Below are 228,060 nucleotides of genomic sequence, written 5' to 3' on the forward strand. Positions count from 1 at the left end.
CTATGTAACAAACCTGCACAGGTACCTCCAAATTTAAAATAAAAGTTAATAATAACAAGTTTTACTGCTATATTTGGATGCTTGATTCAAATTTTTAAGCTTTTCTTTCTTTCCAATGTAAGCATTTAAGACTGAAAATTTTCCTTACAGTACTGTTTAACCTGCTTCCTGCAGGTTTTGTCATGAGGTATTGTCATCATTAAGTTGTATTTCCATCATAATTTCTTTTTTACTCATGATTATTTAGACATGCTTTAGTTAATTTCCAAACATATGGCATTTTCAAGACAATTCTTACTGAAGTGCCACATAAATACTGAGAAATACAGAAATCAAAAGTACACACCTCAATGAATTTCCACAAAATGAATTTACCCCATGTACTCACTCTCAGAGCAAAATAAGGAATGTTATTAGTGCCAAATGCCCCCAGCATATCCACTCCAAATCATCACTTTCCCCAAAGGTAACCAATTATTCTTACTCCTATTGCCATCAGTAAGTTTTGTTTGTTTGGATTTTATGTAAACAGAACCATACAGTATGCTCCATTTTGTATCTGATGTCTTTTAGCTTTCGCCAAATTTGTGAGATTCATCCATTTTGTTGCATAGATATACAACTCTTGATGGACATTTGGGCTGTTTTCAATGCTAGACTATTATGAATAGTGCTGTTATTAACATTTTGTAGGCATTTTTGCTGGGTATATACCTAGGAATGGAATTGTGTGTTTTAGCTATGCTTAGGTTCAGTTTTAGTAGATAGCACCAATTTTCCAGTATGGATGTACCAACTTACAATCATTTTACTGCCAGCAGAGAGTAAGAGGTTTTGGTGCTCTACATCATTGCAAACACTTAGCATGGTCAGTTTTTCCAGTGCTAGGATTTGGGGAGTATATAGTGACTTCTTAATGTGTCTTAGATTTGCATTTCCCTGATGAACTAATGAACCGAGCACCTTTTCTATGTTTTTTGGCAACTCAGAGATTATCTTTTATGAAGTATCTGTTCAAGTCTTTTATACTTTTTTTTTGAGACAGGGTTTCACTCTGTCACCCAGGGTGGAGTGCAGTGGCATGATCACAGCTCACTGCAGCCTCAGCCTTCCAGACTCAAGCAATCCTCCCACCTCAGCCTCCTAAGTAGCTGGGACCTTAGGTTATGCTCCCATGCCCAGCTAATTTTTTTTTTCTTGTAGAGACAAAGTCTCCCTGTGTTGCCCAAGTTGGTTTTAAACTCCTGGGCTCAAGTGATCCTTCCACGGTGACCTCCCAAAGTGCTGAAATTACAGGAATGAGCCACCATGCCCAGTCATTGCCCATTGTTAAAAATTGAGATGTCGGTATTTTTCTTGTTGACTTGGGGTTTTTAAGAAACTCTGAATATCAGTCCTTTGTTCAATATATGTATTGAAAATATTTTCTCGTATTATGTGCCTTGCCTTTTTACTGTCTTAATGAAAACCAGCCCAACTGTCCCATAGAACCAATGTTGAAAGTTTTTTAAGTAAATTTAGAAATTGACCCTCCCTAGTTACAAAACTTGAAACTTACATTTATTGTACCCGCATTCCTTTCTCAGGAAACCGATCCTCAGGCAAGGAACTAAAACTCACCAGATAACTGCATCCAGACCATGAGATGCCAAACCCTCATCCACCATGATTGCTTCCTTACCCCTCCCTGATTCCTGTTTCCCTGCCTTCTCCACTATATAAAACCCCAATTTTAGTTGGTCAAGGAGACACATTTGAAACTAATCTCCCATTCTCCTTGGCTGCAGCACCTGATTAAAGCCTTCTTCCCTGACAATACGATAGTCTCAGTGACTGGCTTTCCATGTGGTAAGCAACAAGACCTAGAATGAACCCCTTGCATGTTGGTAACATTAAGGCTGTGTTTTCATGATCAAGGGTTTTTAGTTTTCATGCAGCCCAATCCATCAGTTTGGCAGTGGGAGTGAAAACTGCAACAAGTTTAGAATATAATATAGCACTATCTCTGAAAAGTTGAAGATGAGCTCTGTCATCAGGCTTTTTTTTTCTCCCAGAAAAACTATCTATCCTAGAAAAACTAATGCACATATATGCTAGGAAATTATATAGCAGTACTATGAAAAGGTAGAAACAACAAATGTCCATTGACAGTAAAATAGAAAAATTAATTGTAGCATATACATATAATGGAACAGGATACAGCAACAAAAATTATAATAACATATTATCAACTTGGATGAATCTCAAAATTATACTGTTAAGTATAAAAATTGATTCTCAGAAATCTACATGCAGCTCAAAATGACATAAATGTCAAAATCATATAAAACTTGACAATACTTTATTTGAGAATAGATATTTATGCAGAAAAATTATAATAAGCCGGGAGCGGTGGCTCACACCTGTAATCCCAGCACTTTGGGAAGCCGAGGTGGGTGGATCACCTGAGGTCAGGAGTTCGAGACCAGCCTGGCCAACCTGGTGAAACCTCGTCCCTACTAAAAATACAAAAGTTAGCTGGGCATAGTGGCGGGCACCTGTAGTCCCAGCTACTCGGGAGGCTGAGGCAGGAGAATGGTGTGAACCCAGGAGGTAGAGCTTGCAGTAAGCTGAGATTGCACCATTGCACTCCAGCCTGGGCGACAGAGCGAGACTCTGCCTCTAAAAAAAAAAAAAAAATTGGCCAGACGTGGTCATGGGCACCTGTAATCTCAGCTACTTCAGAGCCTGAGGCAAGAGAATTGCTTGAACCCAGGAGGCAGAGGTTGCAGTGAGCCAAGATCGCGCCATTGCACTCCAGCCTGGGCAACAAGAGCAAAACTGTGTCTCAAAATAAATAAATAAATAAATAATTAGCTGGGCGTGGTGGCGGGTGCTTGTAATGCCAGCAACTCGGGAGGCTGAGGCAGGGGAATCACTTGAACCCAGGAGGCGGAGGTTGCAGTGAGCCGAGATCACACCATTGTACTCCAGCCTGGGTGATAGAGCGAGACTCCGTCTCAAAAAATAATAATAATAATAATAATAATAATAATGAAATTATCTCAAAAGAGTGATTTAAAATTTCAAAATAACAGTTACCCTTGGGGGGAAAAAAATGCAATTGGGAAGGTGCTCACAGCAACCCTGAGAAGTTTTGGTAGTATTCTAACAGGATGAAGGGGTACACAGGTGTTTCTTTCATTACTATTTTTGTATTATATAACTGTTACATCTATTCTATGTAAGACTATTTAATAATGAAAGGTTCTTTAATGTCATGCAGCCATAAAAGTGATATTGGAAGAGTGAAATATCACGAATACTACGAAGATCTCCATATATGCTTATGTATGCATAGCATATCTGGAAGAATATAAGAAAGTAATAACAATAGTTGTTATAAAACCTAATTATCTGGTAAGGTTCCATTTGCACCCTCTAGATCCGCTTTTTATCCTTCTCCATCCTAGTGCGTGTCCCGGATTTTTCAAAAGCTACATCAACTGGCTCCCTTGCCCTATAATCGCCAGGTGAGTTCAGCCAATTACAGGCACTAGGGAGAAGAATGAGATTTAAGCATTTATTCCCCTAGTTCCCTCCTCTACCTGGTGACCAGGATTGTCTAGATGTCCCCTTAAGAAAGGCCACAGCACCTGCTACCTTGACCTGTATATCAGTAACGGTTCTCCAGAAAACAGAACCAATAGGATATATAGACAGAGAGATTTCTTGTAAGGAATTGGCTGACATGATTATGGAAGCTGAGAAGTCCCAAGATCTGCAGGCAGCAAGCTGGAGATCCAGGAAAGCCAGTGTGTAGTCCCAGTCTGCATCTGAAAGCCAGAGAACAAAGAGAGCCAATGGTGTAAATTCCAACTTGAAAGGCCACAGTCTTGAGATCCAAGAAGAGCCTATGTTTCAATCCAAGTGCAAAGGCCAGAAAAGACTAGTGTCCCAACTCATGCAGTCAAGCAGGAGGATTTCCCTCTTAGTGCTTTTGTTCTCTTCGGATCTTCGATTAATTAGATGAGGCCCACCCACATTAGGGAGGGATTCTGCTTCACTCAGTCTACCAGTTCAAATGTTCATCTCATCCAGATGACACATTCTCACAAACGCACCGAGAATAATGTTTGGCCAAATGTCTGGGCACTCTGTGATCCAATCACCTTTTCCTGTAGCTATAACTACTCTCTCCGGGTCCTGGTAACCACTCTTTCACCTTGCCCATACAAGTCTAGAATGTTACTTCACTTTACCTTGTTTTCCTGAGCCCATACCATTGTAAATAGTCCCTTAGGTAATCATTGTTCTATTATCCTATTTGAGTATGACACCTGTTTCCTGCTGACCCCGATTTATACTCTTATTTTTAAATATTACTAGCTATACTTAAAATGTCTAAAGTATAATAAGTTCTATGAGCTTATGGGTGAAAAGCTTTTTCAAATACAATGCAATCACAGGGCATTCACATGACCAGAAGATCTTCAATGCACAGTCTCTCTCTCTCTCTCTCTCTCTCTCTCTCTCTCTCTCTCTCTTCCCCTCCCTCCCTCCCTCTCTCTCCCTGGCTCTCCAGTCAGAGCTTCCAAGTGAAACCACAACAGGGGACCAGAGGACACCTCAAATGCTAATAACCTCAAAAGCACTTAATGTCCATGGTATCTGGCCCAAGATGTTTGAACTGTGGTCTGGCCTCATAATCTCCTCTAGGACACAGCTGGCCACAGGCAGTCCAACACAATGTTTAAAATTCAAAATGTGAAACTCAGAATAATGAAGCCATCTGGTCCATATTATGTTGTCCAACAATTATAAGTAATGTGAGCTATAAATACAACCAGCGAAAGGAAGCAAACAAGAGACCATTAATCAATACAGACAATTTGCGCAAGATATGATGACTCAAGTGTATTTACACAAACACAGAAATTCCTTTTTCAGGAGAATCTTTACAAACAGTGAACCAAAACAGGCTGAAACTGAAAAATGGGACCTGCCAATGCTCTTTGGTCAAAGAACTTCTCTGAAGTAATAAAAGCCTACGTGCAATTTCACACAGAGAAAGAACCTTGATGTGGCATTTAATAACACAGAGTTACAGATGAAAGGAAACAGGAACAGTCTTGGTTCAGAACCCAGAGTAACTTCACGAGGGTAACAACATAAGGACACTCTAGTGAGAGGACCCTAAGAAACCAGTAACATTTGTCATTAGCCCCACTCATGAAACTTGTAGGAACTTGGATAGGAAAATTAACAACCAAAATGGCTTCACTCTAGATCTGTACAGCCAACAGTCTCCTCACCTCTCTGATTATCCCAGACTCACCTCATACTCAATAGATCTCACACTGGACAAATGCTCCTCTCTTCCCAATCCAGAACTTTTCTTGTATCTTAGGCTACTAACATGAGCAATTGAATGGATAACGATGCAGTCTGTTGAGAAAGGAAACACATTTAAACCACATGGTTGATTTCTCAGAAGAAGGGGGAGTATAGTCGAATGGATTATATTTTTCTCAAGTCCTCCTTCCCTTCCTTTTCCAGGGTTTGCTGTGGGACAAGAATAAATCCCAACCCTCATTTATTTGGGGCTTGGTCCTGTGGTTTGCTTTAGCTGCAAATTAAAGCTTTAGCTTTAATTGTGCTTGCGAGGTTTGGCTTGGTCTCTTTTCTGCCTTTCTGCCATTAGCCACAAGAACTTGCTGTGGGTAGCCACTGATGATATATGGAGCAGACCAGAAACCAACCTGCAGCCAGAAGCCACATGCTGCAAAGCCGAAACCACCTGCAGACTCATAAGTAAGAAATAAATGTTTGCTTTTGTAAGCCATTGAGATTTGGGAGGTTAGTTGTTATGTACCATTAGCACAGCAGAAACCTGACTAATACAGGTTTCTTCCCTGCTCTGGGAAAACAAAACAATAAATATATCCCACAGTCTATCCGTGGTAGTTCAGCACACACACACACACACACACACACACACACACCCCTTTATTCCCATGCACACATTTGAAAAATGTTACCACCTAATACAATACAGCTATCTCACATACAGCCAAAAATGAACTGACCCCCTCTCCATTAGGAGACAACCCAAATTCACAGCCAGTCTCCCATTCAGCTCGCAAGTAAAGGATCTTTTGGTGATGTCCGTGTCTCAGGCAAGATGAGATGTGTCTTCTCATGATCTTGCAATTTGTGGGCTGAATGTTACCCCAATGTACAGTGTGAGGAGTGGGGGCCAAAAATGTTCAGTAAAAGGAAAAGCAATGAACATGATCCTTCTGGACCATTTTCTGTAAATGTCCACTTGTTGACTTACTTCCTAGCCATGGAGAAAGGTTCTTGGTCAACTCACGTTGTGCCCATTGGATTTTTATTGCCCAGGGTCCTCCAAGGCCCCACCTGAGAGAGGCAGTGGGGAAGATTTCCTGCTGGGCACTATATCACCTTAGCAGCCCACTTTCTAAGAGAGCATGACTGACAGGCCCTTGACATGTACATCATTGGCCAGGGTGTATATTTTCTTAATAAAACCATAGCTAGGCATGGTGGTTCGCACCTGTGGCCCCAGCTACCTGGGAGGCTGAGGCTGGAGGATTGCTTGAGCTCAGGAGTTTGAGACCACCTGGACAACATAGTGAGACCCCATCTCTAGAAGAAAAAAGTCTTAATGAAACCATACATCAGTCTCATTCTCTGCTGTCACATGGACCATCTTGAGCCAAAGCTTAGCTCTCCCTCTTGAAGCACCTTGAGAAAGGCAGAAAGACAGAGCATAGTCTGGGAAACATCCTTACATTTCTATAGGCAGGCACACAGTCCCAGGAGGAAACAAGCCATAGACTGATGAACAGTTTTGCTGCCCTTTATTATTATAGCAAAATGGGGGCTCTGCCATTCACCACAACTCATTTTACATTCTAGGGTCTGTTGCTTGCAAAATCCCTCTTCTAGTTACAAATTTCTGACTTAATAAACATTCTTTTGGTTGTTAGAAAACAAAAACGAATGCTAGCAATAAGCACAAAAGAAAGGCAGGGGCTGCAGGGAGATTCACCGGAAGGACACTGAGGAAGCTCACACAATCCAAGGGAAGTGAACATAAAGCTGTGGAGGACAGAAACCATGGCCTGAGCAACCAGAGTCCATGGACCTTTTGCCCAGGGCTGTATGATCAACAAGGTCACAGAGAGTGTTCAATCTAAAATGCCTCCTTGAGCTGTGAATTCACAATGTAGTTGGATAAGATGATCTGGCAGAGTCTGACCTGAACGATGTGTGCACTCATCCTCTGAAATAGAGGCAAGGACCACACCATGTTCATCCCTTATTTTTCAGACAGATTTTAATCTTTTTTTTTTTTTTTTTTGAGACAGAGTCTTGCTCTGTCGCCCAGGCTGGAGTGCAGTGGCTCGATCTCGGCTCACTGCAACCTCCGCCTCCTGAATTCAAGCAATTCTCTGCCTCAGCCTTCTGAGTAGCTGGGATTACAAGCATCCACCACCACACCTGGCTAATTTTTTTTGTATTTTTAGTAGAGACGGGGTTTCACCATCTTGGCCAGGCTTGTCTTGAACTCCTGACCTCATGATCCACCCACCTCGGCCTCCCAAAGTGCTGGGATTACAGGCGTGAGCCACCATGCCCGGCCAATCTTTTAAGCCAATTAAAAGAAATTTAAGAGACAGATCAACCAAATGTAAGACAAAACCTAGAATAGATCCTGGTTCAAAAAGCCAACTGTAAAAAAAATATATATATATATGTATATATATATATATATATGTGTATATATATATATATGTGTATATATATATATATATATATATATATATATATGAGACAGGGAAGCATGAACACTGATTGGCTCTTTGATTATTTTAAGGAATCACTAGGCATTTTAAAATGTATATATATATTTTTTTTTTCTTTTTTTTTTTTTTTTGAGATGGTGTTTTGCTCTGTTGCCCAGGCTGGAGTGCAGTGGTGCAATCTCGGCTCACTGCAAGCTCTGCCTCCCGGGTTCACGCCATTCTCCCACCTCAGCCTCCCGAGTAGCTGGGACTACAGGCGCCCACCACCACGCCCAGCTAATTTTTTGTATTTTTAGTAGAGACGGGGGTTTCACTGTGTTAGCCAGGATGGTCTCGATCTCCTGACCTCATGATCCGCCCACCTCGGCCTCCCAAAGTGCTGGGATTACAGGCGTGAGCCACCACGCCTGGCCTAGGCGTTTTAAAATATATAATAACAGTATGGTGGTTATATTTATTCCCTAGAGATACATATTGAAATATTTACAGATGAAATGATGTCTAGGATTTCCTACACATAATCCAGGTAGCAGTAGAAGTAGGTGAGGGTATAGAACAGTCAGTGGTTCTCAAAGTGTATTCCCCAGAGAGCAGTATAGGCATCTCCTGGGGACTTGTGAGAAATGCAAATTCTTAGGCCCCAACCCAGATCCATAAAATCAGAAAATCTGAGGGTGGGACCTTGCAATCTGTATTTTAACAGAACCTCCAGATCATTCTGATGCACACTCAACTTTGAATTACACTTGCATATATAAAACAAGAGTGCTGTGAGTTGAGGGTTTATTGTACATTCATTTTATTTTTGCGTAATGTTGTAAAGTTTCCATAGTAAAAAGATTTGTTACTTAAAAAAAAAATTGGTACTGTAGCTGAGAAAGATTTACTACTTTTAAAGACGGGTCTTAAGTTTACATTTCTATCATTTTATTATCACTTTAGATTTTTTGTTTGTTGAAAAAATACAGGTTCACTATAGAAATTGTGAAAAAAAATAAATTATCCTTAATCTTACCATGCAACTATAAACACTAATAACATTTTCTTTTACATCAGTCCTGTCTTTGTTTTATGCAAGTATACATGGGCTAATATTATACACTACTGTGAGTTAACCTTTTTGTTTGGCTTAATATTATAGATATTTTCTACAACTTATGTGTTTTGTTTCTTTTCTCTTTTTTGTCATTTTTACCAATTAGATGGTCTAAAAAACAAATATCTGTTATACATATTTCTTTTTTTTTTTTTGAGATGGAGTCTTGCTCTGTCACCCAGGCTGGAGTGCAGTGGCGCGATCTAGGCTCACTGCAAGCTCCGCCTCCCGGGTTCACACCATTCTCCTGCCTCAGCCTCCCAAGTAGCTGGGACTACAGGCGCCCACTACTACGCCCGGCTAATTTTTTGTATTTTTAGTAGAGACGGGGTTTCACTGTGTTAGCCAGGATGGTCTCGATCTCCTGACCTCGTGATCCGCCCGCCTCGGCCTCCCAAAGTGCTGGGATTACAGGCGTGAGCCACCGCACCCAGCCTGTTATACATATTTCTATTTGTAGTCTCAGGATCTAGCAATTGTAAATACTTTATAAATGTTAAAATTCCTAGTTCAGTTCTTCTCTCTCAAAACAACTTTATGCTAAGAAGCCAGTTACAAAGACCACATATTGTGTATTTTCATTTATTGAAATGTCCAGAACAGAAAAATCTATTATAGAGGCAGAAAACAGTTGCCTAGAACTAGGAGGATTGGGGGAAATGGGAAGTGACTGCTAATGGGTATAGCATTTCTTTGGGGGCTGATGAAAATGTTTTTGTTTGTGTTTGTGTTTTCATAGATAGGATCTATGTTGCCCAGGTTGGTCTTGAACTCCTGGGATCAAGCAATCCTCCCACCTTGGCCTCCCAAAGTGTTGAGATTACAGGTGTGAGCCACCACGCCTGGCCAAAAATGTTCTTAAATTGATTGTGGTGATTGTTGCACAACATTCTGAACATACTAAAAACAATTAATGCTTTTTAAGTGGGTGAATTGTATGGTATGTGAATTATATCTCAATAAAGCTATTAAATACATACATACATATATATATATACATACACACACACACACATACACACACACACACACATTTTAAAGTCTGGAAGTCAAAGAGGAAAAAACAAAGGTTAAGAAGAAGCAGTGCACAAAGGTAGAAATCAGAATGGCTAACATCACCAGCAATCAGAAATGTCAATTAAAACAACAATTTGACACCACTTTGCACCCATTAGACGGGCAAAAACTAGAAAGGTGGATACTGCTTGGCAAATACATGGGGACCTGGGACCCTGCTGACATAGACAGGCTGGTGCAGCCACTTTCCAGAAAAGCAACTGACTGGTCTTGGCTAAGTTAAGTGTGCCTATTTCCATGGCCCAGCCATTCCACTGCTGGATATGTGTATTCCAAAGAAACTCACACATAGCTCCATTAGGGCATGTGTTCAAGGATAGTCTTTGTTTGTGGTAGCAGGAAGGTGGAGGCAACTCGCAGAATACATAAGTAAAAGGTGACGGGTCTAGACTAAGGAATGTAGCACCCCAAAGCAATGAGCTAAATGTACATACAGCAATGGGGTAGACTTAAAACGTGGTGTTGAGTGATAACAGTAAAGCATATAATAAGAATCATAGCACAGTGCCATTTTGGTAAATAGAACACAAATATGTGCACAAAACAACACTATTAATATTTCAGGGACATTATCTTTTCAAGAACATGGTGGGCGCTGGGCACAGTGGCTCACACCTGTAATCCAACACTTTGGAAAGCCAAGACAGGAGGATTGCTTGAAGCCAGGAGTCCGGGACCAGCCTGGGCAACAGAGTGAGAACTTGTCTCTATAAAAAATTTAAAAATTGGCCAGTCATGATGGTACACATCTGGAGTCCCAACTACCTGGAAGGCTGAGGCGGGAAGATCACTTGTGCCTAGGAGTTCAAGGCTGCAGTGAGCTGTTATACCATTGCACTCAAGCCTTGGTGACAAAAGTGAGACTCTGTCTCAAAAGAAAAGAGCATGGAGTGGGCGTGGTGGCTCACACCTGTAATCCCAGCACTTTGGGAGGCCGAGGCAGGTGGATCACCTGAGGTCAGGAGTTAGAGACCAGCCTGGCCAGTATGGTGAAACCCTATCTCTACTAAAAATACAAAAAATTAGCCAGGCATGGTGGTGTGCCCCTGTATTCCCAGCTACTCAGGAGGCTGAGGCAGAAGAATCGTTTGAACCTAGGAGGCAGAGGCTGCAGTGAGCCGAGATCGCACCACTGCACTCCAGTCTGGGTGACAGAGCGAGACTCTGTCTCAGGAAAAAAAAAAAAAAAAAAAGAACATGGTGGGGTGGGGAGAATACAGAAACAAAAACAGGAGGCTTAGACTGACCACAAAGGATAGTAAACCATAAATGCAGATCAGAGATTTTTTTTTTTTTTTTTTTTTTTTTGAGACGGAGTCTCACTCTGTCGCCCAGGCTGGAGTGCAGTGGCGTGATCTCGGCTCACTGCAAGCTCCGCCTCCTGGGTTCACACCATTTTCCTGCCTCAGCCTCCTGAGTAGCTGGGACTACAGGCACCCGCCACCATGCCCAGCTAATTTGTTGTATTTTTAGTAGAGACAGGGTTTCACCATGTTAGCCAGGATGGTCTTGAACTCCTGACCTCATGAACCGCCCACCTCGGCCTCCCAACGTGCTGGGATTACAGGTGTGAGCCACCACGTGGGGCCGGATTTTTTTTTTAATTAAATAAATAACACAGTTAAATATTTTACTGATTCACTCTGGGTGATTCTTAAAAAAAAAAAAAAAAAAAGAAATGTAGAAAAAGAAAAAAAAGTTCACCGATGTTCCCCACCACTCAAAGATAACCATTGTTAATATTTTCTAACATTTTCTCAATGGAATGCTTTTTTTTTATTTTTTTTATTTTTTTATTTCTTTTTTATTCTTTTTTTTTTCCTTTATTATTATTATTATTATTATACTTTAGACTCTATGGTACATGTGCGCAATGTGCAAGTAAGTTACATATGTATACATGTGCCATGCTGGTGCACTGCACCCACCAACTCGTCATCTAGCATTAGGTATATCTCCCAATGCTATCCCTTCCCCCTCCCCCCACCCCACAACAGTCCCCAGAGTGTGATGTTCCCCTTCCTGTGTCCATGTGTTCTCATTGTTCAATTCCCACCTATGAGTGAGAATATGCGGTGTTTGGTTTTTTGTTCTTGTGATAGTTTACTGAGAATGATGATTTCCAATTTCATCCATGTCCCTACAAAGGACATAAACTCATCATTTTTTATGGCTGCATAGTATTCCATGGTGTATATGTGCCACATTTTCTTAATCCAGTCTATCATTGTTGGACATTTGGGTTGGTTCCAAGTCTTTGCTATTGTGAATAATGCCGCAATAAACATACGTGTGCATGTGTCTCTATAGCAGCATGATTTATAGTCCTTTGGGTATATACCCAGTAATGGGATGGCTGGGTCGAATGGAATTTCTAGTTCTAGATCCCTGAGGAATCGCCACACTGACTTCCACAAGGGTTCAACTAGTTTACAGTCCCACCAACAGTGTAAAAGTGTTCCTATTTCTCCACATCCTCTCCAGCACCTGTTGTTTCCTGACTTTTTAATGATTGCCATTCTAACTGGTGTGAGATGGTATCTCATTGTGGTTTTGATTTGCATTTCTCTGATGGCCAGTGATGGTGAGCATTTTTTCATGTGTTTTTTGGCTGCATAAATGTCTTCTTTTGAGAAGTGTCTGTTCATGTCCTTCGCCCACTTTTTGATGGGGTTGTTTGTTTTTTTCTTGTAAATTTGTTGGAGTTCATTGTAGATTCTGGATATCAGCCCTTTGTCAGATGCGTAGGTTGCGAAAATTTTCTCCCATTTTGTAGGTTGCCTGTTCACTCTGATGGTAGTTTCCTTTGCTGTGCAGAAGCTCTTTAGTTTAATTAGATCCCATTTGTCAATTTTGGCTTTTGTTGCCATTGCTTTTGGTGTTTTAGACATGAAGTCCTTGCCCATGCCTATGTCCTGAATGGTATTGCCTAGGTTTTCTTCTAGGGTTTTTATGGTTTTAGGTCTAACGTTTAAGTCTTTAATCCATCTTGAATTGATTTTTGTATAAGGTGTAAGGAAGGGATCCAGTTTCAGCTTTCTACATATGGCTAGCCAGTTTTCCCAGCACCATTTATTAAATAGGGAATCCTTTCCCCATTTCTTGTTTTTGTCAGGTTTGTCAAAGATCAGATACTTGTAGATATGTGGCATTATTTCTGACGGCTCTGTTCTGTTCCATTGATCTATATCTCTGTTTTGGTACCAGTACCATGCTGTTTTGGTTACTGTAGCCTTGTAGTATAGTTTGAAGTCAGGTAGCGTGATGCCTCCAGCTTTGTTCTTTTGGCTTAGGATTGACTTGGCGATGCGGGCTCTTTTTTGGTTCCATATGAACTTTAAAGTAGTTTTTTCCAATTCTGTGAAGAAAGTCATTGGTAGCTTGATGGGGATGGCATTGAATCTGTAAATTACCTTGGGAAGGATGACCATTTTCACGATATTGATTCTTCCTACCCATGAGCATGGAATGTTCTTCCATTTGTTTGTATCCTCTTTTATTTCCTTGAGCAGTGGTTTGTAGTTCTCCTTGAAGAGGCCCTTCACATCCCTTGTAAGTTGGATTCCTAGGTATTTTATTCTCTTTGAAGCAATTGTGAATGGGAGTTCACTCATGATTTGGCTCTCTGTTTGTCTGTTATTGATGTATAAGAATGCTTGTGATTTTTGTACATTGATTTTGTATCCTGAGACTTTGCTGAAGTTGCTTATCAGCTTAAGGAGATTTTGGGCTGAGACAATGGGGTTTTCTAGATATACAATCATGTCATCTGCAAACAGGGACAATTTGACTTCCTCTTTTCCTAATTGAATACCCTTGATTTCCTTCTCCTGCCTGATTGCCCTGGCCAGAACTTCCAACACTATGTTGAATAGAAGTGGTGAGAGAGGGCATCCCTGTCTTGTGCCAGTTTTCAAAGGGAATGCTTCCAGTTTTTGCCCATTCAGTATGATATTGGCTGTGGGTTTGTCATAGATAGCTCTTATTATTTTGAGATACGTCCCATCAATACCTAATTTATTGAGAGTTTTTAGCATGAAGGTTGTTGAATTTTGTCAAAGGCCTTTTCTGCATCTATTGAGATAATCATGTGGTTTTTGTCTTTGGTTCTGTTTATATGCTGGATTACATTTATTGATTCTTAAAAAAAAAAAAAAAAAGAAATGTAGAAAAAGAAAAAAAAGTTCACCCATGTTCCCCACCACTCAAAGATAACCATTGTTAATATTTTCTAACATTTTCTCAATGGAATGCTTTTTAAAGTTATTTTACGTAGCTATTTTACATACAGGTGAATTATACTTCTACTACTTTTTATATAGCTATGTTACATACAAATTATTTATAGTTTTCTCACTTTGTTTTTGTTTACTGTCATAAAATAGGATTTCTTAAGGTTAAATAAGCTATGGCAAAGGGGCTTAAAAAGTGTTCAGCAGCCGGATTTGCTGACTTGCATAATAAGGTCACTTGCAGGTGTGTTTTAGGGGGAAATAAAGATGCCTTATGAAAAAAAAAGACATTTCAGTTATTTAACGAGTGTACACCATGATGTTTACCTTCTTCACTATTTTCTTTTCACATCAAAAGATTTATTGCTAAAAATACCCTCAGGTGTGGACAATAAATAAATTATCTTGATTGGCTTGTCAATTTATAAGCATTCAGCATTTTCCCACAGCTGTGGAATCCCACCAACAGCAGTTTTGCCTTCACAATAAACCTATTCCTAGGGCTTAAACTCTAAGTAGTTTAACCCCTAAAGTGCTGTCATGGCTGCCTTCCTGAGGGGCATAAGAGTAAAGCTGCAATTGAGGAAGCCAAGAAAACAGGGTAAAACAAACCAAAACATCTTAAGTGTTTACCTGGCTTGTGCTGTATTTCTAAGTGGTATTCTAGGTTACATATTGTTTTTCCTATGATGCACTTTCTGAATTCTTATTTCTGCCTGGAGCCAGAATTCAGTTTAAGCTAGGCTATTTCTATAACACCAGAAAGATACCAAGAGCAAATAATTGCCATTTCAAAACCAGCCAATTCATATTGTATGGCTTCAGATTAAATGAAGAGAAAATAGAAACATACTACCACACTCAGATCAAGAAGATGCTGTGATATTGGAGGCTGACTTTTATCCAAATCACTTCAGTAGTTTTCCAGGGCAGCCACCTTGGCCAGGCAATTTGCTCTTCTCTGGGCCAGTGGTATCATGTTTGAGGACTAAGCCCATCTCTCTTAAATAAAAAGTTATCACTTCTCCATGAAGTGGGCTTTGGCTACCAGATGCTTGGTGAATCCTGGGTTTGCAAGATGTAACCCAGAAGTTAGGTTATTCTTGCCCTCATATTCCCCTAATCAATAAAGAGAAATAACATTATATATATGTACTTCATAGTGTTACTAATGATGTATTCTGTATACTGTGTTAGTTTGGGCTGCTGTAACAAAAATATCATAGGCTGGATGGCTTAAACAACAGAAATTTATTTCTCTCATTCCTGGAGGCTGGGAAGTTCAAGATCAAGGTGCCAGCAGATCTGGTGTCTGGTGAAGCCTCTCTTTCTGGTTTGCAGAGAGCCTCCTTGCCCCTGTGTCCTCACATGGCAGAAAATGATCATCTCTCTTGTGTCTCTTCTTATAGAGGCATTAATGCCATCATCAGGGCTCCATCCTCATGAGCTAATTACCTCTCAAAGGCCCCACCTCCAAATGCCGTCACATTGGGGATTAGGATTCAACACCTGAATTTGGGAGGGGACACACACATTCAGTCCATAGCAGACACCAGGCTTCCTACTTCTGTGGGACCAGCCACATGGTCTGGCATACTAGAGAGAATGTCCTCTTTCTTGAGGTCAACAGACCCAGACTATATACCAAACGTAAAACAAACTTCCAATAAATGTCAAATATCACTTCTAAATTAAGAAAGACAATTTACATAGACACTTGAATGATTTTCTACTCTACAATTATGGTTTGCCTTGTTAACTTGAGATATTAAAACAACTTTGATTGGATTATTAACATTAGGAACTCCCCACTTGCTGCAGGCTTCCTAGGTTACTATTATTCTCTTTTAGCTTAGAAAAAAATTACACTAATATGCAATTATTTATTATCAAGCCAGAAGTAGCCAGGAATCAATAGAGCCATGGAAAGGGGTTCTTGTGCAATTTACAAATTTAATAAATGCTGAAAGAGCCAAAATTATTATAGAATCCTTTCATAAACAATGTCACAATTCCACAAATCTACCAATCTATATCCTAGGTTGGAGTAAATCATTCTTGTGCATGTCCACGTGTATGTGAAAAGCTACACAGCTTTTCTCAGTAATATTGAAAGCCTGACACCCACATGATCACTGAACTTCCCCAGTAAGATTCCAAGCCATTATTCTATCCCTCTATTGAAGTACTTTTTTTTTTAAGACATGGTCTTGCTCTGTTACCCAGGCTGGAGTGCAGTGGTGCAATCACAGCTCACTGCAGCCTTGCCCTCCCAGGTACAAGCCATCCTCCCACTTCAGCCTCTCAAGTAGCTGGGACTACAGGCATGCACCACCATGGCCAACTAATTTTTTATTTTATTTTTTTGTAGAGATAGAGTCTCCATATGTTGCCCAGGCTGGTCTCAAACTCCTGGGCTGAAGAGATCTTCCTGCCTCATCCTCCCAAAGTGCTGGGATTATAGGCATGAGCCACCACACCCGACCATATTGAAGCACTCTTGAAAGATTCAGATGTTCCTCATATGTGAATCTCTCCCTATCTGCCCTGAAAATAAGACAGAATTCTCTGAACACAGGGGTCTAAGTTACCTTTGTATCTCACTGTCTAGCACTCTACTGGCAAAGTTGACTCAAAAAAAAGGTTTGTTGATGAACTGAATGATCCACGTGTCTCAATATTTCTTTGTTAAAAACCTCCATTTTCTTTAGTCCTAACGATGAGAAGGGCCAAATTTGCTTATCAATGGTAGCTTCCATCTGAAGCTTGCCAAAAAGACTGGCTTTTTCTAAACTATGCCCAAATCAAGGATGAAATACAGAAGTAAAACTTTGGCAATCAGTAGATTTTGCTGTCAAATGCTTATTCTCCTTTGAATGCAGAAAGTACTCATTACTTGCAAACCTTCTTAAGGGGACTCTGAAAGAATCTGCCAAGTAAATTTCCCCTACAATGGTCTTGGGTAGAGAGTGGCAGATGCTAGAACAGCAAACTCAGTTAACCCATGTCTTTTTTCTCTTCAAGAATGCTATTCACCTCTCCCTCTCCCTCTCCTCCTCCCCCTCCCCCTCCCCCTCCCTCTCCCTCTCCCTCTCCTTCTTTCTTCGGTCTCCCTCTGTTGCCGAGGCTGGACTGTGCTGCCATGGTCTCGGCTCGCTGAGGGCTCCCTGCCTCTGGCTCCTGTGGTTCTCCTGCCTCGGCCTGCCGAGTGCTTGGGATTGCAGGCGCGCGCCGCGGCGCCTGACTGGTTTTTGTGTTTTTGGTGGAGACCGGGTTTCCCCGTGTTGACCGGGCTGGTCTCCAGCTCCTGGCCCCCAGTGATCTGCCCGCCTCGGCTTCCGGAGGTGCTGGGATTGCAGACGGAGTCTCGCTCACTCAATGCTCAGTGTTGCTCAGGCTGGAGTGCAGTGGCGTGATCTCGGCTCGCTACAACATCCACCTCCCAGCCGCCTGCCTTGGCCTCCCAAAGTGCTAAGATTACAGCCTCTGCCCCGCCGCCACCCCGTCTAGGAAGTGAGGAGCGTCTCTGCCTGGCCACCCATCCTCTGGGATGTGAGGAGCCCCTCTGCCCGGCCGCCCCCTCTGGGAAGTGAGGAGCGCCTCTGCCTGGCCGCCATCCCCTTTAGGAAGTGAGGAGCGTCTCTGCCCGGCCGCCCATCGTCTGGGATGTGAGGAGCACCTCTGCCCGGCCGCCACCCCGTCTGGGGAGGAAGTGAGGAGCGACTCTGCCCGGCCGCCCCATCTGGGAAGTGAGGAGTGCCTCTACCCGGTCGCCCCATCTGGGAGATGAGGAGCGCCTCTGCCCGGCCGCCACCCCGTCTGGGGAGGAAGTGAGGAGTGACTCTGCCCGGCCGCCCCGTCTGGGAAGTGAGGAGCGCCTCTATCTGGCCGCCATCCCCTTTAGGAAGTGAGGAGCGTCTCTGCCCGGCCGCCCATCGTCTGGGATGTGAGGAGCGCCTCTGTCCGGCCGCCACCCCGTCTGGGGAGGAAGTGAGGAGCGACTCTGCCCGGCCGCCCCATCTGGGAAGTGAGGAGTGCCTCTACCCGGTCGCCCCATCTGGGAGATGAGGAGCGCCTCTGCCCGGCCGCCACCCCGTCTGGGGAGGAAGTGAGGAGTGACTCTGCCTGGCCGCCCCGTCTGGGAAGTGAGGAGCGCCTCTATCTGGCCGCCCCGTCTGGGAAGTGAGGAGCGCCTCTGCCCGGCCGCCCCGTCTGGGAGGTGAGGAGCGCCTCTGCCCGGCCGCCATCCCGTCTGGGAGGAAGTGAGGAGCGCCTCTGCCCGGCTGCCCCGTCTGGGAGGAAGTGAGGAGCGACTCTGCCCGGCCGCCCCGTCTGGGAAGTGAGGAGTGCCTCTGCCAGGCCGCCCCGTCTGGGAGGTGAGGAGCACCTCTGCCCAGCCGCCACCCCGTCTGGGAGGAAGTGAGGAGCGCCTCTGCCCAGCCGCCACCCCGTCTGGGAGGAAGTGAGGAGCGCCTCTACCCGGCCGCCCCGTCTGGGAAGTGAGGAGTGCCTCTGCCCGGCAGCCCCGTCTGGGAGGTGGGGGGCGCCTCTGCCCGGCCGCCCATCGTCTGGGAAGTGAGGAGCACCTCTGCCCGGCCGCCCCGTCTGGGAAGTGAGGAGCGCCTCTGCCCGGCCTCCCTGTCTGGGAAGTGAGGAGCGCCTCTGCCCAGCCGCCCCGTCTGGGAGGTGAGGAGCGCCTCTGCCTGGCCGCCCTGTCTGGGAGGTGTACCCAACAGCTCCGAAGAGACAGCGACCATCGAGAACGGGCCATGAGGACGATGGCGATTTTGTTGAAAAGAAAAGGGGGAAATGTGGGGAAAAGAAAGAGAGATCAGATTGTTACTGTGTCTGAGTAGAAAGAAGTAGGCATAGGAGACTCCATTTTGTTCTGTACTAGGAGAAATTCTTCTGCCTTGGGATGCTGTTGATCTATGGCCTTTCCTCCAGCCCCGTGCTCTCTGAAACATGTGCTGTGTCAACTCAGGGTTAAATGGATTAAGGGCGGTGCAAGATGTGCTTTGTTAAACAGATGCTTGAAGGCAGCATGCTCTTTAAGAGTCATCACCACTCCCTAATCTCAAGTACCCAGGGACACAAACACTGCAGAAGGCCGCAGGGACCTCTGCCTAGGAAAACCAGAGACCTTTGTTCATGTGTTTATCTGCTGACCTTCTCTCCACTATTATCCTATGACCGTGCCATATCCCCCTCTCCGAGAAACACCCAAGAATGATCAATAAATACTTAATAAAAAAAAAAAAAAAAACAAGGAAATCAGGGCTGAGGTTTCTAAGACTCCCTCATGGCCCCAAGATTGCTGATGCAGCTCCTGCCATTATATCCAAGTTCCAAGCAGAAAAGAAAGCAAAAGGGAAAAAGGACAAAAAAGTGTGACCATGCTCTATAGTAAACAAATAACCTCTGAGAGTAAACTCAGGTAATACAGAGAACTAAGGTCAAGGGAGTTATTCCCAGAAAACAGTAGCAAGAGCAGCCAGGTGGGCTAACCAAATAACTTACTCTACTGCCAGGGTGGAGGTCTTCACAGGTCATGCCCAGCAGGATTTGATAACTGTCACGGGCCTGTGACTGCTGTGCGGACTGTAGCACAGCCTGCTAATTTCCCCCTAGATTACATTCTTCCCTTCTTCCTTTTAATAAGAGAATCCTCTAAATTTTAGAGGCATATGGCCACCCAACTGGAAACTGCAGTTCCCAGGCCGGGCGCGGTGGTTCATGCCTGTAATCCCAGCACTTTGGGAGGCCGAGGTGGTCGCATCACGAGATCAGGAGTTCAGGACCAGCCTGGCCAACATGGTGATGCCCCGTCTCTCCTAAAAATACAAATTAGCCGGGCGTGGTGGCGTGCACCTGTAATCCCAGCTACTCGGGGGGCTGAGGAGGAGAATCGCTTGAACCTGGGAGGTGGCGTGAGCTGAGATCACGCCATTGTACTCCAGCCTGGGTGACAGAGCAAGACTCCATCTTAAAATAAATAAATAAATTAATTAATTAAAAAAATTAATGAACCTGCATTTCCCAGATTCCTTGCAGTCATAAGTGGTCCTCTAAGTTTTGGCCGAAAGAGACCTGAGAAGTGATTGCAACTTCAGAATCACTTTTTTTTTTTGAAATTTATACAAACTTTTTTTTATTGGAGTATACATACAGGAAAGTACACAAATGGTAAGCTTAGTGAATTTTCACATGTGGACACACTCATGCATGGGAACATATGCCATCCAGATCAACAAATAAAACAATTGCACCATTGCATACTGTACTCCAGCCTAAGCAACAGAGTAAGACCCTGTGTCTAAAAGAAAAAGAAATAGAACATTTCCAGATCTCAGAAGTCTTCTCTTGTCACTATCCCTTACAAAGGCAACCTGACTTTTAATACCATAGATTAATTTTGTCTGTTTTTATACTTTATATAAATGTAATCAATCAATATGCAATGTTTTGTGTCAGCTTCTTTTGCTCTACATTATACTTGTGAGATTCAAAAAAAAAAAAAAGAAAAAAAAAGAATGCTATTCAGACTAGCATGGGCAATACAGTGAGACCCCGTCTCTACAAAACCTTAAAAAATTAGCTGAGCATGGTGGCATGCACCTGTAGTCCCAGCTACTCGGGAGACTGAGATCACTTGACCCCAAGAGGTGGACGTTGTAGTGAGCCTAGATCACACCACTGCACTCCAGCCTGGGGGACAGAGCAAGACCCTGTCTCCAAAAAAAAAAAAATGCTATTCAGCATCTAGAGAGTTCTAAGAGAAGCAAGCACTTTCTCAAAACCCAGAGGCAGTGTGGTAGGGCTAGGGGGCCTGGGGAGCTGCTGGAAGAAACAAGCAAGATGACAGATTACTGAGCCCAATACCAGGCCTCATACAAGTCCATTTTATACTGGTTTTATCCCAAACACGAAAATATACATAACCAAAGGTTAGGTGCTTTAAGATTTTAATATATATTCTTGTGCTCTGTGAATTATACCCAGGGATTCTGCCATGAGCAAGTGGTAGATCTGCTGACAAAGACTCTCTCCTTGACTTAACTACAGTCAAGCTCCTCTGAGCCCTCTGCTCGACTAGGCCTGACCTTGGGCTTCCCTCTCTGTCCTTGTGGAATTCAGATTGCACAAGAATCCTCCTAAGTCAGTTTAGTGAAAACCCTCCACCCTTGGTATCTTGCCACCCTTGATATCTTACAACCCTGGCCTGCCTTCAGCAAGAATTCTGTTGGGTCTAGAAGAATCCACTTTACCCCAGTGTTTCCTCTGAGAAATATTCCATCTACTGACCCTACCCTGACCCTTGGTTACAAATCACCCCTTGTCCTTGTTGGAACTGAGCCCAGTCTCTCTCCCCCATAGCAAGATCCCACAGCAGTGAGCCCTACACCAATCATGATAGTCCCCCTCCCCTTGAATAAAGTCTGCCTTGTTTTTGTTGTTGTCGTTGTTGTTGTTGTTTTGAAACAGGGTGTCACTCTATCGCCCAGGCTGGAGTGCAGTGGGGCAGTCATGGCTTACTGTGCCTCAACCTCCCTGGGCTCAGGTGGCTCTCCTACCTCAGTCTCCCGAGTAGCTGGGACTACAGGCATCCACCACCATGCCTGACTAATTTTTGTACATTTTGTAGAGACAGAGTTTTGCCATGTTGCCCAGGCTGGTCTCGAACTCTTGGGCTCAGGCAATCCTCCTGCCTTGGCCTCCCAAAGTGCTAGGATTACAGGCATGAGCCATGGTGCCAGGCCCTGCCTTATTGTTTAACAAGTGACATTGAAAAATGTTTCTTTAACACTGCACATCCCTTTTATACAGAGTCTAAAGCTGTGCTTTTCAATCTGTTGTCACTTACTGATATGGTAGGAGGACAGGGAAGTGCTGGGAGGAGAAGGGTGGGGTCCCTGGTGAGGGCTCCGCCCCCAGGCCTATGCCCACGGACCTAGATGAGGACAGGAATTTCTGTTTTCATGCCCAAATGTTGCATTTCCCAAGACCACCCCGGGCCACCATGCCCCCATCCTGTGCCTATAAAAACCCTGAGATCCTAGTGGGCAGAGACACAAGCAGCTAGGAACACACCAGCAGAAGAGCACACAAGCGGCTGGACATCTAGAGAAGCAGAGGGGCAGAAAAACACACCAGCAGAAGAACGCACTGACAGACTCTGGCAAGTCATGGACTACAGAATGGTGGTATGACACGGAGTTCAGTGGAGGACAGTTGGAGCATCCTGACTCCAGGGGAAAACCACCTTCCCACTCCATCCCCCTTCTGGCTCCCCATCCATCTGCTGAGAGCTACTTCCGCCATTCAATAACGCCCAAGTGTGATCCGATTTTTCCAGTACACTAAGGCAAGAACCGCAATACAGAAAGCCCTCTGTCCTTGCAATAAGACAGAGGGTCTAATTGAGCTGATTAACACAAGCCGCCTGTGGACGGCAAAACTGAAAAAGCGCATTGTAACACACGCCCACTGGGGCTTCGGGAGTTGTAAACACTCAACCCTAGATGCTGCTGTGGGGTCAGAGCCCACGCTCTCCACAACCTGCCATCTGCATGCTTCCCCTAGGGGTACAACAAGCGGGGCACCGAAGAAGCAAGCCACAACCCCATGGCACACACTGCAAGGGGGACAAGGGAACTTTTCCTGTTTCATTACCACATGTGGCTATTGAGCATTGAAATGTGGCTAGTCTGAATTTAGATATGCTAGAAGTGTCATATTTACACCAAGGTTTCAAGACTTGATATGGGAAAAGGAATGTAACATATTCCATTAGTAAATTTTATATTGATTACATGTTGGAATCTATGTTTTAGATATATTGGGTTAAAATTACTAAAAGTAATTTCACCTGTTTCTTTCTTTTTTTTTTTTTTTTTTTTTGAGACAGAGTCTCACTCTGTCTCCCAGACTGGAGTGCAGTGGCGCGATCTCAGCTCACTGCAACCTCCACCGGTTGAAGTGATTTTCTTGCCTCAGCCTTCCGAGTAGCTGGGACTACAGGTGCGTGCCACCACACCCGGCTAGTTTTTGTATTTTAGTAGAGACGAGGTTTCAACCTGTTGGCCAGGCTGATCTTGAACTCCTGACCTCAAGTGATCTGCCCGCCTCATCCTCCCAAAGTGCTGGGATTACAGTCACGAGCCACTGTGCCCAACCCACCTGTTTCTTTTTACTTCTTAACATGGCTGCTAGAAAATTTCGAGTAATGCATGCGGGTGACTCACATTATATTTTTTGGACAGCATAGGTCTACAGAGCAGCTAGCGTAAAGAAGGAAAGAGAAAGGGGATCTTGGAGCTCTTCTAAAACCTGGGATGTCTCTGCCTGTTAATAAGAAGAGTGACAGCTTTCACAGTGACTCACAACTTTCAGGATGCTCTGATTCTGGGCAACATTTTTTGAGAAGCTGGACACACTGGGCCTCATGAGCATCTTTGGTAAGTGTCTGGGATGCTAGCCAATAATTGGTCTTGCCTGCATTTATAATACAATGATGCATCTACTCAATTCCTACTCATCTCTCAGGACTTGGTTCAAGCATTGTATTAAGGCCTTCTCCAGCTGGATCATATCTTACAGGTCTTCTGTATTCTCTGCTGCATCATTCAGAGTCAAGCCCATCAGTGTGTGTACAATACCTGTGACAGTCTGAACTAATTATTAGCCTTTTCCCTGTATATTTTTCCTTAGTATCTCTCATAGTTATCTTTTTCACTAAATAGAGAAGTAGAATCTCATCTGAAATAAGAATGCCACTTAAACAATATAGAAAAAAAAAATCATCTTTGTGTGATATGTCTTTAGAAGAACCCAGAACAATCTGGTAGCATGACGTCCAGGGAAGGGAACAAAGTAGTTGAGGACAGAGGTTAAAGAGAGACTTTTCTGTGACTTTTTATTTTGGAACCTCATGTCATACATTCTTTTAAAACCTTTTTAAGAGACTATCTTCACTGTGTAGAAAAAAGGGTTTTAAAACTTGGATTCTACAGAAGCCTTGAAAAAGATTTTCTTGCATCACACCCTTTAGATCAGCAGTTGACCAACTTTCCCTGTAAAGGGTCAGATAGTAAAAGTTTTAGGCTTTGTGAATCTCTGTGTCAATTACTCTCCTTCTGTAGCATGAAAGCAGCCATAGACATAAAGGAATGGGTGTGGCTGTGTTCCAATAAAACTTTATTTACAAAAATAGGCAGGCTTGAGCCTGTTTGGGGTAGGAGATGGGGGAAGTCACATCTTTAAATAACGCCTCCTTTGTACGATACAGAATTTGTAATTATGCTCTTTACTTTTTCATTCTTAAACAGGTTAAAATAAATCTTTTAATTCAAGTAAAGAATTATGCTTAGGGCTGGGCACAGTGCCTCATGCCGGTAATCCCAGCACTTTGGGAGGCTGAGGTGGGTGGATAACTTGAGGCCAGGAGTTCAAGACCATCCTGGCCAACACAGTGAAACCCCATCACTACTAAAAATAGAAAAAATTAACTAGGCATGAAGGTGCATGCCTGTAATCCCAGCTACTTGGAAAGCTGAGGCAGGAGAAATTCTTGAACCCGGGAGGCGGAGGTTGCAGTGAGCCAAGATCACACCACTGCACTCCAGCCTAGGTGACAGAGCAAGACTCCATCTCAAAAAAAAAAAAGAAAAAAAAAGAATTATAAAAGAATTATGCTTAGGAAGTTTGGAAAAAAGGAAAGATAATGGGGGAACAGGAGAAAAACATCTAGTTTATGAGATAAAACCATAGGGTCTGTGATAGTCCCTCAGAAAAGCAAAGATGTTTCAAAAGCCACGAAAGAAAAATCTCGTCCTATCAGAAATCTTGGTATGAATCAATGATGGCAACAAAGAAGTCACATTCTGGGTTGAAAATTACTTTTGCATCTTCTTACCTCTGAAGACATTGAAACAATTGTGCAAATCAACTCAAAAATTGCTATTCCAGAAATGTAGATCATATAAATTATCCAAATATCAATCTCTTACCATTAAATTCTCTACAGAAGTGATTATCATAACAAGTAGTCTCATCATCCTGGTCTGTGGCATGTGACGAGGTTTCTCTAGTTCAGAGAATCCCCTTGAGAGGATGATTCAGCCTGGAAAACTTTAGTTTCCTGGGATGCTGGCTCCAACTTCCAGGTTCCAGGCTTTTATCTTACTCTACAGAATTCTCCCAGCATATTGACTAAAAGCATAGTCTCCCTCAGAGAAAACAATCGAAGCAATACATCTATCTTCAAAACAATTCCGTGTCAAAGAAAAAGATGAAAGTTTAAGACAACACTCAAGCTTAAAAATGAGCTCTATGATCAAATGGTATCAACTGGATTCCCCAGCTTTTCACTGTTATTTGTCTCAGAGGAAGCAGGTAATACTGACAAAGCCACAGGGATGGAAAGTGGGCCTCACTCAGGAGCAATGAAACTGAATGACGTCCATGGAATTTGCCATCATCTTTTAGTGATATTCAGGGACATCAGTCTCAAAGAACAGAAGCTACTTGTATTGAGTACACATGAAAATAGATGGGAACAATAGATACTGGGGACCATTAGACTGGGGAGAGAGTGTGGGAGAAAGCACAGAAAAACTACCAATTGGGTACTATGCTCACTGCCTGGGTGATGGGATCATTTGTACCCCAAATCTCAGCATCATGGAATATACCCAAGTAACAAACCCGCACATATACCCCCAAATCTAAACTAAAAGTTGAAATTATTTTTTTAAAAAAGAAGCTGCTTGTGATGGGGCTCAGGACACACTACCCCAAAATATGTCACTTTAGCGTATCAAGTATTTGAAGCTGAAGAAATTTGAGGAAACCACAATAGCAGGAAGGTCTCTCTGAGCTTTCCCTGCCCTTCTCCTCTGACGGAGGTCATAAGACCCTAGGTGAGAGGTGTCGTCCCTAGAGCTGGAGCAAAGGAGCATTCTTATCTCTGAAGACACAGGGACACAGAGAAGAATGTGAATGAACAAGCCTTGCTAAGTTCCCCCAGTTCATTACCCCAGATCATACTCTTTGCCCTATCATATTTCTCCATTAATCTTGTGACAGGAAAATAAATCTTGGTGCCTCAAAATCACTAAGCTAACGGGAAAAGTCAAGCTGGGAACTGCTTAGAGCCAACCTGACTTCTGTTATATTCAAAGTCATCCCTCTGCTCATTGAGATAAATGCATATCTGATTGCCTCCTTTGGAAAGGCTAATCAGAAACTTAAAAGAATGCAACCATTTGTTTCTCACCTACCTGTGACCTGGAAGCCTCCTCTCCATTTCCAGTTGTCCTGCCTTTCCAGATTGAACCAATGCTCATTTTACATATGTTTGAGAGGTGACAGCGTGCTGGTAGTCCTCACAGTCCTCGCTCGCTCTCGGCGCCTCCTCTGCCTGGGCTCCCACTTTGGCGGCACTTGAGGAGCCCTTCAGCCCACCACTGCACTGTGGGAGCCCCTTTCTGGGCTGGCCAAGGCCGGAGCCGGCTCCCTCAGCTTGCAGGGAGGTGTGGAGGGAGAGGCGCGAGCGGGAACCGGGGCTGCGCGTGGCGCTTGCGGGCCCGCTGGAGTTCCGGGTGGGCGTGAGCTTTGCGGGCCGGCACTCGGAGCAGCCGGCCGGCCCTGCCGCCCAGGGCAATGAGGGGCTTAGCACCCGGGCCGGCGGCTGCGGAGGGTGTACTGGGTCCCCCAGCAGTGCCGGCCCACTGGCGCTGCGCTCGATTTCTCGCCAGGCCTTAGCTGCCTTCCCGCGGGGCAGGGCTCGGGACCTGCAGTTCACCATGCCTGAGCCTCCCCCGCCTCCGTGGGCTCCTGTGCGGCCCGAGCCTCCCCGACGAGTGCCGCCCCCTGCTCCACGGCGCCCAGTCCCATCGACCACCCAAGGGCTGAGGAGTGCGGGTGCACGGCGCGGGACTGGCAGGCAGCTCCACCTGCAGCCCCACTGGAGGATCCACTGGGTGAAGCCAGTTGGGCTCCTGGGACTGCTGGGGAGGTGCAGAACCTTTATGTCTAGCTAAGGGATTGTAAATGCACCAATCAGCACCCTGTGTCTAGCTCAGGGTTTGTGAATGCACCAATGGACACTCTGTATCTAGCTACTCTGGTGGGGCCTTGGAGAACCTTCATGTCTAGCTCAGGGATTGTAAATACATCAATCGCACTCTGTATCTAGCTCAAGGTTTGTAAACACACCAATCAGCACCCTGTGTCTAGCTCAGGGTTTGTGAATGCACCAATCGACACTCTGTATCTAGCTACTCTGGTGGGGCCTTGGAGAACCTTTGTGTCCACACTCTGTATCTAGCTAATCTGGTTTGTGTCCACACTCTGTATCTAGCTAATCTGGTGGGGCCTGGAGAACCTTTGTGTCTAGCTCAGGGATTGTAAATGCACCAATCAGCGCCCTGTCAAAACAGACCACTCTGCTCTACCAATCAGCAGGATGTGGGTGGGGCCAGATAAGCGAATAAAAAGCAGGCTGCCCAAGCCAGCAGTGGCAACCCCTTCAGGTCCCCTTCCGCGTTGTGGAAGTTTTGTTCTTTTGCTCTTTGCAATAAATCCTGCTGCTGCTCACTCTTTGGGCCCACACTGCCTTTATGAGCTGTAGCACTCACCACGAAGGTCTGCAGCTTCACTCCTGAGCCAGCAAAACCACGACCCCACCAGAAGGAAGAAACTCCGAACACATCCGAACGTCAGAAGGAACAAACTCCAGACGCGCCACCTTAAGAGCTGTAACACTCACCGCGAGGGTCCGTGGCTTCATTCTTAAAGTCAGTGAGACCAAGAACCCACCAATTCTGGACACATGTTGACTGATGTCTCATGTCTCCCTAAAATGTATAAAACCAAGCTGTGCCCCTACCACCTTAGGCACATGTTGTCAGGACCTCCTGAGGCTGTGTCATGGGCACATGTCCTCAACTTTGGCAAGATAAACTTTCTAAATTAACTGAGACCTGTCTCAGACTTTGGGGGTTCATATTTTGGCAACCACGAAGGGATTATATGTGGAGATGCCCCTGACCTTAGGCAAATCTCCTGTCAGTGCTTGGTACCAGCCTGAGCTAACTTTATGGCTCAAACCAATAGGACAATTTGCTGAGGTCTGGAAGCACCCCCTCCACAGAATCCCCAAAATTTGCTTGAGATCAAAAGTTTACTTTGCTATACAACTCCTTTTTTTTTTTTTTTTTTGGAGTTTTCCTTGCTTCCAACAAGGAAGGTAGGATTTCCTGTTTCCATGACAGTGGAAGGCAGGTAACTACTTTATAGAGTTTGAGCTCACTCCCAGCAAGGAAGATGAGTTTGAGGGTTTTTTTCCTGCTTCTAGGATGGTAGAAAGCAGTCTTCAGCCTGAGACCCATCCCTAGGTAAGTAGCTGAATTGGAGTTTTGTCTTGGTTAAAGTTTAACTACCAGCTGGTCTTAATTTCTCTTTACCGTTAGAGCGCTCAGTGATCATGTTGGGGGTTTTTTGTTATTGTTGTTTATTCCGGTCTTTCTCCCATCAGATTTGACCAACTCTACCTGACTTGGTCAAATCCGAGTGAGAATTCCAAATTGTGGGTAACAAAGCCTCTCTAATTTGGCCCAAATTCCTTGCAGCTGCAAAAGAGGAAAAAAAAGAAAACAACAACAAAAACAAAAAACGATGCCCTTGGTTTCTGTGTTTGCTTCCTGTCTTAAAAAAAAAAGTTCTTTCATTTACTTTTCTTCCACCCTACACCTCCTTCCCTTCTAGAGGAGGCTTCTAATGACTTGAACTCCTTTAAAGAATTCAGAACAAAGGTGCCACTTACCTCTTTGTAGGGGGTGTTCTGTTTTCTTTGTGGAGTTTCAAGAGTCATGGACAGATTCTTCTTAGGATGAAAGCTCTGTTTTCCTGTATTGCCTGACCTGACCTCTTTGGCTTTGGAGGTACCAGGGATTACCATGTACCGTGAGAAGATTTGACCTTGGTGTGTGTAACGGCGGACAAGAGCTACAAAGTAGGGGTGGCTGAGCACGTTGTTTTTTTTTTCTCTCCTGGGAACTTGTTAAGGATCTTAATTCTAGTTCAGGCATGCATTCTAAGGGGTCTTCTCTATTGCTTTTTCTCCCAAAATTAATCTCAATTCAGCTTGTCTGTGCTCATTTGCGTGAGGAACTGAGCTATTGTTTTCATAGGTAAGTGAAAGACTGAGTTTTCTCAGCTCCAAAAAGAAAGGACATTTGTTTCTCCCAGCCAAAACGTGCCCCGGGTGACCAGGGGCTTCATGGGAGTGTCTGGGGGGTTAACCCCAGTGGCAGTAGCCCCACAGGGAAATCCCCAACAAAAATTAATTTTTAAAAAAGGCTCATCCAGGAAACACACATAAGAGTTGATCACCAGGCATTTTGAGCCCTCTCCAAGGTCACAGACCTCTGGAGAGAGAAACTGAGACATGTAAGAGGGTGGAAGCAACTCAGTGGTGACACACTGTGGAGTCCTGCCCACAAGCAGCACGCATTGATCCACCACACAAAACCCCTAGGCCACAGCTCAGTTCTTCCTTTTAAGAAAAAAAAATGTGGGAGACAATCTAAAATTGAGGAGAAAACAAAGAGAATGACCCCCTTTCGAGCACTCCTTAGGTTTTATGGCACCTCTACTTGGCAGAGTTTATGTAAAATAGAAGTAATATAGTTTTTGTGCTCATTTACATTAAGGAAAAAGAGCCCTAAGGTTGACCTGCAAACTATAGAGTTCCTAAGTTCTCTTTTTCTCTATTTTTCTTTTCTGCCTACTTTAAATCTGCTGTTATTTTTCTATTAAGATGAAAACCACTGTTTGGATCAAACAGGTTTTTTTTGCAAGCCCGTGAATTTGTATTTATCTCATGGCTAAAGTTCTCATGGTTAAAGTTCTGAAGTAAAAGCTACAGGATCTTTGTGTGTGTGTGTGTGTGTGTGTGTGTATTTGAAAGGCCTTTATAATTTCTATAATTTTATGTTTAATTAGCAATTAAATCCATTTTAATTTCCCTCTAGCACACCAGACTTTCTCTCTCCATACCTTAGGATGTAAATTTTGCTTTTTGATTTTCACCTGAGTTGTTTTCTTTAATATGCAAATTTAAAGCTATTTAGCTGACAACTGCCTAGGGTAATAAAACAGGTTATCAAGAATTTGAAAGTCTAAGATGGGGAAAAAAAGGTTTTTATGAATCTGTAACATCTATTTCTATCAGCATACCTAATACGTCCATGTATTCGTGTTGCATACACAGTGTTTACTGAAGATAATTAAAGAGCTCTAATTAATTGGCTTAAAAAAATAAAGCGCTTGAATCAAATGCTTTATAAGGAAAAAAGAAAACACTAGTCAAATGCTTTTTCAAGTTTATGTAACTTAAGTAAAATCTTTAATAAATAAGCTAGCTTTAAAATTATTGGTAAAGTAATAGTAGAAATGTCTTAAGAATTGCCAGCATACATTTTCGTTTGCATTTATTAATCAAGCAATTTCATACTTATCCCTGCCAAATACTATAAGTTACCAAAATTTGGCATAAGGGTTACAAAACTATAAACCCAGCCTAAAACAGAATAATTTTTGCTTGTGTAAACTTTAATAAATAAGACATTGATATTGGTTTAAATAAAAATAGCTACATCTTAGATTTAGTAAGATTACCATGACTTCTAATTGTGTGGCTTTAGGCAATCTAGTCCACAGGCAAGTAAGGTTTGTCTTGGGAAGGGATTGTTATTGTCTTTGTTTCAAAGCTAAACTATAAACTAAGTTCCTCCCTAAGTTAGTTCGGCCTATGCCCAGGAATAAACAAGGACAGCTTGGAGGTTAGAAGCAATAAAGTTCAACTTTATTGCATCTCACCATTTTCTGTTTTCTCTCCCCTTTTAAGGTGCAAAACAGTAAAGCTCTCCTTCAACTCATTTTCAGCTCATAAAAGTTTTTTCCTTAAGTTCTGTTTGTTGTGGACTACTGCTAACAATTTTTCTTAAAGGTCTAAAGGAAATGTTTTCTTCCAACATAATATTCTGTGCAGTGCAGACCTTTTCTTTTGCCTTTTGGTAACTGGCCTAACAGACTTTACATTTTATTGAAACAATTCCTATGCCATTATTATTGTCATACACGTCCGTGTGAAGAGACCACCAAACAGGCTTTGTGTGAACAATAAAGCTTTTTAATCACCTGGGTGCAGATGGGCTGAGTCCGAAAAGAGTCAGCCAAGGGAGATAGGGGTGGGGCCGTTTTATAGGATTTGGGTAGGTAGTGGAAAATTACAGTCAAAGGGGGTTGCTCTCTGGCGGGCAGGGGCAGGGGTCACAAGGTGCTCAGTGGGGGAGCTTCTGAGCCAGGAGAAGGAATTTCACAAGATAATGTCATCAGTTAAGGCAGGAATTGGCCATTTTCACTTCTTTTGTGATTCTTCAGTTACTTCAGGCCATCTGAATGTATACGTGCAGGCTTGGGCTCAGAGACCTGACAATTAAGTTTTGGTTTGCTTAGGGAAAAAACTGAGATTAAACTTTTTTTAAATTAAGGCTATTACATCTGTATATCTAGAAAGATGTATGTGCTTCTTAAAGTATTTGTGACATTGAGTTACAGGGCTTTGACTCCTGGGTCTAAAAAGGATACCAAGTCCTGCTAAATCTTAAACACTGACAGCAATTATATCTTCATCCTCAGGCGTGGTAGAAGATGTCAATCAAAATAACCTGCATTCCTGAGACACAGGGCCAGAAATTAAAGCTATTCAACTCCTCAAGGCCCAGGGACTATCGCAGAAGACATGGACATGTGAGATTGTAAGGGCCGATTTTGAGAGATAAAATAAGTTCAGTTCCTCTATAAATTAATCATTAATGTCAAAGACACACTGATGCAAGACCAGCATATGTGCCCCTATGTCAAATTAACAAGGTTTTCTTGAAGCATTAACCGACTGCTTAATAAAGGTTATAAAGGTTATAAAAGTCTTATGGAAGTCATATCTTATGGTCAAGATTAAAAATTTTATACATTGTTTATAAAATTTTGAAAAACAAATTGGCTTTATGATGTTTCTATTAGGGCTTATTGTTTGGAAAATTAAGTCTCCTCTCAAAGAATGAAGGTTTTCTCCTTTTTTTGAAGTCCTTGAGTTATCACTTTGGTCAAAGGAATGACTTATTTTACAATGACCTGTGACATCAAGTGTTTTAAACCTTTGATATTTGACAAACTTTCCAAAATCAAATTATAAATTATGTCTTTTTCTGACCTAATTAATCCTTTAAGATATTAGGTTCCCTAAAGTCCAAAAATAACATAATTTGGCTTATTTGGTGTAAAAATTATACAGAAAACATTGTCAAATATGAACTGGTGTTTGGGTGTTTTTGGGCTGTATTTGTATAAATATGGATATATGGGACTATAATTCTAATATGCTTAGTGTACATTATCAGTAATAATTATAACTGTTATGTTAAGTTATTGTGTGCCGGCAGAGGTAACGAATTTCCTTGTCAATTGTGTCCTTGACTATGGCTGCCCTTAAACTTTTTGTCATCCATAGACAATTGTTGTCTTGTTTTGGTCCTCTTTAGAAGGTGGTTTTATAATCATCTTATAAAACTCTAACAGGTGCTCTTGAGTACAAGTTTCTGATAACTTTGGAGATTGTGACATCAGAATAGAAAAAACTTTTAGGACTCATGGAGAAGTTAAATGTTCATGAACATCAGGCAGAACAGGAATTAACTGCATGAACAGAACTAATACAAGACTGAGGTAATCTTTTTGACTTTTTGCTTAAAATGTTGCTGATCCTTTGTTTTGTTTTTTCAGAGTCAGGAAACTTTTCTTTTGCGCTATTGACAGCTTTTAACAATTTAGTATACTCCTATGAACAAAATTTAAAATATATTTGTTTCTCTCTACCTGATTTCTCCAGAATTTGGAAACTATTTGTGAATATTCTTAATTTATGGCAACACAGTTATTTGCATAAGTGCAATAAGAATCTGTTTTCAGACACAATTGGAGAAACTGGTTATTTTGCCAAGGCTTTGACTGGAATGGTGTGCTTTCCTTTAAAAAACCAAACTTGACTTATGGAGCCAATAAAAGCCCCTTGGAAATACTGGCCTCATACCTAGTCTACACAGTCCCTGTATAGGATTCCTGACCTGTGGTAAGTGAAGCATGTCACTTTCTGACAGGCCCAGGAACCCCAAGTTTATATTGGAACCTCAAGAGGAGAGGAATTCACCCAACTCATACGTATTTGATGGTACAAATCCATGGCTGAGCTTGGCTTTTAAAAAGTCTTATCCGAGATTCCTTCTATGGAATAAATTTCCATCAAAGCCAATTTAAAAGCCTATGTAAAAAAATATTCTTGCTGCACTTTATAGAAATAATCATGCCAAGTATAACAAAGCAAATCGGTCCTACCATGATTTCTCTTTAGTGGAAATGGGAAACTGCAGAGAGAAAAATTATGTTTCAGAAACTATAGTACACCTGTTGTTAGACTCTAGCCTTGCCTAATGTTTTTCAATTGTTATTATTTTTTACAGTTTGGACTGAATTCTAATTTTTCTTGGCTACAAGTCTTCAAAATAATGTTTTCAAGTTTTTTCCTTCTTTTTTCCTCCATTTTTCCTAATTTGGAGTTACTGAAAACTAAGCTGTGCTTTTGTAAACCCTGCGAACTGAAGCCAGACAACTTAAACTTTAGAAGAAAATAACAGCAACCTGCTTACATAAGGCACTTTCATCCCTGCCTACTGATATATAAACTTCAGAGTGATGTGGCCTATATCGATTTTCCAGGATTGTTCTTCTGTTTGTTGTTTTTATCCCTTCCTCCCCCATTTTCTCTTCATAGGACATGAGACTTCACAACCTGCTAAAAATGAACTTTCCTAATAACTGGGGACCTACCCGTCTAGGAATAAACCATCCTAGCCATGAGAGATCAAGTGAAACCTGAGACCAGAGACTCATTTTCTCCTAAAATGCTTTCTCCAAAAGATTTTTAAAAAGGGGGAAAATATGAATGGAAAATAAATCTTGGGGCCCCAACATCACTAAGCTAAAGGGAAAAGTCAAGCTGGGAACTGCTTAGGGCCAACCTGCCTCCCATTCTATTCAAAGTCACCTCTCTGCTCACTGAGATAAATGCATATCTGACTGCCTCATTTGGAGAAGCTAACCAGAAACTCAAAAGAATGCAACCATTTGTCTCTTATCTACCTATGACCTGGAAGCCCCCTCCCCACTTTGAGTTGTCCCGCCTGTGAAAGGAAAATAAATCTTGGGGCCCCCAAATCACTAAGCTAAAGGGAAGAGTCAAACTGGGAACTGCTTAGGGCCAACCATCCTCTCATTCTATTCACAGTCACCCCTCTGCTCACTGAGATAGATGCTATCTGATTGCCTCCTTTGGAAAGGCTAAGCAGAAACTCAAAAGAATGCAATGTTTCATCTCTCACCTATCTGTGACCTGGAAGCCCAGTCCCTGCTTTGAGTCTTCCTGCCTTTGCTTCAAGCTGTCCCACCTTTCCAGACCAAACCAATGTACTTCTTACATATATTGATTGATGTCTCATGTCTCCCTAAAATGTATAAAACTAAACTGTGCCCCTACCACCTTGGGCACATGTCATGAGCACATCCTCTACCCTGGCAAAATAAACTTTCTAAATTAACTGGGACCTATCTCAAATTATCTGGGTTCACACGCCTTTGCCTCGAGTTGTCCCACCTTTCCGGACTGAACCAATGTACATCTTAACATATATTGATTGATGTCTCATGTCTTCCTAAAATGTATAAAACCAAGCTGTGCTCTGACCACCTTAGGCACATGTCATCAGGATCTCCTGAGGCCATATTATGGGTGCACGTCCTCAATCTTGGCAAAATAAGCTTTCTAAATTAACTGAGACGTGTCTCAGATTTTCGGGATTCACAATCTCCACTCTTCACCAAACCTACTATAAAAAACACTCAGCTTTAACTGTTTCTTCAGGTCTTCATTTTCTTATGAAGGTTCATGTGTCACATAAAACTTTAAAAAATTTGTACACTTTTCTCTCATTAATCTGTCTTCTGTTATAGGGCCCCAGCCATGAACTTAGAATGGGTAGATAAAAAAATATTTTTCCTCCCCTACACTTTTTTTTTTTTTTTTTTGAGACAGAGTCTCAGTCTGTTGACCAGGCTCGAGTGCAATGGCATGGTCTTGGCTCACTGCAACCTCCGCCTCCCAGTTTAAGCAATTATCCTGCCTCAGCCTCCCGACTAGCTGGGACTACAGGCACGTGCCACCACACCCGGCTAATTTTTTTGTATTTTTAGTAGAGACAGGGTTTCACCATGTTGGCCAGGCTGGTCTTGAACTCCTGACCTTGTGATCCGCCCGCCTTGGCCTCCCAAAGTGCTGAGACTACAGGCGTGAGCCACCACACCCGGCCCTCCCCTACCCATTTCTAAGTATCTTACCTGATTTTCTATGGCACCTTTGGGTTGCAGAACCTTAGCTGTAGGAGAAATGGTGGTGAGGGCCAATGCCTGGCACTGACTTTAACAGAGTACAGATGTGTATGTAAATAGTACTTATTTTAACAAAATAGAAAGTTCAAGAAAGAAATACAGCAACAAAAGTGACAATTAGATTGGAAGAAACCCATTCTTGTTTTGTTTGTTTTCTCCATAAGCTATCTAGCTTTTTTTTTTTTTTTTTTTTTTGAGACAGCCTCACTCTGTCTCCCAGGCTGGGGTGCAGTGGCGCCATCACAGCTCACCTCAGCCTTGACCTCCCAGGCTCAAGTGATCCTCCCACCTTAGCCTCTCGAGTAGCTGGAAGTATAGGCATGCACCACCATGCCCAGCTAATTTTTTTTTATTTTTCATGGAGACAGGGTCTCACTATATTGCCCAAGCCAGTCTTCAATTCCTGGGCTGAAGCGATCCTCCCGCCTGAGCCTCCCAAAATGTTGGGATTATAGTCATGAGCTACCATGCCCAGCCCTAACTCCATTCTTAATTGTCACTTAGCCTACACTTTCACTTCATTGACATTTATAGGCTGATATCAAGCAGATGAAGATACCATTGAAACAGTGCCACCACTCACCCAACTGTCCTGTCAGTCAGGAAAAGCACATCCCCACTGGGTCTCGGAGCTCTTGGCTCATTGTCTTTGCACTGTGTGACCACACACAAAACCAGGTAAAATATTTACCTGCTTTGTTGAGGAGGCTGTCCTTGGCTCTCTAGTTTCTGATAGGACCCCATTTTATACTCTCAAGCCCCCTTGTCCTTGTTCTTTGATAGTGTCATAGCCTCTAAACATATCACAATTATTAATATAATTAAATACTTATTTCCCTATAGATTTGTTTAAAGCCTGCCTTCCCCCAAGAGATGGTCAGGTCTGAAGGCAGGTTTGTTACAGATGACAGGCTCTTGGGCCCATAATGTAATAAAAATTAACATGAGGACAAGCAGATTTCCAGAAAAGGCTTTTATCTTGGGGCTTGTGCTCGAGTGCAGGGGAGACACCAGAGGTACAAGGACCCTCAAGCTGACTCCCTGAAAAGGTGGTAGGGATTTTTTTTATTAGGCAAACACAGGAATTGGTATCATGGGTAGGGTATGCAGGCTGGCCTAGGCAAAGCACGTGACGGGTAGGGGATGCTGGTTAGCATGTCTAGTTGTGATGGTTATCTTGAGTAATGGGCCACCTGGGGGTCTGGCCAGCAGTAACAAGGCTGAAAATCAATTGTTCAGGGTTCCTTCCCTTCCCATGATGGGACATTCTGAAACCTCGGTTTGATGTTTAGATTTCCTAAGGCCAGTTCCTGGAATTCTTTTAAGTAAAAGGCATGATTAAACATTATGAGCGCACAGAAGAATGGCTATTTTCTTTGTAAGCCTGAAGCCTTATCTAAAACCAATTGTCAGCAAGGCAGTGGTGTGGGTCTTGTGATCAGTGAGACAAGAAAAGAAGAAAAAAAAATGTGAAAAAGGAACTGAGTTCCTTTTCTATTCTATCTGAGGTTACTCCCCACTGCACCCCCGGCACCTGACATTGTGAGAGGCATTTGAACCAGAGTGACTCCATCTTGAATAGGGGCTGGGTAAAATGAAGCTGAGACCTACTGGGCTGCATTCCCAGGAGGTTAGGCATTCTTAGTCACAGGATGAGATAGGAGGTTGGCAGGACTGGTATCACAAGATACAGGTCATAAAAACTCTGACCATAAAACAAGATGTGGTATAGAAGCCAGCCAAAACCAAGATGGTGAGAAAAGTGACCTCTAGTCATCCTCACTGCTCATTATACTCAAATTATAATGCATTAGCATGCTTAAAGAAATTTCCACTAACACCATGACAGCTTACAAATGCCATGGCAGTGTTCAGAAGTTACCCTATATAGTCTAAAAAGGGGAGGAACCCTCAGTTCCAGGAATTCCCCACCCCTTTTCCAGAAAACTCATGAATGATCTACCCTTTATTTAGCATATGATCAAGAAATAACCATAAGTATACCCAGTCAGCAGCTCGTGCCGCTGCTGTGTCTATGGAGTAGCCATTCTTTTGTCTCTTTTACTTCTCTAATAAACTTTATTCTATGGATTTGCCCCAAATTCTTTCTTGCGCAAGATCCAAGAACCCTCTTTTGGGGTCTGGACTGGGACCCCTATCACCATGCCTGGCTCAAGAAACATTTGTTGAGTAATGATTTATAGTAACTTTCTATGTGCTCATGTCTCACTCTTGTTCCAGTACCTGTATGCTAAGCAGCCATGCTACTGTCCTTCTGTGCTGCCCTACATTCCAAGTTCAAGAGGACAGGATGGTTTATTGTTTCTTAAGTGCTTGTCTTTCTGGTCCTGTTTACATGCATCATTAGCCCACAGGAAAGCACTCTGTTACAAGTGACTTTAGAAATCACAATCATTAAAATTGAAAACTTCTATTTAAGCCAGACTACCCCTTTGTGATGTTAAAAGTGTTGCCTCTGAGCTTCCAACCCCCTCTCTATGAGGCCTATTCCAGCTTTTAACCTACCGTGCGTGCGGGCTTTTCATTTGGAGCCTCTTGTCATCTTCAAGCTGTAATTTTCGCAAGCAGGGCCCTAAAGCTCTTTAATTTTTTTGTTTACCAGAATTACTCATTTCATTTTTGTATGTGCTTGGTAGATGAATTTTCTGTGGCATCTTACAAAATAAGGCCATAATACCTTATGGCATTAAAAAAAAGCTGGGGGGGAGCAAAACCACCACAAAAAAATTAACTGAACAATTAAAATATTTAAATTAGTATTAGAAAGCTTAAATGTAGGTAACAACTAAGTCATCTCAAGCACATTCAACAGAAAAAAGTAGAAAACATACTAGATAAGAATGTCAGAGAATGGGGCAAGGACTCGGGGAGGTGAAGGAGGTGCAGAGCTGGATCCTGTCTTTATTTGAAAACTTGATATTGTGTTCAAATGTGAATTATTTCATTTTGATTTTTTTTTTTTTTTTTTGAGATGGAGTCTTGCTCTTGTCACTCAGGCTGGAGTGCAATGGTGTGATCTCGGCTCACTGCAACCTCCACCTCCCAGGCTCAGGCAATTCTCCTGTCTCAGCCTCCCGAGTAGCTGGGATTACAGGCACAGGCCACCATGCCCGGCTAATTTTTGTATTTTAGGTAGAGACAGGGTTTCACCATGTTGGCCAGGCTGGTCTCGAATTCCCGACTTCATGATCTGCCCGTCTTGGCCTCCTAAAGTGCTGGGATTACAGGTGTGAGCCACCGCACCTGGCCTAATTTTGATTTTTTAAAATAATATTACATTAAAATATGACTGATCCTTCTTCAGAAGTTAAAGAGAATTACATATGACACAGCAATTCCACTCCTAGGCATACACCCCAAAAGAATTAAAAACAGGCACTCCAGCAAACATTTGTATGTGATTGTTCATAGTATTATTCACAATAACCAAAAGGTGGAAACAAATTGTGGTATATTCATACAATGGAATTTTATTCAGCCATAGAAAGGAATGAAGTTCTGACACATGCTACAACATGGGTAAACCTTGCAAACATCATGCTAAATGGAAGCCTGACTGACCAGGGGCTCTTGGGCTCTCAATGCAATAGAAATTGACATGGGGCCAAAAGACTTTTCCCAGACAAAGCACGCGAAGGGTAGAGGATACAGGTTAGCATCATCTGGTTGTGATGATCATCTCGAGTAATGGGCCACCTGGTGGTCTGGCCAGCAGCAACAAGGCTGTAAATCAATTAATTATTCAGCATTCCCTCCCAAGATGGGACACTCTGCAATCTTGGTTCCCTATTTGGATCTCCTAAGGCCAGTTCCTGGAATTGTTTAAGTAAAAGACATGGTTAAGCATTATGAGAGCACAGAAGAACAATATAGAAAGGCCATTTTCTTTGTATGACTAAAGCCTTGAGGTTAGCAGGTATGGTGTCAATGAGGTAGTAGTATGGGTTTTGTGATCAGTGGGAATGCATGAAAAAATGCTCTAGTGGGGGTGAGCCAAAGCCAAGCCCCCTTCCTACTGTCTCAGAAGAAGCCAGACACAAAAGACCACATATATTGTATAATTCCACTTATATGAAATATCCAGAATAGAAAAAGCCACAGAAATAAAAAGGAGATCAGTGGTTGCCAGCGGACAGGTGGAGGGGAAGATAGGCAGTGACTGCTAGTGTGTACAGGCATTTATTTTGGAGTGATGAAAATGTTTTGGAAATAGTTAAAGGTGGTGGTTACTCAACATCAGTGAATGCAACCAAATTGTTCACTTCAAAATGGTTAATTCTATGTTACGTGAATTTCACGTCGATTAAAAAATATATATACAGGTTGAGCATCCCTAATCTGAAAATCCAAAATGCTCCAAAATTTCAAAATTTCTGAATGCCAACATGACGCTAGAAGTGGAAAATTCCATAACTGATCTCATGTCAGAAATCACAGTCAAAATGCAGTCGAAACTTTGTTTCATGCACAAAATTATTTAAAATATTGTATCAAATTACCTTTAGGCTATGTATATAAGGTGTATATGAAGCATAAATGAATTTCATGTTTAGTCTTGAGTCTCATCCCCAAGATATCTCATGTATATGCAAATATTCCAAAATCTGAAATTCAAAACACTTCCAGCCCCAAGCATTTCACATAAGGGATACTCAAACTGTATTACTGATCTTGATTCCTGAGTTTTTTGGAGCCCCCTTAAATTTTGTGCCTGAGGCAAAGCTTACTTGCCACCCCCAAGTCTTGGACCTATTCAATTTTACTTTTACCAGGAAATAAACAGGGTGAGAAACTGAAATGATCTTGGACCACACACAAATCTGTGGCTGAGTTCCAGGTAACACAGTGACTCATTTTCTTACTCAAAATTACTTACAGCATGTTCCCTGCCATCCTTTCCATACAACACAGCAAAGGCACAGTGACCTGGACTCTTGCTCGTCATCCTAACATCCTGATCCGCTGGACAAAACATGAACACACTTTCTCCCCAGTGAGGTTGTTGGGAAAAATTTAATCAGCTACAGATATTTTAAGTACCAAAGGCTGCCTCTGGAGGGAAAAGAAAACTATCCCTCTGGTTCTAGTTGACAAAAGTATGTATTATCAGATTCCCTGCGAGGCTTTACATCCCATGTTTGCTGGAGAACAGAGGGATTCTCTAACAGTGTAGTGATTTCTTCAGATAGTTGCTTCATCTTGCCTTCAATTATTTCAGAGGCTTAAAGGAAAAGAATATAAATATTAGCAACACCAGGAACTGAATAATACAAGTCTTTCAATATTTCCAGCTAACATTTGCACCATTTTGGCTTGCTCCAAAAGGTCTCCATGTTTGAGGCAAAACTAAATAGACACAGCTTTGCATCTTCCCTGATGAACATGAAGAGATCTCACAGGAAAGCAATGAACTCTTTACAAGTCTTCCAAAAGCTGCTGTCTCTGCTAAAGAACAGCTTATACAAGTCAAGGCCTGCCATAATGCCTAGGGCAATCCAGGCACTATCTGCCACTGAGCATAAATTTACTGAAGCTATCCAGGCTGGTATTCTCTCTAATAGTGCATAATAGAGCAATGGAAAAATAAGCTGCCCTTGGACACTAAGCCTGTCTCTTGCATCTCCCTACAAAGAAATCAAATACTATTTTATTTTATTTTATTTTATTTATTTTATATTTTATTATTTTATATTTTATTTTATTTTATTTTATTTTATTTTATTTTATTTTATACAAATCCAAGGAAATCTGCTCTTCTATGAGTGGCCTAGACTGTTTTTGTAAATAAAATTTTATTGGAACACAGCCATGCCTGTTCACTTACATATTGTCTATGGTTGCTTTCCTGCTACAACAGCAGAATTGAGTAGTTGCCGCAGGAACTGCATGGCTCATAAGCCTAAGATATTTACTCTCTGACCTTACAGAAAAAGTCTGTCAACCCCTGGCCTAGACTATTATGACTCTAACCACAACAGCCCCCACATATACATTTATAGGTGTACTTATATATATTTTTTCCTGGCCCAAGGTGCATTCTATTTTCCCCAAACACTAACTCTGTCATGGGCTGTCATGCCTGTCCTGCTAACTGTGCCAGTCAAATGGGAGTATCTCAAAGGGGCAAGATCCTGTGAGGCAAGTCCTATAATACCCCCCTCTATACCAAGATGACAGCTTGTCCATGAGAGAAATGAACAATCCTCGAAGATTCCATCTTACCCTCACAGGCAGTCCCCATTATTCCCAGTCATGTATTCGTTTCAGCTTATTTCCAACTCAGCTATCCTTGGCTCTGAAAAGCTGTCATCACTGGCATCACTGTATCTATCACTAGATTAAAAGAGGAACTAATTTAGCAAGGTATAAAAAAAAAACCTGGACAATTATTCAATTTGCAATTTCAAACACATTCCATATTAACCCGTTAGTATGAGAGAAATACTAAAGAATATTCTTTTAGCACTTTCTAGTCACCACAGGAAGAGGTCAGTCCAATCACATGCAATGGCCTCTTTCTTTGGTCAGAGAAACTGATCACTTATTTTCATCGTAAACTGGAAGTTACTTATTCAGAAAATTTTAAAACGCATTTCAGTTTAGACTGAAATTTATAATCTTCTGAAGACCACTGATCATTTCTAAATTTTAATAAAAGCCTTGAAAGTAGATTGCCTTCCTGCCACCTTAACTATTGCTTGCTTTCTACTGAGGTGTTATATTAACAAACTGATTTAAAATGAAAGCCTGAGTTGATGGACCCATTTATTTTCTGTGAATCTACTCTTGTCATACTAGGGCCTAAACCTCAGTCCATCTGAGGTTGAGCATCACTTAGTCCTACTCCTACTGATGTCAATTTGTTCTTCAATGTAATAACATAGCATACGATATTACCTGGATCTTCAGTTTGTTTTTTTCATTCTTCATTCTTCTGATGACAACTGTTTCCTTTGGCAATGAGGGAGTTCAGGACATGCTACCCCAAAATATGGCATCTTGGCATATTGCATATGGCTCATAAGCCTAACATATTTACTCTCTAACCTTACAGAAAAAGTCTGTCAACCCCTGACCTAGACTATTATGACTCTAACCATAACAGCCCCCACATACACATTGCATGAAGCGGAAGGAATTTGAGACAGCATGTGCAAGAAGTTCTCTCTGACCTTCCTCTGACCTTCCCCCACTGAAGCAGGTCATAACACCCAGGAAGGATTTTCTGACCTTCTCCAAGCAGGTCAAAAGGCCCTCAGGTGAGAGGTACCCCCAACCCCCATACCCAGAGGAAATGAGTATCCTTATCTCTGAAGACACAGGATCCCAGTGAAGAATCTGAATAAAGAGGCCTTGCTAAGTTCCCCTACTATATTACCATGAGATCACACTCTTTTTGCTCTATTATAACTCTCCATGACTCTCTAGTCTTCATCAGGTCTGTTTTAGAAAGACCAGAGTTTACCTGTTTCTTTGAGTCTTCATTTCCTTATGAAGGTTCTCATAATACTTACATTAAATAAATTTGTATGCTTTTCTCTTTTTTTTTTTTTAGAAATGGTGCCGGAGTGTGTGTGTGTGTGACTGTGGGGAGGTGGTGCCTCACTGTTGCCCAGGTTAGTCTCCAACTCCTGGCCTCAAGGGATCCTCCTACCTCAGCCTTCCAAGTAACTGGGATTATAGGCACCTGCTGCTGTGCCCAACTGTATGCTTTTTGCTTGTTAATCTGGTTTTTTTTGTTATCAGGGCCTTGGCCATGAACCTATGATGGGTAGAGGAAAAACTATCTTTTCTCCCCTCTAGCAACATGAAAGAGACTAGAGAACAGTGAACACAGCTGCATATCCCTGATTACATTAGCCAAATGCTATAATTCTTTTCAGCTGCAGTTTGGCTTTTGGCTCTGTGTTTTAAGGACCACAGCACCTCCCTAGATCCAGATCTGTGCTGGCCTCCATGCTTGAGAATCACAGCGCCTCCTCATTACAGAGGAACTAGTCATCTACGATCAGCAAATTGCACAGGAGCTTGAACTTGGTGGTCATGAGGACTAAGACATGCATATTGGCTCAAGACCCAGAAAACACCCTGCAGTGACATAAAAAATGTTAATGCACTCTCTACACTTGCCTTGAAATGTTATCTCCTTCAGATCATGTTTTCATTATGATTTTAGGTCAGCAGCATGAAAGTTTTCCCTTCCAACATTCTCACAGGTCCAAGAGTTGGAGAAATAATTTTCACAATTATGCAAATTTCAAAATTAGAAATATATGGAATGCCCTGATTACCTTGAGTCACAGATAGTATTCAAAATAGGACCAATTATTGACAAATATCACCAGGTTGGGTTGCCTTAGAAATACCCCTTCCCGATGAGATAGCTCTGCAACTCAACTTTCACTCTGAGCTGTGGGCTCTGTTTGTGGTTCCTCTTACTCAGTTCCAAATAAATCAGCACACTGATCCACTCCGCTAGAGTTGTACTGATCTATGGAGATGATATTACAAGCAAATGTTTCATGCCCGACCCATCCCCAGCCTTGGCCAAACTTTTGCTGATTTATAGCAATAAAAGTCTGAATTCTCGGCCGGGTGCAGTGGCTCACGCCTGTAATCCCAGCACTTTGGGAGGCCAAGGTGGGCAGCTCACGAGGTCAGGAGATCGAGACCATCCTGGCTAACACGGTGAAACCCCAACTCTACTAAAAATACAAAAAATTAGCCGGGTGTGGTGGTGGGCGCCTGTAGTCCCAGCTACTCGGGAGGCTGAGGCAGGAGAATGGCGTGAACCCGGGAGGCGGAGCTTGCAATGAGCCGAGATCGCACCACTGCACTCCAGCCTGGGCGACACAGCAAGACTCTGTCTCAAAAAAAAAAAAAAAAAAAAAAGTCTGAATTCCCTAACAGGTGAAATTCTACTTTTTTTTTTTTTTTTTTGAGGAAAGGAAACAATTGGAGAAACCCTATGCTGATAGACTAGAAAAGAAAGATTTTACTCTAAACATACTAAGTGAATATTAATAAATAAACAAAATCACAGACAAATCTGTATAGGCAAAAAGACAATCTGTTTCCTGATTTGCATGCTCACTTCCTTCTCTGACTTTTGAACAAAAACAGCGTAGGTGGTGGCGGGGGCGGGGGGAGCACTAGAATAAGGAGAGGAGATAGAAGATTCAGAATTGGCAGAAAAGACAACATATGTTAGATAAACATATAAAACAACACATCCTTAAAACCAATCAAGTAGAAAGATATCTCCTACTTAGACTTTAGTTCAGAGAAATCCCTTCTACTGGTACATAGGAATAACTGAAGAATATTTGGGGAAAAAAAAAACAGCCAAAAAAGCTGATACATCCTATCCATGCACTCTCCCTGCTCAAATGGAGAATCCTTCCTGGTTCTATGCAACATTTTGTGTCATAGAATTAGCCAAGAAAGGGGATTTGGAAGTTGCACTCAACTCCCTATCTGAGATGACATGAAGGTCAAGGACGTTCAAGTGACTTACTTGGCACATAGATCCTTCAACGTGAAGCCAGAATCCCCATTATACTAGCTCAGGGCACAGGGTGGGGTTTAAGCTGTGCCGTAGGTAGGGCAGCAGGACCCACTAGGGCATGTCCCCTAACGCAAGTGACAAGGGCCAAAGGACTGAGGGAACTTCATTTCCTTGGGTGCCAGATTTTACACCCACTTCCTTCCCCATCTCTAAGCCTAGGGAAGAATACAGTGGGCTCATATCTTCCCCCCACACTCCCGGTTATACTATTTATGAGCCACATACCTTTGGACAAGTCATTGACTTCTGAGTCTAGAAAAAGCGGCAATAATACCTCCAAACTCACCAAAATGTTTTGAGAGTCAAAAGAAACTGTATAAACTTGCTCTGAAAACTATATAAAAATATAAGATGTTGCTATTGATAGGGGTTATATATTCATAACTTGGTATCTCCTCAAAAAGTCATGGAAACATAAAGAACCAATAAAAACTGCTAAGTGTATGATTTTCAGAATTGTTTCCTATGCCAAGTATAATTTCCTACCAACATTAGCAAGTGGACTTGGGCAGGCCTGTTTCTAATCTAACAGCTCTCATTTCCTATCTGATGGCTGTCTGCCCTAAGCTCTGCCAACACATCCAAATGGCACAGGCTGAGTTTAACAAAATGAAGTTCAGCTTGAATTTATTCATCTCCAAGGTTAATGACTGGGTTCACTAATTGTCTTTCATATATGTTCAGAGACTGGGGGTAGGACAATAAAATAAACCATGACACTCAAGAACAGAATTATCAAAATATACGTTACTGCTGAACTTGCTGATTTTAGGACATTCATCTGCCAATAAAAAACAACTGCTAGAAATAAAATGTGGGTCATCTGAATGCAGACCAACAGTGGCTCTTGCACATGCAATAAAATGTGAGTGCACTCTGTGCTGCATATGTGCGGTGAGCGCTACTCTATGCCGGGTTCATTTCTGTTTCACACAGAACAAACTTAAGTCATAAGCTAGATGTATCTGGGTATATTTTCATTTAATTCAAGATATCCAGCTCTATCTTAGGACTAACCTATCTTTTTAAGCAATCTTTTATACACACAAACACACACACACACACGTTTCTCACAGGGAAGAATTATCATATATTAGAGTCTTGCATGTTAAATTTTATGAAGTGGCATAAAATACAGACATGTCCCAATGTGTCTTGTTACATTTGAAGAGAGGAAATTTTTAATTAATTAATTTATTTAAGATAGTGTCTCACTCTGTCACCCAGGCTGGAGTGCAGTGGCATGATTTGGGCTCACTGCAACCTCCGCCTCCCAGGTTCAAGCAATTCTCCTGTCTCAGCCTCCTGAGTAACTAGGATTACAGACACCCATCACCACGCCCAGCTAATTTTTTATATTTTTAGTAGAGACGGGGTCTCCATGTTGGCCAGGCTGGTCTCAAACTCCTGACCTCAAGTGATCTGCCCGCTTCGGCCTCCCAAGAAGAGGGGAAAATTTTTAAACTGCACTGTCCAATATGGTAGCCACAAGCCACAGTGGCTATCTAAATTTAAATCAGTTAAAACGAAATAAAATTTAAAATTCCATTCCTCACTTGCACCTGTCACACTGCAAGTGCTCAGTAGCCATGTGTGCCTAGTGCCTACCATATATGATAGTGCAGATTATAGAACATTTCTATCAGTGTAGAAAGTTATATTGGATAGTACTGATTTAAAAACAAATGAATAATGATTTTTAAAAAGCAAACTACAGTCACCATGCAATGGTCCTTGTCATTTCCTTAAAAAAAATTTTTTTTGAGACAGGGTCTTGCTCTGTCACCCAGGCTGGAGTGCAGTGGCACGATCACAGCTTACTGCAGCCTCCACTTCTGGGCTCAAGCGATCCTCCCACCTCAGCCTCCCAAGTAGCTGGGACTACAGGCACATGCCACCATGCCCAGCTAACCTTTTATTTTTATTTTTTGTAGGAATGGGGTCTCACTATGTTGCCCAGGCTGGCCTAAAACTCCTGGACTGAAGCAATACTCCCACCTCAGCCTCTCAAAGTACTGGGATTACAGGTGTGAGCCACCACGCCTCGCCAAAAGTTTTTTTTAAAGGTCTATCTACCATTAATGAAAATCACAGCAAATATCACTTATGCATGCATGTGCCTCCCAAATCATGAAAACTCTCTTTTTAAAAAGTATTTTATGGTACCATTTTTTGCAAGACAAAACCAAAATCACTAGCAGCAACACAGAGGAATCACTATACTGACAAGACTTTACCACAATGGTCAACATGTAGTTCTTTTCTTTTTCTTTTTTTTTTTTTTGAGACAGAGTTTTGCTCTTGTTGCCCAGGCTGGAGTGCAATGGCGCAATCTCAGCTCACCACAATCTTCACCTCCTGGGTTCAAGCGATTCTCCTGCCTCAGCCTCCCGAGTAGCTGGGATTACAGGCATGCGCCACCACGCCCAGCTAATTTTGTATTTTTAGTAGAGACAGGGTTTCTCCATGTTGGTCAGGCTGGTCTCAAACTCCCAAACTCAGGTGATCCGCCCACCTCGGCCTCCCAAAGCGCTGGAATTACAGGCGTGAGCCACCGCACCCAGCCCCCCCGCCCCCCGCTTTTTTTTTTCTTTTAAGACAGAGTCTCACTCTGACACGGAGGCTAGAGCACAGTGGTGTGACCTTGGCTCACTGCAACCTCTGCCTCCCAGGTTCAAGTGATTCTCGTGCCTCAGCCACCCAAGTAGCTGGGATTACAGGAATGCACCACCATGCCCAGCTAATTTTTGTATTTTTAGTAGAGACAGGGTTTCGCCATGTTGGCCAGGCTGGTCTTGAACTCCTGACCTCAAGTGATCCGCCCGCCTCAGCTTCCCAAAGTGCTGGGATTACAGACCCACTGTGCCCAGCCAACATGTGGCTCTTGACAAACGAAAGGTTTGTCATAGTGAAGTTTGCTTGTCAAGGACTTCTGGTTCCCAATAAATTCCCAACATAAGAAAACAGATATTCCAAGGTGCTAGGGAAAAGGGTATAGCAATGCCTCATATAGCCCACCTTTACGCTACCCCAAGGCAGCTGTTAAACCATTTCTTCTCCATTAACAGAAAGAGGTGGTTGGGATTTAAAGATTTTAATGGCATAGTTAGGATTCCCAGCATGCATGAGTTCCTTACAATACTTTATATTAAAATCCGTTTCTTGTGAAACAGCATGTTTTAAAAACAGGTTGTCATGCACACAGTTTTCCCCAAAGCAGTATTACTACTATACTTATTTCCTTCACAAAGGGCCCCTGGAAGCCATAACATATAAGAGCAATGGAACAAAAACTTAGTCTGCTTTGAATAAGTTTTATATTTCATAGTAAACTTCAGTAGAATACCACCCAGGCAGGGTGGTAAAAGCACACGGTAGTCTGTGGTACTATTAATTCCATTCGTGTCTGGCACCACACCATCCACACTGCAGTGCACCATGATCTGGTTAAAAGGAGCACCTTTTAACCAACATTTATCCCGCCCCAAGGGAAGGTGTACTCAAATGTGGTTCATTAACAATAATTTACCCTAAAAATTATCTCAAGGTATGGAGTTGAAGTCAAACAATCACAGGGGTGAACAGTTTTTTAAAATGTTTAAAACAACTGTTCAAAAGAAAGCAAAATAGAATCTTTTGTTAATTTCAGCTCACTTTTGTTTGAAGTGTAACAAAGCGGGGAAAGTGGCATTTTGATAGCAGTTGAGTTTATAAAGCACCACCTCAACTGTCCCTCACAGCGGCCCTAAGGAGGAGAATCAGGAGGTTTAGGAGTAGTGACTTGGACAAAATTACTCAATAAGCAGCAGACGCAGAAGCAAAATCCATAGCATCTACCCTACTTGTCAATACTGTCCCCACAGAAATAAAATATTTTTGCACCACATGGTGCAAGAATGGCCCCTGGCAACATCAACCATGCAACTCAAAGTCAAAAAGCAAAGTGATTCCAAGTTTCAAACAGTGCTGGAAACAGAATGTCAGATTTGTGCAAGGGAAAAGAGTACCTTACTCTCCAAGTCCAAGAGACAGCAGAGCCACCCAACGTAAGAGAAGCATGCCTGGGAGAGTGAAATGCACCCTCTGTGAACAATGGAGGAGCCACTCTCACCTGCAATTCACCTAATAATTCACCTCCGATTCGCCACCTTGTCACCTCCGATTCACCTTGCTCACCTAACGATTCCGTGAACAACCATTCTAATAGGATATAGATCCCTATTCCCCTCTCACTAAGCAGGTCAGGAATGTGTATCAAGACGCAACAGGCAAAACCCTCTGGGGAGTTCAGGGAACTGCAAGCTATTCCATATGGATTTGTGTGCATTTTATCCTATAAACCAAGGGAAGCCATCGGGGAGTTTTAAGTTCCAAAATAATGTGGGGAGATCATTCCAACAGCAGAAGATGGATTGGGAGGAAGCAAGCTGGAGGCAGAGAGACCAAGTAGGAGGCTTTGCAGTAGGCAAGAGATAGATACTGGAACTAAAGGAAAAGTAATAATAATAGCATCATCATAATAATTCCCATTTAAGTTCCTACCATAGACCAGGCACTACGCTCAGTGCTTTACATTTAGTGTGAAACTTAATCTTCATTTCTGCCATGTCAAGTGGGGACTATTACCATCCCCTTTTTATAAAGAAAGTGATGCACAGAAGAGCAAGGTCACAGCCAGCTGGGAAGTAAAAGAGCCAGTTTGAACTCAGTTGACTCAGCTAGAGTCCTGACTCCGGGCCACACTCCCTTGCAGCATGGCAGAAAATAGACAAAAGATGGAGTGAATTCCAACAACAGGAATTGCCAGCACCTGCTGACTATGAGCAATGGCGATGAGGGAGGAGGAATCTGAGCTTCCCCAGGGGAGTCCAGCCAGGTCACACTGTGTGGGTGATGGTACCACTTGTAGGAAGATATTAATCTTAATGTTAGTTAATCCTGGCAACCTAGGAGCATTCCCTGGGTACAACCACAAAAGAGAGAACAAGCTCTAATGCCAGCATTTCCCACACTGCTGGGACTGTGCGCTTGCAGGTCTGTGCCCTTTCCTGGATGGGAAGGTCTGTAGCTGAAGACCCCTAGAAGAAAGTCTATGGATGCAGGGCACGGGGGTAGCATTGCGGGTATGAATGTAAGGAAACTACAAAGTGGTACGTTTGGGCAGTTTTCCAGGAAGTAGGCCCACAGCTTTGATCACAATCTCGGAAGTCTGTCACCTCCCAAAATTTAGAGAACAGTTATACTACCTGATGAGTCCCCAGGTCAGGGAACATGTTCTTATTTAAGCACTTATTCAAGCACCCTGCACAGCGGCTGGGATAGAATAAGCTTTAACATAGGGAGTGTGTTGAGTGAATGGTGAAGTGTGCAGCCATTAAAAATGAACTTCATGCAACTTGGAAAAATGCATATGAAGTGTTACGTTCAAAATACAAACTTCTGTAATTAATAAAGAATTTATGGTGCTATTCTGAAAACATATGAATATTCTGTTTCTTACAAATTTCACCCAGTGGCTTTAGCATCCACTGATGATCTTTATTTGAATCTATTATTACATCAGAGATGATGTCTACATTTTTAATTGGCTTTTCTTTTTTCTTTGCTTTTATATTTTCTTAGTATTATTATGGACTCATGGAATTTCAGAAAATGAAATGTGTTATAATCTAATACTGTCATTGTTCTTTTTGATGTTCAAATTGTCCAAAATAAGGCCAGTGGGAGCCCTTTCAAGCTGGCTTCTTTGACCTTGGAAAACTCATACCCCATTCATTTTCAGCTGTTCCTTGCTTTAAATACAGCAATATGTTCCAGGTTCATCTTGTACTTTTCCTGCCCCAGTCCTGGAATCAACCATTACTTCCAGGAGCCCTAGTTCATTTCAAATTTTTAGTATTTAAAAACCAAAATGGCTCGGCGCGGTGGCTCACGCCTGTAATCCCAGCACTCTGGGAGGCTGAGGCGGGTGGATCACGAGGTCAGGAGTTCAAGACCAGCCTGGCCAAGATGGTAAAACCCCATCTCTACTAAAAATACAGAAAAATTAGCCGGGCATGGTGGCGGGCACCTGTAATCCCAGCCACTCGGGAGGCTGAGGCAGAGAACTGCTTGAACCCAGGAGGCAGAGACTGCAGTGAGCTGAGATCACAACACTGCACTCCAGCCTGGGCGACAGAGGGAGACTTGTCTCAAAAATAAATAAATAAATAAATAAATAAATAAATAAATAAATAAATAAATAAAACCAAAATGGAGAAAAATGTTCCTTTGCAAAGGAGATCTCCAGACCGTCACTGTATCACTCTTTCATCTTTTCTGTAGGTTTGCAAGTTTTCAAAATAAAAGAGTTTGGGTGTATGTGTATATATATCTATATAGATAGATAGATACACTCACTATTATTATTACAGCCACAGAAAGAATCATATACAGGTATAGGCCCATAGGAAATATTTGAAAATGAGCACAGTAATTATGTTAGGCTGGTGGGTTTGTGGGTGCTTTTTTTTTTTTTTCTCTCTTTTCTAAATTTTCTGTAATGCTACATGTAGAAGTCAACAGAAAACAAAACCATCCCAGGCTAGAAGTCAGCATGTTACTTAGCAGGAAAACCCCTATATATTGTCACAGAAGAGAGACCAGAGACAATGGTGAATGAAATGGGTTCCTTCTCACCCTGACTGTTGCCAGGACTCAACAAATATAGAGGGAAGGGCTAAGCACAGAGGAGAGAATGGACTTAGATCCTAGGGGCACACAAAGGAAAGAGGAAACGGAAGGAACCGACTTCAGGTGTGTACTTCCTTTAAAGACTCTCTTATTACAAAGTAGTTTCGGCTTTTGGGTTTGGTCTGAAACAGTCAAGCAAATACAGTGAATCACTGAGTACCTTTCCCTCCTGTTGTTTTTGTACCACCCTGCTTCCTGTTTTGCCACAAAAAGATGATTTATCTGCACAAGAGACAGTAATTGCTGGATGGAGACATGGAATCCAAAGTTCCAAAACTAGAATAAAATGCCACTCAAATGACTCAAGATTCTGGTTTTATACTTAAAAATATGTTTCCCAAAAAGCTGCATTTCTGTGAACTGCAAACTGAACCCCATCTAAGTTTTTGCTTTCTGATATACATCAAGCACTGTCCAAGGAAGTTTTACTCTGATCTGACAAATAAAAACTGGAAGTTGTGCCTAAACTTGGTGTGTAGTGATTGCTCCCAAGAGCCTTGCAGGCAGCCACAGAGACACACATGCCAGAAAACAATCTATGAACTTTAGACTCTGATCCTTCTCTCATTACTTAAAAATGGAATTCTAGGCCTCAGGCCAGGCACATTGGCTCATGCCTGTAACCTCAGCACTTTGGGAGGCCAAGGTGGGTGGATTGCTTGCGCCCAGGAGCTTGAGACCAGCCTGAGAAACAAAAAAAAAGGAATTCCAGAAAGAGATTAGATGCTCTGTTTCTAGATTTAAACAAACAAACAAACAAAACTTGCAATTACAAGCACCTTCATATATTCTCCTGAAATGTATTTCTTATAATTACATGAAGCAGTCTCATTCTTTTACATTATGTGTCAGCAAGACCATGCAAATTTGTGGTTGCCTTTTATACGTGAGACAAATTGTTTAGACACCAGAGGAGAGAAATCAGCAAAGAATTGCAATGATTTACTTAATGGACCATTATTTCCCATTTGATTTATTTATTTTCAAAATGGTTTGTTAGTTAGACTCGTGTAAAAAAAGAGTTAACAGCAGGCCTGAGGCTGCTATCTTTCAAAGGGCCTGCTTGCAGGGTTAGTTCTTGGCTGGTGTCTGGGAACATGGCTTTCGGAATGTGTGCTCCATTACTAACTGATAAGGTCATTTTGCTGGGCTTAGGCTGTTTATACAAACAATGTGATCTATGGTGAACACCTGCTTTCCCTCTGGCAGTCTGGAATTTTGGTGCTTGCTAGGTAGAAAATGCCTATGTGACCAGCCCTCGAAATATCCCTAAACTCTGAGCCTCAAACTGGCTCATCTGGGCAGAAACATCACATAGGCATAGTTGCATTTTCACTGCTGGAAGGAAGGCGAACTCGATGTGACTTATCACAGGAGAGAGAGCACAGGAAACGTGCAAATGAATTTCTCCAGACTCCACTTATCTTTCCCATTACTGATCTTGCGGTGTATGTTTACTTTGCCACCATAATAAATATTAGCTATAAGGCTGGGTGCAGTGGCTCACACCTGTAATCCCAGCACTTTGGGAGGCCGAGGCATGCGGATCACCGGACGTCAGGAGTTCAAGCCCAGCTTGGCCAACATGGTGAAACCCCATCTCTACTAAAAATACAAAAATTAGCTGGGCATGGTGGTGGGCTCCTGTAATCCCAGCTACTCGGGAGGCTGAGGCACGAGAATTGCTTGAACCCGGGAGGTGGAGCTTGCAGTGAGCCAAGACCACACGATTGTACTCCAGCCTGGGCAACCAGAGTGAAACTCCATCTCTAAATAAATAAATAAATAAATATTAGCTATGAGTACAGCTATATTCTGATTACTTTCAGCAAATCACCAAAGTGTGGGCAGTCTTGGGGGGACCCCCTAAACAAGACTCTTATTTTGATTTTGCATGTATTTTTAAATAGCTCATAAAAACCTAAAAAATACTGTCCTGAAGCTATTGTGCCCTTGAACTGACCACTACAAGCCTAAAACCAGGAGAAATTGGTCTTCCTAACTGCTGCCATTCTGTAGATAATGAAGTAGCTGAGAATTTAGCTCACTAGCTGTAAATCCCAAAATAATAGTCTTACTGCAACTTCCCAGGCCCTAAAAGATAAATGTTCTCCGCTAGGCAGAATGCAGAGGTTACAGCTCAGGTACACTTAACTCAAAGGCAAGGATTTTTACACTCCATGCTTTAAAGACATTGGCCGTACACGTGCCATACAGCTGAATATCATCAGCGCCAACTTCTGGGAAAGGAAGTCATTATTCTAGTGTTCATATTCCTTGTCACATTTGTTTAGGGTTGATTACAAGCAGTAATCTTGTTTGACAGAAATACAGCCCCAACTCAGCTCACTTTAGAGCCTGGCATCAGAGCAGTCATTTGCTTTTCAAAGCTCACTAATCCCATGGAGCTGGGCAGAGAAGAGTTGAAGTGCAAGGTTCCTCTGGAATCCTGGTGTCTGTCACTGGATTAATTCATAGTCACCATCCTTAGTCGGAAAACTCTCTGAAATGTGTCAAGATTAGACTCCCCTGCTACCTGCATTCATTACTTTAATGGGTAATAAACAACCCCTGCATGTAAGGGAGCCAGGGAGATAAAGATAAATAAGATACTGGCTGGCCTTAAGGAATGTACCAGTTTGTGGTTGATACACATAGGAATTCCCTCAGTGTCATGGAAGCCTACTAGTCAGCTATAATTCCAATGCCAGCATCAGTTTGTTTAAGAGGTCTTTCCTTCTCTCTGGGACATACTATATCTCACTCAGGAGTCACTAGCAATCAGTCAGTTTTTTCAGAAACTACTAGGAAGTTTTTTTTTTGTTTTGTTTTTTTTTTTTGAGACAGGGTCTCCCTCTGTTGCCCAAGCTGGAGTGCAGTGGTGCAATCTCAGCTCACTGTAACCTCTGCCTCCCGGGTTCAAGCAATCCTCCTGCCTCAGCCTCCCTAGTAGCTGGGACTACAGGTGTGTGCCACCATGTCTGGCTAATTTTTGTACATTTTGAAGATACAGGGTTTCACCATGTTGGCCAGGCTGGTCTCGAACTCCTGACCTCAGGTGATCTGCCCACCTTGGCCTCCCAAAATGCTGGGATTACAGGCATGAGCCACCACACCCCGCTGGAAGCTCTACCCAGAGACCACCACCTGCCATGCGGGAATTGGCAGGCCATACAACACACAGGTGGGCAGTCCACACGAGCCAGACGGGATTTGTATATTAGTTGGTATTGGCAAACAGCCAGATAGTTACAAGTGAATTATTTCTCCCAGCCATCTAACTTGTCCCACTATCACCTTCCTTTCCATGTGAGAATCTAAAATAACAGGAATTGTAAAACGGCTGCAAAGGGTCACAGCCCACGTCTGACATGGTACCACATTAGGATGTCCAATCAGTGGCATAAGCCGTGCAGTCTCAGAACACAGGAAGCTCTTCTTCAGATGAAATTTCTCTTGCAGAACCATGGCACATGAGCCAGATAAAGTGGAGCTGCTCAGCTGAAGCAGGAAAGAGCCCGGAGCCCCCATGGCCTGCTCCCGCAGCAGCCCAGACTCCAGCTCCGAGGGCACAGTTTGAAAGTCAGTGCACTGAAAGGGGTGAACACTAATACAGTAAGATGCCCAAAGTGCAAATTATGTGAAGCTGTTCCCATATGAACACATGGTGAAAGGAAATGCTAGAGAGCTGTGAGCTTCTCCTAGCAGGTAATGACACAAATAAGTAGGGTTGTGTAACAAGCACACACATGCACACCACACACAGATCCTGCCAGCCCTCAACAGCAACACTGCAAGGGTTGTTTGCCAGAATGAGGGTTGGCAGTGGTAATCTTCTGAACAACATATATCTGGTTATTGTGGTAATAACCCTTACCAAAGTCTAAGATATTCTGGATGGTTACTTCTGCTTTTCAAGTTATTAGGTACAATATTCTTGGATGAGAAGAAAGAAAAATAAACTCTCCCCAAACTAGTATTTAAATGTAATGAAATTTTGGCGGGACATGGAGGCTCATGCCTACAATCCCAGCACTTTGGGAGGCCAAAGCAAGCAAATCACTTTAAGGTCAGGAGTTCGAGACCAGCCTGGCCAACATGGTGAAATCCTGTCTCTACTAAAAATACAAAAATTAGCCAGGCATGGTGGCGCACAACTGTAGTCCCGGCTACTTGGGAGGCTGAGGCAGGAGAATCTCTTGAACCTGGGAGGTGGAGGTTGCAGTGAGCTGAGATTGCTCCACTGCACTCCAGCCTGAGCAACAGAGCAAGACCCTGTCCCTAAATAAATAAATTAATTAATTTAATTAAATTTAAAAATCCCTAAGGAATTTTTTATTCAAACTTGATTTTTAAAAAGCATTGTACAGGCTGGGCACGGTAGCTCATACCTACAATGCCAGCACTTTGGGAGGCCAAGGCAGGAGGATTGCTTGAGGTCAAGAATTCAAGACCAGCCTGGACAATATAGTGAGACCTTGTCTCTACCAAAATAATAAATTTAAAAAATTAGCCAGGCATGGTGGTGTGTGCCTGTAGTCCTAGCTAATTGGGAGACTGAGGCAGGAGGATTTCTTGAGCCTAGGAGTTCAAGGCTGCAGTGAGCTATGATTGTGCCACTGCACTCCAGCCTGGGTGACAGAGCCAGACCTTGTCTCTAAGAAAATAATAAATAAATAACAGTTTGCCTGGAGGAATAGCAAAATACATTAAAAATGTTAATAATGGTGGGAGTAGGATCGATAAGGTCCTGATTTACAATAATGCTATGAAAATGAAAAGAATGGTAAAGGTTCAGCTGTAAGAGATAAAATCATCAATGGAACAAAATAGAAATCCCTGAAACAAAGTCAAATTACTCAACTCATTGACAATTTGGCGGGGAAGTAGGGAGCCAAATCCCAACCTCACAGGTTTCACTGAAAATAATATCCATATAGATTATAGATTTAAACTATGAAATTGAAACCATAAAAATGCTAGAGGAAACCACAGGGGTTATTATTTATATAATCTTTCCATAAGGAAAGATGTTAGGCATGAGACTAAAGGCAGAGCCACAAAAGTAAAATATTTGACTACATACATTTTTAAAAAACATAAAAAAGGACTAAACTCTTTAGGGAGAACAAAACTACCATCAACAATTTAGAAGGAAAGCAAAATCACTTTGAAAAATATTTGCAGACTAACAAAGGATTAATGACCTTTATACATAAAGAGCTTACCAATCAGTAAGGAAAATAATACAATACCAAAATGAAGAAAAGATATGAACAAGCTATTTATAAAACAAACAGCCAATAAACATATAAAAATTCACATATATTAATCGAAGAATCAACAAAAGAAAATCTTTTCACTTATCAAAATGAAAAAAATTTCTAAAATAATACCAGTGTCATCAAGATTTGGAAAGCTGACACATTACTACCGTAGGTGTGATTAAATCATTTTCACAAAGAGAAAAAAATTATGTTTAAGAGAAAAAAACTGATTCTTCACATTTAAAAATTCTATAACGGTATTAATTTTTGTAAGAAACCCTAAGACATTAATAACTATGCATCTTGGTTTATTGCTAAGAGCAGTAAGCTGGTTACCTGGAAGATAGTTTGCAACCCTGTTGCAAGTAGGCATTCAGGTTCCCAGTTGCCGCAAGTAACAGCCCCAGATACGGAGGGGAAGGCTTCATCGGCCTAGAAGAAAACTCAGGATGGAACTGGACACCAACGAAATAAGGATGATCTGAAATTAGAACAATCACAATGCGATTAAAGCAGACAAACAGGAGAACTGCTTTAAAGATCTTCTTATCTTTGAATGTGAAAACCCATTAAATGGTAAGATGATTCTTTAACCTGTTATCATTACAGTCAGTTACTTTCACTATCCATCCATTCCTGCGTGGAATTTCAAATTGTAAAACACATCTTGGAAATTTTACGTGCGGAAGGTGTCAGAGTGAGCAAAGTCAAACAAAAATTTTTGAATGGCAAGAAGAATTCCACTTTCCCCAAATCTGCCTGCTTTTTGAAGGCACTTTGTAGATTTATGTTGGTTCAATTTCCCTTGGACTTTAGGCTAACCCTGGGTCTTTCTTTCTTGTAGGTGGCTTCAGGCCATTTCCTGCAAGGTCTTCTCCTTTCCCAGGGTAAGGGTCCCCTGGGATAAACCAGCACAATGTCAACCCATTGGGCTACCCTTGGGAACCCAACGAGGACAATTGCTTTTCTAGTCACAGCTTTAAGTTGGGTATTACTCATAGCACCATAAAACTGAGCATTTTTTGAACAAACTGATTCAGAGCAATGATCCATTCATTCAAATATCCTGTCCCTGGCTATGACTCAAACTAAAGAAAATAAAATATAATAAGTTTAAGAGGGGGAAGTAAATATAACTTTAAAGCTTTCAATGAGGTGCTTTATCAAATGATCTAAAATCTAGTATGGAATTCAAAATCACAAATTCCCATCACTTACCAGCAAAGATCCAAAGCTACTACTACAGTAATAAGGAAATGATGATTGAATGCAAATGTCTACTTTCTTAAGGTAATCATTTAAAGCCCTGCTAGAATAGCTATTATTAAAAAGTCGAAAAACAGCAGATGCTGGCAAGGCTGTGGAGAAAAGAAAACATACTGTTGGTGGGAATGTAAGTTATTTCAGCCACTGTGGAAAGCAGTTTGGAGATTTCTCAAAGAACTTAAACCAGAATTATCATTCAACTCAGTAATCCCATTACTGGCTATATACCCAAAGGAAAATAAATCATTCTACAAAAGAGACACATGCACTTACATGTTCATGGCAGCAGTATTCACAATAGCAAAGACATGGAATCAACTAGATGACTATCAACGGTGGAATGGATAAAGAAAATGTGGTACATATATACCATGGAATAGTATGCAGCCATAAAAACGAAACCATGTCCTTTGCAGCAACGTGGATGCAGCTGGGGGCCATTATTCTGAATGAATTAACACGGAAACGGAAAACCAAATACTGCATGTTCTCACTTGTAAATGGGAGCTAAACATTGGGTACTCATGGACATAAAGATGGGAACAATAGACACTGGGAACTACCAGAGGGAGGAAGGAGAGGGGAGTGCAAGAGTTGAAAAACTATCTGTTGGGTACTCTAGTCAGTACTTGGGTGATGGGATCCATACCCCAAACCTTAGCATCACACAATATACCCATGTAACAAATCTGCACATGGGCCAAGCACAGTAACTCATGCCTGTAATCCCAGCACTCTGGGAGGCCAAGGTGGGCAGATTTCTTGAGCCTAGGAGCTCGAGACCAGCCGGGGCAACATGGTGAAACCCTGTCTGTACAAAAAATACAAAAATTAGCTGGGCGTGGTGGCGTGCACCTGTGGTTCTAGCTACTTGGGAGGCTGGGGTGGGAGGATTGCTTCAGCCCAGGAGGTGGAGGTTGCCATGAGCCATGATGATACCACTGCACTCCAGCCTGGGTGACAGGGTGAGACCCTATCTCAATAAAAAAAAAAACTGTGCATGTACTCCCTGCATCCAAAATAAAAGTTGAAATTATTTAAAAAAAAAAGCTCTGCTATAGAAAATGGTAGCCACTAGCCACATGCAGCTACTTAAATTCATTAAAATTAATTGAGCATTTGAAACATGCTCAAAGTTACATGTGGCTAGTGGCTACCATATTGGATAGGGTGGACTAGTTCTATCATTGCAGTGAGTTCTATAGGACAGCTCTGATCCCAGAAAAATCCAGTGTAGAAATCCTCTACATCTAAGAAGAAACCTCCTTGAATTAGAGGAATATGCAGGTAAGAAAGCCTGATAAGGGGAATGCCACCTTCTCCCAGGAATGTATTCCCTCAAGAAACGCAGAGAAATCATCCACACTTAGAGAAGAAATTAAGCAATGTAGCTTTAAATTTAAGAGACAATAAATCTTACGGCATAACATCTAGGGACATCTTTGGAAAAAAAAGCAGACAGTAACTGTGCTTTTGTATCACTACAGACAGATGCTAAGCAATGTAATCATGTAATAGCCAGGGACAGAATATGTGAATGAATGGCTCATTGCTCTGAATCACTTTATCCAAAAAATCCTCTATGCCAATATGAGGAGAAAGTAAAAAGTTTTTATTTTGATGATGTTCTATCAGTTAGATAAAATTATCTTTAAAATAATGCTGTTGATTGCTTTAAACCAAATTCTGACATTATATAATATTAATCTCAAGCTTTGTTGTTCCTCTCAGAACCCTTCAGGAACAGTGGAGATTCGTGGATATGTTTCCAAGGGGTATCTAAGATCAAAATCTTCTGGGGAATTTTCCTTAATAACTGCTTGCAGTCCGCTTTTAAAAACTGCAAGGTTTTACAGCAGCTCTCATTTCCTTTTCAATCCACATGAAATGTGAAAGCCCCAATGGGAATCTACATCCTTATGATGAAAGAGCCTTCTAAGTATTTGATGACAATAATGAGAACCAGAAGAATTAAAAGTGAATAAGTACTTAAACAAAGTAAACAAATAGTAATTTGCTTAAGAAATTTTCTGCCTTCTCACATGCTAGGAAGATTTAAGAGGCTTCAATACCAACAGCGATCCACACTTTAATTCTAAATGACGGGCATTTCCATCAGAAAGACTCCTGGAAATGCGTACTTACTATTCTAATTCAAAACTCTAGGCATGAATTGATCATCTTAGGTAGAATGTGAAAACAAGAGAAACAATGAAATCCCATAGCAGTGGTGGCAGAAGGAGGTAACCAACTGGGTTTGCTCTTGCCGCAAAGGACTAGCTGGATGGCCCTGGGCATGACATTTAACCTCTTTGCACTCCGGTCTCCTCTGTAAAGTGGGAATAGCATCATCTGCTTTGTTAGTTACGTAAGGTATGCAAAGTCTCTAGCAAGAGGTCTAGTGACAAGCATCCAGTAAGTGCACACTAAATGTCCATTGCTTTCCTTCTTTCAGGTCTAGGTAAAATGCTACAATGTTCAAAGGAGCCTTCTTAGACTTCAATTCTCCCCTCTGCTCGGGACTCTGGAAGTACTTGAACAGATTAGAGACAAAAAGGAAAAGAGACAGAGAAAAGGCATTTGAAATGGAGAATAGTGACATGAGCTAAGATGGAGAAAGAAGAGGGAGGTTAGAAGACGCATAGGCAATCCAATTTATCTGGAGCCTAAAGCATATAGGCTGGAAATGCAGGTTCTGGAACATCACGGTACCATTTTTACAGTATCCTGCACACCCTTAGTACTCAATATATGTGAGTAGTTTATCCAACAAATTAGTGTCACACACTGCAGGGTTCTGTTCTTGTTAGGAGGTATTGGAAAAGGGATGGCTTGGAAGCAGGAAGGAGATTGAGGACAAGTGTGAGCTGGAGTTGGCATGCACTGGGACTACTGTTCTAGGGACGGCAATGCAATTCTAAACACAAGCTTTCTTTCCAGAGGCAGAATCTGCAGGACTTGACAACTCACTGCTAGTTGGGATCTGAAGGGGAAGAGGAGCTAATATGTGAAATTCCTACCCTGATAGTCTAGGAGAATGGTTCTCCACCAAATATGCCCCCCAGGGACTTACTTTTTTTTTTTTTTTTTAAGATAGGGTCTTGCTCTGTCACCCAGGCTGGAGTGCAGTGGCATGATCATGGCTCACTGCAGCCTCAACTTCCCAGGCTCAACCTCCTACCTCAGCCTCCCGAGTAGCTGGGACCACAGGCACGAACCACTATGCCCAGCTAATTATTTAGTTTTTTGTTGAGACAGGATCTCGCTATGTTGCCCACGCTGGTCTCGAACTTCTGGCTTCAAGTGATCTTCCGACCTTCGCCTCCCAAAGCGTTGGGATTACAGGCGTGAGCCACTGCACCTGGCTCTCCAGGGGCATTTGATGATGTCTGGAGATATTTTGGGTTGTCACAACATGGGAGGTAGGGATGATACTGGCAGTGAGTAGAGGCTAGGAATGCTGCCAAACACTCTACAACAGGGGTGTCCAATCTTTTGGCTTCCGTGGGCCACACTGGAAGAAGATGAATTGTCTTGGGCCATACATAAAATACACTAACACTAATGATAGCTAATGAGCTTAAAAAAAAATTGCAAAAAAATCTCCTAATGTTTTAAGAAAGTTTACGAATTTGTGTCGGGCCACATTCAAAGCCATCCTGGGCCGCATGCAGCCCACGGACCGTGGGTTGGACAAGCTTGCTATACAGTGCACAGGACAGCCTCCACGACAAAGAATTATTCCACTCCAAATGTCAATCAATAGTGGCAAGGCTGAGAAACCCTGGACAAGGATATTGATGATATCTTAACAGAAACAGGAGAATGAACTAATTGGGAGAGCATGTAAATTTAGTTTTAAATAAGTTGAGATGGAAGTGTCAACACAACATCCAAATACACAAACAGGTCAAGGAGGCACGTGAAAATGTTAAATTCAACTTAGTTAAATGAAGTGTATATGTGTGAGTCTAGCCCAGGAGTTAGCAAATGTTTCTGTAAAGGGCCAATATTCTGTAAAAGGTAAATATTTCAGGCTTTGTGAGCCATAAGGTCTCTTTCTTAACTACTCATCTCTGCCATGGTAGCATAAAAAACAGCCAGGGGCCAGGTACAGTTGCTCATGCCTGTAATCTCAGCACTTTGGGAGGCTGAGGAGGGAAGAGGCCTTGAGCCCAGGTGAGACCAGCCTGAGCAACATGGCAAAACCCTGCCGCTACAAAAAAAATTTAAAAATTGGCTGCGCGCGGTGGCTCATGCCTGTAATCCCAGCACTTTGAGAGGCCGAGGCAGGCAGATCACGAGGTCAGGAGTTCAAGACCAGCCTGGCCAACATAGTGAAACCCCGTCTCTACCAAAAAATACAAAAATTAGCCGGGCATGGTGGAACATGCCTGTAGTCCCAGCTACTCGGGAGGGTGAGGCAGGAGAATTGCTTGAACCTGAGAGGTGGTGGTTACAGTGAGCCAAGATCGTGCCACTGCACTCCAGCTTGGGCAACAGAGTAAGACTCCGTCTCAAAAACAAAAAAAAGTAGCCAGGCAGGGTGACACACACCTGCAGTCCCAGCTCCTTGGGAGGCTGAGGTGGGAGGACTGCTTGTGCCCAAGAGGTCAAGGCTGCACTAAGCCATGATCATGGTACTGCACTCCAGCCTGGGTGACAGAGCTAGACCCTGTCTCAAAAAAAATAAAAATTAAAAGCAGCCATAGACAAAACATAAATGAATGAGTGTTGCTGTTGTCGGAGCTCAGAAAACACTACCGTAAAGTAGTTTGAACTGAAGGTGACTGGGAAGACCTCCAAAGCAAGAAGGTCACTCTGATGTTTCCCCCGCCTTTCCATGTGAAAGCTGGCTATAAAGAAATTATCTGACCTACCTTTCCTGAAAGTAGGTCATAAGACCCTCATTCCAGATGAGTCCTGCTCTAGACCTGGGGGAATGGGATGCTACACAAAAAGGCCAAGAAGAATCTGAGCAGACAGGCCTTTCTGGGTTTCCCTGTCAGTCTATTACCATTAGAGTATGCCCTTTTGCCCAATCACATTGCTACTGGCTGTCCACTGTTCATCGAACCTAAGCATAAAAATGAAGTTTTCCCCAAGTATTTGGGTCTTCATTCCTGAAGACTAAAGTGTCACATAAAACTTTGATTAAATAAATTTGTTATGCTTTTCTCTTGTCAACCTGTCTTGTTATAGAGTTGTTGGTCAAGACCCTTATGATGGGTGAGAAGGTCACAGATAACACCTTTCTACCCCTAAACTGTGTTCCAATAAAACTTTATTTATGGATGCAAATTCGAATGGCATATACTTTTCACATGTCACAGACAGTATTCTTTTTTTAATTTTTTTAACCATTAAAAAATGTAAGAATCATTCTCAGCTCCTAAGCTGGCTGTAAACAGCAGGCTGGACGTGGTGCATAGGCAGTAGTTTGCCAACCCCTGGGCTAGAACATCAAGACAAAGAGCTTAGACCAGCTGTGACCATGAGCTTACCATGTCCTTGCAAAGCTGACTGAGAAGAACACTGCCTTCTGTCTCATCAATAGTAAATGTGTAGTTTGTGCCTATGTGCTCACGGGTGTTCCAGCCTGGTTACTAACAACAACTTCGGTGTTCTTCCTCAATTCTGATGCCTTTATTTCTGTTCTGTTTGCTCTTAAAAACAACTCTGGGGGCAGTGATTAGTGTTCAGAAGTCAAATGACTGACCCGTGCTTGACCACCCAGCACAGTGGAGAAAGACAGGAGAGGAGCCAGGTCCCTCATGCAACAGACATCAACATCAGTCACCAAAAATGAGATGGCACTTGGCTATTGTTTCTCAAAAGAGGAGAGCAGGCAGGGTGCCACTCAACAGTGCCACTCTGCCTTTCCCAGAGCACCTAACCTAGAGGCTGGCACAAAGAAGTAGCCTCAGAAAGAGAGGAGTTGGTAAGGAAGCATATTACTTGTAGAACTGGTAGACTTGGAATAATACATCATTTTATGGTGGAGTCAGACTAATAGGCTCCAAAATGATCAGGATTATAAGCAGTCTGTTTTTCTGAGACAAAGTCTCACTCTGTCACCCAGGCTGGAGTGCAGTGATGCAATCTCGGCTCACTGCAACCTCCACATCCTGGGTTCAAGCGACTCTCCTGCCTCAGTCTCCTGAGTAGCTGGGACTACAGGTGCACGCCACCACGCCTGGCTAATTTTTGTATTTTTAGTAGAGATGGGGTATCACCATGTGGGCCAACCTAGTCTCAAACTCTTGACCTCAGGTGATTCACCAAACTCAGCCTCCCAAAGTGCTGGGATTACAGGCGTGAGCCACCATGCCCAGCCAGCAGTCTGTTTTTTTCATGTACTTTGTATTTACATATTTGTTTCAAAGGAGAGAAGAAAAGAAAGAATGCAAAAAAACTGGGTCTCAAATTAGTCTGTAGTCCACAAAAAGGCAAGTTATCAGGAAGCTTTTCAAAAATGAAGAGGCCACTTACTTGCCAGTTCAATGATTTCCATCCTGTCTCCATCAACATCCTGACCTACAAAACTTAAGTCATTCTGCTCAAATTGTTTGATCAGGTTAGGGTTTACCTGCAAAACAAGAAATTAAGTGTTTATGGGCCACAGTGCAATACCAGCTGCCATACCAGGTCCTTCATCAGTTGGGTGGGTTTTCCATTTCAGTGATCCTCTAACTAGTAGTTAATGTCTATATTCAATGCTCAAAGCCAATTTTAAACTCATGATGAACCTGAGATATAAAATGTAACCACAGCACCTAAATCTAGGAAGTGTCTTCTATTACCCAAAGGTGAGATTCAAAAAGTAGGCCCTGTGACCCAGACATTCTGACTTGGAACCTTGAGACTAGTTATTTATAGCCATTTCCATGTTTGCTTCTTCCCTTACGTGTACTTACCTATCTCTCCCCAAATCACAATTTTGCTTGAGGATTAAAACTATCCTATTTCCCTTGTGACTAACCCCAATGCTTTCTTTACATGCAGTTACATAAAAGCTCTAAAGAGAAGCTTGGAGCAAGTTTTCTACTAAAATATCATAATAGATGGCAACTTGATGACCTCGCTTGTGGCCCTTTCTGGCCCCCATCTCACCTTAGCCCTTTCCCAAACCTAAGGACTCCTTTTCAGCCTCTCCTTCAGTGAAAGTGCTTCCCTGTCTAAAATTAAGGTGGAGTCTCACCTATTCTTTGCAATCTTAACCTCAGAGCTTTTATTCTACATTTTAAAATTATACCAGTTCTCGTATTTTGTCATTATTTTTCCTTCCTTAACAGCTTTAAGACATAATTCACATACCATACAATTCACCCATTTGAAATACACAAATTATTTTTCGTATATTCAGAGGTGTACAACCATTACCACAACCAACTGAAAAACAAACCCTGTACCCTTTAACCTCATCCCCCAACCCCCCATCACCCTGACCCGATCCCCTGGCAATCACTAATCTATATCCCACATCTATAGATTTGCCTATTCTGGTCATTTTATATTAATAGAATCATGCAATATGTGGGCTTTTGTATCTGGCTTCTTTCACTCAGCATGATGTTTTCAAGGTTTATCTATGTTGTAGCATAAATCAGTACTTCATTTCCTTCTATGACTGAATAATACTCCATTGAATGAATACACCACATTTTGCTTATCTATTCACCAGCTGGTAGACATTTGAGTTGTTTCTGCCTTTTTGGCTGTTATGAATATTGCTGCTATGATCATTCAGATAAAAGTTTTTGTGTGGACATACATTTTCATTTCTCTTGGGTATATATCTAGGAGTGGAACTGCTGGGTCATATGGTAATTCTTATGTTTAGCCTTTTGAGAAACTTCCAGATGGTTTTCCAAAGGGGCTGCAATATATTCCATTCCAACCAGCAATGCATGAAGGTTCCAGTTACCCCACATCCTCTCCACTATTTGTTATTATTGTCTGTGTTTGATTATAGCCAGCTTAGTGGGTGTGATGTGGTATCTTTTTGTGGTTTCAATACGCATTTCCCTGATCACTAATGATTGTTGGGCATCTTTTCATGTGCTTATTAGTCATTTGTACACCTTCTTTGAAGAAATATCTATTCATATCATTTGCAATTATTCATTATTGAGTTGTAAGAGCTCTTCATATATTTTAGATACAAGTCCCTTATCCAATACAGGATTTAATCTGTAATTATCATGTTATCTTATTTTTTGTCCTCTCCATTAGAATATAAGCTCCCTAACAAGAGGGAGACCATGTCTGTCTTTCCCCTTTCCATCTCCAATGCATACCAGATGCAAAATAGGTGTGAATGAATGAATAGCTACGCTATTGCGTACGTAGCAGTTCTTGCACCTTCTCATTGCCACTTAGGCAAAGCAGCTCAATAATATTTATCCCACCAGTTGGGCCCGTTCCCAATGGAAATAAGACCAAAAATGTCCTACATGTACCAAATTATGTTCCTTGGTCATAGTGACACTGTTCATTGCCTACTCAGCATTGATTCCCACAAGTCCTCCTTCAAAACAGAGCCCTAGGCTTGTCCTGGTAACCACTCCACCCCTATATGAACCAGGAAACTCCATCTGTCCCATTCCAGAAACTGGTTCTAACTGGTCTAAGCCAAACATAATAAACCCAGCCCTCTTGGAAGATGAATATTGCAAGAACCCAGGTTTAAGCCCACTGATGTTCAGCATTGCCCTGAAAATGGCTACTAGTTCACAGGTGGGCAGGTAATCTAAGTTGATTTCCCTGTCTGGAGAGATGCCTCTTGTCCCAGATGCTGCTGGCAGCCACCTGGGAACTATGAGGGAGACCAGCTAAAGGAAGAAGCAGACACAGACAAGGGTAGGGCTGAGATAACCACAGAGACAACAGGAGCCCTGGTTGTGCCATGCCTGGAGCCTGTCCAGCCTCTGGACAACCTGGTGCCTGAGATAACAAATTTCCTTAATGTTTAGGCTGGTTTGAGTGATAACGAGCAGGGATTTCTGTTCTTCACAGTCAAATGCATCGTAATTGACACACTCATTAATCCTGGCATAGATGATCTACATTTCGAGAAATCTATGTTTCTCATGTGGCAACCTCAACAATTAACTCCTTTTAGTCATGTGACGCTAAGCCTCAAGCTTAATGTAAATTTCCAAAGAGGTTCTCAAACCAATCACCCCCTGATACCCAGGGATGCACCCCCATCCCAAAAGGCACTTGGTTCCTTCTCAGAAGATTCAAGTCCTCTTTTCCACAAACCTGGCAAAATAAAGGGTGGGAGCTAAGGATAAGAAATGATGGCCTTATCATGATCTAGAAGATGGCAGTTAGAGTAACAAAGGGGATTGATAGGCCCCGTGTGCAGGTACGTAAAGATTTTGCCTTTGGAAAGCCAAAAAGATGACAGCCTCCACCCCCCACTCCCCACCCCTGTCCCCTTGCCGCCCATCTCCTCTGGAAATGGGAGACTGTGGGAAATATGGTCCTCTCTGAGCCCTGTGAATACCACCAGGCTGGACACCTTTTCCAGAGGCTCAGCTTGTAATCACTGGGTTCCTCACACTAAGCACCCATATTCCCCAATAATTCAGCATGAAAGCCGTACCTCGAACCGATGTCTGTGTCTTTCTTCTATAAAAGGAACATCACCATAAAGTTTCCCTGTAAAGATACAAGAGTGAGATTAATATTAGAGTAAGCAGCTTTACAAGCACATCCATGACGCTTTGTGGAGGAAGGTGCTTGGATCGCTATCAGAGGACTAAAAATGAACAATAGCCTCCGCATAGTCATCTAGATTTTCTTCTTTTCTAACAGAAGATGACGATAGCTTCTTTGAAACCCTGAAGCAATTCTCAAGTAAGCCATCACCATTGCATAAAAGGAAGCCAGATGCTACACAAGTCCACCACGGAATCCAGCAGATCTGCCCTCCTTATATACGCCTGCCTGCAGGACCAAGAGACGGCTATGCTGCACTATCGCTTCAGTGCAGATTTGTAATGAGGCTCATTTACAAAGGAAGAAAACAAAACCAGGGGCAGGGAAGGGACTTGCCCAAAGCCCTGCCTTGCTGGGCAGAGGAGCCTGTTCTTGAGCCCAGGCTTCCTCACACCTGGCCCAATGCTATCTCCACTCCACCAGCTGCCTCCAGATTTTCACACCGTACTGGCCACATTCAAAATGTACCCCACCTTAAAAATGTACCTATCCTATGATCCTACAGTTGGACTTCTCAGAATTTATTCCAGAAAATAGAAATGAGGACAAAGACTTAACCACAAAGATGTGCACTGCTGAATTATTTAATAGCAAACAATTGGAAGCAAGCTGAGCATCAAGAATAGACGAACTGGTGGATTAAATGATAGCACATCTATGCCAACAGCTCTTAACCAGGGGTGTGTGGCTGAGAATCATCTGGGGAGCTGCCTAAACATGCCTACGTAGCTGAGGCACTGCAGCTAAGCACAGCACCCTGGGCATGACCAGTGTGGCGATGGGCACGGCGATCAACGAGCTGCCTAGTGACTTCATTGTCAGGTGAATAGGAGTCGGATCCATCACCAAACACCTCTCAAGAATGCCCCCATTGGGAACATCACACACCGGGGCTTGTCGGTGGGTAGGGGGTTGGGGGAGGGATAGCATTAGGAGAAATACCTAATGTAAATGATGAGTTGATGGGTGCAGCAAACCAACATGGCACATGTATACCTATGTAACAAACCTGCACGTTGTGCACATGTACCCTAGAACTTAAAGTATAATAATAATAATAATAATAAAAAGAATGCCCCTATTGGAGCATGTGGAGAAGCAGGATGGTCCAGGGACCAAGTGGGTTCCAGCACTGGAGCAGTCTGAGCGGGCCAGAGACTCTTCCTACAGCACCAGCCCTCAAAACGTAGATCCCAGGTACACAGCCAAGGGTTAAGAAGATAACAGTGCTGGAAGTCATGCTCAAACTCCAACAGAATCGGGAGCCATGCTCAGTTCAACAGGCAGGGAATTATCAGACTCTCAAAGACATCATGAGGCTGGAACAGGATGTTTCAACCAAGAAAAACCAAATAAATGCTTTCTTTGTGTCTTGTTTGAGCTTTTGACTTGGATCAAGCAAACACAAATGGGTTGTATTCTCATATAACTTTGTACGATCAATGATCACAGCTGAACTTCTATTTGCAATTCTGTCCATATAGACTGAGCTCCCTGGTGACGATATGAATGATAGTGAATATTTAAGGTATGTATTTTAGAAAAAGGGGAATAGTGGGGGCAGGGAGTTCCTTTGAGAGAATGCCAACATACCACTGGCAGGGGTCATTCAGGACAGCCTAAACTAAAACAATTGCTTCATAAAAATTAAAAGAAAAATGGGAAATAAAGCACAATAACATACAGTTAGAAAACACAGAAGCATCAGGAAGGCCAGGCACCATGGCTCACACCTATAATCCCAGCACTTTGGGAGGCTGAGAGGGGGAGGATCACTTAAGGTCAGGAGTTCAAGACCAGCCTGGCCAACATGGTGAAACCCCATCTCTACTAAACAAAAATTAGCCCAGGGTGGTGGTGCGCACCTGTAATCCCAGCTACTCAGGAGGCTGGGGCATGAGAATCACTTGAACCTGGAAGGCTGAGGTTGCAGTAAGCCAAGATGTCACCACTGCACTCCAACCTGCCAACCTGGGTGACAGAGCGAGGTGCTGTCTCAAAAAAAAAAAAAAAAGAAAGAAAACGTAGAAGCATCAGGAAGTTGCTTCAGAGGATACTAAGTGTCCTATGACCTCTGACTTTGACATTGATCTTTTCCTCCTTTAGTCCAAAATTTCTTTTCTGTTCCCTTCATTACAATAGGTGATTTGTAAATCCAATACTAGAGTCTGCCAACATTTCTCGAGATGATGGGGAAAATGGCACAAATCTCCAAATTAGGATATAAGGAATCGTATCTTCGAGTCAAGGGGACTAGCAGGATATCATGAGAACGTTTGAAACTGCATGGTTTCTGACTGCTGCCTGGCTTAAGGCAGACTCTGTATTTGCTAAGATATCTCAGAGGTGACAGAAAGGGGTAGGGGAGTGTAGTGACTCTGAAGTCAGACTTCCTGGCTTTAAATTCCACTCTACTATTTAATGGATGTGTGGCTTGGGCATATTATTTAACCTCTCTACCTCAGTTTCCTCATCTATAAAATAGGGATTATGATAGTTCCTACTTCATAGAGTTGTAAGGATTAAATAAATCAAAGTATGGGAAGCACTGAGAACAGAAAGCGAACCATTTCAGTGATTGATATTGTTATCTCCAGACAATAAAATCCAAATGAATGGAACTAGAACATAAGCTATACAAGGTAACAGACAAAATAGGGACCTGACCCTTCAATTATTTTTTTAAATCTTTTACTTTAAATTTTTGTGGGTACACAGTAGGTATATATATTTAGGGGGTACATGAGATGTTTTGATACAGGCATGCAATGCGTAATAATCACATGATGGTGAATGGGGTATCCATCCCCTCAAGCATTTATCCTTTCAGTTACAAACAATCCAATTACTCTCTCTTAAAGTTATTTTTAAATGTACAATTAAATTATTACTGACTGTAGTCACCCTGTTGTGCTATCAAATAGTAGGTCTTATTCATTCTTTCTACTTTTTGAACTCATTAACAATCCCCAGCTCCCTACCAGCCCCCCACTACCCTTCTCAGCCCCTGGCAACCATCCTTCTGCTATCTCCATGGGTTCAATTGTTTTGATTTTTAGATCCCACAAGTAAGTGAGAACATGCGATGTTTGTCTTTCTGTGCCTGGCTTGTTTCACTTAACATAATGATCTCCAGTTCCATCTGTGCTGTTGCAAATGACAGGATCTCATTCTTTTCTATGGCTGAATAGTACTCCATTGTGTAAAAGTACATTTTCTTTATCCATTCATCTGTTGATGGACACTTAGGTCACTTCTAAATCTTGGCTACTGTGACTGGTGCTGCAACAAACATGGGTCTGCGATATCTCTTTGATATACTGACTTCCTTCCTTTTGGGTATATACCCAGCAGTCATCCCCTCAATTCTTTTTTTTTTTTTTTTTTTTTTCCCGAGACGAAGTCTCACTCCGTCGCCAGGCTGGAGTGCAATGGTACAATCTCAGCTCACTGCAACCTTCACCTCCCAGGTTGAGGCAATTCTCCTGCCTCAGCCTCCCAAGTAGCTGGGACTACAGGTGTATGCCACCATGCCCGGCTAATTTTTTGTATTTTTAGTAGAGACGGGGTTTCACCGTGTTAGCCAGGATGGTCTCTATCTCCTGACCTCGTGATCCACCCACCTTAGGATTACAGGCGTGAGCCACTGCGCCTGGCCCATCCCCTCAATTCTTAAGACCAGCACCTAGCACATAAGCAGGTACTCTATAACGAATTGTTGAATGAAATCAACATACAACAGACACGATATACAATGAAACATGTTTTCAGAACTTTGGAAATTTTATTTTGTGCATTCAAAATCTTTCTTCATTGCTTACAAATCTATCAGAAATGAATTTACAAAATTAATCCATTGCTATACCTGTGAAAAAGGAAAAATTAAAATTTCCTTAAAAACTCTATGTTGAGAATCAGTTCAGAATGCTACCAATGAAATTCTATTTGAGAACATCCTGAAAACAAAATAAAACTAAGAATACTCATCTGGAGCCCGGGTACCCCAGTACCGTCGATTCTGATTTGATTACTCTCAGGAGAGTGTCTGGCCACGTGGGTTTTAAAAACGCACCACAAGTCACCCTGACGTGCATTTCTGGTTAGAATCAACTAATCTACACCATCATTGAAAGTGCAGTATAAGAACATTCCATGACAAGGCAAAATGCTAGATACTGCTGAATGTAAAATGTATCTAGGAGAAGAGTCAGAAACTGAGAGGTATACACACCACGTTCTTAAGAGCAGTCCTCTGTCACAGGTGCCATGCAATGATCCTAGGAATGGGGGAAAATCTCAACAACAAAGTGACTCAATCTTTCTTTCTGTCCTAGTCTTTTTAGAGACAAAATAAAATGTTCACTTAAGAAGTAAATGTCAGCAAAGCTTTAGAGAAAGAAAACCAACAAAAGTCTTAGGACCTATAAAGCACTCCCAATGCAGGCAGAAAGACACCAAAAATGTGGATAAAAGGGTTATCAGAAACAAAAACCACCTTTCCAAATTATACCATCTCTTTCTCTAATTTGCTACTGGGTAGATACTGCCTCATACATAATATATTTTTACCCCTTTAATGGTCCTGCCCATGCCTACCCTCATGTGAGTAATCCTAGCAACTGAACCTAATTTTTTCCTTTGTCCTTTTGAGAGCCAAAATATCCCCCCAAAAAAGATACACAAGTTAAAAGGTGGAAGCAACCCAAATGTTCACTGAGGGATGAATGGATAAACAAAATGTGCATATCTATCCACACAATGGAATATTATTCTGCATTCAAAAGGAAGGAAATCCTGTCCCATGCTACAATATGGATGAACCTTGAAGACAATATGTTAAGTGAAATAAGACACTCATAAAAGGACAAATACTGTACGATTCCACTTAAAGGAGGTATCGATAAAACGAGAGAGTTCCCTGACCCCCCTCACAGGATGTGCAACAGAGGTGTGGCTCATCTGTTCAGCCACTGTGTGCACTCAAATCCCTTATGGGAGGGGGAGCACACAGACGGGCAGGTGCAGGATCCAGGGCAAACACTTTTGGGCTCCGGCCGCAGAGTAGTGTCTAGGAGTGGGTGCCTGTGACTCCGGAAACTCCAGTGGGCTTGCTACAGTGCTCTTTTAGCTCTGCCGTCCATAGATGGCTTAAGTGTTAACCAGCTCAGTGCCTTCTTGGTGCCTGGGTTCTTGTCCGGAATTCAGAAAGAATCAGGTCACACATGGGCTTGAAGGATGGTGAATGCGGGGATTTTATTGAGTGGTGGAGGTGGCTCTCAGTGGGATGGATGGGGAGGAGGAAAGGAGATGGAGTGGGAAGATGATCTTCCCCTGGAGTTTGGTGGTCCAGCGGCCGATCTCCTCTCCAATGGTCCCCAGCCGAACTCCTCTCCTTCTCTTCTCTCCTTCTCTGTCACACCACTCTTCTGCTCATGGAGCCTGGGGTTTGGGGTTTATATAGTACAGGATAGGGGGCATGGCGGGCCAAAAGGCAACATTTGGGTGTGAAAACAGGAATGCTTGTTCTTATTTAGGGCCACAGGTTTCCAGGCTTGAGGGTCGGGCCTTTGCTAGAGAATCGCCCTCTTCTGTCCAGTATTTCCCGGTCTCCTGTCCATATCATCTAGAGTAGTCAAACCCAAAGTGGCAGAAAATAGAGGCCAGGCATAGTGGCTCATGCCTGTAATCCCAGCACTTTGGGAGGCCAAGGGGGGCAGATCACTTGAGGTCAGGAGTTCGAGACCAGGCTGGCCAACATGGTGAAACTCCATCTCTACTAAATATACAAAAATTAGCTGGGCGTGGTGGCGGACGCCTGTAATCCCAGCTACGTGGGAGGCTGAGGCAGGAGAATCACTTGAACCTGGAGGCAGAGGTTGCGCTGAGTGAAGATCATGCCACTGCACTCCAGCCTGGACAACAAAGTGAGACTCTGTCTCAAAAAAAAAAAAAAAGAAAAAAGAAAAAAGAAAGAAAATAGAATGGTGGTTGCCAGGGGCCAGGGGAAGGGGGAGTTGCTGTTTAATGGGTATAGTTTCCAGTTTTGCAAGATGAGAAGAGTTCTGGAGACTGTACAACAATGTAATGTACTTAACACAATTGAACTGTACACTAGGAAATGGTTAAGATGGTACATTTTATGTTATGTATATTTTACCACAATTAAAAATTTTTTAAATAAAAAACAAAAATCATCCAGCCCCACTCTTGTCTATGATGCCCTCTTGCTCTGACTCACCCTTTATTCAAACCTCCCACTCCCACCCTTTGCAACCTGGCTTATGTTCCTGTGACTTTACAGAACTGCTCTCTAAAATCCAGCAGGTCTCTCTTCAGCTGCCACCCTTCCCCTTCTGTGACCTCTGCTCCTCTAGGCACTTTTTGCCCCATCTACCTGTTCGTCATCCTCAACTGGGGACCCCTGCTCAAGACTGTACCCTCTTTTCTTCTCCCATATTCACTCCCCTGGAAGCTATCACCCACACAGCTGTCCACTCCCATTCTATACCTTCTGATCCTTATCTTTCCCCTGGTGCCATATCTCCTATTTCCAGGGGGCTAAAGGCAATCACCCACAGCATCTAATACGTTAGTACAAAAGTAACTGCAGTTTTTGCCATTATTTTCGACGGCAAAAACCGCAATTACTTTTGCACCAACCTAATAAAAAAGTAAAACCACTACCTGCTGGGCTTCATTACCTCTTTTCTTGGTAGAACTGCCTTGCTTTTACACAAATGTCTTTTTTGCACCAGTGTCTTAATTTACTTCACTTTTAAGACTACCCGCAACCATGCCTTCTGCTAATTAGGCATTTTAAGGATCAGAGCCCTCTCGTATGTGCAAGAATTTGCTGATGCTTATCTAATTCAGTGCTTATCTAATTCAAAGATCCTAAGAGGCTGCCCAGGGTGCAGATATTTGTTGTATTTCACTTGCAGAGTGCTGGCAAACACACAATATCGTAAAAATGTAAATAAGTTGCCAACATTTACACGTCAGGAGATTTTACATAAAACTCCAGATTTCCAGATTCTCTTGAAAATTTAGAAGACTGGCAGCAGTGAATCCACAGTTCTTGATACAACTATCAGCTGTGGAAGTCGCTTCTTTGATGGGGCACATGCTTGCTGATTTGCCACAGTCCCTACCACCCCTTACTGCCTCTCTAACTCTAAGGCTCAGTGTAGCTGCTGCTGATTGTTGAGCTTAAGCTGTGGCATTTCTCAGACCCGCCTGTCTGCATGCCCTACTGGCCCAGATGCTCAGTGCAAAACTGACTCAGTGCAAAACTGACTCAGTGCTTGTGTCTATCCTTAAGCTAAACCCGCGGTTTCAGACTGGCTTTCAGAAGAGGCCTGGGGTAGGGTCTTCGCTTTCTGCACCCCCTGCTCTCCACCCACAAGACACCCCTGAAACCTGCAAAACCTTTTCTCAGGATTCTCAGTGAGGGCAGCATTCAGCTCTGGGAGCTGTTTGGGTTTTTCTGCCTCCTCTTTGATTAAGGTCCAGCCGTTTGGTACAGTGAGGTGGTCAAAGAGTCAGCTCAATGACTTTCTAACAAGTGACCTGGATGAGTGACTTAACTTTGCTAAGATTCCTTTCTTTTGTGCAAAATGGTGGCTGGGTCCTAGGGGTGATGAGAGCAATGTCTTAATTACTGGTGCTCAGAAAGCATCGAGTTGCAGCCAGCCACAGCTGGCTCCTTTATTTCTCCTTTACTTTCTCCTATATTTCTCCTTTATTTCTTACTTTTGGATTTTAGAATGTCATTTCTCCAATTTTTATAAAATATTTCATTTCTTTTAGTATCTAAACTCCTCCCCCTTCCCTAATTTTATCTTCCTGATCTGCTTTTATCTCAATTTTCTAGTATAAAACATCTGAGTTGAAAAATGTGTCTTTGCTTTTAACTCTATATGATAGCATTACGTTCTTTTTCATCACTTTTTTTGTTGTTGTTTTTGTTTTGTTTTTTAAGACGGAGTCTCACTCTGTCGCCCAGGCTGGAGTACAGTGGTGCGATCTCGGCTCACTGCAACCTCCACTTCCTGGGTTCAAGTGATTCTCCTGCCTCAGCCTCTCAAGTAGCTGGGATTACAGGCATGCACCACCACGCCTGGCCAATTTTTGTAGTTTTAGTAGAGACAGGGTTTCTCCATGTTGGCCAGGCTGGTCTCAAACTCCTGACCTCAAGTGATTCACCCACCTCGGCCTCCCAAAATGCTGGGATTACAGACGTAAGCCACCACACCCCACCTTTCATCACTTTCACTTGTTTTCTATTTAGTATTCTTATCTCATTCTTGGCGTCTCTTTTCTTAGATCTTATGCATTGGCAAGTGGGGAGCTAGCAGCCAAGAAAGACAGAATAGAAATAACCTTGCAAGAGCAAGGGAAAGCCTATTCTTCCCTCCCACTCCCCTAGTGGGACCTCATTCTTAATGCCAGGTCACTAACCGACATTTGCCCCAAGTTTTGAGAAGATCACAGGTCAATGCTCTCAAACATCAGCCACACTTAAACAGTGCCTTTTTTGTGCCAGGCACTGTTCTAAGGGCTCCCGCATATCATTTATTTAACCCTCACAAGAACCCCATGAGGCGGCGCTCTTATCTCTGTCTTTCAGATGCAGAAACTGAGGCGTGGTGCAGGTAAGTAGCTCCACACAGCCAGAGACTGAGAGCTGAGGCCCAACGGGCCTCTGGTGAGCAGTGGCTCCAAGGGCTGGGTTCTTAACCACTCCACTAGTTCCCTTCGGTGAAGTGACGAGGACAAGTGCTTATCTAGAGAGGGGGCAGCAATGCCATCTGTTGTTAGGATTAAAGGTGCTATGTCCCAGACCTATGAACCTCCATATTAACAAACACACTTTAGCGAATGGTTTCCCCAGTAAAAGGCAAGAAGCAGTAAGAAGACAGCCACCCTGCAGTGTGGACCTGGGCTCTGGGGGCAGGCGGGGAGGCTCGCCAAGTGGTATGCAGCTCTCACAAAGCCCTGCCACGCTCTTCTGGAATTTGTGTCTCAACACAATGACAAATTACCAAGGCATGGACTCAGGGTCCCTAAATCTCTGGCGACCTCTTTTAAACTGTTATGTAAATTACCTCATTAACTCAGTCGAGGATTTTTTTTTTTACATGGTTTTTCTTTTTTTTCCCCTGCTCTAATGTTTCACGAACGTTCAGTGTTGGCTTTGGTTTTAATTTTTAAACTTCCTAATCTAACCACACCAGGAGCCAGAAGCTGTTTTTCCATATCAATGCTTTGATAAGAGACAAGAAAGCAAAAGCCATTTTTCTAGTCCCTGAAAACTTCTACCCATTTCTTTCAGCTCTTTCAAATTTTAGATTTAACCACTCTGCATTTGCAATGCCATAAACTGTACCGGGACTCCCAGCACTGGGTCTCATTCAATATCTTTTTAATGGGCCTCGTGCCTCTGTTCTTTCCAAACAAAACCCTTTTTCCCTTACATTAAAGCAGAACTGGTCGTTTTAGTCAAGTTCTTCTTCTTTAATATGAGGAAATGCAGAGAAGGTCCCTGAAAGGAATGAAGCCTTTTCTTAAAGCATTCCATTTCCACCTGCCGGGTCCAGAAGGCTTCACTGGTGTCTTGCATGCCAGAGTCGTGTCATGCTCCCGCCGGCATCAACCTGAGGAGCTCTCCCTGGTCTCCTCTGCCAGCTGTTATCTGCCTGCATCAAACCTCACTGTCCCCATGTCATCTGCTCTGAGGATGAGGGCCAGCTTCACAGAACTCTGGAAATCACCAGGTCCTAGTCTCCAGTTATATAAACTGCACTGCCCTGGGCTCCTAATTCCTTCAAGTTTGTTGTGTTGCATTCTTTTTTTTTTTTTTTTTTGAGATGGAGTTTTGCTCTTGTTAGCCAGGCTGGAGTGCAATAGCGCGATCTCGGCTCACTGCAACCTCTGCCTCCCAGGTTCCAGCAATTCTCTTGCCTCAGCCTCCCGAGTTGCTGGGGTTACAGGCATGCGCCACCACGCCCGGCTAATTTTGTATTTTTAGTAGAGACGGGGTTTCTCGAGGTAAGTCAGGATGGTCTCAAACTCCCAACCTCAGGTGATCCGCCCACCTCGGCCTCCCAAAGTGCTGGGATTACAGGCGTGAGCCACTGCGCCCGGCCCTATGTTGTGTTGCATTATTAACCGGACCAGATACACCTCCCTATAGGGAGCCCACAGTACAACCCCGTGCTCAAGGCCCACCTCTTCCCGCCTCTCTCTCCTCGAGCCTGCGGGTCTTCTCTGCACCCTTCCACCTTGTGGCATTCCCCTGCTTCTAAGGGTAAGTGCTCCCTAACTGTTTGGGTGCTGGTTTGGAGGGCATAGAGAATTTGGGAGCTTTAAATTAGGTTGATGGCTGGACAAAATGAAGAATAACATCTCATGCCACGTGAAAATGATATGAAATCAACTTTCAGCACCCATAAATAAAACTCTGTTGGGACACAGCCATGCTCATTCACTCACATATTTGTCTGTAGCTGCTTTCACACCACAATGGCTGCAAAGCCAAAAATATTTACTATCTGGTCCCTTATTGAAAAAGTGTACAAAAGGCCATTGAGGATCTCTTGAGGCCAAGAGTTTGAGACCAGCTTGGGCAACAAAGAGACCCCATCTCTACAAAAATTTTAGGCCAGGCACAGTGGCTCATGCCTGTAATCTCAACACTTCAGGAGGCCGAGGTGGGCGGATGACCTGAGGTCAGAAGTTTGAGACCAGCCTGACCAATATGGTGAAACCCGTCTCTACTAAAAATACAAAAATTAGCCAGGCGTGGTGGCGGGGGCCTGTAGTCCCAGCTACTCGGGTGGCTGAGATAGGAGAATTGCTTGAACCCGGGAGGTGGAGGTTGCAGTGAGCCAAGATCATGCCACTGCACTCCAGCCTGGGCAACAGAGCAAGACTCTGCCTCAAAACAAAAAAAAAAAATTAGAAATTAGTCAGGCGTGGTGGCATGTGGCTGTAGTCCCAACTACTCGGGAGGCTGAGGCAGGAGGACTGCTTGGGCCCAGGAGGTTGAGGCTGCAGCGAGCTACAATCACACCACTGCACTTCAGCCTGGACAACACAGCGAAATCCTGTCTCTAAAATAAAGAAATAAATAAATAAGTTTGGGGCTAGCATTCCTACTAAATGCACACACACCAGATTGTGCAGTATTCAAACACGTGAACTGAAATGGTCTGAAAAACATGTTCTTTCTAGTAGGTGGCAGTTTGGTTTGGAAACCACATTCAACAAAGACAAAGTCTTGCCTCCCTCGCTGGATGTCTTGGCAACACATCTGGGACTTGACCAAGCAAATTAAGGCCAGGGTCTTGTAATATTTTAGAGACACTATCAAGTTGTTGGCCATCCCTGAATGAGCTCTGAACCTTATCTGAATTTCTTTGTGCTTTATTATGTTCCCATCTCTTGTGCTCTCAGTTGAGAGCCACAAGCAAAACAATAAAGTTTATTTTTGGAGTCTTAAAACCGTCTATTAACTTAGTTCCTCAGTGTTCCCCTGGCTCCCCTCTCACCTGAGCCTGATCCCTCCATCTTTAGCCACTCCTCATTCTACATTTCTTACTTTTCAAAGTACCCCACTTAAGACTTACCCACACTGTGCCACTTCTCCCTGTTTTTCAAAAATCGTCTAATGAGTTAATTAATCAACTAATAGCATCACTATAAGGAGACAAGCCCTACTATCTAACTTTCCAGATAGTATAAGCTTTTTTAAGGCCAGACACAGTGACTCATGCCTGTAATCCCAGCACTTTGGGAGGCTGAGGCAGGAGGATTGCTTGAGGCCAGGAGTTAAAGGCCAGCCTGGGCAACAAAGAGAAACCCTGTCTCTATTTTTTAAAATTAAAAACTTTTTAAAAAGGAGAAAAATGAGTTTTTAAAAAATCGAGGTATAATTTACATGCAACTAAATATACAGACCTGAAGGTAGAGCATCAAGGAGTCTAACAATTGGGTGTTTCAAGAGTTACCTTTTTTTTCTTTCTTTTTTTTTTTTTTGAGACAGAGTCTCGCTCTGTCACCTAGGCTGGAGTACAGTGGCATGATCTCGGCTCACTGCAACCTCCGCCTCCCGGGTTCAAGCTATTCTCCTGCCTCAGCCTCTTGAGTAACTGGGACTACAGGCACACACCACACCATGCCCGGCTAATTTTTGTATTTTTAGTAGAGACAAGGTTTCACCATGATAGCCAGGCTGGTCTCAAACTCCTGACCTCAAGTGATCTGGCCGCCTTGGCCTCCCAAAGTGCTGGGATTACAGGCATGAGCCACCATGTCTGGCCAAGAGTTACATTTTGGAGAGTGATTATAACACTAGATGGGGGAGCCAGGACAGCATGTTTTATTAGAAGACTAGAAAATAACGTGGGAAGAGGGTCCAAGCCCTGGTTCTGACTCTCCCAACTGTGTGCCACTTCATCTCTCAGCCCTCTGAAAAATAAGGAGGTTAGATCAAACGGCTTCTGAAAGCCCCCTTAGTCCTATTCTCTGTCATAAAATAGGATATGTATGCAAGCCAGAAGAGAAGTGGGGAGATGATGTCCTTCAACTGCCTAGGATAGGAGTAGCTCACTGCCTCATCCGTGGAGTTCTTTTTCTTTTTCTTTTTTTTTTTTTTTTTTTTTTTTGAGACAGGGTCTCACTCTGTTGCTCAGACTGGAGTGCAGTGGTACAATCATGGCTCAGTGCAGCCTCAACTCCCTGGGCTCAAGCAATCCTCCTGCTTCAGCCTCCTGAGTAGCTGGGACTACAGGTGTGTGCCACCACACCTGGCTGATTTTTTAAAATTTTTTTGTAGAGACAGGGTCTCACTATGTTGCCCAGGCTGAAAGATTCTTGTTTGGACCAGGATTCAACAGACTATGGCCCAGTCCACAGTCATGGGATCCCCCTGACTGTTTCTGTTTGGCCCTTGAACTAAGAATGGTTTTTACATTTTAAATTGGTTGAAAAAATTAAATCAAACATTATTATTTCATGCCACATGAAAATGATATGGAATCAACTTTCAGCGCCCATAGATAAAGTTTTGCTGGGACACAGCCGAGCTCGTTCACTCACATATTTGCCTGTAGCTGTTTTCACACCACAATGGCTACAAAGCCAAAAATATTTACTAACTGGCCCTTTATTGAAAAAGTTTACCAACCCATAATTAAGTCCTAATAAAGACTTCAGACCTGGGCACTATATACACAAGTAAATCAACATTCGAAGTAGAAAACGTTTTCACTTTTTAGCAATGAACAGAAATAGGGCTCTTTTTGTTTCCGTTAATAGAGCAAGAAGAAAAATAATCCTACCAAAAAGACTAGGGAAAGCAGGAACACAAGTACAGTGAATGTCATTATGACCTTGCTCAGCCCTTCTTTCCAACAGTCTAGCAGAATTATCAGTCATAAAAGTGTTCATACCCTTTGACCTAATAATCCAACTCCTGGAAATCTATCCTAAGGAAATATTCAAAAGAACGAAAACACTGTGTCAAGATGTTCAATTCAGCATTTTTCTAACAAAATGCCAGAAACCATGTGACGTGTTTTATCAGTAGGAAATGAATCAGCAGAATATGGCTCCTTAACGCAATTAAATACTATATGCACAGATCATAGACAGGAAGACCAGATACAGGAAAAAGTGACGCTACCAGAAAAGACTACATAAAAACTAATCTTGATGAAGTCTGGAAAAGACCATGGATATGCAATTAATACTCAGGTACAGGATTATAGATAATATAGTTTAGAAAAAATCTTCTTTTTTTAATTGACAATAATTGTACATATTTATGGGGCACATAGTGATGTTTCAATACATATAATGTATAGTGATCAAATCAGGGTAATTATTTTGAATCCTTTAACAAATCTCTCCATCTTCCTCAAAATGTCTCATTTCTAAGGACCCTTGAATCAGCTTTGATAATTCTACACACACTGTCATTAGCCCTTTTATAGGAAAAGGCCTTTGCAGATGAAGACAACACATAGAACACAGGAAGGGAACTTCTAGGAACACACTGCTTATAAGCAGGGCAAATAGTCATTACCAGTACTTTTGTCCAAATCAATTCAAACCTATAATCTCCACTTCAGAAAAAGTAAATTCATAGTTTTCATAACCCTTAAGGAATTAACAGGTTATTAAGAAAAAAAGAGGAATTGTTCTTGAATATAAATGTTAGGCTCGGCTGGGTGCAGTAGCTCACGCCCATAATCCCAGCACCTTGGGAGGCCGAGGCAGGAGGATCACCCTAAGTCAGGAATTCCAGACTAGCCTGGCCAACGTGGTGAAACCTCACCTCAAATAAAATACAAAAAATTAGCCAGGCATAGTAGCGCATGCCTCTACTCTCGGCTACTCAAGAGGCTGAGGCAGGAGAATCGCTTGAACCTGGGAGGTGGAGGTTGCAGTGAGCCGAGATGGTGTCACTGCACTCCAGCCTGGGCGACAAGAGCAAAACTCTGTCTCAAAAAGAAAAAAAAAAAAAAAAAGGCTCACTCTAGTCATCCATCCACTGCGGCTATCAATATCTTTAGGCTGTGACCCTATTTCAAGGCATTATTTTTTACTAGAGGACTCTTTACTTTCCTGTTTTTCTATTTAATCCAAGCATTGTAACTACTGGCCTGTAAGTCAAATTTAAATGAAAAAAATGAATAGCATTTCAATGCTTTCTATCAAAATTGTTAACTGTTTTCACAGGCAATGTAGGCAAATGTATTTTGTTCATAGCATTCTTGCAAAAATGTGCTGACTTGGAAAAAAGTCTACGAAAGAAATATGCCAATACGGAATGGGGGAATCCTACAAAAGAAATGTACCAGCTTATAAAAACATAAATAAATACATAAAATTCTACAAAAGAAATATGTTGACTAGGAGAAAACAAAAGGTCCATAAAACACTATCGGCCGGGCACGGCAGCTCATGCCTGTAATCTCAGCACTTTGGGAGGCCGAGGTGGGTAGATCACTTGAGGTTGGGGGTTCGAGACCAGCCTGACAAACATGGAGAAACCCCGTCTCTACTAAAAATACATAAAATTAGCCGGGCGTGGTGGCGCATGCCTGTAATCTCAGCTACTTGGGAGGCTGAGGCAGGAGAATCACTTGAACCTGGGAGACGGAGGTTGCAGTGAGGCGAGATCGCGCAACTGCACTCAAGTCTGGGCAACAAGAGTGAAACTCCGTCACAAAAAAAAACGAAAACAAAAAAAACACTATTATGCTATATGTTTTGATATTTGTATGCCACTCAGCAGAGCCTCGCACAGTGGTCACATTCTTATCTCTGGCACAGCCTTTTTTGGAGACCTGTGGAAGACAGTGCTGCACAAGTGGGAGGGCACAAGTTCACATATCACATGCTTCTTGGAAACTATGAAGCACAACTTAAATTTAAGGCAACATACTTTTCTTTCCCTTTAGAATTCCCTTAAAAAATTAAGGAGAAAAAATTAAAGAAATTGTTGCCTGGAAACAACCCAAATGTCCACCAGCTGATGAATGGATAAACAAAATGTGGTCTATCCATACAATGGAATATTATTTGGCCATTAAAAGGAATGAAGTACTGATACATGCTACAATGTGGATGTAGCAAAAAAACATTATGCTAGAAGAAAGGAGACAGACCAGGCGTGGTGGCTCACGCCTGTAATCCCAACACTTCGGGAGGCCAAGGTGGGCAGATCACCTGAGGTCAGGAGTTCAAGACCAGCGTGACCAACGAAACCCCGTCTCTACTAAAAATACAAAAATTAGCCAGGCGTGGTAGTAGGTGCCTGTAATCCCAGCTACTCAGGAGGCTGAGGCAGGAGAATCGCTTAAACCTGGGAGGTGAAGGGTGCAGTGAGCCGAGATCGTGCCACTGCACTCCAGCCTGGGTGACAGAGTGAGACTATCTCAAAAAAAGAAAAAAGAAAGAAAGAAGCCAGACACAAAAGACCGCAAATCATCTGGTTCCATTTACATGAAATGTCCATAATGGGCAAACCTATAGACAGAAAGTAGATTAGTGGTTGCCAGGGGCTGGCGGGAAGTAGGGATGGTGACAGCTAATGGGTACAGGGTTTCTACAGGAGGTGATGAAAATGTCCTAAAATTGTGGTGATGGTTGCACAACTCTGTGAATGCACTAAAAAATCAGTGAATTGGGCCGGGCACGGTGGCTCATGCCTGTAATTCCAGCACTTTGGAAGGCCGAGGCGGGCAGATCACGAGCTCAGGAGATCAAGACTATCCCGGCTAACATGGTAAAACCCCATCTCTACTAAAAATACAAAAAAAAATAGCCGGCAGGCGCCTGTAGTCCCAGCTACTCGGGAGGCTGAGGGAGAAGAATGGCGTGAACCTGGGAGGCAGAGCTTGCAGTGAGCCGAGATTGCGCCACTGCACCCCAGCCTGGGCGACAGAGTGAGACTCCATCTCAAAAAAAAAAAAAAAAAAATCAGTGAATTGTACACTACTAATAAATGAATTATATGATGAATTATATCTCAATAAAGTTGTTTTCAAAATTTTTCAAAACAAGCTTTGCTGCTGTGTTTAAGATTCATGAAAATCATCAAATCATCAATATTTTTATGTCTACTGTCAAGAAAAACAAATTTTACTTTTTAAATTGAGACGGAATCTCACTATGTTGCCCAGGCTGGTCTCCGACTCCTGGGCTCAAGCACTAAGAAAAACAAATCTTTTTTACCCAGGCTGGAGTGCAGTGGCACCATCACAGCTCACTGCAGCCTCAACCTCTTGGGCTCAGGTGATCATCCCGCTTCAGCCTCCCAAGTGGCTGGGACCACAGGCATGAGCCACCATGCCAGGCTAATTTTTGTATTTTTTGTAGAAGCAGGGTCTCCCCATGTTGCCAAGGCTGGTCTTGAATTCCTGGGCTCAAGCAATCTGCTGGCCACAGCCTCCCAAAGTGCTGGTGTGAGCCAGTGTGACTGGCCAAGAAAAATCCTAAATCAGACTTACATCTATCAAATTTTTAACTATATTGAGTACAATGCTCTTCTTAAAAACTTAGTACAATTATCACTGAATCTTTCTCAATAGATATAATTTTAGGACATTAATTTTTCACCAACCATTTTTTGTCACGTAGGCAATTATTTGAACAAAGTTTCATAGTTATCTGAAGACACCTGAAAGCTACAGAATTGCTAACATTCATGAAGAAAAAAAGTTCTTATATAGTATTTGTAAGGAAAAATGTTAGTGACTTAGAGAACAATGACTTTTTATGCAGAGAAAGAAGGAAACTGTATTCACTTTGAAGCCTTTCCTTTTTAAATTTCATTCTGGCTAGGAAGCTTTCTATTCCTTAGAAGGTTTATATTCATCTTTAAAGGAGAAGCTCATATTTCTGGTCTTACTCTTTCTTGAGTTAAGAAGGCATTTTTCTAAAGAATTCTTGCTGGGTGCGGTGACTCACGCCTGTAATCCCAGCACTTTGGGAGGCCGAGGCGGGCAGATCACGAGGTCAGGAGATAGAGACCATCCTGGCTAACACGGTGAAACCCCATCTCTACTAAAAATACAAAAAATTAGCTGGGCGTGGTGGCGGGCGCCTGTAGTCCCAGCTACTCAGGAGGCTGAGGCAGGAGAATGGCATGAACCCGGGAGACGGAGCTTGCAGTGAGCCGAGATCGTGCCACTGCACTCCAGCCTGGGCAACAGAGCGAGACTCTGCCTCAAAAAAAAAAAAAAGAATTCTTATAACTTCAGAGGATTCTAAGGGATTCTTATAATTTCACGAAAATGACACTGAACACTCACAATTCCTGAGCTCCCTCTCTGCATCCGGTCCCCTTAGCAATCTGCATTCCCCTTTTGTCACATTTCTTCTGCTTGTTTTGAGGCCCTAGGAGGGCAGGGCTGGTATCTGTCCTGGTCACTATTATATCTGCGCATGGCACAGAGTGGGCACTCAAGATACATTTATTAAATTGAATTAAAGGCTTTAGTTTGTTTTAAACAATAAGTTATTCTTATATAATATGCTAATTTATGAAAAAAGTTCCACAGAAATTAGAATTAACCTTATGGGGAGTGGAAAGATCAGCAAATATCAAATGGTGAGCCATCTCCCCACACTGGGGCTGCCAGGGAACAGAGAAATACGCGTCTGAGGTGCACAACTGCCGTCCTACTCGGAAGTTCATTTGTGAGTCACTAAGACCAGGCAAACAGATATTAAACAGGGAACCAGTTCAAATGTAATGGAGAGAACCGTGGATTCAAAAGAACTGAGTGTGAATCAGGGCTCTCTCTCCCAGTCCAAGTTCATCTCCAGGAGCATCAGTAACTCACAAAACAGCCCAATGAACAGGGAGTCACGCAGATCAAATGCGGAGGGGCATTCAGTGTGTTCTACTGAGGCCAGCCCAAGGGACAAGCTTACTAGGGAGAGGAATGCCCAGAGCAGAGGGTCAGTGAGGGCAGGGGAGATGGGAAGAGGAAGAATCAGGGCCCTCCGAGGATGCTGGAAGGGGCAGGGGTGAGTCTCCACCACCCAGAGTGCTGGGCACCTGCAGTCACATGAGCGACATCCGACATCTTGTAAAATAAACAATATGGGAAACTTACTTAATATTGAATTTTCAGTTTTGAAAACAGTTCTTCTTATTCCCAGTCTCATTGTTCCTCCCAAATTGCCAGGGTTGTGCTCAGGCATATCAATCACCTTAGAAAACAAAACAAGTCCAGTTTTGCCATCTTGTAAAAATGTCATTTCCCAAATTTCAAGCTTTACGTTTAAAGGAATGATCATTGGGTAAGCATGGTCCCTAAACTATAACATTTGATCAGTCTTTCCAACAATCATGTTCAAATACAGGCATGACACAGACACACCGCACATTGTACTTCCTTTCCATCTGCTTCTCATCTTTCATTTATATCACTTATAAAACAATGTATCAGGAGCATCTTGATGATGTCCCTCCTGCCATTACTCAAACCGTCAGTTCCAAGTAGTCCTCACACTTCAAGATCTGGATTGCTGAGGCCTCCCACTTCGGTGTTCACATCTTTCATGATAACCCTCTTCCCACTGCCCAGTGCATTCCCTAAAGATTTTCCATAAGCAAATCTATCACTACTTGTACTGTGGAAAGGTATACCAAAAGAACCTATTTATAGAAAACCATTAGAGGGATAGGAAGGAAGGAAGGAAGGAAGGAAGGAAGGAAGGAAGGAAGGAAGGAAGGAAGGAAGGAAGGAAGGAAGAAAGAAAGGGAAAGAAAGAGAAAGAAAGAAAAAAGAAAAGAAAAGAAGTATCATCCAGTCTAGCACACTCTGTAGGTCAGAAACTTAAGTGGCACCCTTGATCGCTCCCTCTCCCTCATAGCCACTCTGTCAAGTCCTGTGGATTTATCCCCTCCAGAATTCCCACATCCATCCACTTCTCTCCAGCCCTCTCCCAGGCTAGAGCAATGGCTCACTCACTGGCCACTCAACATTCCCATGGCCCCAGCACACCCCACCTACTGCAGGCAGAGTGGTCTATTCACACAGCAAATCTTAGTGCGGCATTTTTCCTGCTTGAAACCCTTGACCTCATGGTATCAGGCCAGCCTAACCGTCCAGCCTTATCTTATATTCCCTGGCCCTCTCACCCTGAGTGCTGGTTCTTTGAGTTTTTCAACTGCATCTCCTTTCCTCCCGCCATGGCGACTTGGCCCACGCTGCGCCCTCTGCCTGGACAATCTCCTCCCATTCCTCTGCCCTCTTTTCCTAAATGAAACCATCCTTAACCCTGAAATCTTAGCTCCACTATCCAACATCAGCCACTCCAGGAGTTGGTATTTCTGGGAGCCATAGCCGAGTCAGGGTCCTCCTCTCTCTGTGCCCTCACAGAACGAGGTTCTTCCCCATCCCTGCCTTTCTCTCAGTTTGTGTCTGGTGAGTGCTTTGTGGAAGAGACAGTCAATCTTTGAGAGCCGGAGTGGCTTTATGTTTATGATCACAATCACACTGCAGAAATTGAGAAACAGGTGATTTTTATGAAAAGCCTATCCTGGTGAGTCTCGTAATTCATCTGTTTTCTCAGTTCTGTTCACTACGATCTCATGGTTTCATTTCATCTTCTTTTTTAAAGTTGTTAGAACAGACTACAGTTGGGTGAGTCAACCTGTTCTAATGGAATTGCTTGAGCTTCCCTCTCATAAAACCTTTCATTTGTTGTTGTTGTTTTTCCCCATACTGTAATTGCCACATATTGCTCTACAGGAATCTTTGACAACTGGAATTTTCTGAGGTAAAAAATTCCCAAGAAAATGTCTGATCTTATCAGTGCCCCAGAACTTTCCAAGCCATCTGAACCCAGTGTCCCAAGCTCACTCCAAGAGTTACTTCAGGGAAAGGGTGAAGAAACTCGATGACCTCCCTTGTTAGATGGACTGCTCAATTCTCTTGCTCAATTCTCAAGTGCTCTTGGCCTTGGCATCTTGTTCCTATCTTTGGTTGGCTAATTATGGCTAGGTTAAGTATTACTGGAGTGAGTTGAGAGAGGGCATTCGCTTTTGGTTGATGAAGCTGAGTTGCACATAGATGCCTGGCCTCTCTATGTATTCTCTATATCAGGTAAGACTGCACCATCTGCCACAGATTCAGAAGTCCTATGTGTATTCAGAGCCTCAACTTCCATTTAAGTTTCAGACAACCTGAACCATCTAGGCAGACTACAGGGATAACCTCCCCTAATTTCTTGATAGAAGTGCACTACGACTCTTCAGTCTTCCTCACTGTGTTGGGTCCCAATACCCAATACCCAAGAAGAGTCTTTACATGTAGTTTGTTCAGTTACTGGCAAGGTTGGTATTCAAGAAATATTCTGGTATGAAGCATTGAGATTAGAGTAAAATTAGCCAACTAAGAACAGGAGGCCAGGTGCAGTGGCTCACGACTGCAATCCTAACACTTTGGGAGACCAAGGCAGACAGATCACTTGAGCCAGAAGTTGGAGACCAGCCCAGACAATATGGTCTCTACAAAAAATACAAAAATTAGCTGGGTGTGGTGGCACAGGCTGCAGTCCCAGCTATTCAGGAGGCTGAGGTGGAAAGATTGCTTGAGCCTAGGAGGCGGAGGTTGCAGTGAGCTATGATCACACCACTGCACTCCAGCCTGGACGACAGAGCAAGACCTTGTCTCAAAAATGTAAAGAAAAGGAAAGAAAAAGAACAAGAAATCTGCCTTACTGCTTACTTGGGATGAACTTGACAAACACTTGAAGACCAGAAAATATTTCCAAAAGTCAAGTGTAGGGGTGGAAGGTGGGGAGAGAAGGAAAATGCAGTGGGCATAGGGGCTGCCTAAGAGCATTAAAAACTCCTTCAACAAAGTGGGAGAAGTCTAAAAAGTCCTCAAAGAATACTATGAGATTATTTAGCAACATGGAGACAAACACCAGGAGAAAGAGCTAGAAGAAGCTAAAGAGTGGGACAGAGGGAGTGAGGATTAATGACTTTGTCATTATAGGCTTTTCAGAACTGTTGGCTTTTTAAACTTTGCACATAGTATTTTACTAATGAAAATACAAGTTTAAGTCATCGTGAGTAAAATGTAATATTTAGGCCTTACACTAGGGTATTAGTTCACATTATCCCTGCTGTTTTCAGAAGTAATAAACACTTCCTTCTCCTGAAATGATAGCACAGAAAGAAAATCCAAGGTATAAACGCCACTGTGATCCTCTGATTAAAACATGCTAGCGTAGGAACCAGTGGAGAAGGCAAAAAATGCTAGAGAAGAGGTGGGAAGCAGGTGAAAATAGGTCTCCAGTACCAAATGTTGCCCTGAACATCAGTGAAAGGAGAAAAGCAGGAAGAGAATTGACAGGCAAGTCGCTGATGGAGGGAGGGAACAGGAGGGTTCTGTGTGGGCCTAGCTTAGGAGGTCTCATCTGGGAATCACCATCGCATACTCAGGCAAAGAACGCTGCCAGGCACCAGCTGGTGGAGCCCCAACACTCAGGAAGCGGAAGGTCAGGGCAAGGCAGAGACTATGGTGCCCAAGCCTGACACACCAGCTGCCTTGCAGAGTTATCAGATGATCCTACAAGATGTTGATGGGTGGCTGCCTCTTGGGTTATAAGCAACCTGATTCAGCAGCAAAAATTAACAAAAATGTCTTTGTTCCTTGCATTCCTTCCACTAAAAGCCTGACAGACAGGAGAACATCACAGTTTCAAAACATATCTATTTTATCATTACTGGGGTGGTTAAAGAAAATATCTCAAATATGCTTTAGATTTAACACCAACATTTCCAAAATACTCTAGATTTTTGCATCTGAAAGGAAAACGCATCTTCCATTGCAAAAGGATTGCCTTTGCTTCCTCTAATTCAGCCTAAATACTGGCTGTCATCTGATCCCCAGATCTGTCCTCTCTTGGAACTAAGCCATATAGCATGAGAAAAATAAAAAAGGATCAATAAGTGATAAAGCTTTAGGAGATGTAAAATCAGCATGTAAGGATAAATATGGCACTAATTAACCTTTACTGATGTTTTCTGCAGCCCATAATAAAAGTGTAATGAGTTCAAGACTTTACAGCATCCCAAGTGCCTTAAACAACAAAGTCTACAGGAGTTAGGTTCTCTTAGCAACAGTGAAATTCCTGACTGGACCTACCTGACCTACCCTGGTAAGCCCAGCTTTCCTTTTGTTCCTCATCTTTGAATATTTCACCTGGAGACAAAGGGAAAGCCTACTCACCAGCAGCTATTTCTATTTCCAGAGTCTTAGGCAACACACAGCAATTTCCTCTACCATTTTTTTTTCCACTTTGTAGCATCGGGGTTTCATCATGTTGCCCAGGCTGTTCTTGAATTCCTGGGCTGAAGCAATCCGCCCACCTCAGCCTCCCAAAGTGCTGGGATTATAGGCATGAGCCACCACGCCCAGCCTCCTCTAGTATTCTTTACAAGTATTCTCCAATTCATTCCTTTCCTACTGCTCATTAGGTTTTCAAGCCTGATTCTGATTTTGATTCTAAGTCATATTCAAATTGTACATAAAGTATCAAGCAGTTTTACATCAGCATTACTTTCCCTAATGTTGGGTTACACTGCTAGCTCCAGCAGCCTCCATCACTACAGACTAAACCTAAACTCTTCTAGGTGGCTCTCAGGTCCTACCTCATACAGGAACCCAGACTAGCCATGCCCTCCTCATGTAATCAAACCTGTAGCTTCTACCTCAGCTAGCTGGGGCCATTGTCAATGGCACCTGCACTCTCCTACCCATCACCATACTATACACAGACCGCCTCCTTCTCTACTTTTCCCAAGATACCTTCTCCCTCCCATTCCTCATGCTTTAGGGGCCCCCTCCAGTTCCCCTTACTGCCTTATAATTAATGCCATTGTTATGCTCAGCCTACCAAATAAATAACCTATACATTATCAATTCATTTTCACTAACTCACTGTAGGAGACTGAATAACGCCTACCCCACCCTAAAGATATCCACATCCTAGTCCCTGAAACCTATGAATCTGTGGCAAAAGGGACTTTGCAGATGTGATTAAGTTGAGGATCTTTTTTTTTTTTTTTTTTTGAGACAGGATCTCACTCTGTCTCCAAGGCTGGGGTGCAGTGGCATGATCACAGCTCATTACAGCCTCTGACTCCTGGCTTCAAGTGATCCTCCCACCTCAGCCTTCCAAGTAGCTGGGGCCACAGGTGCATGCCACCATGCCCAGCTAATTTTTTGGTATTTTTTTGTAGAGATGGGGTTTCGCCATGTTGCCCAGGCTGGTCTGGAACTCCTGGCTTCAAATGATCCTCCAGCCTTGCCCTCCCAAAGTGCTGGGATTACAGGAATTAGCCACCATGCCCAGCCCGTAAATTGAGGCTCTTGAGAAGGGGAGATTCTGGATTATCAGGGTGGGCCCAGTGTAACCACAAAGGCTCTTAAAAGAGGAAGGCAGAAGGGTCAGGGTCAGAAAAGGGGATATGACCACAAAGCAGAGATCAGAGAGACTGGAAGATGCTATGCTGCTGGCTTTGAAGATGGAGGATGGCCATGGGCAAGTGGCCTCTAGAAGCTGGAAAAAGCAAGGAAATGGATTCTCTCCTACACCCTCCAGAAGGAACACTGCCCTGCCAACCCACTTTATATCTCTGACTTCCAGAAGAAATGTATATGTGTTTCAAGCCACTGTGTTTGTGGTAATTTGTTACAACAGCCATAGGAATCTAATACCGTTATTTACTAAAAACAGCTTTAACTTCCTGTATTATTTCATAAATGCATCTCCTCTCATAAATTAAGTGTAGGCTCATCAAGCACAAGGATTAGATCTTTTTATTTTCCGTCTCCACTGAGGAATTCGACACAGTGTCAAGTTCAGATCAAGTACTCAATAATCGAATCTCTCAGTGTTTTTTTTTTTTCTTTTTTTTTTTTTGAGACAGAGTCTCGCTCTGTCGCACAGGCTGGAGTGCAGTGGCACGATCTCGGCTCACTGCAAGCTCCGCCTCCCGGGTTCACACCATTCTCCTGCCTCAGCCTCCTGAGTAGCTGGGACTACAGGCACCCGCCACCACACCCAGCTAATTTTTTTTTTTTTTTTTTTTTGTATTTTTAGTAGAGACGGGGTTTCACCATGTTAGCCAGGATGGTCTCTATCTCCTGACCTCGTGATCCACCCGCCTCAGCCTCCCAAAGTGCTAGGATTACAGGCGGGAGCCACTGTACCCGGCCTGGAATCTCCCAGTGTTTTAAGTGTATTAAAAACTAACAGAGGAGACTAAGAGACGGGTCAGTGGGCCACAGAGTAGCAGAGGGGTGTCTGAGATACTCAGGGATGTCCCAAGTTGCAGGTGAGTCTCTTCAGCAGACGGGAAGGGAGGGGTAGTGCCCTACTCAGAGGCTGAGTACACACTATGCCGAGTCCTGCCTGACAGAGTCCTGCCTCTAACCTGAAGCAGTTTATTTCCCATTTCTGGCTTCCAACCTGCGCTGCTGTGTCACCAAGTAGTGTGAGAATGGAATCTACAATGAGGAAATCAATGAGCAGTCCCATAAGTACATATGTATTTTTCCAGTCTTTTAAACTTGTTTTTTTCCCCACCAGTAAAAGAAAGCTGCTATGGTTTGAATGCATTCCCCAAAGTTGATGTGTTGCAAGCTTAATCCTCAGTGCAACAGTGTTGAGAGGTGGAACCTTTAAGAAGCAATTAAGTTATAAGGGCTCTGCCCCCATGAATGGATTAATGCCATTATCATTGGAATGGGTTAGTTATCATGGGAATGGGTTCCTGGTAAAAGGATGAGTTCAGTCCCCTTCCCTCTCTCTCACCCATTTGATGCCTTCCACCACGTGATGACACAGCAAGAAGGCCCTCACCAGATGCCAGCACCTTGATCTGGGACTTCCCAGCCACCCTCCAGAACTGTGAGGAAATAAATTTATCTTCTTTATAAATTAGCCAGTCTCAGGTACTCTGTTATAACAGTGCAAAACAGACAAAGGCCTATATCATTTTCATCAGGAAAAGAACTTTCTTACACCTCAGAAAAAGAACCTTCTTATACCTCCAGATGTAAACATAACACTTAAGTGTGATACTACCTGTGGTCCTAATGTTAATATACAATGGTTGTCCTCAGAGAAGCCCTTCTCCTGGGAGGGGCATGTGGCACGGTGGTTGAGGGTGCAGGCTGGGCCTGAACTTGAATCCCAGCTCTACTACTGACCAGCAATGTGACCTTGAGCAGGTCCTTGGATGTCTCTACAGACTGGGGGGACCAACAGCATCCACTTCATAAAGTTGCAGCAAGGATTTAAGGAGGCTGTGGGAGTTGGGTGCCTAGGTCAGCACACTGCCCATGGTAAAAATACGCCCTCAAGAAGCACAGGCTATGGTCAGGAGACCTCTGGGAACTCAACTGCTGAAGGTGAGCACAGGCTGACCCAAAAGACAGTGAGCCTCACAGCCCAGGCAAAGGTTGGAAGTGAACTTTGTCTGAAGGTCCAGGGAAGGTAGATACCAGGTCAGGTGACAAGCAAGCTATACTTTCTGGGAAAGTAGCATTTGAGTATTCAAGGTCTCTTTTAAACTTCAGGATCAAAGATAATAAGAACCCATGGATAGCATTTCACACCCATTTTGTTTTGCAGGGACCAGGTACTAACACTGTACCCTCTTCCTGAAGGTGCTTTTTAAGACATTCCATGCTGTCACCTTCAAGCAGAATAACCCATAGAAGCCTGTGGTGCCCAGAGCTCTTAAAATATGTTACTCTTGGCTTTCCTAGGAAAAATTAAGTCTGTCCAAAGATCAAACAATTGAACAGTGAGGTGATAAATAACCTTTGCCTCTCCATTTTTCCATTACCACCCTTGTGCCTGTCATTTCCCCCTTCTCTAGTTTCAAAACGCACTCTTGTGAACACACCCTGTATTTATCACTTGTCTCCATATATTTTTAGTTAATGTTTCACAAGAGTATCTATTAGTGGATTTTTCATGTTTCCAAGTGCAAGTTTACCCTCATGTTTTTAAGTCTATGGGTAAAGAGAAAAATAAGAGACAAGAGATATGACTGGTAGAAGTGAGCAAGTAAAAACTTAAGAAGCCCCACAGGCTGTTTTTCAAGTTCAAGTTTTGCTAGCATTCACTACAAGTATAAATTCTGACAATAGGCAGCATTGGGCCCATTCTTTCTTTTTTTTGAGACAAAATTTCACTCTTGTTGCCCAGGCTGGAGTGTAATGGCAGGATCTCAGCTCAACGCAACTTCCACCTCCCGGGTTCAAGCAATTCTCCTGCCTCAGCTTCCCGAGTAGCTGGGATTACAAATATGCACCACCACGCCTGGCTAATTTTTGTATTTTTAGTAGAGATGGGGTTTCTCCATGTTGGTCAGGCTGGTCTCGAACTCCTGACCTCAGGTGATCCGCCCACCGCGGCCTCCCAAAGTGCTGGGATTACAGGCATGAACCACCGCGCCCGGCCGCATTGGGCTGATTCTAATCAGAACTTGTCCCTTGAAAGAAGAGATTTGTAGCCTAAAAGACTATTAACCAAATACTGCTCCAAAAGTTTTTATTAGAGATAATTTTTATATATACATACACACGTCATATGTAATATATGGGTGTATATATAGAACATGTTATCTTTCATCCTATATCGTTACTAAGATGACATATAGTTATTAAAATCATTTCTTCAATACAGATGCAAAAAATAGGCCAGGTGCAGTGGCTCACGCCTGTAATCCCAGCACTTTGGGAGACTGAAGCGGGCAGATCATTTGAGCCCAGGAGTTGGAGACCATCCTGGGCAACATGGCAAAACCCATGTTGTATTTTTCTACAAGAAATACAAAATATATATATATATATCCGGGCATGGTGTCACATGCCTGTAGTCCCAGCTACTCGGGAGGCTGAGGTAGGAGGATCACCTGAGCCCACGGAGGTTGAGGCTGCAGTGAGCTGTGTTCACGCCACTGAAATCCAACCTGCCTCAAAAAAACAAACAAAAAAACCAGATGCAAAATATAATAAACACCCCATTTGATTTTAGCTCACAAGTGGTAATTTGAGAGAAAAGATGATTTAAGATGCTATTCAACAATTGGAGAGATTTGACCTGGGCTATGATAATGGCATTGTGGTTACGTAGGAGAATGTCTTTGTCCTTAGGAGACAGATGCTGAGGTGTTCGGGGGGAAGCATCTGGATGTTTGTAATTGATTCTCAAATGACTCAGGGGTGGAGGAAAGTATCTGTCCAGAGAAAGAGAAAGCAAATGTGGAGATGTTCGCAATTAGTGAATCTAGTCGAAAAGCAGACTGGTGTTCATTGCACTATTCTTGCCACTTTTCTGTAGATCTGAAATATTTTTTAAAGGATGTTTTAAAAAGATAGTTCTTGTTATGATTAAGCACAAAAGCCTACTTCCTCCCAGGAAAACAGAACATATGTGTAAAAACACTGGCAATTTTCTAAAATCTTGATTAAAATGCATTGCCAAAATCAGAATATTTTTGTAAAATCTTATAACTAAAAATAAAATGCCTGTCTTTACTCCAACCAGTGAGTTAATACATATTCTATATTGGTGCATAGCAAAGTCAAAGAATCCATAATAAAAACAAGAAGAATATATACAAGACAGCAAAGACACATGGAATGATAAATGCTCAAGACTGGCGGGAAGCTTTTAAGGAATTCTATTAGATTTCCCATTTGTTCTCCAATGTAAATAAGGCCCTAGAATTTTAGAGCTGAGAAACATCAGGGAGAAATACAGTCCCAATAGTTCAGTCCTTAGTTTGTAGGTGATATAAGGCAGAGTCAGAGAAAATTCTGTAAGTGTGGAAGTGTACAAGTGTTTCAAAGCTGTAAAGTGGTCTTAAAATCCACCTGGAACCCCTTCCTGTGAGTTACAATCAGCATTAGATCAATGTCCCTTGGAAATGTCCTACTTATTTCATGGAATTCTTTCCAGTAGAAATCAATTTCCTTGGCAATTTTAACTCATGGCAGTTCCAAAAAGTTTGAAGTATTTCCAACTGAACAAGAAGAGTAAGTCGAGTGTTTTCACAAGTTTTGTGAATGATAACAAAATATATTTGGTAAGGAAAAGGATAATGAGAAATAAAAAGCAGACACAGGACCAACAAATAATGAAAGAGCTGAAAAAATGACCATGTTACTCAATATTGATTTGCCAAATAAAACCACAAATTACTGAGTATCTTCTTTCCACTTCTTAAACCTACTTCTGAAGCAATATTTCCATTCATTCATTCATGTATTCAAATATTTAAGCTGCTAATATGTAAAGACATCAGAAGGACTTCAATGGCCATACTGTAATTTTTTAAACTATGTAATATTGTCCTTCTATGACAGCATTTTTTCTTTTTTACAGACAGGATCTCACTCTGTCACCCAGGCTGGAGTGCAGTGGCACAATCATGGCTCACTGTTGCCTCAACCTCCCAGGCTCAAGGAATCCTCCCACCTCAGCCTCTACAGTAGCTGGGACTACAGGCATGTACCACCACACCTGGCTGATTTTTTAAATTTTTCAGTAGAAATGTCTTGCTGTGTTGACCAGGCTGGTATCAAACTCCTCACCTCAAGCAATCCTCCTGCCTCGGCCTCCCAAAGTGCTGGGATTACAGGCATGAGCTACCGCACAGGGCAGCATTTTTTTTTCTGGATATGAAGAAAGTTATTTTTTAAAGCCTAAATATGCAACTAAATTGAAAATAATCCTCTATATCTAAGCTTTATGAAATGTGAACTGTGAGCAAATATAATTCTACATTGGAGGGAAAATATAATCTCAGGGGAAAAAAATCCAAGCTTAGGACTCTGAACCATGAAGCAACTGTCGAGATGGACCTTTACTGGATCTTGCCCTTAATTATAGGGTTCATGCAGTCTTAAACCTGGGTTTCAAAAACCATTAATAATTACCCTTAAGTGGCCAACAAAAGGAAATTTTCATAATCAGGGTGGTGTGCCCGTAAAGACTATAAAAGTGTCATGATTCTGCTCAGCTTTTCAAACTCTTCTTTGATTCTTCTAGCTGTTTCACTATTGGGTGACCAGGTTAGTGTGATTTTGGTACTACCTAGAGCTCCTTCTGTTTGCATTAATACTCTGCTTCTTTTTAGAATGGTGTGAAAGATAATGGTCTGGAGAGAATGTGAGTTTATGCCATCTGGAGATATTCCCTGTAACTTAGAAGCTAGAAGCTGTGGTCAAGTATTCTTCAAGACCACAGCCTGCAGAGTGCAGATCAGGTACATAAAAAGTGTAGAATGTTTTTAATTACTAATAAAAATGTTTGGCTCCAGGGACCATCTCCTAACAGATGTACTCTAAGAACAGACATTTAACATACTATCTAAGATGTCTTTTTTTTTTTTTTTTTTTTTTTTGCAACATTGGCTCACTCTGTCGCCCAGGCTGGAGTGCAGTGGCATCGCACTCACTGCAACCTCTGCCTCCCGGGTTCAAGCGATTCTCCTGCCTCAGTCTTCCAAGTAGCTGGGACTATAGGCATGCACCACCATGCCCGGCTAATTTTTGTATAGAGACAGGGTCTCACCATGTTGGCCAGGCTTCCACGGTCTCGAACTCCTGACCTCAAGTGATCCACCCTCCTCAGCCTCCCAAAGTGCTGGGATTACAGGCATGAGCTACCGTGCCCGGCCTAAGATGCTTATTTTTAAAACATGTTGGTAGTTACTGGTGCCGTTCCAACCCCGACATTCTCTTTTCCTTATTCTCCCCCATTTATGCCAAGGAAATGGCCCAATGGCACCAAAATCCTGCAGACAACCCTCAGCACAAAACTCTACTTCAGCTTTTTGGTAAGTTTATTTTCTTCACAATTTATAGGACACCAGAATGAGTACTAAAAAGTCTCCTGAGGAACTAAAGAGGATTTTTGAAAAATATGCAGCCAAAGAAGGTGATCCAGACCAGTTGTCAAAGGATGAACTGAAGCTATTGATTCAGGCTGAATTCCCCAGTTTACTCAAAGTAAGTGGCCATCCGCAGAGCCCGCTTAATGGGACTGATGGTGGGAGGGGAGGGAGGGGAGAGGACTCTGGTAGAGCCTTATAGGGACCGTCGCTTGAGGGAGGACACATGCAGGTGGGGTTTCTTCCCCTTAAGTCAGGCCACATTTCAGAAGGCAAGCTCTCAGAAAACAAGGGCCAAGCCTTCTATCCCTCCTGCAACCTCAGCACAGGACTCTGCAGGACTAGCCATGATAAATGGAAGCAATGCCAAGCTATGCCTGGAAGACCCACAAGTCACCAAGCAAACCCACTAAGGCCTTCAGCATGGATTCAGTACTTCTGTGCCAGGCTTTAGGAAAACAAAGAAGACTGCAAAATAGTGTTAGCTGGCCTTGGACAGGCTTCATTTCTATATGTAAAATCCCTCAACAAGACCAACACTTAGCAGTCTGTTAGGAAAACCCACTGACAAATTGCCTTGTCAGCACTCATTTATATTTCAAAAGCATTTAAATTTGTTTTCATCACTTAAATTTGTGTTAATGAGGCAACCATGCATTTCTAAACAACTTTCAAGAAAGGAGTAAATTTCCTGGGCCATAAAGTTTCACATCAAAATCACCCCAGAGTTGTCAAAATCAAAATGCATTCAAGGCAACAGAGTGCAGAGAAGAGCTGATCCTCCTCGCTCCAATATACAGTACTTCCTTTCCTTTTGCTAAAGGAAAAACTGACTCAGGACACTTGCTAAAGATGGTAAGGCAACTTACTCCAGGAGGGCCATGGCGATCCATATAGGGACCACTGAAACGGGTTCTTGCCATGGGGAGAGAGAGTGGGCTCAACTCCAAAAAGGACAAGTGGGGGTTTATGACCATGGAGCAGGATGGGGGGCCAGTGGATGGAAAATTACCAAGGAAATATCCAGGATAAGGAGATTCTGGCTAAATTGCCTTAACAGGATTCTAGCTGAAGGCAGGCCAGGTGATCAAATATTAAGGGTAGTCAGATACAAGGACAGAGAGGGAAGCCCAAGGTCGGGCCTAGTCAAGCAGAGGACTCAAAGGAGAGAGTCATTGTCATTTTGCAATTAAAAACCATCTTCACAACAGAAGTGACTATGCAATTATTTCGTATGACTCAGTCACTATTTAGCTCTAACTTCAGGAGAGAACATTTCTTCAAATATTTTAACCAGCTCTCCAGATTTTAACCAGAAATGTCCCTTCTGCCAATATGACAATTGGAAAGACTTCTGTTTTTAATACTAAAAAAGAAAAAAAGCTGAATTCAATGACCACATAATCTGATATTTTCTCATTTTCTTATAGTTGAAATATAGAAGAACTTGTAAAAACAGTTAAAGTCACTAGCAGAAAAAGGGACTTTTTAATTAAAAAGCAAAACAAGTTAGTGAAAAAATTTAAAATTTTAAAAAGCCCTTTATTTTTTCTAAAAGGAAGAAAAATAATCATCTAACAGGAAAACCTAGGCCATGTACTCAAACAAGTTGTTTCAAAAGGTAACATGGGTAACTTTTTCTATACTTTATGTCTTTCCTACAAAAAGTATGTAAGACATAATCTGGAAGAAGGTAGGAAGACTAATGGTAAGTTCTGAAAGTCTGCTTACATGTACCTGATTATATTTCCATAAGGTTTCCATTACTAAGGTTTTCTGCCATACTCTGTTTACATATATCATCACCATGTATGGTTTAGAATCTAGTAAGGCTTCAGGAAAACAGTGTTTCATATTCATAAATCAAAGGCTGAATAAGTAACTTACAGTTTGGTCTTGTAATTAAAGCAAAGTGCTAAGTGTTTTTATAGGAATCTTAGGGGTTAAAATATATCTTCCATAGAGATGTGTTGCACAAAATTGTGAATCTACTTAGCACTACTGAACTGTATGCTTAAAAATGATTAAGAGCGTAAATTCAATGTTATGTGTTTTTTACCACAATTTATATATACATATATATATATAATATAGTCTAATTTGAAACTGACAAACTGAACTGTTATTTCAATCGGTTTTCTAAGTAGTATTTTGCACAGATAGACTCCTACCTGAAAGTCCAAGTACCTGAAAGTCCAAGTAGTAATGGCTTTAAGATTAGAGTTTTATGGTAGAGACAAAAATTAAGTCCGCTTAAGACACTGCAGGAAGTTCAGTAGTCAAAAAGCCTGCACACGATCTCACATGACATCTCAAGCAGTGGTTCTCCAAGTGTGGTCCCAGAGCAGCAGCACTGGCACCACCTGGGAAGCTGTTGAAAATATAGATTCTCCAGCTTGAACAACACAGCAAGACCTTGTCTCTATTAAAAATTTTAAAAAATTAGCCGGGTGTGGTGGCACACGCCTTTAGTCCCAGCTACTCGGGAGGCTGAGGCAGGAGGATCATTTGAGCCCAGGAGGTGGAAGCAGCAGTGAGCTGTGATCATGCCACTGCACTCCAGCCTGGGTGACAGAGCAAGACCTTGTGTACAGATTCTCAGGCCCCACGCCAGGCCTAGTGAATCAGAAACTCTGGAGGTGGGGCTGGCAGTCTGTACTTACTAAGGTCAGCAAGTCCATCGTGTGATTCTGATGCATGCTAAAGCATGGGAACCATTGAGCCAAAGTCATTTTGCATAGCTCAACGTTTGGGAAAAACTGGGCGGTGGTTAGTTAAGGGGTTGAGCTCTGGAGTCAATGTGTGGACCCCAACCCCTCTGTTAACCAGCTGTGGACCCTCAAGTAAGTGACTGATTGTCTCTGAGCCTGTTTCCCCACCTGTAAAGTAGATCTCCCTCATAGGGTGATTGGAAGGATTACAGAAGGAGCCCTCCCAGCCTTCTGCCTCATGTAATATGTCAGCCCTAGTCCTGGAGCAGGAGACAAACCCAGCTCCCAGGAAAACCTTGGGGCAGGGGTCCTCAACAGTTTGTGTGCCGTGGGCAATCCAGTGAAGCCCACAGATCCCTTCTCAGAAGAATGTTTTTAGAGGCATAAAGAAAAAGACCCAAGATCACATAAGAAAACAACTGTATTAAAATACACATTGTATTAAAGTAACTAATGTGTGATATGGAGGACAAAAAGGTAGCCAGTTCTATGACACAGAGCAATACAACAGCTAAAGCTGATTTCTCTCTGTTAGCTATTAGATGCATGTCACTGGAAACCTGGGCTGCCTTCTTGGCACACAGACCCAAGGCCTCTAATTTCTGAGAACGTGTAGCAGTAACTGATTCATTTTTTCTCCCCTCCCTTCTCCCATCCTTTTTTATCTAAAACAGGGTCCAAATACCCTAGATGATCTCTTTCAAGAACTGGACAAGAATGGAGACGGAGAAGTTAGTTTTGAAGAATTCCAAGTATTAGTAAAAAAGATATCCCAGTGAAGGAGAAAACAAAATAGAACCCTGAGCACTGGAGGAAGAGCGCCTGTGCTGTGGTCTTATCCTATGTGGAATCCCCCAAAGACTCTGGTTTAATTCTTTGCAATTATAATGATCTGGCTGTGAGGTTCAGTTATTATTAATAAAGAAATTGTTAGACATACCTTACTTTGTTAAGTACTGACCCTCATAACATAATAGACTTGAAAGTAACCTTAGTCTGATTCAACTAATTCTATAGATTTAAAAAAGAGAGAGAGAGAGGGAGGCTGAGGCAGGAAGGCACTCCAGCCTGGACTACAGAGGGAGACCCCATCTAAAAAAAAAAAAGTGACGGCCAAGATAGCTCTGTGATCCTGCCCAAAACTACAAAGATGGTGTGGGAGACCTGAAAAGAATCCAGAAATGCCAAACCAACTCCCTTGCTCCACTTTTCCACCAGAATCACCCTGTTGCTTGCTCTCCTTCCTTAACTCCTCAGTGCTCGGGTCATCTCCAATTTTCCACTCTGATCTCACACTATCCACTAGCGAGCAAGAAAAACACTTTACAAACAGACACTTGACGTCATGCTATCTCCCAGCACTCACTGTGCTTTCTTAATGAATGGCCCTCGACGGGGAACAGAAGGAACACAGGACCTAGAAGCGGCCCCACTCATCACTGACCGGGTGGCCTCGGGTCTACCAACCTAACGCCATGATACTGGCATGTGACGTGTAATATAAAAGATCACAGGAAGACCTTGGGCCCTCTCAACTCTTGGCATCCTGTATTCTGAGAAAACAGCCAGCCCTCAAGTTCAAGTTCCACTTTTTGCGTCCAGCTGGGGGATGCAGGGGGTAAAGTGACGACAGTGGGGAATATGGAGGCAAGAAGTGCAGAGGAGGGAAGGGAACTTTCTGCTACCCCTTACCAGATAAGAGTTCAAATGTTAACGTTCAAGTTTGTCCAAGTTACCAATGGCTCAAGCTGACCCTAATAGCCTGGTCACAGCAGTGCCCCGGAAGCTAGATTTTTATTTCTTCTTTATCTTCACAACTCTCCTCTGCAAAACACCCATGAAGTATCAAAGTATCAGTACTGGGTCCCATTGCCTTTGAACAGTCTCTCTCAACCTTTCTTTTTTTCTTTTTTTTTTTCTTTGAGACAGAGTCTTGCTCTGTCACCCAGGCTAGAGTGCAGTTGCACGAACTTGGCTCACTGCAACCTCCGCTTCCTGGGCTCAAGCAATTCTCCTGCCTCAGCCTCCCAAGTAGCTGGGATTACAGGCGTGCACCCCCACATCCAGCTAATTTTTGTATTTTTAGTAGAGACGGGGTTTCACCATGTTGGCCAGGCTGGTCTCAAACTCCCAATCTCAGGTGACCCACCCGCCTCAGCCTCCCAAAGTGCTAGGATTACAGGTCACACCTGGCCTCTCTCAACCTTTCTTAAGCCATTATCACCCTCCTAAGGAGCCTTGTTAAACACTTGTCTCTAATCGCCACCCCCCAGGAAATTTTAACTCCAGAGATGTCTTGTGCATCTGTTTATGTGCTGTGTGCATATCTGTGCTTTAGACATGAAGATTTTTTTTTAGCCCCACTGCTGCCCTCCCCACCAAAAACCCAATTGTACGTGATATGCCTTTGAACAATGTTCTTCAAGCCGTTTATTATTTTTACCTCGTGCTCTAGCGCCCAGACTGCCACACTATACTTTCTGTAGTTAACATCAGAAAGATATGGGATCATTTCCACTTTCTTTTTTTTTTCTTTTTTTTTTTTTGAGATGGAGTCTCGCTCTGTCGCCTAGGCTGGAGTGCAGTGGTGCCATCTCAGCTCAGTGCAACCTCTGCCTCCCGGGTTCACACCATTCTCCTGCCTCAGCCTCCCGAGTAGCTGGGACTACAGGCGCCTGCCACCACGCCCAGCTAATTTTTTTTTTGTATTTTTAGTAGAGACAGGGTTTCACCGTGTTAGCCAGGATGGTCTCGATCTCCTGACCTTGTGATCTGCCCACCTCGGCCTCCCAAAGTGCTGGGATTACAGGCATGAGCCACCACGCCCGGCCCATTTCCACTTTCAAAGTGTAGAAAATGACGATACTGAAGGTGTTTCAAACTACATAAGCCCTCTCCAAGATTCTGCTATACGGCTCTACCCTCAAGCTGAAAATCACTGCCAGCAAAGTACTGCCTTTGACTTATTTTTAGTTTTAGGGGTTTTTTGTGTTTTTTTTGGTTGTTGTTGTTTTGTTTTTGAGATAGGGTCTTGCTCGGTAGCCCAGGCTGGAGTGCATTGGCACTTTCAGGGCTCACTGCAGTCTTGACCTCCTGGGCTCAAGCGATCCTCCTACCTCAGTCTCCCAAGTAGCTGGGACTACAGGCATGTGCCACCATGCCTGGCTAATTTTTTTTTTTTTACTTTTTGTAGAGACAGGGGTCTCCCTGTGTTGCCCAGGCTGGTCTCAAACTCATGGGCTCAAGCAATCCACCCACCTTCGTCTCCCAAAGTGCTGGGATTACAGGCATAAGCCACCATGCCCAGCCTTTTTTTTTTTTTTCAATCCAATGAACTTGAATGTGTACGCTGGGTTCTTCTGTCAAGTTGGCTGTTGTCATTTTTCCAGAAGCTGGATGACTCTCCGAGGTGGGCAGAGGAACACACACCCATGATCCCACCTCATCTACCCATAAAACGCTGGGCAGAGCCAGGCTTCTCTCTGGGATGTTTGAGCTCAGAGAGAGAGAAGCACCGGCTGATGTAAGCACAGGGATGGTGGGGACAGGGTGACCAAAGTGAACTGGGCACGAGATGAGTAGCTGGAAGGCAAGGTGCTTGAAATTTCCTGGAAAATCTCTGAAAGTGCACAGTAGAAATTATTATCATTGGTTACGTGCTTCAAGAGGACTGGGCAGATGCGGGGGCAGGAATAAGAGAGCCACTATTCACTTGACAAATTCTTGGACATTTTGATTTCTGAGCCATGTGGACGTGTGTCCTATCAAAAATAATAAATGAAAATGTTCAATAGTAAGAGAACACTTTGTAAATCTCCGGCTGCTGCTCTTTGTGATTAGCCTCTCAGCACTCTTATTTGGAATAATCAGAAAAATACAACTATCTAAATTTTGGGAGGAGAGTATACTTGCGGAGATTTGGGAAGAAAGAAAATAAGTATGGAAGTTTCCCCCAATAATAAAATGAAATTCATTGGAAGCCATTTCAAACATTTAGAAAGTTAACCAGAAAAATAGAAAGGTGGCTGGGCGCAGTGGCTCACGCCTGTAATCCCACCACTTTGGGAGACTGAGGCAGGTGGATCGCTTGAGTCTAATAGTTCAAGACTAGCCTGGGCAGCATGGCGAAACCCTGTCTCTACAAAAAATACAAAAATTAGCCAGGCATAGTGGTGCACACCTACAATCCCAGTTACTCGGGAGGCTGAGGCAGGAGGATTATCTGAGCCCGGGAGGCAGAGGTTGCAGTGAGCCAAGATTGTGCCATTGCACTCCAGTCCAGCCTAGGTGACAGAGCAAGACTCTATCTCAAAAAAAAAAAAAGGTGATTTCTAACCCACCAAGAAACAGAGGAGATTTTTACAAACAGTTGAGGGACCATTTAAATACAATTTGTATCATTCTAATTCAACACAAGAGCATTCTCATGGTATTAAAACTCTTAAACATTTCTAACGACTCATTACATTCCACTGTACAGATACCCCATAATAGTCTTAACTATTTCCCCATTGTGGGGCATTTAGATTGTTGTCATTTCCGATTCTTCCAAATGTTACGATGAGTAGATTGTTGTCATTTCTAATTCTTCTAAATGTAATGAGTACATATTCATATTTCTGTCAACATTTCCGATTTCCTTAGGAGAATTTCTGAGAAGTAAATGTCTGAGTCAGAGGGTATGGATATTTGTATGGTTTGTCAAACAGACCATCTAACTGATTTCCCAAAAGGTTGTATGGATTCATAACTCTACAGGCAGGAAGGAGAACGCCAGCTCCACTCCCCAGAGAGCATTTGCTGGTCTCATTTTAACAACTGTTTTGTTCACGATGGTGCACATTTTTTATTTGTTGCTGGTTGTAATAAGAATCCCTTACTATTTCACCATGAACTTTACTGTTGGCTACTGCTTTGTGGAAGATATTCTTCTTCTTGTTTAAGAAGTACTGGTGTCTTCCCAGTTCATTATGAGACTGTGAGCACCAGGTTTCGATGTTGAGCATATATGGTGCTACACGGTTTCTCTCTTTCGTTCAATCAATATAATGTGTTAATTTAATTCCCAGGATAAACACACTACCCAGTCATGATCATTCTTTAATGCTGTTAAATTGGATGTTCGAATATTTTATCTGAGATTTTTCACATCTTCATTCCTAACCAATGTTAGTCTATGGTTTGAGTCTTTATTATTTGTGGTGTGTGTTTTGTTCAGTTCTGATATCTAGCTCATGCTAGCTTCTCATTTTAGCCTATGTTCGTTCTAGGTATCAATTAGCCCCTCGCAGAGTTAATATACATTATCTATTTCAACTCCAACATATATAAAGTACTTATTATGGGCAAGGCACTATACAAGATGCCATGAGAGATACAAATTTCCAGACCTCTGAGATTCTAAGTCAGTAAGTTTGGGACCAGGTCAGGGGAAGGATTCATCAAAAAAGTAGCATCTCAACTGGGCTCTGTAGAAAGAACCTTGAGGGGAGCATGCAGGAAAGGGGCAGCAGTGGGCATTCAGAAAGAGAGAAAATAGCCCAAGCAAACACATCATGCCCAAATGCAAGGCCATTTAAAGAATGTGCACACCATGTTTGGGGTGGAATGTCAAGTATGAGAAATGAAGAGGGCACACCCGCTTCAGATCATGAAAGTCTTTGGTCACAAAGGGAGTAAGAAGGTGTAGGAGTCACAGAATGACAAAAAAAAAAAATTGTATATATTCAAGGTGTACAACAAGATGTTTTCATCTATGTATATACACTGTGGAATGATTACCACAAGCAAGCTAACATATTCATCACTTCACGTAGTTACTGTTGTGTGTGTCTGGTGACAGCAATGAAGATCCACTCTCTTAGCAAATTTCAGCCTCCCAAAGTGCTGGGATTACAGTATTATTAACTATGGTCCCCATGCTGTACATTAGATCTCCAGAACTTACTCATCTTATAACTGCAAGTTTGTGCCCTTTGACCAACATCTCCCCATTTCTCCCACACACCCCACATTTTCCATTTTCTTTATCTATTCATCTATCAGTGAACACTTAGGTTGATTCTGTATCTTGGCTATTATGAATAATGCTGCAACAAACATGAGTGCAGATACCTCTTGAACACAATAATTTCATATCTTTTGGATATATACCCAGTAGTGGGGTAGGTGGATCATATGGTAGTTCTATTTTTAATTTTTTGAGGCATCTCCACACTATTTTCCATAATAGTAATGCCAATTTACATTCCCACCAAGAGTGTGCAAGGGTTCACTTTCAGGAGAATTTTTCTTTCTTTTTTTTTTTTTAGACAAGGTCTTACTCTGTCACCCAGGCTGGAGTACAGTGGCATGATCATGGCTCACTGCAGCCTCGACCTCCTCAGGCTCAGCTGATCCTCCCATCTCAGCATCCTGAGTAGCTGGGACTACAGGTACACACCAGCACACCCGGCTAACTTTTTAATTTATTTTTTATTATTTATTTATTATTTTTTGAGACAGTCTTGCTCTGTCACCAGGCTGGAGTGCAGTGACGCAATCTCAGCTCACTGCAACCTCCACCTCCCGGGTTCAAGCGATTCCCCTGCCTCAGCCTCCTGAGTAGCTGGAACTACAGGCATGTGCCACCATGCCCGGCTAACTTTTTTGTTTTTAGTAGAGACAGGGTTTCACCATGTTGGCCAGGATGGTCTCAATCTCCTGACCTCGTGATCCACCTGCCTCAGCTTCCCAAAGTGCCAGGATTACTTTTTTATTTTTTTGTAGACACGAGGTATCACCATGTTGACCAGGCTGGTCTTGAACTCCTGGGCTTAAGCAATCCTCTCACCTTGGCTGCCCAAAGTACTTAGATTACAGGTGTGAGCCACCGTGCCCAGGCAAGAACTTTTCTTTCTCTGAGTAGAAAAAAGTTACCTCAGCCAACAGTCTGATGTCAACTCTAAACCTACTATCCACACAGAGACAGTATCAAAGGAGTATTAGGCTCCCAGAGTGGTCTGTAAAAAGCTATTTAACCCATATTATAGCTGCATTTTTTTTTTTTTTTTGAGACAGAGTTTCACTCTTGTTGCCCAGGCTGGAGTGCAATGGCGCGATCTTGGCTCACTGCAACCTCCACCTCCCGGGTTCAAGTGATTCTCCTGCCTCAGCCTCCCAGTAGCTGGGATTACAGGCACCCGCTACCACGCTCAGCTAATTTTTTGTATTTTTAGTAGAGACGGGGTTTCACTATGTTGGCCAGGCTGGTCTCAAACTCCTGACCTCAGGCGATCCACCAGCCTCAGCCTCCCAAAGTGCTGGGATTACAGGTGTGAGCCACCACACCCAGGCTATAGCTGTATTCCTAATGACTACTTTTATGGGAAAAAGGATTTTTAGCCCTAACTAACCTCCAAGTGATTTCTATATGATCTTTGTAATAGTCAGGAGATGCTTACTTCAATACTCTAAATGCAAGCAAATCCTCAAAGTAATCAAAATTGCCTAAAAGATAACTGTAAGTGGGCCATGTGGGTTTTTTTCAACACCTCTTAATTTGCATTCTATATGAAGTTGTTGAAAAATAATACAGATGAGGAAAATATTTTAAACAGGGCTTCAACTAAAGGCAGGAAAATGTTATGCATTAATCAATTATACTTAATGTATAACAAAAATCAACTTTCACCCAAATCAGCTTTTAATTATGTGACTGTTCCACAAATCTACTACGGTAGATGTAAAATTCACTTAACCCTGAAAATTCCTGGATCAAAAAGGGATAAATGACATCATACCTACGATAAATAATGAAAACTGAAATAATATCAAATACCAAAATCTCAAATATCCATTTGCATCTTGTTAAAATGCTTTGAATTTCTCCCTGTTCCTTTCCAATACCACCATCCAAGTGTGCATGTGTGTGCTGATGTCTTTTGAAGGTGGAACATGAATTCTGTCTTCAGGGTGTAATATCTTATGTAAATTCAGAATTTTTAGTTACCTTTTTCAACAAACAGAAAAGAAATGCTTAGAGTTAAGCACATTCACATGCCTACACATTAGATTGAGATTGTTCATTTATATATATATATATGCCTCAAAAGCTGAAAATATTCAAAATATAAAGTCCAAAGTGCTGTGAACTACCCTACAGATGAACTGGAGAGATCTGAAGCCAAATTCAAGGTCAAGGATATCAGCAGCAGCCATGTGATTGATATAGGGTTAAAATATAAGTCAGCAACAGCTATGCTCCTGGTTATGTACCATCTAGAAGGCAGCTGAGACTACTTTGAAGCAGGGCAAAAAACCAGAGTTGCTATAGAACCCTAAGTATTCTGCAAAGTCCCAGAGCCTTCAATTTCACCTTGTAGATTAAGCAGAGAAATGACACAATAAAATAAATTTTACTCATTCTCTCCTGGGCACTCTGAGATGCAGAAAGAGTCTACCTTAACCCTTAGGGAAAAATCTGTTTCTCTTTTTATGTGTATAAGAGACACCTTCTCTTGAACGGTTCTGGATGCCAGTGTCTCTATTGATTTCATCATCAGCCATAGCACTAATCATGCATGCCAAAGGAGGGTCATGATGACCTATGAACAGATTTTAGGAGTAAATATTCCCTATAGAAGGCTCCAGGTTTCCAAATTGTTTACTTTCCTAGCTAGAAGAGCCAGAATGACCAATCCCCACAAAGTAACTGTTATTTGCTCAAGCTTAAGTAACTCTGCAGGCTTCATGGTGCTTGCTGCCTTATGATTCTATCTCCTTAGTCTTTTATTTTTTTTAATAAGACTTCTCACATCGATACAAATGCTAGCTCTTAAGGCTATTTTTCTCCAACAAACTGATTGCAGGCCATAAAGATGTTCAATAGCAATTAGCTTTTATTGTTCTCATCTCACTTATGTGTATAGGAGCCATCAAAATGTAAAATGCACACATCCTCTGACTTAGCAACTCCCCTTCTAGGAATTTATCCCTGCAGATATGTTCGCGCGTGGGTGCAAGGATATATGTACATGGATACTAATTTGCAGCATAATTTAAAGCAGCAAAATAATGGAGACAAACTAAATATGAGACTGGTTAAATAAACAAGGATGCAGCCATATAGCATACAGCAGAGCAAGCACACCGAAGACATCCCTGCACATTGATGTGGAGTGACCAGTATATAAAGCAAGGTGGGAACAGTGTCTGGAGCATGCTACGAAGTTGTTTTGTTTGGTTTTGTTTTGAGACAGGGTCTCGCTCTGTCACCCAGGCTGGATTGCAGCGGTGCGATCACAGCTCACTGCAGCTCAACCCCCCCGGGCTCAAGCAATCCTCCCCCTCAGTCTCCCGAGTAGCTAGGACTATAGGTGCATGCCACCATGCCCAGGTAATTTTATTTATTTATTGTAGAGGCAAGGTGTAACTATGTTGCCCAGGCTGCTCTCAAACTCCAAGACTCAAGCAGTCTTCCCGCCTCAGCCTCCCAAAGAGCAGGGATTACAGGTATGAGACACTGCATCCAGCCAAGATTTTTTTAAGGGCAATACATATTCATACGTGTGTGGCTAAGTGGGTACACACACACACAAACACACACACAAATCTCTGAAATAACTAAAGAAATGCATCAGCTGAGCTCCAGTAGTTTCAGCTACTTGGGAAGTTGAGGTGGGAAAATAACTTGAGCTCAGGAGTTCGAGGCTGTAGTGCGCTATGATCATATCTGTGAATATCCAGCCTGGGCAACATAGTGAGACGGCCCATCTCTTTAAAAAGAAAAAAAGAAAGAAAGAAATGGATCATCACATATCTACAACTATCTGATCTTTCACAAACCTGAGAAAAACAAGCAATGGGGAAAGGTTTCCCTATTTAATAAATGGTGCTGGGAAAACTGGCTAGCCATATGTGGAAAGCTGAAACTGGATCCCTTCCTTACACCTTATACAAAAATTAATTCAAGATGGATTAAAGACTTAAACGTTAGACCTAAAACCATAAAAACCCTAGAAGAAAACCTAGGCATTACCATTCAGGACATAGGCATGGGCAAGGACTTCATGTCTAAAACACCAAAAGCAATGGCAACAAAAGCCAAAATTGATAAATGGGATCTAATTAAACTAAAGAGCTTCTGCACAGCAAAAGAAACTACCATCAGAGTGAACAGGCAACCTACAAAATGGAAGAAAATTTTCACAACCTACTCATCTGACAAAGGGCTAATATCCAGAATCTACAATGAACTCCAACAAATTTACAAGAAAAAAAAAACCACCCCATCAAAAAGTGGGCGAAGGATATGAACAGACACTTCTCAAAAGAAGACATTTACGCAGCCAAAAGACACATGAAAAAATGCTCATCATCACTGGCCATCAGAGAAATGCAAATCAAAACCACAATGAGATACCATCTCACACCAGTTAGAATGGCAATCATTCAAAAGTCAGGAAACAACAGGTGCTGGAGAGGATGTGGAGAAACAGGAACACTTTTACACTGTTGGTGGGACTGTAAACTAGTTCAACCATTGTGGAAGTCAGTGTGGCGATTCCTCAGGGATCTAGAACTAGAAATACCATTTGACCCAGCCATCCCATTACTGGGTATATACCCAAAGGACTATAAATCATGCTGCTATAAAGACACATGCACACGTATGTTTATTGAGGCACTATTCACAATAGCAAAGACTTGGAACCAACCCAAATGTCCAACAATGATAGACTGGATTAAGAAAATGTGGCACATATACACCATGGAATACTATGCAGCCATAAAAAATGATGAGTTCATGTCCTTTGTAGGGACATGGATGAAACTGGAAATCATCATTCTCAGTAAACTATCACAAGGACAAAAAAACCAAATACTGCATGTTCTCACTCATAGGTGGGAATTGAACAATGAGAACACATGGACACAGGAAGGGGAACATCACACTCTGGGGACTGTTGTGGGGTGGGGGAAGGGGGGAGGGATAGCATTGGGAGATATACCTAATGCTAGATGATGAGTTAGTGGGTGCAGCACACCAGCATGGCACATGTATACATATGTAACTAACCTGCACATTGTGCACATGTACCCTAAAACTTAAAGTATAATAATAATTAAAAAAAAAAAAAAGAAAGAAATGGATCATAGTAGTTGCCACTGGGGAAGGGAACTGAAGTGAGGTGGGGGCAAAGGAGAGACAGTTCTGTACCTTTTCTGCAGGGCTTAACTTTTTTACCCTGTGTATAAAAAAAAAATTTTTTTTTTTTTTTTTTTGAGGCAAAGTCTTGCTCTGTTGCCCAGGCTGGAGTGCAGTGGCGCAATCTCAGCTCACTGGAAGCTCCGCCTCCTGGGTTCATGCCATTCTCCTGCCTCAGCCTCCCGAGTAGCTGGGACTACAGGCGCGTGCTACCACGCCCGGCTAATTTCTTTGTATTTTTAGTAGAGACAGGGTTTCACCGTGTTAGCCGGGATGGTCTTGATCTCCTGACCTTGTGATATACCCACCTTGGCCTCCCAAAGTGTTGGGATTACAGGCGTGAGCCACCGCACCCGGCCGTGTGTAAAAATTTTTTAATGCACATACACACACCCCCAGTAAAGAATAATCATCAAAGAATTAACCTTGCCAACACTATCTAACAGTGGCACCTACTGGTGAAATCACTTCCTATCCCAAAGTATATCTTAGAAAAGAAAATCCATAGTTTTCCTGGCACAGCCATTTCAGCTGTTAGTCAGGAAATATGTTTATATTAAAGGCTCATAAGGAACCCTTCATTGATATTAGGCCTTCTGAGCATAAGACTAAAAAGTACCATCTGGCTGGTAAGTTATGGTTCATTATGGTTTGAGTTACAAGCTATAAAAAAAGAGTGAAGAATGCTTCTATGTGCTTCTGTGGGGTGATCTCCAGCAGACAGTGTTAAGCGAAAAATGCAAGCCAGGAAAAACTGTGCAGAGTATGCTACCATTTCCCTAAGAAGGGAAGTGGATTACAAAGACATACAGCTTTACTTATATCTAAAAAATGGGAAGATAAACCAAGAAAAAAAAGAATGAATGCTTGTCATAAGGGAAGGGAGTGAACAGGCTACAGGGGACAGAAATAGAACTAGATTTCTCTAAATCAGTGGTTCTCAACCAGGGTGATTCTGCCCCTGCCCCCAAGAGATATTTGACAATATCTGGAGGTACTTTTAGTGTCACAATTGGGCAGGGGTTAGGGAGTGATACTGGCACCTAGTGGGCAGACACTCCCACACACAACAAAGAATGATGTGTCCCCAAATGTCGATAGCACAGATTATATATAACGAACTTATATCTAGAATATAAAAAGAACTGTTACAACTCAATAATAAAAATACAAATACCCCAATTTTAAAATAGACAAAGGATGTGAATGAACATTTCTCCAGGGAAGACATACAAGTGGCCAATAAACACATGAAAAGATGCTCAACATCCTTAGCCATCAGGCAACTGCAAATCAAAGCCACAATGAGACACCACTTCACATCCACTAGGATGGCTATCATCAAAAAGACAGAAATAACAAATGTTCACATGGATATGGACAAATTAGGACCCTCATACGTTGCTGGCAGGAAATTAAAATGTTGCAGCCACTTTGGAAAACAGTCCTACAGTTCCTCAAAGGGTTAAACACAGAATTACCATATGACTCAGAAATTCCACTCCTGGTGAAATGAAAACATATGTCCACACAAAAACTTGCACATGAATGTTCACAGCAGCATTAGTCACAATGCCAAAAAGTAGAAACAATGCAGATATTCATCAATGGATAAATAAAATGTTGCATGTCCATATAATGAAATATTAATCAGCAATAAAAAGAAACAAAGTACTGATATGTGTTACAACATAGGCAGACTTTGAAAACATTATCCTAAGTAAAAGCAACCAGTCACAAAAGGCTACATATTGGATGATTCCATTTATATTAAATGATTCAAATAGGCAAATCTATGAAGACAGAAGGTAGACTAATGGTTGCCTGAGGCTGTTGGGGATAGGAGGCTTGGGGGTGTCAGCTAAGGCGTGTGGGGTTTCTTTTCGGAGTAATGAAAATGGCCCAAAATTGCTTGTAATGAGAGTGGCACAGATCTGTGAATATGCTAAAAACCATTGGATTATACAGTTTTTTTGTTTGTTTGTTTGTTTTTTGAGACAAAGTCTCACTCTGTTGCCCAGGCTGGAGTGCAATGGCACGATCTCAGCTCACTGCAACCAACGCCTCCTGGGTTCAAGCAATTTTCCTGTCTCAGCCTCCCTAGCAGCTGGGATTACAGGCATGCACCACCACGACCGGCTAATTTTTTGTATTTTTAGTAGAGATGGGGTTTCAACTTGTTGGCCAGTCTAGTCTCGAACTCCTGACCTCAAGTGATTGACCTGCCTAGGCCTCCCAAAGTGTTGGGATTACAGGCGTGAGCCACCGCATCTGGCCAGATTATACAGTTTAAATGGCTAAATTTTGTGGTATATGAATTATATCTCAATAGAGCTATTTAAAAAACCAATCGCGATTGTGAGGCGCGAGTTCCATTAGAAGTAGGTGCCCAGCAGCAGGGACACGACTGGGTGTGCATGGGTGGCTGGCAAACAGGCTGACTGGAGGCCAACCATCATCTTGCAGAGCTCACTCTGTTAGTGGTGAGCACAGTAGCATGGGGCAGAAGGCAGAGGCAGGTAAAGAAAAGGGGTCAGGAAAGGTTTCCTCAGATGAATAGGAAGTTGTTGGTAACTGAGTTGTTGTTAAATTCTTCAACGGTTTTATTGAGATTCCAGAGGGAGAGGGATTTTAGGCAGGTGGACATCTCAGGTATAGGGAACCTCAGGCTGCATCTGAAAAACTAGTTCAGACTGTCCAAACGTAAAACTCAAAGCATGTAGCCTGGGCAGCATAGTGAGACCTTGTCTCTACAAATAAATCAAAAAATGAGGTGGGAAGATTGTTTGACCCCAGGAGGTCTAGGCTTCAGTGAGCTGTGATCATGCCACTGCATTCCAGCCTGTGTGACAGAGTGAGACCTTGCCTCAAAAAAACACAAAAAAGAAAAAAACTCAAAGCCTGGGAGGAATCAGGATGCCATGGGATGAATCAGCAAACCAGCAGGTGACAGAGCACAATGGCTTTGGGACCCAGCCCAGAATCCTGGACTGAATATTTTAAGGGAAAAGAAACTGATGGAAGATGAGGACTGGCAGCAGAATCACTGTCACTTTTGTTTTAGAAAGACAGATGACCACCAGTGTGGAAAATAGGCAGACTGGCGATGAGTCTGGAGACAGGACAGCTCATTTATTTATAGTAGATGTTATAAATTGTTGTCACAGCCGATTTAATCCTTTCCTAAACATTAAGCTTGAAAGCTGCGACAAAGAGAAATTAGTCCAGGATTGTGACTGTCTTTAAGGTATAGCTGAGAAGATGGACTATCAAGAACAAAGGAATTTAATATAAGAATAATATAATTTAAAATGTTCTGGTGCTGTAAAGAAAAAATAATAATAGACCCCCCCCCACCTTTTTTTTTTTTTTGAGAGGGAGTCTCACTCTGTCACCCAGGCTGGAGTGCGGTGGCACGATCTTAGCTCACTGCAACCTCCACCTCCCGGGTTCCAGCAATTCTCCTGCCTCAGCCTCCCGAGTAGCTGAGATTACAGGCATCTGCCACCACATCCAGCTAATTTTTGTATTTTTAGTAGAGACAGGGGTTTCACCATGTTGACCAGGCTACTCTTGAACTCCTAACCTCAAGTGATCCACCCGCCTTGACCTCCCAAAGTGCTGGGATTACAGGGGTGAGCCACGGCACCCAGCCAATAGCCCCTTATGAATTTAGGCAAGAGCCAGGACCCAAGTGACAATGACTGGACCCAGAAAGATAAACAAGTCACTTACCAGAGGAACTGGGGCATTTGGCCTAAATTCTGTGGAATCAGCATCTGAAGATTAAGAAAAGAGTTCAGTAATTCACCAATGGTGCTGAAAAATATTTGAAGAGAGAAAATTTTTTAAATAAATGGTCATTAGCAAACCTCGAACTTACCTTTCAAGTTAAGGCAGTTTCTTGCAAACTCTATCACTGCTAGTTGCATCCCAAGACAAACTCCTATTTTAAAAAGCACATATGCAAAGCAAATGAACTCACTTTGTATTTGTTCACATTTTCTGTTCATTTGTTGGCTGCCTGTCTCCCCTATCTAGAATGCAGACTCCCAGAGAGCAAGACTCTGCCTGTTTTGCTCCCTGCTGTCTTCTCAGAACAATCCCTGACAGAGAGCAGGGCAGGGGCTTAGACTATCAAGAAGCCGCCTAAGTCCCAAAGTTGACAAAGAAGGAACATGAGGTCAGAAAAGTTCAGGGTCAACCGGGCGCAATGGCTCAGGCCTGCAATCTTACCACTTTGGAAAGCCAAAGTGAGCAGATTACTTGAGGTCAGGAGTTCGAGACCAGCCTGGCCAAAATGGTGAAACCATGCCTCTACTAAAAATACAAAAATTAGCCAGGTGTGGTGGCGTGCACCTGTAATGCCAGCTACTTGGGAGGCTGAGGCAGGAGAATCACTTGAGCCCGGGAGGCAGAGGTTGCAGTGAGCCTAGATCACACCACTGTACTCCAGCCTGGGTGAGAAAGAAGGAAGGGAAGAAATAGAAGAAAGAGAGAAAGAGAGGAAGGAGGGGCTGGGTACGGTGGCTCACGCCTATAATCCCAGCACTTTGGGAGGCCAAGGTGGGCGGATCACGAGGTCAGGAGATCGAGACCATCCTGGCTAACATGGTGAAACCCCGTCTCTACTAAAAACAAAAAATACAAAAAAAATTAGCTGGGCATGGTGGTGGGCGCCTGTAGTCCCAGCTACTCGGGAGGCTGAGGCAGGGGAGTGGCGTGAACCTGGGAGGCAGAGCTTACAGTGAGCAGAGATCGCACCACTGCACTCCAGCCTGGGCGACAGAGCGAGACTCTGTCTCAAAAAAAAAGAAAATAAAAAGAGAGAGAGGAAGGAGGGAAGGAAGGAAGAAGGGAGGAAGGAAGGAAGGAAGGAAGAAGGAAGAAAGAAGGAAGGAAGGAGAAGGAAAAGGAAGGGGAGGGAAGGGAGAAAGAAAGGAAGGAAGGAAGGAAAGAAAGAAAGAAAGAAAGAAAGAGGCAGGGTCCATGAGACAAATCTGCCACCTTCTAGATTTGTCCCTGAGTTGAGGCATCTCAGTGGGCTGCAGTGCGTGATTCCTTCAGAGAACATCTAACACCCCAACTCAGAGGGAGTTTCCTGGGCTAAGATTTCCCACTCCTTCTCATGGTGACTTCAGAGCCATAAACACAGGATTGGCCAGAGGGTGAGCGCCTACAGGACGTCAGGCTGCTAACCCACAGGACAGCCCCATAACCTTCACTGTAAGGAAAAGCAGCAGTGGGAGGGGGGGGTTGGAGACTCCACAGTGGGCTTGAGCATGGTGGGCAGCAGGGAAGGAGACACGATGGGCCTGAACAGAGTGCTCGGTGATGAAGGAAGGCAGACCTGTGTCGCCCAAGCCTGTTGCCACAGGGATGCTCCCAGACCCAGCTCCACCTTCACTGCAGTCCACCAATTCTCTCCACTAAACAAATGCCAAAGAGCATCCCAGATGCTCCTCCGATAGATACTTAAGAGGTACACAGGGGAAACAAAGAAGGGAGCAATCAATACATCAGGGACACCAGAACAGAAGTCAATAAGCAGGAAACAGCTGAGTGCTGGGGGGTGGGGGTGGCGGTGAGGGAGATTTCAGAAAGTTCCATATGGCTGGGACATAAAGAGATGCTATGCTAGAGGGAAAGCTAAAGACCTGCAAACCATTCCATACCATTAAAATAATCTGAGGAACATTACCCACATTTAGATAGAAACTTCAAAAAAAAAAAAACAATGGCCCCCAATGAGCTTAGACCAGTAAAAGAAAACAAGGTATCCAGGTAACTACTCCAGGCTTCTATTTTGAAAATGGATCCTAAGAGGAGAGAGTCTAAGAAGCTAATCAAAGAGCAGGTAATGGGGGGACATAAATGGTCTGCTGGCACTAAAAGCCTGTCCAATGGGCTCATAAACCCACCCAGCCGTCCACTGCACAGTGGGAAACACAGCCTCTCTGCACTCCCCCTCCTGCCTGAGTCCCCAGCTACAGGGCTGCCTCGCCCGCATCAAGGTCTCAATTCCTCTGGTTTCCTTGGTACAGAAGCCGTACTTCGCAATTTGAAAAAAAAGCATTAAAAAGGCTCAACTCAGCCGGGCATGGTGGCTCAAGCCTGTAATCCCTGCACTTTGGGAGTCTGAAGTGGGCAGACTGCTTGAGCCCAGGAGTTTGAGGCCAGCCTGGGCAACATAGCAAGACCCCATCTCTTAAAAAAAAAAACACACACACACACACACAAAAATTAGCCAGGCACAGTGGTGTGTACCTGTAGTCCCAGCTACTCTGGAGACTGAGGTGGGAATTGGAGAAGGTAAGCACAGTTGCAGATGGAGCCTTCTCCCAGCCTCTGCTACCCAGCCAGAATAGCAGCAAGTTCTCCTAGGATGAGAAACGTTTTCTGTAAAGGGTCACACAGTAAAGATTCTAGCCTCTTTCAGATAGTAAAGCTTCTAGGCCGTAGGGTCTGAAACTCTGACGTTGGACCACAAAAGCAGCCATAGACAATATGTAAACAAATTGGTGTGGCTGTTTTCCAATAAAGCTTTATTCATAAAAACAGGCTGTGGGCCAAATTTAGAATATAGTTTGTTGACCCTATAGCAGACTATTTTGGCACCTGAACTTTCAAATCTGAGTTCACACCTTTACCATAACAAACCTTTAGTGTTACCCTTCCTAGGTGTCAAAAATCTAATAAACTCATAGTTAGGGTCAATAAACATGAGTTTTACCCAGAAAAGGAATCTTCTTTGTCCTTGCCCAGGAAATCGCCTGGAGTTTTCCCAATGTTCCTCTGATTCCAAAGCCTCCAGGCACAAGAATACCACTGAAATCAACACAAAATGAAGGTAAACTTGACTATCCTTTTTTTTTTTTAAACTAGTGTTTTCAGCCATTCATGCAATGCTTGGTCTGATCACTAGTGACTATGCTCAAGCTCTATTTTCAGAACCAATTATATGACTTCACACCCTGAACTTTTTTTCTCAAATCTTCCCAATGTTATGAAGAAATTGTGACAATTTCTCACAACTGACCTCAATATATATTTTATGATAAGTCTTTGTGGCATCAGAGCATACTAACTGAGAAACCCAATTCAATTAAGAATGCCACTGGGAAAAGAAACTGAATGAAAATAGGTTAAGGTTCTTTCAAAGAACTATCATAAAAATGTTAAGATCTCTTACATCATCAGAAAGAGTTAAATTGGAAAAATCAGCCTAAGATTTCAAATGCTAATTAAGTAGTGGCAAATGAAAATTTCTTGGCTAGAAGACTTTACAGACCTAGGCAAACACAGCAGCAACACAGTTCAACAGAAAACCCAGGAGGATCATGCTAACCTCATGACGCAATGCTGCCCCCAAGAGTTCTGTCAATTACTTACAAAATAAAACCTAAAATCTAAGATATGTGGAAAATATAATCAAGAGAGAAAGGGCTGCTCTGTCAATGGAGTAGCTATTCTTTATTTCTTTACTTTCCTAATAAACTTGCTTTCACTTTACTCTATGGACTCACCCTGAATTCTTTCTTGAGATCCAAGAACCCTCTCTTGGGGTCTGGATTGGGACCCGTTTCTGGTAACATCTTTCTAGCGACCACAGAAGGGACAATACTGAGTACGTGGTGGGGTCCAGTAACATTTTTCTTTCTTTCTTTCTTTTCTTTTTTTGAGACAGAGTCTTGCTCTTGTCACCCAGACTGGAGTGCAGTGGCGTGATGTCGGCCCTCTCCAACTTCCGCCTCCCGGGTTCCAGCAATTCTCCTGCCTCAGCCTCCCGAGTAGCTGGGATTACAGGCACACACCACCACGCCCGGCTAATCTTTTGTATTTTAGTAGAGATGAGGTTTCACCATGTTACCCAGGCTGGCCTCGAACTCCTGAGCTCAGGCAATAAGCCCGCCTCAGCCTCCCAAAGTGCTGGGATTACAGGCGTGAGCCACCATGCCCAGCCTCCAGTAACATCTTTCTAGCGAAACACGGAAGGAATAATACTGAAGAGACCCCGGACCCAAAGGAAAATCATTTGTGTGCACCAATTGGCTGACTTTGGGTAAATGGGGTGCATATATCCAGGTAAAGGATGGGATTGGGTTAGAGGCCCAACTTAGGGGAGTCTCTCCTAAGACAGAGAGGGTCAAAGGCTCCTCTCAATAAAAGGCAAGGAAGCTTGACTGACCTTGGGTTCGAGGCACAACTTAGGAAGGTTAGAGTCCTTCCTAAGGTTTAGGGGGTTAGAGGCCTCTCTCAGTAAAGTCCCTCTCTGCTAAGAATAGGTTTGGCACTATGGGATGTTAATTGCTATTCTCTTTGGATTATTCTGCGTTGCACTCTTTGCTGATAGCTATGGGTGACAGAACTAGGCATGTACAGGACCATGGGACATGGGGAGCTTTTTCCTCCCCAAAAGGGGAAACTTGAGAGTTGATGAGACTCCTGGAAAAGATCCCTTCACGACCGACAAGCGGCCACCTGAACTTTTCAGTGTCACTGCAATGGGTGTGTCTTTCTCTGGCCTCCCTGAGCTCTTTGCCTTCCCCAGAATGCTGCGGGCAATGCTTTTCTCCCTTTCTCTCCTTTCCTTTTCTTATCTTTCCTGTTACTCAAGGCGACCATCTTGCCCAGAGACAAGTTGAAACTCCTGGTCAGAGGTTGGATTAATGATGATGGGGCCCAACCAGGGGCAAGTTTGAGCCTTGCCAGTAAGATATTGGGTGCTAGGCAGAGTGGCTAATGTCTATGTTTTGTCACACATATTTTGCTCTGGCCAGAACAGGAAAAGATAATCTTCCTTTGTGTTACAGCTTGGCCCTCAGGGCTGTGGTGCAGCCAGCCGGGTCACTAGGGCTGCTCAAGGAAAGGGAACCCAGAAGCCTAGCATACCGACAAAAGGGTAAGAATTTCTTACCAGTCAGACTTCTGGCCTCTCTCTCTCTCTCTGTGCAAATTGGTTGAATGAATGGTAAAAATCACTGTTTGTCTCCTGTGTAAAGTTTTGATTAATGGTAAAAACGATTTGTGAGGCTACTCTTAAGCTACAGTGAATCTGGTATGCTTTGTGTGTCTTCCTGTATTGTTCTGTCATAATGAGGGATACCTTAGGATAGAAAGTGGGCCTAGGACCCCTGTCAGCCTGCTGTTCAAGCCATCCCAGCAAACTGGTCAATAACAAACTTTGCCGTAGGTCCCTGAAGAAAAACTGGATAAGGGTTCCCTCTCATCTTGTTTCATGTCCTTGGGAGCTTGACCTTGTAACCATGTGGCAGTACTTTCTCTTGGTCTCCATCATCACAATGGTGACCTGGGTTCAGGGTTCAATTCCTAGTTTAGGGGATAAGCCTTTCTGATTGATATTTGGGTGCTTACAACTACTGGATCTTCTTTCTGTCTGTGCATTTATATGTGTTGTGGGTGTGATGTTAAAAAAAAAAAGCTTTAATTGGTTTAAAAATAGTAAGGCTTAAATCAAGTATTTTGTAAGAAAAGTAAAAATTGTAATGACTTTTAGTTCACATAACTTTAGTAATCTTTGGGTAATAAAAACAGCTTTAAAGATTATTGGGAAAATAAAGACATTTGGTCTAAATTAGTCAAGTCAGATATTAGGTTTTCTCAATGCTTTAAGGTCATAAACTGCTTTGACTTTTGAAAACTGTTTACCTACTTTGGAGCATTAGATTCTAGATAAGGCCTGGGGACATATTGAAAGCCATGCCCCCTAGCTATGCTGGAAAAGGTCAGACCTTATCTAGTGTCCTAGGCTCCATACCTAGTATATAATTAAAATTGCTTACTAACCAGGTTTTTCACCAAAAGTAAAAGTTCCTAAGAGTTAACAGTGTAATCTGTAATTGAGACTACTGAAGAAACAGTTTTACATGCAAGTTGCATAAGTAAAGTGAAATGTGTTTTTAGTAAAAGATTATAAGAAGGCATGAAAATGTGGATTTTTTTTTTTTTTTTTTTTTTTTTTTGCCTAGATTAAAAGGTTAAAGGATTGTTTTTTGCTTTTTTGTTTTTGTTTTTAGACAAAGTTTCACTCTTGTTGCCCAGGCTGGAGTGCAATGGTGCAATCTTGGCTCACTGCAACCTCCACCTCCTGGGTTCAAACGATTCTCCTGCCTCAGCCTCCCAGGTAGCTGGATTACAGGTATGCACCACCACACCTGGCTAATTTTGTATTTTTAGTAGAGACGGGGTTTCACCATGTTAGTCAGGCTGGTCTAGAACTCCTGACCTCAGGTGATCCACCCACCTTGGCCTCCCAAAGTGCTGGGATTACAGGCGTGAGCCACCGCGTCAAGCTAATGAGTTCTTTTATGTTAGATAAGATAAAGCTGAAAGTTTGAGCAAGTTGTAGATTTGCAAAGGATTAATCTTATAAAAGAAATTATGCAGGCCGGGCGCGGTGGCTCACACCTGTAATCCCAGCACTTTGGGAGGCCAAGGCAGGCGGATCACGAGGTCAGGAGATTGAGACCATCCTGGCTAACACGGTGAAACCCCATCTCTACTAAAAATACAAAAAATTAGCCGGGCGTGGTGGCGGGCACCTGTAGTCCCAGCTACTCGGGAGGCTGAGGCAGGAGAATGACATGAACCCGGGAGGCAGAGCTTGCAGTGAGCTGGGATTGAGCCACTGCACTCCAGCCTGGGCAACAAGGTGAGACTCCATCTCAAAAAAAAAAAAAGAAATTATGCATGTGGACATTGGCTAAAGTTAAAGGCGTATTCAGGTTTTCCATAAATTGAACACTGAAATAAAAACACAACAGGTTTCTCTTAGAGTGCTGATCTGTTCTTTAACAAAAACTTCTAAAGGAGCCAGGCATGGTGGCTCATGCCTGTAATCCCAGCACTTTGGGAGGCTGAGGTGGGCGAATCACTTGAGGTCAGGGGTTCAAGACCAGCCTGGCCAACATGGTGAAACCCCATCTCTACAAAAATGCAAAAAAAATTAGTCAGGCATGATGGCGGGTGCCTGTAATCCCAGCTACTCGGGAGGATGAAGCAGGATAATTGCTTGGACCCATGAGGCAGAGGTCGCAGTGAGCCAAGATCACGCCACTGCACTCCAGCCTGGGTGACAGAGCAAGAGACTGTGTCTCAAAAAAAAAAAAAAAACTTATACAGGATTATAGAAGGTTTGTAAAAATCTTACCTTATGGTCAAACTAAAATTGGATAGATTTATCTATAAGGTTTTATTAAAAATTGGGTTTGACATCAATTTAATGCACTAATGCAATGGTGAAGTTTGGCATATTTGGTATAAAAATTATACAAAAAGCACTGTCAAATATGAAATGGTGTTTGGCTTTCTTTGGGCTGTATTTGTATAAATATGTTATTGGTATATGTTCCAAAATTATGAGAAACTTCTATAATTCTAATATGACTTCGTGTATGTTATTAATAATTATCATTGTTATGCAAAATTGTTGTAAGCCACAGATGTAACAAATTCCTAGTCAATTGTGGCTTTAATAGTGGCTGCCCTAAAACATTTTGTCACCCACAGACAATTGTATTGTTTTGGTCCTCTTTAGAAGGTAGTTAATAATCAACTATAGAACTCTAACAGGTGTTCTTAAATGCAAGTTTCTGATAACTTTGGAGATTGTGACAGCAGAATAGAGGAAACTCTTTCATGACTCTCATGGAGAGCTGAAATGTTCATGACTATCAAGTAGAACAGGAGTTAGCTCCATGGAATGAACTAATAAAAAATTAATACTTTTTACTTTGCTTAAAATGTTGCTGATCCTTTTTGTTTTATTTTTCAGAGTCAAGAAAACTGTTCTTTTGAGCTATATACAGCTTGTAACAATTGAGTAAAGTATACTCCTGTGAACAAAATTTGGAGCATGTTTGTTTCTCTCTACCTGATTTGTCCAGAATTTGGAAACCATTTCTGAGTATTCTTAACTTACAGCAATATAGTTATTTGCATACGTGCAATAAGAATCTTTTTTATTTTGCAACAGGACACAATTGGAGGGAGAAACTGGTTATATTACCAAGGCTTTGACTGGAATGGTGTGCTTTCCTGTAAAGAATCAAACTTGAATTGTAAAGCCAATACAAGCCCCTTGGGAAAACTGGCCTCATACCTTGTCTACACAGTCCCTATACAGGGTTTCTGACCTGTGGTAACTAAAGAATGTCACTTTCTGACAGGTCCAGGAGCCTCAAGTTATCTTGGGACCTCAAAAGGAGAGGAATTTACCCAATTCATAGGTATTTGAGGGTACAAACCCATGGCTGGGCTCAGCTTTAAAAAAGGTCTTATCTGAGATTCCTTATGGAATAAGATTTCATCAAAGCCAATTTTAAAAGCCTATTGAAAAATAATTATTCTTGCTGCACTTTATACAAATAATCAGGCCAAGTATAATAAAGCAAATTGTTCTTACCATGATTTGTCTTTAGTGAAAATGGGAAACTGGAGAGAGAAAAAATTATGTTTCAAGAACTATGGTCTAACTGTTATTATTATAAATTCCAGTCTTATAGGTTGTTTTTGAAGTTTTTTTCTGCAATTTAGACTGACCCTGCTTATTCCTGTGAAACAATCAGTGATCTGTGACTGCAGCTCAGAAAAAAACAAGAGCAGGGCTGGGCGTGGTGGCTCACGCCTGTAATCCCAGCACTTTGGGAGGCCAAGGCAGGTGGATAACGAGGTCAAGAGTTCAAGACCAGCCTGGCCAACATGGTGAAACCCGTCTTTACTAAGAATACAAAAATTAGCCAGGCATGGTAGTGCGTGCCTGTAATCCCAGCTACTTGGGAGGCTGAGGCAGAAGAATTGCTTGAACCTGGGAGGCAGAGGTTGCAGTGAGCCGAGATCACGCCACTGCACTCCAGCCTGGGCAACAGAGCAAGACTCTGTCTCGGAAAAAAAAAAAAAAAAAAACAAGAGGGATGGGTAATGTAAAAATTGGGATCAGTATTCTAATTCTGGGCATGTATTGAAATCAGCTAGCAACTGCATATCAGCTTGGTTCCAACAGTTGCCCAGTTCATGGAAAGCCTTCTAATTTAGTTTACTTGGGATAATTTTTTGCTTTACTGTTGTGGAATATATTGCTATTGTACTCTTCGTGTAGGAATGCAGAATAAGCTTACTCAATGTTTTCTTAAATTAAACATTTATTAATCTTCCAGATATCACCTTTTGTTGGAACTCAGAGTTATGAATGGCCCTCACCATCTGACGCTTTCTGACTGACCTCTTCCCTACCCCAAATACAAGAGACTCTAATAGTTAGGGAGGAATGTCATTGCCCCTATTCAACACGAAGAAGTTACAGAAGATGGAGCTTTGTCCCTCTGCAACCCTTAGTATTAAGAGTTCTCTTATAAAAGGGAGAGGGGAAATGTTGAACCAGAGCAACTCCATCTTGAATAGGGGCTGGGTAGAATAAGGCTGAGACCTACTGGGCTGCATTCCCAGATAGTTAGGCATTCTAAGTCACAGGATGAGACAGGAGGTCAGCAAAAGATACAGGTCATAAAGACTTTGCTGATAAAACAGGTTACAATAAAGAAGCCAGCTAAAAGCCACCAAAACCAGGATGACAATGAGAGTGACCTCTGGTCATCCTCACTGCTACACTCCCACCAGTGCCATGACAGTTTATAAATGCCATGGCAACATCAGGAAGTTACCCTATACGGTCTAAAAGGGGGAGGCATGTATAATTCATCCCTTCTTTAGAATATAACCAAGAAATAACCATAAAAGGGCAACCAGCAGCCCTCAGGGCTGCTCTGCTTGTGGAGTAGCCATTCTTTAATTCCTTTACTTTCCTAATAACTTGCTTTCACTTTTTAAAAAGAGAGAGAGAAAAAAAAAAGCTGTCATTCTTGTACTTTAACTTTGTATATGTAAGATTCATCTCTGCATCTTCCAGGAGAATCAACACACTTTCCCTCTGCATCTTTCAGGAGAATCAACACACTTTCCCACAGTATCCCCATCCTCCCCAAATAAAACCATTTCTATGCACATGCCACCAGCATTAACATGGCACATTTCAAATCAATGCAGTATGATCGTGGTACAACCACCTGCAAAGACCACAAGTACTCCAAACTACCTTTCAAAATGCATGAAAATTAGCAATTAGGGTAAACTGAATCATTACAGAAAAAATACAGTGGTCCTATCCTAACTGCTGTGCATGGGCCCTAGTACTCACTCAGCTTTGCATAGCTTCTGCCAAGCTTCATGAAATTTCACAGGGTCCTCGGTTTCAGTGATCTTCTCCAGATCAATGGAGTCTATGTACTAAAAAACATCCAACAGATAAAAAGAGTATTTAAGAAAAATAAACACTCAAAAACACTACAGCCATCTAATACTATGACACATTATTCAATAATTACTTATTATGCAAACACTGTACTAGGCACTAGGGATAGAAAAACAGTCTCTGTTTTGCAGCTCTTATAATCTTTCAGAAAGATTACAAAACCAGATAAACAGGCATCCACACTATACTGTGATAATGGCTATGAAAGACAAAGAAGAGAACGATGCAGAAGTAACTTGGGGTCAACTGCGTGGGGTGGCACGTGCCTGTAGCCCCAGCTACTCAGGAAGCTGAGGTGGGAGGATCCTTTGAGCCTGGGAGGTCCAGGCTGCAATGATCCCTGATCGTGACACTGCATTCCAGCCTGAGTGACAAAGTGAGACCCTGTCTCAAAAAAAAAAATAAAAAAAAAAAACAACTAGGAGGTCACTAGAACTGAACACTGGAGGAAAGACAGGAAGGATCGACGTCAAGGAAGAGCTCTGGGGAGGTGATGTTCAAGAAGCCAGCCGAGAGGAGAGCAGAAGCAAGATAAGCACGTGTGTGATGGGAGGCAGCAGGAGACAAAGAGAGGAGGGGAGAAGGGTATGAAATCTCCAGCAGGCCGGGCGCATTGGCTCACGCCTGTAATCCCAGCACTTTGGGAGGCCAAGGTGGGCAGATCATCTGAGGTTAGGAATTCAAGACCGGCCTGGCCAACGTGGCAAAACCCCGTCTCTACTAAAAATATAAAATTTAGCCAGGCATGGTGGCGGGTGCCTGTAATCTCAGCTACTCGGGAGGCTGAGGCAGAAGAATCACGTGAACCCAGGAGGCAGAGGTTGCAGTGAGCTTAGATTGTGCCACTGCACTCAAGCCTGGGCAACAGAGTGAGACTCCGTCTCAAAAAATAAAAAAGAAAAAAAAAAAAAGAAATCTCCAGCAAAGGAACCACTTATATGAAACCTCAGAGGAAAAAGAGAGAAAGTGGTAGCCACTCTGGGACCCTCAAAAAAAGCCCCACCCAGCGAGAGGACAGACCTGATTGGTTGGAGGAAGGCAAGGGACGAGGCTGAGAAGCCATGACACAGAGTTGACACTTGAAGCCACTTGCAATGGTTTGAATGTCTGTGTTCCCCCAAAATTCCTATGTTGAAATCCCAACTCCCAAAGGAATGGTATCAGGAGGTGGGTGGGGTCTTTGAGAGATGATTAGGTCAAGAAGGCAGAGCATACAGGAATAGGATTAGTGCCCCTATAAAAGAGGCCCCATAGACCTCCCTCACCCCTTCCACACATGGGGATATAACCAGAGGTTGGTCCTCTGCACCCAGAAGAGGGCCCTCACCAGAACCCGGCCACATGCTGGCACCCTAATCTTGGACTTCCAGCCTCCAGAACTGTGAGAGAGAAATGGCAGTTGTTTGTAAACCACCTGGTCTATGGTACTTTGTTACAGCAGCCTGAACAGACTGAGACACCACTGAAAGATCTTAAGTAAAGGGATGACAGGAACAGAGAGAACCGAGAAAGATTTTACAAAGATCACTCTGGTAGAGTGTGGCAAAGGCAGGGAAGACTGGAAGCTGAAAACCAGCCCGGAAGCCGCTGCAGCTGCAGCAAACCAGGAGAGATAGACAGATGCAGCCCAACCTTAGAAGGAAGATGACAAGGCCACGATTCAAATAGTACTTAGGAGAAGCTAATGTCAATGAATCCTATCAGATGAAGCATCATGTGCACCAATTCTTATGTATATAACAGTCTCTCTCTATCTATATTAGTTTAGTATTTCTTCTGTAAAAACGACTCTCCTGGCCAAGCGCAGTGGCTCACGTCTATAATCCCAGCACTTTGGGAGGCTGAGGCAGGTGGATCACTTAAGGCCAGGAGTTTAAGACCAGCCTGGCCAACATGGCAAAACCCTGTCTCTGCTAAAAATACAAAAATTAGGTGTGGTGGCAGGCACCTGTAATCCCAGCTACTCGGGAGGCTAAGGCACAAGAATTGCTTGAACCCAGGAGGCGCAGGTTGCAGTGAGCCAAGATCATACCACTGCACTCCACCCTGGGAGACAGAGTGAGATCCTGTCTCAAAAAAAAAAAAAAAGAAAAAAAAAAAAAGACTATCCAAATAAACTTTAATATACAAATTTTTAAAGGCTTTATAAAATGTATATGTCATGGCAATTTTTCCACTGCCATTCTCTTTTTTTATATAACGGGGCAGGCGACTTGGAGGGGTGGGAGGAATGGGAAGTAAACTATTCCTTAGAAAGCCAAAAATAAAAAGTGATTAGGGGCTGGGCGTGGTGGCTCACGCCTGTAATCCTAGCACTTTAGGAGGCCAAGGCAGGAGGAATTGCTTGAGGAGTTGGAGACCAGCCTGGGCAACATAGCGAGACCCCGTCTCTATAAAAATTAAAAAATAGGCCAGGCACAATGGCTCACGCCTGTAATCCCAACACTTTGGGAGGCCAAGGCAGGTGGATCACCTGAGGTCAGGAGTTCGAGACCAGCCTGGCCAACATGAAGAAACTCCGTCTCTACTAAAAATACAAAAATTAGCTGGGTGTGGTGGTGCACGCCTGTAATCCCAGCTATTTGGGTGGCTGAGGCAGGAGAATCACTTGAACCCAGAAGGCAGAGGTTGCGGTGAGCAGAGATGGCACCACTGTACTCCAGCCTGGGCAACAAGAGCAAAACTCCGTCTAAAAAATAATTAATTAAAAAATAATAAAATAAAATTTTTAAAAAGTGATTAGGAAAGAAGGAGGCTAAAAAGAGGAGAGAGAAACAGTAGCTAGTTCTCCTAAGCTGGTGTCAAAGTGGAAGCCATTAAATTTCTTTAACATATAAATGGATCTTTTTACTCGTTATACAAAGTTTTTGCCATTTAAGTCAAGATGATAAGACTTGCTTAAACAATAATATACTCATATTGAATATCATTAAATATAAATGTGAGACAGATATATAAATATACGTATCCAACTGGTAACGTGGGATTTCAGGGAGGAGGAATCTGCTTTTTGCATTTTAGATTTATGCTTTATTTTGTTTTGTTTTGTTTTTTGGAGACAGGGTCTCAATCTGTCACCCAGGCTGGAGTGCAGTGGTGCAATTATAGCTCACCGCAGTATCAAACTCCTGGGCTCAAGTGATCTTCCTGCCTCAGCCTCCCAATTAGCTGAGGCTACAGGTGCATGCCACCACACTCGGCTAACTTTTTAAGTTTTTTATAGAGATGAGGTCTCCCATTGTTGCCCAGGCTGGTCTTCAACTCCTGAGCTCAAGCAATCCACCTGGCTCAGCCTCCCAAAGGGCTGGGATTACAGGCATGAACTACTTCGCCTGGCTTATGCTTTGTTTAAATGTTTTACTCTAAATATGTACTACTTCCGTTCTTATATGGAAGAATATACTCAAGCTATATAAGATAACTACACCTCTGTTATTGCACAATACTGAGTTTCCAAAACAAATAATCACTGTTTGCTAGCTATCATTCCACCAAGTTAGAGAGGGGAATATAGTATTTTAAAAATCTAGATTCCATTCCAATGCTAAAGGGAAAAAATGTCCTATTATTTTCTTGTTAGGCAATTACGACGTACTTAAATGAGCATGACAAGCATGCTCATTCATCTGAATGTGCAAAGCCTAATTTCAGAAATGTGCCTTAAACCTACATGTAGAAAACAGCTTACACAGGCCAGGCGCAGTGGCTCATGCCAGTAATCCCAGCACTTTGAGAGGCCAAGACGGGCAGATCACCTGAGATCAGGAGTTCAAGACCAGCCTGGCCAACGTGGTGAAACCCCGTCTCTATTAAAAATACAAAAATTAGCTGGGCCCGGTGGCGGGAGCCTGTAATCCCAGATAGGAGGCTGAGGCACAAGAATTGCTGGAACGGTGAAGACAGAGGTTGCAGTGGGCCGAGATCATGCCACTGCACTCCAGCCTGGGCGGCAGAGGGAGACTCTGTCTCAAAAAAGGAAAAAAGAAAACCATTTACACAGCAAGCCTGGCTGCTGCCCTTGAAAAGGCCTGCTACAAGATTGAGCCTTGACTGGCTTCTGGAAACTCTGATTTTGGGAGGGTTCCCATCATTCCAAGAACTGATAGGAGGAGAAGCTCACTGTACTGAAAGTGTCTGTACAGACAACATGATTTCTGCTGCATGCTTTCCTTCTGGGAGGCTGGCATTTTGGAAGTGCTAAGCAGAGGGTGCCTATGTGACCAGCCCCAGTAAAAACCTTGGGCTTCAAGTCTTCAATGAGCTTCCTTAGTAGATGGCAGTTTGCATGTATTACCACAACTCGCTGGACTCTACCAGGGGAGGGCACTTAGAAGCTTGCACCTGGTTACCCCCAGACTTCACCCTGCACGACTTTTCCCTGGCTGATTTTGCTTTGCATTGTCTGGCTATAATAAATCTTAGCTATGAGTATAACTATATGATGAGTCCTGTGAGTTCTTCTGGTGAATCATAAGTCCTGGAGGTGATCTCAGGGACCCTTTAACAAAATTTGCCCCTCTGGAACATGTGCTATTGGCATGAATTACTGAGATAGCCAAAAGACCAGGCCAGGACTCACCATCAGATTCAACTTGTGGTTGATGGCCAGGGCTGAGTGTTCCAGGGCTTTGAACACAGAGGTGTAGCAGTCTCTGAGCTTGGTGTATTTGCCAACCAGGGCTATGGAGCATATTTTCTGTAACCTTTCATACCTGGGAAAGAAAACAAACTCAAAGGTTATATGCACATAACAGAACATCACAAACAGAACAATGGCAGCTGCTGTTCTTACTCCAAGGCACTTTTTAAAACCTTAGGAGCAGCTGTAGTCCTAGCTACTCAGGAGGCTGAGGCGAGAGAATCACTTAAGCCCAGGAGTTTGAGACCAGGCTGGGCAACATAGTTAGATCCCGTCTCTACAAAAAAATACAAAAATTAGCCAGGCGTGGTGGGGCATGCCTATAGTCCCAGCTACTCAGGAGGCTGAGGTTGGAGGATCACTTGAGCCCAGGAGATCAAGGCTGCAGTGAGCTATGATCACACCACTGCACTCCAGCCTGGGCGACACAGTGAGACATTATCTCATAAAACAAAAACAGAAATCCCAACGTTGTTTTACATAAGCAGGTACAGATAAAAATTCAAGTATATCAGAGAAAAAGTTAAAAGCATTAAAAGTAAAAATTGAAAAGCTATCCCAATCTCATAAACATGAGCTATTCTTACATTGGTTAATAAGGTGACATTGTATCAGAAAATGCATTCTGCGTGTCAATAGGAAACATTCCAATATTAACTTTGTAAGGCGACATTGTGTAAGAAAATGCATTCAAAGTGTCTACATTTAAAATGGTTACATTCCCAGCTGACCCACAAAAGTCTGGTTATTCATGGCATGCCTGAAGAATGGTGCTGAGAGAACGATTTAAAATATTACTAGCCATTTAGATCATTTTTATGAGAAAAATTCCATTCTACAGAAGACACTCAATCACATTTTACCATCAGAGACACAATTTTTAGTGTTGCTTTTGTCAGGAAATGTGTTCAAAGAACATGAAAAATATCTGGTTTGGTATTAGGTATGTGGAAATGTCATCTTGGGGCTGAAGATGTTTTAGGGCTTTGAAGCAAACCCTTCCCCAAATACCTTAGAAAAATGTTACCATGATGATGAATATCCCTCCTCAATATCAACATCTGCAAAGAGTGGCTGGGCACGGTGGCCCACACCTGTAATCCCAGCACTCTGAGAGGCCGAGGCAGGTGGATCACCTGAGGTCAGGAGTTCGAGACCAGCCTGGCCAACATGGTGAAACCTCGTCTCTACTAAAAATACAAAAATTAGCTGGGCGTGGTGGTACGCACCTGTAATCCCAGCTACTTAGGAGGCTGAGGCAGGAGAATTACTTGAACCCAGGAGGCGGAGGTTGCAGTGAGCTGAGATCGCACGACTGCCCTCCAGCCTAGCCCACAGAGCGAGACTCTGTCTCCAAAAAAAAAAACAAAAACAAAAAGAACACATATCTGTAAAGAGTACAAGAGAAACTTGATCACAAACAGGCTATGTGTAGGAATAATGCACAAGAAGCTAAGAAATCAAAACTGACATGGAAGGTAACTTTCTAGAAAGGTGACTAAAATAGCTGAGACAAGACTGCTAACCCTTGAACTCACTACTTTATTTTATGTTGCTCTGGAGGTTCCATAGTCTCACACCACTTCTCCGTAAAGTATGCAGGTAACAGGCCGGGCGTGGTGGCTCACGCCTGTAATCCCAACACTTTGGAAGGCCAAGGCAGGCGGATCACTTGAGATCAGGAGTTCCAGACCAGCCTGGCCAACATGGTGAAACCTTGTCTCTACTAAAAATACAAAAATTAGGCTGGCATGGTGGTGCATGCCTGTAGTTCCAGCTACTCAGGAGACTGAGGAAGGAGAATCACTTGAATCCAGGAGGCGGGGGTTGCAGTGAGCCGAGATCACGCCACTGCACTCCAGCCTGGGCGAGAGAGCCAGACTTCGTCTCCAAAAAAAAAAAAAAGGATGCAGGTAACAGAAAGCAGGATGACAGCACACCAAGTAGCAGAGATGAAGTCAGAGGCAGGCAGGCACAGCCGCATTTGGGCACAGCAGATTTGGCTTCATCCCCTTCTCCCTCCTCCATAGACGGAAGAGACAACATCAGCTCTGCCCCCGGAAGGAAGCAGCACTGGGGTCAGTATCACAGGTTCCTCCTTCGGCTCACTCACAGCTGGTCTTCCCAGGGGAGGAGTCACTGGGCAGCAAGTGGTACAGGTGAGTCCACTGGGTCACACCTACCAGGGAGCTCTCATTCCCCCTTGGACCTGTACTTCCGAGAGCAACCAAGGTCTCCCTCATGTGCCCCAGTCAGCCATCAGCCATCACCGAATGTGAGGCAAGCATCTGATACTACTTCAAGCTGCTGTGGGAGGGGGAGGGGAGTCCTCTTTGCAGGGCCACCCCCAAGAGTCGGGTCTCAAGAGAGATGAAGAGGGCCGGGTGTGGTGGCTCATGCCTGTAATCCCAGCAATTTGGGAGGCCAAGGTGGGCGGATCATGAGGTCAGGAGATCAAGATTGTCCTGGCTAACACGGTGAAACCCCATCTCTACTAAAAAAATACAAAAAAAAAAATTAGCAGGGCATGGTGGCGGGCACCTGTAGTCCCAGCTACTCGGGAGGCTGAGGCAGGAGAATGGCATGAACCCAGGAGGCAGAGCTTGCAGTGAGCCGAGATCGCGCCACTGCACTCCAGCCTGGGCGACACAACGAGACTCTGTCTCAAAAAAAAAAAAAAAAAAAAGACAATGAAGTGGAGGAGGTGGAGAATTGTGCCCACCTTGACTTCGGGTCCCAGGCAAGCTGTCCCTGTTTAATCAGGGACCCCTGGCCTCTGAGCAGCACTGGGCCTCCATGATAGAGGCTGTTCCTTTGGCCTCCATTTGGCTCCTTGCACCTCTCTACAGGCTATACTGAGAGGACCAAAGCTAAAGAATGGACACTCTGCATCAATTAACAATGTCACCACCAATGTGATGCAGAGGGAGGCCCAGTGCTACAGAGGCACCCATGCACAATATCTCCTTGCTTGAAAATTGTCAACAATTTATTGTGCATTCTTAAATAAATAAAAGAGTATACTTGGATTGTTTATATCACAAAGAAAGGATAAAGGCTTGAGGTGATGGATACTCCATTTACCATGATGTGATTATAACGCATTATATGCCTGTACCAAATATCTCATGTACCCCACAAATATATACACCTACTATGTACCCATAAAAATTAAAAATAAAAAAGGCTGTAGTGAGTTGAATGGTGGCCCCCCAAAGAAATTTGTCCCCAAAACCTGTGAATGTGACCTTGTTTGGAAAAAGGGTCTTTGCAGACATAAGTAAGGCTCTCCAGATGAGATCATCCTGGGCAACAGGATGTAAGGGCCTGCCTTACATCCAATGACAAGCATCCTTACAAAAGAAGAGAAGGGAAGAAGACACAAGTGAGAAGGTAATGTGAAGATGGAGGCCCGGAGGCCAAAGGCTGGGCATGGTGGCTCATGCCTTTAATCCCAACACATTAGGAGGCTAAAGCAGGTGGATTGCTTGAGCTCAGGAGTTTGAGACCAGGCTGGGCAACATGGTGAAACCCTGTCTCTATAAAAAACACAAAAATTAGCCAAGCATGGTGGCATGCACCTATAGTCCCAGCTACCTGGGAGGCTGAGGCAGGAGGATCACTTGAGCCCAGAAGTTCAAGGTTGCATTAAGCCCTGGTTGCACCACTGCACTCCAGCCTGGGTGACAGAGTGAAACTCCGTCTCAAAAAAAAAAAAAAGGAAATAAAAGATGGAGGACACGATTGGAGTGATGCGGCCACAAGCCAAGGAACACCACTGATTGCTGGCAGCCACCAGAAGCCAAGAGAAGGGGTGTGGCAGAGAATCTCCTGCAGAGCTTCTAGAAGGAACCAACCCTGTGGATGCATTGATTTTGCACTTCTGACCTCCAGGACTGTGAGAGAATAAATTCCTGTTGTGTTTTTTTAAGCTGCCCAGTTAGTGGTCATTGTTATGGCAGCCTCCAGGAAGCTAATACAAAGACCAAACATGTGGCTTTAAAAAGCACAGAAGCGCCAGGCACATGGCTCATTCCTGTAATCCCAACACTCTGGGAGGCCGAGGCAGGAAGATCACTTGAGCAAGATGGCAAAACCCCGTCTCTACTAAAAATACAAAAATTAGTTGGGCGTGGTGGAGCGCACCTGTGGTCCCAGCTACTGGGGATGCTGAGGCGGGAGGATCGCTTGAGCCCAGGAGATCGAGGCTGCAGTGAGCTGAGATTGCACCACTGCACTCCAGCCTGGGCAACAGAGCAACACCCTGTGTCAAAAAAAAAAAAAGAAAAGAAAAGAAAAAGAAAAAAAAAAAGCACAAATGCATAGAGTATAATTTAGAGCTATTTCCAATAAAAAGAGTTAAAATATTAAAACTTCTAGTGCTTAAAGTGTATCAGCCCCAGGCTACTTAGAAAATTCCTATGAAATGACTGGCACTTTAAGCACTCTAGAGAGCAAGGGTTTCAGAGAATCTAAGCTCAGAAACTGCTCTTCCTTCCTGATTCCACTTGCCCCAGAAAATCTAAAGCATTTTTTAAAATTGTAAATGAAAGAGCAAGAGAGCCTCAATCTGATTAGTCATCTACCAAGGGTCAGTAATTTTGTCACCATCATTTTAATTATGGTTACCAACATCAGCAACCGATACTTATTATAGTACGTGACTCAATGTTAAGTCTTTAAGGTTTCCTCTCACAATTGCCACTAGGTAGGCACTGGTATCCCCTTATTACATACAGAAGGGAAAACAAGCCTAGAGAGGTTAAGTAATCACCCAAACTCACACACCTGGTAAGAGAAGAAGCCAGGATCTGAGTCCAGAACCTACATATGTAACAGCTGCACCTACTGGCGCTCACCTAAGCTGCCCAAGAAGTCCCATCTCAACTACATTTAGTAAAAGAAAACAGGGCCGGGCACGGTGGCTCACACCTGTAATCCCAGCACTTTGGGAGGCCTAGGCAGGTGAATCGCCTGAGGTCAGAAGTTCGAGACCAGCCTGGCAAACATGGTGAAACCCCGTCTCTACTAAAAATACAAAAAATTAGCTGGGCATGGTGGCGGGCGCCTGTAATCCCAGCTACTCAGGAGGCTGAGGCAAGAGAATGGCGTGAACCCGGGAGGGAGAGGTTGTAGTGAGCTGAGATCGCACCACTGCACTCCAGCCTGGGCAACACAGTGATACTCCATCTCAAAAAAAAAAAAGAAAACAAGTGATAGGGACTTAATTTCCCTTTTTTTTTTTTAAGATACAGGGTCTCGCTATGTTGCTCAGGCTGGCCTCCAACTCCTGGGCTCAAGTGATCCTCTCACCTCAGCCTCCCAAGTAGCTGAGACTACAGGTAAGTGCCACTGCATACAGCTTAATTTTCATATAACTTCAAATTAGAGAAACTTTGCTTAAAATAATATGGTTGTCTGAAAGTTAGAATCCATCAGGAGTTTTAATAATTATGCTGAACAGTTAATGAATGCAGGATGAAACAAAAATTAGCATAGCCAAAAGTTCCCATCCAAAATGATTTTCTTTAGGAAAAGTTAGCCAAATCTTAAAAACAAGCAAAACAAAACAAAAAACCTGCGACGTTTAAAACTGTTTAAGGCCAGGCATGGTGGCTCATGCCTATAATCCCAGCACTTTGGGAGGCCAAGGTGGGCAGATCGCTTGAGCCCAGGAGTTCAAGACCAGCGTGGGTAACATAGAAAAATCCCGTCTCTACAAAAAATATATATATATATTAGCCGGGTGTGGTGGTATGTGCCTCTAGTCTCAGCTACTCAGGAGGCTGAAGTGGGAGGATGACTTGAGCCCAGGAGGTGGAGGTTGCAGTGAGCCAAGATCGTGCCACTGCACTCCAGCCTGGGTGACAGAGCGAGACTCTCAAAAAAGAAAAAAAAAAAAAACATTTAAAATATTCAGAAACTAAAAAATGAACTAGTAAATAAGTCAAATAAATCAAAATCCTTCCAGAGTTAAAAAAACATTCCTTCCAGAATTCGAATTCCTTTAATTCACTTTGGTTTACGTATAACAAAATCAAAGGCTCCAGAAATCTTCAAATAATACAGCAAAGCACCGTAACAGTATGCTCCATCTTTAGACGTATCCAGACCAAAATGTGCACATGCAAAATGTCAAATACACATGCTTACCCTTTCAAGTAGGTCTTAATTCTACCCCCAAACTCAAAAATTATTAAAGATTATACAAGTAATTCCTTTCGCTTACCTGTCAGCCATATTTCTCCACTTAAAAAGCAAATTACTTGCAGAATCACCAACGGGCAGATGCAATCTCTCCTTAAAATATTTCACAATGCCTTGTTCCTCCAAAAGCACAGGAACTCGGTATGTGGAAGAAACATCATGGATACATATGACCTAAGTGATGATGAGAAATCACCATACTTAGATGGATCTACTCAAATATGCCACCATAAGAATGAGACAAAATTCAGCAGAGACTGGCAGTTTATTTACACTGATATAACACACACACACACACACACGCACGCACACACAAAAACTCAGCAACCAAAGCTAGCATCAGAATTTGCACAAGGTTAGCTTCATTTAATTAGAAAACTAATCCCAGCACTATGGGAGGCCGAGGCGGGCAGATCACCTGAAGTCAGGAGTTCGAGACTAGCCTGACCAACATGTGAAACCCTACCTGTATTAAAAATACAAAAATTAGCTGGGCGTGGCGACATGCACCTATAATCCCAGCAATTCAAGGGGCTGACGCAGGAGAATCATTGGAACCCAGGAGGCAGAGGTTGCAGTGAGTCGAGATCGCACCATTGCATACCAGCCTGGGCGACAGAGCAAGACTCTATCTCAAAAAAAAAAAGAAGTGTACACAGAACGATTGGACAGGTCAGGTGTGGTGGCTCAAGCCTGTAATTCCAGCACTTTTGGAGGCTGAGGCAGGCGGATCATCTGAGGTCAGGAGTTCAAGACCAGCCTGGCCAACATGGTGAAACCCCATCTCTACTAAAAATACAAAAATTAGCCAGGCATGGTGACACACACCTATAATCCCAGCTACTCAGGAGGCTGAGGCAGGAGAATCGCTTGAACCCAGGAGGCACAGGTTGCACTGAGCCGAGAGTGCACCACTGCATTCCAGCCTGGGTGACAATAGTGAAACTCTGTCTCAAAAAAAAAAAAAAAAAAAAAGATTGGACGCAAACAAAATGGCATGACAACATACCAACATACAGATGCAGAAGTGTCCCTTCAATCTGCCAACACATTTTTCAAAGTAGTTCAGACTTCGGCAATGACTCTGAGGCATCAGGCAGGGGGCTCTCCATCAGACTATTTTCCAAGATGCCAAAATTCAATTTGATCGTTTTTAGACTTCAGAGAACCCAGAGTTATAATCTGAAGAAAAGATTTCTGCCAAACCTCACCCTTTTCCTGAGCGCCATTTATATCACTCTCTTTAAACTATAGGCAACTCCAATCCCTTATACCCAAGCCTTATTGGAATCAAGAGACAGAGATAAGAGAAGGAAAGAAAAAAGAAAAGCGAATTATCAGAATACCAAGGTGGAAAGCCCTACAGAGCAGAGAACCTAAGCCCAAATCACAGTACAGTTTCTGTACCAATGAAGTCAACTGAGCCCACTGATGGAGTCAGAAGAGCTAGTGCGAATGTCAACGTGCTCGTGTGTTTGGGGTGACTTAAGCTGCCACAGGTAGAGAGGAGAAATGAGTGAAAGCAGTAAGTGTTACAGAAGGAAACACAAGATAAAGAGATGATAAGAAGGCTTCATGTGGTTCTCTCTCTAGAGGTTTGACTGTGGGTTAAACGCCCACCCTGGTACTGGGCACGGTGGCTCACGCCTGTAATCCCAGCACTATGGGAGGCCAAGGCGGGTGGATCATCTGAGGTCAGGAGTTCGAGACCAGCCTGGCCAACATGGCGAAACCCCATCTCTACTAAAAATACAAAAAAATTTGCCAGGCGTGGTGGCAGGCACCTGTAATCTCAGCTGCTTAGGAGGCTAAAATAAGAGAATTGCTTGAACCTGGGAGGCAGAGGTTGCAGTGAGCTGAGATTGTGCCACTGCACTCCAGCCTGGGTGACAGAGTGACACTCTGTCTCAAGAAAAGAAATAAAGCCCACCCTGGTTTTGTGACATAAGTTGAGTGATCATGCAAAGAAACATGCATCCTATCTCACTTAAGGGTTAGGGAATCATGGTTGGATCAGGGTTCCCCAGTGCTTGCATAAATGCCGTGAAAAGTAATATGATCATTGAAGAGGCACAGAACACTGGCATCAGCAGAAGTGCCTGCCAGACAATAAAATCTAAAGAGCAGCACCAACCTGTTCAGGGTTCACGTGACAAAACATAGAAATCTTCTCCTTCACGGCCATCTCAATGGGCGTTGAACTTCGGCAGACAATCTGTCAAAGCCAGTTATGCTTCAGCAAACAGGATTCACTTTCAGCAGGATGCCACATTCATTTCTTTTTACAAGAAACTTGGCCAAGTATGTACTTGTTCACTTTGGACATTCTACTGGACTATTAGAAATTGGTCTGAGCACTAATATAAGTATAATCAAATTCAGCATAAGTGTATCAGTAAGAACTCGAAACATCGAGACGTCTCTAGTGAACAGAGTCCAGGCTCACAAGTGTTGCTTCATTAACTACAAGAAAAGAGCTAGATCGGGGTTAATAAACTTTTTCTCAAAAGGGCCAAATGGGAAATATTTTAGGTTTGCAGGTCACACAGTCACTGTCCTGATCCTCAATCGAGGTGCAGTGTGAAAGCAGCTACAGACAATATGTAAATGAATGGGTGTGACTGCAATGCCAACAAAACTTTATTTACAAAAACAGGCACGCAAGTTGTGGGCTGTTATTTGTCAACCTCTGACAGAGACTACTGGTGATGACTGGATCACCTGCTATAAGGACACATCACTGTTTAGACTAAAAATAAGAGCAGTGGGCTGGGCGTGATGCAATCGCAGCACTTTAGGAGGCCAAGGCAGGAGGATTGGTTGAACCCAGGAGTGCGAGACCAGCCTGGGTAACATAGCAAAACCCTGTCTCTACAAACACACACACACACACACCACACACAAAAATTAGTGTGCTGTGGTAGCATGCACCTCTAGTATCAGCTACTCAAGAGGCTGAGGTGGGAGAATCACTTCAGCCCAGGAGGCAGAGGTTGCAGTGAGCCAATATCACACCACTGCACTCCAGCCTGGGCGACAGAGCCAGACCCCGTCTCAAAAAGAAAAAAAGAGCAGTGATAACCCATCATAGGGTTATCATTGATAGCAGGGTCACAGGAAAATCCCAAGGTTTCACCTTCATTCTAAAGAATCCAGGAATCATATAAATGACAGGACATCACACTTGCCCAACTATCAATGTGGCCCATCAAATGAGAGCCTAGGGAAGAACAAATTGAAGCAACACTTGAGGCTAAGGGAATAAGCCTTTTCCGGCTCCCAGATAGAAAATCCTCATTGTCATAGGAGCCGTTTGAGAATGAGAAAGGACTTAGATGATGATAAAGATAAAGAAGTGAAGGGCAGCCAGGCATAGTGGCTCTTGGCTGTAATCCCAAGCACTCTGGGAGGCCGAGGCGGGCGGATCACCTGAGGTCAGGAATTCAAGACCAGCCTAGCCAACATGACAAAACTCTGTCTCTACTAAAAATACCAAAATTATCCAGGTGTGGTGGCATATGCCTGTAGTCCAGATACTCTGGAGGCTGAGACAGGAGAATCGCTTGAACCCGGGAGGCAGAGGTTGCAGTGAGCCAAGACTGCACCACTGCACTCCAGCCTGGGTGACAGAGCACGACTCAGTCTCAAATTAAAAAAAAAAAAAAAGAAGTGAAGGGCCTGCTCCCAGAGACCTTCAGGATAGACTTACCCACTGTCCTCAACTCACCAGATCTGGAGACAGGCCTAACCCCCTCAGCGCGCGGACGCTGTTTTGGGTGGGTTTGGTTTTTTGTTCTCCGGTAGCACTGAGCTGAAAAAAAATGGGGTCCCGTCAGCACACTGGACACTAGCTCCTATGGATGATTAATGGTGCCCCACTTTCAAATGCAGGACACATAGAATATTATAGGAAAACTTATCAAAGTTGCTGTCCACATACTTATCTGGAAAGCCCACCTGTGGGACAAGGCTAACGTGGATATTACAGAAATTCTCTCTTTTCGCCTTAAACTGGAATTGTCTAAATGCTTCCACAAACGGCATTCCTTCGATGTCTCCAATGGTGCCTCCCAGCTGGGAATGGAAAACAAACAAAAAAAAGACACAAATGACCACACATCTCCCACAGTACGCAAGCTAATAAAAAGAGTTCTTAATAAACCGAGCATGAGAACTAAAGTTTGATGGTTACACAGAGGTTTATAAATACATTCAAAATCACTAAATTGTGGCTGGGTGTGGCGGCTCACACTTATGATCCCAGCGCTTTGGGAGGCCAAGGCAGGAGGATCACTTGAGCCCAGGAGGTCAAGGCTGCAGTGAGTCGTGATCATGCCACTGCATTCTAGCCTAGATGACAGAGCGAGACCGTTTCTCTGAAAAAATATAAAAATAAAAAATAAAACTTCATAAAAGATTTCTCCACGTGTATACTCTTCAGTAGCCCACTGCTTCATTAAAACTAACAATGAGGCCGGGCGCAGTGGCTCACGCTTGTAATCCCAGCACTTTGGGAGGCCGAGGCGGGTGGATCACAGGTCAGGGGATCGAGACCATCCTGGCCAACGTGGTGAAACCCTGTCTCTACTAAAAATACAAAAATTAGCTGGACGTGGTGGTGCACACCTGTAGTCCCAGCTACTTGGGAGGCTGAGGCAGGAGAATCGCTTGAACCCGCAGAGGTTGCGGTGAGTCGAGATCATGCCATTGCACTCCAGCCTGGGCGACAGAGCGAGACTCCGTCTCAAAAAAACAAAAACAAAAACAAAAACAAAAAACAAAAAACTAGCATCAAATCTCCTTAATGCAGCCAACAAAAGGCTCTCAGGACCTGGCCCTTGCACTGAGTCTCCAATGCCATCTGGTCCCCTCCCCGCTGGCCTCTTGGGTACTCCATGCTCTTCCTTCCTGCTCCTTAAGCCCTCCTACCCTCCTTCTTCATCTACAGCAACCTCTCTTTATCCTCCAGTCCAAGAGAGATGCATCCTCCTTGGAGGGCGGACTCTGACCCCCCACCTAAAGCAGCCTACATCCCACTAGCCCTTGTCACAGCACTGTACCCATCCTAGGAACTCAGCACAAGTTGCCTCTATTTCATTTCCGTCTTTGTTTCCTGGCTCTCTATCCCACTAGACTGTAAGCCCCATGAGGGCATGAGCCCAGTACCCTGCATGCAGCACTGGAGGTTTAGTTTAGTAGTCAGGCCAGGACAGAAAGGTCCTGAAATTCAATATAAGCCCTAAGGAACAGTGTTCTAGTACCTGTTACCAAAATTACAGCAGAACCAAAGCCAGGGCTGGGTGCAGTGGCTCATGCCTGTAATCCCAACACTTTGGGAGGCAGGTGTATCACTTGAGCGCAGGAGTTTGAGACCAGCACGGGCAACAAAGTGAGACCTTGCCTCCACAAAAGCATAAAAAGTAGCTGGGCATGGTGGCACGGCGCCTATGGTCCCAGCCACTCAGGAGGCTGAGGTGGGAGGATCACTTGAGCCTGGAGAAGTCCAGGCTGCAGTGACTCATGATCACACCACTGCACTCCAGCCTAGGGAACAGAGTAAGACACTGTCTCTCTAAAAAACAACAACAACAACAACGAAATGAAAACATCACATGCAATTAGGAACTTGGCAGGGGTGAAGTGAGTGTAAGTATCCACTAAATACAAGGCACCAAAATCTAATTTTTGAAAATCATTTATTTTTTCTAAGGAAAAACAGAGGTCTGCACTTAAACTAAACCGTATGCTTCCATCCTGTGTTTTGATGGGGATTCTCTGGGGGGTCAATAATAGTGAATGCGAAAAGGAGGCCAACTTTAAACATTATCCGCTTCTGCCCTCACGTGGTCAGCAGTGGTACTACATTCTCTCTGCTAATTCAGAAGTTCCCATTACCATACCTCTAGGTCACCATCATTATCGTGTTCAGAAACCTTCAATATTACTATTGGAATAATTTGAAGTTAACTGTTGCCCCAAATAAAAGGGAAAATATCACCCATAACAATACTTTATGCTGAAATGGAAGCAGCAGCAAATTTATGAGATGTGCAAAGTTGTTTTTGCCTTTGTCTTTAATGAGTCTTTTTTTTTCTTTTTTTATTTTTATTTATTTATTTATTTGTTTTTATTTATTTATTTTTTTTTTTAGATGGAGTCTCGCTCTGTCATCCAGGCTGGAATGCAGTGGTGCAATCTCGGCTCACTGCAAGCTCCGCCTCCCGGGTTCACGCCATTCTCCTGCCTCAGCCTCCCCAGTAGCTGGGACTATAGGCGCCCGCCACCACGCCCGGCTAATTTTTTGTATTTTTAGTAGAGACGGGGTTTCACCATGTTAGCCAGGATGGTCTCGATCACCTGACCTCGTGATCCACCTGCCTCAGCCTCCCAAAGTGCTGGGATTACAGGCGTGAGCCACCACGCCCGGCCCTTTTTTAATTTTTTTTAGAGACAGGGTCTCGCTCTGCCACCCAGGCTGGAGTGCAGTGGTGAGATCATGGCTCACTGCGGCCTCCAACTCCTGGGTATAAGTGATCCTCCCGCCTCAGCCTCCCAAGTAGCTGGGACTACAGACCTGCACCACCACACTTGGCTGAGTCTTCTTTTTTGGAAAATAAACAAGAAGAAAGAAAGAAACCTGTTATTCCTTTAAGACAAGCATAAATTATTTCAGGTTCATGCCAAGATAACTTGTACTGATATAAATAAAACCTGTCAGCTCCACTGGTCTGAGAAGTTGAGGTCTCACTCATAAAAATGGCTTTGAAGACATTTCAACAGCTCCTCTATGATTAAAACTAAAAATCAGCTTTGGCAGTCCTTCTTCAAAAGCTTAAATGGTGCACAGACACAACTGTTGAACACAACTTACAATCAACCAAAGAGGATGGTTGACCACTAGTATCCAATAAGCAAATATAAACATCAGGGTTATAACGGAGGAGGGGTTCTGTTTGTCAGTTTCCCTGTTTCCATGAAATTTAAAATCCAGCCAATGAGCTCCTGGAGAGCAGGAGTCAGATCACACTCAACCTCACATCCCTAGCAGCTATCATCAGGGCTAGTACATATTAAGTGCTAAATTAATCATTGTGAAGGCAAACAAGTCAATTCAAGTGTAGAATAAGAAATAAAATTAAAAATTTGCCAGGCATAGTGGTGGTACACCTGTAGTCCCAGCTACTTGGGAGGCTGAGGCAAGATGATTGGTTGAGCCCAGAAGTTTGAGGCTACAGTGGGCTTTGATCGCACCTGTGGATAGCTACTGCACTCCAGCCCGAGGCAACATAGCGAGACCCTATCTATAAAAAATAAATAACCAGTAACTTTATCAGTTCTACTATTAACAAAATGGATCTTCTACATATCATATCTGCTAACACATTGATGACAATAATAATAGCTAACTTATGTTTACTGAGCACTTCCTAAATGCCAGACATTGCAAAGTGCTCTGATACATTGCATTTAATCCCCAAACAATCCTGTTATTATCTTATTATTACAATATTATATTATTACCACATTATTACAAATGAGGATGTTGAAACTGTGAGAATTTTCCAAAAGTCATACAGGCATCTTAATACTAGCTAATAATTTTTAAGCACTTACTATATCTGTGACACCATTCCAAGCACTAAGTGTAGACACTTATTTAATCTTCAAAACAATGAGTTACAAACGAGTTAAATGAGTTAAAGAGGCACAGAGAGGTTGAGCAAATGTGCCCAAGGTCACCCCTTCCTCCCCATAACTGACCTTGCTAGGCTACAAACCCAGACAGTTCGCCTCCAGACTCTTAATCACTGAGCTATATACATGGCTCAGGGGTCACTGCAGAAATACGAACTGAGGCAACCTGACTCTAAGAACCAAATTGGTCATTATTCTGCTCTTTCGCCGGGCAATTAAGCCAACTGACATTTAGAGGAGGATATGGATGTTATTGTCATTCTGCACGTGGAGAGGAAAGGAACAAGGTGAAGGAAGTAAACAAGTGGCAAGTTCAAATACTACTTTTTTTTTTTTTTTTAAATTAAGACAGGGTCTGGCTCCATCACCCAGGCTGAAGTGCTGGTGCAATCACGGCTCTCTGCAGCCTCAACCTCCCGGGCTCAAAAGATCCCCCATCTCAGCTTTTCAAGTAGCTGGGACTACAGGTGCGTACCACCATGCCTAGCTAATCTTTGTAGTTTCTGTAGAGACGGGTTTTCGCCATGTTGCCCAGGCTGTCTCAAACTCATGGGCTCAAGCAATCCTCCCACCCTGGCATCTGAAAATGCCAGAATTGCAGGCATGAGCCACCTCGCACAGCCACTAGGCTTCTTTCTTTAAACAGCTGATACTAATCACTTATCACCTCTACCATCTGACTTCCCTAACCCAGTGTCTCTTTACACTTCCAAAGCACTTCGGAAATACTTTTCAAATAGCATGCACTAGAATGCAGTCTGTTGTGTGTAGACAGGGTTGTCTGCAAGCTCCCCAAGGGCAGAGACTGTGCCCATCCCAGGCCCGGGCACAGAAGAGGCCCTCACATTGACTTTTTCAGCAGCTGATCAGTCTCCACAAGCAGATCACTGCACGTCCACCCAGGAGTATGTGTGATTGTCTAATGCCAATCTTGCCCACTCACTTGTGACCACAAAGATAGAAGCCATCTATGTTGTTTCTTGCTGTGACCCCACCTCCTAGCCCAGTGTCCAGCACTCAGGAGGGCATGTGTAAGTATTTGTCAAATAAATGAAGATCAGATGCTCAAAGACCCAGCAGGGTATAATTTTATAAAGAAAGTTCTATGCTTGCCTCAATAACGCATATTTGGGGCTCTTCCTTATTACCATCCACCGGCACCTTGGCTTGATTCATAACCCACTCCTGGACAGCATCAGTAATGTGAGGGACAACTGTAGAAAGAAGTATTAATACAAAAGTTTATTCCATGCTCATAAGAAAAGAATGTGCTTTAGGCCTCCCCAACCACCTGAAAGTCACCTGGCAAGTTACCCCGACGTATTTTTGGAAAATGAAAAGAAAAAAACGCAACAATTTTAAAAGAATTACAAGTTGTAGAGCGCAGGGACTGTGACATTTTCAGTTCTACTTGGTTTTTTTGGTTTTGTTTTTTGTTTTTTTTAAGATAGAGTCTCACTCTGTCGCCCAGGCTGGAGTGCAGTGGCACGATCTCGGCTCACTGCAATCTCTGCCTCCTGGGTTCAAGCGATTCTCCTGCCTCAGCCTCCCGAATAGCTGGGATTACAGGCATGCGCCATCATGCCCGGCTAATTTTTGTATTTTTAGCAGAGATGGGGTTTCACCATGTTGGTCAGGCTGGTCTCGAACTCCTGACCTCAGGTGATCCACTGGCCTCGGCCTCCCAAAGTGCTGGGATTACAGGCGTGAGCCACCATGCCTGGCCTTCAGTTCTACTTTTGAGCAGCACAAAGATATTCAGCACACAGGGCTCCATAATGTCTGTGGAATATAATACCTTGCACTGTTTTCCCCAGGTAATCACCACGCCTCTCTTTATTGATCACATGCTGATATATCTTCCCCGTGGTGATATTGTTGTCTTTATAAAGATTAATATCCAAAAATCTTTCATAATTTCCAAGGTCTAAATCAACTTCTCCACCATCATTTAAGACGAAGACTTCACCTAGGATTAAAAAGGCAATGGAAAAATCAAAACTTTGCTTCCAGTAGATTTTTCAAAGATGGACATATTTTTGTTAAAAAGCTGGTAAAAGATGTATTTCTAAGCCATATTCTATCACCATCTCCTTTTTGGTGGAGATATTAACAATTCAATTATATCCAAGAAAATGCATCAGAAAATTCTATTTATAGTATTCTATTGTGGTTTTTTTTTTAATCTACTGAAATTCTGTCTTCAATATGTAGCTTTTCCAAACTCAACATATGCCACATAAAAAAGACATGAAAACAGAAATTTTAAAAACAAACAGCATTTTACTTCAAAGCATCAGTATCCTGGACTCTGGAACTGCGATAAGAAACTTTTACTTGATTCTCATCTTGATTAAAGCCATAATTACACAGTAGATGACAAAGCAAGGCCACAGCTAACCCATAAGGCAACGTGGTGAAAGTGAGGGAAAAAGCCTGTGTGTGCCATAAGCTACGTGCACAATGCACTGTCATAAAAGACAGGTGCAGACTTCATCACAAGAGGAGTACCCACTTTAACTACTAGACACCTCTGTAGATCTCTATTGTCACTTCAGGGCATGGACTGAGAGTAGTATGTTTCTAAAGCCACCTTGTAAGAATTGAACCTTTCCCCTATTAAGGGAACTATCATTTATTCCTGCTGTTAGATGTCCACAGGAAAAAAGGTTGATTAACTTACAAATTTAATCAGAAACCTTTTATATCCTAATTTATTTATCCATTCTAAGGTACATAACTGTGGCCTAGAAAATTAATTTTAAGGAAAAAAGCAAATTGATATCACAATACTTTTTTTTCAATTTTTTTTTTTTTTTTTTTTTTGAGACAGAGTTTCGCTGTCAACCAGGCTGGAGTGCAGTGGCGCGATCTCAGCTCACTGCAACCTCCGCCTCCTGGATCCAAGCGATTCTCATGTCTCAGCTTCCCAAGTAGCTGGGATTACAGACATGTACCACCACGCCTGGCTAATCTTTGTATTACTATTATTATTATTTTGAGACAGGGTCTCACTCTATCGCCAGGCTGGAGTACAGTGGTGTGATCTCGGCTCACTGCAACCTCTGACTCCCTGGTTCAAGCAATTCTCCTGCCTCAGCCTCCTGAGTAGCTGGGATTACAAGTGTGCACCACCACGCCCAGCTAATTTCTTTGTATTTTTAGTAGAGACAGGGTTTTACCATGTTGGCCAGGATGGTCTCCATCTCCTGACCTCGTGATCCACCCGCTTCGGCCTCCCAAAATGCTGGGATTACAGGCGTGAGCCACCGCGCCCGGCCTATTATTTTTTTAAACAGAGACAGAGTTTCGCCATGTTTGTCAGGCTGGGTAGAAGAATCGCTTAAACTTGGGAGGCAGAGGTTGCAGTGAGCCGAGGTCGCACCACTGCACTCCAGCCTGGGTGACAGAGTGAGACTCTGTCTCAAAAAAAAAAAAAAAAAAAAAATCATTTAAAAAAAAATCCAAAGAAAATTTGGTGTAACACATGGCATTAGTCAATGGTGCCACACAACAAACAACCCCAAAATCTCTGCAACTTACAAAACATTTATTTATTTTTCTCCCTCATGTTACATGCGGGCTGTGAGTCACTTGTGAGTCTATTCTTTATGTCTTCTCATTCCAGGACCCAGACTGAACGAGAAATCTCTGAAAACCAGCTTGTTCTCATGGTAGAGGGCAGAAGTACAAGACACACTGAGCCAAACCACACAGATGCATTTGACATTTTCTGCTTCAACAAGGCATATGTTAATATTCCCTAACATCCCATAGGACAAAATAAATCACATGGCCAAATAGAGTGACCAACCTGCTTGGTTTGCCCAGGACTAAGAGGGCTCCCAGGACACAGGACTTTCAGTTTTAAAATCAGGAATGTTCCAAACAAACCAGGACAAGTTAACTATCCTACGTGGCCAAACTCCAAGGTCAAAGGGCAGGGAAATGTACTCCACAGAGCGATGGTGGGTGACATTTTGAAGCAAAAATACAATCTACCACAGACTTGAATAAGTCATTCACAAACAAAATCAAAATCAAAGAAATCTAAATTAAAACAATAAGATACCCTCTTTTTGTTTGTTTTATTCTCAGGTTAGTAAAGTTTAAAACAAAATATTCAAGGCCTGGCGCAGTGGCTCATGCCTGTAATCCCACCACTTTGGGAGGCTGAGGTAGGAGGATTGCTTGAGCCCAGGAGGTCGAGACTAGCCTGAGTAAATGGCAAAATCCCAGCTCTATAAAAAAATACATAAATTAGCCAGGTGTGGTGGTGCACATCTGTAATCCCAGCTACCCAGGGGACTGAAGCAGGAGGATCACTTGAGCACAGGAGGTGGCGGTTGCATTGAGCCGAGATCTTGGCCACTGCACTCCAGCCTGGGTGATAGTGTGAGACCCTGTCTCAAAAAACAAAAACAGGAAGACAGCATAGCAACAAGGGACACAAACATTTCTTTTTTTTTTTTTTTTTTTTGAGATGGAGTCTCCCTCTGTCACCCAGGCTGGAGTGCAGTGGCGCAATCTCGGCTCACTGCAAGTTCCGCTTCCCGGGTTCACGCCATTCTCCTGCCTTAGCCTCCCAAGTAGCTGGGACTACAGGCGCCCGCCACCACGCCAGGCTAATTTTTGTATTTTTAGTAGAGACGGGGTTTCACCGTGTTAGCCAGGACGGTCTCGATCTCCTGACCTGGTGATCGCCCGCCTTGGCCTCCCAAAGTGCTGGGATTACAGGCATGAGCCACCGTGCCCGGCAGGACATGAACATTTCTGTTTCTTGATCAGGGGCTGGTTACACAGTGTGTTCATTTAATGAAAATTCATCCAACTGTACACTTATGATTTATGCACTTTTTTGCTTGTATATAAAAAGGTGTTTTTTGGGGTTGGTTTTTTGTTTTTGTTTGTTTTTGTTTTTTTCTTTGAGACAGAGTCTCGCTCTGTCGCCCAGGCTGGAGTGCAATGGCTCGATCTTGGCTCACTGCAACCTCCGCCTGCCAGGTTCAAGTGATTCTCCTGTCTCAGCCTCCTGAGTAGATGGGACTACAGACACGTGCCACCACGCCCAGCTAATGTTTTGTATTTTTAGTAGAGACAGGGTTTCACCATGTTAGCCAGGATGGTCTCGATCTTCTGACCTCGTGATCCACCCGCCTCAGCCTCCCAAAGTGCTGGGATTACAGGCGTGAGCCACCGCACCAGGTCTTATAAAAAGTTTTTTAAAAATAGCATGTAAGGGCTAATGCCATTTTAAAAATAAATCGAATATACTCATACATCAAAATGTCACCATTAATAAGAGTTACTCCAGGCAGTGGGAAATGTTAAGAGAAACACACTACCTTTATGATAAAAATAAAACAGAATCCATAGTGCAAAAGGTACTATGTTTCCAAAAGGGATGATTAATTTGGAATGTCATCAGAGGTATGAACAATGTGTCAATGACCATGAGAAAATTCACATATTCATAGCATACGATCTAGTCACTCTAAATCTGGAACTACATCCTAAAGAAATTACCCAAAATGGAAGAAAGAATGCAGTTGAGCCTAGTGCTATAAGGGGGAAGTGGTTCACTTTCGTACCGTGTTCATAAGGTGAAAAAGTGCCAGCATCGATGTTAATATAGGGGTCGATTTTTATGGCAGTAACTCGGAGTCCACATGATTTTAGAATCGTTCCAATGCTGCTGGCAATGATCCCTTTACCAATGCCTGAGATGACCCCACCCGTGACCAGGATGTACTTCATTGGCAGAATAGTGGCTGGGTGCCAATACCCAGATATAATCTGAAAGGCAATAAAATTATGGATAAGTAAAGAGAAATATTTGAAACTAGTAAAGCAGACAGTGCATTCAACCAGAACTAATTTTGTTTTTTTTTTTTTTTTTTTTAGACATAGTCTCACTGTCACCCAGGCTGGAGTGCAGTGGTACAATCATGACTCACTGTAACCTCTGCTCACTGGGTTCAAGCGATCCTCCCACCTCAGCATCCTAGTAACTGGGACTATAGGTGAGCACCACCACGCCCTGCTAATTTTTGTGGTTTTTTTGTAGAGACGGAGTTTCACCATGTTGCCCACGCTGGTCTCCAACTCCTGAGCTCAAGCAATCCACCTGCCTCAGCCTCCCAAAGTGCTGGGATAACAGGCATGAGCCACCGCACCTAGCTCAGAATATTTTTTTTTTTAAGAGACTGTCTCGCTATGTCACCCAGGCTGGAGTGCAGTGGCATTTTCATAGCTCACTGCAACCTTGAACTTCTGGGCCCAAGCAATCCTCTTGCCTCAGGCTCCAGAGTAGCTGGGACTACAGGCACGTGCCACCTCTCCCAGCTAATTCTTAAAACATTTTTGTAAAGACAGGTTCTTACTATGATGCCCTGGCTGGTCTCAAACTCCTGGGCTCAAGCAATCCTCTTGCCTTGGCCTCCCAAGATGCTGTGATTACAAAAGTGAGCCACCATGCTTCGTCTCACCAAAATTTCAAAAGCACACAGCAGTTTTCTGTCTAAACTAAATACTTGAACTTTTTTAAACAAAGTCTTATCTTCTAGGCTTTTTATTGTTGTCACTATACAGAAAGCTGTGGATACCTTCTGCAAGCAAAGTGCTTAGGTCTGTTGCCCTGGGTTTCCAAAGACCTCAACTCTATCATGCAACAAACTTCATCATGATAAACCAAATTTCTCTAGGATTCACAGGCATGCTAAAATGTTTAAGAGCTCAGACTCCAGTGTCAGACTGATCTGTACAAACTGTACCTGGGCAAGTTCTTTTTTTTTTTTTTTTTGACAGGGTCTCACTCTGTTGCCCAAGCTGGAGTACAGTGACACAGTCTCGGCTCACTGCAACCTCCACCTCCCCGGTCCAAATGATTCTCATGCCTCAGCCTCCCAAGGAGCTGGGATTACAGGCGTGCACCTGTATTTTTGTATTTTTAGTAGAAATGGGATTTCACCATGTTGGCCAGGCTGGTCTCGAACTCCTGGTCTCAAGTGACCACCCACCTCAGCCTCCCCAAATGCTGGGATCACAGGCGTGAGCCACCATGTCTGGCCTTGGGCAAGTTATTTATCCTTTCTGTGCCTATTCCTTCATCTGTAAAGTGGAAAAAATACACCAATCTCTAGGAATATAATTTGGTTTTAAAAAAAAAATGGGCTACCAAGCCACGAAAAAACATGGAGGAATCTCAAGTGCATGTTACCAAGTGAAAGAAGCCAATCTGAAAAAGATACATACTGTATGACTCCAACTATATGACATTTTAGAAAAAGCAAAACTAGAGAGACAGTAAAAAGATCAGTGGTTGTCAGCGGGTAGGAGGGAGACAGGGATGAACAGACAGAATACAAAGGAATTTTAGGGCAGTGAAACTATTCTGTATAATACTGTAATGATGGATACATGTCATTACACATTTATCCAAACCCATAGAATGGACAACAGGAAGAGCGAACCCTGATGTAAATAAACTACGGACTTTCCGCCGGGCGCAGTGGCTCACACCTGTAATCCCAGCACTTTGGGAGGCCGAGGCGGGCAGATCACCTGAAGTCGGGAGGTCGAGACCAGCCTGACCAACATGGAGAAACCCCGTCTCTACTAAAAATACAAAATTAGCCAGGTGTGGTGGCGCATGCCTGTAATCCCAGCTACTTGGGAGGCTGAGGCAGGAGAATCGCTTGAACTCGGGAGGCGGAGGTTGCGGTGAGCCAAGATCACGCCATTGCACTCCAGCCTGGGCAATGAGAGCAAAACTCCGTCTCCAAAAAACAAAACAAAAACCTATGAACTTTGGGCAAAAATCATGCGTCAATGTAGGTTCACTGATTATAATAAATGTACCACTCTGCAGGTGCAGGATGTTAATAGTCAGGGAGGCTGGGCATAGCGGTGGGGGAAAGGGTGTATGGGAACTCTGTACTTTCCACTTAGTTTTGCTGTGAGCCTAAAATTACTCTAAAAAAAAAAAGTCTTGCCAGGTGCAGTGGCTCACTGCACTCCAGCCTGGGCAACAGAGCGAGACTCTGTCTCAAAAAAATAAAAAATAAAAACTGTTTTTAAATAAGCAATATTAAAACAATTACAACTCATCCAGCTCACAGATGCTGACTGACTGAATCCTGTTACACCAGTCAAAACTACAGCTTTTATTGGACAAGAGACTGATTTCAGTAACTTTCTCCTGATAAGACCACCAACCATGGACTGGCTCTGGCCAGTTTACAGAGGCTGTGGACTTGCGTGCCTTCATGTCCTGGAAAGATCTTTCGATGCATAGGGCTTAACTGAAATTCATTTAAATGTTAAGTCTCCACCCCAAAGTGAACAGGGGTCATATGCTATTTGCATGTTTATTCAATACACATGAGTCAGGACCACCTTCATGAATATTCGTAGCTTCTCCTGTAACCTGTTGAATATGTATGTTTAGCCAACCCATTCAGCATAAAACTGAACCCTCCTTCAGAGTGCCTGCCTCTGGTTTTGGGAGGCCAAGGTAGGAGGGTAACTTGAGGCCAGAAGTTTGAGAACAGCCTAGGCAACATAGCGAGACCCTGTCTCTTTAAAACGTGTGCTTCCCAGCCTGTGGGATGGCCCCTTTGCAGGCTGTTACAGCCTGCAAAGAAATAAAGTAAACCAGGCGCAGTGGCTCACCCCTGTAATCCCAGCACTTTGGGAGGCCGAGGCAGGTGGATCACGAGGTCAGGAGTTAGAGACCAGCCTCACCAACGTGGTGAAACCCTGTCTCTACTAAAAATACAAAAATTAGCTGGGCGTGGTGGTGCACACCTGTAATCCCGGCTACTAGGGAGGCTGAGGCAGGAGAATGGCTTGAACCCAGGAGGCGGAAGTTGCAGTGAGCCGAGATCGTGCCACTGCACTCCAGCCTGGGTGACAGAGCAAGACTCCGTCTCAAAAAAAAAAGAGAAAGAAAGAAAAGAAAAGAAATAAAGTCACCAGGCACAGTGGCTCACGCCTATAATCCCAGCACTTTGGGCAGCCAATGCAGGCAGATCACTTAAGGTCAGGAGTTCGAGACCAGCCTGGCCAACATGGTGAAACCCTGTCTCTACTAAAAATAAAAAATTAGCCGGGTGTGGTGGCAGGCACCTGTAATCTCAGCTACTTGAGGGGCTGAAACACGAGAATCACTTGAACCTGGGAGGCAGAGGTTGCAGTGAGCCCAGATCGTGCCACTGCACTCCGGCCTGGGCAACAGAGTGAGACTCCGACTCGAAAGGTAAGAAAAATTTTGGCCAGGTGCAATGGCTCATGCCTGTAATCCCAGCACTTTGGGAGGCTGAGGCAGGCGGAACACCTGAGGTCAGGAGTTTGAGACCAGCCTGGCCAACATGATGAAACCCTGTCTCTACCAAAAAATACAAAAGTTAGGCCGGGCATAGTGGCTCACACCTGTAATCCCAGCACTTTGGGAGGCCAAGGCGGGTGGATCACCTGAGGTCAGCAGTTTAAGACCAGCCTGGTGAACATGGTGAAATCCCATCTCTTCTAAAAATACAAAAATTAGCCGGGCGTGGTTGCGGGCACTTGTAATCCCAGCTACTCAGGAGGCTCAGGCAGGAGAATTGCTTGAACCTGGGTGGAGGAGGTTGCGGTGAGCTGAGATCGCACCATTGCACTCCAGCCTGGGTGACAAGAACGAAACTCTATCTCAAAAAAAAAAAAAAAAAAAAAAAAAATTAGCCGAGCATGGTAGTATGCGCCTGTAATCCCAGCTACTCGGGAGGCTGAGGCAGGAGAATCACTTGAACCTGGGAGGCGGAGATTGCAGTGAGCCGAGATCACGCCACTGCACTGCAGCCTGGAGTGAGACTCTGTCTCAAAAAAAAAAAAAAGAAAGAAAGAAAAGAAAAGAAAATGTTTTAAAAAAGAAAGTCTCCTTTCTAAATTTATAGATCTTGTGATTTTTAAGTTGACAGTCATAAGGAAAATTTATTTGACTTTTCTGCTGCTTTCTGATTCAAACCCTTTTGTTTTATAGGAAGCCCAATAACTCTTGATTTTCTTTACTTTGAGTACTGTTGTTTTTCCCTTGAGTGTGTACAGGGGCCTTCTGCTCTTGTAATTTCACCATGTATGTGAAAGTAGACCATAAACAGTATTATTTGTGTACTCATGGCAGGCAAATGGGCAACTGAGTAGGACCACAATATAAAATTACAGTTATAGAAAAAGAAAAATAATGCCAGGCATGGTGGCTCACATCTGTAATCCCAACACTTTGGAAGGCTGAGGCAGGAGGATCTCTTGAGGTCAGAAGTTCGACACCAACCTGGTCAACATAGTGAGACTCCCTCTCTATGAAAGAAAAATAAAAAATTAGCCAGGTGTGGTGGCACACACCTGTAGTCCCAGCTACTGGGGAGGCTGAGGCAGGAGGATTGCTTGAGCCCAGGAAGTCAAGGCTTCAGTGAGCCAAGTGATTGTGCCACTGCACTCCAGCCTGGGTGACAAAGCAAGATCCTGTCTCAAAAATAAAAAGAGAGACCAGGTGCGGTGGCTCATGCCTGTAATCCCAGCACTTTGGGAAGCCAAGGCGGGCGGATCACCTGAGGTCAGGAGTTCAAGACCAGCCTGGTCAAAGTGGCGAAACCATGTCTCTACCAAAAATACAAAAAGTAGCAGGGCGTGGTGGCGTGCGCCTGTGGTCCCAGCCACACGAGCTGCATGGGAGGCTGAGGCAGAAGAATCACTTGAACCCGGGAGGCGGAGGTTGCAGTGAGCTGAGATCACACCACTGCACTCCAGCCTGGACGATAGGGCGAGACTCAGTACCAAAAAAAAAAAAAAAGAGAGAGAGAGAGACAGTAACTAACAAAAGCTAACAAAAGGTAATAACTATAAATTTCACTTTCATTTATAATTTCACAATTTTTTTAAGTACTTGGAAATTCAGCACAAATGCATTCGGGTAGGAACAATTTCAGTTACCCACTTCTTATTTGTCCTCCTCAAAGGAATGCCCATTCTGATTTTGTGGTTTCCTCTGCTTACCTTTCAAAACAAACTATCTTAACTAAAGTTATCACACATCAGAGCTGTGAATTCCATTTGAACTAGCTGACCATGGTCAGGCTGAGTAAACTGAAGCTATTCAAAATATACATGTTCCATCCCAGATGGCCTCCCTAAGTCCCCGGGCCTACCTTTCTCTACACAACACAGTTGATCACATTCAATGCCATTGCACATCTTCACTAGTCACCGGGGCACCCACCTATCTGACCTATGTTTATAGCTTAAAACATTCTCAATCCAAACCCAGAGCCAAGATCACACCATTGCACTCCAGTCTGGACAAAAGAGTGAGACTCCGTCTCAAATAAATAAATAAATAAATTACATATATACATATATTACATATATAATGTTTATTTGAATATCTATTACATGCATGACATATTTCCAAGTCCTAGGAATATGGAGATAAAAAGACAAGGTCTATGTTCCACTGGACTTCACCTTTCCTGCAGGATTAAGGGGCAAATAAACTGTGCTTTAATTATACCTTATTCTGGCACTGTTATACTGTTCAAATGACTCTCTTTGTAAAAGTGACCGAAATGGAAAAATGCCGTAGAGGTATGGTGAAGAAAACTGGCATACATTCGTACAAGTCACATTATGCCTAATAATTTTTTATATAAGAAAATGCTTTTTTGGGAGGCTGAGGCAGGTGGATCACCTGAGGTCAGGAGTTTGAGACCAGCCTGGCCAACATGGTGAAACCCTGTCTCTACTAAAAATACAAAAAGTAGCCAGGCGTGGTGGCAAGCGCCTGTAATCCCAACTACTTGGGAGGCTGAGGCAGGAGAATTGCTTGAACCCGGGAGGCAGAGGTTGCAGTGAGTCCAGATAGCACCATTGCACTCCAGCCTGGGGGACAAGAGCGAGACTTCGTCTCAAAAAAAAAAAGTTAAAAAAAAGAAAATGCTTATGTGGCCGGGCACGGTGGCTCACGCCTGTAATCCCAGCACTTTGGGAGGCCAAGACGGGCGGATTGCCTGAGCTCTGGAGTTCAAGACCAGCCTGGGCAACATGGGGAAACCCCATCTCTACTAAAATACAAAAAATCAGCCAGGTGTGGTGGCGTGCACCTGTAATCCCAGCTACTCGGGAGGCTGAGGCAGGAGACTTGCTTGAACCTGGGAGGTGGAGGTTGCAGTGAGCCAAGATTGTGCCAGTGCCCTCCAACCTGGGCAACAAAGCAAAACTCTGTCTCAAAAAAAAAAAAGGAAGAAAGAAAATGCTTATGTTACCTGAAAAAGAGAGAGCAGACTATAAAATTGAATATATTATTGACTATGTTTTTTTAAACTAAGATCTAAATTTTAATTGTCACCATTAAGATTTCCATCTTATGGCCAGGTGCAATGGCTCACGCCTGTAATCCCAACACTCTGGGAGGCCAAGGCGGGCGGATCACAAGGTCAAGAGATCAAGACCATCCTGGCCAACATGGTGAAACCTTGTCTCTACTAAAAATACAAAAATGAGCCAGGCGTGGTGGCACCCACCTGTAGTCCCAGGTACTCGGGAGGCTGAGGCAGGAGAATCACTCGAACCCAGGAGGTGAAGGTTGCAATGAGCCAAGATAGTGCCATTGCACTCCACCCTGGTGACAGAGTGAGACTCTGTCTCAAAAAAAAAAAAAAAAAAAAAGATTTCTATCTTAATTTGGTCAAAGATACACCATGTTATGTCTTAATATAGTTAGGTGATTAGGTTGTATGTGTTGGGGCTCAGAAAACAAAACCCCAAAATGAAGGCCTCAGAAGCAAAGTTTCTCTCTGACCTTCTCCTGCCCTCCTGTCTCTCACCCCTCATACTCCCCCAAGGCAAGTCATAGAAACTAGAACCCCTTTCCCCCCAAAGCCAGCCATAAAGCCAAAAAATATGACTCTAACCTTCCTCTCAGCCACCTTTCTATACAACAGCTGGCCATAAAGAAATTAAGACCCTCATTCCAAAGAGGTCCTACCCCATACCAGGGAGGAAGAAACGCTATAACAGAGAGGCCAAGAAGAATGTGGACAGACTTTGCTGGGTTTCTCCACTCAGTCTATTTCCATCAGCTCATCTGTTCCTGTTTCATGGACTCCAAGCATAAAATCAGATCATTTCCCTTGCATCTTTAAGGGGTTTTCATTTCTAAAGGCTCCCATGTCACATAAACCTATGATTCAATAAATTGTTATGCTTCTCTCTTGTTAATCTGTCTCTTGTTTAAGGCTGTCAGCCATGACCCTTATGATATCAGCTCTTTCCTCCCCTACATAAGCAATTACTCGTTTTCTGTTTTTTCAAAAACACAAGATACCTTTTTAAAGCACCTTGGATATTTTAGAGACCTTTTGTAAAAATGCAACTTAATACCAAGGAGACACCTAATTCTTTCTACTTCGTTGTTGTTGTTGTTGTTGTTGTTTTGAGATGGAGTCGCGCTCTGTCACCAGGCTGGAGTGTAATGGCACGATCTGGGCTCACTGCAACCTCCGCCTCCTGGATTCAAGCAATTCTCCTGCCTCGGCCTCCCAAGTAGCTGGGACTACAGGTGCGTGCCACCATTCCCAGCTAATTTTTGTATTTTTAGTAGAGACGGGGTTTCACCATGTTGTCCAGGATGGTCTCGATCTCTTGACCTCGAGATCCGCCCGCCTCGGCCTCCCAAAGTGCTGGGATTACAGGCACGAGCCAACATGCCCGGCCCTCTACTTCTTTTAAGCAAACAAGTAAGTTTAACAAAGTTTCAAAGGTGCAGAGAAAGGCTGGCCCTGTTTTAGATCACTTCCTCCATTGAGGATGGTTTCTGGTGTCAAGACAAGTTTTTCATTTACTCTTACATGCAGTGAGCAGAACCAAGTGTTTATAGGATAGCACAGTGTAGAGCTGTGCTGTCTCCACTACCTAATAAAAAATATTACACAGCCAGGTACGTAATTTTAAGTTTCTAGTAGCCGTATTAAAAAAGTAAAAAGAATCAAATGAAGTTCATGTTAATATATGTTATTTAACCCAATGTAGCCAAAAATGTTATCACTTTTAACGCACAATGTAAGAATTTATTAGTGAGATATTTTACAACTTTTTTGTGTACTAAGCTTTCAGAAATCAGGTGCCTATACTCAGAGCACATCTCAGTACGGATTTTGCCACATTTCCAGTATTCAATAACCACATGTGACCAGTGGCTCCCACATTAAACCAGGCAGGCCTAGAGCACCGGAAGCACCCAGAGACACCTTCTCAGTGATGGCCATTTAAAAAGTAATGTTAGACACAAAAGAGTACCTACCTGATGATCTTGTTCTATGAAGTTCTAGAACAGGCAAAGCTAAGCTATGATAACAATCAGAACTGGGGTAGAGTGCGGGGGGGCGAATTTACAGAAAGGAGGTACCAGGGAACTTTGCAGGGTGAAGGAAATGGTCAATATTCACTTTGGGATAATGGTTACAGGAGTGTATAATTTGTCAAATCCCGTCGATTTGCACACTGAAAATGGGACATTTTGTTGTATATAAACCACACATACAATTCTTTTTTATGTTGCCCCCAAAAAGCTATTTTGTAGCAGCAGCGTAGTTCGGCACTATGCGCCCTAACCATCTAGTACGGGGAAAACGCGGGGGTCGTTGTTTAAGGGGTGCACTGGGACCGGGGAGAGGACAGAAAGGCCATGTTACCGGCGCTGATCACCAGCCTCGCCGACCCCCGCTCGGGGCTTCACTTCCGCCAACGCCATCTCAGGACTCTCCTGGCTCCCGAGGGCCGGAAGAAGTGGGGATCCGGGTGCGGGCGCTGGCGCGGGCGGAGGCGGGAAGAAGCGCGTCCCGGGGACGCGCGGGACAGTCTCCGACCGCACTGGGCACGGGCCAGCGTTCCCCCTAGTCGCCGCGCCACACCCGGCAGGCGAGGTCTGCGAGCGCGGGGTGCGGGACGCGCGGAGCTGGCGGCCGGACTCGACTCAGCGCTGGGGAGGGAGCCGGCGCCATCAGAGAGCGGACAAAGGAGCCCGGCCCCACAAGTGCACCGGGGCTGGGGGTGCAGGGCGGAGAGGCCCTGGGGACGAGGGATGGCCCGGGCGCCGAGGCCCTGGGGGTCTGGGACAGGCCCAGAAGGGAAGTTACCTGCGCGGTGGTGGTAGCGCCGGGGAGGGTGGCCGGTGGGCACGGCGGGCTCCACCCCGCGGCTGGCCTGGCGCTCACCTGTCGGGCTGGGGAAGGGGTCGCTGCCGGGGCTGTCCAAAGCCGCCCCCCGGGATCTTCCCACCGCCCACACGGGCCTCGGGGTGCGCGGCGCCCTCCTTGCCCACCTTCCCCTCTCCTCCCTGCTGCTGGCCCAGCTGACTCACGCTGGTGAGCTTGGGGTTTGCACCCAGGTTTGTGCAATGGTCCAAAACAAGCGCCTAAAAAGTGATTCCTCCAGCACAGGCAGCTCCCGTCACCCTCCGCTCTGGACGCACTGGGCCCCAGGCCTCGCCCAGCCCGGGGACCGCTCCTCCCTCCCGTGGCTCACTTTGCAAAGGCACTTCGAGTGCGCGGGTGAGCTCCACGCTTCCCGGAGAACCCCGGCTTCCTGGCAAGCCGAGACCCTCGCTCGGGTCCTCCCGTGCAGATCTCACCCTTGTAAAGAACTTCACTGGTCACAAACGCTTGTGGATCCCCTACTACGCCCCAGGAACTGCAGGAGCGCTCAGGAGAGAAGGAAAAGGAAAGAGAATGCCTGCCTTTGAGGAGCTAGGTCACAGTCTGGTGGGAAGTCCACCCGTCTGTTGGAACCAGTAAGGTTCCCTAGAACAATACTTCTGCAGCAAAGAGCTGCGGGGGTGCAGTGAGGGGAGGAAGGCAATTAAGGCTTCCAAGAGTGACTTTTTTTTTTTTTTTTTTTTTTTTTTTTGAGACGGAGTTTCGCCCTTTTTGCCCAGGCTGGAGTGCAATGGCGCGATCTCGGCTCACTGCAACCTCCGCCTCCCGGGTTCAAGCGATTCTCCCTGCCTCAGCCTCCGGAGTAGCTGGGATTACAGGCGGATGCCACAACGCTCGGCTAATTTTGCATTTTTAACAGAAACGGGGTTACATCACGTTGGCCAGGCTGGTCTCGAACTCCCGACCTCAGGTGATCCGCCTGCCTTGGCCTCCCAAAGTGCTGGGATTACAGGCTTGAGCCACTGCACCCCGCCCAAATACTCTAAAAAGTCACTCTTCGGGTGACTCAAGTTTATTCACCTACTAAATGGTGGAATTAGAAGCCCATCCTAGGCTTCTCACTCAAATTCCAGGCTCTGTTCAATCATACTTGAAGCAAATATCCTATTCCCGAAAGTCTCAACCACTTTCAGGTTCTCATTGACTTAATAAAGCCTAGAAAGGCATTGATCCTAAGACATCTCCTGACTTCAAAGCTGAATCAATACTTGGACTCTAAAAACAGGCTGGAATGTCATCAATGCCACTGAATTGTACACTAAAAAAAATTTTATGTTTACTTCAATTTAAAATATTAATAGTGTAATATACCAAAAATATATACCATTGAATTGTACACTTTAAACAGGTGAATTGTTTAAATCTCAGAAAGCTGTTTGAGGGAAAGAAGAAAACAGGTTGGGCTTGATAACCTAAAATCCCGGACCTGAATAAAATGTAAATATAAGTCAGGCTGGAAAACTGGACAGCAGGGAAATCAGAGTTGTAATCAATTCCTCATGTACTCCCTCAGGTCACCGGAACTGTCCTCCTCTTCTCAAAATAGCTGGGGAGCAAGGAATCATGGATGTCCTTCCACAATTAATGACTGAAGACTGTGCTTGGGAAATGCGTCCATGAACTCCCTGCTCTGAAGGGGTAGTTATTCACATCACTAGTTTTTTGTTAGTTTTACATGTTATTGTGGGAAAAGTTAAAAATATAGAAAAGGCAAATGTTTAATTACCCAGCTTCAACCCATGGCCAGGCTTGTTTCATCTATATCCCCACCCATTCCCCCACCCCCATCCTGTATTAATTTGAAGCAAATTCCAGAAGTGGTATCATTTCTTCTTTTTTGAGACGGAGTTTTGCTCTTGTCACCCAGGCTGGAGTGCAATGGCAGGATCTCAGCTCACTGCAACCTCTGCCTCCTGAGTTCAAGTGATTCTCCTGCCTCGGCCTCTTGAGTAGCTGGGATTACAGGCGCCCGCCAGCACACCCAGCTAATTTTTTGTATTTTTAGTAGAGACGGGGTTTCACCATTTTGGTCAGGCTAGTCTCAAACTCCTAACCTCAGGTGATCCACCCGTCTCGGCCTCCCAAAGCGCTGGGATTACAGGCGTGAGCCACTGCGCCTGGCCCAGATATGGTATCATTTCTCTGGTAAAATCTCAATATGTGCGGTGGATAAACAGATGGATAAACAAAGCGTGGTGTATACATACAAGGGAATACTACTCAATCTTAAAAAGAAATTGACACAGCCTTGAGGACATTATACTAAGTGAAAGAAGCCAGTTACAGACAAATACTGAATGATTCCACTTATATTAAGGTATCTAGTCAGACCCATAGAGACAAGAAGTAGAATGTGGGGAGGAGGGGGATGACAAGGACAGGAATGGGGAGTTGTTTAATAGGTAGTTTCAGTTTTGCAAGATGAAGTTCTTTCTATTTTCCTTTTTTTTTTTTTGAGACGGAGTCTGCAACCTCTGCCTCCCGGGTTCACGCCATTCTCCTGCCTCAGCCTCCCGAGTAGCTGGGACTACAGGCGCCCGCCACCACACCCGGCTAATTTTTTTCTATTTTCAGTAGAGACGGGGTTTCACCATGTTAGCCAGGATGGTCTCGAACTCCTGACTTTGTGATCCTCCCACCTCGGCCTCCCAAAGTGCTGGGATTACAGGCGTGAGCCACCGCGCCCGGCCTATTTTTCATTCTTTTAATTGCAAGATGAAGAGTTCTGAAGATTGATTGCTCAACAATGTGAATGTACTTAACAGTACTGAATTGTACACTTAGAAATGGTTAAGATGGTAAATCATATTAAGATGGCAAATTTTGTGTATTTTACCACAATTAAAATTTTTTAATTTCACAATTCCTCAATTTTATCAACTACCCAGTGTCCAACTTTCCAGTTCTTATAATAAGTATCATACTATTTTTTTCAATGTGTTTGCTGAATTAGGGTCCTAATAAAATGCACAAGGGGCCATGGGTTACATCTCTTAAGTCTTTTTTAATCTATAGGTTCCCACCACACCCCCCTCTTCCTTGCAATTTATTTGAAGAAACAAGGTTGTCTGTCCTGTGGCTTCTCATAGTCTAGATTCTGCTGACAGCATCCCATCGTGTTGTTTAACACTTCATTCTATCCTCTTATTCCCTGTTGGGCTTGGCGGCTTTGGGTTAGTTTTGAATTGGGCTCAGGAGGCGGCTAAAGATATCCAATTCTGCGGGAACGCAGCCCTGCGGGACCTGAAAAGGCGAGGCTAAATCACCAGCCAAGCTGCTTAGAGGCAATCTTAAAATGAGACTTGCTAAGACTGTGACAAAGACACCGTCCACACGCCTACTAGGTCAGTCACCTACAAAGCTGGCGAATGAGGAAAAGAGGGAAGGCGGGGCTACGCTGGGAAAGCTCTTTGTCCCCTATCCACGCGCACAAAACAGTTGTCACAACTGACGTCACCGGGGCGGAGCCTTTGGACGGAAGTGACGCTTGCGCGGCCGCGGCGGAGTCGTCATAGAGGCGGGGCTGCGGCGGCTGCGGTGTTCCTCCGACTTCCGGACATCTCCCTGAGAGTCGTGCAGAGTGGAGTCAGAGGCCACCAGTGCTCGCTGCGGTCTCTGGGGATCGGGACCGCGGCGGCGGCCCCGCGGGCGGGATGTTCCGGGGCTTGAGCAGTTGGTTGGGCTTGCAGCAGCCGGCGGCAGGCGGTGGGCAGCCCAATGGAGATGCTGCATCCGAGCAGCCGTCCGAGACGGTGGCTGAGTCCGCGGAGGAGGAGCTGCAGCAAGCGGGAGACCAGGAGCTCCTCCACCAGGCCAAAGACTTCGGCAGTGAGTCTACCCTGGCCCTGGGACCGGGAAGGGGGGGGGGGACGCATTCCTCCTCTGGGACGCCCCTGGGGCGCGGGCTCGACTGGCTGGGGTATGAGGGGGCCGAGGTGGAAGGTAGGGGAGGAAGATGTGTCTGTCGGTCAGTCCTCTCCGAGTCGGGAGAGATTGGTGAGGATCTGGACGAGGCCAGAGCTTCATCTAGCAGTCAGGTCCTGTCCCTGAAGTTCCTGGTGACAAGTCTACAAAGTTTGCGGACATTGGAATCAGGTATGCAGTCAAGCAGTGTGACCCGACGTCTTCAGGTTTAACAAGGAATCTTTTTTGTTCAACTCGAAAACCTTCATTTACACCCCCCAGATCGGGGATCGTTGGCGAGCTTGAATTGGTTGAAAAAATACTTTTTTGCCCCTAGGTCAGAACGTGTTGTCTGAAGTAAACTGACAGTTACTGAATGTCAATGTCTGCCCCTGGTCAAATGCTTTTTAAGTACAGAGACCTTTTTCCTTAAGGAGGGAGAGAAAATGCCAACTGTCTGCTATACGCAAGTTGCAGTACTAGATGCTTTGTGAAAGATATCCCATTTCATCTGTTAAACACCCCCAGTGAGTTGGGGGAACAAGCCCAGAGTTATTGGGGGCCAAAGTTATACTGATAGTGAGTGGTAGAAGTGGAATTTGAGCTTCGATCTATCTCATTTTAAAGCCCATGCTCTTTCCAAGTTTACAGTCTACAGGGGTTGGGGTACGGGTGATAATAGACGTGGAGTAAACACATGCTGTAGTAATTCTCATTTCTGGAGAGACCATGGTGGGCTTCAATGATCAGAGAAAGCATCTTTGAGGCCGGATGTGGTGGCTCACGCCTGTAATCCCAGCACTTTGAGAGGCTGAGGTGGGCGGATCATGAGGTCAGCAATTCGAGACCAGCCTGGGCAACACGATGTAACCCCGTCTCTACTAAAAATAGAAAAAAATAGCCGGGCGTGGTGGCGGGCACCTGTAATCCCAGCTACTCAGGAGGCTGAGGCAGGAGAATCGCTTGAACCGGGGAGGTGGAGGTTGCAGTGAGCTGAGATCACACCACTGCACTCCAGCCTGGGTGACAGAGCAAGACTCCATCTCAAAAAAACAAAACAAAACAAAAAAGCATCTTTGAGGAGGTGAGCCCTAAAGCAGCCCAGCAGTACAAGTGAGAGAACTGCAACAAAGGTAGATACTAAGTTCAGCAACATTTGAAGAATCTACTAAAAGATGGGGGTGGGGGGATGGGGGTGGAGAGCAGCCTGAGAGTAGATAAACACATATTTGAGTAAGAAAGGGCCTAACAGTTTTTCTTGAGACAGGGTCTCACTCTGTCGCCCAGGCTGGAGTCCAGTGGCACGATCTTGGCTCACTGCAATCTCCACCTCCAGGGTTCAAGTGATCTTCCTACCTTATCCTCTCCAGTAGCTTGGATTACAGGCATGCACCACCACGCCCAGCTAATTTTTGTATTTTTAGTAGAGATGGGGTTTCATGATGTTGGGCAGGCTGGGCCCTAACGTTTAAAAGTTTACTGTGGGATGAAAGGACAGGGAAAACAGACATAATCTCAAACCATGACGGTATATAATCTCAGCCCAAGGCCCCCAGATAGAATAGTCTTGCTCTGTCGCCCAGGCTGAAGTGCAATGGCACGATCTCGGCTCACTGCAACCTCCACCTCCTGGGTTCAAGCAATTCTCCTGCCTCAGCCTCCTGAGTAGCTGGGAGGTGTGGCACGCGCTGCCACACCTGGCTAATTTTTTTTTTTTGCATTTTTAATAGACACAGGGTTTCACCATGTTGGTCAGGCTGGTCACAAACTCCTGATCTCAAGTGATCCACCCACCTTGGCCTCAAAGTGGTGGGATTACAGGCGTGAGCCACTGCGCCTGGCCTCTCTGAATATTTTCTAATAACTGCATTTTTCATATGGATGTGTACTTTGGAGCTAATGCTGCCATCTTTCTGCCCACCAGATTCTCTTTTGATATTTATGGAAGCTGAGGTTAGATGAAAGTACCCACAAACACACACACATTGTGAATTTAAAGCTTTAGAATAAATGAGAATTCTTCCCTTTCTGAAATTTATGCGATTTTAGAAAGTCGTAAAGGTTCTAGTTCATATACAAACTGTGAGAGACAAGAGAGATGATCAGATTTTTTTTATTTCTACATATTGATCCTAAGAAGTATATTGTCTTTAAGAAGACCCATTTATGTTTCGAAAACTGGAATTAAACATCTGTGAGCCTGACTCCCAGAGTAGATTCATTTCTTAAGTCTTTTGAAATCTACATAAAATATCAGCCGGGTGCGGTGGCTCACGCCTGTAACCCTAGCAGCTTTGGGAGGCCGAGGCAGGCGGATCATGAGGTCAGGAGATCAAGACCAGCCTGACCAACGTGGTGAAACCCTGTCCCTGCTAAAAATACAAAAATTAGCTGGGCGTGGTGGTGCGCGCCTATAATCCCAGCTACTCAAGAGGCTGAGGCGGGAGAATCGCTTGAACCCGGGAGGCGGAGGTTGCAGTGAGCCGAGATCACGCCACTGCACTCCAGCGTAGGTGACAAAGCGAGACTGAATCTCAAAAAAAAAAAAAAAAAAAAAAAAAAACAAAACTCCTGGGAGCCCCATTTGTTCTGCATATATTTGTTGAGTGCCTACCTTCAAGACTGGACACTAAATACTTCCTGGTTCCTGGTGACCTATTTATACATTTAGGCAACTCACCAGTTAGTGGTGGACACCCAGGCCTGCATTCCACTCCCTCACTCAAAACCAAACCTCCTGGTCTCCTGATTCTTGGCCCTCCCTCCTGATAAACTTACAACCTCCTATTGTCACTGTCTCCAAAGGAAGGAACAATTTATAGGAGAACTCACTTAAGAGCTCCTCCCTACCTCCCTCAAGGCCCCATGCCATTAAGTTGGTTGGTTGGTTTTTGTTAAAGTCAACCAAATTAGAGCTTTGCCTCTACTCTTTCTAAAATAAATAAATAAATAAAAAGAAAATCTGTACCTCTGAGAATGTTAAATATCTGAATCAGTCACACAGTTTACATCAGTGGGAGGATGGCCAAAGATGAGCTTTGTGATCTTTGGCTTTTTCTAAGCCGTCCCTGAAACTACTCCATGCCTAGGAATGGGGAAAGGGCCACCTCCTCCTCCTCCTTTGAAAAGTGCTATTAGTATTGCAGTGGGACTGTGTTAGACTGTCCTCCTTTTTTTTTCTGTAGGGAAAGTATATTTCAAGTTCCAGCTGCCTAACTTGCAAACTAAGAGGACTCCTAAAGTTAGAGTGTACAGAGGTAACTATGTACCTGCTTTGATGTAGAAGTAAAATATCTAATTGAGTTCTGATAACACACCCAGGTTTACAATGCAAACAGTCAATAGCTTGGATCCTAGGGCTTATGAACAATACTTTTTAAAATTGGGGATCTCGATTTGAAGAAGAAACTTAGGGACATTGCAGAAAATCTGAAAGGTCTTTTGCAGAAAAGAAGTTGTAGATGTTCCTTATGAGGATAGATCTGAGGCTGTGAGGTAGAAATGACTAGAGAAGTGAGAAGAATTTTCTGATTAGAGTTGAGTAACAGTAATTACTGGCTGCCCTTCTAAGTCCTGTGCTCCCTACCCCTGGAAGTGGGGCTACCTGGATAGGAAGGTCCGTTCCCACACTAAGATGCTGAAATTCTAAAATTGTATGAAATATAGTATCTTTGAAAAATTAACCAACTACTTTATAAGAATATTAATTTCCTAAGACTTTGCCACTGTATGCTTATTCTCTTCCTATTCTTGCGGCAAGCCTTAAACTCTACCTTGCTCTGTGTTTACTTTAACAAATTTATGTTTTTTCTGACCTTTGAAGCTCTTCCTACTTTCCTTTATTCTTACCATTCCTTTCAGTTCTTCAAGCCCTTGTCAACTTGCTCAACTGACCTGAGGCAGTGTGGGATTGGAGCATGAGCTTGGGATTTAGAGGCAGATAGCCTGTGTTTGAGTTCCCTACACTACTTACTGTCTTTATTGTTATATCATTTGCAAATTACAGAAAGTCCAGTGATCAGAGGCTTAATGAAAGGAACTTTATTTTTGTGTCAGGGAGTCCCCAAGAACCATCCCCAGGTTTGATGATTGGCTAAGAAGACTTATGGGACTCAGCATATAGTTGTATTCATGGACGTGATGTATTGCAATGAAAGAGTACAAGAATAAAATCAGGAAAGGAAAAAGGCACATGGGGTGGAAGTCCAGGGGTAAGCAGGCACAGTAGAGTCACACAGGACGTGCTTAATTCCTCTAGCAAGGAGTTGTGACAACACGTGTGAGATGCTGTCTTCCAGGGAAGCTCATTAGAGACTCGGTGCCCAGGACTTTTACTGGGGACTGGTCGCATAGGTATCCTCTGCCTGCCACATATCCAAATTCCAGACCCCCACAAGGAAAGCGGAAGTTCAGCATAAACCACAATGAGGCATTCTTAGCAGTTTAAGAAATGGTGGGAGCCCTCCCGAAATCTAAGTTCCCGGACACCCAGCCAGTGGCCAGCCTTGAAAGCAAGACTTTCCAAGGACAGCAGTCTCAGGCCTGCCATGTTAATGCTTTTCTGCAGAATCTCCAAGAAGTGTGGGGATGGGAGGGAGGTCCCAGGGTCGGTTCCATGGCTCAACGATGTGATCAGGGAACCAATCTCTTCCACGCTTCCTCTCCTTCATTCACAGTGAGTTGGTTTCCATCCTCAGGCTGGTCACTTCAGGCTCACAAGACAGCAACTGCAGTAGAAAGGGAGGATGAGGACTCCCCATAGCTCCCTTTTTATTAGGAAAGAAAATCTTTCTGGATGCCACCTTGCAGGTGTCCCCTTAAATTTCTTGGGGTGGAGCTGTCACATGGCTTTTCTAAGCTACACGGGACTCTCAGCAAGTATGTGGCAGAGATCCTGACAGAGGTAGTGCCATTACCTTCGTTGGTGTGGACTTGTCAAGATTCATTCTCTGGGGCTGGCCACATGGGCACCCATCAAAATTGGGGTGGTTTTACCAAGGCAGAAGAGATGGGCTACTGGCTGGGCAGTCAGCAAGATCTGCCCCTATCACATAGGACAAATCATTTTTCCTCTGTGAGCCTCAGCTTCCCTTTTTTTGAACTGGGCAGATTATTCCTTCTCCTTGTCCCAGGAAGGTTATGAGAATAAAAAATGACATAATTAAAATGAAAGTAAAATAACTACTTTAAATGTTAGCTGTCGGCCCCCACCTTCCAGGAGGTCGCTAAGTCATATTCGGATACATTTGAATTTGACTTCCTTTTCTTTGGCGCTACTTCGTTTCAGACCCTCACTTTATGGACTGAAGTGGACATTGTACTCCTGTTACTTCCTGTTAACTCCTATCTTAGTTTCAGTTTTTTCCTAGCCAGTTCATAAAAACTGTCTTTAGCCAGGTGCGGTGGCTTACAGTTGTCATCCCAAAACTTTGGGAGGCCAAGGCGGGTGGGTTGCTTGAGCCCAGGAGTTTGAGACCAGCCTGGACAACATAGTGAGACTCCATCTCTATAAAAAATAAAAATCAAAATAAAAACTGTCTTTAACGTGGTGTCAGCTGATCTCTTTGCAAAATTAATAAATCACTCCTTGTCTTTATGGACTTCTTCCCTGAAAATCTCTTGTCATGCTCTGCATCTCACTCCCAGGCCACTCTAATAACTCTCTGGAGACAGTTCTCCCTCCATGCTGCCACATCTGCTTAATGAATAATCTTGTTCCTCTTTTTGTCTTTGAGATTCTCTATTTATTTGTTTTGCTTTAGAGATGGACGTTCCTCGAGGGCAAGAACTTGTGCTTTCTCAGATATTCAGTGTGTTCAGTAAACTCCACCCATGGAGTCATTAAAATCTGAGGAATGAAATGATTATGCTAAAATACCAGTTTTTAAATGACAGTTCTCCCTTGGAATAAAAATCATTGTTTGAATTCAAAATATGTTTCTGAGGAAAGGATAAAAGGAATTTATTTCCAAAAGAACCCTCTTCTTTCGAAACTTTAGATTTGTTTCTCTGACTGCAAAGCATGGTTTTGTTCCTGGACCAAACTGAGGGTCAGGCTGCTATTTCTCGTGGCCCAAGAACAAGGTGCAGATCAACTGGGAAGGAAGAGAGTTTTTATTTCTGTAACCAGTTACAGGGAGAAGGCCTGGAAATTATCACCAGACCAACTCAAAATTACAAAGTTTTCCAGAGCTTATAAACATTCTAAGCTATATGTCTACGTGTTAAGTGTGCACTCATCTAAAGACATAAGTGATTAACTTCTTTTAATCTATAACTAAGGTCTGAGTCCTGAAGACCTTCCTCTGGAGCCTCAGTAAATTTACTTTATCTAACTGGGTCCAGTTGCTGAGGTGATTACCCTTATCTTGTCTCCAGCTAAATCATGGAGGTTTGGGGAGTTCCTTCAGACTCCCAATCAACTTGTTTGTGGAGGCCTGGGGAGTCTCTTCAGACCCCCAGTAAAATTTACTTAATCATGCTTTAAGGCTCAGGAAAGTCCTAGGCAAAACTCTTGGGCTTTTGTTACATTCCGGCCTTTGTATAAGGTCACTGGCTTTTAATATTTGACTTAACCACTCAGTCAGTACTGAAACAGTTGTGATGGAAGCCTATGTTAGTGAGACCTGGCCTGCCACAATCCCCACTGTCAATTTGTGCATGATTTCTATCATGCTCGTATATTTATTTATCATGAGAATCATAGGGAGATGGGGCATCATAATCTTTCTGGCTACTTCTTGCTTAGAGGGGCTCATCATTATAGGGCACTGAATGCAGCACTGAAGTAGAAGAGGTCGACTTGTTCCCGGTAGCACTCTCTGTTTCAGAGGCTTAGAGGCAGCACCTGCTGAAACATAATAGTATGCAACAGCAACACATATAAATAGGTTATTGCTGTTTTCTTCTGAAGTTTAAGTTGTCTAGTCTTAAGTTCACAGGGCTTTAAGAAAGCACAGCTTAGGTTTCAGTGATTTCCAATTAGGAAAAATGGGGAAAAAGGAAAAGGAAAAATTGAAAACATTATTTTGAAGACCTGTGGCCAGAAAAATTAGAATTTAATCCAAACTGTGGAAAAAAATAAAAACTGAAAAACATCAGGCAAGATTAGAATTTAACAATAGGTGTACTATAGTTTTTGAAACATAATTTTTCTCTCTCTAGTTTCCTATTTTTATTAGAAGACAAATCATGGTAGGACCAATTTGCTTTATTGTACTTGGCCAGATTATTTGTATGAAGTGCAGCAAGAAAAATTATTTTCTTTTAAAATAAAATTTTTTATTTAATATATTTTTTAAAAATTAAAAAAAAAAAAAAACAGGCTTTGATGGAACTTTGTTCCATAGAAGGAATCTGAGATAAGACTTTTTTTTTTTTTTTTTTTTTTTTTTTGAGACAGAGTTTTTTGCTCTTGTTGCCCAGGCTGGAGTGCAATGGCATGATCTCGGCTCACTGCAGCCTCCGCCTCCCGGGTTCAAGTGATTCTTCTGCCTCAGCCTCCCAAGTAGCTGGGATTACAGGCATGCGCCACCATGTGCAGCTAATTTTGTATTCTTAGTAGAGACGGGGTTTCTCCATGTTGGTCAGGCTGGTCTCGAACTCCTGACCTCAGGTGATCCGCCCACCTCGGCCTCCCAAAGTGCTGGGATTACAGAAATGAGCCACCATACCCGGCAAGATAAGACCTTTTTAAGGCCAAGCCCAGCCGTGGATTTGTACCATCAAATACCTATGACTTGAGTGAATTCCTCTCCTCTTGAGGTCCCAAGATAACTTGGGGTTCCCGGCCTGTCAGAAGGTGACATTCTTACCACAGATCAGAAACCCTGTACAGGGACTGTGTACACAAAATATGAGGGCAGTTCTCCAAGGGTTTTCTTGGCTCCATAAGTCAAGTTTGATTCATTAAAGGAAAACACACCATTCCAGTCAAAGCCTTGGTAAAATAACCAGTTTTTCCAGTTGTGTCCTGTTACAAATGAAAACAGATTCTTATTGAACTTATGCAAATAACTATATTGCCATAATTAAGAATACTCACAAATAGTTTCCAAATTCTGGAGAAAATCGGGTAGAGAGAAACAAATATGCTCCACATTTTGTTCATGGTAGTATACTAAATTGTTAAAAGCTGTCAGTAGCTCAAAAGAAAAGTTTCCTTGACTCTGAAAAGCAAAACAAAGGATTAGCAATATTTTAAGCAAAAACTCAAAAAGATCACTCCAGTCTCCTATTTGGTTCATGCAGTTAATTCCTGTCCTGCTTGATATTAATGAACATTTTAGCTCTTCAGGAGTCCTGAACATTTTTCCTCTATTCTGATGTCACAATCTCCAAAGTTATCAGAAACCTGCATTCAAGAGCACATGTTAGAGCTTTATAGCTGATTATAAAACCAACTTCTAAAGAGGACCAAAACGGCCGGGCACAGTGGCTCATGCCTGTAATCCCAGCACTTTGGGAGGCCAAGGCAGGTGGATCACCTGAGGTCAGGAGTTCAAGACCAGCCTGGCCAACATGGTGAAACCTCATCTCTACAAAAATACAAACAAAATTAGGCATTATGGCGGGTGCCTGTAATCCCAGCTACTTGGGAGGCTGAGGCAGGAGAATCACTTGAACCCGGGAGGCGGAGGTTGCAGTGAGCCAAGATCATGCCATTGCACCCCAACCTGGGCAACAGAGTGAGACTCTACCTCAAAAAAAAAAAATAAAGGAGGACCAAAACAAGACAACAATTGTTTATGGATGACAAAAAGTTTTCAGGTAGCCATAAAGACACAATTGAGGCTGGGCACGGTGGCTCACGCCTGTAATCCTAGCACTTTGGGAGGCTGAGGTGTGTGGATTGCCTGAGCTCAGGAGTTCGTGACCACCCCAGGCAACATAGTGAAACCCCGTCTCTACTAAAAATACAAAAATTTAGCTGGGCATGGTGGTGTGCACCTGTAATCCCAGCTACTCAGGAGGCTGAGGCAGGAGAATTGCTTGAACCTGGGAGGCAGAGATTGCAGTGAGCCGAGATCGCACCACTGCGCTTTAGCCTGGGCAAAAAGAGCGAGCATCTATCTCAAAAAAAAAAAAAGAAAAAAGAAAAAAAAAAGACGCAATTGACAAAATCTGTTACCTCTGTGGCACACAATAATTTAACATAATTGTAATTATTACTGATAAAATGTACACTGTTAGAATTATAGGAGTTTCACATGATTTTGGAACACATACCAATAAGATATTTACACATATATGGCCCAAAGAAAGCCAAACCCCATTTTATATTTGGCAATGCTTCCTGTATGGTTTTTGGTACTAAATAAGCCAAATTTCACCTTTACGTTAGTGTACTATTAATGTTAAACCCAATTCTTATTAAAACCTCATAGACATATTGACCCAATTTTAATGTTTGACCATGAGGTAATATTTTTATACATCTTATATAACCCTTTATAATTTTTGTTAAAGAGCAGGTTAGTGCTTTCAAAGAAACCTGTTATGCTTTTATTTTATTGATTTTATTGATTTTTTTTTTTTTTTTAGAGACAGAGTCTCGCTTTGTCACCCAGGCTGGAGTGCAGTGCTGTGATCTCGACTCACTGCAACCTCTGCCTCCTGGGTTCAAGCAATTCTCCTGTCTCAGCCTCCCAAGTAGCTGGGACTACAGACATATGCCACCATGCCCAGCTAATTTTTGTATTTTTAGTAGAGACGGGGTTTCACAATGTTGGCCAGGCTGGTCTTGAACTCCTGACCTTGTGATCTGCCCACCTCAGCCTCCCAAAGTGCAGGGATTACAGGCATGAACCACCCCGCGCCCAGCCTATGTGCTTTTATTTTAATAGTCAATTTACATAAAAACTGGATGATACCCTTTTAACTTTAGCCAGTATGTTTACACACAGAATTTCCTTTACGATCAACCTTCCACAACTTGCTTAAACCTTCATCTTTATTTTATCCAACTTAAAACAATCCTTTAACCTTTTAATCTAGGCAAAAATCCACATTCTCATGCCTCCTTATAATCTTTTTACCAAAAGCATATTTTACTTTCCTTGTAAATATGCATATTTTACTTTTCCATGTAAAACTTTCTTCAGGCTGGGCACAGTGGCTCACACCTGTAATCCGAGAACTTTGGGAGGCCAAGGCGGGCGGATCACGAGGTCAGGAGTTCAAGACCAGCCTGACCAACATGGTAAAACCCCGTCTCTACTAAAAATACAAAAATTAACTGGGCATGGTGGCAGGTGCCTATAATCCCAGCTACTCGGGAGGCTGAGGCAGGAGAATCGCTTGAAACCGGAAGGTGGAGGTTGCAGTGAGCCAAGATCGCACCATTGCACTCCAGCCTGGGCGAAAGAGTGAAACTGTGTCTTAGAAAAAGAAAAAAACAAACAAACAAAAAATCTGTTTCTTCAGTAATCTTAAATACATGTTACACTGTTAACTCTTAGCAACCTTTACTTTTGGTGAAAACCTTGGTAAGTTTGGAATTTTATGTACTAGGTGTGGAGCCTAAGACCTAGACAGAAGTGCAGATAAAGTCTGACTTATTCCAGCATCTAACTCCATGTGTCCCAGGCCTTATCTAGCTGTAAAGCAGGCAAGTTGTATAGCTGAGAGTCATAGTGGCATTTTATAAAGCATTTAAGAGACCTAATCACCTTTAAATTGTACAATATTTGTTGCATAAATTCCCTTTCAAAAATTCTTTCACGACTTACACAGACAAGCTATGACATACCTTGACTTTCTGACTTGTCCTAAACATCCCTCTTTTTAAACATCCAGTTACTTTACTTTAGGACAAGAATTTGCCATACAAGATCCTTTCTTATATAAAATCTCTTTTCTTTAATACCTTTTGCATAGCTAGGGGGCATGGCTAATTTCACGTGTCTCCAGGCCTTTTCTAGAATCTAATGTGCTCCAAAATAAATCAAACAATGTTTAAGTCAAAGAAGCAGTTTATGACGCAAAGCATTTAGCAAACCTAATATTTGACCTGCATAATTTAGACCAAATGTTTACATTTTGAAGATATTTTATTTCACCAGTAATCTTTAAAACTCTCTTTATTTTTATAACTTTCTTTATATCTCTCTTATTTCCTGGTTTCTTTTACCATGTTTTATATATAACCTTTAAATAAGCTTTGAGTTAGACAAAAATTAGTTACCCTTTAAAAAGGACACAATGTTTAGAAAGAATGTTTTCCTACAATATATTTTTATTGGAAAATACCCAAATAATGAAATATCTGTTGTTTAATATAACTTTAGATTCAAAATTATGACATTTGTTTATGAGTATCCCATTACATTTATCTAATTATTTATTTTAATCATTTACCTAATTTATGAAAACTGTAATAGTCATCATTGAAAGTTATGAGACCGCCATTACAAAATTATAACTGAGACAGTGAAAGTGATCTGCCGTAACTGACTCCATCTTGCTTCTAACCTCCAAGCTATTCGTGTTCATTAACTTAGTTTATAGTTTAGCTTTGAAACAAAGATGATAACCATCCTTTCCCAGAACAAACTTCCTTTATGTCTGTGGACTAGACTGCCTAAGGCCACAAGATCAGAAGTTAGGGTATTTTACTAAATAATTCAAGATGTAGCTATCTTTATTAAACCAATATCAATGTTTTATTTATTAAAAATTACACAAGCAGCCGGGCACGGTGGCTCACACCTGTAATCCCAGCACTTTGGGAGGCTGAGGCAGGCAGAACATCTGAGGTCAGGAGTTCTAGACTAGCCTGGCCAACATGGTGAAACCCTGTCTCCACTAAAAATACAAAAATTAGCTGAGCATGGTGGCGTACACCTGTAATCCCAGCCACTCAGGAGACTGAGGCAGGAAAACCACTTGAACTCAGGAGGCGGAGGTTGCAGTGAGCCAAGATTGTGCCATTGCACTCCAGCCTGGGCGACAAGAGCAAAACTCTGTCTCAAAAAAAAAAAAAAAAAAATTACACAGCAAAGATCACTCTGTTTTGGGCTGAGTTATCGTTTTGTAGCCTCTATGCCAAATTTTGATACCTTATAGTATTTGGCAGAGATAAGTATGAAATTGCTTGATCAATAAATGCAAACAAAAATATATGCTGGCAACTCTGAAGACATTTCTGATATTACTTTACCAGTAATTTTTAAAGCTAGCTTATTTATTAAAGATTTTACTTAAGTCATATAAACTTGAAAAAGCATTTGACTAGTCTTTCTTTTTTTCTGTTAAAGTATTTAAGCACTTTTATTTTTCTGTGAGCCAAATAATTAGAACTCTTTCATATATTTTCAGTAGTGAAATAGTTTAGTCATGCTTTAAGGTTCAGGAAAGGCCTAGGCAAAACTCTTGAGCTTTTGTTACATTCCAGCCTTTGCATAAGGTCATTGGCTTTTTTTTTTTTTTTTTTTTTTTTTGAGACGGAGTCTCGCTCTGTCGCCCAGGCGCCCAGCTAATGTTTTGTATTTTTAGTAGAGACGGGGTTTCACCATGTTAGCCAGGATGGTCTCGATCTCCTGACCTCGTGATCTGCCCGCCTTGGCCTCCCAAAGTGCTGGGATTACAGGCGTGAGCCACCGCGCCCGGCCCAGTCACTGGCTTTTAATATTTAACTTAACCACTCAGTCAGTACTGAAACAGTTGTGATGAAGGCCTATGTTAGTGAGACCTGGCCTGCAACAGTTTTACAAACTAGTGTGGCTGTCTACCCATTTTATCATACCACTCTGTACAAGTAGAGTAGTCATAACTAAAGAGAAACGAGTGATTTCACTCAAGCTCAGCATTTGTTCTGTTACTCCCCATTCATCCATTCAACAAGTACGTACTGGTCACTGGTCATCCGCTGGGGATACAGTGGGGTATCAGACAGCCCAGGTCCCTGCACTCATGGGGCTCAGCATGGGCTTTCAGTCTGGCTGAGAAGACATTCACCAAGTAATCGGTAGAGTATTTTGAAGATTGTTGATCAGGCAACAGTCTTCAAAACACGGGATGTACGGAGGGAACACATCTCAGGACATCCATCGTAGTCAAGGGAATATTTCCTAAGGAGAAGTGATATTTAAGTGGAGACACACAGCATATGGAGAGTTAGCCAAATAAAGAGAGAGCAGACAAAAATGTTTCAAACCAAGGAGGCCTCCTTGGAGGTAGTGAAGAATTTCCATGTGATCATATGACTGTAGACTGGGAAGAGGGAGAAAGATGAGAACTAGACCAGAGATAAGTAGCAAGTAGCTTCCTGTGGTATGTCCTAGGGGTATTTTGTTGGGGTTGACAGATAAACACTACCAGACACAATGGGAGGAAGTAGATTGTTAAATGGGAAGCTGGTGAAAGGATCATTCAGATGGAGTGATAATATTACTGGCTCCCAGACACCTATACAGTCTGCTGGTTTCCTGGAAGTAATACCACCCACAGAATGAGGATGGAATCTGTTGTGTAGAGCTCTCTTTGCCATTCTTATGGGACCTTCTCCACCTGCCTGCCCCTTCAACAGGTGTAAGTAAGAGAGGCAAGACTGCCCTAATGTGCCAGCTATTTCTCACGAGAGGAGGACGTCAACTGCCTGGGAGCATCCCCCAGCAGGTCCAGCTTCAAGACCTGCCTCAGGTCTCTTTCAGCAGCCTGGATTCTGTAGGATGTGGACTTTGAAATGATATTTGTCTACAAATTAGCCGTTTTTTTGTTTTGTTTTGTTTTTTTTTTTGAGACGGAGTCTCGCTCTGTTGCCCAGGCTGGAGTGCAGTGGCGCAATCTCGGCTCACTGCAGTCTCTGCCTCCCGGGTTCAAGCGATTCTGCTGCCTCAGCCTCCTGAGTAGCTGGGATTACAGGCGCACGCCACCATGCCCAGCTAATTTTTTTGTATTTTTAGTAGAGACGGGGTTTCACCATGTTGGTCAGGCTGGTCTCGAACTCCTGATCCGCCCGCCTTGGCCTCCCAAAGTGCTGGGATTACAACAAATGAGCCCTTATAGCGCAATAGAACCTTGACACATATGTCTTTTCACGTCTTCCAGAAAGCTAATTCTGTGGTTTTGTTTTGTAAAAACTGGAAGTTTTGTGGGTTCCACTTTTAATCTTGTTTTACTTATTTGCTCATTATTATTAAGAATGATTTCTAGTCCAGGCTTGGTGGCTCACGCTTGTAATCCCAGCACTTTGGGAGGCCGAGGCGGGTGGATCACCTGAGGCCAGGAGTTTGAGACCAGCCTGGCCAACATGGTGAAACCCCATCTCTACTAAAAATACAAAAATTAGCCGGGTGTGGTGGCGGGCGCCTGTAATCCCAGCTACTTGCAGGGCTGAGGCATGAGAATCACTTAAACCTGGGAGGTGGAGGTTGCAGTGAACTGAGATCTGAGATCACGCCACTGCACTCCAGCCTGGGTGACAGAGTGAGACTTCATCTCAAAAAGAAAAAAAAAAAAAAAGATTTCTGTTTCTACTAGTGCTTGCCAAGATTTCTATTTCTTATTTAAAATTCCCCCAGATTTATCATGGGACATGTTAATTTGAGAAAGGAGGGGCATTTTTTCTTTGCACAGGAGGGAAGGAGGAGAAAATAAAGATGGCATACATGAGATCTAGAAAGGAAGGAAAGTATAAAGGAGCCTTGTTCTTACTGGCAAAGTAGGAGGGTAGATTATTTACTGAGATAAATTAGAACCAGAGACTTGAGCAAGAAAATTTTGAAGCAGCTACTGGGAAGAGTATGCTAAGGGTCTTTGAAAGAGATGAATGAGGCCAGGCATGGTGGCTCACGCCTGTAATCCCAGCACTTTGGGAGGCTGAGGCGGGCAGATCATTTGAGGCCAGGAGTTCGAGACCAGCCTGACCAACATGGTGAAACCCTGTCTCTACTAAAAATACCAAAAAAATTAGCAGGGCATGGTGGCAGGCGTCTATAGTCCCAGGTACTCGAGAGGCTGAGGCAGGAGAATCGCTTGAACCTAGGAGGCAGAGGTTGCAGTGAGCTGAGATCACGCCACTGCACTCCAGCCTGGGTGACAGGGTGAGACTGTCTCAAAAAAAAAAAAACAAACAAAAAAAGAGATGAATGAAAGGCCCAGTATGGTTGGCCAGTCCACCAAGAAAGTGGTGCTTTTCAACACTGTCAGTGCTTCTCATTCCTTCTTTCAGTTCCTTATGAACAAGGAACATGCCCTAATGCTTTAGATTCTCATAAGATCTCTTTAAGGGAAAAATCTCAAACATAATAACCACAGATTCTTTTTATTCTTTACAGACTATTTATTTAACTTTGCATCTGCTGCCACAAAAAAGATAACTGAATCAGTTGCTGAAACAGCACAAACAATAAAGAAATCCGTAGAAGAAGGAAAAATAGATGGCATCATTGACAAGGTATATTCAATTATCTTTTGGAAGTAGAAATGTATGAAATATATGAAATTCATTGTTTCCTCTTGTTGATTGTTTCTTCTTCTTATGAACATTTTTTAACCTAAGTAGAATATCATATTCTGACAAAAATGTTAATTGTTGAGATTTTTGGTTTTTTCCTCTCTTTGTATAACAAGTAAGTATCATATAAATTACAGTACTTGATTTAAATAGCTGTTTTTATTTTAATATATTACAATCAATACATTGATACTTGGGGGTTATACTAAACTTTTCATGTTGTTTGTTTGTTTGTTTGTTTTGAGATGGAGTCTCACTCTGTCACCCAGGCTGGAGTGTGGTGGTGTGATCTCAGCTTACTGCAACTTCTGCCTCCTGGGTTCATGCAACTCTCCTGCCTCAACCTCCCAAGTAGCTGGGATTACAGGCATGCGCTACCACACCCAGCTAATTTTTGTATTTTTAGTATAGACGGGGTTTCACCATGTTGGCCAAGCTGGTCTCGAACTCCTGGCCTCAAGTGATCCACCCGCCTCACCCTCCCAAAGTGCTGGGATTACAGGCATGAGCCACCACGCCTGGCCAACTTTTCATGTTGTGAGTTTAACTTTATAACTGTTTGAGGATATATTTATGCCTTTGCATCATGCGACTAAGGTTCTAGCCCATTAGGAACAACCCTTTTAAGACTCTAAGGAGTGAGTTTGTTTTTTGCAGTGGGCCTATAGCATTTCGTTTATGTTGGTAAATATTTGAAGTAAGGAAGTCATCAATTAAACCTTAGATATATTGCTATTTAATTTGACTATGTATTTTTTTTAACAGACAATTATAGGAGATTTTCACAAGGAACAGAAAAAATTTGTTGAAGAGCAACATACAAAGAAGTCAGGTATGGTATAGGTTTGTCTTAATTAACCTGCCAAGTTTTATTGAGCACCTGTTATGTGCTAGATACCACACTGAGGGTCTGAGAACACAAAAATGCATATGCAATGGCCCCATCCTTTGGGTAGCACAAAGACTAGTGAGGGAGACAAACCCATAAACTTCCATGATTTAAAGGAAGGGACTAGATTGTTTCTGGGTGAGGGCTGCCAGTGCCGGCCCCACTGGGGAGCTGGCTGTGAAAGAGGCAAGTAAGCTTCCAATTCTGACTTACTCTTTTTTTTTCCCCCACCGAGATGGAGTCTTGCTCTGTCACCCAGGCTGGAGTGCAATGGCGTGATCTCAGCTCACTGCAACCTCTGCCTCCCAGATTCAAGCAATTCTCCTGCCTCAGCCTCCCGAGTAGCTGGGATTACAGACACGAGCCACCACACCCAGCTATTTTTGTGTGTGTGTATTTTTAGTAGAAATGGGGTTTTACCATGTTGGCAGGCTGGTCTCGAACTCCTGACCTCGTGATCCGCCCGCCTTAGCCTCCCAAAGTGCTGGGATTATAGGCATGAGCCACCGCGCCTGGCCTCAGTTCTGACTTTCTACCACATGCCCAGCACAGTGCACAGTATGCACATGACCGGCATTTAGCAAGTGGTGGCTCCCTTCCTGCTGTCTTCAGGAGAAAAAATGGAAGAGCTTCCGAGGGAGGCGAGTGACCGCACCTGCAGTGACAGAGGGCCGTAAAGAGTCACGGGTGTTTGGAGAACATACTCAATACATTACTGCTGACACATGCCTCTGAAGTTATAAGGCCTCAGCATGCCTACTCTTACCATTTGGTAGCACCCAAACACAAAACCAGCCTCGTATCTTTAGATTTGGCAAAAGTAGTATAACTGTAATCCCAACACTTTGGCAGGCCAAGGCGGGAGGATCACTTGAGCCTGAACTTCGAGACCAGCCTGGGCAACATAGTGAGACCCTATCTCTACAAAAAAATAAAAATAAAAAATTAGCCAGATGGGTGTGGTGGTGCACACCTGTAGTCCCAGCTACTTGGGAGGTTGAGACAGGAGGATCACTTGAGCTTGGGAGTTTGAGGCTGCAATGAGCTATAATCATGCCACTGTACTCCAGCCTGGACTACAGAGTGAGACCCTATCTCAAAAAAAGTAGTAGAAAACAATTCAGTTCGAGTTGTGCCACAGTTAATCCCATGGTGAATTTCCATCAGGCATTCTTGCACCTAGGTAAACTCAAAAGCATGAGGCAACTCTTTTAGACAAGTGAGGTATACAAGTTACCATCACTAGTGATTATTTGGAAGCAGCAAAAGTGATCTTGGCTTGGGTACTTGCTGTAGGAGCTGATGCCTCTGAGATACGAACTGTGAGGGCATGGAGATGGAAGGTTTGGAGGCAACTTCAGTTTTGAAGTGAGTTAGACATCCCGGAGATAGGAACATGTAGAAAGACAGGAAAGGGAACACAAGTGATTTATCTGGGGAAAATTTCCTTCTTTTTTTGCATCAGCCACGTTTCAGGTCCCCAGTAACTACATATGGCTAATGGCTTCCGCACTGGACAATGCAGATACAGAACATTTTTGTCATTGCAGAAAGTTCGTTTGCTCATTGTGGCTCTGAATTAAATAAGCAGGCTCCTGCAGCAGTTTATTCCTGTTTGAAGCATGAAGCAGAATTCAGTCTAGTGATATAGATTATTATCAAGTCACATAAAAACCGTGAGAGTAGATGAGCTCCTCTATGAAAGTGTGTCAAGCATGAAGGGAGATGAGCAGAAGCTCCACAGTGTTTAGGGAGGGGAGGAGGGGAAGGAATTGACATCACTGAGTGCCTGCTGAGCAGCAGGCATTTTATATATAATATCTCATTTCAAGATGCAGTCAGGGCCAGGCGTGGTAGCTTCATGCCTGTAATTCCAGCACTTTGGGAGGCTGAGGTGGGCAGATCACTTGAGGCCAGGAGTTCAAGACCAGCCTGGCCAACATGGCGAAACCCCATCGCTACTAAAAATGCAAAAATTAGCCAGGCGTGGTGGCACACACCTGTAATCCCAGCTGTCTGGGTGGCTGAGGCGCAAGAATTGCTTGAACCTGGGAGGCGGAGGTTGCAGGGAGCCGAGATTGTGCCTCTACACTCCAGCCTGGGTGATAGGGTGAGACTCTGTCTCAATAAATAAATAATAAAGATGCAGTCAGCAAGGGTAAGTAATTTGCGGAAGGTCGCTCAGCTGGTAAGTGATGAAACTGAAATTTGCCTTCAAAACCAAATACAAAAATTAGCTGGGCCTAGTGGCATGTGCCTGTAATCCCAGCTCCTCGGGAGGCTGAGGCAGGAGAATCACTTGAACCTGGGAGGCAGAGGTTACAGCGAGCCAAGATCATACCACTGCACTCCAGCCTGGGCAACAGAGCAAGACTCCATCTCAAAAAAGAAAATAAAAACAGTGCCCATTTACCCAAGAGAGTGGACAACTAGGAGAGAGAAGTAGCAGAAGCCCAGAGAGGGGAGAGTTTCCAGGAGAGCAGTCAGCCATGGGAGGCAGGGCCAAGAGGTCCACTCACAGTGACCATGAGAAGGGCACCTTGGAAATGTGTTCCATGCATTTCTTCACTTCATAATCACAGTAACTCTATGAAGTACTTACTATTACCTCCGTTTTCCAGATAAGGAAGCTGGCCTAGAGAGAAGAGAACTAAGAAGTGTCCTTGGGGTTGGAGAACCAAGAGGTTTTGGTCACTCTAAAAAAATAATTTTAGGAACTTGGGGTGGGGAGCATCTCCTCATACAAGTATCTTAGGAGGGCCTCATTATCTGAGCATAAATAGCACCAGGAGAGACTACCCAAGGTGAAGAGACTTGGAATGGAGACTAAAGTGTGCGAGAAAAAATGTTTTGGGGGCTTTACCCTAATTTTTTCTTTAAAATGTGCAAATATGTTTAGATTATCTTATCATTAATAGAATTTGGATTATAATTGCCACCATTTGCTGACTTGGGATAAGCCAAAGAATGAAGCATGTGCTCATCTGCCTATCCATCCCTGTGTCCATCCACACATGCATGTAACTTTTCTCTCAATGGGCTCGTGATATGATATGTCTTCCCTCTGACTCAGAGCATAATAGTAAAGGGACTATTTCTGCCAAAATATTCCAGGACAGCAAAGCATTTGCTCTCCAAGGGCCTGCCTTAATTGCCCCTTTGGTTTTCAAATCATTCTCTCTCTCTCTTTTTTTTTTTTTTTTTTTTGAAATGGAGTCTCTCTGTTGCCCAGGCTGGAATGCAGTGGCACCTTCTCAGCTCGCTGCAACCTCTGCCCCCTGGGTTCAAGCAATTCTCCTGTTTCAGCCTTCCGAGTAGCTGGGATCAAATCATTCTCTTTTAAAGCACTTGCTGGGTCACCAGCCTTGTGTTTCCTTCAGGCATAGGTGCCCTAACTGCCAGGTCCTCCTTATTGTTTGCTTTGTGGTGATGCAGGCAGCTATCCCATGTCACTTTGACTTTGTGAAGCACCATGCGTTTTGCAAGATTTGCCTTTTCACTTTGTGTTGCAAGACCAGTAGGGCTAGAATCTAGTGTTAAGGCAGCAGGAGTGATTGAGTGGCTTATGAATTAGTCCACATTTTTGTGACTTCTGCTTCCCATCCTAATCTTGCCGCTGTGGGTTGCTGAATGAGACTATTAAGGGCCCCCTGCCTGTGTGTCTTCTGTGCCGATCACGCAGATCTGCAGCCTTCACTCTGCTCTCTAGCTGCTCCGTGCTGCTTACATGGGAGAGATCTTCAGACGAGCTTGCCATTGTTTTTGTTTCCACTCTAAACACCCCCACCCCCATCCACCACTGACCTCCTCTTCCTAGTCCAAGATTGGGCTCCCAGGTCACCAGAAAATCTTGTAGTTCTCACCTCTCCAGAGGGTTGTCATTTGTCAGCTGGCACGGCACTTACAGTGCTGGATTCTAATCACCTCTATCTTGTGAGCCCCAGAAAAACGTGGGCTAGATCTTGGCATTCCCAGCATTTAGCTTCTAACGGCTCATTGAGGATTTGATTCCAGCCCTATTGTTTACTGCCTCCAACTTGTCCATTTCTTTCTTTTTTTTTATTTTAGCTCCTGAAAACCCTCTTTTTATTCCTAATCACCTGTCTTACAACATCACCTTTTATCATGAATCAAGTACAGTAACTTTCTTTTTTTTTTACTCCAGAAATATACTTACCCATTTTTCTTTCATTTTTTTAAGTAACTTTCTAAAAATTTTTCTATTTGGAAAAAATTTCAATTTACAGAAAAGTTGCAAGAATAAAAATAGTACAGAGAACACCCATATACCAGTACCTAAATTGCTCTAGTTTTATTCTGTTTGCCTTATTCACGCCCTCTCTCCAGCTCTTGCTGTCTGTGTGTGTGCCCTTTTTTCCTTGTGTGTACACAAATGTTCAGTACACATTTCCTAAGAATTAGGGATATTCTCTTTCATAATCATAGTATAGTTAACGGCATTAGGAAATTTCACCTTGATGCAATACTTTACTGTTCATCAGTTAATTTTGTTAGTTGACCCAGTGATATCCTTTATAACATTTGTCCCCCTCAGTATAGGATCCAGTTGAGGATAAGGTATTGTATTCTTTGTCATGTCTCTTAGCCTTCTTTAATCAGGAACATTCCAACATCCTTTCTTTGTCTTTTATGATATTAATGTTTTTGAAGAATACTTCTCTTCCTTTTTTTTAATAGATTCTTCCTCATTCAGGCTTTATCTGATATTTCCTCATAACTAGACTCAGATTGTCCATTTTTAGCCAGAATACTACATAGGTGATGATGTCCTCCTCAAGATACCACATCTGGAGGGCCATGATGTTCATCTCTCCCACATTGTTGATTTTGATCACCTGATTAAGGTGTTGTCCGGTTTCTCCACTGTATCGTTTAAGTAGAGTTTTTTGGTTTTTGTTTTTTTTCTGAGACAGGGTCTCAACTCTGTCACCCAGGCTGAAATGCAATGGCGGAATCACAGCTCACTACAGCCTCGACTCCTGGGTTCAGGTGATCCTCCCACCTCAGCCTCCCAAGTAGCTGGGACTACAGGCATGCACCACAACGTCTGGCTAACTTTTGTATTTTTTTTAGAGAGAGGGTTTCGTCATGTTGCCCAAGCTGGTCTGCAACTCCTGGGCTCAAGCAATCCACCCACCTCAGCCTCCCAAAGTGCTGGGATTACAGGTGTGAGCCACCATGCCTGGCCTCAAGTAGAGTTTTTTTTTTTTACCAAATGCATATGTGCATACAATTCATAATAATAAGTCTGGTTATTAGGGTTCATGTTCATATTTGGAACTTATTGGTAAATTGCTACTTTTAGTGGTCATGCAGAAACTTTCATGCTTTGAAACCATAGACTGCAGTGTAACCATCATGACCTATTTTTTTCTCTTTTCTTCTTTGCCGTTAAAAACTGTATAGAAGCAGCTGTGCCCCCATGGGTTGACACTAACGATGAAGAAACAATTCAACAACAAATTTTGGCCTTATCAGCTGTAAGTATCTTGTGGTACCCCAGATAGAACATACTTCCTTCCTGTCATGATATATCTCTGTTGATATGACTTTAGTAGAATTTATTTTTCTATACAGTTTTTAAAATATTTTGAGATGTTAGGAATGTACACATTAACACATGATGTGTACATTAACAAAATGTACACATAAATTTTTTTTTTTTTTTTTTTTTTTTTTGAGATGGAGTCTTGCTCTGTCACCCCGGCTGGAGTGTAGTGGTGCAATCTTGGCTCACTGCAACCTCCACCACCCGGGTTCAAATGATTCTCCTGCCTCAGCCTCCTGAGTAGCTGGGACTACAGGCATGCACCACCATGCCCAGTTAATTTTTGTGTGTGTTTTGTTTTTGTTTTTGTTTTTTTTTGAGACAAAGTCTCGCTCTGTCACCCAGCCTGGAGCGCAGTGGCACGATCTCGGCTCACTGCAACCTTCTCCTCCCAGGTTCAAGCGATTCTCTTGCCTCACCCTCCCAAGTAGCTGGTATTATAGGTGCCCACCACCACGCCCTGCTAATTTTTGTATTTTGAGTAGAGACGGGGTTTCACCATGTTGGCCAGACTGGTCTCGAACTCCTGATCTCATGATCCACCTTCACCTCAGCCTCCCAAAGTGCTGGGATTATAGGCGTGAGCTACCACACTCAGCCTAATTTTTGTGTTTTCAGTAGAGACAGGGTTTCACCATGTTGGCCAGGCTGGTCTCGAGCTCCTGACCTCAAGCAGTCCATCTGCCTTGGCCTCCCAAAGTGCTGGGATTACAGGTGTGAGCCACCATGCCCTGCCAAAATTTTTAATTTAATTTTTTTTGTTTTGTTTTGTTTTTGTTTTAAGAGACACAGTCTCAATTGGTCATCCAGGATAGAGTACAGTGGCATAATTATGGCTCACTGCAGCCTTGAACTGGGCTCAAGTGATCCTCCGGCCTTAGCCTTCCAAGTATCTGGGACGATAGGCGTAAGCCACCATGCCCAGCTAATTTTTAAAATTTTTTGTAGAGATGGGTTCTCACTATGTTTCCCAGGCTGGTCTTGAACTCCTGGCCTCAAGTGATCCTCTTGCCCAACTTCCCAAAGTGCTGGATTATAGCCATGACCGACTACACTCTGCCCGCTTCTATTTTTTTTTTTTTTTTTTTTTTTTTTTTTTTGAGAGTCTCACTGCACTCCTGCTGGTCAACACAGCAAGACTGTCTCAAAATAAAGAAAGAATATAATACTTCTCCAGTCTATGATAAATTGTTATGTAGTAGGCCAGGTGCAGTGGCTCACACCTGTAATCCCAGCACTTTGGGAGGCCGAGGTGGGTGGATCACTTGAGGTCAGGAGTTCGAGACCAGCCTGGCCAGCATGGCGAAACCCCATCTCTAGTAAAAATACAAAAATTATCCAGGCGTGCTAGCACACATCTGTAATCCCAGCTACTCGGGAGGCTGAGGCAGGAGAATTGCTTGAACCCAGGGGGCAGAGGTTGCAGTGAGCTGAGATTGCACCACTGCACTATAGCCTGGGCGACAGAGCAAGACTCCATCTCAAAACAAAAATAAAATTAAAAAAAAAAAGAGTGGGCGCATTGGCTCACCCCTGTAATCCCAGCACTTTGGGAAGCCGAGGCAGGTGGATCACGAGGTCAGGAGTTTGAGACCAGCCTGGCCAAGATGGTGAAACCCCATCTCTACTAAAAATACAAAAATTAGCCAGGCGCAGTGGTAGATGCCTATAATCCCAGCTACTCGGGAAGCTGAGGCAGGAGAATTGCTTGAACCCAGGAGGTGGAGGTTGCAGTGAGCCGAGATTGCGCCACTGCACTCTAGCCTGGGCGACAGCCCGTCTCAAAAAAAAAAAAAATTGTTATATATTAATCACATTTTGTGGAATACCCTGTGTTTTTTTCTGTTTTTATCAAAGGACAAGAGGAATTTCCTTCGTGACCCTCCGGCCGGCGTGCAATTTAATTTCGACTTTGATCAGATGTACCCCGTGGCCCTGGTCATGCTCCAGGAGGATGAACTGCTAAGCAAGATGAGATTTGCCCTCGTTCCTAAACTGTAAGCAGAGTATTCTCCAGCGTTTCCTCGTGGCCTCCATTATGTGCTCAGTATCAGCACATAATGATGGAAGGGGCCAAAAGGGTCTCTATTTGTTCATAAAAGCAGGCTCCACAGCCCTTTGGCAGCTCCCCTGGTCAGGGCACCCTGGAATCAAAACCAAGGTCTGACTTGGCAGGAAATACAGGGTAGAGATGAAATGTGCTTTTCTATCCCAGTTACAAGGTAGAACACATTTCCCTACAGAAACCACAAACATGCTGCATCACCCTGAATCACATTCTGGTCTCTGAGGCTCATCGGGATCTTTTTTCCAAGCTGACTGCGTTTTCCATTCAGGCTCTGCCCTCCAGTGGCAGTGTTCCTGTTCTCTTTGCTAAGGCTTTTCCTCCAACAGCTCCTCTGGGCTCCACAAATCTCAGCTTGTCCTGTAGGCTCCAGCGCATGCATGATGCATTCTGGAAGCCTGCCTTGGTGGTGCGGCCAGCAGTGGCCGCCTTCCCCGCTGCTGCCTCCCTTGGGTGTTCTGTCTCAAGCTCTTCCGTGCCTTCTCCAGTCCAGTCCCTTGTATTGAAGCTGTCGCATGTTTGGAGTCAGCGTTCCTTCTTATTCTGTCAGTGTTCCCTTTCTCTTAACCTTGTCATATGGGTGCAGTATCTTACTGTTCCCTGAGTATATTAGTTACAGTTCTCTCAAAAGACTCCTTTTTCAGCTGGGTGCAGTGGCCAATGCCTGTAATCTCAACACTTTGGGAGGCTGAGGTGGGAGGATCACGTGAGGCTGAGTTCGAGACCAGCCTGGGCAACATAGCAAGACCACCATCTTTACAAAGAAACCGAGAATTAGCTGGGCGTGGTGGTGTGCACCTTTAGTCCCAGCTACTCAGGAAGCTGAGGTGGGAGGATCACGTGAGGCCGAGTTCGAGACCAGCCTGGGCAACATAGCAAGACCACCATCTTTACAAAGAAATCAAGAATTAGCCGGGCGTAGTGGTGTGCACCTTTAGTCCTAGCTACTCAGGAAGCTGAGGCGGGAGGATCACCTGAGCCTGGGAGGTCGACACTGCAATGAGCCATGATCACGCCACTGGCATTCCAGCCTGGGCAACAGAGTGAGACCCTGTCTCAAATAAAAGACAGACTCCTTTTTTTATGCTGTTCCCTCCCTCGGGACTCTTGTGTTTGTTTGGGGATCTGTCGTTTATGTGGCAGGCTCTCCTTACCTGTCCCTTCGCATTAGCAGTGCCATACTGAAAGGGTACATGGCCACTGAATGTGGGGACAAGCCTTTTGGCCTGGAGAGGCTCAGTAGCTGTGGGAAGGTAGCTTGCCCGCAGAGGACTCCTTGGCCTCCTGCCTGGCTGCAGGCAAGACAATGGGAAGAGCCAGTTGATAGGCAGACTATCCCTTGACCCCTGTGGCTTGACCTTGATGTCACACCCCCAGTCTCAACTGTGCCACCGGTCCCTGAGTGTGGAGCAGCTTGGCTCCCCTCCCCACATGGGCAGAGCAGGGCAGGGCAAGATGGGAGGCCCAGGGGCTCTCTGGGCTTCCACCCTTGCTGCAGACAACTCAGTACAGTTTTCTCTGGTCAACAAAGTAGACTGCTGTTTGCCTAGGCCGGGTGCGGTTGCTCATGCCTGTAATTCCAGGACTTTGGAAGGCCAAGGCAGGCAGATTGTCTGAGCTCAGGAGTTCGAGACCAGCCTGGGCAAATAGTGAAACCCTGTTTCTACTTAAAAAAAAAATACAAAAAAATAGCCTGGTGTGGTTGCACATGCCTGTAATCTCAGCTACTCGGGAGGCTGAGGCAGGAGAATTGCTTGAACCCGGCAGACGGAGGTTGCAGTGTGCCGAGATCGTGCCATTTGCACTCCAACCTGGGCGACAGAGTAAGACTCTGTCTCCAAAAAAAAAAAAAAAAAAAAAAAGATTACTGTCTGCCCTTGACATTTCCACTTGACAGCTTTCCACTTGACTGCCCTTGACAGCTTCCACTGTCCTCTTCTCTCTCATTCTCTTTGTCCTTGTGTTTTTACATATGTAATTCCTTTTCTGTTACTTTCCTGGCATCTTCAGAGGGAGCACAGATGAACACATGTTTGTTTTGCTATGCTTACCCAGCCACAGAGCGGTTTTAACAAATATTTGCTAGCCTTTTGGTTCACACAGCAGCACAGGTTTTCTGTCTGTGAAAACACCACTCTGGAAGTGTTCTTCCAGACTCAGAATAAAAGTTATATGGAATCTTTTTTTCTTTGTAGTGAAACTCTTCCCTCCATAATTATTAACATATTAGTGGTAAATTTCTAGAGCCCTCCCCAACCCTCCCATAAGAAAAGTATGTTTTATGGCAAAAAAAAAAAAAAAAAATCTCATTACAAATTTCATCTTTAGACTTTGTCTTTTTTCTTTCTTTCTTTCTTTTTTTTTTTTTTTTTTTTTTTTTGAGATGGAATCTCACTCTGTCGCCCAGGCTGGAGTGCAATTACGTGATCTCGGCTTACTGCAACCTCCGCCTCCTGGGTTCAAGTGATTCTGCTGCCTCAGCTTCCTGAGTAGCTGGGATTACAGGCGCCCGCCACCACACCCGGCTAATTTTGTATTTTTAGTAGAGACGGAGTTTCACCAGATTGGCCAGGCTGGTCTCGAACTCCTGACCTCAGGTGATCCACCCACCTCGGCCTCCCAAAGTGCTGGGATTACAGGCATGAGCCACCGCGCCCAGCTAGACTTTGTCTAAAATAGCTGTGGTTAAGGATATTTTTAGTTAAGGTGTTTTGTTTTGGAGACGGAGTTTCACTCTTGTCACCCAGGCTGGAGTGCAATGGCTTGATCTCGGCTCATCGTAACCACCTCCCCACCTCCCAGGTTCAAGCGATTCTCCTGCCTCAGCCTCCCGAGTAGCTGGGATTACAGACGCATGCCACCACGCCTGGCTATTTTTTGTATTTTTAGTAGAGACAGGGTTTCGCCATGTTGGCCAGGCTGGTCTTGAACTCCTGACCTCAGGTGATCTGCCCTCCTTGGCCTCCCAAAGTGCTGAGATTACAGGCCACCGCACCCAGCCTAGTTAAGGATATTTTTAAAATGTACCATCTAATCTGTTTTTTACTACATATGTTCACAAAATCATAGGAATTGACTTTTTTATTTTAAAAATTATTTTTTAGAGACAGGATCTCTGGAATGCAGTGGCACAATAGCTTGCTGTAGCCTTGACCTCCTGGACTCAAGTGATTTTCCTGTCTCGGCTTCCCAAGTAGCTCAGAGGCCTGTGCCGCTACGCCTGCCTAATACTGTTTTTAACTTTTTTAGAGATAGGGTCTTGCTATGTTGCCCAGGCTGGTTTTGAACTCCTGGCCTGAAGCAGTCTTCCTGCCTCAGCCTCTCAAGTTGCTGAGGTTATAGACGAGAGCCACCCACGCTCCTGGTAGAATTGAATTTTGAAGAGTTTGTATATATAATTTGTATGCGTATGTGCTTGTGTGTGTGTGTGTGTGTTTCAAGCTCTTCCCTCAGAATTTGAGGCTGTACCTGTTCTGAGTAACTGACTCTGAGGGAAGGGTACCCAAGCTCCGGGGTGCAGGTGCCCTTTACACTTGCAGCCTCCATCAACTTGAAGACCTTTTGAATCACCCTGAGCCACATGCTTGGCTCCTGCTGTGGCTCTCAAGACCAGCAAGAGGCCCTGAGTGGCTGGAGCCTGAGGCCTGTGGCCTGGGGTGCTCATAGCAGGCATGTAGCTGTCCACAGTTTTGGTTCTTTACAATTGTGGACCGCCCCCTCTCACTGTTGACAGTAATTTTAGATTTTTTGAAACCGTCTGAGAATTGGTATTTGGCAATTAGTGTTTCTAATTTGTCACAGGGCAACCTGCCAATCAAATATTTCAATATGACTCCAGTTTCCTTCTACTGATTTTGTTGAGGATTACTTAGAAATTATAGTTTTTATTTATAAGTCCTTATCTGTTAGAAATGCTTGCTGAAGCGGAGCGCGATGGCTCACACCTGTAATCCCATCACTTTTGGAGGCCGAGGCGGGCGGATCACCTGAGGTCAGGAGTTCGAGACCAGCCTGGCCAACCTGGTGAAACCCCGTGTCTACTAAAAATACAAAAATTAGCTGGGCGTGGTGGCGTGTGCTTGTAATCCCAGCTACTCGGGAGGCTGAGGCAGAATCACTTGAACACAGGAGGCGGAGGTTACAGTAAGCCGAGATTGTGCCACTGCACTCCAGCCTGGGTGACAGAGGGAGACTCCATCTCAAAAAAAAAAAAAAGTGATTTCAAAGATATTTAGGCAGCCCACTACCTCATGGGAAGGCTCATTTCACTTTTGTTTGGCTCGAGTGTTATGGCTTGAGACCCTGGAACTTATCAGGACAAACAGGCCCAGTTCTTAGTTCCCCCAAATGTCTTAGTCTCTATAATCCCTCACCATCCAGGTGTTTTGCCTGTAAATACCCTTTGGTTTGTCAATGTCATCGTTGAAGTGAGTCCTCAGTAGTGAATATAATGCGTTGTCTTAATTGCAGAAAGCACACCATAGCATATCTTGTATGTTTTTGATGCAGCCTAAGATTTCATGAGCTCTTTTAGCAGCTGTAGCATACTGTGGTTTGCTCAGCTAAACTCGTGGTCAACTATAATCCCTTATGAATTGCTATGAAGCCCAATATCCCTCTTGCTGAACTACTTCCAAGAAATGTTACAACAGTTGTGTGGCCACATGAGTTTGGGAAATGCTGCTTGGCATGTAGTAAGAACTTAACAAGTGAGAGGTTATTATTCCTGTGACCATCTATGATGGCAGACAACTTGTCTTATTCCCCCGGCACCCAGCATAGTGCCTGATGCACATGGCACCATAATTCCACTGGTAAATGTTGGTGGCATTAATAAAAGTGGGGCTGTGTCTGGCAGCAAATTCCATCTTGTTACCTGTACTCGCTTGTATAGGTAATCGTGCATTTTGCCTCTATCACTTACATGCTAGCTTCCAGGCCTAGCTTCTCCATTCACAGGTGTGACAACTGTGCATTCTGATGCCTCATGTAAGATAAGCTCTGTCCAGATTCACAAGCCTGAGTCTCATTGTTCTCTGCTAGTTCTCACTGATTTTTTTTTTTTTTTGAGACAGAGTCTCACTCTGTCACCCAGGCTGGAGTGCGATGGCGCCATCTTGACTCACTGCAACATCTGCCTCCCCAGTTCAAGCGATTCTCCTGCATTAGCCTCCCAAGTAGCTGCGATTACAGGTGTGCACCACCATGCCCGGCTAATTTTGTATTTTTAGTAGAGACGGGGTTTCACCATGTTGCCCAGGCTGGTCTCGAACTCCTGACCTCAGGTAATCCGCCCGCCTTAGCCTCCCAAAGTGCTGGGATTACAGGCATGAGCCACCGCACCTAGCACTCACTGATCGTATTCTGTTCTTTCAAAGTCTTTTTCTGTCAGGCTTTCTTCTCAATTTTCCCCCCATTCTAAGAACCTTGCATCCCTTCTAAAAAACAGGGGATAGACTGGGCGTGGTGGCTCACGCCTGTAATCCCAGCACTTTGGGAGGCCGAGGCGGGCAGATCACGAGGTCAGGAGATCTAGACCATCCTGGCTAACACAGTGAAACCCCGTCTCTACTAAAAATACAAAATTAGCCGGGCATGGTAGCACGTGCCTGTAGTCCCAGCTACTCAGGAGGCTGAGGCAGGAGAATTGCTTGAACCCAGGAGATGGAGTTTGCAGTGAGCCAAGATCAAGGTCATGCCACTGCACTCCAGCCTGGGTGACAGAGCGAGACTCTGTCTCAAAAAAAAAAAAAGGGGGGGGGGCGGGGGGGATAAAGAGGCATTCTCCCACCCTTTGTCATTTCTACTTGCCAAAAAAAAAAACAACAACAATAAAAATTAGAACATAAAATGAGCCACTCTTCCAGGCAAAAACAAACAAAAATACAATTTCACACACCCTGCAGGTCACCAAAGCCATTCCTTGGGTGTGTACATGTTTGTGTGCATGTGTATGTGTTTTTTTAATGTTTTTTTCTTTTCTTTTTTTTTTTTTTTTTTTGATACGGAGTTTTGCTATTGTCGCCCAGGCTGGAGTGCAATGGCACAATCTTGGCTCACTGCAACCTCTGCCTCCTGGGTTCAAGCGATTCTCCTGCCTCAGTCTCCTGCGTAGCTGGGACTACAAGCATGCGCTATACCCAGCTAATTTTTGTATTTTTCATAGAGACGGGGTTTCACCATGTTGGCCAGGCTGGTCTTGAACTCCTGACCTCAGGTGATCTGCCCACCTTGGCTTCCCAAAGTGCTGGGATTACAGGCATGAGCCACTGCACCCGGCCTTTTTTTTTTTTTGAGACAAAGTCTTACTCTCGCCCAGGCTTAGTGCAGTGGTGCGATCTTGCCTCACCGCACCTTCCACCTGCTGGGTTCAAGCAATTCTCCTGCCTCAGCCTCTCAAGTAGCTGGGACTACTGGCACATGCCACCACATCGGCTAATTTTTGTATTTTTTGCAGAGATGCAATTTCACCATATTGCCCAGGCTGGTCTCAAACTCCTGACCTTGCATTCCTCCTGCCTTGGCCTCCCAAAGCACTGGGATTACAGACGTAGGCCACCATGCCTGGCCCGTTTTGCTTTTATTTAGTTTTGTTTTTTGTATTCAACCCTCAAGATTTTTATGTAATTTCTCTGAAGCGAGCACAGTTATCAATGGATTATTATTATTATTATTATTTTGAAACACAAACTTACGGAAAAATTGGAGGTACAACATAAAGAACTTTTCTCCAAATCACTTGAAACCTAATGTTGCATCACTCCCAAATGCTGTAGTGTTTTACAGACATTCTCCTACGTGACCGCAGTGCGCCCATCCAAATCAGGAAATGATCATTTATACATTATTACCATCTCACTCTCAGACCCTATTGAGGTTTTTCCATCCATCCCAATAATGTCCTTTTTAGCAAAAGAGCCCAGTTCACACTCACAGGTTACATTTGGTTTTCATGTCTCATCAGTCTCCTTCTGTCTGTTGCATGCTGTCTGGTGGCACATGCAGCCATTTGTCCCATTACTGTTCATACTTGGGTCATTTGATGCAGGTGGTGTTTGCCAGGTTTCTTGACTGTAAAGTTACTCTTTTCCTCTTTGAATGTAATTAGTATTTTGCTGGGATGTGCTTTGATACTGTGGATATTCTATTCATCAGACTTTCCATGTATTTATATTTGTACAGACTCATGCAGTGGTCTGTAATTTTGATGCTCAAATTGTTACCAATTTGAGGCCAGGCATGGTGGCTTACACCTGTAATCCCAGCACTTTGGGAGGCCTAGTTGGGAGGATCACTTGAGCCCAGGAGTTCAAGACTAACCTGGGCAACATGGTGAAACCTCATCTCTAAAAAAAATTAGCCAGGCATAGCCGGACGTGGTGGTGGGCGCCTGTGATCCCAGCTACTCAGGAGGCTGAGGCAGGAGAATTGCTTGAACCTGGGAGGCGGAAATTGCAGTGAGCCAAGATCACGCCACTGCACTCCAGCCTGGGTGACAGAGTGAGACTCCATCTCAAAAAAAAAAACAAAACAAAAAAATTAGCAAGGCATGGTGGCATGTGCCTGTAGTCTCAGCTACCTGGGAGGCTGAGGCAGAAGCATCACCTGGGCTGGTGAGATCAAGGCTACAGTGAGCCATGTTCACGCCACTGCACTCCAGCCTGGATGACAGAGTGAGACCCTGTCTCAAAAATAATAATAATAATAATTACCAATTTGGCCAGTGGGAGACTATTCAAGCTGACTTGTGTCTTTCTAACTTGTCCCCATCATTTCTTCACACGTTTCCTTGCTTTCTGGCACAAGATAGTGTTCTTCCTCTGCTCTAACCCTGGAATCAGCCATTTCCCCACGGAGCTCTGGATCCTTTTAGTGGAAAGTCTAAATCTTGGTATTTAGAAAGCAAGATCTGGATGCTAGGTGTGCTCATTGCCATTGGGGTGCCATTGCTCTGCATGCTGTCAGTGGACACAGTCAGGGAATGTGTGTGTGCTCATTTCTGTGTGGAATGAAAACCATGTGTTCACAGTGCTACCTCATGACGGGGGTCATTTTCATTGTTTCCCTTTTCATGTTTGTAACTCTCCTCTCTGATGGTGAGAAACCTGATTTCTACTATCTTTAATATTTTTACTTATTCCCCATGCATGTGGCTGATCTGTCATTTTTGCTGCCACTCACTCCTCTGCTCAAACACCCTTCTCTCCCTGCTTGGTTCTCACTCTCCATTCCAGGCCACCCCCCTGTGTGGACACTTACCCACTTGGGCACCAACACATCACACCAGGTGATTCTAATAGGTAGCCAGGTTTGAGAACCACCAAGAGTTTTCAGGTTGAACTGCACTTCAGTCTTTTTATCAAGCATTTCCCACCCCATTGCTAACTCTTACTGGTTACTAGTTATTAGCAAGCTGCCAAACATTCTCTTTCATAAGGAACAACAGCCACAATGCTTGCTTCTCACTGCTGGAAGGCATTTAATCCTCTTGAGAAACAGCAAGTGATTGGTGGAGTCCTGGCTCTGCTTCTGGTTTCCCAGGTTGATTATGCTAGTTTCACAACAATGCCATGTTTTCTTCTACTGAGAGCAGTATTGGTATCATTAAGATACCAAGAAATGCTGAGGTTTCATTGGTATTCTGTAACTTGTATTTTGCTGCTACCGGGAAGATAGCTGTTAGGTTTATCCTGTTGTTAGCTTTCAGTTCTAAAGTGAATACGGGCTGGGTGCGGTGGCTCACGCCTGTAATCCCAGCACTTTGGGAGGCCGAGGCGGGCAGATCATGAGGTCAGGAGTTTGAGACCAGCCAGGCCAACATGGTGAAACCCCGTCTCTACTAAAAATACAAAAATTAGCTGTGCATGGTGGCGGGCATCTGTAATCCCAGCTACTCGGGAGGCTGAGGCAAGAGAATTGCTGGAACCCAGGAGGCAGAGGTTGCAGTGAGCTGAGATCACACCACTGCACTCCAACCTGGGCAACAGAGCAAGACTCCGTGTCAAAAAAAAAAAAATTGTTAAAGCCAATATGAACCCCCTCTGAACCTCACTCAGCTTTGAAAGTGCTCTTGCAAATCATCTACTCCAGTCCCCTCTACAACAAATAACCCCTGCGTGCACTTGTCTGTGTGCGTTCTCAAATGTGTTCTTGTCTGTCTGCTTTTTATTCATTTTTAATTTTGCCTTTTTCCACTGTTCTAATTTGCCTTTCTTTAAAAGTGTGAAGGAAGAAGTGTTCTGGAGGAACTACTTTTACCGCGTCTCCCTGATTAAGCAGTCAGCCCAGCTCACGGCCCTGGCTGCCCAACAGCAGGCCGCAGGGAAGGAGGAGAAGAGCAATGGCAGAGAGCAAGATTTGCCGCTGGCAGGTACATTCTGGGTAGAAGACAGCACTCTACAGAAAAAGTTGTTCTTAGAGACTCAAATGAGCTTGACCTCTTATACATACCAGAAATGTCATTGCCTTAGGGAAAAATTCTTTTCCTCCCAGAGGAAATCTTCATTTTTCTCCTACTGCCTTCTCTCTCACCCAACTCACACACGTCTTCCCCAAGCTTTCCTTTACTTTGCTTATCTCCTTTCTCATTCCTTGTTTTTATTTTTGTTTTTTTTTTAGCACGGGTCTCACTATGTTGCCCAGGCTGTCCTCAAACTCCTAGACTCAAGCGATCCTCCTGCCTCAGCTTCCCAAGTAGCTGGGACTACAGGCATGAGCCACTGTGCCTGGCGAGTTTTTTTTTTCTTTTTATTTCTCTCTCAAACATCCATCATCTTCCCCACCTCTCATTTTTGGCCCTTAACCATGTGATTCTTTATACTTCTGTCCTCCACCCTGATTCAGTCCGCCTCCTTTTTGTTTGTTTCAACCTGATGTTTCTCCAGTGTGTGTAGTCTGTAGAGCAGAACAAAGCTCCATTCCACTCCCAAGTTACAAGGATCTATCTAGTTCTGAGCTAGGCACTGATGAACATTGGACTCATTGTGACACTAACTTACTCCTGGTTGTGGGAATGTGTTTTATAATAAGGGCAGCTGTTTGAAATCTGTAATAATTAAAATAAGAAACACATTTTGTGTCATATTTTAAATTTTTAGTGAGTACCTGCTGTGTATAGTAGGTACTCATTACAACTGGACATTTATCCCACAAGAAGCGGGGTGATTTAATTCACGGAATTTTAAATGATTAAGCAAAACAGCATGTCCTGAGGTACAGGTTATACAGAATACTAGGACAGGATCTGACACTGCTGTTAGTGTCAGGGAAATGGAGTGAAGTTGCTCTACGCGGGAAAATTTGTCATTTTGTATATCAATGTTAACATGCATGCCAATTGTCTGTCATTCTTTAGCATTTATGTTAATTTTGTTGGAAAATGCCATTTTGCCAAATACTGCCTTGTTTAACAAAATGGACTTATGACAGTATTCCATAAAGACTGCCTTTTTCAAGCACTCATATCAGCAGGCAAACTTGATAAATAACTTAATTCTCATTATTCTAAAAAAGTACAGAACTATTCTTCAATGAATTTTGCTAACACTGTAGTTAAAAATTATTTCCTGCTGGAAATTTTATATAAGGATATGTATTGAATATGATGACATGTTAAAAATATCCCGAGGAGGCTGAGGCAGGAGGATCACTTGAGCCCAGAAGTTCAAGTCCAGCCTGGGCAACATAGTGACACCCCATGTCTAAAAATAAATAAATGAATAGATAGGTAGGTAGATAGATAGATAAAAATATCCCCAAAGTAAGAGGTTGAGATGGTTTCACCATGGCTGTTTCTTATAACTTAAGAAAAGCTGAGAGCATAACAAAAAAATTCATTTCTGAAAATTATTTAGTATCATAATACTTGTGGATATTTTACTGTGATTATAACATGTATTCAGAACTGAACCAAGCAATTATTGTCTCTCTTATTCTCACTTCTTAGAGGCAGTACGGCCCAAAACGCCACCCGTTGTAATCAAATCTCAGCTTAAAACTCAAGAGGTAATCCAGTTTTACATTGTACCTAGTAGTTCATATCTGGAAATAAAGTAACTGTGTTAACTCTTTCTGATACCATTTAAAACTATGTATGGATATGGGTTTGGAAGAAGCAGCATCTGGTACTTGAATAGTCAAGGAACTACGGCTGAGACTTGAGGACGATTTACTGGCATATGTAATTCTAGATGTGCTCATCAGGGGTTGGAGAGAACGGTTGGAGTGATTCAAACTGTGAAGGAGAATAATAGCCTCAGGTGGTAACTCATGTAGTTACCAAGCAACTGCAAGTTAGAAGGTTGGAGAGCAGTGCTCATTGTCTTACAGCTCGCAGAGAAAAGAAATAAAAATAGCACGGCATTAAATTGTGAGACAATAGCAAACCAGAATAACACAAATGTCACTTAGCAAACCATTTCAAGAGCTCATTTGTGCATTTCAGGATGAGGAAGAAATTTCTACTAGCCCAGGTGTTTCTGAGTTTGTCAGTGATGCCTTCGATGCATGTAACCTAAATCAGGAAGATCTAAGGAAAGAAATGGAGCAACTAGTGCTTGACAAAAAGCAAGAGGAGACAGCCGTACTGGAAGGTAAAAAACAAAACAAATCAAAGCAAAGAAAATATTCATCTCCCTAATTCCAAAGCTAATTGTAGAAAATTGTTATTCTGAAGCCAGTGCACAAAAATGTGTTGTAAATTTTGCATCAAAATTGATTCTCACCAGAGGCGGTGGCTCACGCCTGTAATCCCAGCACTTTGGGAGGCCGAGGCGGGCAGATGACGAGGTCAGGAGATCGAGACCATCCTGGCTAACACGGTGAAACCCCGTCTCTACTAAAAATACAAAAAATTAGCCAGGCGTGGTGGTGGGCGCCTGTAGTCCCAGCTACTGGGGAGGCTGAGGCAGGAGAATGGCATGAACCTGGGAGGCGGAGCTTGCAGTGAGCCGAGATCGCATCAGTGCACTCCAGCCTGGGCGACAGAGCGAGACTCCGCCTCAAAAATAAATAAATAAATAAATAAATAAATAATAAATTTTTGGCCCTGGTGCAGTGGCTCACGTCTATAATTCCAGCTACTCGGGAGGAAGCTGAGGCAGGACAATCACTTGAACCCGGGAGGCGGATGTTGCAGTGAGCCGAGATCACGCCACTGCACTCCAGCCTGGGTGACAGAGCAAGACTTCATCTCAAAATAATAATAATGTAATAATAATAATAATAAATTTCTAAAAGCTGGCATTCTGCTTGACTGTAGGCATGTACATGGAGGATTCTTTTCCCAGCTGCTGCATGCCAAAAGAGCATTGCTCTGGGAAGGAGCAGGCTGCTTTTAAAAACCAGTTTTCTTTTTGAGATAGGGTCTCATTCTGTCACCCAGGCTGAAGTGCAATAGTACCGTCATAGCTCACTGCAGCCTCAAACTCCTAGGCTCACACCATCCACCCACCTCAGGCTCCAGTGTAGCTGGGACTACAGACGTGTGCCACCACACCAGGCTAATTTTTAAAATTTTTTGTAGAGGTGGGGTCTTGTCAGATTGCCCAGGCTGATCTCGAACTCTTGGGCTCAAGCAATCCTGCCACCTCAGTGTCTCTAACTGCTAGTATTATAGGTATGTGCCACCACCCCAACAGTCTTTTTTTTTGAGGTGGAGTCTCACCCTGTCGCCCAGGCTGGAGTACAGTGGTGCAGTCACGGCTCACTACAACCTCCACCTCCTGGATTCAAGCGATTCTCCTGCCTCAGCCTCCCAGGTAGCTGGGACTACAGGCACGCACCACCACACCTGGCTAATTTTTGTATGTTTTGTATCGCTATGTTGGCAGGCTGGTCTCGAACTCCTGGCCTCAGGTGATCTGTCTGCCTCGGCCTCCCAAGGTGCTGGGATTACAGGCATGAGCCAACATGCCTGGCCCCAGTAGTCTTTTATATATTATATGCCTTGGCTCCAGGACTAAATTGTAAGCTCCCCAAGGGCAGTTACACATTGTCTTTCTGTTCCCCTACAGTACCTAATGTGGAACTTAGCACTCAGTAAGCACCCTAATAAATATTTGTGAAATTGGTGGCTTCCTGCACAACACAGGGTGTCTTTTCCTTTGAGGTTGCTGCTGTAGAACGATTAAAGCATTTCATTTTTGTTTTCTCTATAGCTAAGTTTAAGGTTTATTTTTAAAGACAGGCTGGGCGCGGTGGCTCATGTCTGTAATCCCAGCACTTTGGGAGGCTGAGGCAGGCGGATCACGAGGTCAGGAGATCGAGACCATCCTGGCTAACATGGTGAAACCCCGTCTCTACTAAAAATACAAAAAAAAAAATTAGCCTGGCGTGGTGGCGGGTGCCTGTAGTCCCAGCTACTCGGGAGGCTGAGGCAGGAGAATGGCATGAACCCAGGAAGCAGAGCTTGCAGTGACCCGAGATCATGCCACTGCACTCCAGCCTGGGCAACAGAGCAAGACTCCGTCTCAAAAAAAAATCCATAAATACAAAAATTAGCCAGGTGTGGTGGCGGGCACCTGTAATCCCAGCTACTTGGGAGGCTGAGGCAGGAGAATTGCTTGAACCCGGGAGGCAGAGGTTGCAGTGAGCCGAGACCACACCATTGCACTCCAGCCTGGGCGACAGAGTGAGACTCTGTCTCAAAAAAAAAAAAAGAGAGACAAAAATGAATCTTAGCTTTACTTTTTAAATAGCCAGTTTGTTTTCTCACCATTTTATAACATTACATAGCAGATTCATTATCCTACACACACAGAGGTATATTGAGTGTTCATGTAGAAAGTTGCAGCTCTAAATCTCAACGCGGAAGACCAGTGTGAGAGCTCCAGTCAGAACACTATGAGAAAGTCCAGGCTGACTTCAGACCCCGGTGTCTGTCTCCACTCTTAAGGAGACAGCTCTTTGTCTGTATAGTGGTTAAGCATAGACTGTGGAGCCTGCAGATGTGGTTCTTTCCTTATATCTATCGCTGTCAAACGGTGTGTGATCTTGGACAAGTTGCTTAACCTCTCCTAAGTCTCCATTTCCCTATCTATAAGATGTGGCAAATAGTAATACGTTGTCCCTGGACTGTTCCAAGGGTGAAAAGCGTGATACATAGAAAGCAGTTGGGCCAGTGCCCAGCTCAGTAAGTGCTCAATAAACATTAGCTGCTTTTGCTACCATCATCATCATTGGTAGTGGTAAAAATTACCTTGCAACCAAGTATTAATTATCAATTACCCGTTTAAATAAAAGGAAAAGCAGAGGCATAGGGAAAGCAAAATAACACCCAAAATATATTGATGACATCTGATGCCTTTGCGTCTACATTAACAGATTTATCTTTCTAATCATATTTATCCTTGGTCACTGTTAAAATTTACTGAGTTTTTCTGAGCACACATAGTAGTGAAGCCTGAGATACTAAAAATTACAGCAGCTAGGACTTTGGTAGGTAATTGAGATGGACCGAATTGTGAACACCAGCATTATGAATTCAGAGAGAATCTTTTTCTTCTCCTTTGTTTCTTTTAGAGGATTCTGCAGATTGGGAAAAAGAACTGCAGCAGGAACTTCAAGAATATGAAGTGGTGACAGAATCTGAAAAACGAGATGAAAACTGGGATAAGGAAATAGAGAAAATGCTTCAAGAGGAAAATTAGCTGTTCCTGAAATAGAAGAATAATCCTTAACAGTCTGCAAACTGACATTAAATTCTAGATGTTGACACTTAACTTACTGAATCAGAAGGCATGAAAGAGTATAATTTTATGAAATTCAAAATTATTCTTTTTTCAAGTTGAAACTTGCCTCTTCTACTTTAAAAAAGTATATAGGACAGTTACTTCTAATAATCAGAAAGAGATGTTTTGTAGAACATTTCTTTAATATAAAGTTAGAGATGTCTTCGTAGGCAGTATGGCTATCTTTGCCACAGAAACATAAGTAAAATTTTAGAGTTCTGTTTTCCATGAGGTCAAAAATATAATTTATTCCTCAGTCATGGTTTTGTAAATATCTGTACTCCACATTCCATTTCAATTGATATGAGGGTGTTAAAGTACCTACTTAATGGGTTGATTACTATCAAAATGACCAAATTATACCAAAGAACTTAAGAGGAAGCACTTTCAGAACTATTCACTTGCTAGGTATTTTCTAAAATTCCACCTGAAAGCCAAAAGATAAAATAAATAAGTTGATTTTAATGATATAAGCATCACACAATTTTACATTAAGAAATACTGCGCAGGCCATGCGTGGTGGCTCATGCCTGTAATCCCAGCACTTTGGGAGGCCGAGGTGGGCAAATCACCGGAGATCAGGAGTTCGAGACCAGCCTTGCCAACATAGTGAAACCCTGTCTCTACTAAAAATACAAAAATTAGCCGGGCATGGTGGTGGGCACCTGTAATCCCAGCTACTAGGGAGGCTGAGGCAGGAGAATCTCTTGAACCCAGGAGGCAGAGGTTGCAGTGAGCTGAGATCGCGCCACTGCACTCCAGCCTGGGCAATAGAGTGAGATTCAGTCTCAAAAAAAATTAAAAAAAAAAGCTGCGTGAAAATACTTGTTTTTCTCTGGGGCCTTTTCTTTCTTTTCTTTTTAAACTATACCAGAAATTTTACATCACAGTTTTTATACAAAGTAGGACCTTCCATACTTTTTGTATTATAATAACCTTCAGAAGCCCATTCCCCTTAAAGTCTGTTGTTCTTGTTTTAATCATCACCACATATAAATGTTTTAGCTTTGTCTTAAACTGTGAGTCTTCATAAAATTGTGTTCCTCCGAGTTCACCTTCTAGGACTTTATTGATTAATCCTTCTCTTTCTGCTATACCAGCAGACACATGTTCATAGAATATGATTATTTTTAAAGAACAGGGTGAGGAGGCTGAGGCAGGAGAATCGCTTGAACCTGGGAGGTGGAGGTTGCAGTGCGCTGAGATCACGCCACTGCACTCCAGCCTGGGTGACAGAGTGAGAGATTCCATCTCAAAAATGAATGAATGAACGAACGAACAAGGTGGTTTAATGTCAGAAAACCTCCTAAGCATTTGCTCCCCAAACCTTTCATGTTTTTCAAGAAGCCTTTATTACATAAAGGGGAATAGAATTAAAATGTTTCTTTATAAGAAAAATATACATATTTGTGTTCTTGGCCCCATTAAAACTAGTCAGTAGTCCTTTGGCAAAGATATAGTCAATAAGAGAACTGGGTATGGGTCCAGGCATTACTCCTGTTCATAGTTGCGGATGCATGTGTCTGAATGAGCCAGACTGTCTCAACTGGAGTCTCTTGGGTTATAGCAGTAAACCGTGTATTCCATGAAACCACTGGGCCCATCATCAAAAGGTTTCCACTTGTGGTGCCACAGTTGCTTATTACTGAGTTTGGGTTCCAAGATGACTGGCAACTTCTGAAATAATCTCATTGAAGGAAAGAGTTTCATTTTTTTTTTTTTAAGAGTTTGCTGGAGGAAAAGAAACATGTTAAATGTTTTTAAGCAGCTAAAAGTCCTAGATGGAAGCATATCAGGATGTGTCAGTGCTTGGCTCTTAGTGAATGCACTAACATTCTTATTGATAAATGTTGAATAAACACACATAAAAAAGTATCAGAGAAAGAGAAAAACCCTACAATGACAATAGAGGTGTGTGACAGTTATTGCTATCAATTTTACATAATATCTCATTTAAAAACAACCTAATTATGCATTGCCCTGTGAAAATAAAAGGATAAAATAAGATTTTGTACATACTGTAAGAATACAGTTGTGCTGTATTTTTATGGATTCATCAAGGAGTAAAATGTTCTGCTTTAGTAAATTATAGGTAACTGAAGTGTTATTCCTTTAAAGAGCAAAATAATGTATCACCATGTTCGGTGGAAAATTTCTAAGTATTTATTACATGCCTAGGGGTTAGCCAACAAGATATACCAAGCATGAAAACCTGTAAAACTTAATAAAATGCTAAAATATGAACATCACACTATGGAGATTATGCCTCACTACTCAAAGAGTGTGGCTCAGGAACCAGTGTAGCTTGGCCATGCCCTGGCAGTATGTTGGAAATGCCTACCCCAGACCAGTTGATGTTACTAAGAACCCCCAGGGGATGAGAATGGACTTTATTTACAGTTTGGGAAGCACTGGTCTAATATGCTCTCAGGGAAGCTGAGGTTTCTACTGCTTTTTACTTTTTACCCTTCCACTAGATGTCCTTTGCAGCAGTGTTTTTCTAGTTGGCATTACAGGTGTCTCCTCTGAGGTTCCAGTTATTTCTATACTACCAAAATTAAAAAGACCCAAGGGCTGGGCGTGGTGGTTCACACCTGGAATCCCAGCACTTTGGGAGGCTGAGGCAGGCAGATTGCTTGAGCTCAGGAGTTCAAGACCAGCCTGGGCAACATAGGGAGACCCCTGCCTCTACAAAAATACAAATGAGCCAGGTGTGGTAGCCCACACCTGTGGTCCTAGCTACTTGGAAGGCTGAGGCAGGAGGATCGCTTGAGCCCAGGAGATCCAGGCTGCAGTGAGCCGTGATCATGCCACTGCACTCCAGCCTGGGTGACAGAGACCCTGTTTCAAAAAAAGGGGGGGGGGCGGCAAGTTTTTAGGGGGATGAGAAATATTCTTGGTAAATCGGGCATTTCTTTTTTTTTTTTTTTTTTTGGAGATAGTCTTGCTCTGTCACCCAGGCTGGAGTGCAGTGGCTTGATCTAACCTCACTGCAACCTCCGCCTCCCAAGTTCAAGCGATTCTCCCACCTCAGCCTCCGGAGTAGCTGGGATTACAGGCAACTGCCACCATGCCCAGCTAATTTTGTATTTTTAGCAGAGATGGGGTTTCACCGTGTTGGCCAGGCTGGTCTCGAGCTCCTGATCTCAAATGATCCACTCGCCTTGACCTCCCAAAGTGCTGGGATTACAGGGGTAAGCCACGACCTTAATTGGTAATTTTTGAAAAAAAACTAGAGAAACATCGTTTCAGAGATAAAGCAGCAATTACACTTGTACTCCCAGTGATTTAAGATGCACTATTGTAATCAAGATGATTGCTTTAATCAAAATATTGTTAAAAATAGGATTTCAGGACATTTAAAAGGTTTCAGCAGAAATCTTATGATTATGTCTGACTTGCAGTATTTTATTTGCCTCTTTGATGGCTTTTTTCTTTTTTTGAGACAGTCTCACTCTGTTGCCTGGGCTGGAATGCAATGGCGCAGTCTCAGCTCACTGCAACCTCCGGCTCCCGGGTTCAGGCAGTTCTCCTGCCTCAGCCTCCCTAGTAGCTGGGATTACAGGCTTGCGCCACCACACCCGGCTAATTTTTGTATTTTTAGTAGAGACAGGGTTTCGCCATGTTGGTCAGGCTGGTCTTGAACTCCCGACCTCAGGTGATCCGCCCGCCTGGGCCTCCCAAAGTGCTGGGATTACAGGCGTGAGCCACTGCACCCAGTCTTAACGGCTTTTTGGTATTAAAAACCAGGACTCTGAATGTGCATCAATAATTTGAATAATTTTATATAGTTACTCTTTCTAGTAATAGATACCCCCCTCCATTTTTAAGTAAAGATAAACATTTTTTAATTAGGAAAATTAGGCACATTTAATTTTAGCAAATTTAGTTTTTAACTTTTTTTTTTTTTTTTTTTTTTAAGATGGAGGCTCACTCTGTTGCCCTGGCTGGAGTGCAGTGGCGGCAACCTCGGCTCGCTGCAACCTCCGCCTCCTGGGTTCAAGTGATTCTCCTGCCTCAGCCTCCAGAGTAGCTGGGATTACAGGCGTGTGCCACCACAACTGGCTAATTTTTGTATTTTTAGTAGAGACAGGGTTTCACCATGTTGGCCAGGCTGGTCTCGAACTCCTGGCCTCAGGTGATCCACCCACCTCGGCCTCTCAAAGTGCTGGGATTACAGGCATGAGCCACCATGCCCAGCCAGTTTTTCAACTTTTAAAAATAAAAGTGGTAGTTTTTTTTTTTTTTTTTTTTTGAGACAGGGTCTCGCTCTGTCACTCAGGCTGGAGTGCCTTGGTGGGATCTCAGCTCACTACAGCCTCCACCTCCCCGGCTTAAGGGATCCTCCCTCCTCAGCTTCCCGAGTAGCTGGGACCACAGGCATGCACCACCATGCCTGGCTAATTTTTGTATTTTTTGTAGAGATGGGTGTCTCCACAAGTTGCTCAGGCTGGTCTTGAACTTCTGAGCTCAGGTTATATATCTGCCTCGGCCTTCCAAAGTGCTGGGATTACAGGCGTGAGCCACTGCACCTGGCCAAAAGTGGCAGAAATTTTGATATGGTTTATAATCAGTTTTATTGTGGGGAAGATGGGCCATTTTAATGAATGATTATTTCTATTGGCTAAACTACCGAGTCACGACATGACAAATACACATGAAGCTTTAATCACATGCAGTTATATACTTCTCACAAATCATCAAATTATCTGGTCTTCACACTAAGGGATTTACTTAGATAAGCCACCTGTGATTTCAGTTGTTAAAAGTGTGGCTTTTTAAACAGCATTTATTCAGTGCATCCTGATTTATTTCAAAATGAAAAATTATGTTACCTTTTTTTCTGAATAAATAAACCTTACTTTTAGTGGCAAGGTATAAGTTATAATGGTTGTTCCTGGATAACTAAAATTCAGGCAAAGAGGACCTGTAAATATTTCAAAGCCATCTGGTATGTAGGCTCCTATTGTTAGAATTAAAACTGCCTCGAGATAGTATTGCATTTTAAGAACACATTTTGCTTTCACTGTAGACTTCTCAAATTCAATGGGTTGTCCTTCATAATAATAGACCATTCTAACCCACGGTCAGGAGCTCTGGTATTCCAAAGCTGTTGTGGGATTTTTCCTTCACTGCCACCTGCCCCCAAGGAGTGACAATATATAGTGATTTTTCTTGTTCTTCCCTGATAACCATAATGAACAGTGACTATGCTTTCTACCAGCCAGAGCTAAAACTCAGCGACGTTAACCAGCTCCTATGACCTAATAAATAGAGATAATAGATCAATTCATCATAATGGAGGTTTTGAGTGACTACTCCTACAGTATCCAGTGTCCAACTATAATCAGCATAATAGCAATAAAGTGCGTAATGTTCTCTGCCATTACTGCACTTAGACAATGAAAAAATCCTGATATAGCAAAATGACCATGTCACTCGGCAATTTTAAACTGTTTCATGGAGATTTACTTTAGGGTATAAGTGGCATGTGAGAACTGAGCTAAATAATATGCCACTATCAAAGGAGTGTGGCACAAGAACACTATATTGATGCCGCTAACAAAATTGTTGAATGTTCATTGTTAATTGGATTAACAGAATACATGCTTGTGAAATTGAGGCATGAAAATAGATACTATTTAAAATCTGGGGCCAGGTGTGGTGGCTCACGCCTGTAATCCCAGCACTTTGGGAGGCCGAAGTGGGTGGATCACAAGGTCAGGAGTTTGAGACCAGTCTGGTCAACATGGTGAAACCCCATCTCTACTAAAACTACAAAAAATTAGCTGGCTGTGGTGGTATGCACCTGCAATCCCAGCTACTTGGGAGGCTTAGGCAGGAGAATCGTGTGAACCCGGGAGGCAGAGGTTGCAGTGAGCCGAGGTCGCACCATTACACTCCAGCCCAGGTGACAGTGCAAGACTCCGTCTCGAAAAAAAAAAAAAAATCTGGATAACACACAAAGGTAATTAATAAAAATAGGCCAGGCACAGAGGCTCACACCTGTAATCCCAGCACTTTGGGAGACCAAGGTGGGCGGATCACTTGAACCCAGGAGTTTGAGACCAGCCTGGGCAGCAGGGCGAAAGCCTGTCTCAATTTATAAAAAAAAAAAAAAAAAAAAGCCATGCGTGGTGGCGGGCACCTGGAGTCCCAGCTACTCAGGAGGCTGAGGTGGGAGGATGGCTTGAGCCCGGGAGGAGGAGACTGCAGCGAGCCACGATCAGGCCACTGCACTCCAGCCTGGGCGACAGAGCCAGACCCTGTCTCAAACAAACGAATAAATAAATAATAATGAGCTTGTGATGGATGTCTTGATGTCCACATTACCATGCTTTTAGAAATGGACTAAACCAGTCAATCTCCTGGCAGCGGGTAGTCATCCTCAAGCGTGGCCGCACAATAGGACTTCCTGGCAAGTCCAGGTGCTACTGATGCCCAGGCTCCCCTGCAGAGATACTGATTTATTTGGCCGGGGATGTAACCCTGAGGGTACAGGGTTGTTTGAAACTCTTCCAGACTTTGTAACAGCAGCTAAGATTGAGAACCACAGGGCCTGGGGAAAGAGACTTGAGTGGAAAGTCAGGAGACTTGGTGAAAATACTCAGCCTGACACACTCAGCTTCTTTATCAGTACAATGAAAGGGTTGGACTGCACGTTTTTTAACAACCTATGTCTAAAATGTCATCCTATTTTTAAAGAGGCCTTTGTAAAATAAATACTGTTTTAGTTCTGTTTTCAAAGTGGGGTTTTGTTTTTTAGTTTTCTGAAATGTGAGAATCTTAGGTTCTCACATAAATATATGCATTTATCGCCACTCCATCCACAAACCCCACTGAATGACAGTAAAGGAATGAAAAGAAAAGCTATACATTCATAGTGACAAAAACAGAAGGGCCAGCAACAGCCAAGTGATAACAAGAACACTTTCATGCTTCAGAAGCCTGGAAATGCTCAGGAATTCTGGAGGTGCAGTAACTCTGACGGCTGAGGAAAAGTTGATATCAGGGTGGGCAATTTGCAGTCTGCCACAATCTACAACTGAAAATCAAGGGCAAGTGGCGTAAGCATATTGTTATGAGACATAGACGCAAACAGACGAAACTGCTAAGTTTTAAATGGCTCCTGGGAAGTGGGAATTGGGGATGTGAAATGGCCTTTGCAAAAAGTGTAACAGTGAGAAAGTTATGGCAGTGTGTAGATCTGACCTAACTGACTCCATCTTGCTTCTGTGTTCATTCCTGGGCATAGGCCAAACTAACTTTGGGAAGAACTTTAACTTTGACACAAAGATTGTAACAGCCCTTTCCTGAAACAAACCCCACTCTCGCATGGGAACCAGACTGCCTTTGTAGGACTAACAAATGAGCCACAATATTATGGTTTAGTGTCACAGCTGTTTTAGAATTTATCTAGCAGGTTTTCTGGTCTTTACTGGAAAGCCCAAGAAAGTAAAAATAGCCGGGTGTGGTGGCTCACACCTGTAATCCCAGCACTTTGGGAGGCCGAGGCGGGCGGATCACGAGGTCAGAAGATCGAGACCATCCTGGTTTACATGGTGAAACCCCATCTCTACTAAATATACAAAAAAAAAAAAAAAAATTAGCCGGGCGTGGTGACGGGCACCTATAGTCCCAGCTACTCAGGAGGCTGAGGCAGGAGAATGGCGTGAACCCAGGAGGCGGAGGCTGCAGTGAGCCGAGATCGCGCCACTGCACTCCAGCATGGGCAACAGAGCGAGACTCCGTCCAAAAAAAAAAGAAAAAGAAAAAGAAAATAATAATAATAATAAAAGAAAAATAGCCTGGGCACGGTGGCTCATGCCTGTAATCCCAGCACTTTGGGAGGCTGAGGCGGGCGGATCACCTGAGGTCAGGAATTCGAGACCAGCCTGGCCAACATGGTGAAACCCTGTCTCTACTAAAAATACAAAAATTAGCTAGATACGGTGGCAGGTGTCTGTAATCCCAACTACTCAGGAGGCTGAGGCAGGAGAATCTCTTGAACCCGGGAGGCAGAGGTTGCAGCGAGCCGAGGTCGTGCCATTGCACTCCAGCCTGGGCAAAAAGAGCGAAACTCTGTCTCAAAATAAATAAATAAATAAAAATAAAAAATAAAAAAAATAAAGAAATTATGGTTCTGGAGTCTTGCAGCTAGAGGCCACAAGATTCTAAACCTCCTCAATTGCTCCTAGGGATAACATCACTACCCACTACCATAAAACCTAAGATTAGGTGCTGAAGATATTTTTCAGTCCATGGATTAGCTGGTGCCACCCAGATCAATAAACTGGCTCATCTGGTGTTGTGGCCCCCACCCAGGAACCGACTCATTGCTAGAGGACAGCTTCGACTGACCTCCTAGGATTTCATCTCTGACCTGACCAATCAGCACTCCCCACTCCTTAGCCCCCTACCCACCAAATTATCCTTTAAAAACCTCAGTTTCCAAATCTTCAGGGAGACTGATTTGAGTAATGTGAACCCCAAAAATCTGATACAGGCCTCAGTTAATTTAGAAACTTTATTTTGCCAAGGTTGAGGATGTGTGCCCGTGATACAGCCTCACGAGGTCCTGACAACGTGTGCCCAAAGTGGTCAGAGCACAGCTTGGTTTCATACATTTTAGGGAGACATGAGACACCAATCAACATATGTAAGATGAACATTGGTGTGGTCCGGAAAGGCGGGACAACTGGAAGCAAAAGGGGACAGCTCGAAGCAGGGAGAGGGCTTTCAGGTCACAGGTAGGTGAGAGACAAACCGTTGCATTGAGTTTCTGATTAGCTTTTCCAAAGGAGGCAATCAGATATGCATTTATCTCAGTGAGCAGAGGGATGGCTTTGAATAGAATGGGAGGCAAGTTTGCCTTGAGCAGTTCCCAGCTTGAATTTTCCCTTTAGCTTAGTGATTTTGGGGGCCCAAGATATTTTCTATTCACAGTAATAATAAAACTCTGGTCTCCTGTTCAGCCAGCTCTGTGTGTATTAAACTCTATTGCAATTCCCTTGTTTTGATAAATTGGCTCTATCTGGGCAGTGGGCAAAATGAACCCACTGGGTAGTTACAAAGAGAGAAGCACTGGTCAAGGGTGTCCGTTGTTTTAAAAGCCTTGTGTAATTTGACTTCTAAAATTAAGGACATGCATCCTTTAGACTTTTTTTTTTCTTTTTTTGATACGTAGTCTCGGTCTGTCACCCAGGCTGGAGTGCAGTGGTGCGATCTCCGCTCATTGCAACCTCCGCCTCCAGGGTTCAAGCGATTCTCCTGTCTCAGCCTCTCGAGTAGCTGGGATTACAGGCACCTGCCACCATGCCCAGCTAATTTTTGTAGATTTCTTTTAATACCTAATTTTGACATGGGTATGGGGAAAAAGCATAAAAATACTGTAGATGGGAGTGTAAAATTGTTAAATCTTTCCAAATGGCAGTCGGGTAATAAGCATCAAAATGTTAAATGTGAGGAACATTTAACCCGACATTTCTACTCTTGGAATTTATGCTAAGGAAGCAATTAGACAAGCACTACTTTGAGTATACAATAGAAAAATTGGCAGGTAACTATATGTCGTACACCAGAATCTTGATTTGAACAAATGATGGTTCATCCACACGATGGAATTGTGTGCAAATATTTTAAGTGATACATTTTACACCCACCAGATGATCAAAAATGTAGAAGTCTGAAGGCTGGGCGCAGTGGCTCACGCCTGTAATCCTAAGACTTTGGGAGGCTGAGGTGGGCAGATTGCCTGAGCTCAGGAGTTCAAGACCAGCCTGGGCAACATGATGAAACCCTATCTCTACTAAAATACAAAAATTAGCTGGGCATGGTGGTGCGCGCTTGTAGTCCCAACTGCTTGGGAGACTGTGGTGGGAGAACCACTTGAACCTGGGAGGCAGAGGTTGCAGTAAGCCAAGATCGTGCCACTGCACTCCAACCTGGGCGACAGAGTGAGACCCTATCTCAAAAAAAAAAAAGTAGAAGTCTGAAAACATCAAGAGTTAGTAAGCATGTGAAACAACAGGAACATCGACATGCTATTGGTGCAACTATGCACTGGCACAATCTCTTTGGAAGTAAGCCAAAACTGGCATTACTTCAATGAAAAGTTGAATATGTACTTCTCTTTGCCCAGCAAGCAGTTCCTCTCCTAGGGAGTACCAAATGGTATTAACCACTTATGAAAATAACTACCATTACTTAGTAAAGTGGAAGATAAAAACATCATATGGCATGTGCTAGTAGGTGGCACATGCACGACTGTCAATAAAAGTGATGATGTTCTAGTGACCTCAGGCTGCACCCAACCCAAATGTGCATCAACAGTAGAATGGAATTATAATGACAATGTGATAACCATAGCGAAGAGCCAAGAACACGAAAAAATAACAGCTGTGCACAGTGCTGTGAGTGAATCTATGAATCGCATAAATGTAATGTTAAACAGAAAATGCAAGATTGGAGAGAAGACCTATGTAAACTCCAAATACAGGTACAACTGTACTACATATGTAGTAGAACTAAAAGAAACAGCTACCATAAAAGTCAGATATTACATAGCATAAGAGAAATCAAGAAACTACAGCTACATAAAACAAGGAGAAGACAGGTCCCAACATTACATACCTCAATAAAACACCCAGTTAAAACTCTACTGACTGGGCCTGGTGGCTCACGCCTATAATCCCAGCACCTTGGGAGGCCAAGGCTAGCAGATCCCTTGAGCCCAGGAGTTCTATACTAGCCTGAGCAACATAGTGAGACCCCATCTCTAATAAAAATACAAAAAATTCACCAGGCATGGTGGCATGCACTTGTAGTCCTAGCTACTTGGGAGGCTGAGGTGGGAGGATCACTTGAGCCTGGGAGGTCAAGGTTGCAGTGAGCTGTGATTGCACCACTGTACTCCAGCCGGGGTTACTGGGCGACTGTCTTAAAAAACAAACAAACAAAAACCCAACAAAGACTGTCTCAAAAAACAAACAAAAAAACCCCCAACAAACTCTACTTAATTTTATTTTTGCTTAAATCTTTAATAAAAGGCAAAGCCAGGCACAGTGGCTCATGCTTGTAACCCCACCGTGGGAGGATCACTTGAGCTGAGGAATTTGAGACCAGCCTGACCAACAAAGTGAGACACTGTCTCAAAACAAACAAACAAATAAATAAAAAGTAAAAACAAAAAATTAGCTGGGCATTTACGGCTGTGGCAAGAGGATGGTCTAAGCCCAGGAGGCCAAAGCTACAGCGAGCCATATTTGTACTACCGCAATCCAGCATGGATAACAGAACAAGACCCTGCCTCATAAATTAATAATAAAATTCAAAAAAAAAAAGTGAGTAATTTCAGTAATCTAAAAAGAAAAAACAACGACAGCAACCTTGGAAAGGCAATTGCCAGGTAACAGCCACCTCTGGTACACTTAGGGTGAAATTAAGCTCAGCTCAAATACATACAGCAGTTCTTTCAGGCGAATGTGTAAAGAAAAGTATCATTCTTCAAAACAATAGGTTTAAAGGACACCTACGGCTTTTAACTTGTAAATATATTGCATGCAGTGCACCATGGTTATGCAAATGAAGCTGAGTCATTGCCCTTTAGATTAATGCTGTAGCTCCTAAGCATGGCTGCAGCCTGCAAGGTAGGGAAAAGGCCCAGTCCAGAGTCCACCCGGGAAACTCAACCAATTTGTTTTGTTCATCAATGCCCTGACTGTGATTTCCTTTAGATAAAGGATTTCTTGAATGCTTTAAAAAATGACGTCAAAGCGCTACATTTGACATAAGAGAAGGTTCACAATATAATGTTAAATGAAATATAAAAGGCAATTTACAAAAATATTTAATACGATTACTTTTTCTTCCAAAAATGCCCGTGTATGTATGTGTTGGGCATGCTTTTGTGTTACCGGTGGAGGGTGTCCAGGTTCTTGGCGTTTTGAACAAAGAGTTGGACAAAACGCACAAAACAAGGAAAGAATGAAGCAACAAAAGCAGAGATTTACGGAAAACAAAAGTACATTCCACAAGGCTGGAGCAGGCCTAGTACAGGGGCTCAAGAGCCCCAAAGTTTTCTGGGATTTAAATACCCTCTAGAGGTTTCCCATTGGTTACATGGTGTACACCCTATGTAAATGAAATAGCGGCCTGCAATCAGTCTGTTTGGTTGTGGAAAGCAACCAATCAGAGGATGAAGTGTAGTTACAAAGTTACACTCACTCCTATGCAAACGTCTGATTGGCTACAGAAAGCAACCAATCAGGCTGGGCGTGGTGGCTCACGCTTGGAACCCCGGCACTTTGGGAGGCCACGGCGGGTGGATCACCTGAGGTCAGGAGTTTCATGGCCAACATGATGAATTATCTCTACTAAAAATACAAAAATTAGCTGGGCGTGGTGGCACGTGCCTGTAATTCCAGCTACTTGAGAGGCTGAGGCACAAGAATCGCCTGAACCTGGGAGGCAGAGATTGCAGTGAGCCGAGATCGTGCCACTGCACTCCAGCTTGGGCCACAGAGGTAGACTCCTTCCCCAAAAAAAAAAAAGAGAAAAGAAAGAAAGCAACCAATCAGAAATGCTTTCAATTTTCCATCTGCCGCACAGAAAAGATGGGGTGGGGGGGGTGGATTTGCAAAGGGAGTAGCTTCCAATCCTTTTGTTATTTACCTGTGGAAAGTTGGGGTGTTCCTTTTGACTTAGTTCTTTTATTTATTTATTTATTTTGAGACGGAGTTCACTCTTACTGCCCAGGCTGGAGTGCAATGGCACGATCTCGGCTTACCGCAACCTCCGCCTCCCGGGTTCAAGCACTTCTCTTGCCTCAGCCTCCTGAGTAGCTGGGATTACAGGCATGCGCCACCATGCCCGGCTAATTTTGTATTTTTAGTAGAGACAGGGTTTCTCCATATTGGTCAGGCTGGTCTCAAACTCCGGACCTCAGGTGATCCGCCCGCCTCGGCCTCCCAAAGTGCTGGGATGACAGGCGTGTGCCACCGCGCCCGGCCATTGACTTAGTTCTAGAAAGCCAGCTTGAATCGGCCTTAGGTTCCCTGCTTCCAGACCCTATTCTCCTGCCTCATATGCATAGAAAAAAGACTCTGAAGGCTTACACCAAAATGGCGGCTATATCTTTTTTTTTTTTTTTTGAAACGGAGTTTCGCTCTTGTTGCCCAGGCTGGAGTGCAATGGCGTGATCTTGGCTCTCCGCAACCTCCGCCTCCCGGGTTCAAGCGATTCTCCTGCCTCAGCCTCCCAAGTAGCTGGGATTACAGGCCTGTGCCACCACACCTGGCTAGTTTTGTATTTTTAGTAGAGATGGGGTTTCTCCATGTTGGTCAGGCTGGTCTCAAACTCCCGACCTCAGGTGATCTGCCTGCCTTGGCCTCCCAAAGTGCTGAGATTACAGACGTGAGCCACCCGCGCTTGGCCATCTTTTTTTTTTTTTTTTTTTTTTTAACTATTTGTGGTTATGTTTTTGGAAATTTCTGTGCTTAACATAGTAAGAAAAAATAAGAAAAATCGGTAATAATTTACATTTCCTTTCCTCAGACCTGGAAGCAGGCATCTCTTCAAGGAATCTTTATTCCTTTTGATGGGAAAAGGTATTTACTCTTCAAGAATTGTCAGCCTGACGTGGTGGCTCACGCCTGTAATCCCAGCACTTTGGGATGCCAACGCAGGCAGATCACTTGATGTCAGGAGTTCGAGACCAGCCTGAACAACATGGTGAAACCCTGTCTCTACTAAGAATACAAAATTAGCCAAGCGTGGTGGTGGTGCATGCCTGTAATCCCAACTACTTGGGAGGCTGAGGCAGGAGAATTGCTTGACCCCAGGAGGCAGAGGTTGCAGTGAGCCAAGATGGGGCCATTGCACTCCAGCCTGGGCAACAAGAGCGAAACTCCGTCTCAAAAACAAAAACAAAAACAAAAAAAAAAAGAATTGTCCTGCAGACCGGAGCAGTGGCTCACACCTGTAATCCCAGCACTTTGGAAGGCCAAGGAGGGAGGATCCTTTGAGCCCAGGAGTTCAAGACCAGCCTGGGCAACATAGTAACACCAAGTCTCTACCGATAAAATGAAATAAATAAATAAATAAAAATTAGCCAGGCATGGTGGTGCATGCCTCTAGTCCCAGCTATTCGTGAGGCTGAGGTGGGAGGATCACTTTGTTACCGGGAAAGAGTGTCCAGGTTCTTGGCGTCTTGAGCAAAGAATTAAACAAAACGCACAAACAAAGCAAGGAAGGAATGAAGGGATTTATTGAAAATGGAAGTACACTCCACAGGGTTCGAGCGGGCCCAAGCATAGCTCAAAGGCCCTGTTTCAGAATTTTTGGGAGTTTAAAAATAACCTCTACTTGAGGTATGCCCTATGTAAATGAAGAGGATAAAGTTACAATCATTTACTTGGCCTACACCCTATGGAGAGGATATTTCCTGTCATAGCTGAAGTATGAATCGGCCTTATATTCCCTGCCTCCAGATCCTATTTTCCTGCCTCAACTTGAGCCCTGGAGGTAGAGGCTGCAGTGAGCTATGATCACACCACTGCACTCCAGCCTCGGTGACAGAGCAAGACTTGTCTCACAAATTAATAAATAAAATATAATGACATTGATCAAAACTTCATTAGTAGTATTAGAAGACAAAGTTGAGATCATCTACAAAGTACAGATGTTCCCTGACTTATGATGGTGTTATGTTCCAATAAACCCATCAGAAGTTGAAAATATCGTAAGTGGAAAACGGATTTAATACACTTAACCTGGCCGGGCGCAGTGACTCATGCCTGTAACCCCAGCACTTTGGGAGGCCAAGGCGGGTGGATCACCTGAGGTCAGGAGTTCGAGACCAGCCTGGCCAACATGGTGAAACCCCTTCTCTACTAAAAATACAAAATTAGCCAGGTGTAGTGGCACATGCCTGTAGTCCCAGCTACTCGGGAGGCTGAGACAGAAGAATTGCTTGAACCTGGGAGGCGGAGGCCTCAGTGAGCCAAGATGGCGACACTGCACTCCAGCTTGGGCAAGACAGAGCAAGACTCCGTCTTGGAAAAAAAAAAATACACTTAACCTACCAAACATCATAACTTAGCCTAGCCTACCTTAACGTAAGCTCGTAATACTTTTGTTTGTTTGTTTTTTTGAGACGGAGTCTTGCTCTATCGCCCAGGCTGGAGTGCAGTGGCATGATCTCGGCTCACTGCAACCTCTGCCTCCCAGGTTCAAGTGATTCACCTGCCTCAGCCTCCCAAGTAGCTGGGATTGCAGGCGCCAGCCACCATGCCCGGCTAATTTTTGTATTTTAGTAGAGATGGGGTTTCACCATGTTAGCCAGGTTTGTCTCGAACTCCTGACCTCAGGTGATCTGCCCACCTCGGCCTCCCAAAGTACTGGGATTACAGGCGTGAGCCACTACGCCTGGCCAAGCTCATAATACTTATATTAGCCTACAGTTGGTCAAAATCATCAAACACAAAGCTGTTTTACAATAAAGTGTTGAATATCTCATGTGCTTTATTGAATACTTGTACTGAAAGTGAAAAACAGAATGGTTGTATGGGTACTCAAAGTCAAATTCATATCACTTTGGCACCATCGCAACATCAAAAATTGTAACCCTGGAACTGTCTGTAGCAAAACAGGATATAGGAAAATAGAAGAGAAAAGATAAGAAACATGGAGCAGGGCACTGTGGCTCCCACTGACGTGGGAGGATCACTTGAGTCCAGGAGTTTGAGACCAGCCTGGGCAACAGAGCAAGACCCTATCTCAATTAAAAAAAAAGAAAAAAGAAACATAAAAAAGAAATTATTAATAGGATACTATACAAGTAGGTTGTGAATAATATCTACATGAAAATAATGTAAAAAAATTAAGATATTAAATTAACAAAATGAAAACAACCATTTCGAGAGGGTGATGATGGGAGGAAGTGAGCATCTCTGTGTGTGTGTGTGTGTGTGTGTGTGTGTGTGTGTGACTGTGAGTGAAAAAGCATAGACCCTCTTCACTAGAAGCAAATCTATATATATCTTTCTGTGATTTCAGAATCAGCTTGATGGCAAGTGACAGAAAAATCCAGAATTACAGTGGTTTAAACTGGATGCTGATTTCTTCCTTTTTCTTTTTTCTTTTTTTCTTTTTTTTTTTTTGAGTCTCACTCTGTCGCCCAGGATAGAGTGCAGTGGCACAATCTCAGCTCACTGCCACCTCCGCCTCCTGGGTTCAAGGGATTCTACTGCCTCAGCCTCCCGAGTAGCTGAGATTACAGGCACCCGCCACTATGCCTGGCTAATTTTTGTATTTTTAGTAGAGACAGGGTTTCACCAGGTTGGCCAGGATGGTTCCCCTTTCTTTTCTCTTCTCTTTTCTTCTCTTCTCTTCTCTTTTTTCTTTTTCTTGAGACGGATTCTTGCTCTGTTGTCCAGGCTGGAGTGCAGTGGTGCGATCTCAGTTCACTGCAACCTCCGCTTCCCAGGTTCAAGCAATTCCCCTGCCTCAGCCTCCCAAGTAGCTGGGATTACAGGCACGCGCCCCCACATCCAGTTAATTTTTTTTTTTTTTGAGACGGAGTTTCACTCTTATTGCCCAGGTTGGAGTACAATGGTGCGATCTCAGCTGACCGCAATCTCCGCCTCCAGGGTTCAAGCAATTCTCCTGCCTCAGCTGCCCGAGTAGTTGGGATTACAGGCACGCACCACCACGGCCGGCTAATTTTGTATTTTTAAGTAGAAATGGGGTTTCTCCATGTTGGTCAGCCTGGCCGTGAACTCCCAACCTCAAGTGATCTGCCTACCTTGGCCTCCCAAAGTGCTGGGATTACAGGCATGAACCACCGTGCCTGGCCTAATTTTTGTGTTTTCTTTTTAGTAGAGATGAGGTTTCACCATGTTGGCCAGGCTGGTCTCGAACTACTGACCTCAGGTGATCCACCTGCCTTGGCCTCCCAAAGTGCTGGGATTACAGGCGTGAACCACCGAACCCGGCCCTTTTCTTTTCTCTTTTTTTTTTTTTTTTTTTGAGACAGGGTCTTACTCTGTTGCCCAATTCGAGGCTGTAGTGGGCTGGGATGAAAACCACTACACTCCAGCCAGGGTAACACAGAGAAAGAGATTCTGTCTCTTAAAACAAAATGAACGAAACAAAAAAAACCAACTTGAAAAAATTGTTCGGCTGGGCGCAGTGGCTCACACCTGTGATCCCAGCACTTTGGGAGGCCGAGGCGGGTGGATCACGAGGTCCGGAGTTTGAGACCAGCCTGACCAACATGGTGAAACCCCCATCTCTACTAAAAATACAAAAATTAGCTGGGCATGGTGGCTTGTGCCTGTAATCCCAGCTACTCAGGAGGCTGAGGCAGGAGAATCACTTGAACCCGGGAGGCGGAGGTTGCATTGAGCCGAGATCGTGCCAACTGCACTTTAGCCTAGGTGACAGAGCAAGACTCCGCCTCAAAAAAAAAATTGTTTTAATTGTTTTGAGACAGGGTCTCAGTTTGTCAAAACAAAAAATTGTTTTAATTGTTTTGAGACAGGGTCTCACTTTGCATTCTAGCCTAGGTGACAGAGCGAGACTCCGTCTCAAAAAAAAAATTGTTTTGTTTTGAGACAGGGTCTTACTCTGTCACCCAGGCTGGAATGCACTGGCATGATCACAGCTCACTGCAGCCTCAACCTCCTAGGCTCAAACAATCCTCCTGCCTCAGCCTCCCAAGTAGCTGTGACTACAGGTGCACACCACCACACTTGGTTAAGGCTAATTTTTTATTTTTTGTAGAGATGGGGTCTCCCTATGTTGCCCAGGCTGGTCTTGAACTCCTGGCCTCAAGCAATCCCCCTGCCTCGAACTCCCAAAGTGCTGGGATTACAGACATGTGCTACCACGCCTGGCCCCGTGATTTTCAATAAAGCCTAAACCTATTTGTATTTTGTATTTTTCTTTTCCATTGTCTCTATACATGAATGTTGTTTCCATGTCCTTGAAGTCTATAATTATAGGCGAGACTTGGGGAAGTATATCAAAACAAAATGAATGAATCCCAATACTCTGAAATATGCAATATACGTATTCAAATTTTTGAAATGCACATACTCTCTCCCAATAGTCCATACATGAGAAGAGTTTTTATTTTAAAAATCCTCTTTCTGCTAGAGCTGGCACCCTGGTGTGCGCCAATCTAATAGTACACTCCGTAGCCTGCTATCAGTATGCCTGAGTGATCTGTGTATAAAGTATAATCATTTTCTAAATCTTTCAGTGTCTGCCAGAAATGTGGACATCTATAGCAAATGCAGAAACTGGCCAAATTCCTACAAGGACTAAAATCAGGGTTAGCTCAGAAAGATGGTGTTGTGTAATCATATTAAACAATAAGCTTTTTGTTCTATGAAGAGGCAAACACTCTTTTTCACTACCTACAACCCCAATAGTATGCAACAAACATGAAATTCAACCCTTTTGATGAAACAATACTCTTGGCTGATTTAAAAGTTAGTAGGAGCTTTTCTTTGTGTGAAAGTACTCTGAGGTGGACAAGTCAGACTAGTGTGGCTAATTTAACTTCTGTTGATCCTTTAGACACAGCTCAGATGTCACCTTAAACCATCCTTAAACCTCCCCACCACCAGTGGAAAATAACCCTCAAGAGGTTACCCTGCAATACCTCCATTTTATAAATTACTTTATTGTTTGTTGTACATGTGAGTGTTCAGTGTTGGCCTGGGTGCCCCTTATTCTAAATCAAGGTATGCCCAGTGGCTAATACAGTGCTCCTGTTTAACTGATGAATGAAAACTTTCTATTGCCACCAAGTTTATCCTGAGATGACCTTGGTCCCTTGGCTGCTGCAGGGTCTACACAGTGTTGCAGAGGAACATTGCTGTCAGAAAACTCTCCAAGATGTCACAAGAAGGGATAGGATATCACCTTGGGGAATTGAAGGTTTGGTCCTCATCTGAACAGATTCAGAAAATGGATTTATTAATGCAGTTATCTATTCAGGGGCTGTTTTTCTCAATAAGTATGTGTGGAGAGCTTTCTCTGTGCCTGGCTTTTTTTTTTTTTTTTTTTTTTTTGGTGGAGTCTTGCTCTGTCGCCCAGGCTGGAGTGCAGTGGCGCGATCTCGGCTCACTGCAACCTCCACCTTCAGGGTTCAAGCAATTCTCTTGCCTCAGCCTCCGTAGTAGCTGGGATTACAGGCGCCCACCACTATGCCTGGCTAATTTTTGTATTTTTGATAGAGGCGGGTGTCAACACGCTGGCCAGGCTGGTCTTGAACTCCTTACCTCAAGTGATCTGTCTGCCTCGGCCTCCCAAAGTGCTGGGATTACAGGCGTGAACCACCGTGTGCAGACTGTGCCTGGCATTCTGCTGGGCACTGGGAATATAGGAGTCTTATGGGCACAGTCCTTGCCCTCACTTTGTTTACCATCTGGCTGGGGGAAAGAGTCAATTAGACAAACCACTGCCTTGAAGAGTGGGGACTGGCCTGGTATGGGAAGTACAGTATGCTAGGGGTGCATAACACGGGCAATTAAGATACCCTGGGACCAGTGGGGCTTCCTGGAGGGATCACCCAGAGTACACTCTCTGTCAGGGGATAGGTACACATTAACCAGGCCTGCTATATAAAGTCGAATATGCCTGTAATCGCAGCACTTTGGGAGGCCGAGGTGGGTGGATTGCTTGAGCTCAGGAGTTTGAGACCAGCCTAGGCAACATGGTGAAACCCCATCTCTACCAAAAATACAAAAAATTAGCCAGGCATGGTGGTGCACTCCTGTAGTCCCAGCTACTTGGGAAGCTGAGATGAGAGGATCACTTGAGCCTGGGAGGCGGAGGTTGCAGCGAGCCAAGGTCGTGTCACTGTACTCCAGCCTGGTCAACAGAGTGAGACCCTGTCTCAAAAATAATAATGGCCAGGTGTGGTGTCTCATGCCTGTAAATCAGCACTTTGGGAGGCTGAGGTGGATGGATTACCTAATGTTATGAGTTCGAGACCAGCCTGCCCAACATGGTGAAACCCCGTCTCTACTAAAAATACAAAAATTGGCTGGGTGTGGTGGTGGGAGCCTGTAATTCCAGCTACTTGGGAGGCTGAGACAGGAGAATCGCTTGAACCCGGGAGACGGAGATTGCAGCGAGCCGAGATTGTGCCATTGCACTGTAGCCTGGGCAACAAGAGTGAAACTGTCTCAAAAAATAAATAAATAAGTAAATAAAATAATAATAAAGTCAAAATGTCCCTTTATTAATAATGAGCAAATGTAAGTGTCTCATGGAGTTTAAAGGTACACATCTACATTCTCTCTCTGTGGTCAGACCACAGACCTGCTTTCAATTGTAGGAAGCACAATTACAATGGGAAGGTGGTTAGGTAAGAAATCAAATCCATTCCCATTGATCAAAGGTGTTAGGATAACTGGAGCCTCCATCCCCACGTAAAGGATAGCTTTACAAATAGGATGATCATTTTTGAAGTCCTCGTTTTGACCAAGATTCTTTGTCTTCCAAAAATTGCTTAGATGGGCTTTGGCAGCCTGGCCTTCGTTACTCTCTCCCTAGGTTTCTAGGTTTCCACTCTTCTTATAGCCACATTGCTTCTTCTTTTTTTTTTTTTTCAAGACGGAGTTTTGCTCTGTCACCCAGGCTGGAGTGCAGTGGCCCGATCTCGGCTCACTGCAACCTCCGCCTCAAGCAATTCTCTTGCCTCAGCGTCCCAAGTAGCTGGGATTAGTAGCCACCATGCCCAGCTAATTTTGTATTTTTAGTAGAGACAGGGTTTCTCCATGTTGGTCGGGCTGGTCTCGAACTCCCGACCTCAGGTGATCCGCCCGCCTCGGCCTCCCAAAGTGCTAGGATTACAGGCATGAGCCACCATGCCCAGCCCCATATTGCTTTTTTAGATATGTTAATATCTGTGATCATATTATAGGGTATGATGAGGCCTGTAATTTACTGTCAGCAAAGATAGAGAAGGAAGAGGTGGAGGAGGAGTGTGTTGTGTTAAGAGCTGGAAATGATCCCACTTAGGACTTTATACACCAGGGGTGGTCAGCTAGTATTAGTCAAGGAGTCCATATTTCCTATTCTAGCCACTACAGATGCTTCTGTTAGCCATAGCTCAACCAATAACAGAGGCTTTCTTAAGTAGCAAAATGAAGGTTAGAAATGGGTTTTCTTGCCAGGCGCAGTGGCTCACGCCTGTAATACCAGCACTTTGGGAGCTGAGGCGGGCGGATCACCTGAGGTCAGGAGTTCGAGACCAGCCTGACCAACATGGAGAAACCCCGTCTTTACTAAAAATACAAAATTAGCTGGGCGTGGTGGCACATGCCTCTAATTCCAGCTACTTGGGAGGCTGAGGCAAGAGAATGGCTTGAACCCAGAAGGCGGAGATTGCAGTGAGCCAAGATCACGCCATTGCACTCCAGCCTGGGCAACAAGAGCGAAACTCCGTCTAAAAAAAAAAAAGAAATGGGTTTTCTTTTTTCTTTTTTTAGACAGGGTCTCACTCTATCGCCCAGGCTGGAGTGCAGTGGCACAATACTGGCTCCCTGCAACCTCCACCTCCCAGGCTCAGGTGATCCTCCTGCCTCAGCCTCCCAAATAACTGGGACTACAGGCGTGCACCACCACACCCAGCTAATTTTTTGGTATTTTTTGCAGAGATGGGGTTTTGCCATATTGCCCAGGCTGGTCTCGAACTCCTGGAGTCAAGTGATACACCCACCTTAGTCTTCCAAAGTGGTGGGGTTACAGGTGTGAGCCACCGTGCCAGGCCAGAAATGGGTTTTCATAGGTGAAATTAGTAGCTTATTAGCTTTAGCTAGTATAACAGGCATTAGAGGCTGGGCATGGTGGCTCACACCTGTAATCCCAACACTTTACAAGGCCAAAGCGGGAGGATCGCTTGAGCCTACGAGTTTGAGACCAGCCTGGGCAACATAGGGAGACACCCTCCCACCATCTCTACAAATATATATATATATATTTAGCCAGGTGTAGTGGTGAACACCTGTGGTCCCAGCTACTTGGGAGGCTGAGGCAGGAGGAACACCTGAGCACAGCAGGTGGCGGCTGCAATGAGCCGTGATGGCACCACTGAACTCCAGTCTGGGTGACAGAGTGAGACCCTGTCACCAAAAATAAATAATAAAAATAAAAATAACAGCGTTAGAATGGGCTCACATTAGTGAACTCAGGGATATTCAAGATATATGCATTGTTTAAAATATGTGAGACTCTCCTCACTTTTGCATTAAAAGAGTATAAGAATCTTTCTTAAAAAAAAATCTGTCATACAGACAATTAATAAGAAAAAAAAAAAAAGAATCTAGCAAGTCCGAAGCTTGTTTCCTTCAGGATAATACTCTAGGCTAAACCTCTGAACTGTCCTGTGTCCAGCTATAAACTCTGAGGGTTCCAGTTCCCTGATATTGGCTATAAGGCCAACAGAATCCTGCCTCTGTAATAGTGGTGAGTCCACCTTGAGAGCTCTACATTTCATCACAACGGTGGTCAGAGCACCTCAAAGGTCAAAGAGTTGGGACCTCATTGAGCTTACTGTTCACATGAATTGTTTGATGCCTGCTTGCTCAAGACTTTAATACACATCTGAATAAATGGAGCCATATTCAGGTTATATTCACATTCCTTAGGGAGCCTGGAGAGAACACCCCGTACCCAATAAGGAGCTATTGTTCTGGTGGCCTTTACCCTTCTAGCAGGCACAGTGTTTTTTTTTTTTTGAGATAGAGTTTCCCTCTGTCATCCAGGCTGGAGTGCAGTGGCATGAACTCGGCTCACTGCAACCTCCGCCTCCTGGGTTCAAACGATTTTCCTGCTTCAGCCTCCCTGAGTAGCTGGGACTACAGGCACACGCCACCATGCCCAGCTGATTTTTTTTTTTTTTTGTATTTTTAGTAGAGACGAGGTTTCACCATGTTGGTCAGGCTGGTTTCGAACCCCCGACCTCAGGTGATCCGCACTCCTCGGCCTCCCAAACTACTGGGATTACAGGCGTGAGCCACAGCGCCCGGCTTTTTTTATTTTATAACTTTATTTATTTAGAGAAGAGGTCTCGCTTTGTCGCCTACGCTGGTTTCAAACTCCGGGGCTCAGGCGATTCTCTTGCCTCCGCCTCCCAAACTGCTGAGATTACAGGTGTGAGCCACGCCTGCCGGCACAGTTAAAAGACAATAGTCCCGGAGCAAAGGTGAGAACAATCAATGTAAACAGAACATTGGATGACCCTTAAAGTCTTGGAAATAAAGAAAGGATAGGCCAGGCATTGCGGCTCAAGCCCGTAATCCCAGCACTTTGGGAGGATGAGTTGGGCAGAGGATAAGTAGGGCAGAGCACTTGAGGCCAGGAGTTTGAGAGCAGCCTGGCCAACATGGCGAAACCCCATCTCTACTAAAAATGCAAAAATTAGCCGGGTGTGGTGGTGCACGCCAGTAATCCCAGCTACTAGGGAGGCTGAGACACGAGAATTCCTTGAACCCGGGAGGTGGAGATTGCAGTGGGCTGAGATCATGCCACTACACTCCAGCCTGGGCAACAGAGCAAGACTCTGCATTAAAAAAAAAAAAAAAAAAAAAAAAGAGGCCAGGCACGGTGGCTCAGGCCTGTAATCCCAGCACTTTGGGAGGCCGAGGTAGACGGATCACAAGGTCATGGGAGGCTGAGGCAGGAGAATCGCTTGAACCCGAGAGGCAGAGGTTGCAGTGAGCCGAGATTGGCCACTGCACTCCAGCTTGGGCAACAAGAGCAAAACTCTGTCTCAAAAAAAAAAAAAAAAAGATATGCATTTAATTCAATTAAATATTTTTCATTTCTCTGAAGGCTTGGGGTTAATGGCATAGTTCTTTTCTTTTTATTTTTTGAGACGGAGTCTCACTCTTGTTGCCCAGGCTAGAGTGCAATGGCATGATCCCGGCTCACTGCAACCTCCGCCTCCCCGGTTCAAGCGATTCTCCTGCCTCAGCCTCCCTAGTAGCTGGGATTGCAGGCACGTGTCACCACGCCTGGCTAATTCTATTTTTAGCACAGACCGGATTTCACCACGTTGGTCAGGCTGGTCTTGAACTTCTGACCTTAGGTGATCCGCCCGCCTCAGCCTCCCAAAGTGCTGGGGTTACAGGCATGAGCCACCGTGGCCGGCCTCTTTCCTTAATAAAGATAACTTTATTGATTTTTTTCATTCCATACATACTTAAGCAATATAGAAAATCATGAAATTTGAAACCAGCCTGGGCAACATAATGCCCCATCTCTAAAAAAAAATTTTTTTTTGAGGAATAACTTACTTTTGTGTGTGTGTGTGTGATGGAGTTTCTCCTCACCCAGGCTGGAGTTCAATGGCATGATCTTGGCTCACTGCAACCTCTGCTGCCTGGGTTCAAGCGATTCTCCTATCTCAGATCCCAAATAGCTGGAATTACAGAAGCCCACAACCGGCTGCGGGCGGTTGCTCACACCTGTAATCCCAGCACTTTGGGAGGCCGAGGAGGGCAGATCAGGAGGTCAGAAGTTCAAGACCAGCCTGGCCAACATGGTGAAACCCCTGTCTCTACTAAAAATACAAAAATTAGCCCAGCGTG

The 228,060-nt window shown here is 43.5% G+C and overlaps 3 protein-coding genes, 2 long non-coding RNA genes and 1 other non-coding gene across 12 annotated transcripts; 4 read left to right on the forward strand and 2 right to left on the reverse strand.

Moving 5' to 3' along the window:
• Nucleotides 1–3,410: 3,410 nt before the first annotated feature.
• LOC129052895 (uncharacterized) lies at nt 3,411–30,174 on the reverse strand. Its single transcript, XR_008518024.1, has 3 exons — nt 29,047–30,174; nt 5,318–5,427; nt 3,411–3,815 (listed from the first exon to the last, which is right to left on the reverse strand). It is a non-coding gene; the product is annotated as an uncharacterized LOC129052895 (long non-coding RNA).
• A 2,378-nt stretch (nt 30,175–32,552) lies between these two features.
• On the forward strand, nt 32,553–33,992 carry LOC134760929 (uncharacterized). Its single transcript, XR_010139057.1, has 2 exons — nt 32,553–33,011; nt 33,803–33,992. It is a non-coding gene; the product is annotated as an uncharacterized LOC134760929 (long non-coding RNA).
• A 5,256-nt stretch (nt 33,993–39,248) lies between these two features.
• CTPS2 (CTP synthase 2) lies at nt 39,249–161,397 on the reverse strand. Of its 7 annotated transcripts, none has more exons than XM_054544359.2 (19): nt 161,148–161,397; nt 151,181–151,385; nt 147,388–147,558; nt 146,703–146,803; nt 141,852–141,968; nt 141,622–141,705; nt 140,029–140,109; nt 137,917–138,068; nt 131,628–131,760; nt 126,935–127,023; nt 119,456–119,550; nt 116,606–116,668; nt 116,458–116,501; nt 87,002–87,098; nt 68,251–68,306; nt 65,130–65,226; nt 57,708–57,852; nt 42,027–42,137; nt 39,249–41,025 (listed from the first exon to the last, which is right to left on the reverse strand). In XM_054544359.2, the coding sequence occupies exons 2-18, from the start codon at nt 151,344–151,346 to the stop codon at nt 42,068–42,070; spliced, it is 1,761 nt and encodes a 586-aa protein (XP_054400334.1). In that variant the 5' UTR covers nt 151,347–151,385; nt 161,148–161,397; the 3' UTR covers nt 39,249–41,025; nt 42,027–42,067. The 7 variants fall into 7 exon arrangements, with proteins under 7 accessions (XP_054400334.1, XP_024096597.1, XP_024096593.1 ...); XM_024240829.3 differs by having other exon boundaries at nt 161,254–161,353; XM_024240825.3 differs by having other exon boundaries at nt 160,984–161,351.
• S100G (S100 calcium binding protein G) lies at nt 98,760–102,313 on the forward strand. The gene is made up of 2 exons (XM_002831420.3): nt 98,760–98,941; nt 102,209–102,313. Exons 1-2 carry the CDS (start codon nt 98,807–98,809, stop codon nt 102,311–102,313), a joined length of 240 nt encoding a protein of 79 aa, XP_002831466.1. The 5' UTR covers nt 98,760–98,806.
• A 2,984-nt stretch (nt 161,398–164,381) lies between the features above and the next one.
• Nucleotides 164,382–205,531, forward strand: SYAP1 (synapse associated protein 1). The gene is given in 9 exon segments (NM_001131559.1): nt 164,382–164,665; nt 180,019–180,137; nt 180,963–181,029; nt 186,514–186,587; nt 188,513–188,652; nt 197,942–198,090; nt 199,666–199,724; nt 200,164–200,311; nt 203,241–205,531. Coding segments are annotated over 9 exon segments (1,059 nt in total). The 5' UTR covers nt 164,382–164,490; the 3' UTR covers nt 203,369–205,531.
• Nucleotides 205,532–210,838: 5,307 nt separating this feature from the next.
• Nucleotides 210,839–210,900, forward strand: LOC112131139 (U7 small nuclear RNA). Its single transcript, XR_002913281.1, has one exon. It is a non-coding gene; the product is annotated as a U7 small nuclear RNA (small nuclear RNA).
• The last annotated feature ends 17,160 nt before the right edge of the window (nt 210,901–228,060 follow it).

The sequence above is a fragment of the Pongo abelii genome, chromosome X (genome assembly GCF_028885655.2).
Source record: "Pongo abelii isolate AG06213 chromosome X, NHGRI_mPonAbe1-v2.0_pri, whole genome shotgun sequence".
Classification (NCBI taxonomy): Eukaryota; Metazoa; Chordata; class Mammalia; order Primates; family Hominidae; genus Pongo; species Pongo abelii.

Bases quoted from the DNA above. Each gene is read 5' to 3' on its own strand.
- S100G (XM_002831420.3), top strand. From the start codon at position 98,807: ATGAGTACTAAAAAGTCTCCTGAGGAACTAAAGAGGATTTTTGAAAAA. The intron at 98,942-102,208 runs GTAAGTGGCCAT...TATCTAAAACAG, and splicing joins AATTCCCCAGTTTACTCAAA to GGTCCAAATACCCTAGATGA.
- CTPS2 (XM_054544359.2), bottom strand. From the start codon at position 151,346: ATGAAGTACATCCTGGTCACGGGTGGGGTCATCTCAGGCATTGGTAAA. The intron at 127,024-131,627 runs GTGAGTCCTGGC...GATGTTTTTTAG, and splicing joins ACCACAAGTTGAATCTGATG to TACATAGACTCCATTGATCT. The intron at 57,853-65,129 runs GTAAGTGGCCTC...TTCTAATTTCAG, and splicing joins GGAAATCATTGAACTGGCAA to ATCATCCTTATTTCGTTGGT.